This window comes from Delphinapterus leucas, chromosome 14, assembly GCF_059928025.1.
Source record: "Delphinapterus leucas isolate spDelLeu-1000000601 "Yukka" chromosome 14, BTC_Dleu_Yukka2, whole genome shotgun sequence".
NCBI lineage: Eukaryota > Metazoa > Chordata > Mammalia > Artiodactyla > Monodontidae > Delphinapterus > Delphinapterus leucas.
Genome location: NC_143142.1, coordinates 37,027,020 through 37,276,022, shown reverse-complemented (window position 1 = coordinate 37,276,022; position 249,003 = coordinate 37,027,020). Strand labels below are relative to the sequence as shown.

General features: G+C 40.9%; 4 protein-coding genes and 2 pseudogenes across 11 annotated transcripts; 4 read left to right on the top strand and 2 right to left on the bottom strand.

Annotated features, from left to right (window-relative positions):
- Positions 1-5,527: 5,527 nt before the first annotated feature.
- Positions 5,528-17,315, top strand: TYMS (thymidylate synthetase). Its single transcript, XM_022586794.3, has 7 exons — positions 5,528-5,810; positions 7,598-7,671; positions 10,027-10,201; positions 12,432-12,533; positions 13,232-13,407; positions 14,132-14,203; positions 16,659-17,315. The coding sequence occupies exons 1-7, from the start codon at positions 5,537-5,539 to the stop codon at positions 16,794-16,796; spliced, it is 1,011 nt and encodes a 336-aa protein (XP_022442502.2). The 5' UTR covers positions 5,528-5,536; the 3' UTR covers positions 16,797-17,315.
- On the bottom strand, positions 8,140-49,716 carry ENOSF1 (enolase superfamily member 1). 4 transcript variants are annotated; one of them, XM_022586790.3, is made up of 16 exons: positions 39,612-49,716; positions 36,029-36,137; positions 32,004-32,119; positions 29,995-30,081; positions 29,640-29,666; positions 27,533-27,605; positions 27,385-27,423; positions 26,873-26,955; positions 26,057-26,091; positions 24,053-24,140; positions 22,462-22,596; positions 21,596-21,637; positions 20,657-20,786; positions 20,317-20,416; positions 18,718-18,799; positions 8,150-18,105 (listed from the first exon to the last, which is right to left on the bottom strand). In XM_022586790.3, exons 1-16 carry the CDS (start codon positions 39,693-39,695, stop codon positions 18,004-18,006), a joined length of 1,332 nt encoding a protein of 443 aa, XP_022442498.1. In that variant the 5' UTR covers positions 39,696-49,716; the 3' UTR covers positions 8,150-18,003. The 4 variants fall into 4 exon arrangements, with proteins under 4 accessions (XP_089751089.1, XP_022442501.2, XP_022442499.1 ...); XM_022586793.3 differs by lacking the exons at positions 32,004-32,119; positions 39,612-49,716 and having other exon boundaries at positions 8,141-18,105; positions 36,029-39,594; XM_022586791.3 differs by lacking the exons at positions 29,995-30,081; positions 32,004-32,119; positions 36,029-36,137; positions 39,612-49,716 and adding an exon at positions 29,868-29,930 and having other exon boundaries at positions 8,141-18,105.
- Positions 49,717-49,812: 96 nt separating this feature from the next.
- Positions 49,813-129,001, bottom strand: YES1 (YES proto-oncogene 1, Src family tyrosine kinase). 5 transcript variants are annotated; one of them, XM_089894959.1, is made up of 13 exons: positions 128,917-129,001; positions 79,221-79,303; positions 77,425-77,697; positions 72,981-73,080; positions 69,248-69,346; positions 67,112-67,215; positions 66,875-67,024; positions 65,751-65,906; positions 65,403-65,582; positions 59,464-59,540; positions 58,113-58,266; positions 54,828-54,959; positions 49,814-53,990 (listed from the first exon to the last, which is right to left on the bottom strand). In XM_089894959.1, the coding sequence occupies exons 3-13, from the start codon at positions 77,687-77,689 to the stop codon at positions 53,782-53,784; spliced, it is 1,626 nt and encodes a 541-aa protein (XP_089751085.1). In that variant the 5' UTR covers positions 77,690-77,697; positions 79,221-79,303; positions 128,917-129,001; the 3' UTR covers positions 49,814-53,781. The 5 variants fall into 5 exon arrangements, with proteins under 5 accessions (XP_089751087.1, XP_089751085.1, XP_022442496.1 ...); XM_089894961.1 differs by lacking the exons at positions 79,221-79,303; positions 128,917-129,001 and adding an exon at positions 114,328-115,375 and having other exon boundaries at positions 49,813-53,990; XM_022586788.2 differs by lacking the exon at positions 79,221-79,303 and having other exon boundaries at positions 128,917-129,000.
- Positions 61,899-64,397, top strand: LOC149747606 (small ribosomal subunit protein eS26 pseudogene; annotated as a pseudogene).
- Positions 115,525-115,625, top strand: LOC115802328 (U6 spliceosomal RNA; annotated as a pseudogene).
- Positions 129,002-212,194: 83,193 nt separating the features above from the next.
- Positions 212,195-216,669, top strand: ADCYAP1 (adenylate cyclase activating polypeptide 1). Its single transcript, XM_089894267.1, has 4 exons — positions 212,195-212,465; positions 214,641-214,772; positions 215,217-215,315; positions 216,427-216,669. The coding sequence occupies exons 1-4, from the start codon at positions 212,356-212,358 to the stop codon at positions 216,614-216,616; spliced, it is 531 nt and encodes a 176-aa protein (XP_089750393.1). The 5' UTR covers positions 212,195-212,355; the 3' UTR covers positions 216,617-216,669.
- Positions 216,670-249,003: the final 32,334 nt, after the last annotated feature.

The following is a 249,003-nucleotide window of genomic DNA, read 5'->3' as shown; positions in this document are numbered from 1 at the left end:
TTTTTCCAAGTTTGCTTACTACCTGAATTTCTTCTTTTGTGCATCCTATTTAATTCAGTGGGTAAGACTTTGTGTGTTTTGATTAGATCAACATACCAAGCTCTCAAACCTGCCAACAGTGAAATAGCAACATACTAAGGAAAGTAACAGGAAAGATGGGGGAAAAGAATCACCCTGTCATTTCCATTCAAATATATGAATATTTGTTAGGCCCTTACTCCAAGAATGTAGCTCGTTAAAACATGAATCCCAATTTTGTAGGGTAGAACATATATTAAGAACCCTCTGGAATTCTCATCTAGTCATCTAGCATCCTAAATGCCTAACTTTATTGATTGGTTTGGGATGTGTTTATTTCCCTATTCCAGACTTTCACAGCTGTGACTGTGGTTGGGATCCACAGTTACAGGCTGTAACAGAATGTCTTGCACATCCCAAGTATCCAATAAGCATTTGGTGATTGGTTCTTACCATCATTATCAGAATGAAAGGCACACAAAGGGAAGAAACAACTTGAATAAAGTAATGTGTCGTAAACAGTAGAAGTTTATCGAACAAGTACTATGTGCATGTAGAATACAGAATGAGTATCTTCACATCAGAGGCAGGGGCCATTGTAGAGGTTTAATAATCCAGGGTTACTGAGAAGATCCCTTTGAATAGTGTTATTAAAAATATCCATACAGATGAGTTTTCTGTTATTTTGCTATGTATTAATTTTTTCAAAAGCCAAGGGTATTTATTCTGTCACTCATTCCGGACTTTATTCCAAGAAAAATGCACTCAGTCTATAAGTAATTTATTAATATTTTGATTATTGATGCTTTTTTAAGGTAAGAACTGATGCATCCTATATGCGGCAAGTAGAATTACCTCTTCAGCTGAGACCTGAAAATCCAGAAATACATAAGATAATGCAGGAAATGTAGCTGCAGGAGAGTATGTCAGTTATATATTGTAAAGTACTGTTAATTGTCTTACATTGAATGGCAGTTTAATAACTTCAAATTGAGTTAAAATGAAAATTCCTTTTTAAAAAATCAAATGTAAATATTACTGTATTCTATGGTATATTCATAGTTTGTATATTAAATATTAAATCACCAAGGGGTCTGTGTTCTATCACTTCTACTACAAATGTGCCACTTTCTAATTAACAAAGATTCTTTTTTTCAATTTGCTTTTACAATATAAAATATTTGACTTCTTGAAAAAAATCTGTAATTCATTCCTTTGTTTAGGAAAGATCTATAGCTTCTGCATAGATTTTTTTTTTGTGGTAAAATATGCATAACAAAATTTACTATTTTAATCATTTTTAAGTGCACAGTTCAGTAGCATTAAGTAAATTCACAATGTTATGCAACTATCACCATTAACCATCTCCAGAACTTTTTTCATCTTCCTAAACTGAAACTCTGTCCCCATTAAGCAATAACTCCCATTTCTCCCCTGTCCCCCAGCCCTTGACAGCCACGATCTGTCCAACTATGACTACTTTAGGGACCTCAGATAAGTGGAATCATACAGTATTTGTCCTTTTGCAACTGGCTCAGGGTAGTGTCCTCAAGGTTCATCCACGTGGTAGCATATGCTGGAATTCCTTTTCTTTTTAAAGCTGAATACTACTCCATTGTACGTGAGTATCACATTTTGTTTATCCATTCATCTGGAGTTGTTGGACACTTGGGTGGCTTCCTTCTTTTGGCCATAGTGGACAGTGCTGCCATGCATATGCATGTACTGCATAGTTTCTTTTAAAAATTAACACAACAGTGCTCTTTTTTAACAAGGCCATACAGATTTTACATAAAACACAAAGTGTTTTTGACTGACTCTTACTTAACCTCAGAATTTGGACCTTGGTGCAATACAAAAGGAGAATCTTTTGCCAGTATATCTCACTAAGGATTACACTGGGGATATATTTATAGTCAGTCTTTCAAATTATAAAAAGAAATATAAAGAGAGGACTTGAAACCTTTAAAGCATTTTTCACCCAGTTGAGCTATTTGGTAGGAAAGCTTGTCAGAGAGACTTAGAGTTCAAAGGCAGCCCATCGAATATAGTCAATTCCAAATGAAGACAAAGCTGTTTTTATCATAACTGAAGGCTATATTTAAAAGAAAGGATACTATTGATAGAATCCTGGATACCTTAATGTACAGTAAATCTCAAATAAATAGAGCCTATTCAGCCATACATTTGATATATTTGTCAGAGAAGGTGCCAAAAAATAAGTTATAAAGGGAACCTGACTATTTTATAGCCAGTGTGCCATCAAAACCTTGTAGAGTAAAGAAAGGAAAGGAAGATACTGGCCTCAAAGCACCTGGCAGAGAAAAGCCTTCCCATGCAGGCTGACCTGGATTTTAATCCTGGCTGCCAGATTTCATAGGTGTTTGACTAGGCAAGATCCTTAATCTCTCTGAACCTCTGTGTTTTTAATCTATAAAACGATAAAAGTAATAGTTTTTGTTTTATTGGGTAGCTGTGAGAACTACAGTAAATAATCCATAATGATAAGCATCAATCGATGGTAGCTTTGACTATATAAATAATACTATTATTTAGTATCTGACTCATAGTTGGCTCTCAAAAATTTTAGTTTCCTGCTTTCCTTTACCTAATTGTGCCAACATTTTTGAGAATTTGTCGTGTAAAGAAGAATCAATATCCAGACCAATAATATTCAAATGTTCTTGCTCTCATACACACTGAAAAGGAAACTGAAAAATGTATATATGCTCTTGCACATGATTTTTCAATATAAGTTGAAAGAATAGGGAATTTTAATTTTCCCATGTATTGTAAATAGTAGCATCTTTAAAAATATCTCATCCTTTTTTGAAATGTGCCCAATGGAATCTACATATCATGGCAATTTGATATCCAGTATCATCCATTTAAACAAATACACAAGTTTTTCTTTATCAGTAAGAAATTTTATCTCATTCCATTTTCTCCTTAAACTCTTATATTTTCATTCTATTTTCTCCAGAGAATTTTATTCTAATGTAATATATTTTATGCTTAAACATCTTTATTGATCAATAAAATATAAATATTTTTAAATTTTGAAAATTAAAAATTTCCTGGGACACAAAAATCTAGGTATCAAATATTCATTCTGGATTGAGTTATCATTTTAATTTATTACTTGTACATAATTGATCAAAATAAATATATTACACATTTCTATGGCTATTAAACATAAACAGTGAAATTTTTAACAGAAATAGATCTCTTAATGAGAAGAAAAAGCTTTTTTTCCTCCAGTAAGTTAATGGATCCATTAATAATTATTATTTCTTCCTAGAATGAGATAGGATTCAGCATCAATATCATCCTTATTTTGCGTTTTTATAGATGTGAGTGCTGTGAAAGCTGCTGGTGTAATGCATTCGAGGTTAGAATGCTCTTTCCCCAGATCATCCCCTGCTGGTTTCTTCTCACTATTTAGATCTCAGCTCAAATGTGACCTCCTCAGGGAGGCCTGATGGTGGGATCTAAAGTGCTCTCTCTGAACCCGGTTATGTAATCATCATAGCACTTGTTGCTCTCTGCAGATGTCTTGTTCTCAGATTTAGAAATTGCTCCTCTAGGCTAGAGTGTCCGTTCTGTGAGAGTGACCTTGTCTGTCTTGCTCCTTGGTGACTCGTGGTAGGCACTATGATGTAAACGCTGTTGGATGAATGAATGAATGAATGAATAATAAGCTTGTTTGAGAGGATCATTTGTTTATAGAGCAGCAACCGGGAAGGAAACCGTTCTCTCTCCATTGTCATCAAACCAAGGTCCTCCAAGTACTACAATGGAAGAGGAGTCTCCACACAGGTGGGGGAGTCTACACTTGTGTCCCAAGATTAACCCTGTGGTACAAGTGATATTCAATTGGAACAATTAAACTCAGCTCAAAGTAACAAAAGGGAAATAAACACAGAGAGTTACTGCAACTAGGTAATCTGGGAGATTTTCAGCCTGGGACCAGGCACATCGTTGGAAATGTGTGGAGACACTTTTGCTCGGCGTGGGATTGGGGGAATATCTATCTGCATTTAGTTGGCCTTGCACAGGCACCTACAGCCCTGCGGTAATTAATGTGTGGGACGATCCCTCGCAGCGAAGACTGCACCTCCACATCGCATTTGAGCTTCTCACACCCAGGGGCGCTCTCAAGCTAAGGCAGACAGTCCCCATCCCTGTCTAAAGCCTGTTTTCTGAGTTCAGGTTTCCCACAGAGCAGTCTCTGCCCAAATGACCATCAGAAAAAAAGCCCGCCGCGTCTGGAGACAGCCACCACGTCCACCCCATCCATCCAAGCAGTACAGCGCAACACAGGACGGCCATCATCCCCAAAGCAGATACAGGTGACTTTTTAATACTATTATTACACTGGTGTGGGCGTGGGGGGTGGGATGAGGAAGGTGCTGGGGGAGGGGAAGGATGAATCTAGTTGACCTGGGAAAGGCCAGCCTAGCAGGTGACGGATTAGATAGGTTTAATAGATTAAATATATCTAAAACATCTGCTATCCAGTGCATTTCAGTTTACCCTTTGTGAGCACTCATACAACCAAAGAGCAAGAACATTCCACCCAAAAGAAAACACAAATGTAACATTGTTTTTGCCGAGCAGATTAGGCAGAGCTGCAGGTGAAAGATATTTATCCCCTCCCAGAATGTTTTCCTGTTACAAAAATTCTAACCTTGAGTTTGAGGAGTGCCCTTTAGCAGAAACATTCGAGAATCTTCCACAGGCAATAAAGTTGAGATGGGGGGGAGGAGAGGGGAGAAAAAGGAAAAACCATCGACTTTATTGAATGGAAAGAAATAGTGTTTAGTATGTTTCAGAGAGAGCCCACATCTCCTTCTTGGTAACCCTAGACGCAGCGACATCAAGAAATTTATTGAGCATCTACTATGTGCTCAATAAACAGGTGATTCAAAAGACTGCTGTTGCATGTACATGTATTAGTACCTTTTAAACTCATTATCAAATATTTTCTACCCACCAGTGTTTATATTATAAACGTTACGCTAAAACTGAAAAATTTGGTATTCAAAACTGAAAACGGCTGGCTGTTATTAATCAAGTAAAAAGGCTGCCTTATTCTATTTGCTCCAGCTGCCGGCCTTGAGTGAGGATGGGGGAAAATGGAAATGCAAATCACTTGCAGCAGCCTCCCTCAGTTGTAGGAAACACCTCAGATAACAGGGTTTTGTTTGTTTTTCGATTGCGCGAACACGTGTAAATTGTTTCAGGGTCCCCTTGATCACCGAAAGGTGCGGTCGACCCTGAATCTTTCCAAAGAGGGCGGCCTGTCTCAGGCAACGCACCAAGATACAGCTTTAGGATTTCCTTCTAGGCCAAAGGTTCTTGACTTTTAAAATGCCATAAAGGTTACGCGATTCGGGAAAGCGATCGCGGTCTCAGCTGGCGGCCCAGCGCGCCCATGGGACGCGAGGGGCGGGGCCCCGAGGGGGTCGGGGCGGGGCCAACGTCACCTAAACGTCACAGGAAGAGGCGGAGTCTCATGAGCGGCGGCGGGAAAAGAGGACCGTTGAAAGCGGTGGGCCGCCTCGCCCGCTGCCGCGCTATGCCCGCCGCCGGCTCCGAGCTGCCGCGCCCCATGTCGCCGCCTGCCGCGCAGGAGCAGGGCGCCGAGTCGCGGCCGCCGCCGCCGCACGGGGAGCTGCAGTACTTGGGGCAGATCGAGCACATCCTCCGCTGCGGCTTTCGGAAGGATGACCGCACGGGCACCGGCACCCTGTCGGTGTTCGGCATGCAGGCGCGCTACAGCCTGAGAGGTGAGGCGGACGCGCCACGGGGGCGGGAGGGCGGGCGCGTTCCGGACAGGCCGGGCCCTGCGGCCGGCGTTTATTCAACCTCAACCCCGCGAGGAGGGGAAGCGGCCTTGGCCCCACTTTGCAGACGCCGAAACTGAGGCTCGGATTAGAGAGATGACTTGCGTAGGGTCACACGGACTGGAGGGACAGAGCTGGGAGGTAAAACCGGGTCCTCTGGCTCTTAATCACGCAGTTATGCTGTCTCCCCAAAGCGGGCGCGATCCTGCAGCGTTTGCCCCAGATTAGAGGGTGGGAGAGGATCTGCTCGGGCTTGACCGGGGCCTTGGCTGGAGGGCCCCTTTTCTGCCCCTCCTCTTCCCTCCGCGTCTGCTGTTACGCTTTGCAAAGTTTTTAAAAATTGGAGCGAAGATGACGTGGGCGAGGCCGCGTTGGGAGGAGCGAGCCGAAAAGCAGTGGCGGGAACTTGTGGTTCACTACAGTTTTGCCATCTGGTCCCGCGAACCAGCTTTCCTCTTAAACCTTGAAACAGGAACGCGAGAGTCCGAGTAGGAGTTCATATTTATTTGTCTTTGTCTTTAAAACAGGGTGGCTCTTGGGAAGAAGTGTGTCCAGGGGGCTGTTAGGGTCGGGCTTTCAGGGGACAGAGGGGCGGGGTGGGGGTCTGCACCGGACGAAAGTTGAAACAGGCGTGGAGGGCGGTTGTGAGTGGGGAGACCAACTGTTGGTGAAGCAGATTGACCCAGGTCAGGGGAGAAACCCTCCGCCGCGCACCCATTGGAGAGACTGGAAAATACGGGGCTGCAGTGGCCGATGTGGCTTGGACAGCCTAGGGAGTTTTGTCTGAGCAGAGGGATCCACCTTCCTGCAGCTCCAGCGCAGTGGCGTCCGGGGAGCCACAGACCTCGTTTCTACCCCCGCCCCTCTGCTTAGACCTTTGGCAAGTGGCTTAACTTCTCCCATCTTCAGCGTCCCCATGTGCTCAAAATGGAGGAAATCATCCTCAAAATGGAGGGAAGCAGGTGCTTGAAGAATCTGTTCTTGTTACATGAGTAGCACCTGTACAAGTGATAATGTCGACTGAATAGGTACCAAATTTAGAGAGAAGCTTTTACAGTTTTCTCTATTGCTTGACGCAAACTTACGTATTACCTCCTGGTGTCTGTAAAAAGGGAGGTCATAATGGAGCCTCAGGGAAGGCTGTTTTGAGGATCAAATAGGATCATGCATATCAAGTGTTTAAACAGTTAACTATTTTTATTACACTTAAAAGAACAGAGGTTAATTTTCTTTGCGACTATCTAGAAACTATTCATTTTGGGCCAGGGCAGTATCTACTATCCCGTGGTCTTGAGCAAGTTATCCCTGGCAGGATAATCATGGAATAGGAGCCTTCAGGCTTTGTCCTAGGTCACATTCTATGTGCTGTCTTCGCACCTCTGTGATGAAGGGTTCGCGCTAACCAGGTAGTGGGTGGTAGCTCTTTCCCTGTGTACACATGCATCCCTGCCTGTTCCCTGCCCCAAATCACTGTGTGGAATTCCTGTGTCTGGTGGTCAAGGGGCACAGGAGGGTAGTCTCGGTCTGAATTGTGTCACTGACTTGGGGCTGCAGCTTTGGGAGCTCCACTCTGATCCGGGGGTGCCCACGTGGCAGAGGTTGCAGTTTTCCAGCTGCTCTGTGGTCACTCCAGGACCTTGTGTCCTGGAGCAGTTTGCTTTTACAGAGAAAGTTGGATGGCATGTTCTGTTTTCCCATCTTGAAATTATACGATAAACTTTGTTTTCCAGATGAATTTCCTCTGCTGACAACCAAACGTGTTTTCTGGAAGGGTGTTTTGGAGGAGTTGCTGTGGTTTATCAAGGTAAAGAAATTGCTACTATTGGAAATCAATAATCTGTTCTCAGTACAGCATCAGCTAGATCCTTTTAAAAGTCACACCATGTCACTCCTTGGCCTAAAGCCCTTAGTGGCTCCAATTTCACTTAGTAGGAGCCAAGGTCCTTACCATCCTGTCTCAGCTCTGGCCTCCGCCAGAGTCCCGCTCACTCTGCCCCTCCCATCCTGGCCTCCTTGCTAATCTTCGAGCACACCAGGACATTCCCACCTAGGGCCCAGGCACCCGCTGGTCCTGCTCCCTGGAACCTTCTGTTCCATGTAGCATGACTCGCTCCCTCACCCTCAAGTCTCTGCTCAGTGAGCTTTCCCTGCCTCGGATCTAAAACTGTGATTATCTCCCCACCCTCTCCTCCCACCCCTCCTTTGTTTTCTCTACAGAGAAATACCTTATGTATAAGGTCTGCCCTCCCCCTTTACCCCATTCAAGGGTGAAGGCAGACAATAAAATAAAATAAATCAATAAAATAAAATAAATCAATTAAAAAAATTTTTTTAATTTAGAAAAGTATTAGAAGCTCCATGAGGGCAGAGAATTTCTCTTGTCCACTGTTGCATCCCCTGAGACACAGCCTGCCACACAGTAGGCACTCAACATGGAGTGATCACTGAATATAGATCCCAACTGTGCTCTCGTGTTGGGATAAGCTGGAAGGGTCTCTTGAGTAACAAGGTAGAGTGCTGTGATGATGGGCAGCAGCCACACCTGGGCTTCCCCTCGCTCCATCTGGTTCAGACCAGTGATATTCTGGCCAGTGTTGGTCACAGGGTACCTGAGGAAATGGGCTCTGTTCTGGACTGGGTTAGGGGTTGGGATCCCTTCTACAGGGCACTTAGCAGGCCCAAGACCTCTTAACACCTTTTAGAAAAGGTTTAGATTTGGATTCAATCCAGTCTCCCTTAGTTCTGTATTCTCGGGGTATTTTCTTCTGCATTGGCCTATCTCAACTGACAGCGAGCTTCTACTTCCAAATACATCAGCGCAAATCTCAGAAGAGGACGTTTGTAAAGCAGCTAGAGCCCAGTCTGGATAGATGGGAAGGGAGACTTTTGAAGCCACATGTGAAGGGTTGAGAAATGAGTTGTTGGAAGTGAAAAAAATTAGTACAAACTCAGTGACAGAAAGGGAGGAACTGAGATGCTCAGAAATAAAATGTATTCGCTTGTTTTATCTTAAAGCTTGAGTGCAGGATTCTAATAAATCCTTGTCAGGAACACATCAGACTCACCTCTGATCATCACTCCATGGGTGACTCAAAAATACAGGAGTTAGGGATTTCCCTGGCAGTCCAGTGGTTAAGACTCCGTGCTTCCACTGCAGGGGGCACGGGTTTGACCCTTGGTCGAGGAAGTTCCACGTGCTGTGCGGTGCAAAAAATACGGCAGTCAGAGTTTACCTGCACTTCAGCTGGGATCTTTGGGCAATATGGAGATGTATGGTCTGTGCAACAGTTAATATTGGGTCGAGTGCCAAGCGTTTTGCTTGTATTTTCTACTCACAGTAATATGGGTGGTGGTTACTACTGCTGTGCTCTTTTTTGGGTGCAGATGGTGAGGCTAGAGGGGTCAGGAAGCTGGTCAGAGAAGGGAGGAAGAGAGGCATGGGGCCCAGGTGTGTGTGGCCTCATAGCCTTGCTTGGAACCTTACAGCGTATCATACCCAGAGGCCAGTGCGGTCTGTCCTTGACCTGGATGCACCATCAGGATACAGGCTAGGATGACATGGGCCAAATCTAATGAGGTGAAATATATAAGAGGAAAATAAAGCTTGTACTTGGCACCAAAAAAAAAAAAAAAAAAAAACCCCCCCAAAACCCACACCTTAACTTTGTGAATATAGGTTGGGGGTAAACATGACTTGATAGTGGCACTTGTAAGATGTATGACTGACATATTTGCCAGAAAAGCTAAGACTGATTAGGCCAATCAGTGGAAATATCTGATATACCAGGTCTAAGATACACCAAACAGATTGCACATGAGGCATTAGATTCATCCTGGGGCATCACACTTAGACACAGAACACATTTAGTTAAGAAACACAAAACTGTTAGATGAGATGGAAGTAATTAAAGGACTTGGAGGTGTTTCGAATTTTAGTTGAGGGGAATAGGAAAAAAGATTTGAGATCGTGATTGCAAAGAAGGATTGGACCATCCTGGGGGCCCTCAGAAAGTTTGGACTGGGACCAGCCTGCTTAATGATGGGATGTGTCAGGTGCTGTCCCCTGTCTGTCAGCACAGGCCCACTTGGGGGGAGGCTTTTGGGGGATCGACTGATGGCACAGAATTCACTGGATGCTGCTCTCTCCCATCTCTTCCAGGGATCCACAAACGCTAAGGAGCTGTCTTCCAAGGGAGTGAAAATCTGGGATGCCAATGGGTCCCGAGACTTCTTGGACAGCCTGGGATTCTCCACCAGAGCAGAAGGGGATTTAGGCCCAGTTTATGGCTTTCAGTGGAGGCATTTTGGGGCCGAATACAAAGAGATGGATTCAGGTGAGGAGACGGAGTGGGGCCTCAGATTTCCTGAGTGCCTCTCACAGCCTGAGTTTGTTCCATTGTTGCAAGTGAAGCCTGGGGGATAGGAAACCGGAGATGGGGAAGTGGATGTATAACTTGGACCTTGTGAGGGGCGCTTCAGATTCAGGTGGAGGATCAGATCAGACCATAGCAGGATGGTCAGCACTTGCTGGGTCTTAGCACCTTCCACACCTTGTTCATCAGCAGATAGTGACCCGGTTGGTGGTTGGTCAGTGTGTTGGGTGTAGGGTTGGAAGGTCATCTGGGGGACAAGAGTGTCAGGGATTGCCCTGTGGCAGCGTTGATCTCCCCTTTTAAAGACTGAGCTGCCCAGCACACTGTAGTGGTGCTGGGGACCGGTCTCTGGTCACCCTCTCTTCCCCATCCTGGTGAGATGGAGGAAGGTGAAACATCTCACCCCTGGGCGCCCACCCTCCTCTGTCACTGGGTGGCTCCACTTGCTGACTGTCACAGAATCCAGTCCAGGTCCTTTGACCCTTCCTGTCCCCCCATCCCTAGGTCAGGAGTTGCAAAAGCAAATGCCTGCCTCGGGGTGGGTGGGTGTGTGCGCGCACGCCGCGCATGTGCATACACACAGGAAGTAACAGTTTGCTGGCTGGGCAAAAACCAGTTACCTGGAAAGCCTGTGCCATCTAAAGGGGACAGTCACACCTCAGCTCTAGCCAGCTGGAGGGATTTGGGCCTGATGTTGTTGGGTTTTTCAATAAATGGCTAAGTCTTTGGAATGGTGGCAACTTTGGTAAGTTCAAAATGCCATGCCAACCTGAAATAGGCAAATTCACAGAGACCAAAAGTGGATGGGGAGTTGTTTAATGGGTACAGAATTTCAGTTTAGGAAAATGAAGAAGATTTAGAATGGATAGTGGTGATGGTTGCACAACATTGGGAATGTACTTAACGCCACCGACTGCACACCTTTAAATGGTTAAAATGGTCAACTTAATGTTATATAAATTTTGCCACACACCAAAAAAAATGCTCTGTGGGCCAAACAATTTCTCTGCAGGTGAATGGACTTTCTGTTGTTAGAATGTAGCCCCCGTCCTAGGACATCCTCAGGATGTGAGGCTACACCCCTGGCTTAATTGTGCCTTAAATCCTGCCTCGTGTTCAATTATTTATTCTTCCTTGAGGGACCTGATGAAATTATGGCCTTAGTTTAGAGTTGTATGAACGCTTAGCTGTTGGATTTCAGTACAAGAGTTTTTGTTTTGTTTTGAATTTTTACCCTGAAATAATTATAGGTTCACAGGAAATTGCCCAAGAAAATGTAACCTCTCACATAAATTAACATTTGTAAAACCCACAGCACTTACCAGATTTCTCCAGCTTTATAGATTTGTGTGCAATTTTAGCACCTATAGATTTATGTAACCACCACCACAATCAAGATACAGAACTGTTCCTTCACAGTTCATCTTTTTTTAAATCTTTGATGTTACTTTTCTGGAACTGTGATGGTGATAGGACTTTCTTCCCCAAATTTAGAACTACTGGACTTGAGCATAGTCTGACTCCAATAAGTGGAAGTTTAACCAGAGGGGTGTGAAGCTCTGCACATCTCGGCTTCCAGTTCATTTCAGAAGGAGGCAGGGACTTAAAAGTCCAGAGACCAGAAATGGGACAAAAGTATAAGGTGGTATAATAATTAGAGGTTTCCTGATATTTACAGTCAGTAGGTATTTGGCTGTTAAATTGTAATTTTAGGTGGGAGTGTTGGAAGGATAGTGTCTAGATGACAAAAAGGAATTCTCATCCTCTGTTAGTTGGACCGCATATTGTAGGGTAAATTAGTGAAGATCCAGCCCTGTGCCTGGCAGTGGAGCGTGACAAGATTGGTTGATGGTATAGAGACTACGTCCTGTGGGGACCACTGGAAGAAACAGATCGTTGAGGCTGAAGAAGGTTAGTGATAGGAGAAGGGGGGAGGAGGGGCACCACGGCCAAGTATTTAAAGGACTCTTAAGTAGGTAAGAAATAGACATTGTTACAGTTCCAGAGGACAGACCTAGGAGCCAAGACTCAATATAACCCGACAAAATATAAGACATTTGTATTGTTCGTTGGCTATCGTGTAACTGCGCCAGGGGAGGCCGTGGGTGGACAGTGTGGTCGATGACCTCCGAGGCCCTCTCATGGGATGCTGTGATTCACGTGTGACGTGTTCTTTTTGCCAATTCTGCAGATTATTCAGATCAAGGAGTAGATCAACTGCAAAAAGTGATTGACACAATCAAAACCAACCCTGACGACAGAAGAATCATCCTGTGTGCTTGGAATCCAAAAGGTTGATTGCATCCCAGTCACCCTGCCATGTCTTAACTGTACCTTCTGCAGAGGCTGCCCGGCTGCCCCTGTGACCCTGGCCATGTCGCACGTGGTCCCATTTTCACCTTCAGAGGGTGAGGCTGGGCCCAGATGAAATTTGTATTTTATGGGCTTTAAATTGCCTATAAAAATACACATGAAAATTTTAACATTTTAAATTGAGGCAGATGGAATTTCAGATCACCTCCCCCTCACTATTATGAACATTTTAAACAATTATATTGTAAAACTAAACTCTACCAAGGTGTACTAAATACCCAGAGTGGAATATTTGCATTTATGATAGAGATTTTTGAATACGGGAAGGTGTGCCTGAGTGGCCAATATCCTGTGGCCCCTGCAAATGAATTCATTCCTCCTATACTTGTGGTTTGGTGCCATGGTGGTAGCACAAGTAATTCATTTCAGCTCGGGTGGAAGAGCATGGCTTCAGTTGTCAGCATGCATCCACAGAAGTCTCACGTTGATGGACAGGTCTCTGTTGTCGACCGTATGCCATCCCTGGGGTTGGAATGGTCTGTGAGGGTCACGGGGGTCGCTGGCCCAGTGGCTCTTTCTCACCATCTCCGCTGTATGAGTTGGTTCTGTTTCACTTTGCCTAGAGCTGTGTTCTTTAAAACCACTGCCCCTCCTGACTTTCCTCTGCCATCTCCTCAGATCTCCCTCTCATGGCCCTACCCCCGTGCCATGCCCTTTGCCAGTTCTACGTGGTGAACGGTGAGCTGTCCTGCCAGCTGTACCAGAGGTCAGGAGACATGGGCCTGGGTGTGCCCTTCAACATCGCCAGCTACGCCCTGCTCACCTACATGATCGCACACATAACGGGCCTGAAGGTGGGCTCCTCTCGGGGAGGAACGGCTGTTGCCAGCCTAAAGCACTGAGCTCTTATTTTTAATGATTTTTTAAAAAAATTTATTTTTGGCTGCATTGGGTCTGCGTTGCTGCGCGCGGACTTTCTCTAGTTGGGCGAGCGGGGACTCCTCTTTGTTGCGGTGCGTGGGCTTCTCATTGTGGTGGCTTCTCTTTTGTGGAGCGTGGGCTCTAGGCGCGTGGGCTCAGTAGTTGTGGCTCACGGGCTCTAGAGCGCAGGCTCAGTAGTTGTGGCACACGGGCTTAGTTGCTCCGTAGCATGTGGGATCTTCCCAGGCCAGGGCTCAAACCTGTGTCCCCTGCATTGGCAGGCAGATTCTTAACCATCGTGCCACCAGGGAAGTCCCAAGCACTGAGCTCTTAGATCCTGTAACGTGGAAGAACTAATTGCAGAGAATTTCGTCTCCAATTAGTCTTTAAATATGATAGATGTAAATGAGGAACTGGCTTACTCTGTAACCTCCTTGGAGCTTTCCCGTCCTTTTGCTCTGTATAAACTAACGGGATCGTATAGGTTATTTATTATAACTTTGATGAATCAACTTTTCTCAAAATTGACGCTGGTTAAATTCCTTGTGAAAAGCTTTGGGATGTCTGCATACTCTGTATCATGTGTTTTTACATGATGTGTTTTAAAGGAATTCAAACTAAAGCATTTACTGTTCTGCTTTCTCCCGTGGGGTTTAGCCAGGTGACTTTGTACACACTTTGGGAGATGCACACATTTACCTGAATCACATTGAGCCGCTGAAAATTCAGGTAAGAAATGTATCTGTCACACTTTGGGGTTTGGTACCTTCTCTTGATAAAAGGTCGATATGGAAAACATCCCTCCTGTAATAAGTGTTCTCCTCGGTGCTCTGACAGAGGTAAGAGGACCTGCTTCCAGGTTTGCGGGTGGTGGTGGGCAGGCAGGGACAAGGCAGACAGGCCTCAATGGCCACAGACACTTTACATGACACGTGCTGTGAGGTATTAAGTACCAGTACCAGGAGGTACCAGTACCAGAGGTACCAGTACCAGAGGAGAAGCCATCTTTGGACCAGAAGGGTTAGGACCTTCCCAGAGGTGGCATTTTAATTCATTCTTTTACTTGGAAGAGTGTTTAAATGCAAATATTTTCCCTTAGTTTTATGCTAACATACAGTATTTAGGTCTGAACTTTGAAAAGTCTGTGTTCACTTCCATAATTTACAGCAGCCAACAAAGGATTTGTTTTTGGGATTTTTTTGTTGTTGTTCTTTTAATTGAAGTACAGTTGATTTACAGTGTTGTATTAATTACTGTTGTACAGCAGACTCAGTTATACATGTATATACATTTTTTTCATATTCTTTTCCATTATGGTTTCACAGGATATTGAATATACTTCTCTGCACTATACAGTAGGACCTTGTTTATCCATTTATATATACTAGTTTGCGTCTGCTAATCCTGAACTCCCACCCCTTCCCCACCTTGGCAACCACCAGTCTATTCTCTCTGTTCGTGTTTCTGTTTCACAGATAGGTTCATTTCTGTCATATTTTAGATTTCACGTGAGTGATATCTCGTGGTATTTGCCTTTCCCTTTCTGACTTCACTTAGTATGATAATCTCCAGTTGCATCCATGTTGCTGCAGGTGGCATTATTTCATTCTTTTTTATGGCTGAGTAGTAGTCCATTGTATGTATGTATCACATCTTCTTTATCCATTCATCTGTCCATCGACATTTAGCTTGTTTCCATGTCTTGGCTATTGTGAATAGTGCTGCTGTGAACGTAGAGGTGCATGTATCCTTGAATTACAGTTTTGTCTGGATATATGCCCAGGAGTGGGATTGCTGGATTATATGGTAATATTATTTTCCACTTTCTGAGGAACCTCCATATTTTCCACAGTGGCTGCACCAACTTACATTCCCACCAACAGTGTAGGAGGTTTCCCTTTTCTCCACACCCTCTCCAGCATTTGTTATTTGTAGACTTTTTAAAAATTAATTTTTTTTTGTGGTTTGCGGGCCTCTCACTGTTGTGGCCTCTCCCGCTGCGGCGCACAGGCTCTGGACGCGCAGGCTCAGCGGCCATGGCCCACGGGCCCAGCCGCTCCGCGGCACGTGGGATCCTTCCAGACCGGGGCACGAACCCGTGTCCCCTGCATCGGCAGGTGGACTCTCAACCACTGCGCCACCAGGGAAGCCCGTAGACTTTTTAATGATGGCCATTCTAACTGGTGTGAGATAGTACTTCATTTTAGTTTTGATTTGCATTTCTGTAATAATCAGCGATGTTGAGCATCTTTTCATGTGCCTATCGGCTATCTGTGTTTCTTCTGTGGAGAAATGTCTTTTGGTGTTGTTTATGGTTTCCTTTGCTATGCAAAAGTTTGTAGTTAGTTTAGGTCCCATTTGTTTATTTTTATTTCCATTGCTTTGGGAGACTGACCTAAGAACATTGATACAATTTATGTCAGAATATTTTACCTATGTTCTCTTCTAGGTGTTTTATGGTGTCATGTCTTATGTATTTCCAACAAAGGATGATTTAAGATGGCAATAAAAATATGAGTGTGCTTAATGAACCTCAAGGAAAAAAATTCAAACCAAAAACCTTTAGCCCCTTCTGGATTAGGTCTGGGTTTGGCAAGTCTTTGAGGAGCTTGGCTGCTGTGATTAGAGGGTGACCCAGGGCTCATCCAAATGCTCCTCTCTGGCAGTCTGCTCCAGTCATGCTGGACGGAATGCTATGTGGTCGTGACCTGTGTCCGTGTCCTCATTGCTGCTGTCTGTTCATCCCAGGAGTCCTGGCTTGCATCCCTTTCTGTTGTCAACACGTGTCATCTTCTTTGCCCTTTCTGCCAGGGACAGTTGGGCTAGGGTTCAAGGGACTCAAGTAACCATTCTGTAGCTACTTTTTATTAAAGTAGAAGACTAGGCCCTGTCTTTAACAAATTTACCAAGAGCAGTCGATTATAAGAACTTAAACCTGGTGAGCCACCAAGGCTCCTGACACCATGTGATTCTACTGAACACCCTTCACTCTCCACGTGGGCAAGAGAATTGGTCAGCAGCATTGAATAACCAGGGACAAGGTATCTGTAGTATTCCACCCCTGAAAAATAATATTGATACTTTATTGGTAAAATACTGTTATTTTTTTCATGAAGGGACACAGGGAGCAAAATTAAAGCAGGTTGTGTGGATCTGGCAAAATAATGGCCTTATGTGTTTTTAGCTTCAGCGAGAACCAAGGGCTTTCCCCAAGCTCAAAATCCTTCGAAAAGTTGAGAAAATTGATGACTTCAAGGCTGAAGACTTTCAGATTGAAGGCTACAATCCTCACCCAACCATTAAAATGGAAATGGCTGTTTAGAGTGCTTTTGAAGGAGTTGTTTGAAGGATATTTACACCTAGGTGAAAGTTCATTTTGCTCTAAAGGAGAAGGAACTAGGTCAAAACCTGTTGGTGATCTATCAATCAGTTATTATTCATTAACTTTTAAGGATGTTGCCACTGGCAAATAGAACTGTGCTGGTTCTCTTAGTAATAAAAGACCTGGAGTTAGGGTAACTCACTGAGGATGTATGTAAACGTAGAGATTGTGAATACAGACAGGAAAGAGAAAATATATATACTCTTAATTCAAACTTTATGTTTTTATGAAAATGGTCAGTGAATTTCAAGAATTATGTATAACTATTGCCCAAATTGGAGCAAGCTGGATAACACCATCAGTCATAATGCCTAGTGTGGTTATGAACATATAAAGTTGTATTTGTTTTATATCTTGCTGTAATGTTCTGCATTCATGTTCTGTTTTTTTAATTCCATGTTGCCATTTACCTGCTCAGTTCCTGCCTAAAACAGATTTAACTGAACCCTCCTAAACAAACATACCTGTGCTGTGTTCTCTTTTGGATGCTGCTTAGATGGGTATGGTATATTTTAGAAATGCTGACTAAGCTATATTTCACCCTATTTTTCTATGATTCATCTAATTCTAGCTGCATTTTATCATTAAAGTACAATGATTATTTGGGATAAAGGCTTTAAGGGTTATAAAAATAGTCTATGAAATATCCCTTTACCCTCATTAGCTTCAGCATGGTGAATTCTCTAATAACGTGCTTAGACTGAGCAAGAGAAAGATGCTAAACCACCCCAGGGCTGACCAGTGAATGTTTTTACCTTTGCTGCATATCAGATACCCCAATAGTGCTGCACGACTGTTTTATTATGCTAATTTATGACAAGTGTGTTTTTAAAAAGATTAAGGAATTATTCCAACATGCTGCTTATTTTCAAAGTTTAATGTCTAGGTACCAGCACTTGATAGAAATTTTAACATCTTCCTGGACTTTGAGACAGTTGGATCTACTTTTGTTTAAAGATTACATAGGAGAATGTTTTTGGCTGAAAGAATCAAGTAATGATGACTAAGCTGATGCCCGAGGTTAGTATGACTTTCAGCTGAACTTGTTCTGATTGGTAGGATGAATTTTTTTTTCTATTTTTGTAAAACCATACCCAAGAAATTTTAAGCCTTTTCACTTAAAGCAAAAGCTGTTAAGCATTCAGCTCTAATTCCCTTGAGCAGCAAGGAGCTTCTCCCAAACTTCACCATCTGGATACTGGTGTTTCTTTACAGATTCCTCCTTCATTTCTGTTGAATAACCAGCATCCTATCAAAGACAAAAAATGGAATCATGTTAATAACCACCTAGAACAAAAGTCATTTATTTTACTTATTTCTGCTGTTCCTAGGAATGCTTTTAAATCTAAGTCAGAGGCAACTGAATTAATAAGTTTGCAGGTTGTTTGAAATGGGGGAGAGGGACGTACTTTATTGGCTGCTTCTCAGGGTTAGTGAACTATTCACACTTCCTTTGATGGTTCAACCTCTGTTGGTGAAAATGAGCCCCGATCTCTTGAACAGACGGATAAATGGCGCAGATAACACAACTGCAGTCAACCTTTCACTAACTTGCTAGATGGTGCCGGGGTTTTTTTTTAGTTTTGTTTTGTTTGGGGCAGGAAGGACCCAAGGAGTGCATGTTTTCAGGTCCAGCTGGTGAGGAAAGGCTGGCGTGAGAGAAGCCTTGTCAGGGGCATCCTGACCTTCAGGCCTGGGGAATTTGACTAAAGAGCCATATGTTTCTAGATATTGAAAACAGACTTGAAGGAGACAAAGCTTTGTGCTCTGGGGTCTAGCTCCTGAGAAGAGTAGGGCAGGGCTGGCAGGGCTGGCAGTGCCTCCTCGGGGGTGGGGGTGGGGCCTCCCTGGCCAAACTCACCTTAGGAGGCATGTAGGAAGCCTTCTTGATTATCACGGGGTACTTGAAGTGCTCGTGCAGGTGGTCGACGTATTCACACATCCTGGGAGGAAGGAATCGGGTTGGGGTAAAAATGCCTTCAGTTAGATAGTTCATGTGGTGCTGTTAGGGCAAAGGGGCGAGCACCACTAAGAAAGGATGGACTCTGCCAAGGCTTGGCTGATACCATGTATTTATGTAAGTCCCTCAGCCTCTGGACTTCAGGTTCTTCTCTGTAAGGTAAAGCAGTATGGGGGATTGGATGAAATGAACTGTGAAGTATCTTTTAACTTAAGGTTTTGTGAACCAAAAGGCATCAATTTAGACTTAGACGTATCTGGGATTATTTGGGTGCCTCTAGCCAAAAGGTGAACAGATTAAAGTCACCAAATGAGGTCCCTTCCAGCTACACAAATGATTTAGAAGAGCACAGGTTTTAGGATCAGACCAATCTGTTCAAATTTGGTGTCAGCCACTGTCTAGTTTTGTGACTTGGGGCAAGTGACCTAACTCTACTGCCTTACTTCAGCCATTGGTTAATGAACAGCTGAGATGAGCAGGCCGTGTGTCCAGTGCTGGGGACACAAAGGAACTGGTAAGAGAGGGCCTTGTGGTTTCAATGGCTGTAGATACCAAGTTGTTGACTATAATATGTACTGTGTATAATCTAGAACAGGCTACAGATGAAGAACCGGCCCCTTGGGAGAGGACAGTGGGCCTTGAAGAATGAATAGGGAAGCAGTGCTCCACACACAGGGTTACAAAGCAGGTGACAGCACACGGCATCTGTGTCTGGTGGCTGTCCCTCCTGCATGGTGGCATTCCCAAGCAGTGAGGTCTGCTTTCACGGGGTGGCATGAGGTTCTCACCCACTCATGGGCAGGCATAGTGCCCAGTGGGTCAGAGCTGACCCTCTTTTGTATTCCTCAGAACTTTGCAGGACCTGTCAAGGTTGGTTAGGAGTGTTTGTTTTTCTAGTTTAAAATATCTCAGGTTTAAATACCCAGCTGCAGAAAGAACCATTACTTTATAGTTGAAGTCCCCGTAGACCCTCACAGGTCCCACTTCTCAGTCCTGAACTTGATGTTCACCTTTCCCGTGCATGTCGTCATGCTTTCACTGTGTACTCCTAGTGATCTTTCTGCACTATCGCATTTAATTCTTGGAGGAGAGAAAGGCATAATAAAGTTGCATGTCTGCAGATGACTGGAAGGAGACTGTCCTAATTTAAAGCTCACCTGGCACATGTTGAGAAGTAAGATGGAACTAAAAGATGCAGCCAGATCCTGAAGACTCCAGTGTTGGGAAGAAATTGGACAGAAGCAGAGAGTATACATATGAAAGCGGGGCTTTAGAAAGTCAGAAACAGGAGCTGTTTCTGGTTTCCATTTGGTTGCAGAATCTCCCCATCCCCCTTATGTACCTAGAAAACAGTAAGTCAGCTACCAGGAAACCACCCTCTAGAAGAAAAAAGACTTCAGTAGTGGGTCTCAAACTGCCTTTGAGTTATGGGATGTGCCAGTGGCCAGGGGTCTGGCCTGGATTGAGACACAGTACTGAAGTTAATGCCACATCACTGACCTGTCTTTGAGGCTTGCAGAGACTGATATGAAGTCAAATACAATCAGGTGCTGCACCAGTTCACAGAGGCCAACTCCACCAGCATGTGGGCACACAGGAACTAAAAGTGAAGACAGATTTCCACTGAGTGCTAAGTAGGGCAGCGAGGGAGAAGTGAAGGAGAACCTGTGGCTTTTCTTGTTGCCTGCAGGTGATTAAATCGTTAATATTTAGGAATGAAAATCATCAAAGATTCCCTGATTAAGCCTAACTGAGAGTTAGAAAAAAGTCAAAATGGGAAACTCCAGAGGGAACCAGGCAGGGAAATGGTGTTTGGTCCGCGACCCCGCGGCGCCCTTACTGTCAAACTTTTTGGCCATCAGCAGCACTGAGAGGCTCTCGTTTACACTCCCCAGCCTGCAGCTGTCGATCTGGAGAAACTGCAGGGCTTTTGCCTGTAGGAGTTGCTTAAATATCACTCTATTGTGGCACTGGAAATAGAATTAAAATACACCAACAGAAGAGTCAGCCTCAGCCTTCAGGATCTATATACCTGGCACTGCCCCCATTCCAAGTCTCTCATTGGTGGCCTCCTGGAAGCCCGGACTGTATTCATTTTTTGTTCTCACTTGGCATGAGGTGAGCCCTGACAGGCCAGGCGGGGACCTTCTGATCACTTTGTTACAGATTTGCTGGCGGAACCACGTGTGTGTCATGGAAAAGTCACACCACTCGCCATCTATCCATCAGTGCATAACCGCCACCTCTAAGTGGGAGATAAAGCATCAGGATGAAATAAGGGGATGGCGATGAGCAGGTGGCACGGGCGACAAAACAGAAGCGTGGCAGAACGGCACTGCTCCTTTTGCTGGGAAAGCCGAGAATCTGTTCCCTCACACAGCTCTACTCGTGGGCCGCCTGCCGCGGGCTTTGGCAGGCGCTTGTGCTTCGTTTATAAGCACAAAAAGGGAACGCAATCATGTTTACCCAGTTTGGAAGCTGGCTTTCTTAAAACCACATGGTGCACATTAGGCCCCTGCAGCTTTAAATTGCTGCCTTGTAAATTCCGATGAGCTACTTTGAAAAAGATAAATGACCTTAGTCATAGGAATTGTAGAAGAACATGCAAACTCGACTATATATTTGTCTTACTCCAGACTATGAAGTGGTCTAAGGTGACCCAATTTCTAAGATGAAGAAAATCTCCCAACTCAGAACAACACAGGTGATGTAGCCTAGCGTATGCCAGTGTCCCCAGTCGGTGGCCAGTGTGGGCTGACCCTGAGGAGACATCTCTTACCTGTTCTCCGGTGGCAACGCCAATTCCCAGGGGGACCAGTGCCTGTAAAATATAAGGCAACCTGATGTTATTTTCCTAAGTTTTTGAACTGAGACTACTAATGTTTAAAAATATTTAGAGCTGTTCAGCTATTTAGAGCTGAAGAAGGAAACAGCCCTGCCGTCGAGCCGTGTGAAGTTTAAGGAGCCACAGAAAGTGGTAGAGCGGGTGGGGGAGGTGCACTGGGCTATCTCTGTCTGACACCAGCACATGTTCCATCCCACAACCAGTTCCTCCCTGATTTCTCACCCATCTGGCAGCCTTTGGTTTAAATAGGGCTGCTCATGGAGCTCGCTCTGTCAGAGGATGCAAAAATACAGGGCTCCCAGAAGTTACACTTTCTCCTTATGAGTGACCCACCTGGCGCTCTGGCTTATAGATCTGTGCTGTAAACCCAGCTAATGGGAGACTCCCTGAGAGACAGGATATTTCTCACATATTCTTACATATGAAAGGGAGAGAAGCTGGCCCAAATTCAGGTGAGTTTGCCCAGGAAGCGCCCTGGTTAAAGGGCTCTGTGGAAACGGATGGGCAGCCTTCTCATGGGGAGGCCTGACCTTGACATTAGCTAAGCAAACCTTTGCTTATGAATCAGCCAGAGGAATCTACACTTTGTTTCAATCTGGGTGAGTAAAATATTTGAGTATCAGTCAGATTTCTGTATTTACAAAGTATGGGAATCAGGTCTGTTAACCTTTGGATTGCTGGTAGCCTTTCATCTGGTAGCAGTTTAGTTTCTCTAAAATAAATAGAACTGTGAAAGGGAATAAGCCCAGGAATCTTAGGATCTGTGACCACCACTCTAGCAGCAGCAGCAGGTTTTTTACCTTGGAAATGGTGGCATGCCCCAGAATGTCATCAGGGGAGGTGGGCTCCTCAATCCACAGGGGCTTGAACTCCGCCAGCTTCGCCATCCACTCCACGGCCTCGGGCACATCCCAGCGCTGGTTGGCATCCATCATCTGAAAGGAGGGAGAGACCCTTCATGGGGAGGTGTGCCCGCTGCTGACCTTGCTGCAGGCTGTGGCTCCCAGGGAGGAAACGCTGTCACTTGGTGCCCCTGACTGCTGCGGCCCAGCACACACCCCTAACAAAGGGAGCCCGAGAGCAGCCACCAAGACGAACTCTGGCTCCAGATACTGTCTCAGAGGAGATGCAAGTTGCTCAGGGAGCCACTGTGAGGTCCAGAAGTGCTTGCTGGCCCTGGAGCTCCAGCCTGATCTACATTTAGAAACCACCCAAATACATTTGTCTTGCAGGGTTCATCATTTGTAGGAACTGTTTTATCACAGTCTGAATCATGCACAGTTAATACCGAGTTTGTTCAATAGTCACTTATTGGCTATTACCTACTATGTGTTTGGCACAATAAATAACCCAAACTCTATCATTAATTAGGCATCTACTCCACTAGGCATTTAATGGATTTTTTTCCATTTAATATTTATAATAACTCTATGAGGCAGTTCACATTAACCCATCTTACAGACAAGAAAACATAAGCAGAGAAGTAACTTGCTCAAGGACGATAAGTAAATGGTGAGTTCAAATCCAGGCCTCTCACTCTAAGGCCTGGGCCCTCTGTGTGCAGTGAGACTGCCAGGAAGCCAGGTGCTGGGTGTGCAGAGACGAGAAAGGGCCCCTCCATCCCCGATATCATCACACTTGGAGAAGCCAGACACAGAGATGGAATTCTTTAGTAGAATGTGCTGAGTGGTCAGAGGTCCCTTGTGGGACTCTGTGGGAGCCAGAGGATAGTGTGCCCAGAATCTATTCCTGTCATAAATTATTTAGATGAGCATGACCTCACAAGACAAAAGTAGCATTAATTCATGTATAAATAATGGGACTTTTGATCTTAGGTCCAGGACTCAAACTTCTATTTTAATATATGAAACATGCCTCCAAAAAGATATAAAAACATCTTATTGTGACTATTTTATGAAAATATTTTACACATAGGAAGAAATGTTTTATAAAAATATGTAGGAATGACTGATCCTTAACATTTATCTCGGCAAAAGTTCCAGCATTTCTTGAGCAATGGCTCCCCGAGACCCACCTACCTGAAGGCGGGTTGGCGGATTTAAGAAGGGGGGGGTTGAATGATTGACATACTGGGGGCGCCAATGGGAGACCTGTTTGCTCAGGCGCATCTGTCCTAGCACAAAGGAACAATCCCTAAACCTGATCTTACCGAATTGGTTCTGTAGAATAAAAAACTATCAATCAGCCCCCTCAGTTTTTTGTTTTTTTAAACAATTCGCCTACTCCAAGAGCTCAAAGCTGTACTTCTGACATACGGTGTTAAAATTCCCAATGTTCTTTAATCCTTGCTTGAAACAAGTTGTATTTTGGCCCTGGACAAGGCTTCTCACACACAGCTGCTTCCTTCTCAGTGGCAGGGAGGTTACTTACCAGCGTCTTCTCAGGGCCGATCATGTTTCTGATGAGTCGGCATCTACGGATGTCATCCTGGAGATCAGCACCAACTTTTACCTTAAACCTATAAAATAAATTTGGTCTTGTAATTTAGATCTGTACCCTGACTTGGCAAAGACACGTGGCTTTTCTGCAGAAGTGACTGTTTCTGTCAATAATTCACAGGTCACATTTTCTAGTAAACTCTTGCCCTTTCCCAATCAATCTTCAGACAAGCCACTCAAAAATAACCCTGTAAGTGTATCTTTTTACTCAGTATCGGGGCAGTAACTCTAAATTACCTGCTGTCCTGAAGTCCAGCAATGGACAGAGCAGCTAGATCTTTAATAACATTAACTGAGTTTTTTGCTGTGCCATGAAGAAGAGTTAAGAACGGAAAAGGTATAGTCAGACTTGGCGGGTGAGCTGGCATCCTCTCCCTCACTCACCAGCCTCTCTGTCCTACACACGGACATCAGGCTGCTGCTTTGGAGCCAGGATGGCCCAAGGTCCTCCTCTCCACAACACCCACCCTCTGTGCTGACAAAAAAGCCCCTCTCACAGCCTGTGCTGTTCTCTCCCCTGTGCTCAACACCAAACACACTAAAGATGACCTTTCTATCCTGGGTGGAAGCCTTAGCTTCTGGATGCTGGGCTTCCCATGCTCAGGGGCCTAGGAATCTCTCCTCGGCCTTCTCTGACTCCTAGCGGTGTCTGCTCCAGCCTTTCCTGGGTACATGGAGGGAGGGAAGGTGCCAGCACTTACTGAGCACCTGCTACCAATCCCGGCTGTGCTGGTCCTTTTCAGAGACAGCAACCTTGAGGAGAACCATGAGATATTATGATTCCCATTTTAATAGAGAGAAAATGAGGTTCAGAGAGGTTGAACAATTTGCCCATTGTCACACAGCAGGCAGGCACTGCAGGAGATGAAGGGAAAAGGCATAATGTTGATTCCAAATCCACCACATCCCAAGCCTCTCCACTGCTTCATGCTGCCTCCATCAAGTTCTCGGTCCCCAACCCTTTACTTAGCTGAGGATTCAACCATAACTCAGTGCCTCTCACAGTTCAGTGGGTACGCAGATCACCCAGGGATCTTGTTAGAATGCAGATTCTGATGCAGCAGGTCTGGGGTGAGGCCCAAGATTCTTCACTTGTTTTTTAAAGTTGATGGGAGATCTTGTTTTTGGTCCTTACTTATTAAGCAACCTATAGAAATGGTTTTCTAAATCTACCGCGAGCAGCAGGGCACGCTAGTGCTGCTGCTCCACAGACCACACCTGGAGCGACAGGAGGCAAGTGGCCAAACTGTCGCGCAGAGAGCCTGGTGACGGCTCCCAGGCACAATGTCCACCTTGAGCCGCATGGATGGGCTCAGTGACCAGATCAAAAGGTGATGGTCCCTGTGTCCTGCACAGCTTCGGGATTCGGGGCCACTGCCCACCGTAGTTTACCCCAAGGAAACCCCAGGATGCCCAGGGGTCCATAACCACGAGGGAGAAGGACAGAAGAGAAGGCAGAGGCTTGGTCTGGAGAGGAGGTGGCCTGGGGAAGAGGGGGGCCAGGCTCTTGGGAGAAGAACTCCGAAGATAATTATTGCGACCAGTGGCTGGAAGTTACAGGGAAGCAAAGGGTCTGCTACACTGAAGCTCTTCTAACACTCAGAGCCTTCCAACAATGCACAAGCGCCCTACAAGCTCGCTGCCTCTGGAGGTTTTCACATAGAAGCTGAATCAACGCTTGTTACTATAGTAAAGAGTAGATTTCTAGATCGGGGCTGGAAATCAATTATCTTTTTCAACTCTGATGTTCCAGGATTCTAACTAGACTCATAGCTCGTCTTTGGAGAAAGCTTCAGCTGAAATTTCCCTGGTGTGTCCTTACACACCAGACTGCCCCGGGCGAATCCTGGCCTCCTTGGTACCTTTGGATCCTGGCTCTCTCCACCGACCAGCCTCTCTCGCTAACTGGAGAGTCAAGTTCACCCAAATAAGTTACCTGGTCCAGCCGTCCTCCAGCGCCTTGCTGCAGAGCTGTGGGGAGAGGAGCAGAGCCATCACCACACACACACTCCTAGATCTAAGCAGCACCTTGGCCATCTCTGATTTGGCTTCACAAATGCTACGGCTGTACCATGAACCAGAAGAACCACCATGTGTTGAAATTCAGAGCAGAAACAGCTTAGCCAACAGAGCAGGACCGCTTGGTGACTTTCTTTCCTCATCTCTATGGGAACCATTTCATTAATGGTCACAACATTCCTGGTTGGGGAATGGAGCATTTCTGTCCCTCTTTTTAAAGCCAGGATGTTCTGTGGCATCCACAGGAAGAGTGGATAAAAGAGTAATGAACAGAAGCTAGTCTCCCCTCTCTCTCGCTCTCAGCGGCAGGTGAGCACAGGGTGATGGGAAAGGGCAGTAAAGCAGGCAGGCGCTGACCACCCACCAGGTGCCACCATGTGCTGCGAGCATCACACCACGGCAGCATTCATCGGAATCCTCAAACCCCCTCCACCCCGGACAGCTATTATTTCCCCACTTCGCAGTGAGGAAACTGAGGCAGAGCACGGTTAGGGCTCACATTGCACCATGTTACGCTGCTGCCTCTTCCCGGGAATCAGCTTCCCCCTCCAGGGCCGAGGTGGGGCTCACCAGCTCACGGGCCCAGCGTCCACAACGGAAACAGCTTTCCTTTTGCTCACGTCCAAGGACCTCCAGGGCAAGGCCTGGGATCCCTAACGATTCAGAAAGGCTAAGAGGAAAACATGACGTCCCTCCAGAAAGCCTGTCTAGAAACCCAGGTTCAAGCGCCCACCTGCTTCAGCGTGGTGTCCGAGTAGCCCAGCCAGGCGCACGACGTGGTGTAGGCGGGGTAGCCGTGCGCCAGCATTTGCTCTTCTGTGGAAACACAACGCTCGTCAACATTTTGTGTTTGCGGGACCTTCAGCTTTAGACTTGCCCGTGGCTAAGGCGCTGCCCATGGAGAATCCAGCTGTTCTCCTGCCCGCCCTGCACAGGCACCTGGAGGCAGTGCGGATCCCAAGGATGTCACACCCAGGTCCCGGGATACCCTCTGGGACGCCCTGCTGGCCAAGGCCTTGCCCGTGGCGTGTGGTGTAACCCTAAAAACAGCCTTGCTCCCAGCAGTGGCCGAAGTGAACTCTGACCTAAGAGGTCACACCAGGAGGCCACTGCATCTAGACTCAACCGTCTGTCAGTGGGCCTGCTGCAGGGGGATTATGTGAACCCCTGGACACTCAAGGACGGGGACACTCAAAAGTGCACAATGATAACAAAAATAATGAAGAGAATTTCCTCACAACCCACCTCGCTCTTTTTTCCCAACTTGACCTTTCTGCAGGATTTCTGGAAAAAATAAAAAGCATTATCACTCTTTTAGACAACAAAGCACTCGGCCCTGTTGCTTCCATATAAGAATGGACCAGAAAGCTCCCAGTTCCTGGGGATGACTCACCATAGGCTTCCTCCTCTGTCAGGACGTCAGTGATGTACCTAAAATCTAGGCAGGATACCAGCTTCCCGGAGTCCTGGCAGCAAGACAGCAGGTAGGAAAGGCCCACATCAATTCACAAGTGGATTATGTTTCTAAGAATCTGCTGGACATGGGCTTATTCTGACCGGGAAAGGACCTTTGGGTCCCCTTCTCCTCCCTCCCCGAAGTCGGGGCTTTGGCCTCACTGGGGAGGCCCACATTCTAGGCTGGGTCTCTGGCGAGACCTCCCCACCCCAATCTAAGTCAGTCAGTTTGGAAGCAGGTTGTACTGTGACCAAGTACTCCACTGTAACCCTTAAATATCATAAAAGCTCTCAATGCCGAGATTCTGCTTCTTTTAAGACCACTGGCATTGAAACAGGGAACAGGATCCAAAAGAATGAAAAGTCCACAGGTGGGATTTCAGGCACCTTCCTAGTGGCCCCAAATCATTCAGTTCTGGGGGCCACCTCCAGCACCCCTCTGAGAGGCCAACCTTGAGCCTGCAGGTGGCTCAAGAGGTCCACGTCCTTCCCCTTCAGATGGCGCCCCCATGCCACCCGCAACCATGTCAGAGAGATGATGTTACAGCCTCTCATTTTCACTTTCCTCCAGAGAAGAGACAACGTCTGCCGGCCCAACAGTCTTCAAGGCCATGGTTCTTTGTTTTTTCTTTTTAGTAAATTTATTTATTTATTTTATTTTTGGCTGCGTTGGGTCTTCGTTGCTGCACGTGGGCTTTCTCTACCTGCGGCGAGTGGGGGCTACTCTTCGTTGCGGTGCGCAGGCTTCTCATTGCCGTGGTTTCTCTTGTTGCAGAGCACAGGCTCTAGGGCACACGGGCTCAGTAGTTGTGGCTCGTGGGCTCCAGAGTGCAGGCTCAGTAGTTGTGGCACACAGTCTTAGTTACTCTGCGGCATGTGGGATCTTCCTGGACTAGGGCTCAAACCCATGTCCCCTGTACTGGCATGCGGATTCGTAACCATTGCACCACCAGGGAAGTCCCAGGACCTTCGTTTGTTAACCACCAGATTTTCAGCAACCATCTAAGGCATCACCCCAAGCAAGATGATGCTCAGAGAGGTTAAGCAGCATGCTCAAGGTCACATAGCCAGGAAGTGGTGGAGTCCAGATTCAAAGCCAGGTCTGCCTGGGTCTGAAGTTCACTCCCCTTAACCTGCCCAGAGTTTTTTCCTCCTTGGCAGCCAGGTGCTCATCCCTGATATCAATAGGTCAAGGAGAAAGGAAACGGCAGGGGCACATCTTTAGAATTCACTGTGGGCTCCTTGCTCAAGAGTCTGATCTGCCATTTGCTCTTGGAGTCAAAGTGACCAGATAATATTTTAATAATAACATCTTGCTCGTCAGAGTTTGTAAAGCACTTTTCTCAATTGGTCTTTAAACCAATTCTATGGAGTTTCTAGAGAAATTATGATTATCCCCTTTTCACAGTTAGGAAACGGAAACTCAAGAATTTGTGTTACATGTGGAAGCAAGTGCCACAGTGGGGGAGGTGGGACCATCGGACCTCCCTGCCTGCGTGAGCACAGCTCTTTGTTACTTCAAATACCAGAAAAAGAATATTAGACTTGGGACTTCCCTGGTGGTCCAGTGGTATAGAATCCATCCTGCAATGCAGGGGATGTGGGTTTAATCCCTAGTTGGGGAACTAAGATCCCACATGCCGCGGGGCAACTAAGCCCGTGTGCCACAACTACTGAGCCCACGTGCTCTGGAGCCCGCGAGCCACAACTAGAGAGAAGCCCGCACGCCACAACTGGAGAGAAAAAAGACCCACACGCCACAACTGGAGAGAGAAAAAACCCACACACCACAACTAGAGAGAAGCCCACACGCCGCAACGAAGAGCCCGCGCGCGGCAAAGAAAGATCCCGTGTGCCACAACTAAAGACCTGACGCAGCCAAAAAAAAAAAAGAATATTAGACTTTACTGGGTTTTGTTTGATCAGCACTATAGTGATTGATCCAGAGACAGCGCTGAATGTATTTACTGATTATCAAAAGGCAAGTAATCCATGAAATCCATTTCATTTACAGAAACAATGAGAATATTAAAGAATTTACTTACCATGTCAACAAGTAACTTCCACAGAGGCTTGAAGAAAAGAAAATATTTGTAAAATGTGTGAAGTACCCAAAACGTGTTAAGTACCCACTTGTTTTCTGACAGTAAATGCACTAGTGGCGAATTCCCGCTATCAGACTAACACCTGCCTCCCAGCCCCTCGCCTCTGCCACCCCTTCTTGCTCAGCCCTTTCTAACCTACTCCAACAACAACCTGACTGTGGCCAGTACCTCTCAGCGGAGACGAATAATCGAACAATTCTCCGTATGTCACTTGGGAGCCTGCTGTGCATTTGCCTTTGCTCGTAGAGGAAGTGTTTGTGCTGCAGGGTCACAGAGGTGCTGCCTGGAGGATTACCTTTCCCTCCTGCTTGGCCCACAGGTCCCACACGGCATTGAGAACGGCCGACGTGGCCAGATGCACCACACCCTTCTCGGGACCGATCTGGTTAGGAAGCAAAACACACCAGCACTTCTTAGAAAAGAAAAAGATATTTAGGTTTTCTTGCCAGGGACATGTTTCATGAATTAAAAGGCAGCAATGGAAACTCACTTCGAGGGTAAACTCTTTTTCAATAGTTTCTAACCTATAGAAGATTTGCAAGAATAGTGCAAAGAACTCCTATATATTTCTCTCTCTCTCTCTCTTTGTATATACATATATACACGTATACACATATGTACAGAAAAATAAAATATATAATATAAACTTATTTTACTGAGTAATTTGAGAGTAAGTTGCAAATATCATGCCCCTTTAACCCTAAATACTTCAGAATGTAGCTCCTAAAAACAAGGACATTCTCTTTCATGACCACAGAACAAGGATCAAATTCAGGGAATATAACATTGATAGAATACTATTACCTACAAAGACAGTCCATAATCAAATTTCACCAACTGTCCCAATAATGTACTTTCTTGTATTCACATATTAGATTTAGCTGACATTTCACTTTAGTCTCTCTTTATCTGGAGCAAATTTTCTTCTTTTTAAAAATGATATCAATATTCTCAAAGAGTACAGGCCAGTTGACTTACACAATGTTCCTCCATCTGGGTTGGTCTGCAGCCCCATCATGATTAGATTGCAACGTTGCCACCACATTTTTTTGTTAGGGCTATTATCTTTTAGCACTTGGGTAAGGCAGTATCCTTTAGGCTTCCCCACTGTGTGGTTACCATTTCCCTTTCTAAGTAAGGAGATTAATATTGCCCCCAAGTTTTAGCATCCATTGGTGATTCTTGCCTTCAATCAATTACAGGTATGGTTGTAATATAGTGGTTTTCTAATGTTACCATTCCTGTTATATTAGTGTGTATTCAATTGTAATGACAAAGTTTCCCTTGTTGGTTGGTTGGTTGCTATCTGAACAGACTCATGGAGTCTTAGGTTGTTATTCAGTGACTTGTACACATCACCACCACATTTCTCTTGATGCTTGAATTGTCCCAGATTCGACCAGTGGGAACTCCTTCGAGGGGATGCTTTAAAAGCAAGTTTCACTTAGTTGGCAGAAGTTAAGAATGAAATTCAAGGCAATGTGGACAATATGCCTTTCTCTGTGCATGGACAGGAGACTGAGCACTTAGGGAAAGACAGAGCTGATGTCAGGAGACATCGGCAAGGTCTCTGCTGCTAGACTGAACTTACTGTGATAAAATCCTCTCTCTAGAACCTCATTTTCTTCATGCTTTGAACTTAGGGTTCAAATATAGCCCTATACACATAAAGGTGCTCTGGTCTTTCTCTTCTTAACCTTTGTTCTTCTCTTACGTTTGTCCTTAATAAGTGCCTCCCACAACTTCAATTCTACTCACATTATGTCTCCCTTAAAATGGTTGCCCATGGGCTTCCCTGGTGGCGCAGTGGTTGAGAGTCCACCTGCCGATGCAGGGGACGTGGGTTCGTGCCCCGGTCCGGGAGGATCCCACATGCCGCGGAGCGGCTGGACCTGTGAGCCATGGCCGCTGAGCCTGCGCGTCCGGAGCCTGTGCTCCACAACGGGAGAGGCCACAACAGTGAGAGGCACGCGTACCGCAAAAAAAAAAAAAAAAAAAATGTTGCCCATTCAGCACTTTATCCTCTAGAGAGTCTAGACCACTTCTCCCCATCCAGAGAGCAGAGATGAAGTCCATAAGGGCAGAGATAGCTCTCAGGATCCAAATATGTCCAGATTCAAGTCTTACAGAAAGGAACAGATTACCTCAAAATACTGATTGTCCAAATGGTTCAAGCCCTAATTTTTCTGAATAAAATGTTTTACCTTAAAATTGTAAACCTGTCTCTATTTTCACAAATGCTGCAATCAAAGGACATGAGACCTGAGTTATTTATAGAAGTGTTTTACAAAACAGGTGCCTTACCCATCTGAGCTGGCTGTCGCTCGTGAGCTGTCTGTAGAAGCCTCTGAAATCACCAACAATGTCCCCGAGGTCCTTGTTAAGCAGGTGGGGGGCCAGGGCATTCACAGCACAGACAACTATTAAAGGGGATTTAATTCTTGTTTAGTTTTGGTGTAAATAAATTAAGACATGCAAGCACCACAAACAATCTAATGTGGGCATTAATGAAAATAATTTTAAATACAAAAGGTACATGCCTTTAAAAATTGCCCCAAATATGTCTTCTATGGTTGTCATAACTAATAGCACACAATAGAACGACTGTTAATCTATATACTGAGCTTAATTTCTGAAAAGAGCAAACCCATTTTGATTGACAGAGCCATAGATCTGAAAGTTTAAATCATGTTCCCAAATCATTTTCCTGTTCACTTTGTAAAGTGTCCATATGTCAGCTTCAAAACCAAACCTTGCTAATTCATTGCTCCTAAGGAATAAGACTCTGACTTATAGAATTTTTTTAAAAAATGCCTTTTCATCATTGTCAAGTATAGAAAGTATCTTGAATTCACAGCATAACTCTATTAAAAATGAAATGAATTTGCAAATGGCTTAATACTTACATGTAAAATGTTAAACTACATGAAAACACTTTTCATAAACATTAAATTTCTTACCATTGACTTGTGATAGACTACATTTTTCATAACTAATTTCAAAGTTAATCTTCATTTGGGTCAGCATTACCATCAATTACTTATTTTTGGTGTTCTACTTAAAAAAGGCTTCACTGTGTTATTTCAGATGAACAAGTAAAGTAACAAACTGTATGGGAAAGATCCTTCTATCCTTTGCTCAGTCTATAAAACAGTCTATGTGTAAAAGGCCAAAATAATCAAACCAAGTCATCAACTTAGCCCTAAAGCAATGAATTTATTATAAAAAATTTTGATCGACTTTTGTTTGGTATAGCCACTGCTTCAATATTAAAATTCTCACATCATTTCACAGGATAGTTGTAGAGGCACAGTTTTACTATCAGTCAGATCTTAGGAGAAAGATGTTTTGAAAGTATTTAAAACATGTTCTTAGGACCTGCTTGGCCTCTGTGTGACGCAGCCCTCAGATGATTCGCACTGGCTCTCACATACAGCATTTAGGGCTGATCCACACTTTCTGTGTTCTCTAGGGCTTTTGTTAATGGAATGCAGACTGATTCCAGTTCAGGTGCTCAGTCCCTAGAACTGTGAGAAGACAGAGTGCTCCTCACTCCTTGATGGTTGGTGCTCTTGGATTAAAGACATCTGAAGAGTAAGTCAGCGACTCAGAGAGTCCGTATCATTATCTGCATCAAACCTCTGTTCTGCTGAGATGGTTGCTGAAAACCATGGACTGTTCGCATCACAAAGCAAACACATTTAACAAATGTTAAGGATGGGCTCATCTTTCGCAGCTCTACGAGAAGCGCAAGCAACACTAATACATTCATCTAGAGGATGTGGATTCTCCTCGCTCAAACTGAGGCCACTGCAGGAAGTTTACTAAAATTTGGTGCCTTCCACAGAAATTTGGGCGGTGGTGGTCTGACTCCAGTGTGGAGAACAGTCTGCTTCAGGTGTGCACGTCTGAAGCGATGGGTGGGAAATCCGTCTGGAAACACTCGGCCTTGAAGGCAGCTCCGTGCTGACTGAGGCCAGGGTTCTCTCCTGTGACTACATCTGTCCAGGACTCACTTCCTGGGACCTCCTGCCCGGGAGGGACAAGTCAGTAAAGGCTATGGAGGACCGTGGGTCTGAGCTCTCATGCTGGCAAGAACGCTTATGGCCATTTTTTCTCTTTAAAAATTATGCTTTTTTCACCTCTTTTTCTTTTCCTATTAAAAGAAACTATATTGGTCTCATTTATACAGAAAAAATCAACCGTAACTTCCCCGCTCTCTCACATATAGGCGCTTTCTTCACAGTAATGAGGAAAGCATTGTTTTCTTTCTGTTTTCTTGGATCATAAAAGATGATTAGGTAAGTAGGCTGATAAAGGCTGCAGAAGAACCGTGATGAACTAATGGAATTTTTTTCAACTTTAATTTGAACACCACGTAACACGTTCAGTGAGACGGCAGTGGCAGTGAAAAATGCAACAAGGTTAAAATTAAAATGGGTTCCGTCATGCTGTGGTCTGAAACAGGCGGAAGCCACCTCCATCACCACAAAAGAGCCATTTGTTCCAGGCACAGAGAGATGGAAATTGATTTCTCCTGCTCGAGGCATCCATTGGGACAGTGTGGGGAGGGGAGGGGAGGGGTCAGGGAGGTCCCCACACAGTGAACTCAGCAACACATCTGTCCCAGGGACCACGTGACAGTGCAGCGTCCCTCCACTGCGGGCCCAGTTCCAGGTCCTGGCTGTTAACAGAGTGGTTCTCATGGCTTGCCCCAGAACACATCTTGTAAGCCTGCTGAGTTTTGTACAAACTTTGGGGGCCGCCCTGTATGGCTGGAGAAAGCAGCTTCATAAAGTGCTCAACTTACACCAGAGAATTAAAGTTGCAGGAGAAGCTGATACACAGCTCAGCAACCTGTGGGGGTCAGCGGTCACTGCCTGGGAGAAAACATCAACAGTGAATGGCTGACTTAGGGGGAGGGGGTCAGGGAATCATTGCCGAGGTGCCTCCTTCTGCCCAGCCAATTCCTAGTTACCCCTCAAGGCTCATCTCAAAACCTCACCATTGCTCTGAAGCCGTCCTGACCCTCCTGGACAATGAACTAACCTTCTTTCCGTGTAGCTTGTACTAAAAAAAAAAAAAAAAAATAGTCCTTCTCGCACTGCACTATTGATTCTTTTATGTCTGTCTCCCTGAGAAGTTCGTGATTTCCTTCTCCTTGTACGTGGGACTCTGTCCCCTTTCTCTCTCTCTGTTTGTAAAGTCATTTCTACAGTGCCTGGCAGAGCGCCTAGCACACAGGAGGTGTCTGCGGAAGGCCCAGCTGACGGATGACTGGACGGCAGCCCTGGGAGGAGCTGGAAGAGCCTGATGGCATCCACATAACGCTCAAGAAAGGTTCCCTTGTCCTACACACACACACACACACACACACACACACACACATACATACACATACACACACACACACACACACACACCTTTTATCTGTTTGATGATACTAAAGTCGTTCGGTGGGTCAAGAGTTTTCTTCTACAACTAGGCAAGGGCTGACAGTACAAATATCCATGAGGGAGGTATCGCATCACCACCAAAGTTAGAGAATCTATTTCCTCCCTTCCTGGACCCTCACCCTTCAACCTATCATAATTCGGCTTCAGCTCCTAATGAGCCATTGAAATTGATCTGTCAGAGGTCTTCTGTTTGTACATATTGAATTTTGTACACTGTGCGTGCATTAAAAAAAAACAATTATGCATTTAAAAAAAAAAACAAGCAAATAATTTGTATGTAAATATTCCGGAGAGAAAGCACTTCGGGCAGTCAGGACTAACCGAGCAGCTGTCTGGGCCTCAGTTTCCTTATCTCCAAAAATGTGGACGCTCAAGACCGCTGAGCCCTCATCCAGCTCTGAGAAAAGACAGGCTTACTCACAGCTCAAGGTGCATTCTTCATTATCTGCTCTTCCAGATAAGAGCTCTGAAACTGGGCAGGACCTACAGCCTTTCTGCCCAGAAGAGCAGGGAACGTGAAACCAACTCAGTGTGGAATGCTCAGAAAAGCAAGTAGGCTCTGTGCACACAACAATAAGCCTTGTTCTGTGAATGCATGCCTGCCTACGTCATGTCCCTCACTCACTCACACAGTTCAGGTCCTCAAAGCTCTGCACAGAAATCGGCTGAGATTCAAGGATTCACCTGGAGTCTATGGATGACTACAAGGAGAGAAGCCAAAATCTGCTATTTAAAAATTTATCCCAATGAAATAAACCATTAAACATTGTTTTTACTCACTTCAAGCAGTGTAACTACGGAGGAAAATAAGGTCAGAACTGGAATGTAAATGAAACTTAAGCATTCTGGAACCTCAAGGGATGTTCAACTCACCAACTTCAGTGCCTTTCCCCAGAGTGAAGGTGATTCCGTAGCCCTTGAGTCCATCTTCCGCATCCGTCTCCAAGACAACGTAGGCAGCTGAGTAATCAGGGTCTGTGTGCTGGAGGGGAAATGATCCCCCCAAATCCGCAAACGTGAGAAATCCCCAAATAAACCCGGGAATGACGTCACGTAAGAACAGAAAACACCAAAAAGAGTTCCCATCAGAGGGAACTGTTCATGTTCCCCAAAGGAAACACAGGAGCTCTGAATGGACAAAAGGAATGTCCTCCTGAAGGATGGCAGTTGGACTTGAGGTGAGAGTGAAGATCCAGGAATGAGATCTGGGAGTCTTTGGCATAAAAGTGGTCACTGAAGCCATGAACACAGAGGGGGTCTTAATGGGAGTGTGTGATGAGACAGGAAAGGCATTGAGGCCTGAGCCTTGAGAGGGAAGAAGGGGGTCAGCATAGGAAGGAGCAGCCAGAGAGGCAAGTGGTCAGCGAGGGAGGGGTGGGCAGCAGACAGCAAGAAATGTAGACCAGGGTGAAGGACACTGGAAGCAGAAATAGAAAGGGCAGTTCCAAGAGAAGGAAGGAAACACAGGTCGACTTCAGGTTAAGGAGGAAGTAGATGTACGGATGGAGGCAACAGGCATGGACCAGTAATCTAGGGTTCGGTGGGGAAGGGACAGAAAGGGGGTGGAGAGGCCAAGTAAAGACTATTCCAAAGTAGGAAGCCCTGTCCATGTGGGATGGAGAGGGGCCACTAGAAAAGGAGAGACTTAAAATGAAAAGGGAACAGGCCCTGGCAGTCAGAAAAGGTGGGCATGGGGACACAGGCATAAATCAGTTCTGGAGAAGGACATGCCTTACAGAATAAAGGGAAAGATGAGAGGGACGGCTGGAGGCTGATGTGCAGAGATAGGGCCAAGGGCACATTAGTCTTCAGTCTTTGTGGCGACACAGTGGCACAGGACTGGCTGGCAGAGGCGGGAGAGAGTGGTCTGGACAGCAGCTCCAGGGAGCTCAGCAGACAATGGGGAATGGAGAGGAAAAGTATGGCTGGGACAAGACATGGAAGCAACCTAAGTGTCCATTGACAGATGAATGGATAAAAAAGATGTGGTACATATATACAACGGAATATTACTCGGCTGTAAAAATAGAATGAAGTAATGTCATTTGCAGCAACATGGACGGACCTAGAGATTATCACACTAAGTGAAGTCAGTCAGACAGAGAAAGACAAATACCATATGTTATCACTTATATGTGGAATCTAAAATATGACACACAAATGGACTTTACAAAACAGAAACAGAGTCACAGACATAGACAACAAACTTATGCTTACCAAAGGAGAAGGCAGGTATGGATAAATTAGGAGTTTAGAATTAACATATACAAACTACTATATATAAAATAGATAAACAAGAAGTATTTACTGTATAGCAGAAGGAACTACATTCAATATCTAATATAAACTATAATGGAAAAGAAAAAAAAAAGTCTGGCTGGGAAGTGGCAGGCTCAGCTAGAGCTGGGCTCTCTGGAACCGTAGTTAGCTCCTGGATAAGTGCTGGTAAGAGCGCTGCAGGCCCGAGGGCTCCACGTTTCTTAAGAGGCTGGTAAGAAATCATAACTGGAACCCACTGCTTGAACGAATATGGGGAACAGTTTCAGGGCTCCTTCATGAAAATACCCTACTTGTGATCAGGAAGACTCGCTCTGCTGCTAAGTGCTAAGGGAGCTGAATTGCTGAGCGCTGTGTGCAGTGAGGGTGCGGGGAGCAATCCTCAGTCATGGCAGTACTGCTGAGGACTGACAAGCAGACTTGCGATTAAGAAGGCACTTGGGGGGAGTTCCCTGGTGGTCCAGTGGTTAGGACTCTGCGCTTCCACTGCAGGGGGCATGAGTTAGATCTCCTAAGATCCTGCATGCCTCGGGGTGGCCAAATAAATAAGTTAATTAATTAATTAAAAGGAAGGCACTTGGAAATCAGCATACAACACACACCATATCTCTGGGAGATAATACTTAAGTATTTATGAGCTTGCAATACAGCTGTCAGATAATAATCTCTCCTGACCCAGAGGTCATAAACCACTCAGGCCAGAGACAAATTCCATTTCCTAAATTATTCCACGGTAAGCCAGCAACCTTAACACTTCACAAATTCAAAGAAGAGAAAAATGGAGGTCAGCACTCTCCTGCTTCAGTTTCTTCATATGTAAACAGTAATTACAGCCACAGTTATTGCCAGCCTTCTCTGTGTCAGGCTCTCTACACACATCTCATTTACATGTATAAAGCAGACACTGTTATACCCATTTTACAGATGAGAAAACCCAGGCCTGGAGAGATTGTGTGGTTTCCCCACAGCTGCTACACCTCAGAGGGGCAGAGGCGATAGCACATGATCAGGTATTTGAATTTTACAAGTCAGTAAAATTTCAAATATTTGTTTGGAGATGCACGAAGGATTGCCCAGTGGGTGTTTTTTGTCATTTACCATAACATCATATAAGAAAGGACAAATAAGGGTTTTTAAAAGCAGGAAGAACCTAATCTCAGAATAAAGGGCATTCTTTTAAGTAACTTTAGCACTTTTTAACAAGAGGTCATTTCAGGTACACAAAGAGCATAGGGAATGTAATACACATCAGGGTGCCCTCCACCCAGCTTAAGAGGCAAAACTTTACAGCATGAATGAAAGTCCTTGGGTACCCAATTCCCCTCCCTCCATACAAGTAACAGATAATCATTATCCTAACATGGATGTTTCACACATTCATTACATACCCTGCAACTTTGTTTTTCCAGTGCGCCATGTGTGAGTGGGCAGGGAGGGGCAGTGAGGATCCAGTGGGGACAGGCCTGGAGGAGACCCTGCACAGGACTCATATTTGGGAACCACTGCACTAGAAGGTGGTGGTGGCGTGGGCTGTCCTGCTAACACTCTCAGGGAGCAAAAATGCCCTTCAGTGCTTACTTTACTGCATCTCCAAAGGCTGACATTTACTTAACTCTTTATGTGACACATCCTCTATAATCATGTTTTCAGGTAATTTCATGAGATCCTCTTCTTACACGACCCAGTTACTACGAGTTTGTTCGTCTGGTTTTCCAGCCAGACTGTGACTCCTTCACTTCGCAGATGGGCCTCTTGGGTTAGGAGCTTTCCCAGGTCACACAGCAAGCTGTGGCGGAAGCAGAATCACCACCTAACACCCTGCCCGGGGCTTCCTGGTCTCCTTCTGGTTGAGAAGCTAGCGCTGTGTTTTAGGGTTTCACTGGTGGGAACCTAACAACATCGTTTTGCAAATACGATTCGCATTTCCAGCAAAATGAGAATTGTAAATGTAAAAACAGTTAATACTAAATGTCAGCAAAGAAAGAAACAGTAAGAAAAAAGAAAAAAACCTAGGAGGGTGGAGAGTCTCTAGATACCTTCATTCTCCTTCCCGACCTCTCCACTTACAAAAGCAACGGTTCCAAGGTTGGGAACCTTCCTGGGGCCTGTGGGGTGCCCCGAGCGTAAAGGGTCCTGCGTCGGAGGGGCGGGAGGGCACCGGCGGTCAGGCAGCGCTTACCATAGCGTCCGAGCCGTGGCCCCCGAGCGACGTGGGGAAGCGCACGTCGCGAACCGAGAGCCGAGAGATCCTGCCGCGCACCATGTCGTCCGCACCCCGGGGCTGCCAACTCTGCGGGACACCCTCTGCACGGAGTCGGGTGTGTGTGTGTGTGTGTGTGTGTGTGTGTGCGCGCGTGCAGAGCCCGGCGCGGTGAGCGCTGATTGGCCGCGCGGCCACACGGCCGCGCTCGAGAACTTGGCGAACTCGGTGAACTTGGCCCGACTGCAGTGGCCAGCCCAGTTCAGGGTCCCATGACTCCCACGTTTTTCCGCGCCAAGTTTCCGCCCATACTGGGGGAGCTGCACCACAGGCGGACTCGTTCCGGTTCTCCACCCACCTCGCTCCGCGTCGCGTCGGCAACCCCGCAGGACCCCGCTCCGCCCAGACTAAAAACACGCAAAGTGACCTTACCGGGAGCGGTGCCCGAGAGTGCGAGTCCGGTCAGAGTGAGATCGCCTAGCAGCAGATTCGGGTCAGCTCAGCGCCTGCCCTCAGTCGGAAGGTCAGCCAGGATAGCCTTGGGCTAGAAGATCCTAAGGGTCTTTTAAGTGACCTCAACCTGTTTACCACCTGATAAATTAAGAGGCGGGTCACGATTTATTACACCCTTGCTGATGCAGAGTGCTTTAAATACATGACCTCTTATCCGCCCAACTCTACAAAGTAGGCAGGTCATGTCCATTTTACTGGTGAAGGAATGGGGATTTGGAGAGATTGATTTAAGAGACTTGCCCAAGGCCACAAAGCTAGTTAAGTGGCTGAGAGTTCTAGCTGCAAACCCAGGGCTCTGTCCTCTGGGTTACAGGGACTCTGGGGTTCAGAACTATAGGATCCCTCTGACAGCATGGTGAAGGCTATGGACACCGCCCCCTCCAATGTACACATGTAAGTTTTTATACCATTTTGGGGGGGGTGGGGGTCACTGACCCCTTACCTTGTAGTACAGCAGGCCACCTTTCAGTTCCTACTTCTGGGGACTGCTTTGAAAATTAAATGTTTGGGAAGCAGTGCTGTACAGATAGTCCATTAATATATGTTCCTGTTGGTATGGCAAGGATGTTTTCAGGGATACCCAGGTCACCTCTGCTGCTCAAAGATGCAAACCCCGTTGAATGAATTCCTTTGGCTAAAGACTGAGATGGTTAACTCAAACGCCTACAGAGGCTGCGTGGACACCAACAAGCAAAGGTGTGTGTGGGGGCGGGGCGTGAGGCAAGAGGCAGTCACTGCAGCTAAGGCGCAGCCAGTTAGCTCCAGCTGATTGTGGCCCTGTGGGAATTAGAGCTCGGATTGCTGCATCTTCACATTTTCCAAGGGAAGTCTGAAATTCGAATGTTAATAGGAAATAGCCCTTCTTTTCCCTGTCCTACCCACTTTGCCATTTAGATAGAGATAATTTTACATATGGATCAACATTTATTAACACTTAATTGTGTTACCTATTTGTTCACCCCTATTTTTTGCTTTCTTGATTTTGGGGGATGGGGGTGTGTGGCTGGAATATATGCTCAATTTATTTTTTTCAGAATGGGTCTCTGGCCTGGGTGATATATTCCGAGTACTTTGTGTTCTGAAGATGTCTTTTTCTTTCAGATCTGAAGGATTTTATTGTATAGAATTCTTAGTTCAAATGAATACTTTTTAAAGTAATGTTAAGTCTCATTCTTTAAAGAATAAGCTGAGTTTTGTTTTTTTTTTCCACTCTCTGGAAAATGTTTGGATTTTCTCTTTATGGTTTAAAAATATTACTAATATATGTTTAGGATGAACTTAAGTATTAATCTTACTCTACAACTGATGGATTCTTTCAAGCCAGAAGCAATGTATTGCTCTGGAAAGTTTTCTCTACTGTTCCTTTCATTGGTTCTTCCTCTTCATATGGAACTTATGTTGGTTTGTTAAGTTCAAATCTGAATCTGTCACCCATGCTTTAACTTAAACAAAAACAAAAAATCCACAATTTTTTTGACTCTTTGTTGAGTTCTGGGCATATCCTTTGGTTTAATATTCCAGCTTACTGACTGGATCAGTTTATCATACAGGGAGAGGCGCCTGGCTACCCAGCTATTCCAAATGCTGACCACACCCCCCATCCAAATCCCTATAATTAATAGCCCCATTACTTCTAGGAAAAAATAAAGTAAAAGGGACAGGATTTATACTCCCATCTTACACAGTTAGAAAACCAGTTAAAATATTTGGAAGAAAGGACTTCAGAAACTGGACCACAAGAGAGCAGAACTGTGATCTTGGAGAGAAGAAAAACAAAGCACCCTACAGTTGCACCAGCTTACTGTCTGGAGGCTGGACGCTACTGGAAAGGGGGGTCCCAAACTGAGCCTAGCAGCCTTACTGACTTGAGAAGACTAATATTAGTGTTTGAGGAGGCCAATGTGGCTGTAATTTGAGAGGCAGAAAACAGAAGGATCTCTTCTAATCTTTGGCTGAGTGTGGATATGCACATGAATTAGAGGAAGCTATTCAAATTTGAGGAAAGTCACCAGAAAGGAATAGGCAAAAAAATTATTGGAGGTTGCACAAGGTAGGGAATGGTACCTATTCCTGCCAGCCAGAGTGAGAAGATTTAGTAATACATGGGGCATCAGGTAGAATCCTCAACGGGGTATTGCCCTACTGGCAGAAAAAGTCTCCTAAGACTAAAGATTGTTTTGGATCTAACAGAACTTGAATGCAAAACTTGGAAGGATTCAACTGATTCCAAGTTAAGACTAGACAAAATAATACCTGGAGTTTCCACAGGGCTTAAAATAGTTCCTGTCCCCATGAGCCAGGGTAGAAAGTGCACATGAATCAAAATTCAACATTATTTAAAGGAATGCCCCCCTCCAAATTCTAGCAACCAAAAATTACAATTTATAGTGTCCAGCATCCAATCAAATTTACTAGGCATATATAAAAGCGGGAATATATAGCCCATGAACAAGATAAAGGTCAATGAATAGAAACAGACCCAACAGTCCTAAAATTCAGACAAGGACCTTCAAGATGGAAACTACAAGCATACAGAGGAGAGGTATGAAAGATACAAAAAAGAAAAAAATGAAAGCTACAATTTCTAAGATTAAAAAAATACACTGTATGGGATTATAAGCAGAAAAGACGCTTCAAAAGAAAAGATTAGTGAATATGAAGACAGAGTAAAAGAAAGTATCCATAATGAAGCAAAAAGAAGGATTAAACAGAAAAAGAATAGAAGAGAGCATCACTGACCTGTGAGACAACAGTAAATGGCCCAATAGACACGTAGAGTTCCAGAAGTGAATACAGAAAACAAATTGAAAAATAATGGCCCCAAATTCCCAACTTTGATGAAAACTATAATCCACTGAATCAAGCATCTTAAACTCTAAGTAGAATAACCTTAAAGTCATGTGAAGGTACATCATAAATAAATTGCTGAAAACCAGGAATAAAAGACTATTTTTAAAACATTCTGAAAAAAAAAAAAAAAGACACTCTACATTTAAAGAAATAAAATTGAGGACAACAGAAGACTTTTTGTCAGGAATAATGCAAGTTAGAAGACAGTGAAGAGACATCTATAAAGTACTAAAAGAAAAAAAAAAACCCTATCAACCTAGAATTCTTAACAACTAAAACATTTCAAAAAGGAAGTCAAATAAAAACTTAAAATGCGGTACTATCAGACCTGTGCAAGAAGAAATATTAAAGGAAGCACTTCATGGAGAAGGAAAACGATATCAGAAGAAATCTGGATCTATGCAAAGGAATATTACCAAGGATAAAGGGAAATATTTAATAATGATAAAGGAGTCAATTTGTCCTGTGACACAATAATCATAAATGTATATGCACCTAATAAGAGTTACACATGAAACAAAAAAGATAGAATTAAAAGGAGAAACAGAAAAATCTACAATTATAGTTGAGGATTTCAACATTCCTCTTTCAGTAATTGATAGGAAAAGCCAACAGAAAAGCAATAAAAATATAGAAGACTGAGCAATACTATCAATTAGTTTGACCAAACTGACATTTCTAGAACACTCTAGCTGACAAAAGCAGGATGCATATTATTTTCAAGTACAAAGAGAACATACATCAAGGTAGAACATATTCTGGGCCATAAAACAGAGTTTTAATACAGGTATACATTTGAGAGGATTGAAATTATACAAAATATGTTCTCTGGCCAAAACAGAAATAAACTAGAATAAGAGAGAGATATCTGGAAAATCCCCAAATAATTAACAATTAAATAGCAAACATATAAATAAGCCACGAGTCAAAAAAGAACTCAGAAGGGAAATTAGAAAATATTTTGATATGGTAAGAACATATCAAAATATGTGGAATGCAGTTAAAGTAGTATTTAAAGGGAAATTTATAACAATAAATGTTTGTATTAGAAAAGAAGGAAAGTCTCAAATCAATGATCTGAACTTCCACCTTAAAAAAAACTAGAAAAAGAAGAGTAAACTCCAAAATGACAGAGCAAATAAAATCCAAAAGGATGAAATAAGTGAAGATAGGAAATCAGTGAAACAGAACACACATGCACATGGGTGATCGTGCACACATGCACACATACACACACATAAATACACGCATATAGAGCAAATCAATGAAACCAAAAGCTAGTTCTTTGAGACAAATCACTAAAACAGATAAACCACTAGCCAGACTAATGAGGAAAAACAAAGGAGAGAAGACACAAATTACCAAGATTACAAATAAAAGTGGAGGCAGCACTACAGATCCTACAAACACTAAACAATAATAAGGGAAGATTATGTACAAACCACCAAAGTTCATTCAAGAAGAAACAGATAGAGGGTAGGAGGGAGGGAGACGCAAGAGGGAAGACATATGGGAACATATGTATATGTATAACTGATTCACTTTGTTATAAAGCAGAAACTAACACACCATTGTAAAGCAATTATACTCCAATAAATATGTTAAAAAAATAGATAAATAATCCTATAACTATTACAAAGTTTAATAATTTAATTCAAAGTGAAAATATTTCCCTCAAAGTAAATTCCAGGCCATCTCAGCTTCACTGTTTACCAAACATTTATGAAACAATAGCAATTCAATGTAAACTCCTCAAAAAAATATGAGAGAACATTTCCCAGCTTTTAAATAAAGAGGTTAGTATTATCTTGACACTAAAACAAAGATATTATAAGAAAACAAAACTGCAGAACAATAGCACTCATGAACATATACACAAAAATCTTTAAAAAATAGCAAATCTGACATTAGCACTATATAAAAAAGACAAAACATCACGACTGGGTGAGATTTATCCCAGTAATGCAAGGTTAGTTTAGCATTCAAAAATCATTAATGTAATTCTTCTTCTTAATAATAGACTAAAAAAGAGAAACTATATGATCTTCATACAGACTGAAGAAGTATTTGACAAAATTCAACAATGATTCATGATTTAAAAATAAAATCTCTTATCAAAGTAGCAAAAGAAGAAACTTCTTCAACCTGATAAAGGACATTTGGAAAAAACTATTGCCACCATCTGACTTTATAGTAAAAAATTAATGCTTTCCCCATAAGATTAGAAACAAGCGCAGTGGTTGGGAGTCCGCCTGCCGATGCGGGGGACACGGGTTCATGCCCCAGTCTGGGAGGATCCCACATGCCGCGGAGCGGCTAGGCCCGTGAGCCATGGCCGCTGGGCCTGCGCGTCCAGAGCCTGTGCTCCGCGGCGGGAGAGGCCACAGCAGTGAGAGGCCCACGTACCGCAAAAAAAAAAAGAAACAAGGCAAGGATATCTGCTTTCACCACTTCTATTCAATATAGTTCTGAAAGTCCTAGTTAGTGTAATATGGCAAGAAAAAGAAACAAAAGGCATATTGGAAAGAATAAAGTAAACCTCTTTATTCTTGGATGACGTGATTGGTTTTTGTAGAAAATCAACTTTGACTCACAGACATAGAGAACAAACTTACGGTTAGCAAAGGGGAAAGTGGAGGTGGGGGGGAGGGATAAATTAGGGGTTTGGGATTAGCAGATACAAACTACTATATATAAAACAGATAAGCAATAAAGTCCTACTGTAGAGTACAGGGAACTCTATTCAATATCTTGTAATAACCTATAACGAAAAAGAATATATATATATATGTGTATAACTGAATCACTTTGCTGTATACCAGAAACTAACACAACATTGTAAATCAACTATACACCAATAAAACTTTAAAAAAGAAAATCAACTTTGTAGAATTTACCAAAAAAAGCTTCTAGAATTAACGAGTTTAGCAAGTTTTAGGATTCAAAGTCAATTTAAAATCAATTAGGGATTTCCCTGGTGGTCCAGCGGTTAAAACTCCACGCTCCCAATGCAGGGGGCCCTGGTTCAATTCCTGGTCGGTGAACTAGCTCCCATATGCCACAACTAAGAGCCTGCATGCCGCAACTAAAATAGCCTGCATGTCACAACAAAGATACCGTGTGCCGCAACTAAGACCCAGTGAAGCCAAATTAATTAATTGATTAATTAAATATTAAAAATATAAAATCAATTACATTTAATATAACTAAAAATGGGAAATTAAAATTAGAAAACAATGTCTCTTTGTATTAAAAGTCTGGAATACTTAGACACAAATTTAACAACGACAACAACAACAAAAAAGCAAGATCTATACACTGAAAACTTAAGACCTAAATGTACAGAAAGTTCATAATCTTGGATTGGAAAATTCAATATTGTTGAGATATCAGTTCTTCCCAAACTGAACTACTGATTTGATGCAATCTAATCAGAATCCCAGCAGGATTTTTTGTAGCTATTAAGGACTTGATTCTAAAATCCCTACGGAAATTTAAAGAACCAGAATAGCCAAAATAATCTTGAAAAGAAGAACAAAGCCAAACAAGTTAAACTACTTGATTTTAAGACTTAACTATTATAAAAGCCACATTAATTAAGACAATGTGATATTGGCATAATGATACATGTAGATCAATGAAACAAGAGTCCTGAAATAGACCCACACATATACAGTAAACTGATTTGAAAAAGATGCCAAGGAAATTCAATGGGTAGAAGTCTTTGCAACAAATAGTGCTAGAACAAATGGATATTTGTATGGAAAAACAAACAAAACACTACCCTTGGCCTTTACTTTATATCATATACAAAAGTCATCTTGGAATGCAGACATAAACATAAGAGCTAAAATTATAAAACTTCTGTAGAATACAATGGAGAAAATCTTTGTGAACTTGGGTAAGGCAAATTTTAAGATACAAAGCGTAAATCATAAAAGAAAAAAAATGATAAATTGCACTTCATCAAGATTGAAAATGTTTTCTCTTCAACAGACACCATTAGGACATGAAAATGCAAGGTGCAGAATGGGAGAAAAATATTTGTAAAACATGTATCTGGTAAAGTCCTTGTATCCAGAATATTGAAAGAATTACAACTCAGTAATAAGACAAACAACTTGGTATCAAAAGATGGGCAAAACAGACCCTCCACCAGAGAAGATATATGAATTTGAAATAAGTTTATGAAAAGACTCTTTTTTAATATAGCAGCCTTATTCATGATAGCCCCAAACATCCATCACTTGGTAAATGGACAAAATCAAATTGCAGTATATTCATACAAGGGGAAATTTCTAAGCCATAAAAAGATGAATCTCAAAAGCATGTGCTAAGCGAAAGATGCCAGACACAAGTGACTACATACTGTGTGATTCCATTTATGTGAAAACCTAGAAATGTAGAACTGGAGTGGCAGAAGGCCCTCAGTGGTTGCCACGGGTCAGGAGTGAATGGAGAGGACTGACTGTAAAGGGGCATGAGGGAACTTTTTGGAAAGATGAAAAAGTTCTAGATCATGATTCTGGCAGTGGTTTCATGACTGTATACGTTTGTCAAGACTCACCTAATTGTACACTTAAAATGGTGAATTTTATTTTATGCAATTATACCTCAATAAAACAAACAGAAAAATGTTGCGCTGGGGCTCCCTCCTCTTTTTATTTGTTAATTTTGAGTTTGAATTCTCTGAAATTGCACTTAAAACTCTCCAAAAATTTTCTCTTGTATTTATTTTGGACTGGGTTTCTTTTGGTTCCAGGAGTTTCTCAAAATTTCTGGATTGATGTCATCTTTCTAATTTTCTAGCAGTGGTAAGGATTACGAAAACAGACAAACCAACAACCCAAGATCTTTGATCCTTTGAAAGAGTTTGGGGAGGCTTCCCTGGTGGCACAGCGGTTAAGAATCCGCCTGCCAATGCAGGGAACACGGGTTCGAGCCCTGGTCCGGGAAGATCCCACATGCCGCAGAGCAACTAAGCCAGTGCGCCACAACTACTGAGCCTGAGCTCTAGAGCCCGGGAGCCACAGCTACTGAGCCCGCGTGCCACAACTACTGAAGCCTGCGTGCCTAGAGCCCTTGCTATGCAACAAGAGAAGCCACTGCAATGAGAAGCCCACGCACCACAATGAAGAGTAGCCCCCGCTCGATGCAGCTAAAGAAAGCCTGCGTGCAGAAACAAAGACCCAACACAGTCAAAAATAAATAAATAAATAAATTTATGGGGGGGGAAAACAAACAACTTTATAAAAAAAAAAAAAAAGAGTTTGAGATCGGGAGACGTAAAAGCATACATGTAGTTTGCTAATTCCACAGTATATTCTCAATGTTTTAGGAGACCAAGGCTGAGGCTGTCCTTGAAAACAATGATTATAAATAGCAACTGTAAGTGAATAAAAGGACTCTCATAACATTTAAGGGACACACCACTTTAAATAATTCAGTTTTTCTATTAGGATCACTGTCACTCCTTCTGGCCAACTGCAAAGTTGTTTCTTTTTATTTCTCTTGTCCCTATTACCACTTGGGCTGGGGGCAATTTTTTACTTCGGATTCTCGAAGTCCTCCAGCTTCCTCATGCTAACTTGACCTTTAAGATGTGACTGAAGCTGTACTGAACTGCTCCCCTGTGTATGTGGGAAACCTAGCGTCTGTCCCTCCCAGGGTCTCTGAAGCGCTTGGCGGACTTTTATTTTGTCACAACATTTAAACTCTTACATGTGAAATCCACCCCTCCCCTTTTTTGTACCTTGTCAACCCTCTGGACATTCCCCTAATCCCTTTACTTCCCCAAATGCCACCCACCCAGGGTGTGTAGCAGAGCTGAAGGAAAGTTTGTGGTAACAGAGGAGAGCTGATCAAGCATCTTAGACATCTTGTTTCTTGAAGGTCTGTCGGCCTTTCCTGCTACTGTGGGGTTCTCACACCATTTAACTTGGCTTTTATTGTTTTACTAATTTTCTGGGTACCTCCTTTTTCTTCCATTTCCTCTTTTTCTTAGGTCAGCACTCCCACCCCCTCATTCCTATTCATTTTTCATTCTACTCATGAATTGAATGATTCATTCATTCTTGGAGTGTTACATCTAACTAGTCTGTTCAATGGAGTTTTAACATATATGGCTACCAATTTTTGAAAAATAGAAATTTAATTGAAAAATTCTTAAAAGGTTCCAATTTAGAAATTGAGTTTTGAATATGCTCAGCATTTGGTGTGTTCTCTCCATTTAATAAGGTCTTATGGTAACTTTACATTTAACAGAATATTGTATATTGCTACTGTTCTAAAAATGTTACTGTTTTGCATTAACTCTCACTTTGACATATAACATAAGAGTTTCCAATTTTCTACTGATACATCTAGTGGTGGCATGATGAGCATCAGTCAGGGTCCCAGCTGGAAACAAATGGCACACTCGAATTAAGATAAATCAAGGATATTTACAAACGGGGGGGGGGCAGGATAAGGGAACCACAAGAATTAATGCAGCAACCAACATTAACAGAAGCACCCCTAAGGCAGAAAAGATAGGGGATGGGAGGTCCCCCAAAGGAGAGGAGGTCCCTTCAGTGGGAGGACATAGCCAGCCCAACCTCACAGGGAGTGAACCAGGGGAATAAATACCTTGACCTCTCTTTCAGGTTTCCTCCGGTCTTCTGCTAGAGCTCCTCGTTGGCTCAGCCCAAGAGGAATCCAGAGCAAGGGAACCCACTGGTGAGTACAGGCCAGCCTTCCAGCAGAGTATGGCTGTGGAAGGACAAATGGAAGACACCGGGCACACATTGCTTATTTTAATCAGAAATATCCCTTTCTGTATCGACAATTTGTTAATTAATCGGGACTCTGCCGTTGAAGGAAACCCAACTTGATGCCTTAAAAAAAAAAAAAAGTAAAGAAAGAAAGAAAATGGAAGAAAGGCAGGGGAGGAGCTGATTTTAGGGAAATAAATGCTGTTCAGGCACACACTCTCCTCCTCATCTCTGCATATGCTTGTTTGTTTTGTATCCAAGTGGGGGCCTGGACTCCAAGAGCACTGAGCATTGGGGTAGATCTTTAGAGCAGTATAATCAGACAAAGGATGATTCATCTTCCAACTCCATGGAGAAAAGTCTCAGAGAACTTTACTAGGAGATTTAAATCTTGATTAAAAGAATAAATCAAGGGATGAATAAACATTTGAATAGACAGGATGGGAAGACTGATTGGAAAGATGTTATTTCTTACAAGTTAACTTATAAACATAATGTAATCCTAACCAAAATCTCACCTGAACTTTTTTGGAGTATGAAAAATAAAGTCTGAACTTCATCAAGAACTTGCCAGAATACCAAGATGAAGGAAAAAAAAAGGAATCGCAAAGGCAACTTGCTTAACTATTAAAATGCATTATCAAGTGATTAGTCATTGAAAGTAGTGACGTCAGAATGGCCAGTTAACTGGACAAAACCAATACAGTCGGCATGGATTAACCAATAATTGGTGCTGGGAAAATTAACTGTATGGGAAACAATCATGCTAGACTCATAAGTCACATTTTATACCCAAATAACTTCCAAACGAATTAAAGAGTGATGTAAAACACAAAAGCATAAAATGTAACAGATGAGATGAATATTTAATCTTGGGATGCAAAGAACTGTTTAGGCATAAAAAAGATTTGATAACATACAAATGTACAACTTAAATGTCAAAAAAGTTACATGCAAACTTAAAAGGCAAACAGCAAACTAGGAAAACATTCTTAAGTTGAGAAACTATTACTGTACTGTATAAAAATATTTAATAAATGCTTACTAAATGATGTGTTTGTTGATTAAATGTTAATTTTCTGAAATCATTAGGGAAAAACAAAGTTAATAATTTTGATAATATAACAGTAAACGGCAATTAATATTATTACCTTATTAAAAATAACAAATGTTTTTGATTGGCCATTCATAATTTAGTATCTTATTTTCATTAAACCTATAATAGAAGTATAAAACACACATAGAAATAAGGCTCACATATTTTTCATTTTTAGAAAACTGAATCCTTTATGATCAAAAGTAGTTATTCTATTTTATACCCTTCACACAGATTCTTCCGTGAATAGCTTCACTTAAATCACTTAGGTTTCTCTGTATAATACATTAAAACTGTAGTTGCTGATATAATTAAAAAAAAAACCTGTAAAAATAATGTCACTCACTCACCTGACATGGAAAATTAACCACACAGAATGAGTTCAATAATGTTCTTTCTGAATTTCATAAAGAATTGATTTAACTCTGCTCAAGAGTCATAACTCAACACTTTTTTTCCCCAATGGAAGAAGAAACAGAATATACTTTGCTTTAAATACCAATTCTTAAAAAACTGATGAGAAAGTATGAGTAGCGGCTAAAAAGATAAATTGGTGCATTCAATGAAAATTTTTATTTCAATTATCCACAAAACAATATAATAACACTTTATAAAAATATTAAGTTTTAGGCTACCATTATTCATTTAAAAAAGTGTGCTAGAAGGCTGTTTTTGCCAACTTCCTCTTTTGGTAAGGAAAACACATTAAGAGGTTGAAGAAGAAAAGCTGTTGGAAAAAATCTTCAAATGTACAAAGTTGTTTATTTTTCTCAGCAATTTAAAAATACATAACCATTTAAACTGAATACACATTAAGTTAGTGTTTTATTTCCTAACTATACAATCGATATTATAAAGAACTGCTCCATTCAGTTAAAACCTAATGAATACCATCAACTTTTTCTGGCCTATTTTTCTGAAGAGAATTAGTACATAAACATATAATTTTATCCTTTTTAAAATGCTTAGAAAAATTGTAATATCATAGTTCACACAAAGCCCTTTAAAACTCTGATGTCACAGGTTGTAGACGTTAAAGGTAAGTGATGACAGCAGAATTCTTGGGAAAACCCTCTTGGAAGAGGGATTCAATACTAAGCAGGTTACGTAAACATAAGAAGCCACCACAATTTTTAGTACCAGAACTGTTGCCAACCTGCATGAAGTTCATCTGTCACATTTTAAAATGGTTTGAATCTCAACAGAGATACCACAGCACAGAATTTTAAATTTAACGATCCAATCAGGTATGTGATGGTGGTCAGTAATAATATTCCTAAAATACTGGGACCTGATGTGTTGCTTTATTTGAAGTGTGACTATAAAAGAGAGTATTTTAAAACGTAAATACCAACTTTTATTTGTCAGATTCAGTCCCTTTGCTAGACACTTAAACCAGTGATGCTGCTATTCAAATTCGTATTTTGGAATTTTCTTTTTGAGTTAGTCATAAAAATCAGTATTATTCTGTATGTTTCACTTCTGTACTTTAAATAGGCAAAATCTGTCCCCCTCTTTTCACCACTGCTATTATTCCGAATATGTTTTCCTCCTCAAATCAACTAAATTCTAGAAGGGAAAAAATGATCATCATTAAGCATATTTAAAAAGTGAATGTAGATTCAAACATGGATTTGAAACCTGGAGTTCTAAAAATGTTTTGCATAAAAGCTGTATCACTGGAATTAGTGGGAAGCCTTAACTTAGCTATTTTGAGGCTATAGCACTCATTTAGTATTTATGTTAAGAAAGATTAGTTTTATAGTCATACCTTATAACTCTTAAAATCTCAGAAAATAAGTGAGGAGCTTTGAGTGCCAGCAAAGCCATTTTGTCACTCTGTAACGTCAACATTAAACATTACATTCCATCTCTCTATCTGTAAAACTTTCACATTTTCTTTTCTCATATTTCTTTAAATACATTGTCCTCTCTGTTAGTCTATATTCAATAAGAGCAAAAGTGCATTCAAGTCCCTGATCTAGTGATATTTTATATTTGTGGCACCCATCATCATAAGTACATATTAGCAATCTCACAGTACCAGTCTGTTTTTCAAAAAGGACTACTTAAATGCTGGGTTTATTTTTTTTCATGCTATCTAAAGATTAAAAGATTTCCCCTTGGGTTGGATAGTATGATTTCAATTATATATTGCCTTTAAAAAAAATCAGTGCAACCTTATAAAAGATTAACCCATATTCTAGTTACCTTCATTATTTTAAACTGAGCTATTCAGAAATGATTAAAGTGAAAAATTTCTTCTACTTTCCAGTTCCATGAGTATACTGAGTATTAAACATAGTGCATTATGCTTTCAAATTCCACTGCTGTTGTCTAACATTTAATCAAGTTTTAGATGCTGTTTATATTCCTTTTTGCTTCTAAAGACCTGGCCCACTTCCATGCAAACAAAGGCATATATTAAGGTTGCATATTAACTGTTCAACTTAGAAAAAACTTTTAAGAATAATAAATGCAAGAAATTTTTAAAAATTGGAATGGAATTGTTTGGTCCCGTAAAGTTCTGTAATTCTAGATTTTATTATGGTATAACTTTTTAATCTCCCAAGTTTTGTCTATACTGATTGATAAATTTCTCTTAATTATGAGTTTGGGGAATAAAAGAAAGGTAGTGATTCATAAACAGTAGCCTTGTTGCTCTTCATTGTCATGCTATCACTCACACAGTCATCAATATCTTAACTATACTTTCTTTGGACCCTGAAATAAGCTGAAAAATTCATCATTGGTACTTTAGAGTTTAACACTTAGGAAAAAAAAAGTGGTTTTGTGCAACCACATCTGTAATTCCAGTTTACCATCAAAAACATGCAGGGTGAAGAAGATTTTCTTCTTTTGATTCCTGTACGTGAGGAAGTCTACACAAGTTCTTTACATTTTGGCAGATTTGTGCATATAAAATTGGCTTCTTGGATTATAAATTTTCTCCTGGCTGGTACTGTGGCTCTGTAGCAGTGAAGTAGTCTTCCAAGAAGGACTGGATATATTCAAACGTTGGTCTTTCATCAGGGTCCTTCTTCCAACAAAGATTCATCAATTCATGTAGGGACTCTGGACAGCCCTGCGGGCACGGCATCCTGTACCCTCGTTCCACCTGTTCCAGCACCTCGCGGTTTACCATACCTATCACGCAAGATTCAAACACCAAAAAAGTGACGCCAAACTCCACTAGCAAAAAGAACAAATCCCCTAACCACTAACTAATTGGAGGTATATTCGAGTGAGTTTATTTAGTGAAGCGATTCTTTCAACAAAGAAATAAAGTAAATTTTAAGTCAAAGTACATCAACAAGAGCTTAGAAAATGCTAATCTGTTTCAACATATCTTTCTTCATTCCACCTAAAATCTGGCTTTTAATACTAATGCCTTCAATGAGAATTCAGAGTGCTACTCTGAGGTACTGATACTTTCTGATACTAACAGTTAATAATGACCAAACTTGGGCTAATGAGGAACAGTGGCCAAGAACTTTCAAACAGGAATTCAGAAGAAAGAGTGCTAGTCCTGGTTTTGCCAAATATACTAATTATGTTATTTTATATCAAGTCACTTCCTTGAAACAGTTTCCTTATCAACTGTCACCTGTTTGACTTACCTCAAGTTATTACACAGTTCCTTTCTTGTATTCCTCTGTAATCCCCACCAACCCCATCAGCAGTGCACCCTGTGTTATCACAGGGTAAGCATACCCTCAATTACCTGGGGAAGGAGAGGACTAGGATATATTTATGCTCATCTCCTAAGAGAACAGCAGAGCGAAAAGGCCCTTTTAGAAAATGCCCTAAAGGGAGAAAACTGAGCACCCCTTACCCTATCTCAAGGACTGTGGCTCTCATAGACTGCTCCCCATCCAATGACAAAAAAAAAAAAAAGAGACAGAGAGAGAAAAATAAACGTCTCCCCTAACCCCTTACACTTTTGCTCATAATAAACTCCAGTTACGTGAAATGCAAACTTACCTGGATATGGCACTCTGCCCTTTGTTACCAGTTCCGTCTGCAGAATTCCAAATGACCATACATCAGACTTTATTGTAAATCGACCATATAGTGCAGCCTCAGGAGCTGTCCATTTGATTGGAAATTTTGCACCTAAAACAGTATTGACAAGCTTGCTTCAGTAACTTGCTTTTCTCTATTTGTGTAAATATGACATAAGCAAGGTTAATTTTTTGTCACTATCCCTACTGTACACGTCATCAGTGTCAAATTCTTCAAAAGTACAAGATACATGGGAAAATTTTCTTTAATACTATTTAAAATTTGCATTAATAAAAATCACACTTCTTCCTGATAAGATATTCAATGACAGAATGGCTGATGGGGATAGAAAATTATTCAAGAAAATAGAGGTGGGGGCGTCCCTGGTGGCGCAGTGGTTAAGAATCCGCCTGCCAATGCAGGGGACACGAGTTCAAGCCCTGGTCCGGGAAGATCCCACATGCCATGGAGCAACTAAGCCCGTGTGCCACAACTACTGAGCCTGTGCTCTAGAGCCCGCAGGCCACAACTACTGAAGCCCATGCGCCTAGAGCCCGTGCTCCGCGACAAGAGAAGCCACTGCAATGAGAAGCCCATGCACCTCAACAAAGAGTAGCCCGCGCACAGCAACGAAGACCCAACGCAGCCAAAAATAAATAAATTTTTTAAAAAAAGAAAAGAGAGGTAAAAACTCTAGTAAGAAGCAACCAAATACATGGGTTATAGGATCTATAACTTTTAAGTCAGTCTAGCTCCTAGTAGTTCTAACTGTTGGTTGCCAAGAAGCTATTCTATCGGTTCTAACGTCTACTGGTTTTCAACCACAATCTCCTTTCTAAATATTTTATGATATCTCTCTGGAAAATTTTATTGTACTATCATTTTTAAAAGCCTAAAAGCCTAAAAAATATTTAGTCAAACATTTAGTGTATACTTACTTTTTATGCACAAGACATTATGCTAATTGTTATAGGAGACACAAAACCATAGCCTTTGTGACATTTATACACTTATAGTGAAAATGAGATTATAGGTGTCTTAAATACTTGAAGTTCCTTATATATGTATATAATGTTGTAAAATAGTTCTTTAGATGTTCAAACAGAAGATCAGTTTTCATTAGCACAATCACAAAAGGTTTCATTTAAAAAGTGGAGGCTAAGTTTAGCCTTAAAGAATGCTTAGAATTTTTGCAGGTAAAGATTAAAGAACAATAGGAAGATATTTCAGCTGGAGGGAACAGCACAAACGTATGGAGATTGAAAAGAAAGCACTGTGTTGAAGATAGGGTTTCTCAACCTGGGGACTACTGGCATTTGGGGCTGGATAATTCTCTGCTTGGTCGGGGCTAGCTTGTACTTTGCAGGGTGTTTAGTGGTATGCTGGGCCGCCCCCAGTAGATGACAGTAGCAGCCTCCCAGTTGTGACAACTAAAAATGTCTAAAGGGACTTCTCTGGCGGTCTAGTGGTTAAGACTCTGCACTTCCACTGCAGGGGGCACAGGTTCGATCCCTGATCGGAGAACTAAGACTCCTCATAGTGCGTGGCGCAGCCAAAAAAAAAAGTAATAAAATAAAAATAAAAATGTCTCAAGAGGTTGCCAAATGTCCCTCGGCGAGCAGTACCACCACCCCTGTTTGAGAACTGTGATTTAGGGAACAGTTCCCAGTGGTCTGCGTACCAATATGGTCAGTGACAAAAAGATACAGTCCAATGAAAAAAAGAGAAAAAAGATCACATTATCAATTCATAAAGCTAAAATCACTAATTTATAGGTATATTCTTTATTCTGAGATTACATTCTTCCCGCTTGTGTAGTGTTAAAATGCTCTTTCTTTTATGAAATGATGGTCATAGTGGATAGCTGAGAAAAGGTTTTTTTGGTATACCTACTAAATAAATCTTTGCTAACCTTTACGTTGGTCTTACTAGTTTGTATTGAAATAGTCTGTTTATAATTCAGTTGCAGACAGACATTAGTCAGTGAGCTCCCTGACAGCAGAAATCATGCCTCTTACAGCTGTGCCCTGACGTCCAGCACGTGGAAGGACTCAAATGTTTGTTAAAGACAAGCTGGAACTAGACAGTAGGAGATGATGAATGCCAAGGTATCTTTTTTATAGGTGTGGAGGCCTGAAGGTTTCATCAGGATGAACAACCTATGTGCTGATCTGCACTCGACCTTACTTACTCTCTGCCTGTCAAAGTTACACTCTTTCTTTTCATAGTGGACTGAGTGTCCACTATGTTAGGTAATGTCAGGCACTCTACATCTATTAATGCATTAAGTTTCACAACAATCTTGAAAAGTAAGTATTACCATCTAATATTTATAAGAGAGGAGACTGAGGCCCAGTCAAAAAGGTTAGGTAACTTGGGTGAAATCTCTGGGCTAACAGGAGATGGAACTGGAACTCAAAAACCCATACTCTTGAACATATGTATATATATAACTGATTCATTTTGTTGTAAAGCAGAAACTAACACACCATTGTAAAGCAATTATACTCCAATAAAGATGTTAAAAAAATTAAAAAAATAAAAAAAATAAAGAGGGAGGGAAGACACAACCTTGACTTTAAAAAAAAAAACAAAAACCATACTCTTTCTGTATGCATATATTTTGTCCTTTAAATGTATACTGAATGAGAGCTCAGAGAGATAGACACCAAATAAAAGAAGTGACCTGTTGTAATTTCTGTAAGCTCCCCTCCGTCACTGTTTACAGTGTCAATCTTATAAGTGTTTTTATTTACTACAATTTTATATATAATAAAGAATTATTGTAAATCTGGCACGGAACTGGTTTCCAAAGCCTTTATAAAATTGTATGCTATTTCTTAATACATTAACTCCTAGTCCTTAGTGTAGTAAAAACTGGATGGTTCTGAAGTTCGTTACAAAAGTTATTTTAAAATGTTTCTTATTTGTTGGCATGCCAAAGGAAGTGTGAAGAGAATACCGCTTGCTATATTTATAATGCAAAGAACACCCAGTTAGATTCTTCCTTGGGGGAAATAACTATCAGAAAGCCACAGTACTATGCACCGTGTATAATTTTATGAATAAAAATCAATGTTTTTATGACTTTTTTTTTCTTTTCCTTTCTTTTTTATTGGAGTACAGTTGCTAATGTTTCTATGACTCTTCTGAGCAGACCGAGAGCTGTTCTTCTTATTCTGTAAAACCCTGTATATTCAAAAGAATGGTAAGAAAAATCCATCGAAAATGAGGTTACAAGCATTTATTAAAAGGCCATTTTACCTTGTCTAGCTGTATACTCATTGTCTTCAATTAACCTTGCTAAGCCAAAATCTGCTATTTTGCACACAAGGTTTTCTCCTACAAGAATGTTAGCAGCCCGAAGATCTCGATGAATATAGTTCATTCTTTCAATATACGCCATACCATCAGCAATCTTGGGAAGAAAAAAAACATATGATACAAAGGGAAGGAGGGAGAGGACAATTCTGGTTAATGTTAAGTCAGATCGCTGAAGAATCATATATCTTCAAAAGAGATGATGGTAACGGGGCATAGTCTAGCAGATAATAATAAAACAGAAAACCTTTTAATGGAGTGGGGGGAGGGAGAGGAGGATACGGAGGGAGAGAGGGAGAGAGAGGGAAGGAGAGAAGGAGAAGGGATAGGGGAGTAGGAGAAAGGCCCACAAAGCCTGAAGCATTTACCTGGCCCTTTCCAGAAACAGTTTGCTGGCCCCTAGTATAGAGGGGCTCAGAGCCTTGAGCTCAGGTGTGTGGACGAGGCTTGACATATGCTAAAGTCTCACAAGTACGGTTTCTTGGTATAAAGTTTCTCTAAATTGCTAGATCCCATGGACATCTGGACACTCACTGAGAGAGGAGTCTTAGACCCAATGTGTCAACCAAAGCCAATAAAAGGCCCCTTGAATACCTACCACACACCTGAATATAACTTTTAATAGTTTTCATTTATATTTAAAAACAAAAATCCAGAATAGTAAAACTATCCCATCTTTAACTGTATACTGCCATCTTAATTCTTGTTTTGGACTATATTAAATAAGAAATTCAGCACATACTTTATCTTTATTTATTTATTTATTTATTTAAAGACGAATATTATTAATTATTTTAGGTATATTACCTTCCAACCTTCTATCCTGGTAGGATCAGTATGATTCTATGTTGCTTAATATCTGCCTATCTACGGCATCCCACTCCCAGCTTTGTTCAGGGCCTTTTGCAGCACACACTTTAGATTTCTAATATTTTCTTTAGAATAGCGATCATTCATTGTCTTAAAAGTTATCTACTGAAATATAAATACATATAGATTTTATATTTGTGGATGCATATGTTTCTGAAAGGCCATATGATACAGGAAAGCACTGTACTGGGAGTTACTTACCTGATTCTAATACTAATAAGTTATATGACTTTTAGATACCTGGGTCCTCAAGATACTACAGTATCTGTAACATACGGAGTTCAGACTGGATTATCTGCAATGTTCCTCCCAGCTATAAAATTCCATGATTTCACTATTTGAACAATAGTATCTACTAAGATTAGTTTACATTTTTAATGTACACTTGCAATTCAAATGGACACATGTATAAACACACAAGTACCTGAGCAGCCATGTCAACCAGTTGTGGGAGCTTCAAGTACTTTCCATCTCCCTCCTTCAGGAAATCTAATAAGCTCCCTGTAACAGACAGCAAGACAGTCATAAAAAATAAGCAAATCTTAAATCAGAATTGCAACAAACATTCCCCTACCTCCAAACAAATCATATCACAATACAAAACTTCAGCTTTTTATTCTTCAATATTTTTTGCAGCTTTGGAATTTCTGAATAATTATCTTTAAGATTCTAGAAGAGGGCCCTAAACTGAATTTTTTAAAACTTCTGATAACATGAAAAAAAAGGGAAAATGCAATCATCTCACCAGATTACAGACATTCTTTCCTTGTTTGCTTTGATCAAAATCAGTCCAATTTTTAGTCAAAAAGTAGTATTAGATACTTATATTTTTAAGTCAATCTGTAACAAGAGCTCAGACAACTTGAGGACATCTTGGGGTACTTGAAACTAAAGCTAGGTGGCTAAATAAATGAGTTGATGTGAAGTGTTAGTACAACCAACTTCTCTCAATTTTAGCAGAAGATACCACGCAACAGCAAAGTACTATGCATTACAGCAGAGATAAAGGTTGGAAAGAAAACGTCTAATTGCTATTCTATTACAGGTTAAAAACCATGTACCTGAATTTAATCAAGAGAAAACATCAGACAAACCCAAATTAAGGCACATTTTATAAAGCAACTTTGTTCTCTCAAAAAAATAACAATGTTATGAAAGACAAGAAAAGCTGAGGACTGCTCCAGATTAAAGGAGACTAAAGAGATGGATGACTAAAAGCAATGCATGACCACGGACTGGATACCAGATCAGGGTGGTGGGGGGGAAATTGCTATAATCGTCACTGGGACAATCGGTGAAATCTGAATATGAACTGTATTTTAGGCAACAAAATTGTAACCATGTTACATTTCTTGAACTTGATCATTGTACTGTGGTTATGTAAGACAATGTTCTTGTCTTCAGAAGACAAACTCAAGTATTTAGAGGTAAAGCAAGCATAATGTCTGCAATGTACTCTTCAAATGGTTCGGGAAAAAACCCTCACATTTATTCATACATATATATAGCACTGGGCAAATCTGGCTGAAACATACATGGGAATTCTTTGTATTATTTTTTGCAACTTTTCTGTAAGTTTAAAAGTACTTCAAAATAAAAGTAAAATAAAACAAAAAACAAGGCAAGGCAAAGAAAGCCCTTTCCGTGTTGACAGGACTATGAAGCAAGACATAGTCATGACTTAGTCTCTTCATTTATAGAGATTCAAAGTCAGGGAATATCTCTCTTCCTCTGGTCCGTCTATGGCAGGGAGGACATGTTACTGTGTTTGTCCATTTATCTGCCCTTTCAAATATTTACTGAGGGTCTACTACATGTGAGGCACTGTAAAAGGCATAGAAGATACAAAGATAAATAAGATCTTAAAATACTATATGAAAGTATAGTATATAGATCTAGAAACTATATGCACACAAATATTGTCCAGTAGGTGTTATAAAAGTTACTGTAAAAACTACAGTGGAGACACAATGGATCTGGTTAATTCTATGGAAACATCAGGAAAGGCTTCACAGAGGAGATGCATCTTGAAGAAGAATGGGGTCAGATAGAGAATTCCAGGAAGACAGAATAACAAGTACAAAGGCAGTAATTCATGAAACGTCACAGTAAGTTCAAGGAACTGAAAACGGTCCTTCCTATGCAAGAACATGGGCACAAAGATGGGAACTGATGAGAAAGAGGCTGCAGGAGTCAGAACACAGAAGGCAATGCATAAATGGACTTTACCTTTTTTATATGAAGTTTTATAGAGAAGCAATATGATCAGATTTATGTTGAAAAAGCAATCACTCCAATTTGATGAATGAAATTGGACTAAAACTGCATAAAAGGAGTAAGTTTAAAAGTTCCTGCAATAGTCTAGGAAAGAGTGAGAAGAGGAACATTTCCAGAAGCACTTAATAAATGGAATTAACAGCCCACAATGGACTATTATTACATAAGGGGTTGGGAAAGTGAAGACTGTGGGGCCTCATTGCCAGAGTCTGTGTTTCTAACAAGTGTCCAGGTGATGCTACTGCTGCCGCACCCAATGTTCCAGAGTCTCTTTCCCCTTTCCAAAAATGGCAAGTACAAGAATATTCACTGCAGCACTGTCTGTGATGGTGCAAACTAAAAGCAACCTAAATGTTCATTGGGAAAGGAATGAATAAACAATGGAACACTCATACAGAATTTCATTCAATAGTTAAAAGTACACAAATGAGATCTCCCCTTATCCACATGAATAACTCTCAACAACGTAATGTTGAACGAAAATAAAGCTGGTTAAATTTATGTAATTTAAAAACATACAAATACTGTTAATAGGTAACTATATATTAGTAAAAGTATATCAACAGGAAAAACAGAGATGGGAAAAGCAACAACTTCAAAACTGAGGTTACCTCTGAAGGGAATGGGCTCAAGGAGGGGTAAAAACAAGGATTAAGTTAGAGCTTTAATGTGTTGTTTCCTTAGTAGAAAGATCTGAAGCAAATATGGCAAAATGTAAACATTAGTTAAATTTGGATGGTAGGGACATGAGTGTTATGGTATTCTTTGTATGTCTGAAATATTCTGTAATTTAAAAATAGTAAAATGGCTAGTTAGGAAGTAAAGATGTAATACTGTCTGTCTTCTTTAAAGAATATTGGGGCTTCCCTGGTGGTGCAGTGGTTAAGAATCCACCTGCCAACGCAGGGGGACAGGGGTTCAAGCCCTGGTCCCGGAAGATCCCACATGCCACAGAGCAACTAAGCCCGTGCGCCGCAACTACTGAGCCTGCGTTCTAGAGCCCGCGAGCCATAACTACTGGAGCCCACGTGCCTAGAGCCTGTGCTCCGCAACAAGAGAAGCCACCACAATGAGAAGCCCACACACCGCAACGAAGAGTAGCCCTCACTTGCCGCAACTAGAGAAAGCCCATGCACAGCAATGAAGACCCAACGCAGCCCAAAATAAATAAATTAATTAAAAAAAAAAAAAAGAATCTTGGCTGTGAAGGGAAGCAAAAGGTAAAGAGAAGTCGGTGAAAAGCAGATGTTGGGACCAAGAGAGGGTTTTCTTTTTAAACGAAAGGAAGGATTTAACTGTCCTTAAACAGAGGAAGGAACACTTCTTTTTCTTAGCCTGCAAGACAGACTGATGTTATATAAATACGCTGCATGACAATGTTGAATATACAGAAAGAAGCAAAAGCTACAGTTGTTTGTTTCGGGATTTAGAATCTAGATAAGGAGCCATGATCAATCCACTATGTAGAACATCATTCAGTGTAATGATAATTGCTAAAACAGTGCAAAGGCTGCAGAGCACAGAAATCCAGGACTGGAATGTGTGTTATTTTGACAATTCTTTTTTTCTGATCTTTAATTACAACAAATCCCCCCTCCCTTAAAAGTTTCTTATATCCATTTATCAGAGCATTTTGGATATCAGTGGGTCCTTAACCTTTTTTTGGTCATGGGTTATTTTGGAATCTGATGAATGAGAGAGTCTATGGACTCTCTTTCTAGAAAAACATACATAACTGTGCAAAGATTGACAGAGAACTTCAGAGGAAGTTCACTGACCCTCTGAAGCTCATTCATGGCAGAGAGAGCATATATTTGATAAGTAATTATGAAACCAATTCAGAGCAGTCCTTAAGTTGGTCTCATATACCTCTCTGGCCTTATTTCCAACCAATTACCTTCTATACTTTCCACTACCCATGGTTTTGTTCCCCATTTCCTCATAGCTCTGCAGAAAAATACTGGTACCCTTCACTTTACTTATTCATGTCCTTCATAATCTTAAAGGGTATTTCAAGACTTGTCTTTTCTACTGATATTTCTCATTTTATTCCAACCTATGTTATCTCTTCCTCAATTTCTATGTTACTTACTGAATGTGTCAAAACACCTAGAAATCCATTATGCTTTGAACTTGTTTGTTGATAGCGAGCTGTTATTTACTTTTATACTGAAAATTAACTTATCGGGTTAGGTCTTTTCTCTCTTAATTCAATGTAAGTTGGTTAGATGGCTTTATTTCTTTGATAACTTATAATACTGGCACACTGTTTATATATCAGAAGCATTCAATACATTTTAATTGTTAACAATTTCTAGAGCATTCTGATTATAAAGAGAACACACGAAGCAATGAGTTTGGATAGATTATGGAGGGCCAAGTTCTAAGTGCCTGAATAGCAAGATGGGGAATTACAGAGTTTAAAACTAGAAGGGCCTCTCTCGCCTCCCTGCTTCCAAGATGACCAAGAAAAGAAGGAATAATGGTCACCCCAAAAAGGGCCGCGGCCACGTGCAGCCTATTCGCTGCACCAACTGTGCCCGATGTGTGCCCAAGGACAAGGCCATTTAAGAAGCTCATCATTCGGAACATCGTAGAGGCTGCAGCTGTCAGGGACATTTCCGAAGCGAGTGTTTTCAACGCCTGTGTGCTTCCCAAGCTGTGTGTGAAACTGCATTACTGGGTGAGTTGTGCCATTCACAGCAAGGTAGTCAGGAATCGTTCTCGGGAAGCCCAGAAGGACCGAACACCTCCACCCCGATTTAGACCTGCGGGTGCTGCCCCATGACCTCCGCCAAAGCCCATGTAAGACGTTAAGTCCTTACAGACTAAAGAAATAGTGTCCCCTGGAAAGACAATAAAATGGAAATTATATTTTTAAAAAAATAAAAAAATAAACTAGAAGGGGCATTTGTGATCTTGTATACTAAACCTCCCATCTAGAAATAATCCTAACCCAGCAATCTGACAACATAGACTTCTACCATATTCCCCAATTAAATACTTCTTGAAATCAATATACAAAGCTAAACAGACCATTAGCTTTATCTCCACTATATTCTTATGCTATCAATATCCTGATTTAAACTTTCTCTTTGTCCCTTTTCTCCCTTCTAGTTCATCTAATGTACTCTGACATGGGATATTTGGCAGTTGTTTGAAGTAGAGATTCTTTGCCAAAAGTGCCATGTGCTTTGGGAGCTTTAGGTAATGTTTTGGCTCTCAATTAGTAGGCTATGTCAATTCTTAACTTTTGGTTTTTCTGTTTCTTTTGGGGGGAAATATTTTCTTATGGTCAATGTGTAGCTTGTAGTTGGTCCTGTCACCACTAGATGGAACTACATCACTGATCAAGATGGACAAATGGTGAGGGATGACTCCATCAGTGGCTCTAACTGACTAGTGACTCATTAAGAATAAAAAAAGGAGATAAAATTCAAGAGGATAAAAAGCAGGCCTGTCAGCAAGCATATTTGGTGACTTACTAGTTCCTCTTCTAATGCATCATCAGCAAAGGGAAAAAGAGAGAAGAGCGACAGCCTTCCCTTCTTTCCCTGGCCCTAACCAACCCTGTTACTGAAGATCCCGCACCTTGGGGTCTGGGGTTTGGAGAAACGGAGAAATTTCAGTTGACAGTAGTGGCAAAAAGCAGTTTCTAGGATTTCTGAGTGAGATTATATTAAAACTAGATAAAGTTAATTTTCTTAACTTTACCTGATTTCTTTGCTTTAGTACTAAAGATATAAATAGCTTTCTGATTGCATTATTTTAAATCAACTAGTGTGAATACTTCTTTTCTTTTTCACCTTCCCAGCTATTCCACTGACTTTAGTCAAATGGAATGAAGGACTATTTACTTTCAAAATAAATTCAGTGCCTTATTTCCTTTTTAAACTCCGTACTATCACTTGGAATAACCGGAGCTAATTTCCATTAAACAAAATGTCAGGTTTTCTCTTTTCACATGTCTACATAAAAAAATCTTAAGTTAGAAAATACAGTAAAAATCTGGATGCATAAAAACAGATGAAGACTTAAAATTTATTAATAACATGAATACCCCATGAAATACTAACATACACATACCTTTTGACATAAATTCAGTGACAATGTAAATTGGCTCTTCAGAAACAACAGCATATAGTGGAACAAGTTTATCATGTCTTAACTTTTTCATTATCTGAGCCTCTTGAAGAAAAGCTTCTGGCATCATTGTACCTGGTTTTAGTGTTTTGATTGCAACTTTTGTGGTTCCATTCCATGTTCCTAGAGAAACAACCCACATTTCACTATTTTAATCTATATTTTAAGAGATTTACAACAAACTTCAATGAGCAGCAGTAACCTCAAATATTTCAACATATCTTATCATAAATTGGGGCATTTTCATCTATGGCTAAACAATGACAAAAAACAAAAGTTCAGGCTCCTTACCCATCCATACTTCACCAAAACATCCTTGTCCTAGTTTAACCTCCAGTCGCAAAGATTCTCGAGGGATTTCCCAAGCATCTTTTGCTAGACCTTGAGTCTGGGGTTTCACAGTTGGACACACAGTTGTTAACTTATGGCATAAACCATCAGCATGTTCTAGATAAATGAATAAACTACACTGTAAAATGAATAACTTACAAAAATTAAGGTACATATAATTGTACCAGTGTTTTTAAAAGTTTAAATTATAGGAAATAAAAACAATGTTCTATCAGTTTTATTACAAAAGCACAAACACAGAAAGGGAGTTGCATAAAAGAAGCAAAACATACAAGAAGTCAAACATTTTATTAAATACATTTTAAAAGTTATTATTTATTATGTCCCATTATGTCCCAGCTATTGTGCTAATTCAGCCCTTTACAAATATCTCATATAAATAAAAGAGACTTAGAAAACTTAAGCAACTTTCACAAGGTGACCCAGTAAATACATGATAGAGATGGGTTTCAAACCCTAGATCTGACTGCCTCCAAAGTTCTGCTTTTGACCACTGTGCTTCATTTCTTCCCAAAGAGAATGTTACCATTAATTGTTATTTCTAAAAACCACAAGTGAGGAACTTCCCTGGTGGTGCAGTGGTTAAGAATCTGCCTGCCAATGCAGGGGACACAGGTTCGATCCCTGGTCTGGGAAGATCCCACATGCCGCGGAGCAACTAAGCCTGTGCGCCACAACTACTGAGCCTGTGCTCTAGAACCCGCGCGCCACAACTACTGAGACTGCATGCCACAACTACTGAAGCCTGCACGCTGAGAGCCCTTGGTCCACAACAAGAGAAGCCCCTGCAATGAGGAACCCGTGCACTGCAATGAAGAGTAGCCCCCGCTCTCCGCAACTAGAGAAAGCCCACGTGCAGCAACGAAGACCCAACGCAGCCAAGAAAAAAAATGAACCCAACTCAATAGTAAGTATTATCTGTTCCTCATTTTAAAACTAAAATACAATGGGCACATACTGTGTATAAAGTAGCATGTTAGACCTTAAGAGACATGAAGACATGGAGCTGTCCTCATAAAATTGAACATGAGGAAATAATTTTCACCCTTGAAATATTCACGTACCTGTATAGTGTTTTACCAATTTCTGCAGAGTATCAAATTGTGCTCTGGTTGTGATATAGTATCCACCATTGTCAAGTTTCCTAATTTTGTAGTGTTTCACATTGTCACCCCTTACCTCATCCCAATCACGAATAGAGAGGGAATAAGCACCTAGAAGGGAAAATGAACACTTCTACTATACCTTTCTTAAAATACTGCCCAAGAAAATTTTTATACTTATATTAACAATATTCATACCTTTAGTAGTTTCACTCTCTCTTACTAAGAAAATACCTCGTTGATTCCCAGGATTCAGAAGTAATCTTTCAGCATCTTTTCTCCCCATTTTGCCAAAATACCATCTGGAAAAAAAAATGAGTAGTGTTCTGAGTTCGAAGGGTGTAATAAGCATCAGAAAAATTATACACAGATATTAGTAAGAATGGGGTGGGATAGGGAGGATGACAAAGAACAGAACACAGCTTTAAAATACAGTAAAACAGAATGAAAGATCTTTCTTAAATAGTACAAGTATTACTATCAGAATATATTGTCATAGTATTTTCATGTATTAACTACTCAACAAGTCTCTTAAACTCCACCTGGCAGTCACAGGAACCGTAAATACAGAAGGAAAGGCAACAATGACAGTCTTTTAGTCAATGACAGATGAAAATATTAAGATTATAGTAGGAAGAGTAAAAGTGGTTCTCTGGCAACAGTGTGATCATTTGTATTCAGTAAGATGCAAGTAAACCATGTCCAAATTATTAGAGACTCTAAATTACTGTGGGTTCATTTAATACAGTTTTGTGAATAAAAATGCAATTTTTGCTGAGGAGGAGCCACAGAATAGTGGAGAAGAAAGACCAAAGGACAAAATGGAAAATAACAAGTCCCAAAGCAGAACAGAGAGTTATGGAGACAAATTACACATCACTAATAAAAAAGCAAACAAATATTGATAGAGCACCTACTACGTGCAAGACGCTGGGTTAAGTGCTATGATATGAAAATGATGTATTATTTATGGATCCCAGATAAACCTGCTTTGACATAAAAGTACAGGCATACCTCATTTTATTGTGTTTTGCTTTACTGCGTCTTTTAAAAAATTGTAGGTTTGTGGCAACCCTGGTCAAGCAAGTCTATCAGAGTCATTTTTCCAATAGCATTTGCTAACTTCGCATCTCTGTGTCACATTTTGCTAAGTCTTGCAGTATTTCAAACATTTTCTTCCACGTAAGACAGCAAACTTAACTGATAAATGTTGTGTGTGATCTGACTGCTCCACCAACTGGCTGTTTCCCCAACTCCCTCTCCTCATGCCTCCCAACTCCCTGAGATACACAATGTTGAAATTAGGCCAAGTAATAACCCTACAATGGTCTAAGTGTTCCTTTCTCTGAGTGAAAGGAAGAGTCGAGCAACATGGCAAACTTTGTTTTTGATTTATTTTAAGAAACTGCCACGGGCACTCCAGCCATCAGCAGCCACCACTCCGATCAGCAGCCACCAACATGGAGGCAGGACCCTCTACAGCAAAACAACTATAGCTTGCTGAAAGCTCTGACAATGGTTAGCATTTTTTAGCAATATTTAATTAAGGTATGTACATAGTTTTTTTAGACATAGACTGTTGCACACTTAATATACCACAGTGTAGTGTAACCATAACTTTTATGCACTGGGAAACCAACTCACTTTACTGCAATATTTGCTTTATTATGGCTGTCTAGAACCAAATCCACAATATCTCCGAGTATGCCTGTAATATGTCACTGAAGGTGAACTTTAACTTTTTGAAAGTTGTAAGAATGGTACTTAGAACTCCCATATACACTCCACCCAGGTTTCCTGTTAACATTTTGCTTTGTCATATTCTCTTTTTCCCTGTGTATGTGTGTTTGTGTGGGTGTGTGTATTTCCTTCTGAACTGAATGATAGTTGCAAACATGCTGAATCGTTACCTCTAAATGCTTCAGTGTGTACATCCTAAAAGACAAAGATACTCTCTCTCCATAGCCATGGAGCAAGCACCTAAGTCAAGAAGTTAACACTGATACAATAACATCAATGGAGGATAAATTTTTGACGTGAAAGAGTCTGCAGAATATAAAAAGGGTTAATGCAATTATTTTAAAGTGAAAAAATAAAGGCTAGGGACTAGGCATAATACAGTATTATAAATGCAGATTCATTTATGATCCTACTGTAAGCAAATACTATGGCATTAATTATTAATTTTCAAGTAACATCTCCTATTAATACGATACATTAGCTGTATTAAGACTGGTATGTAATTGCACGTGTGTAAAGTTGTGGCTAAGTAGAATGTGCATTAAGACATTTTAAAAATCAAAATAATTAATAAAATATGAAGCAGTGCCATACTCTTCTGCCTGAATGGAATCTGCAGGGGCTACATAATTGCTAGGGATATAGCCATTCTTTCCTGTAGCAATTGATCTTGCTTCCCACCAGTCTCCTTCCCTGCAACACATAAAACAACAATTACCACAAGGTAGACCACAGCTCAGGACACGATCTATTGCAGTGCCATCTTGTATCTGAAACAGACAAGAAGTATTACTTCCATTTTTATTTATGCATTCATTTGATCAAGAATTAAACTCCAAGAATAATATTTAAAAAATAGGTTAGAGGACATCACTGGTGGCTCAGTGGTTAAGAATCTGCCTGCCAACCCAGGGGACATGGGTTTAATCCCTGGTCCAGGAAGGTCCCACATGTCATGGATCAACTAAGCCCATGCGCCACAACTACTGAGCCTGCGCTCTAGAACCGTGAGCCACAACTCCTGAGCCCGTGTGCTGCAACTACTGAAGCCTGAGCGCCTAGAGCCTGTGCCCGGCAACAAGAGAAGCCACCACAATGAGAAGCCCGCACACCACCACGAAGGGTAGCCCCTGCTCGCTGCAACTAGAGAAAACCCGCACGCAGCAACAAAGATCCAACGCAGCCAAAAAAAAAAGGTTACATGAATTAAGGGAATAAGGCCAAGCAAAATCACAATTGCATTGTTTCTGCTTCAAACCAAAAAACAAAACAAAAACCCTAAAAAACAAACAAAAAAAAACCCACTTTAATTTTAGTTATAAAATCTCTTTTTTACGTAACCTAACCTTTCAACCTAATAAACTATGCTGAATAAAACAATTTGGGAAGTAAATCTTTCAGATTACTCAGTTTCGATGAAATGTTTTCTCATTTAAAAGCTTTACTGAGATATAATTTGTATACCATAAAATTCCCCCATTTAAGATTTTTTAAGAGTTTTGCAGCCATTACCACTATCAATTTTAGAACATTTTCATCACCCCCAAAAGAAACCCTGTACCCATTAAGAGTTACTTCCTGGGCTTCCCTGGTGGCGCAGTGGTTGAGAGTCTGCCTGCCGATGCAGGGCACACGGGTTTGTGGCCCGGTCCGGGAAGATCCCACATGCCATGGAGCAGCTGGGCCCGTGAGCCATGGCCGCTGAGCGTGCGCATCCGGAGCCTGTGCTCCGCAACGGGAGAGGCCACAACAGTGAGAGGCCCTCGTACCACCCAAAAAAAAAAAGAGTTGCTTCCCATCCCACCCCTCCCCCACCATTTCCAACCACTAATCTGCTTTCTATTTCTACGGATATGCCCATTGTGGGGCATTTCATATAAATGGAACAATACAACACGTGGTCTTTTTGACTGGCTTCCTTCACCTCAGCATAATTTTTTCAGCATTTATCAGTTGCTCATTCTTTTTTTATTGCTAAATGATTTTCTTTTTTTTTTTAATTTTTTTATTCTTTCTTTATTTTTTTTTTTGGCTGCACTGGGTCTTCGTTATTGCGCGAGGGCATTCTCTAGTTGTGGTAAGCGGTAGCTGCGGCGAGCAGGGGCTACTCTTCGTTGTGGTGTGCGTGCTTCTCGTTGCAGTGGCTTCTCTTGTTGCGGTGCATGGGCTTCAGTAGTTGTGGCTCGCGAGCTCAGGAGTTGTGACTTGCAGGTTCTAGAACGCAGGCTCAGTAGTTGTGACTCACGGGCTTAACTGCTCCGCGGCATGTGGGATCTTCCCAGACCAGGGATCGAACCCGTGTCCCCTGCACTGGCAGGCGGATTCTTAACCACTGTGCCACCAGGGAAGTCCCAATGATTTTCTTTTTAACAATGCATAGAATTACAATGTTTCTTTCTATCACATTAGGAGAAAAAATTCAGATGCCCTAGAACTACTGTAACCAAAATATTAGCAATGAGCAATAATAAAAAGATTTAATTCCTGGAATAAAGTATATTTACAAGAATGTTATCCATGAACATCCAAATAAGACTAAAGTCAATTCAGAACATGAGAACTACATGTAGTTTGTAATAGATAAGCCTTGACTTTTCCAAAATTAATGTGAAAGGAGAGTATATTATCAATCTGCAACGAGGAAGACATATGGGTTCTGCTACTATAGATTAAATGCATGTTTTGCTTTACCAGAAATAAGTATTGAAAATATTTTGTCTACATTGAAATTTCATAAATTCTTGAGGTGAATCTGATCTTTAAAAAATGAAATGGAAAATCCTTTTGTAATTCAAATGTTTACAAACTCATATACTTGGCTTGTAGCTTCCTAGTATATATTAAGTACGTTCAGATATACAAACTGAAAACTTTGATCCTGATAATCATTCACTGATTCATTCAAACATTCACTGAATATCTTTTAAGTAACAGACCTTACAATAGAGTGTGCTAGAAACAGGTAAAAAGTCCTTATCCTCAAGTAACTCCATCTAGAGCAGGATTTCTCATCCTCGGCACGACTGACACTTTGGGCTGGACAATGCTTTGTGGTGGGGGGGCTGTCCTGTGCACCGCAGGAAGCTGAGCAGCATCCCTGGCCTCCATCCACTAGATGCCAGTTGTAGCACCATGGATGTAACAAACAAAAATGTCTCCAGACATGGTCAAATGTCCCCTGGCTGATTCTGCCCCCATGCTGAGAACCACTGGTCTAAAAGGATGATAGGCAAGTGATAAATTTTAATTAAAAACTGTGATGACTGCTATAATTGAGGTTTGCACAGGTTGCTATGTAAACATGTAAGAGAGACACCACCAAATCCAGCAGGAGGTGGGGACTGGGCCAGGCAGGAAAGGTAGAAAGAATATCAAGAAAGGCTTCCTTGAGAAAGGACACAGGAATATACCCTTTGACGGATGCATAGGGTTGGCCAGATGAAGGAAGAAAAGTGGAGGGACAAGAAGTTACATTCCAGAAAAAAGAAATCGCATATGTGAAAGCACAGAGAAGGGGAGAACCCCCAGTGTATTCAGAATCATAAATAAGTAATTCACTCTGGCTGGGCAGTGGAGTGAGGAAGGGGAAAAAGCTCAATGAATGACGCCTGCTCTTATTGCTGTTTTATCTTGACAGCAGCCAGTAGCTACTGAAGGATTTTAAAGCTGAGAGACAGAATCACATTTCATGTTCTCAAAAAATAACTGGTAGCAAGTGGGAACAAAGATGGAAGGAAACATGACTGGATGCAAAGAGACCATAAATGTCTATTCTGAGAAGTTACAAAGTGGTCACTGTGCCTACTAATGAAATTATGGGATCTATTTTCTGTAACAAGCACTGAATTTTCTACGGTGGCCCACTAAATGACAACAAGTCTGAGAGTCACATAAGGAAACAGCAATGTAATATGGTCAGTTTGGGGCTGCAGGAGTTCCTTAGCCTTTTTAGTTTGTTTTTTTAAGAGAAAGAGATTAAGATCTTTAAATCATCTAGTACTTAGATAAATGGGATCATAGAAATATCTTTATAAAGGTTTTTTTTTAAGTAAGGTACTTACTTACATATACTCCCTCAATCCTCACTCTTAAATCTCTACTGTTTATGGCAGAACCACAGCAACACAATTTGTAGAAATCATAACTTCTGGCTCCGGCAGTAGTATTATGCCGTATGTCTAAAGAAACCAAATGTATCATCCAATCCAGTGGGCAGAGACCCACGCCCCACTACTCTCGTCTCTGAATCATCATCCAGCTCAGTGGTTTCAGTGTAAAGTAGGCTGCCGTTGGTATCTCTCCCCCGTAAAATGTTCATAACACTTACGTATTGTTAATTATTTGAAATCTTTCACCCTTCTTAAATGAAAGGTCTTCTGTAGTTCTAGCTTCATAATCATATAAGGCCACAAATACAGTAACACCACCTATTGGGGGGAAAAAAAGACCAAGGTAAATTATATAGACAAATTAACAACAGAGAAATTTAAAAACACTGCCAACAACAACAACAAAAGCTTATTAAGCATAGCTCTTTTCCTGGTCTCCAGAATCTATTTTTAAAAGTTGGAGGGGCTTCCCTGGTGGCGCTGTGGTTGAGAGTCTGCCTGCCGATGCAGGGGTCACGGGTTTGAGCCCTGGTCTGGGAATATCCCACATGCCGCGGAGCAACTAAGCCCGTGCGCCACAACTACTGAGCCTGCGTGTCTGAAGCCTGTGCTCCGCAACAAGAGAGGCCGCGATAGTGAGAGGCCCGTGCACTGTGATGAAGAGTGGCCCCCACTTGCCGTAACTAGAGAAAGCCCTCGCACAGAAATGAAGACCCAACACAGCCATAAATAAATAAATAAATAAAATTTTAAAAAAACAAGTTGGAGATTTGGGTCGCTGAAGTTTTCAAATTAAGATGCTATCTTAAGGCCTTCCATGAGACTACTGTACTCTACAAATTCTAAAATTCTATAGACCCAGAGAGACATTTTTAATCTTGATTCACAGCTGCAACATCTCTAGCTTGAAAAGACAAAGTTCAAATCAATTCTTTGGCAGAAAAAGCATTAACGAGTATTATAAACTACTAGCATTGATCATCTCAATTTCTTAAAAACACTAAGTGAACATTCCCATCCTTAAGACTAATCATTCACTGTATAGCACAGGGAACTCTACTCAATACTCTGTAATGACCCATATGGGAACAGAATTTAGAAAAAGAGTGGATATATGTATAACTGATTCACTTTGCTGTACAGCAGAACACAACACTATAAATCAACTACACTCCAATAAAAATTAATTGAAAAAAAGACTAACAGTAATAACTAGGGTTTTATTAAGATTATTTATTATATTTAACACAAAGATAAAAACAGCATGTTTTTCTTAGAAATTAAATGGTATGGCTGATATGGATTATAAATTCCAAAAGTAATTTTGTCATATAAAGCACTGTATGTAGTTGCTTAAGACATAAGCAACTTAAATAGCCAAACTATTATCTGCAAGCGAAAGAACAGAATCTCATTTATCTGGCTTCTCCCCTGAGGCCCGGTCATATATTAACTACCTATTTGACATCTCAAATGTCTATCAAGCATTTAAAATTTATTAGGTACAAAACAAAGGTGTTGGGCTTCCCTGGTGCTGCAGTGGTTAAGAGTCCGCCTGCCGATGTAGGGGACATGGGTTTGTGCCCCGGTCCGGGAAAATCCCACATGCCCCGGAGCGGCTGGGCCCATGAGCCATGGCCGCTGAGCCTGTGCGTCCGGAGCCTGTGCTCCGCAACAGGAGAGGCCACAACAGTGAGAGGCCCGCGTACCGCAAAAAAAAAAACACAAAAAAAACAAACAAACACAAAGGTGCTGACTTTTCTCCTCTAACCTGAAGTATTACTGAAGTCTTCCCTACCTCAGCAAACACTACCAGTCAGGTATTCAAGCCAAGTCCATTACCAGCACTGTCAGTTCTACCTCTAAAGTACCTTATCTACTTCCTTTTCATTTCCAGCTCTTCCACCCTAATCCAAGTCCCTGTTATCTCTTACTGGGAAAGTAATAGCCTAACTCACTTCTACATCTGGTTCCCTACATCCACCCTTCACGCAGCTGCCAGAGGGAAGTTTTTAGAAAGGGAATTCAATCGTGCAAATTCTTTACTGAAATCTCTTCAATAACTTCCTTCTAGCTTTGAATAAAACCCATACTTCTTACTATAGTCTATGAGGTCCTGAGAAATCCTGACTCTTCAACCGCATTATCATGTAATTCTACCCTCTGCCCATACTAGTCCTCAAACCTGCCAAGCCCATCTGTACCTCCTAAAGTGCATTTGTTATTCTCTCTTCCCAGAAAGCTCTTTTCCCATTTATGCACATATTTAGGTCTTTCTCATCAAACCTCAGCTCAAACAATTTCATCTCAAGATGGCTTTCCTTGATCATTTAAAGGGCCTTCGCCAATCATTCTAGTTAGTTCCTTCATAGTATTTATGAACCATTAATCATCCTGTTTAATTGTTTCTATAATTATTATCCAACCCTCATTATAATATAAACTCCACTGGGGCAGAAATCTTGTTTCTCTTGCTTACAACTCTCTATACCTGGCACACAGACACTCATCAATAAATTAATACCCATGAATGGACTATTTCCCGTAAATAAACTGCTTTAGGTAACTCAAGTGTGTCTTCTCAACAGTTAATCATTTTGGATTAATATCTTTCCAGAACATATAATCCTGAAAATAAACTTTTACTGGTGACTGAGAAATACCATCATGACCAACTATTACTGAAGTATTTAGAGTTAGGGGACTGGAATTAAGACTATTATTGACTCTTTGATGTCCATAACTTCTCAAATGAACAGTCTAACAGAATTTGTGTATGACATTCTCTAGTCACTATTTTTGGTCTGGAGGTGAGCAGAGTGAAGGGACGCATTTATAGTCCATGCTTGTAGAAGAGATTCTTCTTTTGTCCCCTCATGTTGCTCAATTTGGTGCTGGCAGCTGTTTTGCCAAGCCTAAGGATAAAGTGGACACTCCAAGGGCTCCAAGAGAGACACCAAAGAAACTCGAGTCCTTGATGACATCAAGGAACTGCTGGATCAAGGAATCCTGGAGCTCACCCTACCTTTTAAAGCCAGTTGTGCTTTGTTACTCAAGGGAAAAGCATCCCGATAGGGGACCCTTCACAAAAGAACCATCTCTCTTTTTGAAGTTTCTGACTACGTTTTTAGAGCATTTCTGACTCCATGAAAGGCTGTTGGCCATCACTTCTTGCTGTTCTCTGAAAGGATATTGTAGGGTAAAAAATGAAGTTCTAGAATAGGGCATTAAATCTGTGCCCTCCTGCTTATTATCTGTGACTCTGAAAAAAAAATCATTTAAACACTGAGCCTCAGGATTTTTCTTTTTTCAGTCAGTAGTGTCTAATCGAAAAACTGTATTATCATCACGAAACTGCCATTTACCTAACATTTATCAAGTAACTACTATAATACTTTAATAATGGCTAGCACTTTACAATCCTCAGAAGTTGTAATATTCTAGAGGGAGGGGTATACATTTTTCAGGGTGGTTGTTTTTTGGCCGTGCTGCACGGCATGTGGGATCCTAAGTTCCCCAACCAGGGATCGAACCTGCGCCCACTGGACTGCCAGGGAAGTCCCCAGGAGGGAGGGGTATACTTTTTTTAAAAAATAGATCTTTATTGGAGTATAATTGCTTCACAATACTATCTTCGTTTCTGTTGTACAACAAAGTGAATCAGCTATACATATACATATATCCCCATATCCCCTCCCTCTTGAGCCTCCCTCCCACCCTCCCTATCCCACCTCTCTAGGTCATCGCAAAGCACCAAGCTGATCTCCCTGTGCTATGAGGCTGCTTCCCACTAGCTATCTATTTTACGTTTGGTAGTGTATATATGTCCATGCTACTCTCACCTCGACCCAGCTTCCTCCTCCCCCACCGGTCCCCAAGTCCATTCTCTATGTCTATGTCTTTATTCCTGCCATGCAAGTAGGTTCATCAGTACCATTTTTTTCTCTTTAAGATTCCATATATATGTGTTAGCATACAGTATTTTTCTCTTTCTGACTTACTTCACTGCATATGACAGAATCTAGGTCCATCCCCCTCACTACAAATAACTCAATTTCATTTCTTTTTATGGCTGAGTAATATTCCATTGTATATATATATGCCACATCTTCTTTACCCAGTCATCTGTCGATGGACATTTAGGTTGCTTCCATCTCCGGGCTATTGTAAATAGAGCTGCAATGAACACTGTGGTACATGACTCTTTTTGAATTATGGTTTTCTCAGGGTATATGCCCAGTAGTGGGATTGCTGGGTCATATGGTAGTTCTATTTTTAGTTTTTTAAGGACCCTCCATACTGTTCTCCATAGTGGCTGTATCAATTTACATTCCCACCAACAGTGCAGGAGGGTTCTCTTTGGGATATACGTTTTTAATCTTTATATTTCCAGTGCCTGCCAGTCAGCACTCAATAATTATTTGAAAAATGAACTAGTGAAATAATTAATTATATAACCCAGTACATAATCACCATCAGATTACTGCCAAATTTCCCAGATGTACACAATAAGACTTGAATTTATGTTGGAGACTTTAATTTTTACATAAACTTATTTTAATAGTCCCCCAGTAAGTTATTTCTGTTATAGCAGGCAAACTTTATGTATTGCCCAAGGTCACATTCTCAAACCAACAACAGGATTGTCCATTTAAAGCTCACCTGTTAAACCAGCAGGATATGAAGTTGGCACCACTGAAAATGAGGAAGATGTTCCTCCAAAAGGTGTCACCCCTGAGGATCCTCCAAATGGTGTCATGGAAAGGTTGCTGAAATTAACAGATGTGCTCTTTGTGGAGGATGTTGGTGCCACTGCAGTGTGCTCTGCTCCATAATGGCTGACACTTGTACTGACCGGTTCTGGAGTGTTTTCTGGTCTGTATTTAATGGCTGGACTTTTGTTCTCTTTACTTTTAATGCAGCCCATTATCAAATCTACAAAGGTGATAAGACAAATTTTGAGAAGCAGTTAACATAAAGCATACTTCAAAAGGTGCAATTCAATAGTTGACTTTAAACGAGGCATTTTTCCCCTGCAAATAAGTTAACAATAACAAAACAAAGCAAAAAGAACCTAGACAGCTGCAAATAAAGTCTCTCCACATCATTTATCTTTATTACAATTCTGCTAACGTAACATTCCAATCATGTCATTCTCCAGCTCAATCTCCTTTAATGGTTCAATGACAACATGCCACAGTGTATTGGGAAAACCATGGGCTCTGATGCCAGAGGCCAGAGTTTGAATCCTAGCTTCTTACTTCCTAGTGCAGTGACTGCAGGTATGTTGCTTAACTTCTCTGCACTTCAGTTACTTGAAAAAGGAGAACAATAATATCACCTACTTCATAAGGTTTTCTATAAGGATTAAATTTCTTACAACTTCTAGACAATCTCTGGTTCTACACAGTGGGTACTAGCAAATTCTGGTTGTTTTCCTTCTACCTATACCAGCACTGTGTAACAGAAATATAATCTGAGCCATGCATATAATTCTAAATTTTCTAGTAAATACATTTAAAAAATAAAAACAGGTAAAATTAATTTTAATAATATATTTGATTTGACTCAATAAATCTAAAATATAATTATTTCAACATGTCATCAATATGAAAAAATTTAATGAGATGTTTTATATTCTCTTGTACTAAATCTTAGAAATCTGGTGTGCATTTTAAACTTACAGTACATCTCAATTTGGACCAAGCACATTTTAAGTGCTCAACAGCTGTATGTGGCTACTAACACAGGACAATGCAGCTCTATATCTTTTCCCTTCCCTACCAATGGACGCACTCCCGATGCTTGCCAAATTGGACTTCAATTTATCTTTCCCACTTTATCATTTCCTCACTTACCTTATGCACACATGGAGAAAAAATAAATTCCTGTTTCTCCAATACATATGCCCTGTGCTTTCCCATTTTTGTGTTTTCCCTCCTAAAAGTGCCTCTGTCGGTTAACACTCTCCTCACATCTCTACCTGCTAAAATTTATCCATTCACTGAGGGTCATTACAAACGTTACTTAACCATTCAGGCTGTCTCCATAACTGGTAAAATACCTTCTTCCTTAAAACTTCTAATGTACTTTTGGAGAGATTTCTGTACGAGACTCTCACTTGCATCTTGTTTTCTGCTAATTCCCAGCCTACCCTCAAGTCACTGGCAACACACTTCTTAAAAAGCAAGAGTTTCTCACCTCTTATATACTGTACAGCCTACCAACATGACTTGCATATAGTATGTTTACTGATATGACAAAATCTGCATTATTCCATTCACTTCCTGCAGAAGAACTAATGGTGATTTCATTAATTCACTTTGTTTTTTTCCCGGCTGTGACGCGTGGCATGCGGGATCTTAGTTTCCCAACCAGGGACTGAACCCGCACCCCCTTCAGTGGAAGTGCAGAGTTCTAACCACTGAACTGCCAGGGAATTCCCCTAATTCACTTACTTTTTACAGTATTTCCCTTCTTTTACAGCATTCAAAAGGAAGTAGGTGAGTGATAAGATGACTGCTTCATCAATTCTGAAAGACTGAACATTTTTACAAACTCAACTACATAATATTGATTTAAAATGTAGCTATAAATATTAAAAGAGAAACAGTCTCAGAAACTCAAAGTTGGAAGGTTTTCACATCTATCTTAAAACAGGTATATTCTGAAGACGTGACAGTAAAGCACAGGATTGGAACATGACTGGGACTGGAAACTTACAATATCTACTGAAAACACTATGAGAGAATAAGAAGCTAAATATATAAAAGGCAGTCTTCTGAATGTGTTAGAAAAAACTAAAGGTAAGCTGTTTCATAATCTAGCAGTTGGAAAAGACTTTAAAGCGTAGAAGTAGAAACCTTAAAGGAAAAGACTAAGAGATATATGATTAAGTTGGGGGGGCAGATGTGGACACAGAAACTCTTAAGTGAAACTAAAGACATGAGAAGTAGGGAGAATATCTTTGCACTTGCTCATGCTCTTACTTGCTCTCTCAACACATACATGTACTCATATGAAAACTGGTTGACGTTCTTAATACAGACAACTCTTACACGTTAAAAAACATATATATAAGCCCCTTAGAAAAATAGGAAAGCCTATCAACAGGCAATTCACGAAGGAAATATGAAAGGCCAATTAGCATATGAAGATATGTCCAACCATCCCAGTCTTCTAATAAATGCAAATTTTTTAGGGAATTCCCTGGGGTTCCAGTGGTTAGGACTCCACACTCTCACTGCTGAGGGCCTGGGTTTGATCCCTGGTCAGGGAACTAAAATCCCAAAAGCTGCGCGGCACGACAATCAATCAATAAATGCAAAATTTTAAAGGTATCCCTTTTGCTTATGAGATTGGCAAATTTTGGCTCAATACCCAAGGCTGAAGGGTACTTTAATCAACAATCAATATATGCCCACAAAATATGTTAAACTGCAAAAATATTTTAAAATCTATACAAGACTTTCACTATTACCCATATCCAAAGTCTAAATATTAAAAAAATATTTTAACAATTACATAGACTTTGAAAGAACAGTAGTTGTATGACAGAGAAAAAATTATGAAAGCCAGTAACGGTGCTAACATTTTAAAATTGATAACAGACCAACTGAAATACATCAATTCATAACCGAGGTTACTATAACTATTTACCCACCCTCATTTCTATTTCCAGCTTCCTTAATTCCTCATTTTCACCTTTTTCTTCACTCAGGATTTTTGCTAAGGTCTTTTCTCCCCGTAAGACATCACTCCTAACTTAACTCCTCTTCCTTCAAAAGTCGTATCATCTTTTTTCCCTCACTCTACCAGTTTTTCATTACTACTGTCCTCCAGTCTCTTTTTCTTAAATAGAGTCTTTGGTCCAGCTCCTCACATCTACCCACTTATTCTTTTCAATAGACAGAACATCATTTTCAGTCCAGTTCCAATAGCACCCAGTATCAATACACAGGAGCCATCACGGCTGCCCATCTCCTTTAGAAACATTTATATATATATATATGTATATAAGTGTGTGTGTGTATATATATAATATATATATATTGGCCACACTGCGTTGCTTGTAGGATCTTAGTTCCCCGACCAGGGATTGAACCTGGGCCCCTGGCAGTGAGAGTGCTGAGTCCTAACCACTGGACTGCCAGGGAATTCCCTAGAAACATTATTATAAATGTAGGATGTGATTTACATTTTTAAGTAAACTTCAGGTGCAATGAGTTATACAGATTTTAATGGACTGTCTTAGAAACATAACATTATTTAAAATATTTACATGGGAAAAGCCTCTTTCAAGTTCCAAGCTACTAACTTACAGATACATATTTATTAACAACATATATTTATTAGACACTATAAAGGGAGCTAAGGATGGCAAGAATGGTTCTTTTTCTTTAAAAAGGTCACACATAAGTGAAGGAAAAAAATACAGTATTGTAAAATTTGAAAAATGCCAGAGTGAAAAAAAACGCTAGAGCAGAGGTACATACAGAACATCATGGGAATACAACAGAAGTTATGAGCTCTGCCTTGAGTGCTTGGGAAAGAAAATTTTGCAGACAATGGCATCTGAGCTAGGTCTTGAAGAGTTGGAGATTTCAGGAAGAAGAACTAGGATATTCCAGGAAGAATGAAGTGGGAAGAATGGTTCAGATGTTTGGAACAGCACGGTGTATTTGGGGAACAGAAAACCCTGTGGCAGGAGTATAAGGGGGTGTTTTTGAGAATGGTGGGACAGATGCCTAGTGTTCGAGGAGAATTTACACACAAAGAGGATTATTTGCTAAGCAGTAACTTTTAGATTTATCCAGGGAGCATTGGAAAGTTAAGATTCTTAAAAAGGTGAATAGGGCTTCCCTGGTGGTGCAGTGGCTGAGAGTCCGCCTGCCGATGCAGAGGACACGGGTTGGTGACCCGGTCTGGGAAGATCCCACATGCCACGGAGCGGCTGGGCCCGTGAGCCATGGCCGCTGAGCCTGAGTGTCCGGAGCCTGTGCTCCACAACGGGAGAGGCCACAAGAGTGAGAGGCCCGCGTACCGCAAAAAAAAAAAAAAAAAAAAAAAAAAAAGGTGAATAGCAGAAAATATGTTTTAGAATAACTGTGGTAAAAGGACAAATTATAGAGTGGAAAGAAAGAAAGAAAGAATGGCGGCAGTTAGTCAAGTTACAAAACTACTGCCATGACCCATGTGAGGCAGGACAAAAGCAGGAATACTGGGGCCAAAGATGAGGGGAAATGAGAGGTACACACCAAGTAAAATAATCAACTCTAGGTGATCGGCTGGGTATGGGTGGAGGAGACATGAAAAAGGAGTCATTTACTCAGTCCCTACAATTTACCAAACACTTAAAAGTAGTTACTATGTGCATGCTAGGGGCTGGATGACGCAAAAGTTTCTAGTTTGAACTGAGTGGAAAGTAACACCATGAGGTAGAGAAAAGAGAAACAGGTTTTTCTGGACCAACCAGTTCAGTTTCAGATGTTAGTTTTAGGGGTCTGTGGGGCATGATGTTAAGAAGTCTAGTGGGGAATGACAGTAAGTGTAAAACTCAGAAAGAGGTAGAAACCAGAGAAAAGTTAAAATTTTTTGCACAGTGTTACCACACCTTTTGGAGATAATAAAACTCACCCAAGGCACAGATTTGGAGAGGTGTGAAAAATTAATACAGTGTTGCAGGACACCTACAGATAAGGGATAGACGGGCAAGGAAATTAGGAAGCAGCAATTAAGAGTTGGGAGTGCTTTCATAAATACAAAAACACAATTGGAAAGGATAATCATTAACTTCAAGGTAGTGGAAAGGGTTGGGGAAGAGTTTCAACTGTATCTGTGGCACTTTTTTTTTTTTCTTAAAAGATAAATGAAGCAAATAGAGAAAAATGTTAATGTGTTAAACGTAGGTAATAGATATAATTCTTTTCGTTAGTTTGGAGTATTTAATACATTTTTAACAAGTAGAATAATACAGTGGGAATAGAGAAATAGACTTTCAAGAAGAAAATGACTAATAATGGTAAAGACCAACATGAAATCAAGTGGCATTTAAACTGATTTTAAAAGGCCAGCTGATTCGTAATTAGGAGCTCACTGATGACTTTCACAAGAGCATTTCTTAGCATCATGAAGTTAGAGCACAGTTAAGCTGAATAATAAATTAATGACTAGGCCATGAAAATATGGTGAATTCTGGAATGCAACATCTTCATAAGCTGGGAACATATACTTTGTATCAAAACGTTTTACATGATTTCTTTGTCTACTTCACAGATCCTTTCCTTCGCAGTCTTGGCGTAATCTAATTCTGCAGACACTTGGGTTACTCAACAGCCACCCTGCTTTGATAAAAGAACCCTGATTTTGTTCACCTTCCTTCATTTGTCCAGCCCCAGGTAATAAATAATGACTGATTTAAGCCACTCTTGGTCCTATCCCTTTGCCATTAACTGTGTAAGCCATGAGCATGGGCTTCTAGGAAGTTTCTCCTCACTTGTAAAAAGGAATACAAGACAGAAATATTCCATTTCATTCCCTAGATGTTATTGTTGTTGATGCCTAAATCTGAGACTACAAAGCACCCGTGTGAAAGGAGGACACAAACATACGGAAAAGGGGAGGGCAGAAAGATGAAAGGAACTTGGGTCCCTGATGCTGCTGCTCAGTTACTGAACTATATAACCCTATAATAACCCGAGAACACAATTTAGCTCCAGAAATCTTACTATGTGAGATAAATATCTACTGTAAAAGTCAATTTTCTTGTTTGGTTTTCAGTTACTTGCAGCTGAAAGGATCTTAAATAATAAACTACTCAAATCACATGACAATGGTTAATATATTAAATCCCTTTCAACATATCAAGAATAGCTTAACAAAAATAGATCTTCTCTCAAAGTATTTACATAAATCTGAGCTATCCTTAAGACTGTAAAATTTATAGTCTATAAAAGTAAAATTCAATTTTTAAGCAAATGATTTCATATAGATATTTGCTTGAGTATAAGGTACATGAATATTTGCTGAAAAACAGGCTTTACCTCAATTTGAATATTACTGTTACTTTAAGATTTTCTGAGAAATATGAATTTAAAATTTAGATTACAGAAACTTCTTCCCTTAGACACTATCAGATATTCTTTCCTAAAATGTTCTTTTTTAAAAAAATTAGCTTCGGGACTTCCCTGGTGGCGCAGTGGTTAAGAATCTGCCTGCCAATGCAGAGGACACAGGTTCGATCCCTGGCCCAGGAAGATCCTGCATGCCGTGAGGCAACTAAGCTCGTGCGCCACAACTACCGAGCCTGCGCTCTAGAGCCCACGAGCCACAACTACTGAAGCCCGCACGCCTGGAGCCCATGCTCGGCAACAAGAGAAGCAACCGCAATGAGAAGCACGTGCGTTGTATCTAGAGAAAGCCTGCATGCAGCAACGAAGACCCAATGCAGCCAAAAAAAGAAAAAAAAAAAATCAACTTTGGGCTTCCCTGGTGGCGCAGTGGTTGAGAGTCCACCTGCCGATGCAGGGGACATGGGTTCGTGCCCTGGTCCGGGAGGATCCCGCATGCCGCAGAGCGGCTGGGCCCGAGAGCCATGGCCGCTGGGCCTGCGCGTCCGGAGCCTGTGCTCCACAACGGGAGAGGCCACAACAGTGAGAGGCCCGCGTACCGCAAAAAAAAAAAAAAAAAAAAAACAACTTTGAGGTGTAATTTACATACAATAAAATGCACCCATTTAAAGTGTACAGTTCAATGAGTTTCGGCAAATGTCTGTAACTGTGCAACCAATACTATAATTACAATATAGAAGATTCCAATCACCCCCAGAAGATTCTGTTGTACCCTTTTCCCAATAGGGAAAATCCCCAACTCCAGCCCTAAGCAATCACTGATTTGTTTTCTCTAACTATAGATTTATCTTTTCTAGAGTTTCATATAAATAGAATAATACTATAGTCTTTTTCATGTCTGCCATTTTTTTAAATTAGGCATTGTGTACCTGAGATACTTCCATATTGCTGCATATATAGGTAGTTCATTAATTTGTATTGCTAAGTAGAACCCCATCATATACCATAATTGTTTAGCCGTTCACTTGTTGATGGGTATTTGGGTTGTTCCAGTTTGGGGCTATTATAAATAAAACAGCTACAAACATCCCCATACAAGTCTTCGGGTGGGTAGATATGTGCCTCTCCCCCCTCTCCCCATAAATACCTAAGGAATGGAACTGCTTGATCATATAAAGTTAAGTTACTGTAATAAGCTGCTAAACTGGTTTCCATAGTGACTGTACCACTTTGCATCCCCACCAGCAGTGAATGTGAATTCATTCTCCACATTCTCAACAACACTTCTAAGTCTTTCTTTCCCCTCTCAGAAACCCATCACATGTTTACTTGGGTTTGGATACGATCCAAATAGTCTACACAGCTCTTTGACTTTTTATTCTATCTAAAAAGCTTTGACAATTGAAATCTACTGATATCAAAGGTAGCTGACAATATAAAACGCATATGGCTGAATTGATGTTACACACATTTACAACATGAGCATTACCAAAATCATTAGAAATGTTGATTAACCACTGATTTTAGTTCACTGATATAAACAATGGTCAGGACTTAGGTAACTGCCAAACACCCTTACCACCATTTAATTTGCCAATGCTATCAAGAGCATTTTAATCTCAAGCCTGCCCTCTAAAATCCAGTATTATTTCTACACTCAGATTAGATCCAATGGCAATCTAAGACTGCATGGTTACTAAGATGCAATGATGATTCCTTCATACCTTACTACATCAATAGGTCAGTTTCTCACTTTTAAAACCCTATCTTTAAAAATTAAGGCATAATTGTGTAAAATCCACTCATATTAGTATACAGGTCTGCAAGTTTTGACACATGCATACAGTCGTGCAACTGCCACCTCAATGAAGATAAAGAACAGTTCCATCCCCACCCCCATCCCATGACACCTCCATGCACTTTTTGTAGTCAACCTCCCCCTCCAACCCCAGGCAACCATTAATCTGTTTTCTGTTCTTACAGTTTCACCTTTTTTTTTCCAGATACCACATGTAGCTTTTTGATTCTGGCTTTTTTCAGTTAGCATAATGCATCTGAGATCCACCCATGTTTTTGCAGGTATCAGTTCATTCCCCTCCCCCACCCCCCTTTTTTTAGTTCATTCCTTTTTATCGCTGAGTGGTATGCATATACCACAGTTTGTTTATTCATTCCCCAGTTGATCTGGGTTGTTTCCAGTTTTTTTTTTTTTTTTTGCGGTACGCGGGCCTCTCCCGTTGCGGAGCACAGGCTCCGGACGCGCAGGCTCAGCAGCCGTGGCTCACGGGCCCAGCCACTTCGCGGCATGTGGGATCTTCCCGGACCGGGGCACGAACCCGTGTCCCCTGCATCGGCAGGCGGACTCTCAACCACTGCGCCACCAGGGAAGCCCGTGTTTCCAGTTTTTGAAAATCACAAATAGAGCCACTATGACCACATACACATAGGTTTTTCTGTGAACACAAGTTTTCATTTCATTTGAGTAAATACTTAGGAGGGAAACTGCTGGGCTGTATGGGAAGTATAACTTTATAAAAAACTGCAAACACTTTTCCAAAGCAGCTTTAACATTCTGCATTCTCCCGATCAAAATGAGAATTCCAGTTGCTCTACATCCTCATCAACACTTGTTATTGGTCAATTGATTTTTTTAGGTGTGTAGTGCTATTGTTAAGGTTTTAATTTATATTTTCCTAATGACTAAGCGTCTGATATTAAGCATCTTTTCACGTGCTTATTTGCTACTCATATCTACTTTGGTGAAGTATCTGTTCAACTCAATTTTTTAATTGGGTTGTCTTCTTTCTAATATATTCTGGAAACAAGAATATTTACTAATATAATACTATTTATTATATTATTTAATATTCCAGAATCAAGTTCTTTGTCAAATATTTTTTCCCAACCTATAGGTTGCCTTTGCATTTTTATAGCAGTATCCTTGAACATGATTTTTAATTCTGATGCTCAATTAAGAAGTTTTAATTTTATGGTTTGTGCTGTGTCCTAATTGAGAATTCTTCACCAGAAGAATTTCTCCTGTTTTCACCAGAAGTTTTAGCTCTTTATATCAGGCCTACTGAGCCATTTTAAGTGGATTTTTGTATATGTTGTGAAGTCTGCGATCCCATATTTTTAAATTGGATATACAGTTCTTCAACTGCCATTTGTTGAAACACTATCCATTTCCCATTGAATTATCTTGATACCTTTGTCAAAAATCAATTAATCATACGGCTTCGCTGGTGGCGCAGTGGTTGAGAGTCCGCCTGCCGATGCGGGGGACACAGGTTCGTGCCCCGGTCCAGGAGGATCCCGCATGCCACGGAGCAGCTGGCCCCGTGGGCCATGGCCGCTGGGCCTGCGCATCCGGAGCCTGTGCTCCGCAGTGGGAGAGGCCGCGGCAGTGAGAGGCCCGCATACCACAAAAAAAAAATCAATTAATCATAAATGCAAGGGTCTGTTTCTATACTATTAGTTCCATTGTTTTATATGTCTATGCTTGTGTCAATTATCACACTGTCTTCATCACTATAGCTTTACAGTAAGTCTTGAAATTAGATAAAATAAGTCCTCCAGGGTTTTTTTATCTTCTCCAAAATTATTTTGGATACTGTATGGAAGGGGTCAACAAACTTTTTCTGGAAGGGGTCAAAGAACATTTTAGACATTTTAAACTTTGCAAACCAAATGGTCTCTGTCACAACTACCTGACTCCACCATGTTAGTGCAAAAGCATGTTAGTGCATAGACAATACATAAGTGCTAAGTGTGGCAATGTTGTAATAAAACTATTTCCAAAAACAAGCAGCGGGTCAGATTTGGCCTGGAAGTTGCAGTTTGCCTGTGCACTAGGGTCTTTCATTTCCATACAAACTGTAGAGTCAGCCTGTCAATCTCTAGAAAAATGCCTGCTGGAATGTTGACTGGGATATTGAACCTACAGATCAATTTGGGGAGAACCGACATCTTGAAAATATTGATCTCCTAATCCAAGAATACAGTACTCCATTTATTTAGAACTTTAAAAATTTCTCTCAGCAATGTTTTGCGATTTTCAGTGTATAGATAGATAGGTCTTGTTCAATTTTTGTTAAACTTATCTCTAGGCATTTCATGGTTTTTGGTTATTACTATAAATGGTATTACTTTATTTCTAATTGTTCATCACTTATATAAACATATATTAATAATATATATACTTGATACTTATATATTGACCTCATATCCTGTGACCCTAATAATAATAAGTTCACATCTTAATTCTAATAGCTTTTTTTTTAGTTCCATAGGATTTTCTATATTAAAGGTCATGTGTACAAATAAACACTTTTACTCTCCTTTAGCACCTCTAGTACAATGCTGAATAGAAGTGAGGAGAGAGAACATCTTTGCCTCGTTCCTGATCTTAAGGGAAAAGCATTTAGTCTATCACCATTAAGTATATTAGCTGTAAGACTGTAGCTGACCTTCATTAGGCTAAGGGACATTCTCTTCTAATTCTGTGTTTGCCTAGAGTTTTTGTCATGAATGGGTGTTAAATTTTGTCAGATATTTTTATATATCTACTCAGATGATCACATGGGTTTTCTCCTTTACTCAACTGATATGGTGGATTAAACTAATTGATTTTTGAGTGTTAACCCCACCTTGGCACCTCTGCATTCTTGGAATAAAACCCATTTGGTTATGATATATTACCCTTTTAATATATTCCTAAAGGCTAATATTTTGTTCAATATTTTTACGTCTATAGTCAAAGAGATATTGCTCTTTTGTTCTCTTGTAATTTGTCTGTGTTTGGTATCAGGATAATTTTGGCCTCATGAAATAAGTTGGGAAATGTTCCCTTCCTCCTCTATTATTTTAAAGAGTTTAAATTAGTATTACTTCTAAAATGTTCAAAAGAATTCACCAGTGAAGCCATCTGGGCCTTGAGTTTTCAATTACAAATTTAACATACAGGGCTACTCATATTTGATTTTTCTTGTGTTACTTTGGTAACTTTTTCAAGATTTGTCCAATTCACCCAAGTTATTAAATTTATATTAGCATAAAGTTGTTCATAATATTCCTTTATTAATCTAGTCTAGCACCACAGCCCTTTCAAGGTTTCTATTAGAAGTCCAGAGTAATCAACAAGGACTTTTCTCCTCCAGTTGGTAAAACCTCAAATGCCTCCCAACCCTCTGTGATCTCAAAGGGCCACCAGCTCACAACAACAAACTGCTCTTTGCCTGGCTTTACAGTTTCACACTCTGCAGGTACCTTCCAGAATTCGTCAAAAAATCAGAGATACTCCTTTGCAGACTGTTAGCGTTATTTTTCTAAATAGTGGTCTTTCTGCTGGAATTCTCCCCCTGCAATTTCCAGCTGCCTTGGCCTCCATGAATTCTGATCTCCTCGACTTATTAAGACCACTCTCAGGCTTCCCTGGTGGCGCAGTAGTTAAGAATCCGCCTGACAACTCAGGGGACACGGGTTCAAGCCCTGGTCCGGGAAGATCCCACGTGCTGTGGAGCAACTAAGCCTGTGCGCTACAACTACTGAGCCTGCGCTCTAGAGCCTGTGAGCCACAACTACTGAGCCCACGTGCCACAACTACTGAAGCCCACACGCCTAGAGCCCGTGCTCTGAAACAAGACAAGCCACCGCAATGAGAAGCCTGCACACCGCAACAAAGAGCAGCCCCCGCCCCGCTCGCCACAACTAGAGAAAGCCCACGCACAGCAATGAAGACCCAATGCAGCCAAAAATAAATAAATAAAGTTAATTTTTTAAAAAAGAACCACCCTCCTTTGCCCAAGATCCCTATCCCTGCTCTGCAATTCAGACCATGCCTCTAGAGAAAGCTGGGGTGATTAGGTGACTGTCCAGCTTACCTCATTTGTTTCCTGTCTTTCAGGGATCACAGTCCTGTATTGCTGTTGTTCAATGTCTGAAAACAATTGTTTCATATACTTTGTCCAGATTTTCAGTTTTTGGTTTTGGGGGGAGTGGTAAATCCATCACAGTAAATCCATCATGGCCACTTTAAATGTTCTTAAAGGGGACTTCCCTGGCAGTCCAGTGGTTACGACTCCACGCTTCCAATGCAGGGAGCATGGGTTCGATCCCTGGTCGGGAAACTAGGGTCCCACATGCTGCGAGGCACGGCCAAAAAAAAAAAAAAAAGTTCTTAAAATTAATCCCTAAAAAAACATTTCATTCCTTGGTTTTAATATCATTAAAGTGCAGAGAGTATTATTTCTAAATAAAATTAAGTCAGTTTATATAACAGATAATGGACTTATTCCTTAACAATAACCACTTTCAGGGACTTCCCTGGCGGTCCAGTGGTTGAGACTCTGCGCTTCCACTGCAGGGGGTGTGGGTTCGATCCCTGGTCGGGAAACTAAGATCCCACATGTCACTCCACATGGCCAAAAGAAGCATCATCATCATCATCACTTTCAAACAAATTAACATTTTAAGTGTTTTACTATAATTGAAGTGCTCTGTAGTATTTTTAATTTCAAGAAATAATTTTTAAGGTAGCATTTATGTACCCACTTGCTAAGTCTAAAATTTATACTCAGCTTAATGAGTTAGGCTCTTTTGGACTCCAGAAAGTTTTTATTCTAAACATAAAAACGGTTAATAGGGAAGAGGCAAGAGTCTCATAAAAACCATAAACTACAGAACAATCTAATTATACAGATTAATCCCAAAAGGCTGACGGTGTTCAAGTTTGAATGCAGGTCTTGATACTGGGTAATCATTGCTTTATTGTTAGGAGCTTATTGCTTCCCTTCTATAACGTGGATTCAGCATCTCTATTTCCATACCCCTGATGCTTCAACCAACTATTTCACTCTCTACTGGGATAACAGTTCCCTACTTCTAACCCCTATTTACTCATAATTTTGATTCATTTATGGTCTATTCCAGGTTTCCTCAAACTCCCCCAGCCAACTGCCTAATTCACTTATTTCTGAGTTTGCACTAGCATGAAGAAGAGTAAAAGCAAAAGAATGTAAGTTGCTATCTCATTGCCCTAACCTGCTGACCAGATTTGTCCGTCAGGTGCTCACCCCATGGTCTCCTTACGAGATTGTGGGCCTAGAAATTACCATGATGATTAGTTTGTTCAACATAAGCTCTTGCTTTAGTACCTCTTAAAAATACATATATTTTAGCGAAATGTACTAAAAGTAAAAACTTTTCCAACTGAAACAAATTTCTGTGTTAGATTTTTTTTCTTTAGTGGAAAGGAAGTCAGAGATATGGAAGATTAATGTGTAATGCTGATCTAGCCCCACTAAGTCACCAGCCATTACCAGAGGGTAGAGTCAGGCAGGTTAACAAATGCAAAGTTTTACTTTGATCCCTCATCACGCCTAAACTATTGTACTTTCTCATCTTCCCTGGATAAAGGGCAAGAGAAGGTAGAGTGGAACTAAAAACATCAACAGAGCTTTGCTGATGGGGAAAATTCTCAAAAGCAGAGAAGTAAAATGCCCCCCTTCTATTTCTCACATGGCTGTCTTGTCATCCCCCAAAAGAACATAAATTACAGTACTCGAAAACCTTTTGTTTCAAAATGCTATAGGAAATAAAGGATTGATAAGGTAGTGACAACAAGAAGAAATGCTACCAGATATTTAAGATGGTCAGGCGTTCTCTTTTCAAACCTCTGGCCTTCATAATCCTGTCCATTTCAACTTTCCCTCTTCTCTCTACACATCCCACTTATTTTGGCAAAATTTTTTTCTAACTTTCCTATGTTTCTCATACTCAAAATATAATCTGAATTTTCCTGATTTCTGCCCATGCTTGCTGCTTCCACTACATTAAAACTGCTCACTAAGGTCCCCAATTAACTTCACATTGCTAAATCAATTCAGTCCTCATCTCACCTAACCAGTCAGCCACAGTCCATACAAGGGATCCCTCCCTTTTCCACCTAGTTTCTAGGACACACCCTCCTCACCTCCTGACATCTAAACACAGGCCTTCTCCATCTACACTCACTCCTTTGCTGGTACACCCAGTCTCATATCTTTAAATACCTGTACAACAGTATATATCAACCGTTACCAAAGTCTCCTCACTTGAACTCCAGATTAGTTTTCTAAATATCTACTCAATATCCCCAACTTGCATGTCTAAAAGCACCTCAAATTTAACATTTCCAAGACTTCTAATCTTTTTCCCCAAACCAGCTCCTGCAATCTTCCCCATATCAGTAAATGTTAATGCTGTTCCTCCAGTTGTTCAGGACAAAAACTCTGAAGTATCCTTTAATCTCTTTATTTCACATCCTATATCCAACTCTACAGCAAATTCCTAGGCTTTATTTTACAAATATATCCAGAATCTGAAAACTTTTCTCCACCTCCACTGCTAATCTGGTCCAAGTCACACCATCTCTCACTAATTCAACAACATGGAATTACTCCCAACAGCCTAGATGGTCTCCCTGTTCCTGCTTTTGCACCCCCTCACGGGCTTTTCTCAAAGTAACAGAGCTGTCCTTTTAAAACGTGAATCAGGGACTTCCCTGGTGGCGCAGTGGTTAAGAATCCGCCTGCCAAAGCAGGGGACATGGGTTCGATTCCTGGTCTGGAAAGAACCCACATGCCACGGAGCAACTAAGCCCTTGTGCCACAACTACTAAGCCTGCGCTCTACAGCCCGAGTGCCACAACTACTGAGGCCACATGCCACAACTACTGAAGCCCGTGCGCCTAGAGCCTGTGCTCTGCAACAAGAGAAGCCACTGCAATGAGAAGCCCACGCACCGCAACAAAGAGTAGCACCCGCTCACCACAACTAGAGAAAAGCCCATGCGCAGCCACAAAGACCCAACGCAGCCATAAATAAATAAATTTATTAAATAAATAAATAAATCACGAGTCATTTCACATCACTCTGTGCCACAATCCGTCCAAGACTTTCCACTGCACTCAGAGTAAAAACCAAAGTTCTTACAATCACCTTCAAGATCCTACTACGGAGCCCCCATTACTTTTCTTACCCCGTCTCCTACTACTGTGTCCTTATTTACCCCATGGCCTTCTTGCTGTCCTTCAGGCAGGCCAAGTAACTCCCATCTCAGGCCACTGCCCCTTCTTTTCTCTGCCTGGAAAGCTCTTCTGCTACATACTGGCATGGCTCATACCCTCAGCTTCTTCGGGTCTTTGCACTATTACCACCTTCTCAATAAGAACTTCTCTGACCACCCTATATAAAGCAGCAGTACAACATTCCCTAGAGTACTGCCTATTCCCCTTTAACCTGCTTTATTTTTCTTGATAGCACTTATCACTATATAAAACATAAGCGTTGACAGCACAGACTGTTCTGTTATTTGCTTGTTGGATGTACAACACAGTGCTTAAGAACAGATTTTAGAAACAGAATGTCTGGGTTCAAAGTCTGAGTCCAGGGCTTCCCTGGTGGCACAGTGGTTGAGAGTCCGCCTGCCGATGCAGGGGACACGGGTTCATGCCCCGGTCCGGGAAGATCCCACATGCCGCGGAGTGGCTGCGCCCGTGAGCCATGGCCGCTGGGCCTGTGCGTCCGGAGCCTGTGCTCCGCAACGGGAGAGGCCACAACAGTGAGAGGCCCGCGTACCGCAAAAAATAAAAAAATAAAGTCTGAGTCCACCGCTCAGCAGCTTCGTGAGCTTTGGCAAGTTACTCAACCTTTCTGTGCCTGTTTCCTCATCTGTAAAATGGGAATAATAAAAGTTAAGACTCAAGAGTTATTGTGAGGATTAAATGAGTTAATACATGTAATGCGCCTACAACAGTGCCTAGCATATAATAACCACTAATGTTTGCTATAATGGTAATGACTTTGAGGATAATGATGGCTCTCCTCTCCAGAATCTAATGGCAAATTTTGTTTTTAAATTTTATTGAAGTATAACATATATGCAGAAAAGTAAATATAACAAATGTACAGCCAGACGAATTAGCACAAACCAAACACCAATGTACTCACCACCCAGATTAAGAAACATACTTAACTGCCAGCAACCATCCCACTGGAAATATACCTTGCAGGAGATTGCTGGGTCACAGAGTACACACTGCCGAACAGTTTTCCAGGGTGGCTGCACCAGTATATAATCCCATCAGCAGATTATGAGAGTTGCCATTGCTTCACATGTTCATCAGTACTTGGCATTTTCAATCTTTTAAAATTTATCTGTTCTGGTGGGTATGTAGTGGTCTCTCACTGTGCTTTAAATTTTATGTTCATAATTATTGATGAAGTGAGCACCTTTTCATATGTTTATTGGCCATTCTCTTTTGTGAAATGTCTATTCAAAACACTTACTCAGTTTCTTATAGGGTTGTCTCTTTTTCTTATTGATCTATAAGGCATTCTCTGTAGTATTCCCAGAACCTAGAACAGAGCCTGGAACATAATAAGCATCAATAATATTTTTAAAATGAATGAATGCCTGCTCTGTTTTTCTTCAGATCCTAATCATCTCTGTTTCTGCAACTATGCTACATAATTGGATAATTTATAGTGATTCTCAACCTCTAATCCAATCCAAGGAGGTTCTAACTTGTGAACTGCTTAATAATTTTTATAAAAGAGACCTTGTCTACAACACCATCCAGGATTAAATCTTTCAATGGCTTCCTACTACCTACAGAATAAGAACCCAACTCCTTAACCTGGTATTCCAAGTTAACTTCCCCAATTTACCTTTCCAACCTGCTTTCCCTACCACCTGCTAATCTTCCCAAACACAGACCTGGGGTTGGGGGAGACAAAAAAGCCAATTAGACTTTAAGTATGTAAATCAGGGAGCAGAGACTGTCTTTTAGAGGCAGAGCTAGCAGGATGTACAAAAGCCCACAGACAAGACAGAACAAAGTGGGATTTTGAAACCATAAGTAGTTTGGTGCTGAAGTACAATGTGCAAGAGTAATAAGGGGAAAGATGAGGCCAGAAGAGACAGCAACAGGGAACAGAGCCTATACTACAAGGATCTTCTTCTGCTTAATACAAATTGCTTTAGATGCATGGGTATTCATTTAATTTTTTTTGAAAGAATAAATCAGGGACTTCCCTGGTGGTCCAGTGGTAAGACTCTGTGCTCCCAATGCAGGGGGCCTGGGTTTGATCCCTGGTCAGGGAACTCGATCCTACATACCGCAACTAAAAAAGGCTGCACGTTGCAACTAAAGATCCCACATGCTGCAACTAAGCCCTGGCGCAGCCAAACAAATAAATAGTTAGAAAAAGAAAGAATAAATCACTGAATTGTAACTTGATTCTGACTTATTCTTTCCAACAACCTGCCTAACATTTGTTTCTCCCCAAAAGGCCAAGCACAGCAAGCATTCTAGAAATACTTGTAGGTTTTTCAACTATTTCCTTAACTTATCAATTCCATAAGTCAGATAAAAGTTTTTCAAATTTCCATCAGGCAGTCATATATCAGAACTGCCTATACTATATCAGAACCTGCTTTGTAACAGTATGTTTAGTAGAGCTGGAACAGATTTGAAATAATTTTTAAAATGCACCTGGCTCAATCATTAGCAAGTAACACTTCACATTGTACTCTATGTTAAGGTATTCTGTCTTAATAATATTTTACACTTTAACAGTGTTTTATGTCTCCAAAGTATTTTTTTATTATTTAATTTGACCCCATAATAATCCTAATATTACCAGGGGTGAAAAAAAGTAGGTATAACCTCTACATCTTTTATTTGAAGAACCTGACATCTGGGTGGGTGAAGTCATTTGCTCAAGGAGATGAAGCTAAAAGTAAGCACAACTGGGGAACTGGGTCTGAGTTCTAGGCTGCCCTCTTTCCACTACCCATACAGCCTCTGGGGAAGCTTGTATATAACATTTTCTGTTCTTTGATAAGTTACTGAACATCAGCCCTTTAGAAAATGTTACAAACATGATAATACTATTGGCAGTCAGCCTCACTGCTCTACCCACAACACAAATCTACTAACTCTGAAAACAGCATCCCGCCCCTCTCCACCATAACCATGTTGTTTTATTATTAGTAATAGTGATTAAAAATTCTCAGATGACTTAACACATTTTTGAACTCTTAAAAAATTTAAATGTACATTATTTCTATAAACTAACTCTAGCAAGTTAACCAACTGTATCCAGTAAGGGGGTAAAAAGCCCTAGTTTGACACAGTGCTCTATGGATCATAAACATAGTCAATGATTTTTTCTCTTACTTTCATTTTTAAATCCCTTCCCTTTAGCATAAAGCACAAAAGATAAGCAGGACCATGAAAGAATAGAAAACAGACGGAGAGGAGGAAACATCACACGACTAAAGGGCGTGCACTTTGTCTAGTAAAAGCAAACAAAGAACTTAATTTCCCAAGAGTCAAAGGAGAATAGAAAATGTGAGCAATGGAAAACTGAGCTTGCAGTCTCACTGACAGCAATTTTCTAACACCAATTTTTTCTTTTTTTGCACTTTAGATGTGCAAACAAGTGAACTTAAAGAAAAGGCCAACTCATTCTAAATTCTAGGTTGTTCCGCATGGTTTCTTTAATGAAGTCTGGCACAGGATCAGCCATAAGGACCTGATGTAAAGAACTGTAAAGAACACTTAAAATTTATTGTGTTAGGAAATATAGTAACAAATTGCAAATTAATGTAAAGCCCCAAGATATTTATTACTTGTAAGTATTTATAAGCATCATTCTCTCTACAAATTCAGTCAACTCTTGAAAAAATAAGCTGATTTTATACCTATCTTAAGATTTTTTTATCGTTCTTTGTCAAGATTTTTGACCTAGAAATTATAGTAAACAATTAGTTAATACTTTCAAGTCCTTATGGAAATTAAATGCTCCTCAGACACTGTATGGATTCTTCTTTAGTCGTAGTTTTAAGCCTTAAAAATATATCATTCAGGGCTTCCCTGGTGGTGCAGTGGTTGAGAGTCCGCCTGCCGATGCAGGGGACATGGGTTTGTGCCCCGGTCCGGGAAGATCCCACATGCCACGGAGTGGCTAGGCCCGTGAGCCATGGCCGCTGAGCCTGCGCGGCCGGAGCCTGTGCTCCGCAACGGTGAGAGGCCCGCTTACCGCAAAAAATATATATATATATCATTCAACTATTTCTATAATAATGTATATATCCCTCTGTTTATCTTTTTAAGACTAAAGAGAAGAAATTAGATACGCACACGACTTTAGAAACATCAGTTTATAAAACTGACCCAGAACTCTTTAGCTTTCTCCAAATTCCTGTAATATTTTTTTCCCACTATGCTTTTGCTGTAACAATATTTTGAGTTTCAATGCATGTTTTAGTCAATAGATTTAAAACTGAGACATCTATTTGGTAAATAAAATATACAACTGTAAACATGAAATTAATGCAGATCTGAGGAAAGGGAGCTTTAGCAACAGAAGCAACAGCAAGGAATAGTCAGATGTATTTCAAAAATCAAAATAAATCACATGATGAGGGGCACGGCTGGAGATGAGTTTAGGGAAGCAAGGCAAGAAGCGAATCAGTTTAATCTGTTACCACTCTCAGAGACCAGGAACCTTTCGGACCTTTGATACCATTTGGTGCAGGTCTTATATTCTGTAAAATCACTAGCCTTTTATCAGGAATAAGCAGAAACTGTATCCTCGCCTCTCGAACTCAGGCTAGTATTTCTACTAGTACGAAAGAAGTTTTTAAAAACACATTTTGGGGAGTTCCCTGGTGGCGCAGTGGTTTAGACGCTGCCTGCCAATGCACAGGACACAGGTTCAATCCCTGGTCCGGGAAGATCCCACATGCTGTGGGGGAACTAAGCCCACGTGCCTACAGCCCGTGCTTCGCGACAAGAGAAGCCACCGTGATGAGAAGCCCGCGCAACGCAACGAGTAGCCCCTGCCTGCCGCAACTAGAGAAAGCCCGCGCACTGCAACCAAGACCCAACGCAGCCAATCAATCAATAATACATTTTGATTGGTATCCAGGAATTTGATTGTAACTTGTGCATATTATATAGGTTTAAAACCATCATTTATTTAAAAACTATTGTGAAATAATTTTAGATGTACGGAAGAATTATAACCTTCTTTTTAAAACACTGGCCTTTTTAGCTTATTTTGCCAACTTCTCAAACAAGATGTTACATTACTACATGAAGTAAACAGTTTACTTTGGTTTTGTCAGAGGTTAATACAGTGTTTTAAAATGCTTGCTTCAAAATTTGAATTACCAAGTATGTTAAAAGATATTTTAATTTTTAACTTCCACGAAGAAAGTTCTGTCCTGTCAGCAATAATTTTTTTTTTTAACTGTGGTTTTGTCATACAATATGTACTCAAAAAATGTTTATTTTTCTCTTTCCTGGCATTGATTTTGAAGGAAATAAAAGCTAATATAATTCTCTGGATATCTAGTAGGTAAAAGGATACGTGGAGTACCAATTCTGCCTTTAAATAGGTTTTTTTTTCTTCTAAACATAAAAGTCTACAGAATAATGGTAATTACACAGTAGAATGGCAAAGACAATCAATGACTTTCTAGCGATTTGCTGGAAGAGACCGTGATTTTACTTTTTTAAAATTAATGGAAAAAGTCTTTCAGATCCTCTAAAATATCAAAATTCATTAGATACCTATAGGCACTGCCCTCCAGAAACATGAAGGGTGAAGATGAAAGACTAGTTCTCATTTTGTCAACATATCCACTCTCTGCAGGAGGCTTTGTTAGCTGGGACAGCTATCTTCCAAGAACTCAAATTCATCACGTCTGAAATAGAATCTGCCATCTTTCCCACCAAAATCCACTCTTCCTTCTCTGTCACCCAGATGTCAGTGAATGGTGAGTACACTGTTCCAGTCCACCCCGCTGCCTCAGTCAGAAACCTGAGAGTCATTCTTAACTCATACTCCTCCCACGCTCCCACACATCCAGTCAGTCAACAGGAACTGACAATACTACCCTGTAATCTCCAACATTCTTCCACTTTTCCCTCAACTAATTACTACTTCCCTCAGTACTAACCATTTACTGTCTGGATTACTGCAAAAGCTTCCTTCGCTGACCTTCACTGTCTCTAGTGTTTAAGAATTTCTCCAGTCTTTTCTGGGTGTAGTGTGAAGGATGTTTGTGTTTTCTAAAGAGAAAATCTGATTAGGAGCCTTCAATGGCCCTGTCCATATACTGCTCCCAATATAAGGTCTAAATTCCTTAATATGAAATAGGAGTCCCTGCATGATTTGCTTTATTTACCTCTCCTGGCTCACCTCTTTCCATCCATCTCCTTGCTCCCCGCATATGAATTTTTTTTAGATCCTCAAATGCACCATTTTCTTTTCATAAATGCTCACCACAACCTACCTCTTTCCTTATGCTTGGCTTATGACTACTCAACCTTCAGCTCTTAGCTTAAATGTTCAAGGCATCTTCCCTGACCTCTCACGTGCTCTTATAGCCCATTTTATTCCTTCCCCACAGCATTTACTAAATTGTCACTGCCTGTTGGTCTCTGTTGTACCTTGGCCCGGTGCTAGCCCACAGAAGATGGTCAATAAATGTCTTTAGAGTGAATGAATAAGAACTGACTTGGAATTAGACCACATTTCAATTCTGGTTTTGTTTCTTAATAGCTACTGGGATTCTTGATCAAATTAGTTAATCTCTCCTAAACCCAGGTTCCCTCATTTTTCTGGAGGAATGATATCTATCATGAAAGGTTGTGAGAATTAACTAATATTGTATGTAGAGCAGCTAGCAGTACCGTAACAAAAACAAGTGTTTGCTTTAGTTAAGACTATTCTGGCTACAAGGACAGAACTAACTAGAGGTAGATTAAGCAAAAAGAGCATTTTAAATAAAGGTTACAGCAGTGTCTCATGGAATCCAATCCAAGGTCATAAGAAAAAACCAGAATCAGGAGCCCAAGTCATAAAAAGTTAGTTTGTTCATTTTACTCTCTTCCTCCTGAGTCCTCTCTCTGCTCACTCCCTCCCCAACCCCCTCTTCTTTCCTCCTCTTCTCCCTGCCTATTTAATCCCCCTCTCTTCTCCATTCCCTTCCTATATTTGTCTCAGTCCCTCTCCATCTTTCACCTCTGCTACTCTGTTCATCTGTCTTATTCTTTTCTCCTGTGGGAGAATGGCTTTTTGGCTCTTGCCTTCACATGGTAGAACAGTTCCAGAGTTATGGCTATCAACAGTTCCAGAGTTATGATCTTCATTTTAGAGCCAGACAGAGGATTCTAAGTATCAATTCCAAATTCCTAAAGGACTCTGGCCCATATTGGGTCAGCTACCTGCTTCTGGGTCTGTCTCTCTAAGTCAAGAGGTGGGATCACCACCGGAAATGGCAGATCCCACTTTAACCATGAGATGGTGGAGAAAGTCCTAGAAAATAAGGGAGTCTGAGCAATGAAAACACTTGGCGTTTACTGTTCCACCAAGTGAAAGCTATTAACATTTGGAGAGAATTATTTTACTCGAGTGAATTAGCTACAATAAGAATATATTAGTAATCAGTCATGTTTTAAGTTATACTTCTTTGATTTTAAATTTTATATGAATGGAAAACTTGATAACAGCATATATAAAAAGGATTATAGGGCTTCCCTGGTGGCGCAGTGGTTGAGAGTCCACCTGCTGATGCAGGGGACACGGGTTCGTGACCCGGTCCGGGAAGATCCCACATGCCGCGGAGTGGCTGGGCCCTTGAGCCATGGCAGCTGAGCCTGTGCGTCCAGAGCCTGTGCTCCGCAGTGGGAGAGGCCACAACAGTGAGAGGCCCACGTACCGCAAAAAAAAAAAAAAGGATTATATTCTCTTTATTTCTAACTTCCTGAACTTCTGATCTCAATAGCTAATGATGCAAAACAGACTACTAAGGTAAATTTACTTACTTAATTTTATTTTTTTATTGCCTCACTGCATGGCTTGTGGGATCTTAGTTCCCGGACCAGGGATTGAACCCAGGCCCTTGGCAGTGAAACTGCTGAGTCCTAACCACTGGAGGGCTAGGGAATTCCCAAACATTTGTTTTTTATAAAGGAAGAGGATTCAAGGATATTCTAAGAAAGTTTTAAAATTATACAGTATACTTAATCTAGAGACCCAAAGACAAAGTTGAGAAAAGACGTCAAAAACACTTCTAAAAATTTTAACTAGCACACTCTAAATGCCTTCCACATACCTTGTTCCAAATTGAACAGAAAAAAAAAAACAAAAAACCTTAACTGGAAAAACCATGTGGGAAAAACCATCACATAACCTTTTACAGCTCTCTAGCAATAAATAGGGATACAATGTTATAACAAAATTAAATCTGAAAGCTCAATTTAGTTGATTGGAAACAGTAGGAAAAAACAGTAAGAAGCGAGTTAATTTCTGCTTCCCCGCCCAACACACAGATTTTCCTGAGCTTGTATCTCATGCTGGTCAATTTTTCACCTGATAATGATATTTGTAATATACTTAGTTTTTTAGCTTTTTCCTTTAAGGATAATAAAACTGGCATAATAAATTACTAACACTTCCAGTCAAATTTCACATTGGCAAAAAAAAAAAAAAGCCCATTTTTGAGATATATTTTGTCATACATAGAGCCAAAACTTTTCTTGTAATTCTATATATATATATATATATATATATATTTTTTTTTTTTTTTTTTTTTTTTTTGCGGTAAGTGGGCCTCTCACTGTTGTGGCCTCTCCCGTTGCGGAGCACAGGCTCCGGACGCGCAGGCTCAGTGGCCATGGCTCACGGGCCCAACCGCTCCGTGGCATGTGGGATCTTCCCAGACCGGGGCACGAACCCGTGTCCCCTGCATCAGCAGGCGGACTCTCAACCACTGCGCCACCAGGGAAGCCCCTAATTCTATATATATTGTCATACATATAGCCGAAACTTTTCTTGTAATTCTAAATGTTCATAAGACACTTACTAAATATAACTTCTAATTTCTTCTTGTAATAAAATAAAGTTTTTACTTTTTTCTCTTTTTAATTGCAAATTTCCTACATGCTCACCATATTAAAATTTAAATAATAGATGTATACAAAGTTAAAAGGTGTTGGATGCACTAACTTATTTAATCCAGACAATATCCATTGAAGATATGTCCTATTACCCCTGTTTTACAAATGAGGAAACTAAGGCCTGAGAGGTTAAGTAACTTGGCTCTATATCACAAAAGGGCCAGAAGTTGAGCGTGAACTCAGAAGATCTTGTCTCAGCGTTTTCTATTTCTATTTCTACCAAAACAAATTATCCATTGATAACTTCTATTCAAATTACCTATTTCTATAACTGCCTTAACAAATTATCATAAACGTAGTGGCTTTAATCGATACAAATTTATTATCTTACAGTCCAGAAGTCTAGCTGGGCTGCTTTCCCTTCCACAAAATCTAAGAATTGGTTTTCTCGTTCCTTCCAGCTTCTAAGGGCTGCTGTAGTCCTTGGCTCAATGACTACCTTCTTCATCTTCAAAGCCAGCAACATTGCCTCTCTCTGGCCTTGCTTCTGCCATTTACACTTCTTTTGACTCTTCTGGCTTCCTCTTCCACTCTTAAATCCCCCTGTTCTTACATTGGGCCCACGGCCCCCCTGAATAATCCAGGCCCCTCTGAATAATCTAGGCTAACCTCCGTAATTTTTTTTTTTTTTTTTTTTGCGGTACACGGGCCTCTCACTGTTATGGCTTCTCCCGTTGCGGAGCAGAGGCTCCGGACGCACAGGCCCAGCGGCCACGGCTCACGGGCCCAGCCGCTCTGCGGCATGTGGGATCTTCCCAGACCAGGGCACGAACCCGTGTCCCCTGCATCGGCAGGCGGACTCTCAACCACTGCACCATCAGGGAAGCCCTAACCTCCATATTTTAAAACCAGTTTATTAGCAACCTTAATTCTGCCTGCAACTGTACAGTAATTCCCCTTAGCCATGTTAACCTTATGCATTCACAGGTTCTGGGAATTAGGACATGGATCTCTCCGTGGAGCCATAATTCTGCCTGCCACTGTGCGCATACTTGTAATCAATATACTCTCAAAATCACACTGATCTGGGGGCTTCCCTGGTGGTGCAGTGGTTAAGAATCCACCTGACGGGCTTCCCTGGTGGCGCAGTTGGTGAGAGTCCGCCTGCCGATGCAGGGGACACGGGTTCGTGCTCCGGTCCGGGAAGATCCCACATGCCACGGAGCGGCTAGGCCCGTGAGCCATGGCCACTGATCCTGCGCGTCCAGAGCCTGTGCTCCACAACGGGAAAGGCCACAACAGTGAGAGGCCCGCGTACAAAGAAGAGTAAAAACTGTATAATCACTATTAGTACTTGACTAATAAATACTTCAATATTATAAAAAAAAAAAAAAAGAATCCACCTGACAATGGAGGGGACAAGGGTTCGAGCCCTGGTCTGGGAAGATCTCATGTGCCGCGGAGCAACTAAGTCCGTGCGCTACAACTACTGAGCCTGCGCTCTAGAGACCGCGTGCCACAACTACTGAGCCCGTGTGCCACAACTACTGAAGCCTGCACAGCTAGAGCCCGTGCTCGGCAACAAGAGAAGCCACTGCAATGAGAAGCCTGCGCACTGCAACGAAGAGTAGCCCCCACTCGCCATAACCAGAGAAAGCCCACGCACAGCAACGAAGACCCAACACAGCCAAAAAAAAATCACACTGGTCTGTTAGGGTTCAGAGTTTATTATGATTTAAAGCTAATTCTGTACTAAGCAACATAACTTTGCTAAATTAGGAGAATGGTTTAATTTAACCAAGTAGAACAAAGTAGTTGAATCAATCAAATGAACAACTCATTCATTTAACTAGGTTTTAAAGGGAAATAAGCCAGTAAGAGTACCACCTTCCTCTTCCCTTACAAAGGGAAGTAAGTACTAGCCTTGGAGGAAGAAATAAGAACGGGCAGAGCTGGCCTGACTCTAAGTGGCTGGAGGAGAGAGAAGCACTGTAAAAGGTCCGAGTCCTGGTAACAGGGCTGTGGTTGGCATTACGAGCAGCCTGTCTGGATGACACTCTGGACCCAACTGTTCTTTCAGTGTCCCCTGAATGGGAATTCGTTAGGAAGCTGGTCTCAGCATAGCAATTACCAAAATCACAAGGACTCAAAGATGGGAGACCAAGTGGGTGGGTGACTTCCTTGACAGCACAACACCAACAGCATAACACCAAACACGGAGGCGTTTTCCTTTTTTCCCCTCTATGGAGTGAGAGGAAGGGGTGCTTAATATAGGAGTACTGAATTTGGGTGACACATGCAGGAGAGCTAAGGAAATCTGAAATAGGACCTTTGTCTCTTGTGGTTAGCCCAGAAGATATTCTGCAACATACACTACTATAAAAATGTCATCATTAATAAATCCTCATTATCATGGATTCCATATTTGCAAAATAGCCTGCTTGTTAAGATTTATTTGTAACTCCCAAACCAATGATAATTTATGGTGTTTTAGCAGACACTTGCAGACACGAGCAGAGCTATGAAAAATGAGCTGCGAGATCCACATGTACCCAGCTCAGGGCAAGCAAGGCTCTCATACTGTAAACTAGTGTCCTTTCCACGGTCTATCTAGTGCCACTCTCTTTTCTTTTTTCTTTTTGTGTTTTTGTTGGTGATGTTACTGTTTAAAATAGTATCCCAGGTGTTGCTGCTGAAGCGCTGTCCTCTCTCTAAACACAAGAAGGCTGTGGTGCACCTTATAGAGAAAATGTGTGCTGGATAAGCTTCATTCAGACACGAGTTATAGTGCTATTTGTTAGTTCAGTGTTATTGAATCAACAATACACATTAAATAAGGTGTGTTTTTAGTAGTTTTCTCCCTACTTGTTGAGCCTTCTAGGGCAGACTTAAGATGTATTACTGGAAGGAATCTTAGTTCTTTCAGGAGAGCTCAAAGAGAAGGCTAGATAACTGTAAACTTGGTGAAATCTAATTGTATTTCTCTGTTTTGCTAGATAAACTATTTGCCTCCTCCAAAAGAAAATATAAATAAGGTGTGTTTTTAAATAGAAGCACACATAAAACAGATTATACATTTATCAGCTGACACAACGTTGTAATCAGAGGCTCACAGGGGCCTCACCTTGTATTTCCTCTAGAAGCAATGGTTCAGTATTCACTAAATCAGTGTTCAAGGTGACTTTCTAGAACATAACTACTGCAAATAATATAAACTGACTGTATATAAATACTTTGATAGAAAAGACTTCCATAAGCGAGTCAAAAGTTGTGCTTTTTGAAAACTGATTACATACTGCTAAATTTCCCTCTAATAAATTTTTTAAAGGAAAAATCTAAAATGCTGTACTTTTAAAATGTATAGCTTTTTGTTCTGCTTTAAAATTATATCTTTAAATGTACTAAAGCCCTCCAACAATTTCTTTGCCACTTTTGCATTTTTAAGTGAATTAAAATTCATTCAAATGAATTGTTACATTATATTGTTTTGCTCCAAATAGAAAAGTATTGAATTTGCTAGGCATGTATTTAGTCATCAATTACTAAAACAAAAATCAATAATTTAGCAAATCAAGAACAAGTAGTTAAGACATTCTTTTTTTTGTATATCTAATATTGTGCACACCCACTACATTTCAAAATGTTTTTCTGAATAAATGAATGAGCAAAAGTAACATACACAAGGTAATATACCAAAAAGTAGTCTGATTAAGCATGTAGGGTAAAATAACTAATGAATTTAATCATAACCTAGTAATAAATATATTTCTCTTAATTAGATGACAATGATTTCAAAAGGAGCTAACACTTACTGAACAGTTAGTGTGTTATAGCCACTGTGCTTACCACTTAAAATGAATTATCTCATTTAATTCTCAAAACACTCTGAAAAACAATTACTGTTACTTTCCTCATTTACAGATGCAGAACCTGATACACAGAGGATTAAGTAACTTGTCCAAGGTCACACGGCAAGTGAGACAGTAAGACTCCAGACCTCCAGTGGTCTACCACTGTCAAACTGAACATCTTTAAAGCTTCAAGTTGTATAAATGGGTCTCTATTTTCAATTTTTCCATACCACCTGCGTGATAAGGGTCTGAGGTACTTATTACAAATGAAGATTCCTGGCTCTCAGTCCAGGTTTACTGAATTCGAATTTCTGGAAGTAGAACTCAGGAGGCTACACATTAACAGACATCCCAGGTGATGAGCAGGCACTCATTTTTAAGTAATGATGAGAGCCACCATTTTTAAGTATATGATTGACCCCTTATTCCTATGCTCCAAGCATACCTATTTACTATAACCAGAAAGCACCTTGCTTTGTCCATCTTCTCTGTGTCTTTGTTCCTATTACCAGCTTCCTATGGAATGTCCATTTTATTTATCCTTCAAAACCTTCTCAAATCTTACCTTCACCTGGCGTCTCCTGAATGGGCCTTTCTCTTGATCTGCCATTGAACTTTAAGACTCCAATACAATATTTCTCTCAGGTTATCTAAAGAAGTGGAATACTTAATTGATAAACAGAAAGGAGAGTTTCCTTTTTACCTCCTAAAAAGCCTTATTAATATGGTGCCTTGCCTGGAGTAGATGTAAATTTTTTTTAAGTTTGTTGAATTGAATTACAGATTCTTTTCCCCATCAATGTTTAGGACTTGACCCAAAAGATAAATATTAGTCAACAAATTAATGTTTGAATCTGGCTTCTTTAACCAAAGGGAATGGAGATAAAAAGACTGTAGTACAAAAATAAAAATCACCCTAAGTAAAAATAAATTTAGGGCTTCCCTGGTGGCGCAGTGGTTAAGAATCCACCTGCCAATGCAGGGGACACGGGTTCGAGCCCTGGTCTGGGAAGATCCCACATGTCGTGAAGCAACTAAGTCCATGCACTACAACTACTAAGCCTGCACTCTAGAGCCCACAAGCCACAACTACTGAAGCCCGCACGCCTAGAGCCTGTGCTCCGCAACAAGAGAAGCCACCGCAATGAGAAGCCCAGGCACTACAACGAGGAGTAGCCCCCGCTCACCACAACTACTAAGTTCACCGCTCACCACAACTACTAAGCCTGCACTCTAGAGCCCACGAGCCACAACTACTGAAGCCTGCACGCCTAGAGCCTGTGCTCAGCAACAAAGACCCACCGCAGCCAAGAATAAATAAAAATAAACTTAATCCATAATAATTAACAAGATTAATTTACTAGTTATCTACATCTCCTTTAATCTGTGAAGACTGATAATGCTTATGACCTCAACAACTGCTCTAGCCTCAAAATGTCAGTATAAGGTAGGTGACAATAAAACAGCAGCTATATGAGAAAGGTAAAATGCATGTTGACCATTTCCAGACATTTCTGACATCATCTTATCAATTCAAGGTGGCAACAACAATTGATAATATCGGTTTTCTGCATTATTATTTAGCAACTGCTATTACTCCACTTAGAAATAGGTAGGAATGTTATAGACACGAGTAAATGAAAACTTATAGGAAAATAAGATTTGGTACTTATCAAATTTTTATATAGTCAAGCTCCAAGGACCATATCTATATCATAAAATCAAACAGATCTACATAACATATTTTCTGAAGGACTTCATTCCATTTACATTTGAATTTCCAAAGAATATCAATTTGCCTGTTTTGGCCCTTGGGAGTAAAAAATTAATGTGGAAGTAGTGTGAATGGTTTTATCATAGTCCAATGGAGCTGTCACATTAAAAGGAGACATGAAGTTTTTGGCCTCTCACCTTCCGAGATGGCCCACACATTGTCTATGGAGCGTGTATCTCCCTGATTAAACCTTCTTTCATTTAAAAAAAAAAAAAGGGAGACATGAAATTTTTAATCAAAGAAGAGTTGATGTTTTCTTTCTTTCTACTTTCATATTACATGAGAAGCCTTTTACCCTAGGCTATAAACGATCACAGTCTTTAGTTCCTTAGCATGACCTAAGAATCAAAGCCAGAACCTTGGTACAATATTTCTGAACTGTTCCTTACTTCTGTGCTATACTATTTCAATCCTGAAGTCATTTTAAAAAACATGTATGTAATAACTATGTGAATATATGTCAACATTTAAAACATCTTATTAAAAAGTTAAAAGACTGCATTTGATTTTTACGGTTTATCATATAAAGGAGTACAAGTTTCCAACAAGAGCCACAAAAACTGTATTAGAATTGGTTAAGATTTTTTGCAATACTGATACTATTTTGTGCTCTTACCAGAATATTACAGTAGTATTAGCAGTATTTGCTTGCTTAGAGCAAGTATATTAAAAAGGTGGGTTGTGTTATTATGGCCCACATTTTATAGTATTATTTATTTGAGGAATGGGTATTTAAAATTCCATGAGACAAGTTACCTATACATGCATAAACTATTTCTGACTGGAAACAATTTTCTCCTATTTATCATTTTTGAGTATTGACAACAGAATACTATATGCTATAAAACCTAAAGAAATGGCACACGAGTGTTTTTTCAAGTTTTCCTAAATAACATGAATACATAAGATTTTTCATGATCCAATACTCTTGTGTCAAGGAGGAAATGCAAACTGAAATTGTAAAATAAAAAGAATAACAACTTCCTACCACATCAATGAGCTATAGCAAAGGTTGTATTCAGAGCAAAATTCATAGTCTTACACACCTATTACTAAAAAGAAATTAATACAAATAAAATTTAGGGAAAAAAAACAAAGAAACTCAAAAAAGAGGATTTTAACTTGTAAATCATACTGAGATTTCTTTTCCTGTTGTTTCTAATTAATTTTTCTTTTAATTTTCTTTTATTTCATTATTATAATGGAAAAACTTCCAATGTGATTTACAAATAAAAATCAATGAAATAGATAAATCACTAGATTTAATCTTAATCAAGAAATGAAAAGGGCGAGTACACAGTTTTAGGTGTGAAAAGAATGCTAGAGCAACAGAAGATTTGCAAAAACTATAAACGGGAACTTTAAAAAAGTTTTAACAATCAGATGAAAAGGATGACTATATAAGCAAATGGAAGTTAATAAAATTAACTCAGTTAAAAGATAGGAGACCTAAATAAATCAATAAGCATGAAAAGGGTTTAAACCTTGTCAAAAATTCCATCAAAAATTGTTAAATATTTTATGGGTAAATTATCTGACACCTGTCAAGAATAAACTAGTTCTATGCTCTTTAATCTCTTCCAAAACATACAGAAAAAAGTTTCCTTATTTTTTTACTGACAGCCGAATCCTGACAGTTGGTTTGGGGTCTCTACAGAGCCGAGAAGTGGGGAAACAAGGGAAAGATCTAGTGAAGAGTTCCTAAGTCAGGGGAATCTTCACACTCTCTTGGACTGCTAGCAAATATCAGTCCCTAGCAAATTAAGAGTTTTTCTGAGGAAACAACAGCACTGAAAAGCCCTTAAAATACCACAGACACCAAGGACCAGCAGCAGCATGCTCTTCTAGCCCACCACCAGATATCTGATCACTGACTTAGTATTGTTTTTTAGTTTTTTAGGGTTTTTTTTTGCAGGCTTAGAGAATTTTTATTGAGAGTCTCAGACAGCCTGGAAAATGCAGTGCAAATAATATATATTTTCTACTTTTTAATCTCAAAATATATCTAATTTGTCTTTTGATTTTTCTAACCTTTTGATATAGATTTTTCCTAAGAGAGAAGTCCACGCCACCTGTCTTTTAGGGATGCAATTTTCTTGGTTGTAATATTTTTTCAACAGACATTCTGGATAATCAAGAAACCTCCTTCCCAATCACTACCTACGTTACTCAAAAACTCTCCATATTCATTTATTCATTCAAAAATTACTTACTGAGAACCTAAGAAGTGGAGATATAGTAGTGAACAAAACAAAGTCCCAGCCCTCATGCAGTTTGCACTCATACTGGGAATAGTTAACAGACATTAGGCACTTACTATGTGCCAAGCACTGTTCTAAGTACTCTTGCACACATTAACCTACTCAATCTTTAAAACAACCCTGTGAGTTAAAGGCTTTTTCTTTTTACTTTTCCTTTAAAGGTGAGAAAACTGAGGCATAGAGATTATGTAACTTGATCCAAATCAAAGATAACTCCCAGGCAGCCTGGATCTAGAGCAATGCTATCCAACAAAAATATGATGTGAGTCACATATATAACTTTAAATATTCTAGTAGCCGCATTAAAAAAGGTGAAAAATAGGGGAATTCCCTGGAGGTCCAGCGGTTGGGACTCTGCGCTTTCACTGCAGAGGACTGGGGTTCGATCCCTGGTGGGGGAACAAGGATCCCACAAGCTGCATAGCAGGAAAAAAAAAAAAAAGGCGAAAAATAAACAGGTGAGATTAACTTTAATAATATCTTACTTAACCTAATATATCCAAAAGATTATAATTTCAACATGTATCAACCAAAAAAGTTGAATTATTTTACATTCTTTTTATCATATTAAGTCTTCAAAATCTGGATGTATTTCACACTTGCAGCACATTTCAACTGCTCAACTGTCCCATGTGGCCAGGAGCTACTTGACACACTGTGATTAACAATAAGGAATATGTATTTGGTTTTCCTCCCTATCCCTAGCCCAGCGCTCCTAAAACCCTTGGAATTTCCTGACGGATAAGAGCAATAAAGGTGAAGGAACACCTTTTGTTATTCACAAGTCCCTGAGTTTGTGTTAGTGGTAACTAGTAGAAAGCCCCTAGGGTGAACCCACCGGTGGATTGAGTGGCTGGAACTTTCAGCCCCACCACACACTCCCACCTCAGGGGAGGGAAGAGGAGCTGGAGCTTGAACTAAACACCAACAGTCAATGGTTTAATCAGTGAAGCCTCTGTAAAGAGGCCTCCATAAAAATCCTAACTGAAGGGGTTCAGAGACCTTCCAGGTGCTGAAGAGACCTGGAGGTTCTGGGAGGGTGGCTTACCTGGAAGCCCCACACCCCTTCCCACATACGTTACCCTGTGCATCTCTTCCATCGCCTGTTTCCGAGTTGTATCCTTTTATAATAAACCAGTAACCAAGTAAATAAACTTTTCCTGAGTTGTTAGCCATTACAGCAAATTATCAAACCCAAGGAGGTGTCATGGGAAATCCCAATTTACAGCAGTTGGACAGAAGTTGTGCGTAATGTGTAGACTCACTATTTGCAACCTTGGTATTTTCATAAGTAATGAAATAGAGATAAATGAGATAGGAAGTTTTAGGTGAAATCCTAAGGCATAATTATGTTTTAGGTATGTCTATTTAAAACTAGATTCTCCAAGGACTTCCCTGGTGGCCCCGTGGTTAAGACTCCACGCTTCCAACGCAGGGGGCCCGGGTTCCATCCCTGGTCAGGGAACTAAGATCCCACATGCCACGTGGCGTGGCCAAAAATGAAAAAAATTGCAAGTAAAAATAGTTTCTCCAGACTTTTGGTAACTTGAAACTTTAAAGTTTTGCTAAATTAAGTTAAATGATGGGAATTCATTGAATATCCAGGTCATTTCAAATAAGATAAAATATTGAAACATTAACTGCTAAACAAGTCTATCTACTTTTGTCTTCTTACAAGAGAAAAACTAAAGACGTCTGGGTTTATTAGACACATCCTGTACCACGTTGAGGAAAGAAACTATGTTATGAGAAACTAACATAATATTGTAAATCAACTATACTTCAATTAAAAAAATTATGCTCGGAGGAAATGTATGTTTCTAGAGGTTATAGAATATGTTCATAAAATTTGCCAATGGGGAAATGGTGGTATGACAAACAATCCACAATTACTTACTTCTTAGTTTTCATCAGAAATTAAGGTTTTTAAGAGTTGAGAATTTTAATTAATGTAATTAAAACTAAAAATTAATATGGAAAACATCTTTGTATGCAAGGAAAAAGAAGGTATAAGGAATGGAAATGCGTTTTGTTAAGGGAAAGAAAGTAGGGGACAAATTAATATGGATACAGAAGGTTGCAGAAGATTTGCAAGAGAAAATAAAGAATCCATAGAAAGGAATTCTATGGGACTTCCCTGGTGGCAAAGTGGTTAGAACCCACCTGCCAATGCAGGGGACATGGGTTTGATCCCTGGTCCGGGAAGATCCCACATGCCGTGGAGCAACTAAGCCGTGTGCCACAACTACTGAAGCCCACATGCTCTAGGGTCCATGTGCTGCAACTACTGAGCCTGTGTGCTGCAACTACTGAAGCCCACGCGCCACAAGAGAAGCCACCACAATGAGAAGCCCGCACACCACAACGAAGAGTAGCTCCCACTCGCCGCAACAAGAGAAAGCCTGCATGCAGCAACGAAGACCCAACGCAGACAAAAATTAAAATCAAAAAAAAAAAAAGGAATTCTATGTGTGGTCAGGATTAAGATCAGGATGAATTTAATTGAGTCAATGAATTTTAAGATTAAAGGTAATATGGTACAAAACTTGAATATGTTTTCTTTGTTAAGAAAACAAATTTTTTTGTGGGGAATACTGAGCTAACTTTCTTTACCTTTTAAGTAATTTGTTCTAACTCTATATATTTGCTTTTGAAATCTTTTATTGTCACTTTGCTAAGTGAATAAGTATTGTTTCATGGTGACCTATGATCCATTTGACCAAGTGTTTTGAAAGTTGGTAATTCAACATTTCCATTCCCTAAATTGAGGCAAGAATACACCCTGTTTCAACAAGAAATAGCCAGAGCAGCTGTCGCCCCATTCCCTGAAAGATTTGGGGAAAGTTAAAACAGGAGTGGGGACTGAAACCAAATCCCTGTAAAACCAAGTTCCATTACAAAGTTTATGGTTAATATGTCTGTCCAAAACTTTATCCCCTTTCTTGTCCCCTCTGACCTCAATGCCGTGCTAACTGAACACTAACCAACCAGAGTCAGATGCCTAAAGCTGCTGATGCAGATATCATCAGTAATATACAAACTCAGGTCATTTCTCCAGGGCAAGATGAGCTAACAGACCCACGAGCCATGGACCACCTGGCTGGGAGAATCATAAACCAGAAACATCCTGACTCCCAAAGCTATGACTGAAAAATGTCACAAGACCATGCCTCTTTGTGACACATGGTCACAACACCATGCCTCTTTGTTCTTCCCCTTTAAGAATACCCCTAACTCAAAGACCAAGTTGGAGTGGGCCTGAGGCTTGTCTCCCACTCCCCTGCATGGCACCCTGTAACAAATCCTTACTTTGCTACAAACTCCTGCTGTCAGAGTTTGGCTTTCTGCACTGCAGACACACAAGCCCTCTGCTCAGTTTCAGAGCCTGGGACATCTTACACCAAGAAAATTAAGTACTACTCAAAACATGATGTGGATATATCAAAAGTGTACAGGAACCATCTTGAAGAGGCTCTTGCTGGCTAAATACAGGATGAATTTGAGCATCAAAATGAATGACACTAATAGATTATAACCTGTTGACTAAAAAGAAAATCCAAAAATCACTCTGATATAAATGAGTGAGAAGGGAAGATTTTCTTTCAGAATCCCAACTAATAAACATAGAAGGAATTACACAGAAAAGTATTACTTTGCAGCCATCATTTCAATAATCAATTCAGGCAAGACTCATTCATGGAGTCTAAAACTATTTTCCTACATGTCACTTATTAATGAAAAAGAGAAAAATGCTAACTTTACAGTGGAGAAACCTGACAGATATCACCTTACCTAAGCAGAATTAATACTGCTAATAATGGGACTAACAAGGTGTGCCTCCTGATGGGCTATACCAGGAACGACACAATACCCCTGATATATCAGTAGTATTCCTGCCCTAATTCATAATCTAAATCTAATCACAAGAAAGCACAGACAAATCCTCAATAAGGTACCCTGTACAAAACAAGCATGCTGACTTTTCAAAAATATCAACATCATGAAAGATAAAGGCTAAAGAACTATTCAGATTAAAGGAGACTAAAGAGCCATAACTAGATGCAGTGGGTTACATTCTGGATTTTTGTTATAAAGAACACTATTAGGACAACTAGAAAAATTTTGATTATGGACTGCGACATTAACTCCTTAGGGCTGCTGTTTAAAAATAAGTAAATATGGGCTTCCCTGGTGGCACAGTGGTTAAGAATCCGCCTGCCAATGCAGGGGACACGGGTTCGAGCCCTGGTCTGGGAAGATCCCACATGCCGCAGAGCAACTAAGCCCGTGCGCCACAACTACTGAGCCTGCGCTCTAGAGCTCGCGAGCCACAACTACTAAGCCCACGTGCCACAACTACTGAAGCCCGCACGCCTAGAGCCCGTGCTCTGCAACAAGAGAAACCACTGCAACGAGAAGCCAGCACACGGCAACGAAGAGTAGCCCCCGCTCGCCGCAACTAGAGAAAGCCCGTACGCAGCAACGAAGACCCAACACAGCCAAAATAAATAAATAAATAAATAAATTTATTAAAAATAAATAAATAAAATTTTAAAAAAAGGCTTAAAACAACAGAAATGTATTCTCTCACAGTAATGGAGGCCAGAAGTCCAAAATCAAGGTGCCAGCGGGACCACGCTCCCCCTGAAACTCTGGATAGAATCTTTCTTGCCTCCTGCTAACTTCTGGTTGTGGCTGGCAATCCTTGGGACTCCTTGGCTTGCAGCTGTGTCGCTCCCATCTCTGCCTCTATCGTCACATGGCATTTTCCTCTTCTTATCAGTACACCAGTCATACTGGATTAGGGCCCACCCTAATCCAGTATGACTTCATTTTAACTTGATTACATCTGCAAAGACCCTATTTCCAAATAAGGTCACATTCACAGATACTGGGGATTAGAACTTTTGGGGGAAACACAATTCAACCTACAACAATTGTCTATTAGATAACTGTGTCATAGTGATGTTAAAATTCCTGAATTCGATTGACTGTACTGTCGGTGTATAAGAAAATGTCCCTGATTTAGAAAATGTACACCGAAGTAATTAAGGGTGATGAGAATGATGTCTGCAACTAACTTTCAAGGTGGGGATGTGGGGAGGATACCCACACACATATACAAGAAAGGAATGACAAAATCAAATGTGGCAAAATGTTAGCAACTCTTCTGTAACTTTGAAATTATTTCCAAATAACAAGTTTTTCTAAAACCACACATGAAATAATACCTATGAATAAGCTTAACAACAAATGTTCAGAGTCTATATTAAAAAAATAAAACTGGGATATAAAGAACCTTAATAAATGAAACAAACCATTTATTTTTAGATAATAAGATCCATTATTATAAAGGTGTCCATTCTTCCCTAAATAAATCTAAATAATTAACATTATCTAGATCAAAAGCACAATGTTCATATGGAAAAGTAAATGCATAAGAATAGCTGAGATTTTTTTTTTTTTTTTTGGTGTTACGCGGGCCTCTCACTGTTGTGGCCTCTCCCGTTGCGGAGCACAGGCTCCAGACGCGCAGGCTCAGTGGCCATGGCTCACGGGCCTAGCCGCTCCGCGGCATCTCGGATCTTCCCGGACCAGGACACGAACCTGGGTCCCCTCATCGGCAGGCGGACTCTCAACCACTGCACCACCAGGGAAGCCCGAGAAATTTTTAAAAAAAGAAAAATGAGGAAATTTGTCCCACTAGTAATCACAACCTCATGGTTAAGAGTATAGGCTCTGGAGTCAGAGTTGGTGACAGTCCTAGCTTGTAACCTGAATAAATATAACTTCTCAAAACCTACTTCTTCACCTGTAAAAATAAAGATATTGAAAATACTTAACTCAATTGCTTGCTTTGGCAGCACATAAACTAAAATTTGAACGATACAGAGATTAGCATGGCCCCTGTGCAAGGACAGGCACATTTGTGAAGTGTTCCATATTCAAAGAAAGAAAATCCTTTCATTAAATAAGATGGCTACCGGTCAGAACATTTAAGCCAGATTTTCAAAAGAAAAAAGAATACCTAACTCTGGGTTTTGTGAGAAATGAATCAGGTAAAATATGTTAAAGTATTTACCACTGTGGCTGGTACACAGGTAATACTCAATACGCATTAGCTGCTGCTCCTGCTGTTGTTATCAGGGTCATGATCATCCTCATCATCAGGCTATGTGGTACTGGCATAGGAATAAACAAGTAAATATCGGGAAAACAAAGAGTGCCCCAAAACAAGCCTGAGAGTAAAAGAATTTGTAAATGCTAAATGTGGCATTTTGAATCTGTGGTAAAAGGAGAGATTTAGATTTAATAAACAGCATTGGTGAGCTCTATCATCTGAGGAAAGAAAAAAGGAATTGGATCCTTATCTTACAACATATATAAGTTTCAGAGTAAACAGCTAAATTATTTGTAACATAAAACAAAACAAAAACCTATAAACAGAATTTTTAAAATTATTGTCAACTGTGGAAAGTATTCTTAGAACACAAAATTCAGAAGTTACAAAAGGAAAATTACTTGTAATACTTTAAGATAAAAGAAAAACATTAAACAAAATAAAGACAAGCAGAGATATGAAGTGTTTGCAACATAAAGGATTAATATCCATTGTACACGAAGAATCTGTAAAAATCTATAAGAAAAAGACAACCCAAGAGCAAGACTGGCAATGGTTATGAGCAAGCACAGAAAAATGCACAGTAGACTTCAACTGAAAAAGCAAATAAAAATAACTTTGAGGTATCTTTGTTCATATATATAATAAAAGTAAAACAATGTTCACAGATATTACGGGATAAACACACATGCTTATCCCATACTCCAGTTTAATTTTCCTTAAAAAAAAAAATCCAGAAATACATAAAAAGAGCTTTAAACCTGTTAATATCCCTGACTCTGAATATCAAAAAGATAAAGCAAAGTCTATAGTGCCATTAGAAGACTTAATTACAGAAAGGGGAAAATAAAACAGACCAAAAAATAAATAAATTGGAAAAGGAATCACTGACCCTTGCTGTTAGAAGGAAACTAAGCTTTATCAGGCCCGACCACTCACCAACACAGGAAAGTACCACTGACAGATGATCTAGAGCCAGTATTTACTCAGACTACAAAGAGGTGGTTCAACAATCCAAGAAAGCACTGCTGGACAACTAACTGTTAAGAATTACTTCTCTGTAACATTCCAATTGTTTATAAATGGTAACTGTTTAATAAACTGTTACAGAATCTTGTCCACATTCAAAGGCAACTTTCAGTGTCTGCATTTATTAAAATTCACCTTTTAAGGCATCATTTAATCATTTTTCTTTCTTTTTGAGATGTCTGTCTCTATGATTTCTTTCTTTTTTTTTTTTAATTTTGTTTTTATTTTTGGCTGCGTTGGGTCTTCGTTGCTGCACGCAGGCTTTGGTTGTGGCAAGCAGGGACTACTCTTCGTTGTGGTGCACGTGCTTCTCACTGCTTCTCTTTGTTGCAGAGCACGGGCTCTAGGCGTGCGAGCTTCAGTAGTTGCAGTACATGGGGTCAATAGCTGTGGCTCGCAGGCTCTAGAGCGCAGCTCAGTAGTCGTGGCGCACAGGCTTAGCTGCTCCGTGGCATGTGGGATCTTCCCAGACCAGGGATCAAACCTGTGTTCCCTGCACTGGCAGGCAGATTCTTAACCACTGTGTCACCAGGGAAGTCCACCATGATTTCTTTCTATTATCGGTGGGGTCCTGGGAATATCAGAAATGTCTTTTAGAACCTTCAGATGGAATTCTTCTGGACCTAGAAGCCTGAAATCAGTCAAAGCTAGATACCCTCTTACTATCTACTATCTAGTTTCTTATACTTTTTTTCTAGCTTTTCCATTAAAGAGCATCCTCTTGTTACAGAAGTTAGGAGATTAAAAAGAAGACGTGCTAGTTGTTTCCTGTGATCTATCATTTCGACTTTCTGAAGTTGTGGATCCGTGGCTTCTTTCTTACTGCTGGCTGTGATTATCTCGAAGAATCGTCGACATTGTCATTAGTTTTTCCCTCTTCTAAGCATCAATCATCCTAAAAATCCTATTCATCCTCTGACAACCTAAGAGGTTCTTGACTCTCTCTTCTACTTGACCTTTATTACGAGTTCCTCCTTCTGACTTAAGTTCTATTCATTAAAAAAAAGCTAAGCCCCAGTAGGAGTGGCTTAAGGGGGTGGGGGGAAGGGGAAGTGTGAGGTGAGACTGGGGAAAGGGAGGTTCAGCTCCATCATAATTTCCACCTGCCACTATTCCCCACCAAATTCTTTGATACGGCTAATTACTGTCTTTTCTCAATCACTAAAAGTTCTATCTAAAGGTATTTAGATAAAAGCCCCATTCTACTCTGACCCCCTTCCCTACCAGGGTGCTTCTCAAACTTTTCATATAAAAAAGCCTGGGAAATTCATTCCTTTAGGTGGTATATTGCCCACTAGGATCTTAAACCATCACCGTTAGTTTGCTCCTGTACTAATATTGTTGCCCGAATTAAGAAAATACCATCTGTGCCCACACCTTTCAAATAAATATTCTAATCATGTTTATACAACTAAATAGTGTATTTCCATATACCTAACTCATTCAACTACTAGGTTACTTCCTGTTCCCTTCTGTGGTAGAGACAGCTACATTTCCACTAAAAATGCCTTCTCCCCTCCTATGGTGTAAAGTTGTCACTGGAAGGTAGCTGCCCTGCCAAGGACTATTTGTCTCAGTTCTACCTACAACCAGATACAAGCATATGACTCAATCAGTGTATGGGGAACCGATGTGTGCTAGAGTTTTTAAGAAGCATGGCTGCTAGAGATATAGTTAGAGACTATGATATAAAGAAAAGAAACCCACTTATTCTTACTTCTCCTTAACATTTACAAGTCACTGCTAAATCAAATCTCAGTTTCTTCATCAGACTCAAGTAAAGTGTTTATCTGAATTCATCCTGAGCATTAATGCCATTGTTTAGCACTGGGCCTGCCACTCCAAGGAGTCTTGAGGTTACTTACTGCATGAGTTTTCAGTGAGAAGCTGGCTGCTGACACTCCTTTCTCCTATGCCCATGGCAAGCAAATATTGCCAGCGAACTGCTGTACTTGCCCATATTTTAAAACTATTTAATACGTGCCTACTATGTGCTGTTGTTCTAGATACTTGGGATAACTTCAGTAAACAAAATAAAGATCCTACCCTCGTGGAGCTTACCTAGTGGAAGCCATTCTAAGCTCATAGAGTTGGCACAACAGGGTATTTTATATATTTATTTTTTGGCTGCGCTGCGTGGCATGCGAGATTCTAGTTCCCCCAACCAGGGATGGAACCCGTGCTCCCTGCAGTGGGAGCGTGGACTCTTCACCACTGGACCACTGGGGAGTCCCTGGCACAACAGTTTAAACCTATCTGCTAATCCTTATGTAGACTCAATAAACACAGGCAGTGATGGAACTGTTGGCAGTGATGTGTGGAGTTGTACTGCGGATATTCTATGTGGGATAATAATGCAACAAAATCAAGCTGTATTCCCATAGAAAACAATGCTCCAGCTTATAAGAGAGGACAAAGGGTACATTCTTAGATACAACGGAAGAAATAAGAGGAAGCCAAAGAAGAAAAGGCTTCTAAGGTGGTGAAGGAAATCACTGTCAATGGAACTTGACACAGTGGCAAAAGAGTAGCAAACAAAATTTCCATTTAGAGCTTTAGATGAGACTCTTCATGCAGAGAGTGAGGAATTCATGGAACAATAAGATTTCAAGGAACAAGCCAGGGCTTCCCCGGTGGTGCAGTGGTTAAGAATCCACCTGCCAACGCGGGGGACAAGGGTTTGAGCCCTGGTCCGGGAAGATCCCACATGCCACGGAGCAACTAGGCCCGTGCGCCATAACTACTGAGCCTGCGCGCCACGACTACTGAAGCCCGCGCGCCTAGAGTCCGTGCTCTGCAACAAGAGAAGCCACCACAATGAGAAGCCTGCGCACCGCAACGGAGTCCCCTGCTGGCCGCAACCAGAGAAAAGCCCGCGTGCAGCAACGAAGACCCAACGCAGCCAAAAAAATAAAATAATAAAAATTTTAAATAAATAAAAGAACAAGCCAATGTGGAAGAATTCTACTGGATTTCCTTAAGAAGGAAGTGCAGCTTTGAATGTTGGTAAGTCTGTACCAAGGTGCAGGAAACCACAATCTTACTGACAGAGCAAATCAGAAAGTGTGCTCTCTTTCTGCAGCATGTGCCTGAAACATGATGGAGGACAATTTAGACAATACAGCTTCCATCTATTTCTACTAACTCATCTAGGAATAAATCATATACTTAGTAGAAAAGAAGGCAATACTGCACAGAAGGAAAACTGATTTGACCATGAACTATATATATGTATATAAATATATATGGGGGGAGGCTGACTATATACATACACACTATATATATACTTTACAAACCCAAACTTACAAATGAACCACATTTACTCCAGTTGAGTTAGAGTAATAACCCACTTCTGCATGCTCCTTTGCTCCTTTGATGAATTTTTTTCTTTTTGGCCACGCCACACAGCTTGTGGGAGCCTTGTGGGATCTTGGTTCCCTGACCAGGGATTGAACCCAGGCCCTCCACAGTGAAAGCGTAGAGTCCTAACCACTGGACTGCCAGGGAATTCCCTGATGAATTAAATTTAGATAGGAAAAAAACTTGATTGGAAAAACATGCAAACACTTTCTCTGTAATGTGGGCTGTAGCTACAGTTTAGTTAGTGTAATAACCCAATTTTTTAGCTCATATAATAGTTGACCTCAACACCCATTATGAAATATGCACCACAAAGCTAATTCCATTAAAGAGAAAAGTGTAAGTGTTGAAAATTCTCAGCCCGATACAAATGTACAGTTTAAGGAAGAAGGAAAAAGATAAAAAAACGCCCTTTCCATCATTGCTCCTTATCCCTAAGGAAGGTGTCTTATAGGAAACAGTCTTGCTGTCAGTTATTCAGTCACATCAACGAGTCATGTGACCTTAGCAAATTACATATACTTACTGGTCCTCAGTTTCTTTGTGTGTAGTAAAAGCCTATCTTATGCATGATTCCTCTGTGTTTTTGGAATGCCTTTTCAAAGATTTAAGTTAAACGTGAAAATGTATATGAATATACAAAGCATCTGACATAAAACAGGCTTTCTTGGGACTTCTCTGGTGGTCCAGTGGTAAAGAATCCGCCTTCCAATGCAGGGGACGGGGTTCGATCCCTGGTCGGGGAACTAAGATCCCACAAGCTGCAGGGCAACTAAGTCCCCACACCACAACTACTGAGCTCGCGCGCCTCAATGAGAGAGCACATGTGCCGCAAACCACAGAGCCCACGCGCTCTAAAGCCCACACGCCACAACTAGAGCGAAGCCCACGTGCCAAAACGAAGAGCCCGCGCCACAATGAAAGATCCTGCATGCCGCAACTAAGACCCGATGCAGCCAAAAAATTGTTTAAAAGAAAATAAATAAAATCTAAAAATAAAACAGGTTTTCTTCCGTCTTTACCCAATACCTAACAGAAGGAGTGAATGGGTGGGAAAAAGATAAAAGGACACAAAAAAGAAAATTATAAACTTCATACTACATCCACTTCTCATTTCTCCTCTTCTACTCCCCTCATTTTTGCTTCTCATTCCCAATCTTTTGACCTGTTTCCATTTCTCACACAGGGTCAGGGTAGGAAGCAAGTTTCACAGTGCCTAGCAAGCAGGTGGGAGGAACTAGGGAAGCTTCTGTCCTTAAATTAAGCTCAGAGTCCTAGCATCCTAATATGGAGCTCATAACAGTGATTTTTAAATAGTGAAAAGCAGGGAAGGTGAGGACTGGCAAAGCTACAGGTTATCCACTGTATAATCAGAGCATTTAGTAGGCCAAGTATTTCATTTGCTCAAAGAGCTCAGCAAATTTAAAAAAACACACAAAACTTAAAATCAATCAGAACATATTTACCACAGAAACACTGTTATATCTTTATGTTAGGTTTTTACAGGTAAACTCTAATGGGCTGCCCAGAAATCTAACCAAAAAGGCTAACCTTACAAAAAGAACTTTTTCTGGGAAAAATATACTGATTTTCCACCTTATAGTTTTAGTTTCTTTTCTTTTCCTTCCTTCTCTTTCTTTCTACAAAATCTATTATGCAAACCTTAAAAAGCTAACCATTTTCAAATGCCCATGCTTATTTTGTTCTAAATGTTAACTACATGTGTTAGAGAAAAATATCCTAAACAATTAGTCTCCGGTTCTATCAATTAAAAAAGATGTTTTAATTAATGTCAAAGGCTCTTTTCCCGATACAATGCAGCAAAGCTGTCATCCAGTCATGACTACCTGTTAACTGACATCACAACTATGTGTTTCAATGAATCATTCAGTCCTTTTCTAACTTTACTGCAAAATAAATCTGAAATGTTTTTTTAAAAGCCTTGCTTTCAAATGTGTTTTCTTATAGTAAAACCTCTGTACAGGTGTTGTGGAGCCTGTGTATGTGAGTCACACGTATCTGTAATGAACTAACATCTAGAAAAACATCAAGTCTTCCTGCCTAGAGAACTGAATCGGTTTACTTGAGGCTAAATCTATGTAGTACAAAGGGATTTATTAAAGCTTCAGATGTATCACACCCTAACACCATCAAAAATCAGAGAAGTATTCTAATGGATTATCACACTAAAAAGATCAATCCAAAAAATTTATAACAGCCTCATAATTATAGCCAGTTCCACCCAACTGTGAATTCCTAGAAGGTAGCAGTCATGCTGCAATCATTTTTATAACATCAAAACTGACACAGTATTTGTTGCACCACAGGTTTAATAAATGTCCACTTAATGAATGGAATACACTTTATTTGCCTGAGAAAGTCCAGGGTCAAGCCTGTGGGTCAGTTTTTTACCCTAACTTTTACTTACCTGATATCTAATTGTATTTCAAATTCTAGACTCTAAAACATTTCCTTAAAATTTTATCAATATAAAAACTTCAACTGCAGTAGAGCCACATATTTAAATAAGGCTGAAAGAATATTAGAAAACATCTGGCCCAACTGTACCCCCGTTTCAAATGGTGAAACTGAGGCCTATGAAGTTCAATGAATTGACCAAGGCCACACAGCTCTTCACTGTCACAAGTGGAATTAAAATGCAGATGGTCTTCTACCTTTTAGTCTTGTCCTTATTACACCATGTTACCTTCTCTGCTCCTTTTCAAATGCCTGACTGCTGCTAATTAAAAAGTACCTATAATGTGAAAATACTAATTACATCAGAACAAATGTAAGAAATCAATAAACTTGGGACTTTCCTGGTGGCACAGTGGTTGAGAATCCACCTGCCAATGCAGGGGACACGGATTCGAGCCCTGGTCCGGGAAGATCCCACATACCGTGGAGCAACTAAGCCCGTGCGCAGTAACTACTGAGCCTGCGCTCTAGAGCCCACGAGCCACAACTCCTGTGCCCTCGCGCTGCAACTACTGAAGCCCACGTGCCTGGAGCCCATGCTCCGCAACAAGAGAAGCCGGCGCACCACAACGAAGAGTAGCCCCCACTCTCCACAACTGGAGAAAGCCCGCGCAGCAATGAAGACCCAACACAGACAAAAAAAACAAAAAACAAATCAATAAACTTGCCATGAAACAGTTTTAAGTATTAACTTATGAAGCAAAAGCCACCAATTTTCTCCACCCCACCCCAATTTCTACTTAACGCTAAGAAACTAAAAGTTACATTAAAAAATTAGAGAAGTGACTAGCCTCTGTAATCAGTTTAAGAAAACCTAAGGTCTACATATATTGTTAGGAACAGAGGCTGAAACCAGACAATCTTCAGGTTTCAGTGGTCAGTCTTTTCCTCCCAGTACTTCCTGCCTCCACCCCCACCAATAATTCAGCAGACATACCCTATGACCTATGCATTCTTTCACAGATTACATCAAGAAAACAAGGATTTCTTTTTCTTTTTGTCCTTGGAATATACGAATATTATCACAATTATAATACTGTCACTAATACCATGATAGGATACCCCCCCAAAAAATTTTTTTTTTAATTTTTGGCTGCTCTGCGTGGCACCAGGATCCCCGTTCTTCGACTAGAGATCGAACCTGCACCCCCTGCAATGGAAGCATGGAGTCTTAACCATTAGACCACCAGGGAAGTCCCCCAGATGAACTTTTTTTACAATATAGGATCTTGGGCTTTCAACATTCACTAAAATAGTAAAAAAAACACTTATTTAAAATAAACCTTACTAGAAACTAGTATAACTTCAACTACAAAGAGTTTCCAGTTTATGTTAGAAATATCAAAATGACCTTTAAGTTCACATTTAAAGTTTAAACTTTTTAAACAGTTTTATAAAATCATTTTCTAGACCAAAACTTATGAGGGTTAAAGATCTAAAGAACTTGTTTTAACATCAGCTTCTGAAAAAGTACTAGGCTACTTTTGTAAAATTTTACTACAGGTATACCTTAAAAACATGTTGTGTGTGCGGAAAGTCTGTATATATAAACTCATATAAATATACACAGAACCACATCCCTGAATACAGCTCAAAAGGATTTATTCTATTAGGGAGTGTTCTCAAAGATTCATATAAAACAGTTGCTTGCCACAGCGAGTACTAGGTCAAGTATATCACAGTCATGGAAAGAAAGAATTAGAATGCAAGGAGAAATGTGCTTTGATACCAGCGTTCTGTGGGAGCACAGAGAAGGGGGTCAACACACCAATGTCTTGTTAAGTATGTGCCACGATAACAATGTGTACTTGTTAATGTTCAAGTGTACACAGTCCTCCGTACTTCTTCCTTCCTTCTGGTTACACCAGTTTGAGAGCTACTTCTCCCAATACTCTCTATTCCCCATCCCAAATTAGCCAAATCCTGAACCACTAAATTCCAAAGCCAGAACTATCAATAGGAATTGTCTAGATTTTCCAACGGTAGTGGTAAACGAGAGGACAAGATGCTGCTGCTCTTTGCTTGGCACACTAAGCAACATTTCAGAAGCAGCAAAATTTGCCTGCGGCCTCTTCCAGTCTGGGGCTTGCCATATAGAGCTGATGCTGTATCTGCGTTTGTTGATGTCCATCTTCTCACACCCCAGGAATAAAGAACAACAGGAAAAATAATCTAGGGTTCCTACTTGCAAAACTCCAGCAGTCACAGGGGATATGCCATGTGCAGCTAGTTCTAGAAATAATCCCTTTTGAAGGTCTTCCACTTACTGGAAAGAAAGCAGGGAGTCCAAAGAACATATCAGCTCTGCCACCCGCCAAGCAACAGTAACAGCAGCAGCACTTCGAAGAGACACGGGTTAAAACAGCACAGAGTATATGGTATACGCTTCAGAGAACCTGAAATCACATATATATTCAAATTAGGGAAACTGAAGGGCACTGCTGTCCCGGGTTGGGGGGCGGTGCGGGGGAGCAGAGGCATAGCTCAGCCCATCAGTAACCTCATTGTACATTATCCTGTACTCTGAAATTACAGGATTCCCTTTCTTTCCTGGAGTGAGCTTCAAGATCTTAAAGAATAACACCAGGTAAACCTAACCCAGACCAGGATGTGTTGCTATCAAGTCTGCTAGTTCCAAGACAACAGTGGCGCTGCTGCAGCCAACGATTCCTTGGCACACAGACACGTTAAAATGATCCTGGCAGCGGCACTGGCTCTTCTCTTTCACCCTCTGTTGTTACTCTAGCTCCTTTTGCTAAATCTGCCTCTGAGTATAGACAGGAGCTGGATGGTTCATAATCACCCAGCAGCTGTAGCTGAGCAATAGGCAGCCTAATTGCGGCGCCGGAGCAGCTGAGAGGAAGAAAAGAGAGACTGCATACCCTTCCATAGCCATACAAACCGCCGCACACACTACCAATCAGATACCAGGGTACTTTAACAGGAACAGATGATTTCCTTTAAAGAAAAGCAGTTGTACCTCACTAGAGGAACTTGTATTTGTATTACAGACCTGTTTAAACGTGAACTGAAGGTGACCTAAGCCATGTAGCGTTCTGAACAATGGAAGATCTTAACTAAAACTTCCTGTAAATATTCACACAACAAAGCCAGCACCACAAACATCACCCTTGTAACATAACTGAAAGTTCCTGTGATATAAGAACTTGGTACAGCCATGATCTCCTCTTCAGCTCTACATTACCACAATGCAAAGCAACCATACCAACAAGTAACACGGCAAGCCATTACACAAAGCAAGTAAAGTAGCATAAGGCAGCGATTCACAGCATTTTGGAAACTCCAACACCATAATGTCATTTGAAACAAAACACCATTTCTTTAGGTGCTATACGGCACATCTCCATAAAGTCTGAGTAAATGAAAACTTATTTTATGCTGAGAATTTTAAGACATCCTTAAGAATATCAAATCGCAGGCTGAAATTACCAATCTAAAGAATTATTGTTCCAGAAAACTGAAAATGGATGAAAGATTTATTACCTTGATGCCATAGTTAAATTTTGCGTCTTAACTGTCATGTTACCATAATCTTCTGAAAAATAGGGCATATTTTATATTTGATGATAGAACAGTGTTCCCTAGTTTAATAAACATATTTTGATTACCTACTATTTGTCATGTACAACATACAAAACTGAAGAGGATTTAAAGTTAGTTAAACCTGGTGTCTTTCCTCAAAATATTAACATAATTAACATATGTTATTCACCTGTGAAAGTAGTTACATACGCCAGCTGGTATTTCCCAGTTATGGTTTAATAGGTCTAATCCTGTTTGCAAAGGGCAGCCCAGCAGTATTCTAAAGTCAGTCACCAAATATTAAGTCCTTTAGCGAAACACCTTATACACTGTAAAGTACATTACACACAGGCTTCTTTAAAAAGGAAACTTTAAAAGTTTCACATAAACTAAAACACAGACACAGAAAAGCAATCATGGCTTAATGAACTATACCTTGAACTATACCACCATCAGGTTAAAGAACTTTGCCACCACTTCAGGAGCCAGGTCCCAATCACAGCCTCCTCCCTCCTCTTTTATCTTTACTTTTACAGAAATCACGTCCTTGCAGGTTTTTAAAAAATACATAGTTTTACCCCCCGAGTTTGCATTCCTAGATACCAGACCTTAATACTGCTCTTTAAAAATTTTTGACATTAGGCTTTTTTTAATATAATACTAGTAGAAACTAATAATAAATAACGTCTACGCTAAACAGACTCACTAAAGAGCTAAACATATTTATAAAGAAAAATTACATTAATAAATTATTTACTGCCTAAAAGGATGCAAATTTGAACTCTACATAAACAACTCTTAAAGCATGTGTCGCTAATATTTCATTTACACTGGGTCCTTGCTATCTTTTAGAATATTTATTCTTTTAACATTACATACCATGAAAGAGATTTATTTGCATAGACGTTGATTTTTCAGCTTGAGAATTCACTGATTTAAAAAAAAAAAACTTGAACCATGTATTAATATTATACTTCAGCCATAAGACAAATTCCACCTATCCCAGAAGATAGGTCAAAGCTGTAATTTCACTTTCGGTTGAACAGAATGGAGTCAATTTTGTGGTTTATGAAGTCAGCAAAAATGTACTGCAAAATTAAAGCTATTATAACATTATGGTGGTTACAGCAGAGTACATATTTTAAGAGCCCTTTTATACTTTATCCTGGAAACATGAATGTGAGCTGTCTTGTATTTAGATTCAGATCAAAGTCATTTTTTTCAAATTTAGGACCCAATGAATTGCCAACCAGCATTCAAAATCTCCATTGAGGTTTAGCTAATGTCCAAAAATTTAAATACAATTACACTTCCTTTTCTTAAAACGTCAACTATGGCAGGGGTCTAATATATTAGTAAAGACAGAACAAAACATAAATAATGAAATATAACTTTCTTACAGAACAACAGATGAAAATCTTGTATGTGACACATACAAGGTCCTTGGCTTCTAATACAAGACACTCCTTCATTACCTGTCCATTCAAAATGTTTCCTGTCCACTGTGTGCCAACCATTGTGCTAGTTAATACATTAAATTTACCACACTTTGCCTTAAATGCCTATAGTCACATGTACCTATTTAGTAATATTTTCCTTAGTGTGTAATTTAACCACAGATAATTCAACAGGATGGTTTAAACACACTTAGAATTATCAAGTTAACTTTGCCACTGCAATCCTGCAGTTGCAATGCACGAGTATACCACCATCATACACATGTATATGTGAGATCACCTATGTGAACACACATTCCGGTGGGAACATATATACACATAATAAATGGCTTGAACATAAAGTTTGATTCCAGTGGAGACTCAGCTTTTCTTTCATTTCTCTAACAATTTATAAAGCGTCAGACCGTGTGTTATGCCGTGCCTGTTTTAATTAATGAAGCAGAAAATAATTCTACCAAATCCAAACCATGTTGGGTCCCACCCACTACAGAACAAAAATTAAAGCAGTCCCTACCCTACATCGGATTTGATTTTCTAAGAGCTTCTTAAAACAACGTTGCCCCATGCCCAATAAAGCAAAAGCTGGAAGCAATTATCAAGAAGAAAAACACATTAAAACAAAATTTTCTGTAACACATGTGGACAGAGAACCGAACCAAATGGGAGGCGGAGCGTCATAACACTAAAAGTGCACGCTGAACAGCGTATTTCCCAACCCCCAACCAAAAACAAAGGAAAACTTTAACATGTTGCGGTTTTCAATCAAACCTAGCGCAGCGAGAGGCTCACCCGCTCGCCCCTCCCTCCCCCGCCCGCTCTCCCGGCACAGTTGCCATCCCGCGTCCGCCGACAGGAGACCCCCGACCCCGGGGACGGGAAGGGGCCGCTGCTCCCGCCCCTTACTTCGGCCAAAAGAAACCTCGCCGGCCCCTCGCTGGGCGGCCAGCACGACCTTAGAGACGCGGGTGCGGGTGTCCCGGCGCTCCCAGGACCTTGGGTCGGACTTGGGCGGGACCGGGAAGGAATGGACTGGGCGGAGACCGAGGCAGAGGGCGAGCAGGTAGCGCCGGGAAGGACACACGCCCGTCGGGCGAGCCGGGCCGGGGGAGGGGAGAAGTTTCTCCCAACTTCCCGACTCGGAGCCGGCGGGGAGCGGCGGCGCCTCCGGGCGCAGGCAGGCGCCGGGCCTAGCGCTGCGGGGCCGGGGTCGGCCGCCTCCTGCTCCGCCCGCGGGGCCCCGAAGCGTCCTTACCTGCGCTCCAGCGGCGCTCGCATGAGTCGCCGCAGCGGCGGGGAAGGGTGGCGGGGAGGGGGCGGCGGGCGGAGGGGAGGCCCGTGGGGCCCTCTCCGTCCTCCACCTCCTCGTCCCGGGCGCCGAGGGGCAGCAACGACGGCACAGCCAGCCGGGGACTCGCCACTTCAGGAGGGAATTCCCGGGCTCCCCAACCCCGCGGCCTCACGCTCCACCTCCTCCCCGCGCGGTGCCCGCCCTCACTCCCGGCCCCGCCCCCCCGTGTAGGGGCGGGGGCGGGCTACCTGCGCGCGCGGCCGCCCGCTCACCGGAACTCGCGCCGCGCCCGACCGGGCTCCCGCGACCTCGCCTTCCGACGCCGGCGCGCGCCCCCTCGGGTTGCGGGCCGTCCTCCAGCTGTCCCGGTCGGCGGCGAGATCGAGTCACTAATCCCGACCCAACATGGCGGCGGGGTCTGGGGCGGATTCCCGAGGCGGCGCAGGATGAGGGGGCGTGAGGAGGAGGCGCTTCTCCACACGGAAAGCAGGCCCACAGCGCCCCCTCCCCACGCGCGGAACCTGCGGCTCGGCTGCCGCGGAAGATAGGGTGGGGTGCCTCGGCCTTTCTCCTTTCCTCTCGCCCCGCTCTCTGTAGTGCCGAGGGCTTTGTTTTTGTGGGGGAGTATAGGAGTTTGGGGGGTTGGCTGTTTGCTCTTCAGTACTATGCTTCCGCACCCTTTGTCGTGGATAGTAAAATCTCAGCCCAGCCACGGGGGTGTTACTAACACCCTCATCACCAGCCTGATCGCCGTCCAGAAACGCTCGCGTCTGGCCTCCTTCCGATCCAGGGATCCTGTCCCAGCCCCAGGAGCTTCCTGTTGACTGTAGGTCGAACCAGCCTTGCCGGGAGAGGGAACCGAAGCCGAGTTTTGTTGGCGACTCTCCCAGTAATGGTGGCTTTGGCTTGTCTTGGGACAGCGTGTTCTTAGGCGATGCTGGCAACGTCCCAGAGGAGGAACTGGGGCAGGTATTATTGTCCCGTTTGACAGCTGTGGAAACTGAGGCTGCCACCCCAACGAACGTGGAGCAGCTACAACTAGAATCCTGCTCATCTGAATCCAAGCACCTTTCCTACTGGCCTTGCAGCCAGCCGCTGAAGCAGAAGGAAGAGGGTCCAGAAGGTCCAGAAGGACCTGGGAAAAAATGAGGATCAGCCAGTGTCCAGAAGGGCTGAATATTGAGTGTCTTCTGCTGAAATCACTTCTGCCCTGACAGACTCTCAGATTAACTTCCTCTTCGTATTTCCTCTTTGGTGGGGTTATCAGAACTATTAATGTTGGGACTGTTGGTTTCCTTTGTGGTTTTTAGCGAAATTCAGAATCATCTTCGACAAATACGAAATGGTACAATCATATGTGCCAGTATTCGGGTATTCTAGAAACTTAGGAAGTGCATATAAGGGTTTGAAAAAAATTTTTTTTCAGCTTACTGAATGAGCCAAAGATAGGCGTAGGCATTCACATTAACTAAAAGGTAACATCGTGCTTTATATGATTTAGCTGCTAAAACTTCATTTGCCCTTGACTGTCTTGGTTATTAAAATTTTCATGTAAATTTATATTTAGCTTTTTTTTTTAAACTAGAAAACAAATTCCTTGAGCTGCTACTTTTCTAAACTTCTGTGTAAAATAGAGATAGTATTTTTTGTCCTAAACTCTCAGCCTCAAAAAAATCAACTCAAAAATACTAGTTTACTCCAGTTCAAGGGATGAAGTGGCTTTGAAGATGTTCTGTATGGAGTTTTAAAGATGGGAGAGGGTGTCAAAATCCTACATGTTTTGTTATACTCACTTATCTTCACTTTTCTTCCCTTAACCCTCATTTTAATTCTTTTTATTACTTCATTCCCTGTTTTCTCTTTCGGAATATTTGTCTAACAACATCAAGCTTCAGTCTGTAAATATTCTGGAGATTTTTCAATCTGGAGTCTCACTTATTTCCAGGCGTATTTAAAACAAACGGGACAAAGAGAATCTCTAAAGCCTCACTGAGTTTGGTATAATAGAAATTGCTTTCAGGTGAAAATCTGTTCATTTGTGAAAAGGACAAATGAAGAAGCACACCCCTGTGTCCCTCCCACACAGCAGGGAGGTCTGGTATGTATGGGTTAAGGAGTGATAAGGAACCTAAATCATGGAATCCCTGGGCGAGTCTGCTGGATGAAAAAGCTAGGGGAAAGCTTGAAATAAATTAATGAAATAGGTTAAGTCCCTACAAGAGTGAAACACATTGTTTATTTAAGTTTATTAATGCTTACAATTATCTGACTGGTGGAAAGTCTGAAGGATTTGGAGTTTCCTTGGGGCCCACTCCCTCTCACCCTGGAACATGTGATTTTGCCAGGAAGTGGTTGTGTGTGGAATAAACCTCTCCCGCCTGTGTCAGTCATCTGCTGCTGTTGCTGTGAGGCTGTGAGGCATCACTGAGGCTGTGATGATGATTTTCTCTTCCTGGTAACTAGAGAGCCTGCAGTCCTACACAGGGTGCAGGCACTGGTCTCTGCTCTTTAATGACTATCCTCACTACCACCCCCTCCCCCCCAAATGCCTTCCACCATAACCATTCAAAGCTTGGATCTCCTTAAGTCACGGTGCCTCGGGTTATCTACACCACCTCAGCCTTGCCTCCTCCACCTGGCCAATTAGGGCAAATATGAGGAGCCCTCTAAGCAAAGATAGGGAAAATCGAGCAAAAGGCAAGTATCCATCCTTGAATGTTAGGCTTGTTGTGCCAAGCTCTGTGGCGAGATGCCGTACAATTTCTGATGCTTTCATCACCTCCAGGACTGGTGCTCACCTGGGCAAGGTCTGTCTAAGAGAAGCACTCCACTGGATGTGTAAGGACACCTCCTACAATGAATAGATACAAGAAACGGTGATCTTATGTGAGCTGCAGCAAATCCAGCCCATCGTTTTGCCCTGTTTTGTTGCTCTCTCCAGTGTCTAACTTATTGCCTGCCTGGTCTACAATCTTAGATTTCCACCCTGTGCCTGGTGTGCCTCCCCAGCTCCGGGACTATTTGTTGGAAATCTAGTCTTTGCTGTTGGAATCTACTTGGGCGTCATCTAGGTTTATTTTTCTGACTTCAGTTCTTCCTAGTTCTCCTGTAGTTTTGTCCCAGGCCTGTTATACCTAGCGAAGTCCCTACCAGTGTCAGCAGCTCTAGCTCCCCGGGTACCACTCTGCCTGTTCCTAGATAGCCTTTGCCATCACTTCAGACTTTCTTGCTCTCAACTTGGTTCATCACTCTGTTCTGTGACAGCAGTTTCTAAGCTGGATGGCACTTGGCATCTTCTCACATGCTGTCCACCTTGCAGAATATATAGCATGCAGTGGACACCTTTTGAGGGTGTCTGTTTAACCCAAGGTCCTCTACTCTGAGAACCAGTCCTCTCCCAATAGCCGGAGTGTAGCCCTTTGATCTGAGTACCCCCTACTTTCAGGCTCCAGCTTGGAATTTGGAATTTTGAGGGAGTGACACAAAGGTGACTCAGAGGTTATTCACGATGGTGTGGTGGAGTTCAGGGTGAGTGGCATAAGGTAAGTGTCCAGGGGTAGGGAGGGCCCAGGAGCAGCAAGTGTCCAGTGCTGCTGGTGCCTGCATCCTAAGCAGACCATCCCTATGGCAGGACCTGGACTCTGCCCCACCTCCCTTGGTTCTTGCCTGAACCTGCTCCACCAATCCTCCTGTTCATTCCCTGAACTTCCAAAATTAAATTCTCTTTCTGCTTAAATTAAGTAGAGACCTTCTGTTCTTTGCAAATAAGAGCAACTGTTAGTTTCTGCTACTTACTCATACTGCTGACAGTAAACTCAAGTGCTGTGAGGGCAGCACCTCCTGCCCCCTGCACACAGTGGGGGTGGGTGAGGGCTGGGGGGAGCTCGTTTTCAGGGAGAGGATGAAGCAGATACATAGTGAGAAGTTTTTCCGGGGATAAGAGCTTGTAGGACCCCAATGCCAACTCTAGTTGCCTTGAGCCACATGTAAGACCCCAAGAATAGAACATAGCTGGCAAATCAGTCCCTCCTCCAGCTGCCAGGGGCAGTCTTTTTTTTTTTTAATTTTTTATTTATTTTTGGCTGTGTTGGGTCTTCATTGCAGTGTGTGGGCTTCTCACTGCAGTGGCTTCTCTTGTTGCGGAGCACGGGCTCTAGGTGTGCAGGCTTCAGTAGTTGCAGCACGCGGGCTCAGTAGTTGTGCCTCACGGGCTCTAGAGCGCAGGCTCAGTAGTTGTGGCGCATGGGCTTAGTTGCTCCGAGGCATGTGGGATCTTCCCAGACCAGGGATCGAACCTGTGTCCCCTGCATTGGCAGGTGGATTCTTAACCACTATGCCACCAGGGAAGTCCAGTCATTGCTTTTACATCACAGCAGGCATCTACCCTTTCTCCCAGAGCACTACCTCCATCCTCAAAATCCTTCTCAACACAACGATTCAGGCAGCAAACACCTGAAATTGTTGTTAGATATTGCAACCCATTTGATACCTCTGCCCTATAGGCTTATAATTTCCTCCCAAAATCTATATGTGCAAGTCCTGTAGCCATTCCCAAGTGTTTGACCTGATACATTAAGCTGATGTGTGGTCAGTGTCTCTGACAGTGAGTATAAACACGACCAAAATTGCTACCAGATTGCTACTTCCTGGAAAACTTTACAAATGGGTTATAAAAAGTAGAACATAACTTTGCTTAAAGGCAAGAAGTTAGAATGTTTACCTACATCAAAGGTTTAGAAAAGAAACTATACATCAGTCATGCTCTTATCTCTTAAATTAACTAACATCAGATCATGAAACATAAAGGACTGGAATCAGGGAACTCTTTTTTATTAGATATTTTGCAAGCTAACACTGCAGTTGGGGTTTAAAAATATGTTTGGAATGAATCTATGTCTTTGAAAAACTTTTAACATTGTTTTAAAGCTATGCTTTCTTTTTGTACTTTCAGTGGTATAGATCATTATTTTTTGCATTGTGTCTGAGCAATTAAAATCTGACAAGATCGTATTATATGATGTACACCATAACGCACTTTTAATTCTTTAGCAAAGTGTATTTATGCTTCTTCTACTTGTATATGAAGAAGGCTTTTGAGTACTTGAAATAGCTACTTAATTGCTCTTGTTTCTAGGGGAATATCTTACATAACAAATATCTAACATAAGATCTATGCTTTGATGAAATGTCTTAGGTCATGTGAATGAATTAATGTGACTGCAACACTGATACCAGGGTTGTAAAAACCATGGCTGTCTCTTATTGAGCCCTTACCATATGCCAGGTGCTTTACCTGAGTCATTCACTGAATCCTCATAATCCCTCTGGAGGTTAGTAGTATTATTCCCATTTGCAGATTGGATCCCATTGCAGAAAAGAAATTATTTCTTAAATGTATTTCAATGACTATGTAAAACAGCATTTGTTTCTCCAAATTCTAAAATAATTAAAATTGGTAAACTGCCTTTATAATTAGGAAACATAAATAAGAAATGTGGGATTCTACAAATTTCGTAGGAAATTCTTTAATGTATAATCTTGTATCTCTAAGAAAGGGTTGGGGACAAACTTAAAAGATGCATGAGAGGGCTTCCCTGGTGGCGCAGTTGTTGCGAGTCCGCCTGTCGATGCAGGGGACACGGGTTCGTGCCCCGGTCCGGGAAGATCCCACATGCCGCAGAGTGGCGGGGCCCGTGAGCCATGGCCGCTGAGCCTGAGTGTCTGGAGCCTGTGCTCTGCAACAGGAGAGGCCGCAACAGTGAGAGGCCTGCGTACCGCAAAAAAAAAAAAAAAAAAAAAAGAGAGATCTTATGACTTTATTAACTTGAAGGATTGGAAAATTAATGGCAGTATACTTTCTTTGTATTGAAATTCAACAAATTAAATATTAATAGATTTTCAAAGATTTTATGTGGACTTTTTTTTCAGGGAAAAAGGAATTAATATCCTACCACATTTAATGTTAAAATACATAGTTTTCAAAAAAAAATACATAGTTTCTTTAGGATATTCATTGGAGACTAATACAATCAGTTTTTACACTTTAGACCTAATTTAATTAAAAAAAATTTTTTGTTTTGCTTAAAAGAGCTAGCCACTATTTTTTAAAATTATCTTTTAGCTTTATTGTTATTATCATCATTTTCATTTCTTTATAGTGGACTACTCTACAACCATTTCAAATTTTTGAGCCCTGAGTTCTGGTCATTAATTCCTGTGGGCCTATGTCCTTCTGAATATTTGAAAGCATGTTTACTAAAGAATCAACAGCCATGCACTGAAGAATCAAGGAGTGTACAATGACTCACACTAAAGAGGATGCTATTTAAATAATCCAAATGTGACTAACTTCAAAGTAGAGATTTTTTTGGGGGGACACCTGGTAATTTTGGCATAAAATAGAAAATTGGCGCTCATGCTCATTTCACATAAAATTAATTCCAACAAGTTAAAATAGAAGCAGAGCTGGAGACCAAGGAATGGATGTTTTGTTTTGAAAACCAGACTGGAAATTCTGTTTATATTATAGTAAGGCCCTTTTAAAATTTATTTGAACTTCTGCTCAGGAAAATATTTAGATTTTCCTTAGCCCTCTTAAGGACCTATTGTCTAGTTGTGGATTTTATTTGAAAACCTTGAAACAGAAAAAAAAAATTCCTCCTTTTGTCAAAGTCTCCAAGCCTCACATATTCTCTTTAAAAATCACCAGTCTCATTTCCTTTGAGATGATGAGCTATACATCCAAAGAACAAAGCATTTCCTGAGTCTGTTTAGAGTACATAGGATTAGTTCCTAAGTGTTTGTCATGTACCCTCAAGAACCTGGTAGAAAGTAAAAAACAAAACAAGAAAGCCAGAAACCTCCCAAAGAATACAGAAATTTATATAAAATCTTGAGATGGTAAATAGCACAGAATTACGTAAAGTCCCAGGAAGTATTTGATAAGTTTGGTCATTTAGACATATAAACACTTATTAAGCTTTACGTTCCTTAAGATAGAAAGCTATGACAGTGGAAAGATGTTTGGACTGGGAATAAATACTAATTCTGGTCCAACTGCTAGTGGATATGAGGTTTCTTTTCTTTTTTTAATTTGTTTGTCATTTATTTTTATTATTGAGCTGTAATTATTCTTTGTACATTCTGGATACAAGTGCCTTATGAGACATAATGATTTGCAGGAATGTTCTCCCATTCTGTAGATTGTCTTTTCACTTTTTAAAAATCAATTATTTATTTATTTATGACTGTGTTGGGTCTTCGTTGCCGCATGCGGGCTCTTTCTAGTTGTGGAGAGTGGGGCCTATTCTTCTTTGCGGTGCGCGGGCTTCTCATTTCGGTGGCTTCTCTTGTTGCGGAGCACAGGCTCTAGGTGCGTGGGCTTCAGCAGTTGTGGTACACGGGCTTAGTTGCTCCACGGCGTGTGGGATCTTCCTGGACCAGGGATTGAACCTGCGTCCCCTGCATCGACAGGTGGATTCCTAACCACTGTGCCACCAGGGAAGTCCTGTACATGGGGTTTCTTTAGGAGTGAAGAAAGTATCCTGGAATCGGATAGTGGTAATGGTTGCACAACTTTGTGAATAAACTAAAAACCACTGAATTGTACACTTTAAAGGGTGAATTCTGTGGCATGTAAATTGTATCTTGATTAAAAGAAAATTCTGGTTCCAGAATTTTATTCCCTTCTGTAACTATGTAATCTTTTTTCCCCAGCTTTATTGAGGTATAATTGACACATAACAATGTGTAAGTTTAAGGCTTGCAAGGTGATGATTTTGATACCCGTATATATTGTGAAATGATTACCACAATAAGGTTAGTTAGCACATCAAACACCATTTATGCTACATAGACTAGATCAAAGGAATAAGTATAAAGTACATAAATGCCATTATGTAATTTGCAATGGAAAGAGTAGGATACTGGGACAACTGACTATCCATTTGGAGAAAGAAAAATTTCTCTTGAAGATTTTGTGTAAATTTATTGGCCATTCATATTTCTAATTTTGTGAATTGTCCTTTACCAACTTTGCATTTAGGTGTGATTGTCTTTATGAATTTGTAAGTGTCCTATTTTGAGATTTTGAATTCTTCATTTTTCATAAACGACGGCAACATTTCCCCCAAGTTTTCATGTGCCATTTAACTTTATTTGTAGGTTTTCTTTTAATACAGAGAACTTGAGAAATATTTTATTCCATTTATCAATCTCTTCCTTTTTGGTTTCTTTTAAATCCCAGTCTTAAAATTTCCTTTCCAACCTAAAATTATTTATATATTTTTTCCTAGTATTTTTGTGATTTTTTTTGCATTAAAAACTTTAGTCCGTTTGAATATGTTTGATGTTGTAGGACATGAAGTAGCAATCTTATTTTTCTTTTTCTTTCTAAATGGATAGTCAGTTGTCCCACTATTCTCTTCTTTCCACTAGGATTACATTTATCTCTTTTTCTTGCCTGATTTTTCTGACTAGGAGTTCCAGGACTAGGTTGAATAGGAATTGTGAGAGTGGGCACTTTTGTCTCATTCCTGATTTTACAGGAAAAGCTTTTCGCTTTTCACTATTGAGTGTGATGTTAGCTATGAGTTTCTTAGGTATAGTTTATATTATGTGAGCTATGTTCCTTCTACACTCAATTTCTTGAGAGCTTTGATCATGAAGGGGTGTTGAATTTTGTCAAATGTTTTTTCTGCATCTATTGAGAAGATTATATAATTTTTATCCTTCATTCTATTAATGTGATGTATCACGTTTCTTAGCTATATAATCTTAAGTAAGTTTCCCAGGTTCTTAAGACTTCAGTTTTTCCACTGTAAAGTGAAGGGGTTTTATTAGAGCAATGCTTTTTACACCGTGGTTTGCAATCCTCAGTGAGTGGCAAAATCAATTTAGTGGAGGGCAACCAGCATCTTAAAAAAAAAAGAAAAAGAAACAAATATCTGAGTGTATTGCATATAAGAAGTATTATTTTGCCAAACTCTTATTTCCCTTATATGCGAATACATAAGGAGTCATAATGTAAAATATGTTTTTTTTTCACTGTTGGTTACAATAAAAAGTTAGCTGATTTGTAATCTCCCTCTTATAAAATTCTGTCAATTTACACTGTTCAATTTGGTAACAGCAAAATCTCCAATCCTTACTGCAAACAATGAAGCAGTATAATCATTATGATCATTCCCATTTTATAGGCAAAGAAAATGCAGGAAAGAGAAGTTAATAAGACAAAAACATACAGCTAGAAGTGATAGAGCTGGTAATTGAACCCAAGTAGCTTAATTTTAAAGCTGCCACTTTTAACCACTATATCATTCTATCTAGAATTCTGGCAATAAAATTTTAAAGTTTTAAATTGACCTACAATCCCGTAGCCCTTCTCCACTTAATATTATAGAATTTTGTATTTTTGGTGAGTATTGGTTTTGTATTTTTGGTGAATATTGGTTTAAAAAAATAAGAGTTTCCTTGATATTAAATTAACCTCATCTGAGAAATCATTAAAAAGAGTGGGGGAGGGAGTATCAACACATCAGTTCAGACCATCAACTCACTTCTTAATGCCCTTTGTAGATCCCAAGATTTTGGCTGAGTAGTAGAAACTTTTCACTTTAAAACAAACAAAACAGGGACTTCCCTGGTGGCGCAGTGGTTGGGAATCCACCTGCTGGTGCAGGGGACACGGGTTCGATCCCTGGTCTGGGAGGATCCCACGTGCTGCGGAGCAGCTGGGCCCATGTGCCACAACTACTGAGCCTGTGCGCCACAACTACTGGAGCCTGCGCGCCTAGAGCCCATGCTCCGCAACAAGAGAAGCCATTGCGATGGGAGGCACGTGCACCGCAATGAAGAGCGGCCCCCACTCACCACAACTAGAGAAAGCCCGCACGCAGCAACAAAGACCCAACACAGCCAAAACTAAATAAATTAATTAAAAACAAAACAAAACAAACAAACAAAGGTGTTTCTGCAATAAAGAATCTTCCCCTAAGAATAAAGCTCCTATAATTCCTTTGCTACATTCTATTGAAATAATGAGTTGTTCAACTTTAGCTCAGTTGAATTTGGCCACAAAAATATCTAGTATTCTTCCTCAGATCAGAATTGTTCTAATTAGCTCCCCAGGAAGGCAAAAGATCATAAGAAGCCTGAGAAATAAGAAGCAGAATTTAGATGATGCACTGAAGTCAATGCAATGAAAACAGTAACAGCAAAGGTCAAGTTCTGTCTTCCTATCTTATTTCTTCTTGATGATAGCTGTATCCTGTGACACACACACATACTCACTCTTCTACTAATGCAACAAACACAATGTTATTTTGACACAGTCCCAGCTTCTCAAGATGACTCCAATCTCTTGGCAATAAAAATTGGAAACCATCATTTGTTAAGTGCTTGTTTTTACTAGACTTTTGCCCTGATTTATATACTGATTTAAATGGTCTTCACCACAGTTTGTGAGATTACTCCACTTTTTATTTTCTTTTTTAAAATGTATTTATTTATTTATTTGGCTGCACTGGGTCTTAGTTTCAGCACGCTGTGTCTTCATTGCTGCATGCAGGATCTAGTTCCCTCACCAGGGATCGAACCCAGATGCCCCAACCCCTGCATTGGGAGCCCAGAGTCTTAACCACTGGACCACCAGGGAAGTCCCTACTCTACTTTTTATCTTATTTTACTTTAAATTATTTATTTATTTATTTTTGGCTGCGTTGGGTCTTTGTTGCTGCACATGGGCTTTCTCTTTTTTTTTAAAACATATTTATTGGAGTATAATTGCTTTACAATGTTGTGTTAGTTTCTGCCGTATAACAAAGTGAATCAGCTATATGTATACATATGTTCCCATACCCCCTCCCTCATGCATCTCCCTCCCACCCTCCCTATCCCACCCCTCTAGGTGGTCACAAAGCACCGAGCTGATCTCCCCGTGCACTGCAGCTGCTTCCCACTAGCTATCTATTTTACATTTGACAGTGTTTAATAGTCATTGCTACTCTCTCACTTCATCCCAGCTTACCCTTCCCCCCTCCCCGTGTCCTCAAGTCCCTTCTCTACATCTGTGTCTTTATTCCTGTCCTGTCCCTAGGTTCTTCAGAACCTTTTTTTTTTTTAAGATTCCATATATATGTGTTAGCATACAGTATTTGTTTTTCTCTTTCTGACTTACTTCACTCTGTATGAGACTCTAGGTCTATCCACCTCACTGCAAATAACTCAATTTTGTTTCTTTTTACGGCTGTGTAATATTCCATTGTATATATGTGCCACATCTTCTTTATCCATTCATCTGTTGATGGACACTTAGGTTGCTTCCATGTCCTGGCTATTGTAAATAGTGCTGCAATGAACATTGTGGTACATGACTCTTTTTGAATTATGGTTTTCTCAGGGTATATGCCCAGTAGTGGGATTGCTGGGTCGTATGGTAGCTCTAGTTTTAGTTTTTTAAGGAACCTCCATACTGTTCTCCATAGTGGCTGTATCAATTTACATTCCCACCAACAATGCAAGAGGGTTCCTTTTTCTCCACACCCTCTCCAGCATTTATTGTTTGTGGATTTTTTTTATGATGGCCATTCTGACCGGTGTGAGGTGATACCTCATTGTAGTTTTGATTTGTATTTCTCTAATGGTTAGTGATGTTGAGCATCCTGTCATGTGTTTGTTGGCAATCTGTATATCTTCTTTGGAGAAATGTCTATTTAGGTCTTCTGCCCATTTTTTGATTGGGTTGTTTGTTGTTTTGATATTGAGCTGCATGAGCTGCTTGTATATTTTGGAGATTAATCCTTTGCAGTTGCTTCGTTTGCAAATATTTTCTCCCATTCTGAGGGTTGTCTTTTTGTCTTGTTTATGGTTTCCTTTGCTGTGCAAAAGCTTTTAAGTTTCATTAGGTCCCATTTGTTTATTTTTGTTTCTATTTCCATTTCTCTAGGAGGTGGGTCAAAAAGGATCTTGCTGTGATTTATGTCATAGAGTGTTCTGCCTATGTTTTCCTCTAAGAGTTTTATAGTGTCTGTCCTTACATTTAGGTCTTTAATCTATTTTGAGTTTATTTTTGTGTATGGTGTTAGGGAGTGTTCTAATTTCATTCTTCTACATGTAGCTGTCCAGTTTTCCCAGCACCACTTATTGAAGAGGCTGTCTTTTCTCCTTTGTATATTCTTGCCTTCTTTATCAAAGATAAGGTGACCATATGTGCGTGGGTTTATCTCTGACCATATGTGCGTGGGTTTATCTCTGGGCTTTCTATCCTGTTCCATTGATCTATATTTCTGTTTTTATGCCAGTACCATACTGTCTTGATTACTGTAGCTTTGGAGTATAGTCTAAAGTCAGGGAGGCTGATTCCTTCAGCTCTGTTTTTCTTTCTCAAGATTGCTTTGGCTATTAGGGGTCTTTTATGTGTCAATGCAAATTGTGAAATTTTTTGTTCTAGTTCTGTGAAAAATGTCATTGGTAGTTTGACAGGGATTGCATTGAATCTGTAGATTGCTTTGGGTAGTATAGTCCTTTTCACAATGTTGACTCTTCCAATCCAAGAACGTCGTATATCTCTCCATCTGTTTGTAACATCTTTAAATTCTTTCATCAGTGTCTTATAGTTTTCTGCATACAGGTCTTTTGTCCCCTTAGGTAGGTTTATTCCTAGGTATTTTATTCTTTTTGTTGCAATGGTAAATGGGAGTGTTTCCTTAATTTCTCTTTCATATTTTTCATCATTAGTGTATAGGAATGCAAGAGATTTCTGTGCATTAATTTTGTATCCTGCTACTTTACCAAATTCACTGATTAGCTCTAGTAGTTTTCTGGTAGCATTTTTAGGATTCTCTGTGTATAGTGTCATGTCATCTGCAAACAGTGACAGGTTTATTTCTTCTTTTCCGATTTGGATTCCTTTTATTTCTTTTTCTTCTCTGATTGCTGTGGCTAAAACTTCCAAAACTATGTTGAATAATAGTGGTGAGAGTGGGCAGCCTTTTCTTGTTCCTGATCTTAGAGGAAATTGTTTCAGTTTTTCACCATTGAGAACGATGCTGGCTGTGGGTTTGTCATATATGGCCTTTATTATGTTGAGGTAAATTCCCTCTATGCCTACTTTCTGGAGAGTTTTTATCATAAATGAGTTGGGCTTTCTCAGTGGCCATGGCTCATGGGCCTAGCCGCTCCATGGCATGTGGGATCTTCCTGGACCGGGGCACGAACCCCTGTCCCCTGCATTGGCAGGCGGACTCTCAACCACTGCGCCACCAGGTAAGCCCAGGGAGCTATTCTTCATTGTGGTGCATGGGTTTCTTTCTCTTTGCGGTGGCTTCTCTTGTAGTGGAGCATGGGCTCTAGGCATGCGGGCTTCAGTAGTTGCAGTGCATGGGCTCAGTAGTTATGGTGTGTGGGCTCTGTAGTTGTGGCACATGGGCTTAGTTGCTCCGTGGCATGTGGGATCTTCCTGGACAAGGGAGCGAACCCGTGTTCCCTGCAGTGGCAGGTGGATCCTTTTTTTAAAATATTTATTTATTTATTTTTGGCTGCGTTGGGTCTTCCTTACTGCATGTGCGCTTTCTCTAAGTTGTGGCGAGCGGGGGCTACTCTTGGTTGCAGTGCACGGGCTTCTCATTGTGGTGGCTTCTCTCATTGCAGTGCACAGGCTCTAGGCATATGGGCTTCAGTAGTTGTGGCACACGGGCTCAGTAGTTGTGGCTCATGGGCTCAGGAGTTGTGGCTCACGGGTTCTAGAAATCAGGGTCAGTAGTTGTGGCGCACGGGCTTAGCTACTCTGTGGCATGGGGGATCTTCCTGGATCAGGGCTCGGATCCATGTCCCCTGCATTGGCAGGTGGATTCTTAACCACTGTGTCACCAGGGAAGTCCTGTACTTTTTAAAAACTGAAACTCAGTTAAGATAATTTGGTATTAAATGATCTGGCTTGAGTTAAATCCCACTCTCTTTGGGCCAAGCCTGGTAGTTTTTCCCACTGTCCGGCTCTGAAGTGTTGCCCCTCCCTCAGTGCACCTCTGTACACAGCATACATGTATTTAGTATGGTTTCTGTTGTTGTGATTATTTGAAATAAATGTAACATGTTTACCCAGACATTTCCATTTTTTAGCTTCCATCTGCTATAGGATCTATGTTTTGCTAATACAGAATATTTAGAAGATTTAATTTAAACACAGGGACTTTTATCTTTGGTTCAGCTCAAATCTTAACTATTTCCTTTATATTTGCAGTCACATACATATTTTTCACATTTCCTTTTTAATGCTTTGCTATGAATTGTTAAACTTAAATCCTGCAGCTAATGCCTAATGGGCCAGGAACAATGTAGCTATTTAGACAGAATTTTGCAAATTAATCGTGAAACTTAAAGAGGAATGGAGACCCTGTGTTGAGTTAAAAAAAAACCAAACCAACAACTATAATCCTATTCTTGGAACAAGGCTTGAGATAATGATCCCCACAAAGAAGGTAAGCGACGTAAAGAAAAAGCATTTGTATAAAGCATAAAATAAGAAATGAACTTCAAACTTATAAAACCTAGATTTCCCTTGTGGTCCAGTGGGTAAGACTCCACACTCCCAACGCAAAGGGGCCCAGGTTCAATCCCTGGTCGGGGAACTAGAACCCACGTGACTGCTGCAACTAAGAGTTCGCATGCCGCAACTAAGAAGCCCACATGCTGCAAGTAAGAGTCAGCATGCCACAACTAAGACCCACCGCAGCCAAAATAAATAAATAATAAATAAATTGTTAAAAATTATAAAAACTATTTTGGAAAAATCAGATTATAAACTTCAAGACACAGGAAGAACACATTTAACAGAGATTTTAGCCAAGTAGGAATAACGCAGAACCAGTGTGAGAAATATAATGGGTCTAGCCACATACAAGCTTTCTGGCCATTTATTTTCTAAGGCAGATATCATTAATTTCACAGTTACTAAGTGCCAGGCATATTTCCTGTACTTTAAATCATCTTAACCCATTTAACCCCTCACAACAATCCTATAAATTTAGGTATAAATGAAGCTAAAATCTCCAGAGAGTTAGAACTATTCTTTTGTGATGAATATCCTTTTCATTTTATACCAAGTAAGAAGATAGAGAATAAAATTCTTGTTCATTTTTTTGGCCGTGGCCTATGGGATCTTACTCCCCCCCAACCAGGTGTCAAACCCGGGCCCGTGGCAGTGAGAGCACCGAGTCTTAACCACTGGACTGCCAGGGAATTCCCAAGAATAAAATTTTAATTGATGAATTTTAAAGAAACTAAGCCTTAGCAAAGCTAATGTGTCCAAGTGTGTGCAGTTATAACAAATGGCATCACTATTTTACTCTGAGTCTGAGTCATGATCACTGTTCTCCCCCACAAATGAGAAAGGTGCTCCCAGTCCTGCCCTTTTCCTTAGAGAACTCAGGTCCTTAACCTCATATCAATAACTTTTAACTGCAAATTATATATGGCTTAGGCCTTTTTCAAAACTTAGAATTTACTTATTGATTAAATAAGATTAGAGTAAGTAAGATTAGAATCCTTATATAAGGGACTACTTTTGGATATTTGTCATGAAGAGGAGATATTTAATTTCAGTAATAGATGTTGATTAATTTCCTTATTGCCATAATGACTGTAAACAAATTATGATATTTTAAATTTATTTGGTCTTTTTTTCCCACTTGGAAACCAATAATATTGTACACAAAATTTCCATTTTAATTGTTTTCTTCATTGTGTAACTTATGAAAAATCAGGACATTGAAATGAAGTGATTTTCCAGTTTCTTTTACTGAGTCAACAGTAGCAAATCATTGTTACTCAAGACATGCTTAGTGTACAGAATGAAACAAAGAAATATCAAATTATATGCTGCTTGTAGAAGCTTAACAACTAGAATATTATATACAAAGATGAATAATAGCTCATATTTGATACATGCTAACGAAGAGCATAAAGAAGAAAATCTTTGGGAATTCTCAGTTAGAGGAAGATCTGAGTACGGTGAGGCAGTTAAAAAGAGCTCTGGGGCTTCCCTGGTGGCTCAGTGGTTGAGAGTCTGCCTGCCGATGCAGGGGACACGGGTTCGTGCCCCGGTCCGGGAAGATCCCACATGCTGCGGATTGGCTGGGCCCGTGAGCCACGGCCGCTGAGCCTGCGCGTCCGGAGCCTGTGCTCCGCAATGGGAGAGGCCACTACAGTGAGAGGCCCGCATACTGCAAAAAAAAAAAAGAGCTCTGAAAAGGTAGTGGGACATAATTGGGAAAGCCAATTCCATAAAGGCATTCCTCAAAGAGAAGGTGATGGCTTAGGCAGAGTTTCAGAGCCCCAGATGTGTGTTCAGATAGAATGCTACCAGGGCCAAAAGTCGAGGGTTTGTGCAGGAATAGCATAGGAGATAAAGGTCCCTGATGATCCAGCATTTACAACTTTTGACTTCAAACATGAATTTTCCTATCAAATGCCTCCAGCTCTCACACTATGGAACTTTTCGAGGGTGGGGCATTTATCTTATCTACCCTGATGTTTTCAGTGCTAACACAGTACTTTGAGTGCCTGACTCAGAAAAGACATTCTGCAAGTATTTGTTGAATGGGTGGATGAATGAATGAATGAATGAGTCTCAGATAGATTCAGTGAATTACTCAAGGTCAAACAACTAGAAAGTGAGTTACAGCTGGCACAAACTGTTGCTTTTTACTCTATTCAGATGTGAACTATAAAGTGTTACAGAATCATTATTTTTCCATTCTCCTTGTCTTTTTGGAAATTTTCTTGGATGGACCTTAAGAAGCTTGTATTAGTTAAGGTTCTACACAGAAACAGAACCAATGGGATATGTGTGTGTAGCTGTATGTGTGTATTGAGAGAGAGACACACACACACACAGAGAGAGAGAGAGAGAGAGAGAGAGAGAAGAGAGAGAGAGAGAGAGATTGATGATAAGGAATTGGCTCATGCAACTATGGAGGCTGACAAGTCCCGAGATCTGCAGGGTGACTCAGCAAACTGGGACCCAGAAGAGCCAATGGTGTAGTTCCAGTTCTAGTCCAAAGACCTGAGAACAGGAAGAGCTGATGTTTCAGCTCTAGTTTGAAGACAGGAAAAAGTCAGTGTCCCAGTTTGAAGTCAGTCCAGCAGGAGGAATTCTCCCTTACTTGGGGGAGGGTCAGCTTTTTTTGTTCTACTTAGGCTTTCACCTGATTGGATGAGGCCCACCCACATTAGGGAGGGCAATTCATGTAATGTTTTTAATTTAAAAAAAATTTATTTACTTATTTTTGGCTGCGTTGGGTCTTCGTTGCTGTGCGTGGGCTTTCTCTAGTTGCGGCGAGCGGGGGCTACTCTTCCTTGCAGTGTGTGAGCTTCTCATTGCGGTGGCTTCTCTTTGTCGCAGAGCACGGGCTCTAGGGGCACGGGCTTCAGTAGTTGCGGATCGTGGGCTCTAGAGCGCAGGCTCAGTAGTTGTGGTGCACAGGCTTAGTTGCTCTGAGGCATGTGGGATCTTCCTGGACCAGGGCTCAAAACCACGTCCCCTGCATTGGCAGGTGGATTCTTAACCACTGCGCCACCAGGGAGGTCCCCATGTAATGTTAATCTCATCCAGAAACACCCTCACAGACGTGGTCCAGAATAATGTTTGACCAAGTGTCTTGGCATCACATGGCTCAGGCAAGTTGACACATAAAATTAACCATCACAGATCTTTATCACTCACAAGTCATGTAGTCAGTTGAATATCCCAAATCTATTCCACTAAAACATCATGGGCTACATATTTAGTTCTCAATGTGTATTTATACAAGTTCCTTTTGTTGAGATAGTACAACATGATGGTGAGGAGCACCTCTGGTTCAAATTCAAGTTATCAGATGTGTGACCTTGACAAGTTACTTCTCTTAGTGTCAGTTTCTTTATCCATTAATTGGGAGTAATAATTGTTCCTCCATCTTTTGAGTTGTTGTTATGAGAATTAAATAAAATAAGAGCATAAAATACTGAGTGCAGTGCATGGCTCATAGTATTCACTCAATAAGTGATGGCTACTGTTTAATAAAAAATACTAATGCAGGGACTTCCCTGGTGGTCCAGTGGGTAAGACTCCGAGCTCCCAATGCAGAGGGCCTGGGTTCGATCCCTGGTCGGGGAACTAGATCCTGCATGCATGTTGCAACTAACAGTCTGCATGTCGCAACTAAAGGTCCCGCGTGCTGCAGGGAAGATCCCACGTGCTGCAACTAAGACCCAGCGCAGTCAAAAAAAAAAAAAAAGAGAGAGAAATACTAATACAAATTTAATGAATGTGGCATACCATTACCACTTGTTTGATTTGATCCCATAAATATTCTTTTAAAATGCCAAGTTATGTTTTTAATTTTAAACACTCAAGTGAAATAATAATTCTTGGCAGGTACCATTCATTTATATTTCTATCTTTAATTCCTAGTGCAACACCTGATACATAGTAAGCACATGATAACAATTTTAAGAATATTTAATATTGTATCAAAAAATATAATTTAGGGTGTTTGAATTCTGTCACCCTAAAAATATAGAAAATTTGAGAATAATTTTTATGCACAAATGCTAATTTGATTTGAAACGAAACATTTGGAGAGGTTATAATAGTAGAAGGCAGGTATTTTCGTTTATTTAATATTTGTTAATTATGTTGCCCTATAAACCCGTGAGCCTATAAACAGTTTCCATAAACAACTAAAGATGACATGAACTTTTCATTGACTGAATCAATAAAGTAAATAATTTTTATCACATTTTAAAATCACAGTGGCATAAATATAATGAAAATAATACCTTACATTGAATAATACTTTATACTTTTCAAATTATTCAAATACACTATCACATTTGATTCTTAAAACAACCTTGAAGAGTGGGTAAGTAGATGTTATTATCCTCATATCAGGGTCAGGAAACTAGAAATGAGAGATTCAAATTAGTATGCCTAACCACAAGCAGCAAATCAATGACTAAGCTAGAAGCTTTTAACTTAGTATGCTCTCTAATACACCAAACCTCATTAGACTAAATTCCACTCTCCTAAGTAAAAAATATCAGCATGGTCTTCAGTTAAGAAGGGATTTTTCTTCAATACATGTGATTATTAGGCAGTGTTTATCCCATGCTAAAATCTCAAAATTTTATTTTAATACGAATGCAAAGTAGGTTTTCTACATATCACATCAATACCAAAAAACTATAATCACAGTGATGAATTTTATACTCTTGAGTACTATTTAAGGTAGTTTGGGTCACTAAATAACATCATATAATTTAGATGATAGTTTTTCTCATATTAAAGTTAGAGTCTTGGGTTTGACACAACTGTCTTTTTCTATGTTACTATAACATTTTCCCTTTTGATGTGATACTGTTTACTGTGTTGTCTTAAACTCACTCAAAAAAAAAAAAAAATCGGACTTCCCTGGGTGGCACAGTGGTTAAGAATCCGCCTGCCACTGCAGAGGACATGGATTTGATCCCTGGTCCGGGAAGATCCCACATGCCGCGGAGCAACTAAGCCCGTGCACCACAATTACTGAGCCTGTGCTCTAGAGCCCGCGCGCCACAACTACTGAAGCCCTCATGCCCTAGAGCCCACGCCACAACTACTGAGCCCACGTGCTGCAACTACTGAAGCCCACACGCCTAGAGGCCGTGCTCTGCAACAAGAGAAGCCACCGCAATGAGAAGCCTGCACACCGCAACGAGAAGCCTGCACACCGCAACGAAGAGTAGCCCCGGCTCGCTGCAACTAGAGAAAGCCCACGCACAGCAACGAAGACCCAATGCAGCCAAAAAAATAAATAAATAAAAATAAAATAAAATTAAAATTAATTCTTTTTTTAATAGGATCGTGGTATGCACTGGAAATAATAGTTTTTGTAATTTGGTGTAAGGGTCATATCCTTAACACCAATTTAAGAGTCAACTTCTTTTTTGTTGAAATTATAATTTTGACAAGATGATAAAATGATTAGAATGATCCCAAGTCTGCCACTCTGATGGTGTAGTTATTTGGTTATCATTGCATAATTTTCTCCTGCTAGTTCATCCCCCAAGTTGCTTTTCCAAAACCCCAACATAAACAGCTACCTGGTAGTTTTGAGTTCGAGGACCATGTCTTTCACATTATATGCCCTCTTACAGTACCCAGAATCATGCCCTGCATGCAGAAGGTACTTAATATGTGCTTGAGCAATGAATATATAAATGAAGTTCTTTTGGAAGAGACCTGGGAATACTTCTTTTGTTAGAAGTAAAGATGAATAGATACCTCAACGCTGGGATGTCAAGAACGACAGTCCCGTGCAGAAGTGGAGAGAAGCAGCAGACAGCACGGGAAAATGCAGTAGAGGCAGCACAGAAATGAAGCCCAAGGAAATGAAGGCAAACTGGGACCCGGAAACTAAAGACAGGGGCAAGTCAGGGAAGGGGATGATGTCATCAGAACAACAACAGAGGAAGATAGTTTTGGCAGCAGCTTTTGAATAGACGTTGAAGAAAAAAAATGAGAGAGAGGGGAAAAAGGAAACGGGAAAAGGAAGTCTGCTCAGCACGCAGGATGACATTATGGTGGGAGGAGAGCTTCCTGTCACAGCTTGACGTTTGCAACATCTGGTCACCTCTTATAACAAGGAAACTTTAGAAACTGGAGACTTCTCAAGCAACCAGGTTAGAATGTGTACAGATTCCACGGCCGTTAACAGTGCTGGCAGACAGGCACATCCGAAGAAAGAAAAAAATATAGACGGAAGACAATTGTGTCTCTTACACTGAGAACACTCCCACTAGTTTTCCAATGTAAGTATTCATTTTTGGAAAAGTATATGCTTTACGTGTTTTGGGAATTTATTAGTTTTGTATTAAAATTAAAGTGTTGAAATTTTCTCTTAATTCAATGATCTCAAATGGCAAAATGTAGCTAAGAAATTTGCAAAGAACACAGTTGTTTCCAAAGCTAATGATTTTCATGACCCATTTTTCTGTCGCACTGTTTAATTTTTGCGAGATTCCATACCTTGCTTCATTTACAGTATTGGCCAGTTTTCCACGATGCAATTGTGCCCTCTAGCGTTTCTTAGTATTTAACGATGGCTACTTTGGAGTTTTAGAAAGTGGTCACAGGTAGAACTGACTTGATGAGTAGGGAAAATAGTAAGGATTTCCACCTTATCATTTGTATCAGTCAGTAAAAGTGTGGCTATGTTATGGTAACAAATAAACCCCCGAATTTCAGTGGCTAAAAACACAATTTTTTTTCCTCATGGAAGGTCCAATGCAGGCTGGCCAGGCCTGTCTACAAGCAGCATCTTGAGAATCCAGGCTTCCTGATCTTGTGAACTCTGCCACCGTGTCAACTGCCAGACTCAACAGGACAGGGAAACAGATGGAGCGGGCCCACTGGCTTTCACCTGCTCCATCTTGGAAGGGACATATGTCACCCTGCTACTTTCCACTGGCCAGAACTAGTCCCCAGCCCAATGGCAAGGTGGCCTGGAGGGTGGGAGAGGCAAATGGAGGTTCTGGGAGCACCAATGGCCTCTGATAAAGCTTCTACAAAAGCAGCCGGGGGACTTCCCTGGAGGTCCAGTGGTTAAGACTCTGCACTTCCACGGCAGGGGGCGCAGGCTCGATCCTTGCTCAGGGAACTAAGATCTCACATGCCACGTGGCACAGCCAAAAAAAAAAAAAAAAAAAAAAGAGCAGCTGGGAAGGAACATATTAGCATATTAGAAATTCTAGCTGTGTTATTCTGGGAAATATTTTTGATTTGAAGTTTTCCATTAGGAGATTATTCTATCAAAAAGAGAATAACAAGAGCAATTTTGATGTTCACAATTCTTCATTTTTGACACTCAAAATTAAATATCCCCTTTTGTATAATGGCAGAAGTGTAGCGACAGACTTTTATATTACAAATTCTGTTCTGATTGACTTTTGTATAAAATAAAATGTCCTTTGCCCTTTATTCTTTGAGAGAACTATCTTCCTTCTCCTGCATCGCTTCCTTGGATGTTTAAGTTATGATTTTTATTGTAATTACTTCTTTCCAACTTTAATTGGATATATTGGAAAGCTGTTCCCCAAACTGTTGTCCTTACTGACATCCCATCTTGGAGACGTATATTGCATTTATTTATGAAATTTTACAAATTTTATCTATTACTAGGAAAAATATATTTAAGGAAACTTTATAGTTATTTATTAAGTATTGAGCTTGATGGCTCTTCTTTTGATTTTTTTTATTGTGGTAAAATATATATAACCAAAATTTACCACTTTAACCATTTGTAAGTGTCTAGTTCAGAGGCACTAAGTACATTCACTTTGTTGTGCAATCATCACCACTATTTATCTCTGGAACTTTTTCATCATTCTGAACTCACACTGTACCCATTAAAAACTAGCTCCCCATTCCCTCCTATCCTCCAGCCCCTGGCAACCAGCATTCTACTTTCTGTTTCTATGAATTTGACTACTTTGGGTACCTCATATAAGTGGAATCATACAATATTTGTCATTCTGTGTCTGGCTTATTTCACTTAGCATGTTTTCAAGATTCAGCCATGTTGTACCATGTATTAGTACTTCATTCCTTTTTAAGGCTGAATAGTATCTCATTGTATGTTTATACATTTTGTTTATCCATTCATAATGGCTCATCTTTGACAATATCACATTAATTTTGTTTAGTCAGTAAATCATTAATACATCTTTTGAGAGTCTTCTATAATCTCTAGCACATCTTGATTAGAGAGACGTAAAACTGTTCAACCCTTGGTCATCTGTGTCCTCTTAGACTGTATATCTGAAATATCTTGCTATTTCTACCTTTTGTTAGGTCTTCTGGCAAGGCTCCACTTTTCAAAGAAAGTTTTCTTCTGGGGATAATCAACCATAGTGTTTGGCTTCCAGTATGAGCATGTTCCATCATTAAGCTTTTCCTTTTCTACTTCAATATTTAAGAGACAAGTTTTTAAAGTTATCTTAAATATGGAGATGCTGTAGAGTGACAGATACTTCATCTCTGGCTTCATCATATTTCTAAAAGTCTTTGTCATAATTCTAGTTTTATAATTTTATTGTTAATAATATTATTAACTCTCATAGAATAATAATAGCTACTAGGCACTGTTCTGAGTACCTGATACACACAGGACATGATGATACTGGCTTCTGAAATAGAAAATACAGGAGGAAAAGCAGGGTGGAAAGAGGGAAAATGAAAACTCAAGGTTTGGACGTGTTGGCTTTGAGATGCTGAAGGAAAGTCGGTGTCTTGTGTAACAGAGCAGGCAGGAGATGTGAATTTGTATCAGGACTCAGGAGCACTGCTGGGGCTGGAGGGGGATTTAGGAACGAATAATATGTAGGGAAGAGCTGCAGCTGTGGAACAAATGAGATTTCTAAGGGAGAGAGAGAATGCAGAGGGTCCACTTAGCCCAGCAGCAGCCAGGAGCTGAGCCGGATTGATGAGCAGGAATTAGCCAGGCAGGAAGGGTGATGGTCTGGAGCCTGCATGGCCCCTGGTGGCTCTGTTCTACTTTCCGTCTCCATGAATCTGACTACTTGGGTACTTCATATAAGTGGAATCGTGCATATTTACCATGGGAGCAGGGAGCAGTGGTCACAGCCAAATCACCCGAGGAGCTTTGCAAAACTACCCCAGAGCCAGAGATTCTGAGTCACAGGGTCTGAGATAGGCTTCAAAAAAACCAAGTGAGAACACTGTTGTGGAAGAAGACCAGAGGAGGACAGTGTCCTGTAAGCTCAAGGAGGTGAGGCTGCAGGGAGGGGACAATGGTGACAAAGAAGGGAGAGGAACGGGGCACCCACTGGGCCTGACAAACCAGGCTTATCAGGAGCTTCAGTGGGGCAGTTTCCGTAGAGGGATGAGGGGAGAATAATTGTCCTCTGGGACACTGAGAGACACCGGGATCAGAATTACCAGTAGAAAGAGAAGGATTCAAGGCTGGGGGGAGATGCAGAAAATGATGAGGTAGAAGGGATGGAAATGGAGGGACTGGATGCCTGGTAGCTTGGGTTTTCTAAGAGAAGCTGCAGGCACATTCACTGGAGGCCACTGCTGGGTATATTAAGCCATGGGGATAACACAGGCTTGAGGCTCAAACTGCAGCTCTGCCATTTCCCCACTCTGAGATCTCTGTGCCTCAGGCTTCTCATCTGTAAAATGGGGGTTTAATTTAATTTAATTTGTTTATTTTAAAATGGGGATTCTAAATACTCTTTTCTGCCCTATAGGACTGCTGTGAAGGTTATGATGAGTTAGTACATGTAATACTCTTAGGACAGCACCTGGAGGACTCAGGTGTGTTCTGTGCTATGGAGGCAGGGCTGGTGGTTGGGTGTCCTCGGAGGGGATTAGAAAAAGAAACATCCAGAGAAGAGAGGTTGTTTTGGTTTGAAAACCACTACCCTTTGGTGGAATGAATTTGGGATTGACAGTGTTGACACAAGGACTTTTATCCTGCCTTTGGCACAATATCGCTGTCGTTTGGGTCGGGTCCCTTACCTTCTTTGGGTGGCAGTTTTCTCCTTGGTGAAACGCGCGGGCTGCTCTCTGGCACCCCTGGTTCAGGCTCGCAGTGTGGGATTCCCAGCACAGCCGCGCAGTGCCTTTCGAGGTTCGCGGGTGCCACCCTGTGGTAGAAATGGATAGTGTTGTCAACAGGCTCCGCGAGGCTGAAGACCAAGCGACCCGGCTTTCTAGATGGGTTTTTATTATATACAGAAAAATCTCTCCAGGGACAAGGGACCCTATCCAGGGTGGGAGTGCTCTCTTATTAGCATAAATGGAGCATGAGTTGGACATGGCACAGTAGCCAGAATTTCATTATGGCCATGATGAATAACTTAACACACGTGAATAATTTATAGTGTGCTCAGCCCATTGGAGCAAGAGGGCCAATAACACTAGCTAAAACTTGGAATCTGTTTACTTCAGTGCATTTTTTCGTTGTTGAAACAGTGACCTTGAAAATGACCCCATCTCCATAGTTAGGCCTATCTCACGAGTTTCCCAGTAGAGTTGTAAATCTGCTCTGTGTGTCCCGGCATTTGTTGAGCTGAGAGAAGTCAAGATCACTCTGCCATGAGCCCCAGCAGCCTCTTCTGTCTCTAAAGGATTTTTAAATGCCTGATTAGTAATATTGGAGAACCAGTTGTATGATTCAGAAAGGTTACTGAGACAAAAGCTTCTGGGAATGGCCTTGGCTTATGAATTCCCTGCCATGCGCAGATAGAGTGTCTGCAACAAAGGCTGTCAGGAAACAAATATAATAAAACGATAATAGACCGGAGGGAGGTTCTCTGTCATTTTGCAAATTTTTGAACCCTGGAAGCACAAGAGCCATGCCTCTGGTTTGGGACTGCATATATCTGCTCCCTAGGTTTAATCCCACTTTTTTTTTTTCCCCAGCAAAATTTCAGACTGAAATTTTACCGTCCAAAGAGCTAGCTTCAAAAGTTGCTCACGGGACTTCCCTGGTGGCGCGGTGGATAAGACTCCGCGCTCCCAATGAAGGGGGCCTGGGTTCTATCCCTGGACAGGGAACTAGATTCCACATGCATGATGCAAGTAAGGAGCTTGCGTGCCACAACTAATGAGCCCATGTGCTGCAGCTAAGGAGCCCTGGAGCCACAACTAAGGAGCCCGCCTGCCACAACTAAGACCTAGTGCAACCAAATAAATAAATAAATATATTTTTAAAAATTGCTCAGAATATCTCCTGTTCCTTTATATTGGGTTGGCCAAAAAGTTCGTTCGGGGTTTTCCGTAACATCGTGAGGAAACAAACAAACTTTTTGGCCAACACAATATTTGGGTCATTTTATTCCCTCTATAAAGAAATTTGTGGATTAAAAACTATAGCATCCTGGGAGTTCCCTGGTGGCCAAGTGGTTAGGATTCTAAGCTTTCACTGCTGTGGCCTGGGTTCAATCCCTGGTCGGGGAACTGAGATCCTGCAAGTGGTGCGGTATGGCCAAAACAAACAAACAAAACCCCTCACCGCCCCCCCCAAACCGGATAGTATCCAAAAATTGTTACAGGACGATATCAAATCAATCACCCACTTTTGTAGTTCCATACGTCAATCCTGTCAACCTACCCTTTAATTCCTTGTCCCTCAGTCTCAGATCTAACTTCCCAGGCAAATGTAGTACACCCTGAGAAATTTAAACTCCCTACTCCCATCTGTAAAAGGTTAGGATATTTATACTCATTCATATTTCCTTCTCATTTCACAACAAAAGGTGTGCACCCTCCACTCGTGTTCTGGGTCCTGTGACCTCTTACCTCCTACCTATACATCAACTATCATCGTCTTCTGTATTTTCAGCTTCTCCTCAGCATATAATCATGTGTAAGTGATTCGCATCTTTAAACAAAGATGCAAACTTGATCCTATTCTCCACTTCAGTTACTGTCTTGGGTCTCTGCTCCTGGTCTGAGCCGACCTTCTTAACAGGGCAGGTATGTTATCTTTCTGCATTTCCACATATGAGAATAATTCCTCAGACAGTCATAAGGCTTCCAACTCAGGCATGATAGTGAAGCTACTCTGCTAAAATGACCATGGCCAGATTCAGTGGTTGCTTTTCTGAGCCCTCTTACATACTCACATGTAATGATGGCAGAACAACCAGATCCTCACGCTGTGATTTCCTTTCCGGAACAACCTGAGATCATTTTCTCTACTAATTACATGTCTCAAAGGGGGGATCTGATATTTCTAATGACATTTCATTCATGAAGGTCAGAGGGTCACATGTTAGTTACTGGGCTAGATGTCAAAATATAGAATTCAGCACTGGTTTCCACTCTCTGGTTTACAGTAAATTCTGTACATCATGTGCCCACTTAATATCAAAATGTCTGTCATCTTTCCTAAGGATACAAGGACAATAAAAGTTAAAGCACTTATTTAAAAAAACCCATTTCACACCGCTGACCACCTTCATCTTTTAACTCTCTCCTCCTGGCTTCAGTGACACCAGACTCTTCTTTTTCCTCTTTAGAAATTCCTTCTCAGTTTCTTTTTTAGGCTTATGGGTGTGTGTGTGTGTGTGTGTGCGTGCACGCGATGCTTATGATTTATCAACCCCCTACTAAATGCACACATTATCTCATTTAATCCTCAAACAACCTTATAAGGTAGGTGTTTTTAATCTCCATTTTATGTGAGGAAGCCAAGACTCAGAGAGGTTAAATAACTCTGAGTAACATAATCAAACCCAGGGTCATCTGTCTTGAGGTTAAGTTCTTACCCTCTCATGTTATAGCGCCGCTTCAACTTTAACACACCTGAAGGCCATCACACGTGCTATTCTCTTTTACTGCAATGTTCTTACCGCATTTGGCTCCTTCACATACTTCATGCCTCAGCCTAATTGCCAACTCTTCAGAGGAACTTTCCTGATCATCTGATCTGTAGAAGTCTTTCTCTCTTTAGTTTTTCTCCATCACACCATCCTCTATAATTATTTTGGGTTTGTTTGGTTATTGTCTGACAGCCCCCCTAAGAAATAAGGTCATTGAAGTCAAGTCACTTGTCCAGGGTCACCATGAACATTTGCACAGGTTGTGCACTGTATAAGGATGCCTAGTTGAGGTAAGTGAATGGGCTAAAATCTGCCTTTACTTACCCACCAGAAGGGTTGTCTTAAAAAAAAATTGTCCACAGATATCATCCAGGCTGGCAGTGGATGTGATTTTGCCTATCTTGTTCAATAGTTTATAACCAGAGCCTAGAACAGTGACTGGTGTGTATTGGACTTTCATAAAATATTTAGTGAATGGAAGGGAGTAATGTAGCTGCAGGACTGGTTTATACTAGAAAACAACCAAGGAGTCCTTAATAAATAAAAAGTCTTCCAATGAGTTTCATTATACGTAGAGTAAAATCAAAATTCTTTTTTTTTTTTTTTGGCTGTGCCGCAAGGCATGTGGGATATTAGTTGCCCAACCAGAGATTGAACACTTGCCCCCTGCAGTGGAAGTTTGGAGTCTTAACCACTGGATCGCCAGGGAAGTCCCCAAATCAAAATTCTTTGCATGGCCCATTGCATAGCACCCTTCTCCTGATTGTGATGAAAAATTGCAGTAGTTCTAACCTACTTCACAAAAGACAACCTTCCAGGTATCTTTTGATAATCAAATTCATGATAAGTCCAGAGCCCACACATAACACAAGGAATGTTGTTTCCTGCTATATTTCAACTTGCATGAAGGGATAGTCTGTATTTCTTTTTCTTTATTTCTTTTTTAATTTTTGGCCACACCGCGAGACATGTGGGTTTTTAGTTCCCTGACTAGGGATGGAACCTGTGCCCCCTGCAGTGAGAGCACAGAGTCTTAACCAGTGGACCGCCAGGAAGTCCCAATATTCTGTATCTTAGAAGTCAGTTGAAGATGCCTTGAACACTTGGATTTTCTCCCTATTATAGGATGGCTTTTGATGGGACTCTTCACCAAAAAACTACCTAGTGACATTAGTTCACTCAGGTCTTGTGATTCCAATCAAATTTCCCTGGGAATGTTTCCTTGTCCATTTTTATTAGAATAGCCACTTACATGGGAGTTCTGTACCAATTCTGGAATTTCTTTGACCCTTTCTTTGATAGCTATCTCGAACCACTTGGACCCTCACGGTATGTAATTCCTCCTTAGATGTCCACTTTAGCTTTCTCTTTGCGGATGACCCAGCTCTTTTACTAGATTCATCCTCATCGAATTCCATTCCAGCAGTCACATAACCATCTGCTTCTGTCTGACTTTTTACTGTGTTCTTGCCCTTATCCATTTTTACAAGGGTTGCCCACCAGTGCAGGGGAGACTCTGATCCCAGTGGTAATAGTAATTCAGCAACTGTGGAATCACCTCCCTTCAAGCTCCCTGGGCAGATGAGGTTTTTTTCTGATTCTGAAGGTGACTGGGAATTCATTGCCTGATGACTAACTTCCTCTTTTGTAATGTGATAGGAGGGGAAGCAAGGCAAAAATCTCAACCTCTAAACTCCCTGTGAGGCTTTAATAAGATGTGTTTACAAAGGAACAATTTTAGAACACCAAACCAAGCCAAACAAAATCCCAGGGCCAAAGTTTTCGATTTTTCCTTGTTCATTCATCTGGAAAAGTAAGTGGCAGCCGTGGTGTTTGGCGTGGCCAGGATGGCCTTAGTTAACATCAAGAACATGTGATTTCTCCTAGTCCGTATTTCCGGTTAGTCCTGCTTGAACATACACACGCCTCTTAAATGCTATGCATTTAGAGCTTCAGATCTGGAACAAATGTGATGACCTCCGAGGCCCTCATTAGCTTGCCTACTAACTTTAGGAAATTTGGGCACTGGCCCCCTCTAAGCCTCAACCACAGGAAGCGTGGGGTGGAGAGACCGCTTTCCTACGGCCCGTTACTCAGAACACTTGCTTGAACCAAATGGAAACCATCTGGCCAAGTGGATTTATTGTCATGAGCTAACAACACTGTATATTTTCATGTAGATTTAAAGGGCTAGGTTTCTGAAAAAATTTTAAAAATTGGCACTTTAATCCACTTAAGCCATTTGTTACTTATTTCAGTTTGCGGTAGATATTTTATTTTATATTTTTGGCCGTGCTGCGGGGCTTGTGAGATCTCAGTTCCCCGACCAGGGATTGAACCCGGGCCCTTGACAGTGAAATCACCAAACTCTAACCGCTGGACCGCCAGGGAATTCCTGAGGTAGATATTGTAGATCAAATTAAAAGTGATCATTTTCCTTTTTAAGTATATTTGGCCCCTCAGTATTGCTGCTTTTCGAAAGTGTGTCTGACAATTCTCAACACAAATAGTAAGATGATGAAAAAAATGCTAAGAAGAAGTAGGCATCTTTCTAATCCCATGAGTAAATTTTCTACCCAAAGTGTTTCTGGCAGAGGATTCCATTTTATATAGTAACAACATTTTAGACAGCCTGGAAACAGCCTAGATTACCTGGTGTAATAATAACTATCAGTTATGAAGCATAGAATGCATGCTCTGCTAAATATATGTGCTAAGTCTTTTACACAAGCTATAGCTCATTTAATCCGTATACTGTGAATACAGGGTAGTTACCAGTTTTATTTTACAGATAAAGAAACTAAAGTTTGGAGGAACAGAGTAAATTGCGTCAGGCAAGATGGGTGAAAAGCAGGAAAGTGGGACCTGAGCCAAGGTCTGTCTGACTCTAAACTCTGCCTGCCAAGTGCAAGAGCGATATAATTATGTTTATTTTTTCTTGGCTCAGAGCAGCCAGGGCATTAAAATAAATCCTAAACTTGTGAAATAATGACAGTTGCTTTGCAGATATGTTATACTGTGCAATTATCATACTTATGTAAGGTGTGTATTATTGTGACCATTTCACAGATATGGAACTGAATCTCAGAGATAATTTATCACACAATTATTGATTGAATCACATGCAAACCCAGATAGGTCCTGGCTCACAAACCTCCTCCTGGGAGCTTGTTAGATGCAGAATCTCAGGGCCCCACCCCCTCCCTCACCTGTTGAATCAGAATCTGCATTTTATGAATTTGGTAAAGTTGCAGGATACAAAATTAATGCACAAAAATCTCTTGCATTCCTATACACTAATGATGAAAAATATGAAAGAGAAATTAAGGAAACACTCCCATTTACCACTGCAACAAAAAGAATAAAATACCTAGGAATAAACCTACCTAGGAAGATAAAAGACCTGTATGCAGAAAACTGACACTGATGAAAGAAATTAAAGACAAAACAAACAGGTGGAGAGATATACCATGTTCTTGGACTGGAAGAATCAACATTGTGAAAATGACTATGCCCCCCAAAGCGATCTACAGATTCAATGCAATCCCTATCAAATTACCAATGGCATTTTTTACAGAACTAGAACAAAAAAATCTTAAAATTTGTATGGAGACACAAAAGACCCTGAATAGCCAAAGCAGTCTTGAGGGAAAAAAACAGATCTGGAGGAATCAGACTCCCTGACTTCAGACTATATTACAAAGCTACAGTAATCAAGACAATATGGTACTGGCACAAAAACAGAAATATAGATAAATGGAACAGGATAGAAAGCCCAGAGATAAACCCATGCACCTATGGTCAACTATGACAAAGGAGGCAAGGATATACAATGGAGAAAAGATAGCCTCTTCAATAAGTGGTGCTGGGAAAACTGGACGGCTACATGTAAAAGAATGAAATTAGAACACTCCCTAACACCATACACAAAAATAAACTCAAAATGGATTACAGACCTAAATGTAAGACTGGAACTCTTAGAGGAAAACATAGGAAGAACACTCTTTGACATAAATCACAGCAAGATCTTTTTGATCTACCTCCTAGAGTAATGGAAATAAAAACAAAAATAAACAAATGGGACCTAATGAAACTCAAAAGCTTTTGCAAAGCAAAGGAAACTACAAACAAGATGAAAAGACAACCCTCAGAATGGGAGAAAATATTTGCAAACGAATCAACGGACAAAGGATTAATCTCCAAAATATATAAACAGCTCATGCAGCTCAATATTAAAAAAACAAACAACCCAATCAAAAAATGGGCAGAAGACTTAAATAGACATTTCTCCAAAGAAGACATACAAATGGCTAAGAAGCACATGAAAAGATGCTCAACATCACTAATTATTAGAGAAGTGCAAATCAAAACTACAATGAGTATCACCTCATACCAGTTAGAATGGGCATCATCAGGAAACCTACAAACAACAAATGCTGGAGAGGGTGCGGAGAAAAGGGAACCCTCTTGCACTGTTGGTGGGAATGTAAATTGATACAGCCACTATGGAGAACAGTATGGAGGTTCCTTAAAAAACTAAAAATAGAATTATCGTATGACCCAGCAATCCCACTACTGGGCATATAACCAGAGAAAACCTTAATTCAAAAAGACACATGCACCCCAGTGTTCACTGCAGCACTATTTACAATAGCCAGGACATGGAAGCAACCTAAATGCCCATCGACAGATAAATGGATAAAGAAGATGTGGTACATATATACAATGGAATATTGCTCAGCCATAAAAAGGAATGAAATTGAGTCATTTGTAGAGATGTGGATGGACCTAGAGGCTGTCATACAGAGTGAGGTAAGTCAGAAGGAGAAAAACAATATCATATATTAACGTATATATGTGGAACCTAGAAAAATGGTATAGATGAACCGGTTTTCAGGGCAGAAATAAAGAGACAGATGTAGAGAACAAATGTATAGACACCAAGGGGGGAAAGTGGTGGGGGTGGTGGTGGGATGAATTGGACGATTGGGATTGACATGTATACACTGATGTGTATAAAATGGATGACTAATAAAAACCTGCTATATAAAAAAAATAAAATTTAAAAATTAAAAAAAACGGAAGAAGTAAACTATCCTTATTTACATGACATGATTCTTTACACAGAAAAGCTTACGTAAATCCAAAAAATAATTCCTAAGACTAATAAGTGAATTCAGCAAGGTCACAGAATATAAGATTAACATAAAAACCCAAATATACTAACAATGATCATGTAGAAGCTGAAATTAAAACAACACAATTTACAATTGCTCAAAAAAATGTATATAAATCTAATAAAACAGAAATGGGACTAATATGATGAAAATCCTGATGAAAGAAATCAAAGATCTAAATAAGTAAGAGATGTACCATTCTCATGGGCTGAAAGACTCAATAAGGATGTCAATTCTTCCAAATTAATACAGTTCCTATCAAAATTCCAGCAAGACTTTTTCTTTGGTAGATAAGTTTATTCTAAAATTCACATGGAAAGGCAAAGGAACTAGAAGAGCTAAAAGAATATTGAAGTTCTTTTTCCTGTTATTTTTCTGACTCTGTTAAGGAAATTTTATGTCTTGAATCTAGTAATTAAAAAAATTGGGGGCTTCCCTGGTGGTGCAGTGGTTGAGAGTCCGCCTGCCGATGCAGGGGACACGGGTTCATGCCCCGGTCCGGGAAGATCCCACATGCCGCGGAGTGGCTGGGCCCGTGAGCCATGGCCGCTAAGCCTGCGCGTCCGGAGCCTGTGCTCCGCATCGGGAGAGGCCACAACAGTGAGAGGCCCGCGTACCGAAAAAAAAAAAAAAATTGGAATGTGAAAAAAAAAAAAGAATCTGCATTTTAACAAGATTCCCAGGTGATTAGTGTGCCCGTTAATGTTTGGAATTAGATTACATAGAGATGTTGGAAGCTACCTGAGGTGTCCCTCCTCTGCCTCCCCCTGCCCCATTTTTTCTCCTTAATCTGTAAAAATAACCAAAAAAAAAAAAATCTGTTTAGTCGCTATCATTCACCAATACTTCATAAACACGGTCTCATTTAAGTCTCATAACAACTCCACAGTGTCAATACTATGATCCTCACTTACAGGTAAGGAAATTGAGTCTTGGGGAGAACAGAGTGCTAATGTAGGAACCGGAAAAGGTAATATAATTCCTCTCAGGTGAAATTAAGGTTCAAAATGGTATAAAATACTGCTTCTGTTGATTTTCCTTTTAACTAATGTTTAATATAAAAAAGCTGAAAATTGTAGCTATTTGTTGAGTACTCATAATTTACTAAGCACTACACTAAGTGCCTTACCTTATCTAAATATGTAAAACTATTATATAAATGGAATTTATTCTCTCTGACAAGTAGACAAATATCATGGAAGCATTTGACTTGTTTATCACAAACTAATGGGTTAAAAGAAGGAATGATAACTGTTGATTAACTGTTATCAGCAAGACCATCTGACCATCCGCCAACGACTCAGTCAGGTGTGGGGTTCCCTCCAAGGGACATTTGGAACCATATGGCGGCCCTTTAAGGTTGTCACAATGCATGGGAGGTACAACAGGCATTTAGTGTCTTGGGATGAGGGATGCTAAATGCTCTGTCAAGTACGGATTCCAGCACAACCAAATATCATCCCACCCCAAATGCCACTGGTACTCTCCTTGAGGAATGGAGACCTTTACCACAGTTTTTGTGTTTATAAAACAAGACTCAACCTTGGAGAGAACTGTACTAATTATTTCCGTTCCCAAAGACTTAACACTTTCCGCTACCAAATCATTGTGACAAACCCACTAGGACACAGATATACTGAGAACCCGGGGGCTGTGAGGCCATCAGAAATGATTTAATGGTCAGAGGGACCACTTGGATATATCTCTTCTCCACCTACCTAGACTTCCACTGCCTCTCTCAGACAGGAAACCTCCGCTTCCTCGCCACCCTGGCTGGTGTTGGAGAATAAGGTACAGCCGGGTCCCACCCATTCCTGGGTAGAGGCGCGACCAGTTTGAGCGTGAGCCTCGGATCCCTCTGAGGCAGGTTTTCCTAGCGGGTGGGGCTACGTGCTTGAGCTCACCCTTCCTGCTTCACTTCCTACTGTAGGAGTTCCTGCCCGAGCCCCAGGCTAAAAGGCGAAGGTCAGGAGCCGGGCCAGGGGCAGCTGAAAGTGATGGATCTCGTGCTGTTTTGCAGGTTGCTCTGGCACCTGGAATGCAGGCGTTTCCAACTGGCCTTTCCTGGCTCCACAGTAGTTTCATCTACCCTTGGATTTGGAGGTGAAACGGGCAGCTATGTATGAGGAAAGCGGTCGGAAGCTGCACTCTACCCTCAGGCCTAAGCCTTTCTCCAGACCTGCTTTTAAGAGAATTTATGTTAACGGCTTGCTTAGCTATTAAAAAAGTGCCACTGTCTTTCCTTCTGTGTTCCTTCCCACTGTGCATGCTCGTCAGTGAGCCTGGGAAAGGAGCTGGGGGGAGGTGGAGGAGGGCTGCACAGAGGGGCTGCTGAACCTTGAGCACGTTCAGTCGCAGAAGTAGCTGCCATGTCCATGAATGCCTACATGTTCTCAGCACTTTTATTTACATTATTTTCTTTCCTCAAAACAACTCTGATAGGTCTTGTTCCTGATGTGGAAGGAGAAACTTTGAGACATTAGTTAACTTGTCCAGGGCTACTTAATTATTAGATACAAGAGTTGGAATTCAAATAGTTTTCTGTAGTCCAAAGACATTAAACATTTTAAAATTAAAAGACAAAGCTGGGCTTCCCTGGTGGTGCAGTGGTTAAGAATCCGCCTGCCAATGCTAGGGGACACGGGTTTGAGCCCTGGTCCAGGAAGATCCCACATGCCCCGGAGCAACTAAACCCGTGCGCCACAGCTACTAAGCCTGTGCTCTAGAGACCGCAAGCCACAACTACTGAGCCCGGTTGCCACAGCTACTGAACCTGCAATCTAGAGCCCGTGCTCCACAACAAGAGAAGCCATGGCAATGAAAAGCCTATGCACCACAACCAAGAGTAGCCCCCGCTCTCCCGCAACTAGAGAAAAGCCTGCTTGCAACTAGAGAAAGGCCTGCTTGCAGCACCCAACGCAGTCAAAAATAAAATAAATAATAAAGAAATAAAATTAAAAAATAAAAAGACAAAGCAATTTCTTCCATGTTTTATGATGCAGATTTATCAACAAAGCACTTTATTTTTGAGTTTATGAGTAGATCCTGTTGACTGAAATAAGAACACATGATGCAAAAGCTGTGAATTAAGTTTTATTCAGGGACCTTACTGAGGACTATAGCTCAGGACACAGGCTCTCAAGTAAGCTCTGAAGAACTTCTCTGAAGAGGTGAGGGAGGAGCCAGGTTATAGATGAATTTTTTTGCTGGGAAAAACATATAGTCAAGCACAAAAAGATTACTGCTGATCCCAAAAAACAGACATCTCAAATTAATGATTTTAGTGTTTTTCTAAGTATGGGAAGATGCAAGAATCTGGGGTCATTGAAATTTTTCCTTAGATAAGTATCTTATCTAGGGACTGGTATATTCAAAGCACAGAATGCTTTCTGTTTTTCTCCATCCTGAATTCCCCTCAGGATACACTGTCGGTGGCTGACTACAGTGACTAATGGCTTGATCCCTGTAGAACGGAATGGCAAGCAACATTTTTTTCCTTACAATCCAAAGCTGTATTTTGAGAAAAAAAATACATGGTTTCTGGTAGCTTCCCTAGGAATGTAGGCTGCTCTGTCTCTGGCAAGAATGTGGATCAGGTTCCTAAATTTTCCCAACACTTTCAACTGTGCCATCTGCACGTCTGAGATCTAAAGCATATGTATTTTCCTCCATTCAACAACACAGAAGACTGGCATTTTAGTTATTTGTCACTACGAATTGATTGCAATTCAGCCCTTGCCAGAGTTTGCTTGTGACATCTGATAAGAGAGAGAAAGAGAAAGGAAGAATATGAAAAAAGATTTGTGGGAATTGTGATTATCTGTTCTTCCAGGGTCTCCAAGTTATTGGACTGTATTATCTTAGGTAATCAGAGGATAATGTTCTTGAATCTGTGTGTGTGTGTGTGTGTGTGTTTGTGTGAGTGTGTGTGTGTAATCACAGTTCCTTTAAAAATATCCTTATAGGAGTAACAAAACAATGCTGTTAGGCTAATCTGTCATTTTACTAATTTCTAGGGCTGCTTTAATTGCTCTTGCAGAAATGACAGGTGTCCCTTTCTTTTCTCACTGTTTAGGGTCTGTTTCACAAAATTGGATGTTTGAGGGGGGAAGACTTTTTTTTTTTTGGCCTCTCCCCATGGCTGGTGAGATCTTAATTCCCCAACCAGGGATCAAACCTGTACCCTCGGCAGTGAAAGCACGGAGTCCTGACCACTGGACCACCGGGGAAGTCCCAATGGAGGAAAACTTCCTTTTCAGATACAGAAGGCTGGTTCTTCAGTCAAGGTATACAAATGTCCAGGCTTTTACAGTATATGAATAATTATCCATTATATTATTCAATGTATTTATATAAGGATCCCTTTGAGACATTCCTGCTGGAGTCTAGTTCACCTTTATGGAAGAATTCATGTGCCTTATTCTATTCGGAAGTGAGACTTCATATTAAATATCTTTGCTTTATTGTTTTGGTTCCCAGAAAACTCATTGCCAAATGAGTACTTGACTATATTGCTTAATTAATTCCAGATGCTAAGTATACATATTGTTCCTTAAAATTTACATTAAAAATTTTAATTGTCAGCTTGTGTCTTAATATTTGTAAGTTATCTAAAACATCCTCTCCCACTTAATTTTTTTGGCAATAGGCATAGAATTACCCTATGGATTACTTGCTAACTGCCAAGGGCAAAAATACCTAAAATGGAGAGATCTGGCTTTCACCACCACAACCCAGTGATCAATTTTACAATCAGTAATAGTAGGACAATCAGGCATTATGTGCCTCCTGATGAGATGCAATATGATGTACATATTACCACTTGCCAAATATGTTAACTTGAATGTAAGCAAGTCTGTAGGTCTTACTTCCAGTTCCTAGAAATAGAAGGGATAGAGAAATTAAAAAACATCTTGAAGAAACGAAGTTAAAAATAGAATGTGGGAGATTGTACAATGAAAATAATTGGGGAGATAGAGTCAGTTCTAGATTAAAAGAGATGGGAGAGGGAATTCCCTGGAGGTCCAGTGGTTAGGACTCTGCACTTTCACTGCTGAGGGCCTTGGTTCAATCCCTGGTCAGGGAACTAAGATCCAGCAAGCTGTGCAGCGTGGCCAAAATAAATAAATAATTAATTGAAAGAGATGGGAGAAGGTACCGAAACTAGATCAACGGTGATTATTTTTAGGCATGTAAAGTGCAGCCACTTTGGAAACAGTTAACAAGTTAAATGTAAATTTGCTCTGTGATCCAGCAATTCCTCTCCTGGGTGTCTTCTACCCGAGAGAAAATATATATCCACACAAGGACTTGTATGTCAATGTTCATAGAAGCATTAACAAAAGCCAAAAACTGGAAACAATCTAAATGTCCATCAACTGATAAGTGGATAAACAAAATGTGATCTATCCATACAATGGAATATTACTCAGCCATAAAAGAAACAAACTATTGATACATGTTATAACATGGGTGAACATCAAAAACCTTATGCTAAGGAAAAATGTCTAGATGCATAAGACCACATATTGTATGATTCTATTGATATGAAATGTCCAGAAAAGGCAAATCTAGAGAGACGTTGGGTAGATTAGTCGTTGTCATGGGCCGAGGATAGAAATGAAGATTTACTGCATACGGTCATAACGGAGCTTTTGGGGGTGGAAAAAGTGTTCTAAAACTGGATTGTGGTGATGGTTTGTGCAACTCTGTACCTTTACTAAAAATCATTGAAACGTCCACTTATAGTGACTGGATTTTACAGTACATAAATTCTACCTCAATAAACGGATTAAGAAAGGACTATGGCAGGGCTTCCCTGGTGGCGCAGTGGTTGAGAGTCCGCCTGCCGATGCAGGGGACGCGGGTTTGTGCCCCGGTCCAGGAGGATCCCACATGCCGCGGAGCGGCTAGGCCCGTGAGCCATGGCCACTGAGCCTGTGCGAACGGAGCCTGTGCTCCGCAACGGGAGAGGCCACAGCAGTGAGAGGCCCGCATACAGCAAAAAAAAAAAAAAAAAAAAAAGGGCTATGGCAGATGTGATGTCCTGTGAGCCTTGCAGCTTTCCCCTTTCTCCTACTGATACTAACCCTGAGACTGTCCTGGAGGAGAACTGAGGGACTCAGCCAACAGCCAGCACCAACCACTGCACCTGGGAACGAGTCCACCTTGAACTTTTGGGAGCCTGGCCAACCTTCTAGGTGAGTGAGTTCTTCAGGAGTGAGCTCAGGTGAGACCACAGGAGGAAGCACTCGGTGGATCCACAGATCATGAGATGTAGTAAGTTGTTTTACATTAATTCTATATTTAAATATATACATTTGAATAAAAATATATACCGGTGAAGTGATATGGCAAAAGATTAACAGCTGTATTTAAATGGTGGATATATGGTTATTGTGCTGTTTCTATTTTCTGTCTGTTTGAAAAATTTTAAATGAAAAGTTAAAATAGACACATAGGGGAAATCATACCTGGAGAGGGAACTAGGCATTTGGGGTAGATACAAATCCTTCCCTAAATTCATGTCTGCATTTCCACCCACGCAATTCTTGAACATATGAGATGGGTCTTGAGTGAGTAGCTGCTGGGGGAGCAGAAGGGATTCTAATTAGAGGAAAGAGCAGATGCAGTGAGATAGAAACAGGAAAGGGTTTGGTTCATTTGGGGCTTATCGCTTATCTATTCCACAAAAATTATTAGCATCTACTATGTGCTCGGCACTGATAAAGGCACTAGGGATTCAACAGTGAACTAATGAGCTAAAATTCCTGCCTAATCGGTGCTTAAACTGTAGTGAAGGAAGACAAATAATAATAAACAAACAAATGAATAGTATATATGGAATATCAAATAATCAGGAGTGGATCCAGGTTTTGTGAAGTTATACAAAGTTGGAGTATTCATTACTCCAGAAAAACCCCAACATCATCCATGAACATAGGAAGTTCTGATGCTGATGCTTCATGAGCTTCATAGTAAATCTGCTCAAGTATCTTTGTGTGAATTTCTCCAGAAGAAGAACCGGGACAGATAAGTGGTGGATGTGGAAAATAATTCCAGGAAATACTGGTAGTGGGTGGGGCCGTGAAACAGAAGAAAATTAAGTTGATAAATGTGGTTACTCCAGCCTGGGGAACTGGGAGATGGTATAGAATGAAGGGCAAGGAGCCTGGGGTATATCTGTGCACCATCTCCTGTCAGTCATGGGTTCAAGCTTGCTCTAGGCAGGCCAGTCAAAATTTCTAAAAGATAGACTTATACGGGATGGTTGGAACTCATACTGTAGCTCCCTCTGCTGTAGTTAGTCTCCAAACTGCAATAAACATTCACCACCTTTCTCACCTGCCACCCATTCTAGATTCCCCTCACCTGTGTCTCATCTTTCTGCTGGTCTAGGTTGTTTGCCTAGTGGGAAATCCAGACCTTTACCTGGAGAGGTCTGAGCCCTTAGCTCCTGTGTTCTTGCCAGGCATGGTTGTTGTATATGGAAACAAGTGGGAGCCTGGTGAATCCCTGAGTTCCAGACATATTCTTCCCCGCCTTGATTATGTAGCAGCAATCTTATTTCCTCATGCTCTCTAAGGTCAATTACCCACACCAGCAGAGTAACTCCACTCTGCTTTCTGATCCACTAGCAGAGAAGCCCCAAATGCAGTCAGAGCTTTAGGTTCAGTGGAACTGTTGCTTGGTTTCCTAGAAGTGTTCCTGTGGTCCAGGAGAGCCTAACATTGCAGGGACAGGAACTACTTCCGCTCTTTGGTTCCAGGACCTGTGTGATCTCCTAACAGAGCCACAGCACCTCTTCACGGCCAGTGCTTCAGAGCAATTTTACCCTTTCAACATGGATCGAGAAGCAATATGCACACGCAGATAAAAACAGGTTGTTTAAAGGGAGCAAAACATAGGCTTAGACCTCTACGAGTACCAGAAGAAAACAGATCATTGCTGAAACTCCTTGTAGAGAAAATGTGCAGTTAGAGAATTTTATGCTTGGCCAGATTGCTGTTTGTTTGGGAAGATTAAAGGAAGATGTTATTATACATGCAAAAATCCTGGTAAAACACTTGTATTAGAAAGAAATTACTTGGACATATAACTCAGTTCATCAGGAGATAAACCAACATTTAAAATTTAAGAATTAAGATACCATGTAAATGGAATATTACTCAGCCATAAAAAGGAATGAAACTGGGTCATTTGTAGAGATGTGGATGGACCTAGAATCTGTCATACATAGTGAAGTAAGCCAGAAAGAGAAAAACAAATATCATACATTAATGCATATATGTGGAATCTAGAAAGATGGTACAGTTGAACGTATTTGTAGGGCAGGAAAAGAGACGTAGACATAGAGAACGGACATGTGGACACAGGGTGGGGAGGGGAGGGTGGGATGAATTGGGAGATTAGGTTTGACAAAAATACACTACCATGTGTAAAATAGCTAGTGGGAACCTGCTGTTATAGCACAGGGAGCTCAGCTCAGTGCTCTGTGATGACCTAGATGGGTGGGATGAGGGGGTGGGGTGGAAGAGCCAAGAGAGAGGGGATATAGTTATACATGTAGCTGATTCACTTCATTGTACAGTAGAAAGTAACACAACATTGTAAAGCAATTTTACTCCAAAAAAAAAAAAAAGAAAAAGAAAAAAGATATCTTGGCATATAGAGAACAGACTTGTGATTGCCAAGGGGAGGGGAGGGATGGACTGGAGTTTGGGGTTAGTAGATGCAAACTATTACATATAGAATGGGTGGACGAGGTCCAACTGTATAGCACAGGGAACTGTATTCAATGTCCTGGGATAAACCATAATGGAAAAGAATATAAAAAAGAATGTATATATATGTATAACTGAGTCACTTTGCTGTACAGCAGAAATTAACACAACATTGTAAATCAGCTGTACTTCAATTTAAAAGAAAGATATCATGGCATAAAAGACTGGTATCAGTTAAACTTAGATTACAGGACCAAATGCAAACTTTATTGAAAAAACTGAAGAAGACCTAAATAAATGGAGAGATAGAGCATATTTAGAGATGGAAAAACTATGTTTTTACTGCTTAATTACTGACAGTTCTGTTAGTGGACACTTAATTTTCTTTCTTAATACAAATCAGACTGAAGTGAATGTTCTTTCATATTTCTTCTTAGGCACATACGCTAGAGTTTCTCTATATACGTTAAAGTGGAATTTCTGGTTCAGAAGACACTTTTTTTTTTTTTTTTTTTTGCGATACACAGGCCTCTCACTGTTGTGGCCTCTCCCGTTGCGGAGCACAGGCTCTAGACGCGCAGGCTTAGCGGCCATGTGGGATCTTCCAGGACCGGGGCACGAATCCGTGTCCCCTGCATCGGCAGGCGGACTCTCAACCACTGTGCCACCAGGGAAGCCCAGAAGACATTCTTATATTCAGCTTTACGAGATGTTCCTAAATCACTCTCCAAAGTGGTTGTAGGAATTATACTCCCTCAGGTAGAACATGAGAGTCCTTGTTTCACATTCTTACCAATACTTAGGTCTTTATCATTGTTGAAATTTGCGTGAACAGTAGCAAGGCCCAGCACCATGTCATATGTTCATTGTCTATTTGACTTTCCCTTTCTGCCAATTGCCTGTTCATATCTCCTGTTTGTTTTTTTATTTTCTTTTTCTTTTTTTGTGGTCATGCCCTGCAGCTTGTGGGATCTTAGTTCCCTGACCAGGGATTGAACCTGGGTCACAGCAGTGAAAGCGCTGAGTCCTAACCACTGGACCACCAGGGAATTCCCTCTGTTCATTTTTCTATTGGGTTATTTGTCTCTGTCTCTTTTTTTGTTTTTTTTTGCTTTTGATTTGTAGAATTTCTTAATATGTTCTAGATACTAATCATTGGTAAGTTATATGAATTACAGGTGTTTCCTTCTCCTACCACTCTATGGTGTGTCTTTTGATTTTGTTTATAACTTTTTGGGAGTTTGTTTTTTTGGGGAGTTTGTTTTGTAGCATTTGAGCCTCGAGGCATCCACTGGAGGGGGTCTCGGTAGAGAAAGACCCAGAGATTTTGATCAGGGTGATGAGTGATATGGGTGGATGTGGGTAGGCTCTCATTCCAGACTGCTGAAATTTAAATCCCACTACCACTTGTGTAACCTTGGGCAAGTTATTAATCTTTCTGTGCCTCATTTTTCTTGTATGTAAAGTGGGAATATTAATAGTACATGGATTATTATAAGGATTAGAGTGTATTAGTTTTCTATTGCTGCATAACAAATTACCACAAATTTAGCAGCTTAAACAACACAAATTTATTATCTTACACTTTCTGTGGGTCAGGAGCTGAGTTAGGAAACTCAGTTCTTCCTCCTGTGTCTCTTTTACTCTCACTTTACTAGCAAACTCACAACAGTTCTGACACCCGATGTGTGGGTTTCTTCCCACCAAGCAACTCCATGTGACACTAGCTGGGTATCCTACAATTTAACTTCATTCTGACACTATCTACCTGGGGATAGAGTCAGACCCCACAGGTTAAGGGCTCAGTCCTACAAGACTGCTCCCCTCCCCCTTTGTTTTTGGCCACACCACATGGCTTGGGGGATCTTGTTTCCCCCATGAAGGATTGAACCCAGGCCCTTGGCAGTGAAAGTGCAAAGTCCTAACCACTGGACCACTGGGGAATTCCCTCCCCCACCCCCTTTTAGATGCCAGTGGCAAGTCCAGGTTGTCACCTGTGCTTCTGACCTAAAGGCTATACATCGAAGGTTCTCACGACCCCCTCTCTGGGTTTGATTAATTTGCTACTTGCTGTTGGCCAACTGGGCAACCTTCTCATATCCTAGAGGCAACCTGGTCCTCTCCCCAGCATGGAAGTTTGCTCCTGTGAGATCAGTAGAAGAATCTCTCTCATCCTCTGAATCTCTTCCCAAAGGAAGTGCCCATCTGATTAGGTCAGGCCCACCCAGGAAGATTCCCCTTTTGATTAACTCAACATCAACTGACGAGGGAACTTAATTACAACTGCAAAATCCCTTCTGCCATGTGATGTAATATAATCATGGGAGTAACTACCCCACCATAGTCACAAGTCACATCCACACTCAAGGGGGATGTGTATGATGGGGAGCAGGAATCTTGGGGACCATCTTACAATTCTACTCGTCATAGCATTTCTTCTCACTGGTTAACCCACCTTAGGTTTTCTGTCTATTCCATAAACACATTTGTATTTAGAACTTGAGGAATTTCATATTGGACTTTCCTATTTGTTACCCTCTGGGCCCTTTGGGAAAGGGTCGTCTTGAACAGAATGGAAAGTAATAGTAAGAGTAATTGGGAAGAACCCCCCTGCTGCCCTCGAGAAGTCATGGAGGATCGGGACAAAGCCAAGGAGCCCTGCGCCTTCTTTTCAGGGTGGGACTGACAGCTGAAGCCAATGACACATCTTGTGTCTGACAGTTGGTTGCCCTATTAATTACACAGATGAATAACTTTTCATTAGGTTTCCCCCTTCAAAGTTGAATATGTCTTCATTCTCTTTAGAGTCTTTGGCAAATTAGATTTCTGGGTCATTTTATAAAAATTTAAGTTCGTTATTTTTAATGATGCCTGGAAGAAGGAAGAGAAATCATCATTTATAGAAGTTTTAATGGGAAAAGTAATTTCTGTATTCTTTCGGGTGAGCACTTTTGGGCAAAAGCTAGTCACAGAATCCCCATTATTATTACTTCAACTATGAACCTGAGTTAAAGAAGAAAGATTTGCTGATTTTTGTGTTTGAGATTCATGTACCCGAGGTCCAGGGAGTGTTCAATTTATTATTATACCATAAATTATGCATTAGATTAACATTTTTTAGTGATTCACTTTCTCATTTATTAATTTAATGAACACAATTTTTCAAAGTGAGATTTAATATTGTGAGTAATACAGTGGTAGTAAGGATCAGATAGAACAATTCATCCTGTGTTAAGTGAGAACATTTTCATAACTTAGAGCATTATCCCTCATACAGAGAGATTGAACTAAATGTCAAGCTTCCTGTATTTGCCCAGAGAGCTTATCAGGATGGTTTGTTAAAGAGGAAACATCTTGTGTTTGGCTGAAAGTAGCAATTTAGAAAAAAACTCAGGAAATTTTTAGGGACTGAACTGGTTCCATGCCTTTAAGAATTTATAAATGAACTAACTGTGGAAATGAAAAGAAATGGTTGTAAAGATTATTTCTCAACTTGAAAGAATATGAACCAGTGTCATCAAGAACTTAAAAGCCAGTTTGGGTGATACATATGGTATATAATAAATAATAAAATTCTGTTCTATCTTTTATTCTAAGTAGCTGTAAGTATAGAACCAACTGCAGATACCATGCCTAGCTCATAGTGAAGCCATGAGTCGCTGGTCTTTATGAAAAACAAAATTCGTCAATAAGCTTTAGAAGAAAGAAAACATACTCAACCTTGGACCCTATGATATGATAATATTACCCAATGCACAATTTGAAAATACAATTTACTAACATTCCATCTTAAAAACAACTCATAGAGGATTCATTTTTGGGGGGATTAAACATAATTTGAATAGATTTCACCTCAACACATCAATCAGGTGGGATACTTTCAGGTGGAATGATTTTGCTGAAAAAATTTAAAAACTAAGTTATAGTTTAGTTCTAGTTAGTTTAGATTAGTTAGTTTAGTTTAGTTCTAGTTCTTGGTAGTCACAGCTCTGTCAGCTTGCTGCTCACTGCTACCAGATCTTCTCTTTTTTTTTTATTTTAAAAGATTATTTTTTAAAATAAATTTATTTAGTTTTGGCCGCATTGGGTCTTTGTTGCTGTGCGCAGCCTTTCTCTAGTTGCAGCGAGCAGGGGCTACTCTTCCTTGCGGTGTGCGGGCTTCTCATCGCTGTGGCTTCTCTAGGCGTGTGGGCTTCAGTAGTTGTGGCACGCGGGCTCAGTAGTTGTTGCTCCACGGCACGTGGGATCTTCCTGGACCAGGGCTTGAACCCGTGTCCACTGCATTGGCAGGTGGATTCTTAACCACTGCACCACCAGGGAATCCCCCAGATCTTCTCATTTTTAAAAAGGATTTGATTTATGTGTTTATTGAGAAACGATTGCCACAATAATTTAGTTAACATAAATCACCTCACATAGTTACAAATCTTTTTCTTGTGATGAGAACTTTTAATTTTTACACCCTTAGCAATTGTCTTTTTTTAATTGAAGTATAGTTGACACACATTATATTTGTTTCAGCTGTGTAACATCGTGATTTGACATTCATGTACATTATGAGTTGTTCACGGTAAGTCCAGTAACCATCTGTCACCACACAGTTATCACAATATTATTGACTATGTTCTCTATTCTGTGCATTACATCCCTATGACTTATTTATTTTATAACTAAAAGTTTCTACCTCTTGATCTTCTTATTTCACTCAGCCTCCCACCTGCAACTTTCAAATATACAATATTGTTAATTATAGTCACCGTGCTGTACATTACACCCCCAGAACTTATTTGTCTTATAACTGGAAATATGTACCTTTTGACCTCCTTCACGCATTTTGCCCACTGCCCACCTCCTGTCTCTGGCAACCACCATGTCTGTTCTTTGTATCTTTTTTTTTTTTTTAAGATTCTACATACACCTGAGATCATATAGTGTTTGTCTCTCTCTGTCTGACTTATTTCACTTAGTATGATGCCCTTAAGTTTCATCCATGTTGTCACAAATGGCAGGATTTACCTCTTTTTTGTTTTAAATAGCTGAATAATATACATATTTCTTCTATTTCTTGCCTATTATAAATAACATTGTAATGAACTTGGGGGTGCAGATATTTTTTTGAGATAGTGATTTTGTTTCCTTTGGATAAATACCGGAAGTGGATTTGCTGGATCATATGGTAGTTCTATTTTTAATTTTTTAAGGAATCTCCATACTGTTTTCTAATTTACATTCCTACCAACAGTGCGTAAGGGTTTTCTTTTCCCCACATTGTCCCCAGCACTTATCTCTTGTCATCTTCTAACAGGTGTGAGACGATATCTCTTTGTGGTTTGATTTGCATTTCTTTGATGATTGGTGATGTTGAGCATCTTTTCATGTGCCTGTTGGCCATCTGTAGGTCTTCTCAGATCTCCTCATTTTTAATAGAAGCAGAAATCTGTGTTTTGTTGTGCATGAGATCTTCTAATTTTTAAATGTTGGCTCAATTTTTATAAAAAGTACCTTTTGCCTCCAAAACCCCCACAAAAACCCTGTGTGTGGCCCACTGGGGAGAGAGAGCTGTGTGGGGCATTGATATTGATGTGAAATAGAAAGAGAATGGATTCAGGGCTGCTGTGCTCAACTACCTGGCCTCTTAGGGAAGCCTCTTCATCTTCTGAACCCCAGCTTCCATTTATACAAGAGGGGATCTGCAGATGTGTGGTTCCCAGAGATGGGGGTAGGGGTGGAGGGAGGAGGAATTGGATAAAGGTGGTCAAAAGGTACAAACTTTCAGTTATAAGATAAATAAGTACCAGGCATGTAATGTGCAACATGATGACTGTAGTTATGGTATATTTGAAAGTTGTTAATAGATCCTAAGAGTTCTCATCACAAGAAAAAAATAAAAAACAATTTTTTCTTTTTTTATTGTATCTATATGAAATGATGAATGTTAACTAAACTTACTGTGGTAATCATTTCACAATATATGTAAGTCAAATCATTATGCTGTACCCCTTAATACAGTGCTGTATGTCAAATATATCTCAATAAAACTGAAAAAAAAAAGAGAGAGGGGATCAGATGCCATGTTCTCTAAAGAACCCTCCTCTAAAACTCTTGAAGAATTGCTTTTTCTGTTTTGTACCGGCAACATGCTGTTCAGTCAGCATGTTTCTTGATGAATCTTCTACCTAATACATGAAATTCATGAGTTACTTGTTTTTTCATTTATTTTTCTCATGCCCATTATCTTTCACATAGATGTTCTCAGAGCAGGAGCATGCTCTGGACCATCTGTAGCTTATTACTCTTTTGTTTTGACATTTTAGGCTTTTCAAGGATTAGTTTCTTCAGGTGTAGTTCAAGAAACTAACATATCTATAAAGAGAATTAGCATAATAATTATTTTCTCTCTCCTCCCCTCCTTTTCATTTTGTGTGGCATTATGTCTCGGGCCATAACAGGTAGCAGAAATGAAGCTGAAGTTAGTAGATATTTAGTGAATTTTAGCTTTTCAGGCAGTCATTCTGGTTGATTCAGTTCCAGTTTCTACTTCACCTTTAACAGTGTACAAATTCAAAATATTCTAGAACTAGTTGTAGTAATTACAGTTTTGCAGGTTAGGCCACAAAATATGATTTTTATTAAGACTGATTTCTTAGATTGCTGGAATTATTTCTGTGCCACCTGGGCTTGTTATGCCATCTAAAAGCATTATACCATGTATTATTATTTTTTTTAATTTTATTAGAGTATACTTGATTTACAATGTTGTGTTAAAAAGCATTATACCATTTAAAACAACCACACTCAGGTGTAAGAAAAACAATAAGAAACAGGCAGCCTGATGTAAAATCCTATTCAGCGTCTCTAACCTTTTGTCAGTCTCTCTGTTTTACATATTTGTTGTGAAAAGGTATCCTTAGCAACAAAGATCATTGGCTTGTTATACAAAAGAGACCCCAGACTGTTCTTATAAAGATTCAACTGCTTGACACTGGATTTGCTTTTCCTTCCCAATGATAATAAGCACCCAGATGGCAAGACTGGAGACCTGACAGCAAAAGCACATGGGCCACAGCATTTGAATAAAAAGTAGGATGTGCTTTAGGCCATGTGCCCACGTGCCTGAGGGCCTCTCCTTCTCAGCCCTATCTTCTTGTCTTTCATCAGAGCCTCTTCTAGCAAAGCTGCCCAACAAAGGCAGTCTGGCATTTCATTATGGCACCAGGGAAATCAAAGGGAAAATAAAAAGGCTCATGAAGCATTTTAAAAACTTCATAATGGAAATAGTTGAGTTCCACCTGAAAGCAAATGTACATTTGTCAACATTTTCAATAATGACAATATTGTCATTATTGAAAAAAAGAATAATAATGAGAAAAAGGAATGATGAGCCCCCAAGATGATATTTGGGTGCATTTGAGAAGTAATAACATGGAGGCTGTTTTCTCATATTTATTCTGAAATTGGTGATTTCTCTAATCAAAGAGAGTTCCCCTGCTTCTACGGTGGTTCTAATTAAGTAGGGGAAAATGTTCAGAAAGAGGGTATTACCTTTGAAATTCCTTTGAGACATTAAATGTCCTTTCCCCTTTGTCCTGAAGGAAACAGCAGCAAATGTCCTGATTTGAGGCGGTGAAAAGAAGCAGGGTCTTCCTGCCTAGAGGCTGCTTTGACACTAGTTAATTTCCTACAGGTCAGAGCTACCTGCTAATTTTGGGAATGAGAAAAGTGGGAGAAGAAGATTGCGATAAAAACAAAACCCTTCCTTTCTTGGCACTCCTGTTTTGGTAGCCGTTTTCGGTCTCTGGGTTGGCACCTCCCTGCAGAAAAATTTCCTAGAATTAGCTGTTCACACTTATAGGAGAAACCTCTGCACTGCCCCCCACCCAAAATTGAATTTTTTTCACCTTTTCTTGGCTGCCTGACCATTAAGTGACATTTATAGTTCAGGCAATGCTTTGTGTTTTTGCTCTACTCCTTTCCAGGTGGAATAAGGGCGAGCAGCTTGGGGAATCTCACTCTGAACAAGGCTACCCAGGCCCACAGGGAACTCTGTGTTCCTTCACGAAATGCAGAAATAATGAATTAGCCCAGGTTGTGCAAAGGAGTTTCTCAGACTGTCTCCTCTTGTGGGATTCAGATCTGTTTCATAATCTTCCAGTTTCTGAAAACCCAAGGTGACTTCCAACACAAGGCATCTGGGTGTAATTAAATAATTGTTGGCAATTATTTGCAGAGTCATACACACAGGGAAAACGGGAGACCTTCTGATTGCAGCAGTGTTGCTTACACCTGTGGGTTTTGTTATTTAAACCCAGACACGACTCATTGGATATCCTTCTTATTAATGAGTCCCCCTTAAGGTACTAACTCAAGCAGTTCTATTATCTTTCTGTCTGAAATGACCAAATTTGCTCTTACCTTAATCAAGTAAGTTATCTTTACAGTCTTTCTCGGGGGAAATCACCCCTTAGAAAAGCATAAACTTCTTTTATGTGGAATAGAATGCATATACTACCCAGAAGATAAGGCGTGTAAAAGCAAAAATGGTTGGCTGTGGACTTGGGACCAGTCTCCCTCAGGCTTGATCCCTCAATAATCAATCAGTCCTTAAGAGGGAGGGTATTTACTTTTAAAATATGTTATTTTGCCTTACATCAAAAGAACATGAGCCCAAGTAAACACAAAGCACAAGAACAAGGGCGTTCAGGTTCAAAGTTAGGATTCCATTAACAGCTAAGTAAACCTGGGGGAAAAAAATCTGATTTTCTCTCTTTCCTAACTACGGTCAGAGATAATCAAGTGCTCCCTTGGCTTAAGACATTAACTTCGGTAAACACATAACATGTTATATTTTTCTGTTTCATTTTTGCATTCCTCTTTCTGTCTCATTGAGGGTTTCTGTGAAATAGTGCAATTCAAATTGCTGCTGTCAATTCCAGTTTTGCCTTCTTTTACTCAGCAGTTGGGAAAAAAAAGTGCAATTTAAATAACTGAGATATTTATTTAAAGTAAAAGATAGAGGGACTTCCCTGGTGGTCCAGTGGTTAAGATGCCACGCTCCCAATGCAGGGGTCGCGGGTTCTATCCCTGGTCAGGGAACTAGATTCCGCATGCCGCAACGAAGATCCCGCATGCTGCAACTAAGACCTGGTGCAGCCAAATAAACAAATAAATATTAAAAAAATAAATAAATAAAGTGAAAGATAATGAAGACTGAGGATCCTGCTCTAAATTGCTTGTAGTCTCCGTCGCCTTTATGATAGATGATTCCTATTTACTTGCTGGATTGTGCTCTGTGAACCAGAGGATTTCCTGTAATGATGTAGAAGTCGTTTCAGGACCCTATCTTGGTCGCTATGTTCGTAAAAATAGTTCGCCAACCCAGAAAGGCCAAGGGCAGTGATTTTGGCAGAGAGCAAGTTCCTCAGAAGGAGCACTAGGTGGCGGTGCTGCGCCGTAAGTGCTAGAAGGCCGAGGCCCGCTGCACTTCAGGGCTGCTAGGATTTCTGTGGAGAGAAAGAACCCTGATCACTGATGTTTGTGCCCCAGAGCGATCAGATTAACCCAAGCAGAGGTGGTCCTTACAGGATATATATCTGGAAAAGGAATTTTCTGTTAAGTTTTCGTTAAGGCTGTGATTTGTTATATCAACAAACCATGGGACTTCCCCTGGTGGTCCAGTGACTGAGACTTTGCCTTCCAATGCAGGGGGTACAGGTTTGATCCCTGGTCGGGGAGCTAAGATCCTGCATGGCTCCCGGCCAAAAAACCCAAACATAAAACAGAAACAATACTGTAACAATGAGTCAATAAAGACTTTAAAGACGGTCCACATTGAAAAAAAAAAACTTTATTAAAAAAAACATTGTTTCACAGTCTAAAGGCTGGGGTGTTTTGTTTTGAAAAATTGGAAAGGAAATATAAGGGCAAAATTCAGAGTCTGTCAAGATTATAAGTAAAATTTTACATTTTTTCTTTATTTATTTTAAAAATTGAAGTACAGTTAATTTACAATGTTGTGTTAGTTTCAAGTGTACAGCAAAGTGACTCATATATATATATATATATATATTTCCACTATAGGTTATTATAAGATATTTAGTATAGTTCCCTGTGCTATACAGTAGGTCCTTGTTGTTTACCTATTTTATATATAGTAGTGTGTATATGTTAATCCTAAACTCCTAATTTATCTCTCCCCACCCCTACATTTTACATTAATTTATGTTTTCCATTGGATTATTAAAATTTTCCTGAGGCTGAAGACTTTTGATGGCTTACTGGAAAAATAAAGAGCTGGTGGTGGGAGTGGCACTGTGGGCTCTGAAGGAGGAGCGAGAAGGTATCTGGTGAGGCATCTACTTGTCTGGCCTGTTCTCAGCTGCAACAGAAGAAATCAGGACTGGAGACCACAAAGCTCCCTTCAGATTCTAACGGTTTATGATTATCTGATTTTAAGCCATTGCAAAGTATGAGCTCCTGAAAGCCATTTAATTTGATTCCAGTTTACTGTAAAGGCGTGTGAATGTTTATAATATGGTATATATGTGAATACTACTCTTGTTGAATGTCAGAAGGGATGTGCATTCCTGGAATTCCAAGATATGGAAGGAAAACTTTGAAGTTTTGGTTGAGGAGGTAATGGAATTGTCTATAATGATATTAGCTCAGTGCTTTATCTTTGCTCTAAATGTTTTGGAAACTGCTGGCCTTCTATTTGCTACATGTAAAATTACATTAGGAAGTCAGACAGAGAAAGACAAGGACTGTATGTTTTCACCCATATGTGGAATCTAAAAAAGCTGAACTCAAAGGAGTAGGGAGTTGGAATGGTGGTTGCCAGGGGCTGGTGGCGGGGGAACAGGAAGATGTTTGTCAAAGGGTACAAACTTCCAGCTGTAAGATGAAGACGTTCTGGGGATATGATGTACGGCATGGTGACTATAATTACAATATTGTATAATATAGTTGAAAGTTGTTAAGAGAGTAGATCTTAAAACTTATCACCACACACACAGGTAGTTATGTGAGGGGATGGAGATGTTAATTAACTTTATTGTGGTAATTATTTTACAATATGTACTTGTATCAGATCATCACACTGTACACCTTAAACTTACATATATTATATGTCAATAGTATCTCAATAAAGCTGAAAAAATACCCCAAATCACATTAGAATTTTTGAATCATAAGTCTGACATTACAGAATTATACAAGTTTTTCTTCTAGGGACATGATATATTTTACACATATATATTCTGTTTAAATTAACTTACTAATTTTCTTTTAAATAATTTGTTTATTTATTGGGGGAACCAGTAATGGGCTCTGCCTTCAAGGAGACTACATTTTTCTGGTCAGACAGTGAGTTGGGCAAGCAATTCCAATAATGTGTGGTAACTGAGCTAAGTGGAGAAATACAAGATTCTCTGAGAGAACATAGCAGTAGATATGAAAATTACTATCTGTAGACACTTCACAGGAAAAACTGATTGTTAGATTAGATTGTATGGAGATTTTTATAGAAAAAAAATAATCCTTTAACAGAGGAAACAGAAAAAGACATAAAAACTGAATGTTAGATTAGATTGTATAGGGATATTTATTCAAAAAAATAATCCTTTAACAGAGCAAACAGAAAAAGACATTGTGTGTCTGTGTTAAATGCTGCTTTCCTTTATGGAAACCTGGAAACATGTAAAATTCTTTGACCACTTTGATCATAGATGCTATAGAAAAGCTAATACTAGACACTAAATAATATTAAATACGAAGGGAAATACTAAATGCTAAGGGAATATTTTTCTCTTAGTTTTCAAGTCACATAGACAGTTGAATCTGAAAAAAAAAACCTTAAATATCAATAGGCTTTCTATTCTCTGTGAAACTTCTTTTTTCCTCTTGTTATTATTCATATCCTTCCTCTAAGAGAATGATGAATTCCTAATTAGAACTGCATAGTTACCCTAAATTTGAAACTAAAAGGCAACAATTTGCATTTGCAATACAGATCATTTCAGGTTAATGGCAACTTTTGCTAATGCAAGAAATACACTGAAATTGCTCATTCATACTGTGAACAAAACAAGGGAGAAAATATTCATAGAACCAGTGATTCATAGTTATTTTTGTTGGGGTGAAAAACCATCTCTTGAGAAGGACAACGGTTCAATGAACAAACGCTATGGTGCATTGGATGACACAGACAATGCTCGTAGCTGAATGGAGGAGGACAAAAGTTTTTTTGCAAGGACGGTTTTGACGCAGTTGGAATATTACCTTTATAATACCCTACTCCTTGTTGATGAGCAATCTGATTTCAGTGATGACCCTTTGCTTGAGATACATATATTCTGGCAATTGACTCCTCTTTCCACCCCCAAAATAGAATGTTTGAAGTTTGACATTGTCCTTTATTAATATTTTCAGTATTATTTCCACAACTTGGGCTCCTTCTAAGTGCTACATCCAGTTCTTACAACCAGAATGTTTTGTGAGCCCTTCTCTCAAGGAAAATTTTCACGGTGATCCTCCTGAATCAGAAAATGTTAGGGGTGGACATGGTTTTAAAGATTGTCTATCTAATCCCTTATTTTACAGATGAAAAATTAAATCTTGAGGAGTTTAGTTACGTATTTGATAGGTTGTGGAGCTCCAACTAGAACTCAGAGAGGAGAAACCAGGTGAGAATTTGTATGTATGAAGAATCTACTGTGGTAGCTGTGGACCCATCTTATTTAACTTTAATCCTTACCATAATCTTAAGTCATGGGCAAATCCTTTTTTTTTCTTTTTTTTTTTTGGCCGTGCCACTCAGTTTGTGGGATCTCAGTTCCCCAACCAGAGATTGAACCCAGGCCAGAGCAGTGAAAGCACAGAATCCTTACCCCTGGACCACCAGGGAACTCCCGGTGAATCCTTATTTTTAGACAAAGAGGTTAAGGCTAGAAAAGTAAGGGATACTAGTCCAAATCCAAGTTTGCTGGCTTTTCACTCACTCACTCATCTGCTTAAAAAATATTGAGAGGCGGTCTGTGCCAGGCGCCAGGCTGGGGACACAAAGGTGTGCAAACAGAGGTGGATTCTGGTCTTTAGTCGTTTATGGTTTGGCTGCAGAGACAGACACTAATTAAACAATCACACAAAAAAGATGTAAGATTACACTGACGAGGGCTGTGAAGGACACGACGGATCATTTGTGCCACATCCTGATGTGAAAGCAGCAGTTTCCCATGAAGGTGGTCCTCGCAGATGCTTGCCCAGCCTGATGCCAGCCTCTTGGAGAGCCAGCTTGGGGGAGAGGCTGGACGGGTTGATGGGAGGAGAACAGAGGGACAACGTGCTGCCCTTTGACTAATTTCTCTGGGGTCTCCTGGTCTTGCTTTCACATGGCTTCCTCTACTGATTTTTCTGTCATAGTTTGAACAATAACCCTGTCAATATATTTTTCTTGAAAACATGGTAGACAAGACTTTGCTCTGTGAAATTGTGCTCAGGAGGGTGACAGCTTGCTTTGCTCTCTCCCAGTCACACGTCTGAGTCTTGGTAACACTCCATGGAAATTGTGACATTGACAGTGACTTCTCCTTACTATGAAGTACGATTCTAAAAGGTTAAGTTGGCCTGCTTATCTATGGGTGAATGTCCATCTATCCATCCGTCCATTCATCCATCCATCTTTCCATCCATTCATTTTTCCATCTTTCCATTCTTTTACCCATTTTTTTTAGTGGTTTTTCCCTCTTTCTGGCACAATTGCATCCTAAGGAATTTTTGTCATTGGGTATGATAACTCCATCAAATTTTGTTTGCTTATAAGACAAATCAAAGAGAATATGGAGAATGAAATGACTTTGTTTTGACAAAATGGTGGAATCCTGAATAAGTGTTGTCATTTTTATTTTCACTGCTGTCATCATAAAGTCTGTGCAACACAGTTTTTTTCTCTTTTGGTGATATCGTTCTAGATATATTTCCTTGCAAATATGTGCATATGCTTACTCATTTCATGAAAATGAAATCACATCCTATAAACATTTTTGTGGCCCTTTTCCCTCTTAGCAATATACCATGAACATTTTAAGTTCAAATTAATAAAGCTCTTCATAATAATTTCAATGGCTGCATGGCATCCCATTGTCAGAATGTGCCATAATTTATTTATTTAATCTCCTGTTGTTAGGGACAGTTTGGAATTTCTCCATTCTCATAAACATTGCTGCAATGAACATTCTTGCATGTTTAACTTTGTGCTGTTGTCAACAAATTTCTTTCTGATAGATTTCTGTATTAAATTCTGATAGAATTGCTATATTAAGGGCTTTTGATACATGCTGCCAAATTCTCATTTTTCATGAGTTTCTCTCAATTTATAATCCCCCTCTAACAAAGCATGAGATGTCTGTCTCTCCAATGATTCCCTGCCATAGTAACACTAAGCAATGGCAGTGAACATTTTTAACTATTGAAAACTTTTCCATGTATTATTGACTAGTTGCTTTTCTTGTTTTGCGAACTGTCCTATATCCTTTGGCCAATTTTGTCCTGAGCTGTTTATTTTTTGGTAAGGTCTCTTTATATAGAAATGACATTTTCCCAGTTTATTATTTATATTTTGACTTTGATAATGATGTTTTTGAGTTACAAAATCATTTGAGATAGTCAAATTTATTTACTTTTTCCTTTGTGGTTATTGCATCTGCTGTTGAGGAAAGACTTCCAAGTTTATATAGTTATTCTACATTTTTTTGTTTTTTGTTTTTTTGCTGCATCGCATGGCTTGTGGGATCTCAGTTCCCCAACCAGGGATTGAACCCAGGCCGCGGCAGTGAAAGCCCCGAATCCTAACCACTGGACCATCAGGGAACTCCCTAGTTATTCTACATTTTGTTCTAATAATTTATTTAAAAATATTTTTATATGACTGGAACCTATTTTGGAATATGGTGTGTATTAGGAATATAAACTTTCATTCTAAAATAGTTAGTAGGTTGTTAAAGAACCATTAATGGACTATTTTATTATTTCCTCTGACTTGAAATTTCATCTTTATCATATACATAGATTTCCAATTCACGTATTGTGGCTTATCTCTCTTTTATTCAGGCTTAAATAATTATGCCCTCACTAAAGTTTTGAGCTTATTAGTATAGCTCCTCTGCATTTTTTGCTAAGACTATTCTTAGGTATTTTATAATTTTTATTATTAGTTATTAGCTACTTTTAGTGAGATAGTTTCCATTTTATTTTCTACCGCTTATTGTTGGGACATAGAAAAGATATTAATTCTTATATACACATTAATTTGTGTTACCAAGTGCAAACTCGAATAATGTGTATATGATAAATTTTAAACTGTTAGCTAATATTTTAAATTGAAGCACACTGGAATCTTTTATGAATGGATTTTTTTTGGATTTACTAGATACATATTTAATAGGAAGAAAATTTGCTTTGAAAGATGAAATTGTTGCTGAACATCCATATCATAAGGAATAGCAACATTTATTTTAAAGGCAGACAGCTTTTTTCTTTAGGAATAATCTTAGTGAGTTTTTGGTCATGGAAGTCTTAGATTGGCGGAGGGTGAAGAAAGGAAAATAAAGGGGACTTCCCTTGCGTTCCAGTGGTTAGGGCTCTGCACTTCCACTGCAGGGGGCATAGGTTCAATCCCTGCTTGGGGAACTAAGATCCCACAAGCCCTGAGGCAAGGCCAAAAAAAAAAAAAAAAAGAAAAAAGAAAAAGGAAGCTGTTCTGTTTAGTAAAATAACAGGAACATTCCTAAATTCCTGTGCCATCTGAAGAGGCGGGGGTATGGGGAACCCCAAGGATGAGAATAGAAGAAACTATGAGGAGTAATGACCTCAGTGGGGGGAGGAGTACCACGAAAATAGAAATGCTAAAAAATTCCTTGTAAGGGGATTGTTCCTTGTAAAGAACAGTGATATTTATTAATAAATTATAAGTTGATTCCTGTTCTGAACCCTGTTGTGATCTGTTCTAGAATAGAGTATATTCACACAAAATTTGAGATGTAGTAAGGTCAACAGATCAGCAAACGACTGCCACTGAAAAGATAGTTTATTGCTCACAGTTCCGGAGAGAAGTGGGCATGCTATACCACCTGGGGTCACATGAGGAAGCACCAGGGTTGGTCATGAAGAAGAAGAAGGGGGAGGAAGTGTGGGTAAGCACTGATTGTGGTTTATTTGGAAAGAAGCAGTTAAGGAGGGGTAAGCAGGCTTAGATTGCTAGTTTGCATAACTTTAGAGGCTCTGGAATACAGAGGCGGTTCCTAGATGTCTGGGGTGATTGGGGCAGGTGGATAATGGCTAAGGATAAAAAGGTGATTGGGAGTGTGGACTCTGTATTGGCTGGTGTGTATTTGAAAGGCATGTCCCCAAACAGAGGACTCCTCTTGAGGGGGCAGGGGTGTTGAAGGAGGCAGAAAGTCAAGACAAGAGCACTCAAACATAAAGCAGAACAAGGTATGTCCAGCACATGTACATAGGGCAAATATTAAAGCACTGAGTTTACAGAAGCTATAAACATGCTTAATATTGATATGTAATCCTTCTCAGTTTTTTAAACTTTCAGTAAAGTTCTGTTATATGCAACTGTCTTATATTAATGGTACTTTGGGGAATACAGGAAACAGGGTTATTTTCCATGTTGCAGGTGTTGCTACAGAGAGTGAATAGAGAAGGAAATCAAAGTAGGAGGTGATCAAGAGAAACATAAGCGCTCCCACCAAGAACTCTCAGAAATACTGAGGAGGGCTATGTGGATGGAGGCTCAAGTCAACTTACCTGGAAAATAAATGCTTCAGGGGACTTCCCTGGTGGTCCAGTGGTTAAGACTCCATACTCTCAATGCAGGGGACACAGATTCAATTTCTGCTCGGGGAACTAAGATCCCGCGTCCTGCATGACACATGGCGCGACCTAAAAAAAAAAAAAAAAGCTTCAGGAAGGCTGGAGGAGGTGGAAACAGTCAACAGCAGCCCTTTGGGTTATGATGGTAGGAATTATAAATTCTGGAGGCGTTAGGGAATGGTTTGAGGGCTGGTCTGTTCCTAGAGAAGGGCTCTCTTACAAAAGTGATTCTTGGGGCTTTTAAGAGTCATGGTAATGAATTTTGGGAATCTGATGAAACTGATACATTTTCTCTCCATAAAAATGTACAATATTTTATATACCATGTCAGGAGCTTTACAGAAGCCCTAGAGCCCATCTGTAGATGCTGGTCCATGAACCTGGGGAAAATACCTCCCAATATTAAAGTCATAGTAAAAGACGTGAACACTAAATGGTCTCCTTAAATTGGTCACAACACCTATAGTCCAATTACGCATATTTGATACTCCCACATGTTAAATGAAAAACTACTTTTTCTTTAATCAAGGTTGGTTCCTTACCTATAATGTAGTGTAAAGTCAGATTGACTTAGAATGACAGAGGTGTGACTTTTATCATAAATGCCAGGACAGTTTTCTAGTATTTATTATTAAGACTTAAGATTTTTCTCTATAGGCAATGAAGTTAAGGACTCATTTTCATACCCTTGTTTCTATCTAAGAGTATGGATAACACCAGAAAATCTAATTATTTTTGGTTCTGAGTAGAAGAAGAGAAATATGATTATCAAAAGAGATTTTATCTTCAAATTATTGAAAGTTTTCTGAATAGTTCAAAGGAGAAATAAAAATCACATAATGGCATAATGAAAGCCTGCTTGACATTTTTCTTAAAATTTTAATGAGGTAATTTGATAACTTATAGCTGTTTAATACCTGCCTCGGGACCACGAATTAGAAGTAATTTCACTGGTAAAATGATACCTAGAGGGAATAAAACAAAGCCATCTATAAGGCTTTCATAAGACATATTTCAGGAGCCTCCATTTATCAACTTATCTATCTTAAGTTGCAGTAAGAAGGTGTTGTATAATAAAGAATTTGTCTGGTCTTTGCCCTAGGTTCCTGGGGTGGAGATTTTAGGCCCTTGGAATTTTCCCAGTGATAGAGGTAACTATTATTCTTAGGGCACCCCTCAGACCACACTTAAGTTTATGCTAATAAGGTGACTCACGGGGCACCTTAGATGGCTTCAGGGTGGGGGCTGGCCTTGCTGGAAAGGCCAACCATGTGATTAGAGGGATGCAGCTCTGAGCCAGGTGATAGCAGCCCAGTCTCTGGCAGTGGGGAGAGCAGCCAGAGATTGAATTCAATCACACTGCCAATGACTTGATCAATCACACCTACCTAATGAAACCCTAATAAGAAAGCTAGACACCAAGTTCGGTCAGCTTCTCAGTTGGTGAACATATTGATATGCCAAGGGGGTCATATGTCCTGATTCCACAAGGAGAGGACGTGGAAGTTTCATATTTGTGAACTTCCTAGATCTCATCCTAAAGGTTTCTTCTTCTGTCTGGTCGTGGTCTACATCCTTATAATAAAAACCACAATCATAAATATAGAGCTTTCCCGAGTCTTATGAGTCTTTCTATTAAATTATCAAACCTGAAGGGAGTAGAGGGAACCTCCGAATTTTTAGCCAGTTGGACAGAAGCCTGGGAACTCCAGGTCTTGCATCTCAAGTGAGGGGGTTCCTGTGAAGGTTTGCCCTCTCAACCCATGAAGTCTGTGCTAACTCTGGGTAGTTGGGTAGTTAGCATCTAAATTGCAGAAGGAGTTTCGGTGGACATGAGCAGAACTTCCTTCAGTAAGGTAGTTGGACATTGGAACTGGCTACACACTGAATAGGTCTGATATCTCCTAGAACCTCTGGAGGATGCACAGCCCTGCCAACACCTTGATCTTGGTCTTCTAGCCTCCAGAACTGTGAGAGAGTGAATTCTGTTGTTTGAAGCAAAAATAAAAATTAGCTTTTTTTTTAAAAATAGATCTTTGTTGGAGTATAATTGCTTCACAATACTGTGTTAGTTTCTGTTGCACAACAAAGCTAATCAGCCCTATGCATACACATGTCCCCATATCCCCTCCCTCTTGAGCCTCCCTCCATTGCAGCACTATTTACAATAGTCAGGACATGGAAGCAACCTAAATGTCCATCGACAGATGAATGGATAAAGAAGATGTGGCACATATATACAATGGAATATTACTCAGCCATAAAAAGAAACGAAATTGAAAAAATTAGCTTTTATACAGTAGTTTATGTTGAGATGGTGCCAACTGGGACTTTCAAATTTTACCGCATTGGATTAGGGAACCAACAATTACCCCTTGTTATCCTGTTTAACTCTTTTTTTTTTTTTTTTTTTGGCCACGCTGTGCGGCATGTGGGATCTTAGTTTCCCGACCAGGGATAGAACCTGCGACCCCTGCAGTGGAAGCATGGAGTCTTAACCACTGGATTGCCAGGGAAGTCCCCTGTTTAACTATTAAACAATAATCCCATGAGATCGGTGTGGGGAATGAAGAAAATGGATTTCAAAGAGGTTAAGTAACTTGTCTGAGACCAATTACAGAGAACATAATGGATCTGGAATTCGACTATAAACCTGTCAGACCTCCTCAAACCCAAGGAAGCTTTGTTACTGTACATACCATGGTCAACATGGAACAATAGTGGTTTCTCTGTTAGAACTTTATAACTGTAGTGACACGAAAGGCTGAATCAAGGTTCCCTCCACTTTAATTTTTTTGTCAAAACTTTTAACTCATTATATCAGTGGAACATTGTTACTTTTGGCAAAGGGTGATACAGTCAAAATAAAAATAATCTTGATAAAAAATAACCTTAGAGTTTCTTTTACAGAGACAATAGATTAGCAAGAAAAGTCTCCGAACACTGAGGCAAGGGTCTGTGCATGTACCACTGCTCCATCAGAGAGGATGAGCTAGTTGGAAAAATTAGTGTTTCAGTGATAGCCGAGGATAGAGTTAACCATTGGTGAAAAGGGTCCCAGTGTCCTGCCTCCCGTCCCTGCACTGTGTGTGTGTGTGTGTGTGTGTGTGTGTCTGAACATGTGTGTGTGATGACATTATACTCCAGGTAGGCTAGGAGTCTGTGAGTGCTTCCCTTCCCAACTAAGGCCTGAGGAGAAATCCAAGCTTTACAGAGAATCCCCTCCCAAAGTGTGGTTTGGCAGTGGCAAATCCCCAGAGGGGAGGTCTGGGCAGAGGGCCTGAGGCTGTCCCCTGAGTCACCTGTGGACCTCGAGGAGTGCAGGAGAGCATTAGAAAGGTCCCTATGTGCTCAAGAGTAGAGTAGGATTGGCTGAGAGAAGGCTGATGGGCTAGAAGTGGTCTCCAGTCATGAATGCAGGGAGGTCATGATGCAGGGAAGCAGTCAACAGATGTTACATGGACCATGTGAATGAGGAACCACCAAGGACCCAGGAAGATGAGTTACATCTCTGTGGATGCTCATGGAGGACAGAGAAACATCAAGAACCAGACACCTCATCTGTGGAAGCACAGGCACTTTCATAAATTCCCCAGCATTTTTGCCCTTGGGTAAAGAGTGGAACAGTGGGTCCCTGGATTTTACTTGGAAAAAAAATTCCTGAATTGACTAACTAAAAACATGGAATGACTGACTGAGTAATCATTGATTTGACTGAGTTTACCTAGAAATTATTAGATAAAATTTTCTGCTGTTGGGTAGTAATAGAAGCTCAGGTAAGAGATTAAATTCAGTTATAGGAAAATAAAATACAGTTTTGCATATATGAGTTTATGGCTGTAAATATTCATTCTCCTCTATGCAATAATACAAACCAAATTAGAGTGTTTCCCACCTGCCCCCATGTTTTTCCATAATTTTTCATCAATTTCTCTCTTATTTCCTCCCACGCAGGCTGGATTGCTAGGCTACCCCTGTCAGCTTTCTCAGATTTAGAGGCCAGGAGCACCAGGGGACTTGGAAGATGTCAGGTTGTTAGTTATTATTGTAATAACTGTTTGGTTAAATTAAAGCTCTATGAATTTGTATACTGAAAAATTTCAGATGATTCCTATTTATTTTAGCTCTGTTCCTTTTGCAATAAAAGACTTCTATTTAATTATTAATTTGGCTGTTATTTCTGGCAATTCTTGGCTATAAATAAATGTTTTAAAAATCTTATCCACAAACCACTAAGGATTTTTTTCCTGGTGGTAGAGCTGTTATATATGAAATTTTGACTCTGTAAGTAGTGTGTAACCATGAATAAATACTATCAATGTAAATTAAATTTAAATGATAGTTTCTTCATGATTTTGGAAGGACTGGGGACAAAGAATACGATTTAGACACAACTTAAAATGTCTTATTGTGACTCAGTGACAAGAAGTCACTATTAGAGATTGTGCTGGTTAGTTTTATGTGTCAACTTGGCTAGGCTACGGTAGCCAGTTTCCAATCAAATACTAAGTCTCTCTGTGAAGGTATTTTGTAAATGTGGTTGACATATCCAATTAGTTGACTTTAAGTAAAGGAGATTATCCTTGGTAATGTGGATGGACCTCATTCAATCAGTTGAGAGCCTTAAGAACAAAACAGGTTTCCGTGAGGAAGAAGAAAGTCTGTCTCAAGATAGCAGCGTCAGCTCCTGTCTGAGAGTTCCAGCCTCCACTATGGATTTCAGAGTTGCCAGCCCACACCATCCTGTAAGCCCATTCCTTGAAATCTCTGTCTCTCTGTCTCTGTCTCTGTGTCTCTAATATAAATTATATTAGAACATCTAGAACTACTTTCGGTACCAAAATCTGTATCAGTCAAGGAAAACAGTAAAACTGGTTTTGTTTTCCTTAATTGACACAGATTTTGGTACCGAGAGTAGTTCTAGAGGAACTGAATCTTAAGGATGAGTTTCTGAACTGGCTCTGGGTTTTCTGGAATCGGCAATCTAATATGATTTGATTTAAAGGCACGAATGACTCTATTTCGGGGGCACTGGTAGTCCATGGCATAAAGCAGCAATAGAGATACACAAAATATCACCACTGGATACTCCAAATAGTTTGGAGGTAAGGGTATGGGTGACCATGAGCTTGAAACTTTAGAATGTTGTCAAACTGATGAGTATAATGAGATTGACTGTTGTTCTTAACTGCACTGGAGAAAGTGGGGAAAGAAAAGAAAATGAGCTCAGGGCTTCAAATTCTCAGCTGCATAAATGAGCTCAACGTTTCTATTTCTACCCTGAAAGAAACCCTTATCTCCCGTAGCTTCAGAGCTGAGATTTCTAAAAGTCAAGCTGAGAGTATCATCTTGGAAGTGGCTGAATTATAATTCTAGTTGAATTCTCAACCTTGCAGTGTGTCTCCTGTTAAAGTGAAGACATTGACTGGGAAGGAATGGGGCATATGGGGAGAGCCTGATGAAGCTGAGGTTTCGTTTTTTTAAAAAAAATAAATCTATTTATTTATGGCTGCATTGGGTCTTCGTTGCTGCACACGGACTTTCTCTAGTTGTGGCGAGCAGGGGATACTCTTCGTTGTGGCGCACAGACTTCTCATTGTGGTGGCTTCTCTTGTTACAGAGCACGGGCTTTAGGCATGCGGGCTTCAGTAGTTGCAGTGCATGGGCTCAGTAGTTGTGGCGCACGGGCTTAGTTGCTCCGCGGCATGCGGGATCTTCCCAGACCAGGGCTCGAACCCGTATCCCCTGCATTGTCAGGTGGATTCTTAACTACTGCGCTACTAGGGAAGTCCTGAAGCTGAGGTACTTGAATGACTAAATTCTGCTGAATTTCCTTTGACAATAGAAGTAGCCCTTCCATCCCTATCTGAGGAGGTTAACCTTGCTTTGCTCCAAGAACCTGTAATGACCTCCCCTGAGGTAGTAGCCTGGAAAGAAACTGCTGATTCTCCTGAATGATGGTTCTAATTTATACTGACAGAAATCCGGAGAATATGTGTTAGGAATGGATATTAAAGTTGTAGGATAATGGTGGAAGGAACGTAAAGTTTGATCAGGCTGAATTTATTGTTATGGGTCCACTAAGTGTAGATTCTGGAGTCAATGTTGAAGCCCAAGGGGTTAGAATGGGCTCTAACAATTTGGTTGGTTGGCTAAAACATGGACCAAAAGGTAGCCTCCACAAAATAAAGTTGGAATGCCAGGACTGCCTTGGCATGCTGTAGAGGAGGATATCCAAAGACTGAAGGAGACTGAAATATTAGAGTGGATTTATCATGTTAATTTTCCCCAAGTGAGGGTTCCAGATGACACTCTTTCACCATGGTTATGAGAAACAAATTTGTAAGTGGAGTGCCAGCATACTTAAAGTACTCTGTGGTCATTCTTCTCTTTAGGTCAGAATTTGCAGTGGAACCTGCTGCTACTGAACTGGAATCCTTAAACACATTGGGGATAATTGGATCCTGGGGCATCAGAGGCCAAGTGGTAGCACTTAATCACCAAAGACACAGGGGGCATGATTATTGTTGTGGATCTCTAGGATATAAGCTCCACAAAAACACAGGCCTTGTCTGTTTTTTTTTTTTTAATGCATCCATCTTCAGAACTTTTAACAGTGTCTGGCACATAGTGGATATTAATAAAATATTTGTTGAATGTATTTTCTATTCTTTTTTTTTTTTTGGCCACACTGTGTGGCATGTGGGATCTTAGTTTGAACCTGTGTCCCTTGCACTGTGAACTTGGAGTCTTAACCACTGGACCACCAGGGAAGTCCCTGTATTTTCTATTCTTGATCTGGCTTATGCTGATTTTATTTTATTTTAAAAATAAATTTATTTATTTATTTTTGGTGGTGTTGGGTCTTCATTGCTGTGCAGGCTTTCTCTAGTTGCAGCGAGCTGGGGCTACTCTTTTGTTGAGGTGCATGGGCTTCTCATTGTGGTGGCTTCTCTTGTTGCAGAGCTTAGGCTCTAGGCACGCCGGCTTCAGTAGTTGTGGCATGTGGGCTCAGTAGTTGTGGCTCGCGGGCTCTAGAGCGCAGGCTCAGTAGCTGTGGTGCACGGGCTTAGTTGCTCCACGCCACGTGGGATCTTCCTGGACCAGGGATTGAAACTGTGTCCCCTGCATTGGCAGGTGGATTCTTAACCACTGCGCCACCATAGGGAAGCCCCTATGCTGATTTTAATATGGCATTAAATAAGAGCCAATACTTGGGAATCTACTGTTTCCAGGATTAGCTATATGAATCTTAATAAATATTGATTAAACGAGATAAAATACATGCAGTGTCAAACACATTGTAAGGTAATCAATAAATGACACTTGAATTTGCAATCTGCATGCCGCTGGCTTTCTCTTCATTCAGGTAGAATCATTCGTTAAGCACCTATTATTCTCCAGGCCCTTGGCCAGTGCTGGGGATACATATATGAATAAAACATGAACATTGGCTCCAGTAAGCTCAAGTTTTTATTTATGGAGAACAGAAAGGAAAACAAATATTGAAATCCAAATATCGAAAGTGCTTTAATAGGTCTTAAGTTTATGGTGATCCCAGAGTTGGTACAAAAGAGGGAATAATCAAATTTGCTAAAGTTAGGAAGAAAGTGTTCTCAGGGAAGTTTCCAAAGAAGAGGAGATACTTGAGGGACGAGGAGAGCATTCTGTCAGGGGAAATAGCACTTTAAAAAGCAAAGGGCTAGGGCTTCCCTGGTGGTGCAGTGGTTGAGAGTCCGCCTGCCGATGCAGGGGACACAGTTTCAATCCCTGGTCCAGGAAGATCCCACATGCCGCAGAGCGGCTGGGCCCGTGAGCCATGGCTGCTGAGCCTGTGCGTCCAGAGCCTGCGCTCTGCAACGGGAGAGGCCACAACAGTGAGAGGCCTGCGTACCGAAAAAAAAAAAAACAAAAAACAAAGAGCTAGAAAACTAACTGCTGGGCTTATGAAACTCTAATAAATTGGTGATGCCTACTTAGTGGGTAGGATGGAAGGAGTCCCATGATTGAGATGAGTAAGGGCTAGATCTACACTGTCCAATATTGTAGCTCTCTAGCCTCATGTGGCTGTTGAGTCCTTGAAATGTGGCTAGTCTGAATTGAGATGTGCTATAAGTGTAAAGTACATTTTGGAGTTTGAAGAGTTAATAGAAAAAAATGTAAATCTCACTAATAATTTTTTCACATCAATTACATGTTGACATGATGATGTTTTGGACAATTGGGTTAAATATATACTTAAAATTAATTTCACTTGTTTCATCTTACTTTTCTAAATATCACTACTGGAGCATTTAAAGTTACATAAGTGGCTCCCATTTGTGGGCTGCATTATATTCCTATTTGACTCTGCTGGGCTAGAGATGGATGGATAAATGGATCGGTACATTCTTTGTCCTATGAGCAATGGGAGCCTTAACTAGAGTGGCACTGTGACTAGATTTGAATTTGAGCAGCATTCAGGGGGTTGTGTGGAGGATGTCATGGAGGGAACTGGGACTGCAGGTAGTTAAGTGTGCACTGCAGGAGCCCAGGTGAAGGATGAAGAGGGCCTGAGCTGAGCCTCGGGTGAAGTGGACGATGATGAAAAGGAGATCTAACAGGGTATGAGTCTGCTATGGGCTTAATTGTAGCCCTTAAAAATGTGTACGTTGAAGTCCTAAACCCCAGAATGTAACCTTATTTGGGAATAGGGTCATTGCAGGTGTAATTTGTTAAGATGAGGTTATACAGGCACAGGGTGGCCCCTAATCCAGTATGACCAGTTTCCTTATAAAAAGGGGAAATTTGGACACAGACACACACACAGGGGGAGCATAATGTGGATATGAAGACAAAGATCTGGGTGACATGTCTACAAGCCAAGGAATGCCCAAGATTGCTGGCAAATCACCAGAAGCTCAGGGAGAGGCCTGGAAAAGCTTCTCCCTCTGCCTTCAAGGAAGGAATAAGCCCTGTCAAAACCGTGATTTGGACTTCTGGCCCCTATAAGTGTGAGACAATAACTTGCTGTTGTTTAAGTCCCCTAGTTTGTGGTACTTTGTTCCTGGAGCTCTATAAACCTAATACAGTGTCTCTTAAAATTTCAGATTTTAGGGAATTCCCTGGTGGTCTGGGGATTAGGATTCGGCGCTTTCACTGCTGGGCCTGGGTTAAGATCCTGCAAGCTGCATGGCGTGGCCAAAAAATTCTGATTTTATTTAGATTGAATTAATATTGCCTAGGTTAGCCTATGGGGGTGAGTTCTGTTGTCAAAGGGCCATGATTTTTTCACAGCTGTGGACGAACTTTAAAGAAATTCTTCTTTCCAGGTTTATAGTGGTAGGATGGAGAGAACCGGGTGCTGGGAAGCTGGGTCAATATCTGTATTTTCTTCTGGTCTGTGAACAAGGGGGTGGTGAGAAGTCAGAATAGTCTCTTCCATGCTAAACTCTCTTTTTGGTCACTGTGATGGATATTTCTCATGGTGTATTCTTCTACTGAATTCAGTATTCAGGCCCTGAATGGGACTGAGAAACTGCAATAGTTTTCAGTGGCTGCAGCATCACTGTCCATGGGTCTTAGGTCCCTGGAGCCAGTTATAGGTGATTTTACAGGTGAGGGAAGTCTGGGGTTCAACAGGGTGGCCACGGTCCACTTGTGCTCATTGTGTTTATACAACTGAAAGGAGGTAGGCTTCAGGAAATAATTATTTTTTTTACCGTTGGTCTTTCAGATTCAACTACTGCCAGCAAATAGCCTTGGTTTATGGATAATTCATATTCATGGCCGTGTGGTGTATATTTAACAGTTATATGCATGCCTCAAGGGATCTCATGACTTAAAATATAATAATTTTATTAGTTCTTATTGATTTATAAGTTATCACTTTCTACTGTAATGTGTTATTTATTTATTTATTTTGGCCACCCCATGCGGCATGTGGGATCTTAGTTCCCCAACCAGGGATGAAACCTGTGCCCCCTGCAGTGGAAGCTCAGAGTCCTAGCCACTGGACTGCCAGGGAAGTCCCATAATGTGTTACTGCTCTACCTGATTTTGAGTTGGATATGAATATGCTTCAGAGGTAGAAATAAAAGAGTTTACGGAGGTATAACTCAATAAAGTACCCAAAATCTTAAGCTTACAGCTCGATAATTTTTACCTATGTATAGATGCATGTAACCATCACCCAGGTTAAGGGGTAGTACATTTCCAGAAGGCTCTCTCCTTCAACTACCTGGTCAATACCTTCCTCTAAAGGTAACCACTATACCTCTGTCATCATAGGTCAGTATCAGGCACAATTTTAGTGACTTCTTTTAAGCATTATAGATTTCTCTGTATCTGGCCTCTTGCATGTTTTTATGTCTGAGTGATGTGGCTTTCATAAAAGCCATTGAGGGACTTCCCTGATGGCGCAGTGGATAAGACTGCACGCTCCCAATGCAGGGGGCCCGGGTTCGATCCCTGGTCAGGGAACTAGATCCCACATGCATGCCGCAACTAAGAGTTTGCATGCCACAACTAAGGACCCCACATGCTGCAACTGAGGAGCTGGCGAGCCACAACTAAGGAGCCAGCAAGCTGCAACTAAGACATGGTGCAACAAAATAAATAGATAAATATTTTTTTAAAAAAGCCATTGAGTACATCAACTATACCACAATAAAAAAGAAAAAATTAAAAGAAAAGGTCAAAACAAAACAAAAAACAAACAAAGCTAATGAAAGCAAGGAAATAGCAGGCAGAAAAGTTTTCTTTAGGATATGTGTTCATGCTGCACAGAATCTTGGGGCAAATCTAAAAAGAAATCAATTTGCAAGTATAGTGACTTTTTTTTTTTTTTTTTCGTGGTACGCGGGTCTCTCACTGTTGTGGCCTCTCCCGTTGCGGAGCACAGGCTTCGGACATGCAGGCTCAGCGGCCATGGCTCACGGGCCCAGTTGCTCCGTGGCATGTGGGATCTTCCCGGACTGGGGCACGAACCCGTGTCCCCTGCATCGGCAGACAGACTCTCAACCACTGCGCCACCAGGGAAGCCCTATAGTGACTTTTAATTGCTGCCTCTTCTATGTATTCTAATTTAATTGTTCATCTGGGCAGAATCTGCTGTGTGATATGAGAGCAATGTAAATGAGGAGTATGTGTGTGTGTGTGTGTGGGTGTGTGTGGGTGTTATATGATACTTGTAACAGAAAGAGGTATCTTTTCTGTTAACTTTATTGTGGGATAGGAAGACAGAATAGCCTAGATAAAATCTGTGTTAAGAGAATGTAAATTCTGTAGGCCAAGTACAGTCTTTGTAAGCATAGTGATTTTTTTCTTTCGCACAATGCCATCTAATTAGAATAGCAGAAACTTGAAAATGCAAAAATCTCTCCAACAGTAATAGATAACTTTCCTATTTTAAAAGAACATTCTAACACTCTTTAAAACCATTTTGGTTTAGATCACATGGGGACACTGCCATTGATTAGCTGTGGTGAATACAATATGAATTAGAATCTCTTGGGCTAAGATTCTCAAGCACAGGGTGAACTAAACTACTGTAAACACTTCACATCCATTCAGATACACCCATTTCTGGAACTTCAAAACCATCTGCTAAAAACAACTCTTTATTCAAATGACTTTGGGATCGAGGCTACACATACCATGACTTAAAACAAAATGGAGTTTAAACTCTCCCTACAGACTTCTCTGCACTTTGTCAGGACTAATTGATATGAAACCAATGCATTAGACCAGTGGTTCTCAACATTATCCTCCTACTTTTTTATTTTTAAGGTTAGCACAGTGATTTTTATTTTTATTTAAAATTTTATTTATTTTTGGCCGTGTTGGGTCTTCATTGCTGCCTGTGGGCTTCTCATTGCAGTGGCTTCTCTTGTTGTGTAGCACGGGCTCTAGCCACGTGGGCTTCAGTAGTTGTGGCTTGCAGGCTGTAGAGCGCAGGCTCAGTAGTTGTGGCGCACGGGTTTTGTTGCTCCGTGGCATGTGGGACCTTCCCGGACTGGGGATCAAACCCGTGTCTGCTGCATTGGCAGGCAGATTCTTAACCACTGTGCCACCAGGGAAGTCCAGCATAGTGATTTTTAAAAGCAGTTTCATATGTATATGTATAACTGAATTACTTTGTATTTGTACAGGTTGTACACCTGTACAATGTATAACTGAATTACTTTGTATTTGTACAGGTTGTACAGGTTGTTAGTTTCAGGTCGTACACCTGAAACTAACAAAACATTGTAAATCAACTATACTCCAATTTAAAAAAAAGCAGTTTGCAAAGCTGCCATAGCTTGCATTCATGCTTGCTGTCTTAGGTAACAGCACAGCAGTTATCCTTGTGAGTGGCAATGACTTACCTGCTGCACTCATCTTCTTTAACTGAGATATTTGTTGGAGATTTCAAAAATAAAAAAACATTTTTGGCAGTTGTATGCACCCGCCAATATTTTCTGAATGAAAGCAGCAGTGGAGGAGTAGAGGGGATCTGACTTAAGGAACTGTCTTAGCTCAGGCTGCTGTAAGGGAATACTGTAAACTGTGTGACTTAAACATCAGACATTTATTTCTCAGAATTCTGAAGGCTGGGGAGTCCAAGATCAAGGTGCTGGCTGATTCAATGTCTGGCGAGGGCTCTCTTCCTGGTTTGCAGATGGATTCCTGCTTGCTATGTCCTCACGTAGAGCAAGGGATGATCTCTTCTGTGTTTCTCCTTATGAGGGCACTGATCCCATTCATGAGGGCTCTATGCTCATGACCTAATTACTTCCCAAAGGCCTCACCTTCAAATACCATCACATTGGAGATTAGGGTTTCAATATATGAGCTTTGAGGGGACACAAACATTCAGCTCATAGCAGAAACTCAATAGACAACTTAACAAAAGTGCATTTTGACTCCACTTATTTTGATTGTAAACCTCATGACGGCAGAGAGTTTACATGCCTTATGCTTCTTTTTTAGCCTCTCCAACACATGTTGCTGTTAACTGACAAAAACTTGCTGATATTTTTATCTTGATTTGGCTTCAGTAGACGTGGTAGATGTCTGTTGACTGTGGCTGCTTGCATAGTGCTACACTGTGGAACTCAGGGCTCTGTCGCCTTATGTACAGCTATACATAGTATTACTATGTTTAACTTTTTATGTAATTTTGGGTTCCTTTAGCTCAAGAGTTGGGAGGTTTGCTTCACGTTTTGGTGCGGCTTGCTGCTAAATATAAAAGTTTGCACGGTATTAGGCTACAGTGAAAGAGAACAGGTAAAATCTTTCTGGCTCTAAAATATGTCTGAATCCCTATAGCAGAAGCATTTGGAGAGGAAATATGAGTGGTCCTGCCTCTGAAGAGTGGAGCTGACTTTGTAGGGTGTCTTTCTCTGAATCCAGGACCCACGTGTCTCAAGGTACTTAGGTGCTCCATCTGAAAGGTCCTGTGGCCTCCTTCTTTTGTTCTCTGGCTGTTACTCTGAGTCGTGCAGTTTTCGTAAAGAGATTTTATTAATTTAGCAAAACATTTGCCTTCCTGGGACAGCCTTATTTACGAGGTGTCTGTTGTGTGAAACTTCAGGGAATGGCCATCACACACTGTTGCCCTAGTGCACGTAAACCACACAGACAGCTTTACCCAGACCAGTCTGTCTGCACACCATGCATTGAGCTGGCCCAGTAGCTCCTTGTTTTGTTTTGTTTTGTTTTGTTTGACCACGCCACACAGCTTGTGGGATCTTAGTTCCCCGACCAGGGATAGAACCCGTGCCCTCACAACACAAATGAACGTACCTATGAAACAGAAATAGACTCACAGACATAGAGACAGACTTGTGGTTGCCAAGGGGAAGGGGGTGGGAGAGGGAAGGATTGAGAGTTTGGGATTAGTAGATGCAAACTATTATATATAGGATGGATAAACAACAAGGTCCTACTGTATAGCACAGGAAACTATATTCAGTATCCTGTGATAAACCATAATGGAAAAGAGTATGAAAAATAATGTATATATATATGTACAACTGAGTCACTTTGCTGTACAGCAGAAATTAACACAACATTGAAGATCAACTATATTTCAATAAAACTAAAAGAAAAGAAAAGAACCCAAGCCCTCAGCAGTGAAAGTGTGGAGTCCTAACCACTGGACCGCCAAGGAATTCCTATGTAGCTCCTTGTTTTAACATCCTAGTGAAGCATCGTGAGATTGCAAGCCATTTAAAAAGCATTAGGCCCAGTTAACAATTGCCTTAAACTATAAGGCCTCGTAGCCACTTCTGTTCAGCGTGTTTATTAAGGTTGCCACTTTACCTGGTTCTGTTGTACTTATGTACTCCCTTTCTTTTCAAAGTGCTTCCCAACAAGATATTAGTTCTGTGCAGAAGTCCTGTGAGGGGGAGCAGGCTTTTATCCCAATTTAAAGCTGAAAAATGATGGCAAAATGGAAGTTGAAGGTGAGGGTATATATATAAAACAGAGGTGTTGCTTGCACTTGCAGGCAGGAGCAGATCCCCAAGTCTTTATGATTAGTTTTACAGTCGTGCATCAGAGTCTTTCTCGGTATTTCCCAGCATCCCCTGGGAATTACTTGCACCTTGTTTTGGAGAGGGGCATTATACCACCTGTATTAGTTTCCTAGGCTGCTGTAACAAAGTATCACAAACTGGGTGGCTCAGAACCACAGAAATTTATTGTCTCACAGTTCCAGGGGTTAGAAGTCCAAGTCAGGGTGTTGGCAGTGCCATCTTCCTGCTGAAACCTATTGGGGAAGGAACCTTCCTTGCCTCTTCCAGCTTCTAGAAGCCCCAGACATTCCTTGGCTTGTGACAGTATCATGCTCACCTTCACTTGGCATTATCCCCATGTCTCTTCACCTAATCTTCCCTTTGCACTTATGTGTGTCTCTGTCCAAATTTCCCCATAGTACAAGGGACCCCAGTTATATTGTATTAGGGCACACCCTAATGACCTCATTTTAAATTGACGACATCTGCAAAGACCCTATATTCAGATAAGATTACATTCTGAGGTGCTGGGAGATTAGGACTTCAACATACATTTTTGGAGGACACAGTTCAATTCATAACACTGCCTTTTGAAAATTCTAACTAATGCCTCAAACATAGCACTTCACCAAGCCTGCTTGCTAGATACTGTTCAGCCCTGATAACATCTACCCCTGAAGCCTGGCATGGAAAGGATGTATTTTATGAAGGAGAGGTCAGGAGATACTAATCAGATGTCTAGACCTACTTGGTCCCACAAACCATGACAATAAACTTGGATCATAAAGGAGCCAAATTCTGAACAAAACACAAGTTAGATGATCCACCTCTGAATAATGTATGATAAATTATTCTTCCAAGATACAGTCAACCTCATTCAGTACAAATTTAACACATTCAATTAATCTTATCAATAATGAGAGGATTTGATACATACACTAGACACAGCTACTGTTGATGACCATATTGCTTGGCTCTCCCCTCTGCTGTGTTTCTTCCCGTACCTGCCTTTGCTATGCTATCTTCCTTAATGTGTTGACTTGGTTCTGTTCTTTCTTCCTTTCTGATTTGCCTTCAGCTTTCCTTCCAAGTGGAGGTCACAGATCAGACCTACATGATGAGAAGAATCAAATAGATGCTTAGCTCATTATAAGACAAAAAAATTTCAACAGAGGAAGTACACATTTATTGGAAAAGTAATAAAGAAAATCCATGAATTATATTTTAAAATAAACCTCATACTTATTTCTCTTATTATAAAATACATGTTCATTAAAAAAAAAAACTTTAGGGGCTTCCCTGGTGGTGCAGTGGTTGAGAGTCCGCCTGCTGATGCAGGGGACATGGGTTCGTGCCCCGGTCCGGGAGGATCCCACATGCCGCGGAGCGGCTGGGCCCGTGAGCCATGGCCACTGGGCCTGCGCGTCCGGAGCCTGTGCTCCGTAATGGGAGAGGCCACAACAGTGAGAGGCCTGCGTACCGCACAGAAACAAACAAAACAAAAACAAAAACAAAAAACTTTAGGAAAAACACATAAGCATTAAAATAAAATAAAAAGAATCCATGATCCCCTTCATAATTCCAACACTGTCAATGAACTTTGTTAATGTTTTGGCATATTCCTTCCGGAGGCACACGTATAAACATTTTGCTTTTACAAAGCTGGTATTGTACATGTGGGTTTATAATCTGTTCTCTGTCTCTTTTTAACAACATGTTGTAAGCATCTCCTCATGTCATTAAAGATTTTTCTACAGTGTCATTTCCTTTCATCATTCTGCAGTGGAAATAAAGTTCCATTGTAGGGATATACTAAAAAAATTAATCAATCCCCTACTATGGGACATTTTATGGTTGTTTTCAAATGTTTCTTATTATAATCAATGGTGCTGTGATTAGGGTTGTATTAATCTTTTGATAGACCTATGCTTATTTTCTCAGCATAAATTCATAGAAGTAAAATCAGTGGGTCAAATTTATGAATAATTGACAAACTGCTCTCTGGAAAAGATGGATCAGTTTACACTCCTGCCAATAGTGCTTGAGAACACATATTTCCTGGCATATTTGATAATACAACATGGTAGAATATAAAAATATCATACCAATTTGGTAAATTAAAAAACCAACACTTTAATTTGCATTTGTATGACCATTTATGCTACATAGAATAGATCAAAGGAATAAATATAAAAGATGTAAATATAAGAAAATAAAGACTATTATGTAATTTCCAATGCAAAGAGTAGGATACTAGGACAACTGACTATCCAATTGGAAAAATAAAGATTTTGTGCAAATTTATTGGCCACTCATGTTTCTAATTTTGTGAATTGCCTCTTTATGTCCTTCACCAACTTTGCATTTAGGTATGATTATCTTTTCTTTATGGATCTATTAGTGTTCTTTGTACTTTGAAAATCTGAATTCAAATTTTCATGTTTATTTTTCATAAGCAATGGCAAAATTTCCCCATTTTCTTGTTTAACTATTTAACTTTATTTGTGAACTTTATTTTAATACAGAGAAATTTTAAAAAGTTTTAGTCAGTTTATCAATCTCTTTGGTTTCTTTTATATTGCCAGCTGTACAATTTTCTTTCCAATTCTAAAAGTATTTCTATATTTTTTTCTAGTATTTTTGAGATTTCTTACGTTTAAAATTTTGATCCACTTGAACATGTTTGATGTTCTTGTAGGACATGAGTAGCGATCTAATTTTTTTTTCCAAATGGATAATTAGTTGTCCCAGTATTCTATTCTTTCCCTTGGAAATTACATAGTAGTATTTATTTCTTCATATTTATATACTTGATATTTATTCCTCTGATATATTATTTCATCAGCACCACACTGTTTCAATTACTGCAACTTTATCACATTTTTTAATACCTGTAAGTACAACCTTATTCATTACTTACATCTTTAAAATGTCTTTAAAATGACACTTAAACATAACTTCATTTATTTTAAAATGTCAAGAAAAAGCAAGAATTGTTCTAACTACTGCTTTAAAACTCATGTTTTGTTAAATAATCGTGTGCTTTTATGAAAGTTGATGCTTCTTTCCCCTTTAATAATAATAATGGTAATTATACAGTAATAACAAGGAGACCAAATGGTAGGAGAAAGTACAGTAACTTTGGAAACAGGCAGTCCTGGGTTGGAAACCTCACTTTGTCATTTATTAGCTGTGTGCGTTGGTCAAGTTAGTTCACCTTTAAGAGTCTCAGTTTATCCATTGGTAAAAAAAGGAATAAAACTACCAAATCTACTTCCTAGGGCAATAAGAGGATTAAATGGGACATTGCTAATACAGAGCAAGTCACTGCTGTCAAAGAAGGACCCCAGTAAATGTAATTTCCCTTCCCTTATACTGGTCTAGGATTTATTGTTTGTAAAACATTTTTATATACATCACCTCATTTGACTCACAAAAGTCTTGACTCATTGGCAATCATACGATTTCCGTGGTATTAAATTACACGATGATTTAATAAGATATGATGATGATATAATGGGTATTTAATGGTCATCTTACAAGATAATGTTTTTTTTACTTAAAAACATCACTGAAACTTCTGCTACACTCTTAGGTATGAAATCACTTTAAATAATGACTCAGGATGGCAATATTTTTAACCTTTTCAACAATTTGATAACATGAGTAAGAATATGTGCACCATTAATGCACATATTTTTAGACACATATCTATTTTCTAAAGCAAAGCCCATAAGTATGTGATATGTTTGTAGTCTAACTAAACCAGTTTCTGTTGTGTTAATAGCATTGGATTCCAATTACATTAACCATAATTTTTAATTTAAAAATTAATAAGAAAAGAAACATTTTCTTCTCAGTTGAGTCAAATCATGGATTAAATCTCATATTAAATTAGTAATTTATATTTATAACAACTCTGGAACAAATAAATATGTAAACTAGTATAATATACTACTGTCACTGTCAAGAATGTCTGAAGTCACTGAGACTTGAATTTGAGTCTCTGCTTTACAATGTAGCAGCTGTGTGACTTTGGCTAAGTTACCTAAGCACTTTGAGTTTTAGTTTCTCATCTGTAAAATGGAATAATAGTAGTATCTAGAAAGAAGATTGTTTGAGGGTAAAGGAAATAACTCTAATCAAGCATTTATCATAATAAGTGTTCAATAGATAATTATTTTTGCTGTTGTTATTGCTATTATTGACTGGCGAGTAGCAAAATTATGCAGCCCCATTGGAATGAAGGACTTAAAAGAATTTAAAGAAATAATAATTGGAGCTTTGAAATAGTAAACTCATGGCTAATATAATTGTATTTCAAGCAGATGATAGTTTCTTAAAAAATTAAATCATGCCTCTATATTTGGGTGGAGAGAAGAATTAATTTAAAAATATTTGTAGAGATATTATTATTAACACAAAGTGTTAGTAATAAGGATAATGAAAAACAAAGGCTCCAAAATTATTACAAACAGACCTATATTCACAGATAGATACAGTTTGAACCCAAAGGACAGAGGTTTGGGATACTATGAACTCATAGAGCAGCATCCTGTTTTGATTCATGCATCAAAGCCTTGTTTTATTTTGCACACAGATCTTCCTTCCAACATTTTTAGAGGCTGTCACAAAAACTCATTTAAGATATTGGGTTTCCTGTATCCTCTTCAAGCTTTTCTTCCTGCATTTAAAGACTTACATGAGCAGAAGATTTAGACTTAAGTAGAGAGAAGACTTCCTTCTCCTTGGTTTTTAAGAGGACATGTTCTGGAAATCTCTGGAGAATCTTGCAGATGCTGCACAGTGAAGTATGGGGTATATATTTTTGGAACCTAGGGTAGGGGAGGAAAATCCTTCTTCTCTTCCCTTCTAGGTTCTTTGGTTGGCCTACTAATTAAATCAACATAAGACAGATTAACAACAACAGCAACAAAAAAACCAAATTTAATTCGTATGTATGGAAGCCCATAGAAATATGAGGCTACAAGAAGAGACCAAAGCAGGCAGCTTTTATACCTTCTGGACAAAGAAAAAAATAAACTTGTGGGGAATTGACAAGACAAAGAAGTTTGGACTTGGGGTAGTAAATTAGTGTAGAAGTAACAAGGTTTGTTTATAATACCCTTCTTGGCCCTAAATTTTCTATCTCTGGTGATAAGGATGCCCGGTCTACCTCCTGGGACAGGGAAGGTACTTTCACATGGGAGATTTATTTCCTGCTTTTAGGGGGACAAAGGAGGGTTAGTGTTTTTCTTGAACCAGCTGTTTCAAAATAATCAATATGCCAAAGTGGTATATTTGGGGCAGGCTGCCCTGAACCCCATCACCAGTAAGCTAATGCTCAGAACCAGGCCTTAGAAGAGCCACATATATGAGATAGTTGAAATCACCCAAACTTTCAGCAAAGGTTCAATCCTAGTTTTTGCTTCTTGAGTGTCTGCTTTGTCTTAAAACTGGCAAAATTTCTTGGCCCTGTGAACAGGCAGTTCTATTCTTGAATTAGAAAGGTATGTTTTTGCTCATGTGGTTTGGAAAGGCTTCCTTTGCTGATTGTTTTCAGAGTGTGTGAAGCACTAGATTCTGAAGGTCAGAGAAACCATGACACATTCTGGGTAAGCTCATCAGCTCCTCACTACTTTGTGAGTTCAGAGGGGCATGATGCAGGCAGTCCAGTAAATGATGGTCATGATGTTCCACTGCAGAACATCTGGGTTTCCCTACAGGTATAATCGGTATGAGGTGAGTCATTAGTCATAACATTTTCTGGAAGAGTCAGAAGAGAAAAAGTTTAGAGTGAAATTGAATACAGTGTTGCAATTTACTCTTGTCACTCATATGAGAGGATGGTGTTTTGCAATGAGCTTGCTCACTGAGAAAGCTTACTGTAGCCTGGTTCCTAGCTAAGTATTGACTTAGAAATGAATAGAATGAAAAGATAAGATTTTCTCAATCTGGTTTAATGTTATTTATACTAGGAATGTATGAAGATGTTGTGTGCAAACATGTCCTTTCATATGGTAAAAAAAAAAAAAAATCCATGGGGCAGGGGATGGGGATGGTGGTGGTACAGGGCAATGGGGAGAGCTACACAGTCAAAGAAAGGAAAAATGAAAACATGGAAACTGTGTAGGATGGGTAGCTAGGCCAGAAGGAAAGTAGCGGAAATCTCCTTACCCTAGGGAACTGAGTCTTGTTTACGCCAGGTGTTTGCTAATGTTGTGAAGCCATCTGCAAATTCAAACTCTCAGTAATATACTAGACATATTCTTCCTGTTTGAATACAAACCCCACTTTTTCAAGGGCTAAAGAGTTCTTTAAAATCTAGTGTTGTTTGAGGGTTCAAGGCTTGAAACTTCAAGGAGACAGATGTGTTTGTGACCAGGAGAAACAATTCAGGGAAGTGTTAGTTTGACTTCTAGCTAGCATCCACCATTTCAGACTAAAAGTTTTGTTTCCATATCTTAAGGACCAACGGGATAAAAAGGAGTTGATAACGTTATAGGTTTGAAATTCAGGATCTTTGATCATTTCCAACCAATATTTCCAAACAGCCTCTTCTGGGTAGGTCATGGCTTAGCGGGAAACTGCCTGCCTTCTGTCGCTCTCCCTCACAGAGGACCTAGGTGAGGCTTTGCACTCTGAAGATTTCCGTGGTACCACCAGCTTCTCTGACTGAACATGATGCCAGTTACCTGCCATTCTTTGCTTCCATGGTCGGGAAAGAAACTGCTTCCGGGGAATTCTTCTACTTCGTCTAGTGAACGTTGCGGGTAAGGGTCGGGGCTCTTGGAAAGAGGACTTGAAATTCCTCTGCGTTACCCGTAAATTGGAAGTTCTAACTCTTGGGTCCCTTCTTCGTCCCCTCCCTCTTCTCCCTGTGTCACTGTCAATTACACTTGGGCATCTGGAGGTTTCTCTCTCGTCTGCATTTGTAGTGAGTAAGCAAGTCCATATCTGCCCCCACGGTTTCCTGCGCGGCCCTGGCCGGGACCCCTTGCAGCTCGCACGGGGTGGCTCCGCGCCTCTCCAGCCTGGTGTGATGCGCGCCTCCTCGCTGCTCCCCCAAATCCCCAGACACAAAGGCCCCCTGAAAGCAGCGTCAACACTCGAGTTAGAACGCTCCCGAGGTTGGAAGCAAATTACCACTCTCAGGGCATTTGGGGGTAGTTTTGGTTGTTGAGACATCGGTCGCCCCATATTCCCCTCCATCGAATAGAAAGCAGAAAGGGTCTGCGCTCGCGCCGAGGGTCTGTCGAGGCAGGGGTGCAGCCCCAGACCCCCCAAGTTCTTGAGCTGGGTCCTCAGCTTCTAGCCCCTCCCCTTTCTCAGCCTTCCCAGCATCTCCCGGCCCAGCGGTTCAGGACCAGACCAGAACTTTCAACAATAGGATAGCATCTTTGCCCACGGGACACCAAACTCGCCTAATCAGAGACGCTGCAATGGGACAAAAGTTCGGCGGGACGACCCTTTTCCGGGTTCGATTCCCCCAGGTAGCAGTGGGTCGGGGCTGGGCGGGTCTTTGGATTGTGCTGAGCAATGCATGGATCTCCGAAGCTTGATTGTTTTTGGAGTTCAGTGGCCAAGAATCTCAAATTAAATTCTCTGCTTAGTCTTTCACTTCAGTGAACGGGTTCGGGCCTCGAGGCCGGTAATTCTGGCGTGCTGGGCCTTGAGGTCCGAGCTCACAGGGCCCACGCTGAGAACAGTCCAGTGGCACATCTTTTGTAAACCAGAGGCGCAGGTCGGATTCTTGGGGTGGGTGGAGCCGGCAGTTCCGTCCTCCTCCGCATAAACGTATTGGTGTTTGTGGATTTCCCCCTTTGATAGTCCATGAAGTCAACAAACTCCCCACATGGTGGCTCCCTTTACTAAAGTTGAGTAGTGAATTGGTACAAGGAGTCTTGGAAATTTTCAAATATTTCTAAAGATTTAACTCATTTCAGAATTCGCGTGGGCGGAAAGAGTAGGATTTTAATCGGGTTCACCTTTGACGTGAAGCAAGGCGGAAGACAGGAAATCCACAGTCGGTAATAGCTCCGGGCGCTTTAGTAAGAAAGCCGTCTCTGCTTGATTATCCGGTCGTGTTCACCGCCGGCTCTTTGTGTGCGAGCTTACTCCAGAGGCAGAGCTGAACACTGAACACACGCATGTAAACACTCCAACGTAAATCAGCGAACATATGCAGTGGAGACAAAGAGATTCACCCCCATGTAGATGTGGTTTGAATCTTTATTGCAGATAGGCAATCTGGAGCATCCCCAGGAATAAACTAAGAGGAAGTGGCAGTTTCTGGCCATGAATGGTCAGAACGAAGCAGAACTTTGTCACCTTGGAGGAAGTATTAAACCTCAGATAAGAGAGCGGGAAAGGCATTGAAAATGAGCAGCATTATAATCTTGTCTTAGAAAAAGCATGCAGAATATAGCTTCTCTAAATCATAGTAACAGGAAACACTCCCACTAAATTGCCATTTCCTCTAATTTTTGTTTAAGATCCAAATAATTTAAATGCACACTAATGGTTATCGATGGCTCTGTTTCCTTTTTAAAAGAAATAGACCCGAGTTCCCTTACTGGAGTAGAAATTTACAGATCTTCTTAAATAACCCCAGGACTTGGAAGCTTCCGGGTGTATATGGTCTTCCCTTATTGCTTTCCTCTCCCCACGTCATTTTCAGTTAAAAAATTTTAGCCATCCCCAACGAAGGGATTCCTGTTAGAAACCCTCAGTAAGTGAATTTGTACTGGGTATCCTCGTGCTTTCCCCGTCTGTCTGTAGTTCCCCAAACAGAACTCAAGCTGTAAATAAAGGGGAGAAACATATTTCTCACTCCCAAATTCTTAAAATTTCAGTTTTTGTGGAAAATACAATTTCACAATTTCAATGTTAAAATTAGTAAGAGCCACAGAAAGTGTGAAGGCGTCCAAATAGGTCATCTAGAGATCCAAAAACCAGGACTAAGGGGAGACATAGAATGCTCTTTACTCAGAAGGGCAGGGGCAAGGGTTGGACAGTTCTCACCATTAAGGGCATTCGTGGACACTGCAAGGGAGGAACATATCTGAACAACGGGGGAACTTGGACGATGAATCGCCACATTAAGGGCACCACTACCAAATCTTCAGAGGCTCTGGTGAAAAATTAAACTAGTGGCAATTCTCAATGTTCGCAGCATCTGCGACCAAACAGTTCAGCACTCCAAGCTTGGACAGCTCCACAGGCCGAGCTCCGGACGCGGCTTTAACTCTAATCAATTCTACTCAGAGCCAGACTGTCAACGACAGCCAGACTCATTAGCGATTTACTGAAAATCCTCCAAGACTTCCCTTTAAAAACAAAACGACTTCCACATTTAATTGTCTACCTAAAAGAACATACGCAAGAAATTAGGAGATCTAAATTAAATTTATTAATAGGAGGGCTTGATGGTGCTTAATTCCAGAGCTCAGAGCTCTGATTGCTGGGGCTTGATGAAAAAGCAAAAAGAAATAAGAGGGACATAGTTAAAAACATGATTTTCACCATTCTCAAAATTCTATGAATTCTTTACCCATCCTTGAGAAGTGGGTAAAATTGAAAACAATCAAAACAATTAAACTTCTTTAAAATTGTACTGTATGAGTGAAAGGTGTTTATGAGAAGTCGATGACTCCGGATCTTATCCAAGAGGACGGCACAGAATAGTTAATATGTTCCTTGAGGGACTAGGATGCTGACGTCTTTTTCTGATACCCGATCATTACGTGACTGGAAAAAAAAAAAAAAAGGAAGTCATTCCATGAATAAAAATCGGAGTGCAACAGTGCAACAAAATGTTCTGTACTTAAAGGCCATAGGCAGACAGATGTTGACAAAGAAGTCTCTTCCAAAGCCACGTTCGGATTGATTTCTGCTAACTGCACATATAAACAGGAGCAGAGGGCCGGTCACCTCTGTAACCACCGGCAGCAGCAGCAGAAGCCGCAGCTTCAGACGCAGCCAGAGAGACTTCTGAGCAGAGAAGGCGCTGCCGACTCGCGCAGCTGCCTGACCAAGTGGCTCCCACAGACGCCGGCTGCGCCGCGGCCCTCTCTCTTTCCTTCGTCTCCTTCTAAGACTTTCCCTCTTTCCTTATCACTTCTTTCTCTCCGTGAACTTAAAGGCCACTTTGCCCCCCACCCCTCTTAACTCGTCGCCCCCTCCTTCTTCCTTCTACATCTCTCTCCTCGCCCCCTTCTCTCGGTGTCACGCTCCCTCCTAGTCCTGAGCGTCCACAAACTTTTGAACAGAATACCGGCCTCAGCAAACAAGTCCTTCAGCTCCTCCTGCTGCTCCTGCTCGTTGCTGCGGCTTCTGCTCAGACACTAACGCCAGACGGTGATGCCTCTTGGGTTGTGACTCCAGCGCAGAAACTTGGAGAAGCCCTTTGCCCGCCGTCCTACTTGGCAGCAAAGCCTCTCCTGGCAGCGGTAAGAGTTGAATGGTAAGGGGAAAAAAATCTTACCAAACCAAACAACTCACCTGACTGCTAATTCTTTCGCCAGCATCAGGGTACGAGTTAGCTTTCCTTCGTACCAGATCTGGCGAGTTATTGGGCGTTGGGTATATACATATACTTTCTAACTATAGCGAGAAGGAAGTGGCGGGGGCGCGCCGGCTGTCATTAAGCCGTATTCAATACTGGGAGTCAGAGGTGAGCGCCGTCCCTCCCTCAATTCAGGGAGTTTCTAGGGGTCGGAGGGTGGAAGGCCAGTGGCGTTCTGACTGCTGTGTGCTCTCTTTCGCGTCCTGCGCAGAATGACCATGTGTAGCGGAGTGAGGCTGGCCCTGCTGGTCTACGGGATAATAATGCACAGCAGCGTCTATTGCTCACCTGCCGCCGCCGGACTCCGGTTTCCTGGGATCAGGTAGGTGCTGGCTGCCCTAGCTGAGCTGAGGCCGGGGCTTCCCTTCCCCTGACACCTCCTCGTGGTCGCCCTCCTGCAGTTCCTCGGTCAGGCTACGACCGGTCAGGCTTACCACCACCTCCCCATGCGCCCCCACTGCACCGCCACCAGCCTGGGTCCGGCCGCGGGTCAGTGGCCGTGGCTCAGCGGGAGGATCCCGGCAGACTCCGCTGGGCCTCAGCCCCCCTCCCCCAGCCCGCCGCAGCCGAGGCGCCTGGGTGGACCGAGCGCACTTCGGCGGGCTGGAGAAACCTCCCCTCCCCCAACCCCTCCCACGGGAGGGGGGCAGGGCCGGGCCCTGAGTTGACTTCTTTTCCCTATTCTTAGCTTGAGTTAGGAGAACTTTGGCTCCCGGAGCCAGTTTGGGGGGGGTGGTTGAGAGTGAAGCTCCCGTGGACTTTGCTTTGTTACAGCTTGTTCGGGACTATCGGGGCGGGGTCTCCCTCTCTCCTCTCTGCTCTCCTCACCTCAATTCGAATTCTTTCTACTGGAAGAGCTTCCTCTCAAGTGATAGGTTTTCCAACTGCATTTTGAGTCTTGGGGAGAGGGAGTGTTGGCCGGGTAGAGTTAAGAAGAAGCTATTTGAGAGAAGGAAAACAAAGATGAGGGAGGGGGAAATAGATGAAATGGATGCAAAGGAGCAACAGAAACCAAACTGGCAGGCAGTACTGGGAAGGCAGCCCTACCCACCCCAGGCAGGAGTAACCCTGGCTTCCCCCACCCACCCCCAATTCCGGGTTTCTAATCGGTCGGCGCTGCCCGGGTTCCCCGCCGCAGCCCCAGAGTCCCGGGCCTGTCAGCGGGAGAGTGGAAGCTCGCAGCACAGCGCAGCATCGGCACTCCGCTGTGCACCGGGCTCCCGGCGGCGAGGAGCGCGCGTTCTGACCGCAAAGCTGCTCCTCCGAGCCGCGCCCAAGAATGATCTCCTTAGGGGTCGCTGACCATTGATTTGGGTTCTGGCTTCGGTATTAGGATTCCAGCATCTGGGCACGGGGTACGGGGTGGAAGTGCCCAGAAAGACCAGGAGACTCCGAGCAGCCAGGCCAGGGCAGACAGGCGCGTCGCCGAGGAAAGGCTGGGTGTGGGGCGAGCGCAGCAATGCCTTGCCCCTACCTCTCCAGGGATGGAGGAAAGGCGACCGAAGTAACGAAGTATGGCTAACCCCTCCTAAAGCGCGCTACTTGCCTTGGCCGCTTTCCTAGTCTCTCCAGCGGCCGAAAGCGAGTGGGTTGTGTATACTAACCCACCTCTCCCGTCCTGTATCAAGGATTGAGTTGGTAGGTTAAGGGCGACTGCGAGATCGTTGTCTCTCGGTCTCCTGTTGACCCTTTGACCCTCTCCCTTTGCCTCTGGGTTGAGAGGCTGTCCCGCCGCCCCGCCACCGCTAACATATTAGCGCGAACTATCTACTTACTGGACTTAAAAGCCTTATTACACTCCCAGCTATTTTCAAAGTCCCGTGTGCCTGGCACTTTCTCCGGGCAAGAGGTACCGGAGGGCGCGGACATGCCACAGAATGAGCCGCTGCCAAACAGGCTAAGTTTAGGGGCATCTATTACTCATGTTCCTGCCAGATCCTCTCCCGCCCAAAATAGAAGCCGGAGGTTCTCCGTGACCTACATCTGCGCGGGGAAGGACTCCCCTGGGCTCGGAGGCTGGGTGGGGGTGGCTGCTGGCGTTGGCCGCCGGACTCCCCAGCCATCCACCCTCTCTGGCTCCCGGCCTCCCCCATCCGGTCTTCGCGTGGCCAGCGTCTCTCTCCTAGAGCCCTTCTCATCGCTGCCCGCCGCTGCTTGTGGACGGAGGCTCAAGCGCCAGGCCGGGAGCGGAGCGGTCCTCCTCCGTGGCCAGGTGTGCTAAGTCGGCGCAGACGCCTCGGCTTCCCAGTGCCCGTTGCGGCCGCGGCCCGGGCAAGGCGACCCTGCACCCGCGAGAGGAGGGGTGGGAATTTCTGTTGGGTGGAGTTTTCTCCTCCTACTTCTACCCGCACCCCTGTCCTAGAAAAAGAGGCAGTTCTCCAAGGGGCGCCTTTAGTTAGAAGGAAAATCGTGAGAGCCCCTAGGGATCTTTGGGTCCTCGCAGAGCCGAGGAGGGACCTGTAGTGACCACTCCTCGTGCCCCCGACTACCGCTGCAGGCCGGAGGACGAGGCGTACGACGAGGACGGAAACCCGCTGCAGGACTTCTATGACTCGGATCCACCTGGCGTGGGGAGCCCCGCCTCCGCGCTGCGCGACGCCTACGCGCTCTACTACCCGGCGGAGGAAAGGTACCACCGCACGGCCCCGCGCCGGCCCAGGACTGGGAGGGAGAAAGGGGCAGGGGGTGGCCCATCGAGTAGGTTCTTTTTCATAAAAGCCCTCAAGCCTCTCCTCTCCCGGGATGGTTCCCACGAGAGCGAGAGAAAGTTAGTAGCGGGCCGGTTTGTGTGGACATGAGGGCCGCGTGGGGACGAAAGTTCCGTGGCCCAAGGAGTGGCAGTGAGTGCGCGCCCAGGCCGGGCTCCACACCTGCGGTCCCCGGAGGGCAGGACGAACTCCGGTTCCTGGCACTCACGGGAACATCCCAAGAGTCATCCCCGAGTGCCTTGCCTCTGGGGTTTTCCCCGCCAGCCTCCCGGAGCACCGGGGGGCGTGCGTGCCCAGATGGGGACCTGGGGCTGCCACTTGGGGACAGTCAGTGACCCCAGGCGCGCACTTTGCCTCCTTGTTAGAGATTTCGCCCACGGGGTCCTTAACAAGGCCTACCGCAAAGTGCTGGACCAGCTGTCCGCCAGGAAATACCTGCAGACGCTCACGGCCAAGGGCGTGGGGTAAGAGTTTGCGAAAGAGTTAACCTGCGCGTAATGGCGCGCCCCCGCGAGCGCCGGGGTGGGTATCTGTGCCAATGCGCGCTGGGCGGGCGGCGCAGCTTCTACGTCCGTGCGTGCACGTGGGGCCGAGGGTGCGTCTGCGCCGCAGGGTCTGCCGGGCCAGCTCCCGGACGCAGACTAAGGTTCGGAGACCGCGACTTAAGTTTGGCCAGAGAGCTCGGGAACTGGGCGAGGAAGGGAGAAGGCAGGAAACCCGGGGAATCTGATCCGTTTTGAATAATTGAAGAAAAGAAAAAGCCCCCTCCCCCACCCCAGGCCTTCAAAACCTTCAAGCTTCGTGGGACGATTGGCTAGGATATCCTCTAAGCATGACTTTTTCTTTCCTCATTTTTCTTTCACTGTAAATTCAGTTCGAAACAAACAAATCCTCAGATTTGGACCCTTAAGGAAACAGTTTTTGCTGGTGCCAGACAAACCCAGAGCACAGGGCTTGCGTGGAGCATCTCAGCAGAAGGCAACATTTTAATAAAGCCCATGGGACAAAAGATGACATTTTCCGCAATTAATAATTCATGCGATGAAAAATATTGCCTACAGCCTGTCGACTTATATTATTATCACGTTTTTCACTTTAGCGCATAGGAGAGGAGTGTTCATGTCTGACTAGGAATTGCGGGATCGATGTAAACACGGCAGCAGCCAACTTGAAATTTAGGGCTCTTCCGTTATTTTCTCTGTACGTGGGGTTGGGTGGGGGTGTGCCAGGTACGGTCAGGACGATTGAGCGCAAAAGCATGGATATTCAAATCTCAGCGGGCAGCGTTCGGAGAGAGGTTGGCCTTAAGTCGCTTGCCTTTGGCCCGGACCTCATCTGGGGCCCATTCTGTAAGGACTTAGTGCCCCAAGATAGTCGGTGGGGAGGGAGGAGTGAGGGTTCCCATCGCAGCCCTCCCTCCGGCAGCTCTCTGGCCGAGCAAGGCGGTGCGGTGGGCTTTGAGAGCCGGCGTCCTCCCTGAAGACTCCCGCTTGGGGTGGGGCCCGTCTGCCTCCAGCAACTATTCAACCTGTGTCTCCCGCCCCGCCACCCTCTTCCCGACCTCTTTCCTTGCAGTGGGAACCTGGGCGGAGGCGCGGACGACGACTCGGAGCCGCTCTCCAAGCGCCACTCGGACGGAATCTTCACGGACAGCTACAGCCGCTACCGGAAACAAATGGCTGTTAAGAAATACTTGGCGGCCGTCCTAGGGAAAAGGTATAAACAAAGGGTTAAAAACAAAGGACGGCGAATAGCGTATTTGTAGCGATGAGTTACCAGCTACCCTGTGTATACAACCCTGACACACTGAAAAGTCATTTTCCCAACTGACTGAACAGTCATGGCTCTTGTGTTCTGTCCAAACATGTATTTATGTATGAAGTAAAGCCATTAAATGAATATTTTGATAATAATATTGTTTTCCTTTTTACAAAGCACTAGAGAATGCACAGATATACTTTGTGGACCAATTATTGATATTGATATATATATATATTACAAATATATATTAAGAATATATATATAAAAGTATAATTGAAAGCAGTTCAAAGTGTGCACAAGGATTGAAAATTCGCCTGAGCTGTTTGTTTTTATATAAAATAAATAGAAAAATAGACAATCATTGTTTTGAATATTACTCCTATTTTTGTAAACTGGAATTAAAAGGACAGTATTTTTATCCACTACAGGCCTGAAGATATTAATACCGACCATTTGCTACTGTACATAAACAGTGATGCCCTGCTCCAGGGAGATTTTGAGTAATGATTTGGGAGAATTGCTGAAGGGCACTCTTTCCCAGTGAGTCTTTGGGGCAGGCTGCTTCAATCCCAGCTGGACTCAACTAGCCACTGTCCCCCTCGCTGGGTGGCAATTCCAATACTTCTGCTTTCTTGGATTCTATTTTCATGTGTATTTGTTTCTCTTCAGACTCACCCCAGAAGGAAATTCTCCTGATAAAACAACAGCTGGATCCAAATTGTGCTTCTCCCCAGGATTCATACCACTCCCTGGGGGAGGAATTGGACTCTACAGAGAAGGGAGACTTGAATAGGAAGCTCCCTTTTCTGTACTTCCAGGGACCCCAATATTCCAAGGTTAGGGCAATTGGAACAAAGTGAAGGAAATGTAGGAATATTGGAAAAGGCAGAGCCTACGGCAGTAGGAGGAGGACCCTCCTGGAGAGGGACTGGCTGGGGGCTGCCTCAGGCCTGGGAGCTGGGCATAAGCCGAGTCCCACCGTAGTCCCCTGCCTGCCTGACTTTGGGTGCTGGGTATTGGAAATGGATGCAAAGTACAATGTGTTTTTCTCCAGTGCTGTCCATGCTTCTCATCTTGTGAAATGGCCAGGATCCTCCCCTTTGAACCTTGCTCTGTAGGAGCCACCCTTTTCTTTCGTGGTTTTCTGAAGACTTCTTTCCCACCCTCTCGCACCAGTTTTTAAAGTACTGTTTGCCATTTTTCATTCACTTCTATTAAATTTGTAATGCTTCTTAATATTTTTGTTGTTTGATGCTAGCACTTATTGTAAAGTATAGGAACCCTTGTGTAGTTACCACTAAGTAATTATGCACTAAATATGAATCTTTTGTTTCTTGTTGATTGAGTTTGTAGGTAAAATGTATTTTTCTACATTATGGCTTATTGCTTAGTAAAATTTATTTCATAAAACCAACCTTTGTCATATTAGAATGTGTAGTGTTCACATGTTGGTCAGTTGTACTAACTGATAAATCATTTAAATCTCATCTTCATATGTATGAGTACTATCTTATATTTGTGGTCAAGAGTGAGGTAAGCAAGCTCCAACAGGCCCTGAGAATGTCCCCTTGTATTCCTTCTTGGCTACAGAAAGCATGTCTGTCTGTTTCCTATCAATTTCTTGAACCTGTCAAGTAATCTCAATAAACAAAAGAACCTTCACCCAGCAACCAGCTCAAGCAACAACAGGCAAACCAGCCAGCCAAACTCCCAAATTTCAGGCCCAAGTTCTTTTGAAAAAAACAAAACAAAACAAAACAAGAAAAGATTAAACATTAGCTTGTAAAGTTTAAAGGACCTTTCCTTTTCCTTTACGGATTTGATCAGTATGAGGTCATAAATCAAAGAAAACTGACTTGGATTTGCATTCCCAGGCGGGATGGATGCTGCCAGGAGATCACATTGCAAACAGTGAAAGCACAGAGGCATTCGATCTATGCCTGAGTCCTGTGTACAGAATCAATCTTTCTTTAATTCTGCAGTCTCCTCAGGCAATGTGACACGGGATGCAGTTTGCAGCTTTAGTGCCTTTCTTCGCCTTTTAAATCGCCACGAATCACAGATGGCTATTTAGTGGCCCTACAATGCTGCAACACATCGGCTTGCATTTTAGTCTTAATTATTTGTTTCTTGGATAATGGGCAGTTTTCTGTATTTGTGTCAGCTGTTAGTGGTGAAATAGGGCTCTAGTTAACCTTTTCTTTACGAAGTCTAATTTAGTGTTCCCGTGGCTAGTTGCAAGCATTTACAGTGATCACCCAGTTTAATCTTTTGTATATTTTTTAGAAATGCCAAGAGCCTTACTAATAACCTGGAGCAGATTTATGATATAGTGATAATTTAGATAGATGTTAGTCTTGAAGCTCTTATTTTATGTGCAACTGATTATAAAAACATCTTACCCGAGTATTACACACATGATATCTATAATTAGGACTTTGATAACTGTTATATAAAGTGTGTAAAATTTGTATGAATAAATTTTTATAAACAATGCAACTTCGTCTAATGTGTGGGGAAAAAAGACATTCAGGAAATAACTACTTTAAAATCTCTTAAAGTATTTTCTTTAGCAACCATAAGATTTTTCATGTCTGGAATATCTAAGCATCCATGTATTTTCATAAATTGTATTTTAATATCTGCTTGATGGGTTACTGAATTCGACTAAAAATTTAAAGTAGCTACTTAGATGGAGACGCCTAAGAAGATACTAAGCTCATAAATAGGTGAAGATATTGGAACCTTTATAGGATGCTCAATTTAGATTAATTTCCGTCCCCTAGTGTGTAAATACATTGCTCAGTACTCAGAAAGTTGCTATCCAGTGGTGGGAGATAGTAACTGGGTATTAGTTACACCTTTGAAATATAAATCTAACATTGTTATTTTGTAAGTAACTCTGCACACTAAATTGGTCTCCATAAAATTCTGTATAAAAATGACTTAACTTTGAAGGTTTAAAAATATGTTTAGAGATCTATAAACAACTGTCTCTGATTAAAATGCTTTGGGCAGAAGGAAAAAGGATATGAGTAAGCAAAGAGTTAATTAAATATCTTTAAAAGAAAATGTACTTTGAAGTCCAGGACAAAATGTGAAAAGTCATTTGTGGATGTTTTTTTAGTCATAATAACAAACTTTAAAGCAAAGCCTTCATATGAAATTCCCATAAATTTCTCAGTGGTGTTTATTTTGGAGCCCTTGCTATTTCTGGGTTAAAAAAATGTAATAAAAATCACTTATAATAAGTCACATACAATTTAATTTAAATTGCCAAGTTTTCATCCTAAATATTAATGCATACAATTAATAAATCAATAAATGTATCACAATAATATTAAAGGACCAGTAAAGATCTGCAAGGATTCAAAAACTATCTTTAGAACTTAGCTCAGTATTTAAGGCCCAGAATCATATAAGGAGGACCTTATGATCTAGAGGTCTCATTTGTAGTGTATCTAAAAAAATGAACAGTAAAATTCATATTTACATTGGATTTTATTGGATAAGGAGTTTTTCTTCTCCATCTTTAAACTGCCCCCTCTGCTGCGCCCCTCCATGGAGTCGCTGAGTGTGTGTGTGTATATATATATATATATATATATATATATATATATATAGTATGCTAGTGCGGTAAGTGGAAGAATGAAGAAAAATAAAGCTAATTTATTTGGTTGAGGGCTAATGACTTGTTGAGAAAATAGAAATAAGCCCCAGACTGGCTGACTTCAAGTTAAGTTAATTGTATTTAGCAACTTTCTATATTCTCTTACATGGGTTAACTCAAATGATGGTTTTTCCTTGGAGGGATTGATATATTTAGGTACCCAAGAAGTCATCAGATGTGCCCTATTGGTAATAGGGCTGGGGACACATTGATTCAATACAGTATATATTTACTGAACACCTAAAATGGAACAGGCACACTGGTTGAGAAAGCCTAACTAACATGTGGGAGTTAAGCTAGTATTTTTTGAAAGAATGTTTTTCTGCAACAGGATCACATGGGGGAACTTGTTAATAATGCAGATTTCAGGGCTTCACCAGAATCAGTGAATCTGCATTTTAAATAAAAACCGTAGATTAATGGGCAATGAAGTTTGAGACTGCCTAGATCTAGAATTTGGCAACATATGTAGGCACATGTGTGTGCTGCGACTATTTTTTTTCATATTAATAAGCAACAGGTTATGCTATCTGTACACAGTAATAAATACATCAATAAGCTGTATTCTCCCAGGATGGACATTAGGTTCTTGAGAAGTTGTAATATTTTCTTTAGGTCACTAAGTCCATAGTTAGCATTATTTTACTTGTACGTTCTGGTTGGACCTCTCTGTTAGAGGAGCTTCTGGAAGAAGAGTGATCCTGTAAATAGAGTCTAAGTAGTTCAATCACATGACTGAGAGATTAATGAAATAATAGAACCTGCGCAGCTAGCTGGCAGTAACTGCGGATCCAGAAGTCAACTTGCAATTGCATTATGTCCAAATTTGGCTTGAATGTGTCCCCCCAGCTGTTTACAAGATGATTTTACTTGGAGGCTCCACTGACCTCACACTCAACCCTACTGTTCACACTGTTACAAGACTGGGAACCAACATCAAGTCTGAGCTCTTTTTCTTTGGAACCCTTCTTTGAAGAAGGGAGATGCCTGCTTTTCTTTCGGCCTCACCACTGGCTTCCTACGCTGGTTCGTAACAGGTCAGCCTGTGCTTGGTCATTTCCCCTTCAACCAGGTAGCTTTAGCTCCTTTTTATCCCTCTGATGTTCTGGGGCAGCCTCCACTGTCACAGGGTCCAAAGTTCCTCATACTCTGGACCCAACATGATCCTTCTTTAGAAGGAAAAGTTCTTATCGGTCTTGGAAACTTGAATGCTCCTTTTCGTCTCCCACAATTCCTCCATGGCCGGAATGTCCTTTCTCAACCTAACCCAACCTAAATATTCTGTAAGGGCTGACTCACACCCTCCTTTTTTAGGGATCTTCCTCAGCCTCTCTGAGTAACATATTGATACCTCCACCACCATCCTTGCACTTGTTTCCGGTGACCCTTACTCTCTGCAGCAGTACTTCTGATCTTTAATTCCACGCTGCTCTGACCTGTTCCTGAACTGTTTTGTAAGTGCCTGGCTTGTCTCCCCAGCTCCATGATCTCCTGGAAGCCGTGGATGACAAAATGCACGTTAATGCCCAACACACTTCTGGGAACATAATAAATACCTCTGAGTGATGGAAATAACAGAGGACTTGCAGAATTCACCTTGACATTTCCCCCTTAGTCTAATAGGACAGCTACAAAGTGTATGTAGGAAGTGAAATTAACTTATTAATTAGGTGTTCATTGTAAATCAAACTAGATCTTACTCCAGGAAAAGCTACATAGAAAAGAATGCCAAATTAATTAGGTGTGTTTCTGCGATAAGATAAAATGAACTTTAAATTCGTATGTAGGCAAAAGGCTGCGACAGACTCAAGCCACCAGGCCTTAAGTTTTTCATCCTGATAAAGAAGAATTGTATTTCCAAATTAGAGGGAATTCACCTTATGCCTCAGGAAAGTCATACTTTTTCCTAGAATAAAGGAAAAGGGATTTCTTGAGAAACAGACTGGGAACTGGACTGCTCTCAAAGTGATAATTAACAGGGTAGTTATCTGCAGCTGTCAAACTTCTCCCATCAACAGAAATGTGATTTGGAACATAAGTTCATAGACAGGAAAATGCACATAAGGAAAGACATTTTTTAACAACAGTGGAACATCGTGGTAGGTGATGTCATCTGGTCTAAGTTTATTTTCTTCTAGCTATATCTTTGCTATATATTACAGAATCCTAATTCAGGGAGGACTATTACCTATAAACCTAAAAGAAAATAGACAATATGGTATGCATCTGTGCAGATTTGCCCTCCTCTTGTTAACTACCTGGATTTACTCTTGAACACAGGTCCCTCATGCAGCTCTTGGCTTTTATGGGATGCAAACTGCACTTCTAGATGTAACTAATCAGGATAATTGTCCCCCCGACCACAATTCAGGGCTTGACATGTTACCAATTTCAGGATAGTGGGATTAGAGATTTTTTTTTTTTTGCTGGAAGCTTCTAGGAAAGAGGTTCTTTTTTTTACTTCTGAATGGCATGGTGTATGATTTAACACAACATATAAGAAGCCAGCCTCACAATGGAACTGAAGCCACGAAAGACAGACAGGAGTGATAGGAAGAAACATGTCCCTGAAAACAACATTGAGCCCTTGAATCAAACGAGCCCTTGAATCAAACAACCCTGAAGCCTGGACTGAACGTTCCTGTTAAATAAGCCCATAAATCCCCTTCATTGCTTAAGCCAGTTTTGTTTGTTGTTTGTAAGTTAAGACCTGTGTTGCAAGTCATGGAAACCCGACTCATACTGGCTGGGTATTTTTTCTTCATAAATCAGGAGAGTGTTAGAACTGGTCTGCAGAAGTTCCAGCCAACAGCAAGTGTTAACAGCTTCCATTGCCCCAGTGTTCCAAAGCCTTCAACATGCTCTGCTAAAATTTTACTTTAATGTTTAAATATTGTAAAACATCTAGAAGTAAACCCAGTAACTGCTTTTAATTATAGTAAGAAATATCCTGTGAGGACCCTCACCATCCTTTGCCATCAACTCTACTACTTCTCTGAACCACTAGCATCTTAGAACTGCTCTGCTCTGAAACTTTTTTGAAATCCTGCCTTTCCCTGTACCCATGAAACTTGTGATAAAACTCAATAGAGCCACTTTGGAAGACAGTTTGGCTGTTTTTTACAAAAGTAAACATACTCTTACCATAAGATTCAGCAGTCAGGCTCCTTGGAATTTGTCCAAAGGAGTTAACAACTTATGACCACACAAAAACCTGCACACAGATGCTTAGAGAGTCTTTATTCATAATTGCCAAAACTTGGGAGCAACCGAAATGTCCTTCAGTAGGTGAACATCTATGATGTTCTGATGCGCCCACCCCTACAGTCCTTGTGAGAGTTCAAATGTCCAATTGACATATTCACCTGGATGTCCAAGCTCGCTAGGTACCCCAAGCTCAATATGTTCCCAAACGAATCATTATCCACATTTATTCCTCCTGTTTTTGACATCATTCTCCATCATGTTACCCAATCTAAATACTTCAGAGTATTCTTCTCTTCCTTTTCCTCCTCTTTACTCCATTTATTTAATCGGCCAGTAAGTCTTAACGGATTTTCCAATCCTATCTTCTGCGGAACTCCATATTCACATAATCCTTTGCTGTTTTCACAGTAGCCTCCTGACACTTTGGCTCCACTTACTTCTTCCTAGTCATTCTCCTCTGCCTCCAGAATGATCTATCTAAGATAAAATCCTGGTTATCTTACCTCCTTATACTGGCTTGAAAAAATTTTTATGATTTCTTCTGGCCTATTGGATGGAGTCCGAAGTCTTTAGCATGTCTTTAATAATTTCCCTCTAACCTACCTTTCTCTTCTCACCTATCACCTTCTATTTGTGGGTCCCTCTCTCTAGAACGGTCTTCTATCCTTTTTTTTCCCCTGGTGAAATGCTACTAATCTTTCAAGGAAGGACTAGCTCCTTTCTCTGTTTTCCTGCTGCATTTCTTCGTACTACTAGACATGCATACACATCTTTTGCTGATAGGATGAGAACCTAAGGACCATAATTATTCAACTTCCAACGCTTAGGGCCTATAGCTTCTGGCACATAATGGACACTCAGTCACTACATGTTGAACTGAAATTAATTCCATGAAGTTGGTGAATGATTATTCTCTATTTAGACACTAGGAACAAAATAATTTAAGGTATAACATGAAGTATTTTGGTTGGATATTAGGAAGGATTTTGACAGCAACAAATACTTTTTGAGTGATTGAGTCAAAGCATATTCCTTTGAATACCCAGTGTTTGTGTGTCGAGGTTGAGTTCTGCAGGATTGTTTCCCTCTTTGTTTTCCTTATTCTCTTCTCACCCTAGCAGGTGATAAATCTTATACTCAGGTGACAGATGGAACAGCAACACAGAACTTGAACATGGTAGGTACTCACTGGAAGTTGTCTGTTGACTAAATGAATTTGTTTTCTGAGAAAATATAGGCCACCAATTTAGAGCCCAAATTCCTTGGAGTTGCTTAAAGGCCCCAAGTATACTTGACCTTGTGCGTTGACTTGTGTGTTTCCAAAATTTAAGCTTTGATGAGAAATTAAAAAAAAAACAAACACATTCACACAATGGACATGAGACTTTCTTGAGTGTTTGGGAATTTTCCAACTTGCTTATATATGCAGATGTTCTTGGATGAGCCCCTGCTAAGATCTCTTCTAGTTCTCCCACTTTGAGTGTAAATAGGGAGCATCAGAGAAAGGCCGTCCGACTTCTTTAGTGTCATATACTTGCCTGTGGAAACCAGATGCTCAGTTCTACAGTGAGCTGGGGAAATAAATGATGCTCTTAGCATTAATTAGATGGAAGCTATCTTGGGACTGTGATTTTGCAGGGGCACATCTTGCTCACATAACTTTCATAATTATGTAAGGAGCTGATGATCCCATTTGCAGATTCTGTCTTATGATCATGAGATTATTTATTATGCTTCAATTAGAAAGAGGGAAGGAGAAGAAACAAAAATGTGAACCAGATCAATCTGCTGATTGCTAGGCATCCTGGTGAAAAAGGATATTGAAGCTGCTAAAGCAAGTCCTCTAGATTTCCCATAAATCTAATCAGTGTGTGTTTTCCTCTAGTATCATCAGTAATGGAGAAAGGATCCTGTCTTTTCTTACTTGGATCTTTGTTTGAGATGTAGTAAGGGAGAACTGTTTTTTTTTTTTTTAAACTTTAAAGCTGATAATCAGTCTATATTTTTTTCTTTCTTTAACATCTTTATTGGAGTATAATTGCTTTACAATGTTGTGTTAGTTTCTGCTTTATAACAAAGTGAATCAGCTATATATATATCCCCATATCCCCTCCCTCTGGTGTCTCCCTCCCACCCTCCTTGTCCCACCCCTCTAGGTGGTCACAGAGCACCGAGCTGATCTCCCTGCGCTATGCGGCTGCTTCCCACTAGCTATTTTACATTTGGTCGTGTATATATGTCCATGCCACTCTCTCACTTTGTCACAGCTTACCCTTCCCCCTCCCTGTGTCCTCAAGTCCATTCTCTACATCTGCGTCTTTATTCCTGTTCTGCCCCTAGCTTCATCAGAACCATTTTTTTTTAAGATTCCATATATATATGTGTTAGCATATGGTATTTTTCTCTTTCTGACTTACTTCACTCTGTGTGAAGTAAGACTCTATGTCCATCCACCTCACTACAAATAACTGAATTTTGTTTCTTTTTACAGCTGAGTAATATTCCATTGTATATATGTGCCACAACTTCTTTATCCATTCATCTGTCAATGGACACTTAGGTTGCTTCCATGTCCTGGCTATTGTAAATAGAGCTGCAGTGAACATTGTGGTACATGACTCTTTTTGAATTATGGTTTTCTCAGGATATATGCCCAGTAGTGGGATTGCTGGGTTGTATGGTAGTTCTATTTTTAGTTTTTAAAGGCACCTCCATACTGTTCTCCATAGTGGCTGTATCAATTTACATTCCCACCAACAGTGCAAGTGGGTTCCCTTTTCTCCACACCCTGTCCAGCATTTACTGTTTGTAGATTTTTTGATGATGGGCATTCTGACTGGTGTGAGGTGATATCTCATTGTGGTTTTGATTTGCATTTCTCTTATGATTAGTGATATTGAGAATCCTTTCATGTGTTTGTTGGCAATCTGTATATCTTCTTTGGAGAAATGTCTGTTTAGGTCTTCTGCGCATTTTTGGATTGGGTTGTTTGTTTTTTTGATATTGAGCTGCAGCATGAGCTGCTTGTAAATTCTGGAGATTAATCCTTTGTCTGTTGCTTCGTTTGAAAATATTTTCTCCCATTCTGAGGGTTGCTTTACATCTTGTTTATGATTTCCTTTGCTGTGCGAAAGCTTTTAAGTTTCATTAGGCCCCATTTATTTATTTTTGTTTTTATTTCCATTTCTCTAGGAGGTGGGTCAAAAAGGATCTTGCTGTGATTTTTGTCAAAGAATGTCCTTCCCATGTTTTCCTCTAAGAGTTTTATAGTGTCTGGGCTTACATTGAGGTCTTTAATCCATTTTGAGTTTATTTTTGTGTATGGTGTTAGGGAGTGCTCTAATTTCATTCTTTTACATGTAGCTGTCCGGTTTTCCCAGCACCACTTATTGAAGAGGCTGTCTTTTCTCCAATCAGTCTATGTTAATAAGTAGCTTATGTCCCTGAAATTACTCTGAAGGCATCCTAACATAGGAGGGAAAAAATAAACTTATGGAGTAAGGGTTTATCTGACTGTACCTTGAAATAACTAACTTTTAGTCATTCTTAATAAGTTATCTCTGTGTAGACTCAAGTCGTTTAGCCTTTAGGCTTAATTTCGTTTTTCATTCAATTTATCTAAAAAACTATAGACAACTGATCCCCAGATTCTTGCAAAGGTATTCAACTCAAGTCTTTGAAAGTATTCTTTCTGGTTCCTTTAAATGACTGAAGAAATCTGCCAGGGAACTGAAGGGTTGGTGAAAATGAGGGCTTAGACAGTTACATATTCTAGAAATTACCATTAATGTGATAAACACAAAGGATCCATTTTTCAGCAAAGGATTTCATAAAATATAAGGTTAGAGGGGGTTTTATGAGTGTGGCTTCCTAGGTCTCCCCAGTTCCTTGGGGGAGATGGGCTTGGGAGGGTAGCAAAGGTAATTTGCCTGCCAAAGGTGGGTCCTGTCAGGCAGAGGGAAGCCCAAGGTAAGGGATTTCCAAATCTCTTTTACCCCCAACGACAGTGCCCCAAATCCCCAACTTAACTACTTTATATAGTTATAATAACTGCTTTTAGCAAGTCACCTGTGTCTAATGTGCTGCTATATTTTCTTATTTTACAACCTTTGCCCCACTGTGCACAGATTATATAATAATGACTCCACCAATTTATAGTCACATGGAATGAACTATGTAAAGATGACCAGTTGTGAACACACACAAACAGGACTAGCTACATAATTTTGGGGGCCTACAGCAAAATGATAATGCAATACCCTTTTAAAAATTATTAAAAATTTCTAGACAACAGCAAAGTACTAACCCAAGCGCAGAGCTGTTCTGAGCTCAGGGCCTAATGGGAGTGTACAGATCATACGGCCATGAAACTGGCTCTGGTTCTAGATTTGGGAGTGCTGAGTATGGCAGGTCTGGCCAGAGCTTACCCCAGAACCCTGTCTTTATTTGTTCTTAATGTTCTATCCTTTGTGTGTGTGTGTGTGTGTGTGTTGTGTGTGATTTGACATGCACATAATTTTATTGTCCATTCAGTTTGCCATTGGCAGTGAAGTAGAGGAGAAAAGATTTTTTAAATTATGGCTAAAAGACACATAACATGAGCTCTACCCTCAACAAAATTTTAAGTGTGCCATACAGTATAGCTTCCTGTAAGCACAATGTGGTACAGCAACTTTCTAGAACTTTTTCATCTTACATGACTGAAACTCTCTACTCATTTAACAGTGACTCCCTCTCTGCCCCTCCTGCCAGGTCCTGGCAGCCACCCTTCTACTCTCTGCTTCAGTGAGTTTGACTACTTTAGTACCTCATGTAAGTGGAATCATGCAGTTTTTATCCTTCTGTGACTGGCTTATTCACTTAGTATGATGTCCTCAAGGTTCATCCATGTTGCAGCATAGGCCAGGATTTCCTTCTTTTTCATGGCTGAATAATATTTCATTGTAAGTATGCACCACATTTTCTTTATCCACTTATGTGTCAATGAACATTTAGATTGTTTCGACCTCCTAGCTATTTTGAATAATGCTGCAGTGACCATGGGAGTGCAAATCTCTCTTACCTTCATTGTGTCTTTTTATTTATTTATGGCTGCATTGGGTCTTCATTGCTGCGCGTGGGCTTTTCTCTAGTTGTGGCAAGAGGGGGCTACTCTTCATTGTGGTGTGCTGGCTTCTCATTGCGGTGGCTTCTCTTGTTGCGGAGAACGGGCTCTAGGTGCGCAGGCTTCAGTAGTTGTGGCTTGCTGGCTCTAGAGCGCAGGCTCAGTAGTTGTGGCACAGGGGCTTAGTTGCTTTGTGGCATGTGGGATCTTCCTGGACCAGGGCTCGAACCCGTGTGCCCTGCATTGGCAGGCGGATACTCAACCACTGCACCACCAGGGAAGCCCCTCATTGTGTCTTAATTGGTCTAAATACCACTAATAAATAAAAGTACATTCTTTTGGGGCTTCCCTGGTGGCGCAGTGGTTGAGTATCCTCCTTCCAATGAAGGGGACACGGGTTTCAGCCCTGGTCCAGGAAGATCCCACATGCAACAGAGCAACTAAGCCCGTGCACCACAACTACTGAGCCTGCACTCTAGAGCCTGCAAGCCACAACTACTGAGCCTATGCGCCACAACTACTGAAGCCCGCGTGCCTAGAGCCTGTGCTCTGCAACAAGAGAAGCCACCGCAATGAGAAACCCGCGCACTGCAACGAAGAGTAGCCCCCGCTTGCCGCAACTAAAAGAAAGCCTGCACGCGGCAACAAGGACCCAACGTAGCCAAAAACAAACAAACAAACAAATAAAAACAAGAAAAACAGTACATTCTTTTGGAAATAGTGTTCAACTGTTAAATGACTAAAACAGAATAATTTTACTGCTTTTTCAGGCTGCTCTCTATTGAAATGACCATCTTAGATTACCCAGCTGGCAATGCAGGCATCGAGCTAACATTCCAGAGGACTAAACCCATTCTGGGAGAACATGAGATGGTCCAGGCCCCACGGTGGACTCACTGTGAGGGTCAGTGACACATAGTGCTGCCTCCCTGACCTCTGCATGGCTGCATTCCATCAGCAGAGTAAAGAAAAATACCGCTCTGGAAAGGATGCTCTGAGACTGAGTAAATATTTGCCAGCAGGGCCTCGGCCCCTCCAGGCAGAGAGACCTAGGGCATTCAGCTGAGAGGACCTTACTATTGAGAGCTAAGGCTTGACTTTTGTGTGTTAGCAATGCCTCTAGCAGCATCAGCTGGCTCTTAGCTGATTCTGCAATCTGTTTCTTGTTTGCCTAAATCTTAGTTTTTGGGGGTTCAGTTCTTATTCTTGATTAGGGTGTTTCTGGGGCTTTTACTTACACAATCATGTTTTGCTTCAGGGAGAAAAATGGGGAAGTTCAGGTTACAATAGTTTCCCTTTATGAGGAGCAAATAGCTTGGTTTAATATGCAGGTGCAAAGGGAAAAAGAGAGAAAGCAGGCTGAGTGATTGCTGGCCCTGCAGTGATAAATTTTCTAACAAGCTCCAGGTACATATGGCTTTCTCAGCTTCAGCCTCTTTGCTGATCAAACCTGTGAGCAGGTGAATGAGGGTAAGGCTTCCCTTTATACAGATAGACCTAGGTGTATAAGTCACCTACGCATGTTCTTGGGCTATTTGTACCAACAGAGGCTTCACTGAGCACCTACATATACTGCGAATTCCTCCTTTCCTGTTGTGGTGCTAGATTGAGCATCCATTTTGTTCTGAAATTCTGTGATTCTCCAGTCATCTGTGATAGTGAGAAGTGGTTACTCTCATCATATTTTAAGCTTGTGAGCTGCCCTGGATCTCTCCTCTCTAACGGTTCTAACGGTCCTGCTCAGGAAGGGTCAGGGTAGGGTTATATATAGGACCACTCAATGTGGGCCACAGGGACACAGCTGAGGAGGGCAAGGCACCAGGGGAGCTGTGGTGAATGGAGCCCACACTGAATGAATTGACAAGGTGGTGCTGTTATTAGTGATATTTGGGAATGAATATGACCCCGGCTTTTTTTTTTTTTTTGCGGTACGCGGGCCTCTTACTGCTGTGGCCTCTCCCGTTGCAGAGCACAGGCTCCAGACGCGCAGGCCCAGCGGCCATGGCTCACGGGCCCAGCCGCTCCGCGGCATGGGGGATCTCCCCGGACCGGGGCACGAACCCGTGTCCCCTACATCGGCAGGCGGACTCTCAACCACTGCGCCACCAAGGAAGCCCGACCCCGGCTTTTATTGTGTGATCTCCTTTCAGGAGCTTGGAAACCAACCTTTTTATTGGTCTGTTCCTGATAGTGTTACATCCAGAGTACTGTGTTTTGGTTTTCATATCTAAAGGTGCATGTGGTAAAATTGGAAAGGGACCACAGATGAGCAATGGAATTGATTAAAGGCATGAAAAATAGGACTCATGCCTTATGAGGAGATGTCAAAGAACATGTGGCTATTTTACTGGAGACGAAATAATGAAGGGATTCTTAGCAGGCGTTAAAACATTAAATATGTTATTTAAATGGCACTGATTATCTCTTCTAGAGCAGACCTAAGGAAGCTAACAGAAAATATTTGTTAGATACAAAAGAGCACATTTTTTTAAATTTAATTTTTTTTTTGGGGGTACGCGGGCCTCTCACTGTTGTGGCCTCTTGCGTTGCAGAGCACAGGCTCCGGATGCGCAGGCTCAGCGGCCATGGCTCATGGGCCCAGCCGCTCCACGGCACGTGGGATCCTCCCGGACCGGGGCACGAACCTGTGTCCCCTGAATCGGCAGGCGGACCCTCAACCACTGCACCACCAGGGAAGCCCCCACAAAAGAGCACATTTTTAAAAAGAAAAGATGACTGAACATGGGAATGGGTTTCTTAAGAAAATTGAAGAATGCTTCTTTCTCACTATTTACATCCAGGCTAGATGACCCCAAGGGTTGGATAGTTGAGGGGTGGGTGGGGCTGTACCCTCGAGGCCTCTCCCAGAACCTGTATTCTGTGTTCTCAGATCTCCCTCTGACCCACGGGAAGATGTTAGCAACATACTGTCCTGGATTAGGAGGGTAGGGATACCTTCCTTACCTATCTGACTATTTGCCTCCCTCTTAAGTATCTCCTTTAGCCGTTTGCCCCACACTTTAGGGTAAACTGGCTCTCCTGATATGAGCAGCCTGTAGACTATTGCTAGGGAGCACGGGTCAGTTCTGGCCACAGGAGGTGGAAACCCAGGGGTGGAGTCTGGCCACATCTGTGTGTGTTGGAGGGGACAGAACCATTTGGTACAGCCACTGCTTGGCCTGACACATGTAGGCAGAAAGGTATGTTGCCAAAAATCTCAGCTTCTCTACACTGGTGCCAAATAGAAATACGGAGACAGAATTTAGGAGGAAAGAGAAAGGGTAGCCTTATTTCTTTGCCAGGCAAAGAGGGAACATAGCAGGCTAGCGCCTCCAAGAACTGTGCCCCCCTTGGAGAGGGTAGTGAGAAATTTTTATAGTAGTGGTTCAAAGAGGGTGTGATCAGCTTGGGGACGTTTTTCTGATTGGTTGGTGGTGAGGTAAGTGGGAGTCAGCATCATCGACCTTCTGGTTCCAACTCGTCTGGGGTTTAAATGTTTGTGGGCACCATACCATCATTAATTGTTAACTTTTCCTACCTGGAGGGGGTTTCAGTGTCTGCAAAACAGCTCAAAGATATCTTGTGTGTGTCCATTGATGGGGAACCAGGACCTTGCCCCAAGGCTAAACTATTGTTTCTCTTGACTCTTTCTCCCTTGTCTAGGATCACCTCCCTTCCCTAATTAACAACTGCTTGAATCTGCCCTTTGGAACTCAGGGAAGGTCATGGAGGCTGAAAAGAAGGCGTTATTTCTAGTAATCAAAGAAGTGGGGGACACAGAAAGGCTTTATGTCCAGTAGCCCCACAGGGCCCTGCTGGGTATCAGCTATACCAAGAAGAGTTGCTGGATTTTGCAGACCATGGTTAGTAGCCCAGGTCTGCCCTATACCAGCTGAGTGAACTTGGATCAGCCACTCAGTTTCTGAATCTCTTATTCTTCCTCTATGAAGTGAGTATGAAAATAACAATACCTAATTCACCAGGATTTTATGAGATTCAAATGAGATGAGAAAGTTCTCTGTAAACTATAAATTCCCATGCAATGGTCACCGGCCTGAGTTGGCCTTTTGCTTCTACTTACCTGGTTTCTGGTGTCTTGTTACTCTCATCTGCTGCCTGCTCCTCCTGCCTAGACCCCCATGTGGCGCTGGCCTGTCCAGGCTTCTGACTTCCTTCCCAGAGCAAGATTCAGGGCTTCTCAGCCTCCCTGTATGTAGCCTTCCTCTACCTCATTCTTTCAGAATCCTAATCTCAAAGGAGTGCCTATAAATTGGCTGTAATGGGCTGACTGGACAAACTAAGCTCTCTAATCACTCAGACTTTAAATGGGCAACCATTGCCAGGTAATAGTTTCCTGATCCAGGTGAGATGCATGAGCTCTTTAAGAAAACCCTTAAAGGATGGAGGGAGTGCCGGTGATGACTGGAGCCTCAGGCTTCTCTGAGAAGCATGTGGGGGAGTATTTCTGCTAGACCCCCCGTTAATCACCAAGACACACCATGCGGCATCTGCCTGCATGGCTCAGTGCAAATGGCATCATCTGAGGAGAAGCTGGGCCGGGGGAGGGTGGGTTTTCCTGTCTTCCCTGCGACACACACACTCACTCAGACAGACTCTCTGAGGAGAACATTCATTCATAGAGGTTAGGCTGGGGGCAATTTGGAGAGCTAAATTCTGAACATTTGTCAGTAAAATAATGCTGCCTCTTAAAATAGCTCAAGGATGTTTCTGTGCAAGGTGGTTTCTGTGGATATTTGTATATTAATATATTTATATATATAAAATCTGTCTATGTAAAAGGTGTATCTTTATCTACAGTACGTATAAAAACACATATTCAAGCACATGCCCAAATATAAGTCATGAACCAAAAATGACTGAATTTACATAAGTTACAATATTTATGTCTTAAGGATGGCTAAACTTAGCTACAACATCTAATTTGCAGTGACGTCTTTCTTTAACAAGTTTTATAAGAGGGATGATTTAAGTCAAGGAAGAGCAGTGACTCATTCACATGGTGGGCCAGTGGCTGAGCTAAGTTTAGAAAAGAAGGGATGCTAGGATCTTCTGGGGCTTAGAGTTTTACTGTGAAGTCATTTTGCTCTTCCACACTGTTTTTTAACATTCATTAGGTAAAACCAAGAACTTGTAATGCAATAGCAAAATTCTCATTTTCCTTATTTAATTAGTTCACTTAATATAGCTTTCTGTTTTAGGCTCTATTCTGGGTCGCCATTCAAATAATTTGAGCTTAGTTTGGTTGTTTTGCAATTCATGGTACAAGATGTTACCAAGTTGATTTTTACCTTTAAATTTTGACTAAGGTAAAAGCCTCCAGCAATTAGATATGGAAATGGAGAGACAATTGGGAAGTGTAAGAAATTCTTTTGCTCTGAAGGGAGGAGTCAAAGATCTGAAAAATACATTGTTCTACATTCATTCAAAAAACCTGATCTAAATTCTAGGGCCATAAGGGAGAGAAATTACCCTCAAGGAGCTCCTATTATTCTGGAAGGAAGATGGAAATGCAAAGTAATGTGATGCAGGGAGAGAAATATAAGGTCAGGGCTGGGGTGGCCACTTCAGGCAGTCACTGACTGATGCATGCAAAGGCTAGGAAACATGGTGTGAGTGGAGCAGCAAGGCCTAAGTGAGTCCCCTTTGGATTTTACTATCTGGGGCTGTTTAAATGCAGAAAAATTGCCTCCAGCTGGAATTGCTCCAAGGAATCCTGTGTAGATGTTGCAGAGGGAGGGAGTCTGGAGAGCTTTTAAGAGTCTTTAAATTCCTCTCTAACCGATTTTTAAGATTCTCCAAAGATGAGGATTCAGATACTTTTGTTTCTGGTGGTCGGGACTCGTGACCTGCACACCTTTTCACATGCCTCATGCATCACGGTGTCGGGCACTGGTTCGAAGTCTTGACTGGGCTTTTGCAAATCATAATGCCCAGACTGTGATGGAGACAATTAATCAATATCAGGGTGGGGGTGGAGGTCCCAGACGTCAGAATTTTTAAAGCTCTCCAGGTGATTCCAATGTATAGCTAAGATTGGGTATCAGTGGTACAGGGCAAAGTGTGATCCCTTGGACCAGCAGCATCACCATCACCTGGAACTTGTTAGAAATGCTAATTCCCAGTTCCCACCTGAGACCTACTAAATTGGAACTTCTGGAGATGGGGCCCAGCCATCTGTGTTTTAACAAGCTCTCCACATGAGCACGTGAAAATTTGACTCAGCAACTCCAAACTTCACTGATTTGCTACCTGGGACTGCTTGCTACCATGACCTCACCTGGCCACAAAAAGGCTGTTCTTTTCTAGTCTGGATAAGAATCAATAATTCCTCATTTGTTCCAGCCTGGTCAGACTGGAATTTTCAAAAGGACCTTTACTGAGGGAAAGCATAAAGGGAACAAATGATATTCGAAAGCATAAAAAAATTGATTATTCAGTATACTGATAACTAAAAGTCAACTAAAGTCTGTTCACTTACTAATTCATTTAACACATCTGCATTGAATAGCAGAGACACAAAGATAAATTAGAAGCCTCTCTAACACGAAGGGGCTCAGGGTTTTAGAGAAAGACAGATATGTAAATAAATGTGTGTAAGGAAGTGTGAGAGGTGCCATCACAGGAATCTGGTCTTCACAGAACTCATTCACAGAGGTGGGCCCAGATTTTGTGGGACCCAAAGCTTGTACATTCCTGGTGGGCTCACCGAAAGAACAGAATACACAATTATGGAAAAAAATTAGGTGCGGGCCTTGAAATGCAGTCTGAAGCTATGACTTAGTTAGCTGGGTGGTAGATGTGTACCGCTGCTTGTCACAGTTTAGGTGATAGTCTCTTCAGGGCAGATCCTATATTAATCTTTCTCACTGATGGATCCTCTACATAGCACAGCGCCTGGCACTTAGTAGGGGCTCAGTAACTATGTGTTGAGAGAAATAATGAATCTATGCAGATGAAGGAGGAGGCACAGGTTAGTTCTGTCTTTACCCAGCCTTGGTCCTGTGGAAGCCCTGAGAGATCTCTTCATTCAGAGCCCACTCTTCTCTCTAAGGCAGTTCTCCTAAAACCTGGATTTTCTATACTAACATTATTACCTGGTGCTCTCATTGCCCCCTCAAGCATGGATCAGTGAATAAGGAAGGTCCACCCTATCCTAGCTTCAAGAGTCCTACTGTATTAGGTTTGTTTGTTGGAATGTTGCTGATACATCTTTCACCTATCTGGAAGCTTCTTTGTTCTAGCTTCTGAGCCTCTTCTACTTGGTCTATATCATGTTTAATTTAGCTACGCTTATGCATAAACCAGATGGTGCTAGCAGGTTATACCAATTAGTTAAGCTTGGCCTTCTCATCAGTGTCTTTGGCTATAATCTGGTTTGATGTTAATGTTCACTGTTATGATTCAAAGTGGTGGACTCCATCTTTTCTCAGCATGGAGGACTTATTTCTATATTTTCCACCCTCAGTCAGACAGCCACCCAGATCTGCTTCTCCCCTCTGTGATTGCCTACTCACTTTCAGCATTTGGTTTAGGGAGCATATCAATTAAGACCTCATTTGTATACCCACGCGGCATGCCCTGACCTGAGCCAAATGCTTACTCAGTGCTTGTGTGGCTGATTCTCGCAGGCATTCTGCATAGAGGCTACTTGGTACAATTTCCCATTGCCTTGGCCACACCTCCAGTAATATAGCTCTTGCAAGCTTGTGACTGAGGTCTACAGCAGTGGTCCCCAACCTTTTTGGCACCAGGAACTGGTTTCATGGTTTTCCATGGCCGGGGGGGGGGTGGGAGGGGGGCGGTGGTTCAGGCGGTAATGAGAGCAATGGTTCAGGCAGTAACGTGAGTGATGGGGAGCGATGGGGAGGGGCAGATGAAGCTTCACTTGCTTGCCTGCCGCTCACCTCCTGCTGTGCTCTCTGGTTCCTAACAGGTCGTGGACTGGTACCTGTCCACAGCCTGGGGGTTGGGGACCCCCGGTCTACAGGATCTTCATATTTACTGCTTTGTCTCATTGCCTTTGGGGTTTCTAGATGGCTTTGTTTAAACGGCTTAAAATTTGCCCAGGTTGTCCCATCTTAAAATTTTCTCTATTTTGGACACTAATTGTTTTCCACTTTAAAAAGCTATTACAGGAGACTTCCCTAGTGGTCCAGTGGGTAAGACTCCATGCTCCCAATGCAGGGGCCAATGCAGGGGCCCGGGTTTGATCTCTGGTTGGGGAACTAGATCCCACATGCATGCTGCAACTAAGAGTTCGCATGCCACAACTAAGAAGTCTGCATGCCACAATTAAGTCCACGTGCTGCAACTAAAAGATCCTGCGTGCTGCAACTAAGACCCAGAACAGCCTAAATAAATAAACAAATAAACAAATAAATATTAAAGAAAGCTATTACATTCTGGAGTGCTGGTAATAATCTGCTTTCCATCTGGAGAAAACCATAAGATGAAAAGATACATGTACCCCAATGTTCACTGCAGCACTATTTACAATAGCCAGGTCACGGAAGCAACCTAAATGTTCATCAACAGATGAATGGATAAAGAAGATGTGATACACACACACACACACACACACACACACAGACAATGGAATATTACTCAGCCATAAAAAAGAATGAAATAATGCTACTTGCAAGCAACATGGATAGACCTAGGGATTATCATACTTAAGTGAAGTAAGTCAGACAAAGGCAAATATCATATGATATCACTTATATGTAGAATCTTAATTTTATATATATATATTATATATAAACTGAATCACTTTACTGTACACCAGAAACTAATATAACATTGCAAAGCAACTATACTTCAAAAAAAAAATTCCTAAAAAAGAAAAAAAATTTGCTTATTAATTGGGTGATGGTTACATGGGTGGGTACAGTTTGTGGATGTTCATGGAATTGTACACTCCTCTGTAAGTATGTTATACTTTAAAAAAAGTAGACAACCTATTAAATTTTATCAAAATGTGCATATTTATACAAAAAGCTTTTTATTTATTTCGGCTTTATAGGCATAGAACTACTGGATCACAAACTTTTTTTTTTTTTTTTTGCAGTACGCGGGCCTCTCACTGTTGTGGACTCTCCCGTTGTGGAGCACAGGCTCTGGACGCGCAGGCTCAGCGGCCCAGCCACTCCACGGCATGTGGAATCTTCCCAGACCGGGGCACGAACCCGTGTCCCCTGCATTGGCAGGTGAACTCTCTACCACTGCGCCACCAGGGAAGCCCGGATTACAAACCTTTTAAAGGCTCTTGCTAAATTGCTTTCATATCGCTTTACCTTCCCCTCATCAGCAAGTAAATCTTATTACTTAAAAAACATTTTGATAATGTATAAGCAAAATTGTTTCTTTTTTCTAATTTAAATTCCTTTAACGTCTATACTTGTGTCTATACTTCTACATGTTGAACATGGTCCAATTTAGAAACTTCAAATTATAGAAGTAATGTCTCTCTTTGTATATTTACACATACATACATATATATTTATATACATACATAAAGCACACATGGCTATGCATATCCATATATGTAAATATATACATTATATATATCCATATACCCATTGTGGAAAAGCTGGAAATGTAGAACACTGGAAAGAAAAAATTGGGCTAGATGATCTCTAAACTCTGAATGCTATGACCATAATATCAGAAATTTCATATCCAAGGCCAAATGGCAAAAGTCATGATGAAGGAGGCTGTCTCAAATATCATTTCTAACCAGAGCTGCCTTACTTTTTAGTCATAAATAAAAACCTAGGTACATTTTAATCTAACTGAATACCACCCTGAAATGGTGGACACCATTGTTGAATGTCTACAAGTTGTATCCACAGTTAAGCTCTAAAGATAGATTCTCTTAGATAGAATTCCATTAAGCATTCAAATGACGAATATTTCACTCCTACTTAATTGTACTTCACTTAAAAGGTTATGATTTCTTTGCAATTTTGAGCACCTAAGAAAGCCTTGCTTGTTCTGGTACATTCTGAATTTCGTTTAAGGAACATTTCATTTGGAAACAAGCAACAGTGAAGAGTCTGATTACTCTAACTTAGGAGTGATTGCTGCACAGAAGGTGCATCTTATTCCAAAATGCATCACTGTGTTTATACTTCTCAACTCTAATAGTCCTCCATCTTTCATACTGAAGGACAAAATGCCTATTGCTACTCTCTCAAATGCTCAAATACTAAAGCTTGTGTGTCAAGCCTTGCAAAGACTGAAACATTTCTCACCCAAGTGTTTACTTCTAACCATGTTTTTGAAGCAAGTACTCCGGCCATTAACACTAGCCTGTCTTAGGTTGGTTCCTTAGAAGCAGATCCTGAGGAGGATGCTCTAGAAAGCAATTTATTGATTAGGAAGTGTCCCCTGGAAGGGGGTTGGGAAGTGTGACTTACAAGGGGAAGAGGTCAAGTGAGGGCGTCGCCTGAAGCCAAGTCCAAAAAGGGGAGCACTCCCTCGAGTGGTCTACCTCAGTTTGCAGAGAAGCAGCGTTTTATCATCTGCACCTGTGGTCATACAGGGTAAGGCTCCCCAGGGCACATACATTTGGGTTTGGACAGTGGGAGGGAGATCACCAGAAAAGAGGCACAGGTGCTTGCAGTTGGGAGTGAATATGTACTGGGAGCCATTGAGCACGAAAATGGTGAAGGGATTCAAGGACATATGAAATCTTGTTCTATGTCCCCAAAGCTTGTCTTTGTGAACAGTGAGAATATTCTCTCTAGTTTCTACCAGCTAGAAAGTGCAAATACCATCTTGCATTTGGTGGCCAGTTGAATAAACTGGGGTTACGAGACATGAAGTCACAGCAGCATTCTCATTGTCCAGCTCTCGGAGGAATTCGGCATAAGGGTGCACCTGTCTACAAGGGGCCTTTGTTGTCTCAATTTTCATTGCCTGGTTAGCGCTGGAAAAGTCCCATTCCAGTAGTACCTGCCCAGTGTTACATATTAGTGGGTCTGTGACTGAGGGCATCTCACAATCTTGTGAGGAACTGGAGACACCCTTTTCACTAAAACTTTCTTACTGCCTGTGGCAGTGAAGGTCTTTGCTTTCACAGGCTTTGGGGGTGAACCTTCTGGATCTTGTGAGGGCTGCATCTTTTGCATTCTCCTTTGGGGTGTCTCTGTGTCCATGGTTAAGCCCTAAAAAAGCTTACTGGTTTGAGTCATTACTGAAATTAATATAAGATCCTACTCATCAATGACCAGACAAAAGATTGTTTGAATTGGAAAAACTTCTGTATTTCAAAAAAATTTCTTTTAGAGACCTCTCATTCTAAACAATTGTTTCATTGGTACCTGTGGAAAGACCAAATTTAAAAAATGGCTACAAAGGAGTATCCCAGCCTTAGGGACTCCCTTAACAATATGAAAGAACAGAGATTAGACTTAAAAAGTAAAGTCTACATCTCACATAATTTCCCCTTCTTAAGATCTGGCCCTGTCTCCTCAGCAAATTCCCTTAGCTCCCCAAATTCCTCCACCTTCCCCAGAAAATCCCTTAAACACCCTGCTGCCTGTTTTAACTTCCCTTTCTCTGCAAGATTTACAGAGAACACTCCAGCCTAATAGCTAGGGTATACAGGTTATTCACATAAATGCTGAAAGTCAGGAAGTGAATTTAGCAGAAGCACCCAGGACAAGAAGTGGGGTTCACTTTGCTGTCCCTTACTACTCGCCAGGGCTCTGTAATCAGGCCCTGCTAGCTTTAGGCCTTCCTATGCAATGCCCTTTGCAGATATGTAGTCTAGAACCCCACCCAAAGAATTCATGTTCCCCAGACAGCAGCAGATCTTTTAAATTATAAAGCCCCTTGACTTCTACTTTTGGAAGATTCTACCAAATTTAAGGAGGAATTAATGGCTTTTCAAAACCCTATTCACAGTGACCTTGTTTGGCTGCCAAGGGGTGTTCTTCCCACCCATATTAGACTATAATTATCAGATAAGTCAGACAGCCCTCCTGGAGAAAATCTCCCTTGGAGGAAACAGATGACCAGAAATTCTCCCAGGCCTTCCTGCAAGTTACCAGGAAATGGCTCAGCCAGAGGCTGAGATTGAGGGGCTGTTAGAGACATTAGTGGAGGCTTTCCCCTCTAAGGTGAATTGGTCTAAGTTTAAACTGAGCACTCAGAAGGAAGGAGAGCATCCAAGGCCTTTGTTGAACGTTTTATAGAGTTTTGAAAGGTATACTTCACTAAACCCCGAAGCTCTAGAACATAAAACATCTTTTAATTTTCGCCTTAGTAGGAAAATTTCTCCCTGATATAAAAAGGCAGATTCAAAATTGGTGGTTAGTGGGCTAATCAACCTCTAAGCATTACAATGAAAGCATCACTCAATTCTTTGAAGACAGTTTGCAGGGATGCAAGAGAAAAAAAGAGTTAAATTCTTGAGTTGCAACTTGAAACTTTAGAAAAACAAAAGCAAAACTCTGAGAGCAAGCCAAAGCCCACTCAGACTCTTTCTTTATTTGCCTTCAGACATTTGCGGATATTGTAAAAAATCAGGACATTGGAAGTATAATAGCATTTAAGAAAGAGAAGGAAACATTTAAATAGTAATTATCCTAGACTTCTGATAATAGACAAATATTCTCCAAACCTCCTAGGAAAAATTTATGTTATTTCTATGTCCCTTGAAGATATCAATCTTACCATGTCTTTGAAATGTAAACACCCTAAGAGATAACAAACAATGCTCACACATGCTTGGGACTGATGGAAAAAAATAGGGAAAAGAGGCTTTCTAAAATACAAACTGCTACAAAAGCTCTCTGGCCCAAACTGTAGTCCACAGCCTCCATAAGATTATTTGTCAAGGGCAAATACAAGTTTTGAAAATCTTCTCCATAAATAGTAAAAAGCTTTAGTCACCTGAGCTGGTAAACTTATTTCAACTGTTATTTATTAGCTAGTGAGTTTTATATTATTGTACCCCATTCACAACTAAAATTTTGTAACAGAAGCTATAGGGTCTCTATGCCTGTCTATACTGTCTCTGTGTTTATGTATATTCATGGATGTATGTTTATGTATATATATACATTTTTTCTACCTCCAGATGGTACTGCTAAAATTAATTTGTAAAGAGCTCATTTAATTGGCATAAAGGCAAACAAGTGCTATATAAATTAAGTACACTCTTAGAGATATAAAAACTAATCCAAATGTTTTTCAAGTTCATGTGATATAGGATAATATTCAGTAAATAAAAACTAGTTTAAGATTTCTTGGTTTAATTAAAACATGCATACCTTTAGAGTTACCAACATTAAGCATAATACTTTTATTTTACTTGGTTTACTAAAAGTCAAATAAGCTTGTGATGTCCTGTTATAAAATTTGTGAACAAGAAAAATAAGATGATGACTAGCTGCTTTAACGTCTCTTGAAATTTTCATGAGTAATCTAAGTATGGCTGTTAACAGCAAGTGAATTAAATGCAAGTGGAATAAAAATTTTAAGCGAACTTTTCAATAACAATTATGTTTTATGATATGTCTACTTAAATATTTTCCTAAATCTCTTAGGTAACTTACACCCTTAGGGTTTTGCTAAGTTAAAGTAAATGATGGAAATTTATTTAATATCTAGATCATTTCCTAATAAAATAAAATACAGAAACATTAGTTATTAAACATAGGTTTATCCACTTTTAGCTCCTTATTACCAAAAAAAAAATTGTACTATGAGAAAGCATTTCTAAAGGTTATGAAATGTATTCATAAATTTGCAAATCTAAAGAATGCTGTTATAACAGTTCAATTCTTTGCAATGCTTACTTCTTAATTTTCAATAGAAATTAAGGTTTTTAAGGGTTAAGAATTCTAATGCAATTAAAACTATTAGAAATTGTAATATTTGCAAATTTTCCTTGCAACCCTGTATACAAGGAAAGTAAGTTGTGTTTTTGGCTTAGAAAAGGTATGAGGTATAGAGATGTACTTTTTTAAGGGAAAAGAAGTAAAGTAAGGTTGGATATTTTAGAAAGGAAAAGAGCAGTGTAAAGGGAAATCTATGGACATAGAAATTTGGGAAGAGAGAGAGAGAGATAGATAGATGGTGGGGGAGAGAGAAAAAGAATCTTGTGTGGTCAAGTTGGCTAAAAATTGAATTGTTATTATAAGGGTTTAAAAATAAGCTTTAACACCAATAGTATACTTATGTAAAAGTACAATTTAATTTTGTTTCATCTGCTAAAAGGAGAAAGTTCTTTTGGACTATGGGTCTGCTCTCGATAAGACATTGTGAAAGATTTCTCTTTACCTTTTAAGTAATCTGCCAAGAAAGCAAAGGTTTTGTGTTTTATCAAAATAATTTTTGGGGGCTTCCCTGGTGGCTCAGTGGTTGAGAGTCTGCCTGCCAATGCAGGGGACATGGGTTCGTGCCCCGGTCCGGGAAGATCCCACATGCTGCGGAGCGGCTGGGCCCATGAGCCATGGCCGCTGAGCCTGCGCTCCGCAACGGGAGAGGCCACAACAGTGAGAGGCCCATGCACCGCAAAAAAAAAAAAGAAAATTTTTTGTGTTTCATGTTATCTTTATCATCAGGTCTTTGATTACTTAAGTAAACTGAATCTTCTAGATACTAAAAGAGCTAAACTTTGCTCAGAACTATGTAACTTTCTGTATGTGCCTTTGAAATTTTTTGTCACTTTGGTTAAATGGCTAATTAAGTATTGTTTCATAATGATCTGTGATCCTTTTGAGTCAAGTGTCGAAAACTTTTTTATATTTTTGAAAAACTTCCCCAAATCAAGCTTTAAATGAAGTCCTATTGACCTCAAACTAAGTATGGGATTTTCCAGAGGGTCCCTGAAACACCTTAAAAGATTTGTTCCATCTCCTTATAAAAGAGAGATGTTACACTAATTAGGCTTATTTGATATGTTAAATTACATGAGAAGCATTGTCAAATAAGTGATGCTAAACCTTTTTAGGTTACTTTTGTATAGATATATGTTATTAATATAAATGTTCCATAAATTGTATAAAATTCTTAGAAATCTGATATCTCCTGGTATGTTATCACTTATAATTCTAGTCATTATCTTGAAGTGTTGTGTGTCACAGAAATAATCAAATTTCCTTGTCAACTGCATTATAATGAACTCTCATCAGATCTTTAACCATGACCATTTTAAGTCTTTTGGCATTTACAGTTATTGTTTGATGGCTTTGGCAAATGTGTTTCATCTTTAGAGAAATTCATAGAAAGGACTCTGACAAGTACTCTAGAATACAGGTTTCTGATAACTTTCAGATCATACAACTGAACTGAGTAAGAATTTACAGAACATTAAGGAAAAACTGGATTCATAAAATTGCTAACAAAGTTCAAGGTCAACAAAAATTAATTGCATAGGACTGAAATGACTAAGGTGGATGATTTTAATTTTTATGACTGAAACATTGCTGGTTCTTTTAGTGTTTTGTTTTTCTAGATTTAAGGAAACATTTTTCTCTTTTCTCTTTTCTCTTAAGATACCTATGACTTAGGGCAATTTGATAAAGTATACCTTTGTGAATAAAGATGAAGCAATAACTCTGTCTTCCTACCTGATCCCTCGAGAATTAGGAAAATTCACTATTATTATTTTTATGGCAATACAATTATTTGTATAAGTTCAATAATAATGTTCTTGTAACAAGACACAATTAAAAACATTGGTTATGTTACCAAGGCTCTGATTGGAATGTCATATTTGAGAGAGATGTGTATATACTCAGTAGCCAATAAAGTCCCTTGGAAAAACATCCTGGTACCTTGCTTACAGGGTTCCTGGCAGCCTTACCAGGCAAGTAAGGAAGGTCACTTCCTGGCAGGTGCAAGAAACTCAGGGTATTTTGGGGACCTCAAGAAGAGAGAAATTTACCCAAATCTATGGGTACTGCAAGCAAAGTCTGATGGCAAATTCTCAGCTTGGCTTCTCCTAGAAGAGAGGCTTTTTAGAGCTCAGTCTGAGATTCTTTATGAAAAGTTCCAGCGAAGAATATTTAAAAGAGCCTATATGGTCAATCACTATCCTTGTTGCACTTACGTAAATAATCAAGTTTATTGAAACTAGACTCAATTTGTAAACAAATTAGTGTTACTGCGGTTATCTTTGATATAAATGGGTGTAATCATAGAGAGAAAAATTATGTTTCATTACATTTCAGTAATACGCCTCTGTGGATATCAGATTCTAGTGCTATTGTCTTTGAGGTTTGTTTTCTACTTGTAAACTGGACTGGACCCTGAATTCTTCTAGTTTCCTCCAGTATTTGGGTACAGCTCTCTTAATTAATGTTTCCAATTTCTCTACTACCCTTCTTGACTTGGAATCACTGAGAACTAAAACTGCCCTTTTCCCAAAGCTGTGCAAACTAATGTTGGACAACTTGATATAAACTACAGAAAAGTCAACACAACAGCTCATATATGGACAATCTTCAGGCCTGTTGCCTTGTAATTACTCAGAAAGGTTATCAAAGACATTCAAACTGCAAACTAGGAAATCTGTCATATTGCCACTGCCTGCCTTCACTCCATCTGAAGATGTTTTGAGCCCAATATCTAGAAATCTTCTTGACTGACTACTCTCAAAGCTCAGATTGGGTTTATAACTTGCTCCAACCATTGACCTTTTGTTTTTCTTTTGTTTCCTTAGAAATGTTTATTAAATACCTTGTTGCTAGCACAATACAGGCCTAACTTTGGGAGCCCACCTTAGCATCACCACCTCCTGAAATAAGTTTGACTGAACCAACCTATTTTCAAGACTAAAAGAGGAATTCAATGAAATAATGGAGAAATCTGCCAACGCGGCTTCTGAATTGTGAAACTTCTTGGAAGTTTCGAAGGTAGGACTGAAGGAGAGCAGAGTATGCTACCCCAAAATATGATTCTTTGGCATATTGAATCAAAGTTACTTTAGAAACAGCCAGTGCAAGAAGAACATTCTGACACTCCTTTGTCTCCCCGAAAGCAGGAAATAATTCTCTCATGTGAAGTTACTCTTCCTGTACCAGGAGGGTAAAAGGCATCCTTATTGCCAAAGATAGGGAATTCAGGGCCACAAAGTCTGCGTAAACACACCTTGTTACTTCTTCACTAATCCCAAGCCCAAACCCCTTTGTTTGGCCAATTCTTCACAAATTAATTTTTTCCTTGTCTAAGAGGTATAAAAGCTGCCTGCTTTGGTCACTTCTTGGAGTTTCATATTTTTATGGGCTTCTGTATATATGAAATTAAAATTTTCACCTGTTAATCTGCCTTATGTCAATTGAATTACTAGACCAGCCAAAGAACCTAGAAGGGAGAAGGGAGAAGTTTTCCTCCCCTACACTATCAACAAGAAAGTATTTCTCAAGTAGGTTGAAATGTATTTGTTTCCCTACACTTCTGGTCCATTCAGAACAGATGCCTGTTGTCATGGTAACAGAAACAAGAGCAAGTAAGAGTTTTTGAGTGCCCTAGATGCTTTTGTACAGGGGGAGGGGTGAGGTTGAATTGAAATGTGGACTTAAAATGAAATATCATTTTCATCTTTCTCTCTCCGTAGAGGGCAGATGTCATGATTATGCCTCAATCTATTCCCCAAGAGTAAGCATATTCAGTCAGTGTGTTTGAAGATGAAAGAAAAGAGAGAAAGGGAGATGAAGAGAAAGGAGGCTTCATTTTCCCCTTGCTCCTTCCCAAGCTATTTCATCCAGTGACATGCTTCTGGAAATATTTTGCCTCTCTCGGGCTCATGGACTGTAATCCAAACACATATCAGTTTTGAGGAAATTTATAACTCCTCTCCCATCTCTATATTTCAAAACACATAGGTTAGGTTCACTTTTTAAAAGCATAGATATGATCTAACTAAACCAGCAAGAGTAGGTTTGGTTTAGTGTTTAATGAAGAAGAGTGAATTTTCCTTATTTATTGTGTCTAGCCCAAACTGTGCTCCCTGCCTGGAAACTCTCCTTCAGTTTGGATGCCCATTTCCCTCACTTCAGCACTGACTGAGGCTCATGGCTGCATATCTTCTCAGTTCTGTCCTTTTCTGTCCCTTCTTTTTCAAGGTACAGCAGACACTCACCCACAGCACACTCCTGGCACCAGGTGCACCGTACATGCCCCATGCTCTGACTTACCACCACTCCCTCTGGAATCTTCATGAATCAGCTCTGGTTCCCTCATGCCATCATGGGGCATAGCCTGCCTGATTCCCAGGTACCTTCAACTCAGGAGTATCTTTCCTTTCCTGTGCGTGTGTTGAAAGGCATCCATCCCCCGCCCCCAAGCGATTTCTACGTTCAACACAATTAGCAATTATAACCTGGGGTCAGAGACCTGAGGTCTGAGTCGGGTGGGGCAAAGTTGAGCAAAGGTGAAGATGAGAGAGTCTTAGGAAGAGAAGAGGCAGAGACGTAGAGAGGATGGTGGTGCTCGAGGCAGTGGAGTACATGGCAGACAGCAGGCGCTTTGCAGGCTGCCCAGCCAGCTGGTACCCAGAGGTTGTCCCTTCCGCTGTGGAAACCCAGACAAGTTGTTGAATTATTGAACGTCTCTATACCTTACTTTCCTTATCTGTTGAATAAAATAATATTTTTACCCACTTTAGAGTCTTGAGAATTGAATGGAATAATGTATACAAATTAGAATAATGTATACAAATTACTTGCTAGTGTACCTGGCATCTGCTAAATGCTCAATAAACTTCATTATGATGTGTGAATATTATTACCACCCGAGATGGACCCTGTTGACATTTATAGGCTGCTTAAAGAAAACCTATTCATCTGAACCAAGCCCCTCTGTTGGTTAAGTTTGAGATCATAAGAAATCTCAAAGGTTTAAATGGGCAGGTTCTCACCTGTGATACTTCATTAAGCATATTCAGGATATTTGGATATTTGAAGTTCAAGAAAAGAATTTGAGGAGAGCACTCCTAATATTTGCAAAGCCAGGGTCACTAGTGTACATAGATGTCCACAAACCATGTGTCTAAATTCTGAAACATTGTACATCAAGCTACAAAACTGTTAACTGTTTTACTTTCCATCTTGACACACACATTTTCATGGCAACCCAGAAGTCTGCTTTTTTTTTCAATAGTACTTCAAAATAGCATTTATTGCCTGTGTTCCTAGTTACAGAATTAGTACGTGTGTGTAATACTAACTGTAGTTACAATTATTTTATCAAGCATTTATCCTACGTCAGGTACTGTGCTTCAACTTTATATGCATGATCTCATTTAGTCTTAATAACAATTTGACGGGGGATGTCCTATTGTTATTTCCATTTTATAGACATGAAATGTGAGGCAAAAAAACACATAGAAAAAATGACCCATAATGCTATCCTCCAAAGTTAACCAACACCTTGATGCCTGCTTTCCAGTAATTTTGGAAGGCAGCTTTGAATTTAGAATTCTTGGTCTTCTTGGTGGTCCGTGCTGAAATATGGTGACACAGGGAAGGCAAGCCCTGGTTCTTAGCCTGAGGCCATCTGCCTCTCTCCCCATCCCTGGCTCTCTCTTGCATGCACTTACATGGGCATCCCTCTCCACTGTGTACATTCACCCCCTCAGGCTGAGGCATGAGCACTCTAGGTGTGGTCCACCCTCTGGAGGAGGGACCCTGGGAAGTGGTGCTGCACAAGTTCTGGAAGTAGCTTGGGGTTGTTTGACCTGGAAACTCTGGGGTCCTAGATACCCAGAGCGTGTTCTAGGAGGGGGGGATGTGGGCTTTGGGTATGCATATCCCTTTGGCCCTGCAGACTCTGTCACTGGCAGGGGTGGTGGTTCCAGCTGGACAAGTGCCAGATAGGGGATCCAGGACAAGGGCCCTCTTGCCTGGATCTAAGGGAGGTACTTCCTTCCTATTCCTGAGGAAAGAGAAATCTGGTAGCCTAAGCATTTTAAAATTTCTGTATAACTTAATGAAGGCCAATTAAAGCATATTTATAGTCTGTACTTAACAAATAAGTCTAGTAATGCATTAGTATAATTATACTCTAGTAGCAGAATTACCTTTGTAGTATCAGTATCTCAGTGCTTGCTTATAGTTTAATGAAACACATTTAGAATCAATACCATATGTTGTTGAATTAATTAAAAATACCATTTGTATTTTGGCTGAATAAATATGAGTCACAGATTTCAGCAGTTTATTCATTCATGCAACAAATATTTATTGAGTGCCTACTCAATAGATACTTGCCAGGCACTGTACTAGGCACTCTAGTGATACCAAATACTATTGATAATTAAATAAATATTGACTGGATCTGCATCTTGTAAACAATTGACATAATGCAGTAAACTGGAGATTCAGGCTCAGAGAGGGAAAAGTCTAGGAGTTTCTCAGAAAGGATGGGGGTGATT

What these genes read in the sequence shown, in the direction of transcription:
- TYMS (XM_022586794.3), top strand. Translation starts at nt 5,537, where the DNA reads ATGAGCGGCGGCGGGAAAAGAGGACCGTTGAAAGCGGTGGGCCGCCTC. An exon ending in GTGTGCTTGGAATCCAAAAG is followed by an intron (nt 12,534 to 13,231) that starts GTTGATTGCATC and finishes CCATCTCCTCAG; the next exon opens with ATCTCCCTCTCATGGCCCTA. An exon ending in CACACATAACGGGCCTGAAG is followed by an intron (nt 13,408 to 14,131) that starts GTGGGCTCCTCT and finishes CGTGGGGTTTAG; the next exon opens with CCAGGTGACTTTGTACACAC.
- ENOSF1 (XM_022586790.3), bottom strand. Translation starts at nt 39,695, where the DNA reads ATGGTGCGCGGCAGGATCTCTCGGCTCTCGGTTCGCGACGTGCGCTTC. An exon ending in TCGGCCCTGAGAAGACGCTG is followed by an intron (nt 22,597 to 24,052) that starts GTAAGTAACCTC and finishes CCCTCCTTTCAG; the next exon opens with ATGATGGATGCCAACCAGCG. An exon ending in GATGGCCAAAAAGTTTGACA is followed by an intron (nt 20,417 to 20,656) that starts GTAAGGGCGCCG and finishes CTTCACTTTTAG; the next exon opens with TTCCTGTGTGCCCACATGCT.
- YES1 (XM_089894961.1), bottom strand. Translation starts at nt 114,442, where the DNA reads ATGCCATGTGACGATAGAGGCAGAGATGGGAGCGACACAGCTGCAAGC. An exon ending in TTTTGGTGAAGTATGGATGG is followed by an intron (nt 65,583 to 65,750) that starts GTAAGGAGCCTG and finishes TTGTTTCTCTAG; the next exon opens with GAACATGGAATGGAACCACA. An exon ending in CACTGAATTTATGTCAAAAG is followed by an intron (nt 59,541 to 65,402) that starts GTATGTGTATGT and finishes TGTCTGTTACAG; the next exon opens with GGAGCTTATTAGATTTCCTG.
- ADCYAP1 (XM_089894267.1), top strand. Translation starts at nt 212,356, where the DNA reads ATGACCATGTGTAGCGGAGTGAGGCTGGCCCTGCTGGTCTACGGGATA. An exon ending in CTCCGGTTTCCTGGGATCAG is followed by an intron (nt 212,466 to 214,640) that starts GTAGGTGCTGGC and finishes CTACCGCTGCAG; the next exon opens with GCCGGAGGACGAGGCGTACG. An exon ending in TACTACCCGGCGGAGGAAAG is followed by an intron (nt 214,773 to 215,216) that starts GTACCACCGCAC and finishes CCTCCTTGTTAG; the next exon opens with AGATTTCGCCCACGGGGTCC.